The sequence below is a fragment of the Puma concolor genome, chromosome A2 (assembly GCF_028749965.1).
Source record: "Puma concolor isolate L17-30 chromosome A2, mPumCon1.1.hap2, whole genome shotgun sequence".
In the NCBI taxonomy this organism is placed as follows: Eukaryota; Metazoa; Chordata; class Mammalia; order Carnivora; family Felidae; genus Puma; species Puma concolor.
Window position 1 is genome coordinate 128,746,633 of NC_141668.1, and position 288,358 is coordinate 129,034,990.

The 288,358-nt window shown below is 38.2% G+C and overlaps 2 long non-coding RNA genes and 1 pseudogene across 2 annotated transcripts; all 3 read right to left on the minus strand.

Annotated features, from left to right (window-relative positions):
• Positions 1-18,674: 18,674 nt before the first annotated feature.
• On the minus strand, positions 18,675-21,381 carry LOC147583501 (uncharacterized). The gene is made up of 2 exons (XR_015243147.1): positions 21,310-21,381; positions 18,675-18,857 (listed from the first exon to the last, which is right to left on the minus strand). It is a non-coding gene; the product is annotated as an uncharacterized LOC147583501 (long non-coding RNA).
• A 4,022-nt stretch (positions 21,382-25,403) lies between these two features.
• LOC147583502 (uncharacterized) lies at positions 25,404-144,190 on the minus strand. Its single transcript, XR_015243145.1, has 4 exons — positions 144,070-144,190; positions 143,090-143,139; positions 26,498-26,616; positions 25,404-25,867 (listed from the first exon to the last, which is right to left on the minus strand). It is a non-coding gene; the product is annotated as an uncharacterized LOC147583502 (long non-coding RNA).
• On the minus strand, positions 89,849-90,306 carry LOC112857739 (retinal rod rhodopsin-sensitive cGMP 3',5'-cyclic phosphodiesterase subunit delta pseudogene; annotated as a pseudogene).
• Positions 144,191-288,358: the final 144,168 nt, after the last annotated feature.

The window sequence follows — 288,358 nt, forward strand, 5'->3', positions numbered from 1 at the left end:
CCACCTGTCACATCTGTGATTAGAGTGGGGAAAAAAGGATCAATGATCCTCTCCTTTAAAATGTGGATAAAATAAGAAAAGTATTTCTTCAGCACTAAGTGTCAGCCAGGTAATTTACTAACAGACACAGAGGATATTGAAATTATTGTTAGGCACCCTTTGACAATCTTGTATTGGTTTATTAAAAGACATCAAACTTTTTGTTTAATATGAAGGATTCTTGTTGTTTTATATAACTCAAGGTATTATGATAATGATGAAAGAATTTTTATTCTACTTCTGAAATAGTTAATTATGAACAGATAACTACATAGTATAGATTTTAAAAATTAGAATATTTTTTATTTGCTGAACGTTTGGGTAGAAGATAAGTATACAAAAATCTAATTAATTATACCTTTTGGAATTGGGTCAATTATATACTATATATACTATTACAGCATATATGTAATATATAGTATATAATACATAGTCTTTCAAACTTACCAAAGTACTTTTATATTCTAACTGTTGACCATTTCTCCACCCATCTGGTATGTATGCCAGTCTGAATGTTCTTGCCATGTGGCCCTGCCGTGGATTTGATCTGGGCCATGTGCCTTGCTTTGGCCAATAGAATGAGGTTAGGGTACACGTATGCATAATCTGTGCTTAGACCTCAGGATGTCTTATGGGTTTTTCTTCTGTCCTTGGGCTTCAGCCACCACCATGCAGAGGACATCCCTAGACTAGCCTATTGGTTCCAGGAGATGGATGAGGGACACATGGAGCAGAAATGTCCTACAAAGCTCTCCCAACCAAGCCCAACCTAAGCAGAAACCTCAGCTGACCTACAACTGCATGAACTGTAATAATAATGAATTGTTTTTGTGAGCCCCTGAATTTGGGTATAATTTGCTATGCAGCAAAAGCTAAGTGATTCTGCAGCATGTAAGGCTGGAGCGTTGGGCTGTTCATGGTTTCTTAAACTCAATACAGAGATTACAAATGGTTAAATGGCTTACTCAAAATCACTTGTAATTCAGCATTCCACTGGGCTATAAATGCATCTCTTGCTTTCAAACCCCCATGTTCTTTTACTCTGAGAAGCCCTTCTAGAAATTGAGCATGATTGTTTTTAAAGTGTATTAAACCTCAGGGAGGACATCTATTATTGTGACCAAGCCTCTCTGCTGCCTCAGCTATCTTGCTCCTGGAGTGGAGTAAAGCCATGTGATCTATGCTGTGAAAAGCACATTTCTACATGCCCCTTTCCAGGTATGGTGCCCTATCTCTGTGATACACACATGTCTTGTTCTGAGCATACTATACAGGAATTGATCGGAACATTTAATTTTGAAAATGGCTGAAAAAAGAAGTGAGTCATGATACAGTGGTAAACACTTTAAACATTCCCTCCCTGCTTCCCAAATTTAACACTTTCCTGAGCTGTGATTAAGAGCTGTTACACTGAAGGGATGAAGACAGACTGGCCTTCTGGTTCATAAATCCGTCTTTACCAGCTGGGGCTTGGAAAGTCCCACACAGCTGGAAACGTTAATTAAGTCTGCCCTTATAAGAAATTCCTGAAGACTCTCTCCTAATGCCATACGTAAAGTTTTTAAAAGGAACAACCAAAGATACAGAGTTGAGGCAAACTGAGACAACTAATATTCATATAAGGAAGAAAAATTCCCTACAGTAGAGTACTGGAAATCCATCAGAGTCCAACCTCTGTCTAGACTTCATTTATGTTTTGACAGAGTGGGAGGGATTGCTGTTTACTTTTTTATTTAGTTTAATTTTTTAAAATTATATTTGCTGGCGGGGGTGCCTGGGTGGCTCAGTCGGTTAAGCGTACCATTCTTGATTTCGGCTCAGGTCATGATCTCACAGTTTGTGGGACTGAGACCACGTTGGCCTCTGTGCTCACAGCTTGGAACCTGCTTGGGATTCTGTCTCTCCCTCTCTCTCTGCTCTTCTCCCCCCACCCCCCCCCCCCACTCTCACTTTCTCTCTCTTTCTCTCAAAATAAAAAAACTTAAAAAATTATTTTCTGGGGGCATTTATGAGGGAGACTCTTATTTATTCCCTGTTGAGGTCTCTGAAGATACATTTTGAGGCAGAAACCAGTAAAGCGACTTTGGCATCTTCTAACATATCTTGCAGATTCAGCTAACTCAGCAGGCCCCCATGGAAGGCTTTTAATAATTGGGCTTCCGAAGTTGTGTGTGCACTGACAGGTAATATTCATGCACATAAATTTGACAATAACAATCTTATTGCTCTCGTGGTTTAACTACCACCTACATGCTGATGGCTCTTAACTTTTTAATTCTAGCAGAGACCTCTTCTGTGAGTGTCAGACTACTAATTCAGCTGCCTTTTCGCCATCTGCATGAGAATGCCCCAAGGCACCGCCAAATTAACATAGGCAAATCTAAATGTATCCTATGCTTCCTACTACCTTTTCTTCCTAGATTTCCCAGTCTCAGTTAATGGCCTCATCATCCACCCAGTCACCTAAGTTATCATTCCAGGTATCATCCTGGATGCATTCTATTTCTAGACTCTTCATTCTTCATGGGCACAAAGCCCTGTCAATTTTACCCCATAAGTATTTCTGAAATCTGTCTCATTTAAAATTCCTAGCTTCCCAACATTTCTCAAAAGAAGTATTGCACCTTTAGTCCTAACACTAGCTCAGATCTCTCTTTAAGGAAATGAAAGCTGACCAAGGGGCTGTCACAACTGAACAGCTTCCAATATTCTATATTCTTTTTAAAAATTTTTTTATTACATTTATTTATTTTTGAGAGACAGACAGTGAGACAGAGCGTGGCGGAGGAGGGGCAGAGAAAGAAGGAGACACAGAATCCGAAGCAGGCTCCATCCAGGCTCTGAGCAAGCGTTCAGCACAGAGCCCAACGTGGGGCTCGAACACACAAACCATGAGATCATGACCTGAGCTGAAGTCGGACGCTTAGCGAACTGAGCCCAGGTGCCCAGGTGCCCCCCAATATTCTATATTCTAAAATTCAGTTTCCTTACCATGATCTTAAAGGGCTTGAGTAGTGTGGTCACTGCCTTTCTGTCAAGCTTCATCTGCATACAGTGGACTGGAAGCTGACTGAGTTCCTGTCCCAGCTTTGCTGCTCACTGGTGTGTAACCTTGGGCAAGTTTCTCCACACCTTTTAGCTTCAGTTTCCTCTTCTGTAAAAGGAGATTATAGTACTACTTACCTTAAAAGGTTGTTATGGGCATTAAGGAGTTAATATAGTAAATAACTTAGGATACTACTTGATAAACAATAAGCACTCTAAATATTTCTCAGATCTCAGCTTTGTACCTTAGACATTCTGGTGTATTCGTCGCTTGCTGCATGGGCCATGTTGTATCCTATGTTCACACCTTTCCTGAAAAACTGCTTCCTTTGCCTGTGTTAACATTATTCTTTCTTCAATTAAATATCTCCAATTAATGCTTCATTTCACCATTGAGTCATTTGGTCATGCCTTCATTCATTCATTGAACTACAATTTATTGAGTAGTGATTCAATAAAAGGTGACTACAAACAATATGGCTCTCTGACTTCAAGGAGTTTGCGGGAAGATGGCATTGGCAGATGGATGAACATATAATCAGGGTCACTTAATTAGAGAAGAGTATGTGTTTGGTGATGAAAAGACTAGAGAATATGTGAACATACATGAGGAACACTAATAAGTCTGGAGGAGGCATTTCACGTATTCTCTCCTCTAGGAAATTGGTGAGAGAGAGCGACCTCTCTTCTTTATATAAAGCCACTAATTTCATCACCCTCATGACTTCATCTAACCTAATTATCAAAGGCATCACCTCCAGATATCACCACATTGGGAGGGGGCAGCATATGAATCTGGGGGGTGGGTGTACACAATTCACTCCATAGCACCTGGCTAACCTCTCCCAGAAATCTTACCTTAACTTACTGCATATGCATTTTCTTTTCTGCTCTTCCTTTTGGAATACAAGTGACTTGGAACACAATCCCTGCATGTGGCTCTGTGACTCCAAGGCCCGATACACTTATAGACACACAGTAAGTGTGCAACAAATATTTGTTGAACCAAACTGGGGTGTTCATACAAGGTGGTGGTGTTGGCAACATTGTCTTATCTGAGGCTAAACTCCATAACATCTGTTAAAGTGGATGCCTTAGAAAATGTATTATAATCTTTAAATGACTTTGAGCAAATGATTCCCCCATCTCCCACACTGAGCTTCAGTTTTCTCATCTATAAGAATTAGCCATCTTCGAGTGAATAACCAAAGGCCTTTCAATGTCTCTGATTCTGGGATTTGACCCTCTGGACAAACTCTTTTGTCCTCTTGGAATCAGTGTCCTTTCTCCTTTTCCCTTTCATGGAACTTCCCCACTCGTTACTCCAGATTTTCTTCCCACTTCTGTCACCTCCCCTTCTCAGTCTCCTTTGCTGGTTTCTTTGCAGGGTCCTCCTCTCAGTTTTCTTCCAGGACCAGGAGAGTAAACTAAGACCAGAGGCCAAATCTGCCCCTACAGAGAGAGTTGTACTGGAACACAGCCACACCCATTCATTGACTATTGTCTCTGACTGCTTCCAAGCTACAATAGCAGAGTTGAGTACTCATGACAGAGACAGTCTGTCCTGAAAAGCCTAAAATACTTGCTATCTGGTCCCTTACAAAACGAGTTTACCAACCTCTGTTCTAGGAGATTTCATCCTGTCCCATGGCTTTGATTATTATCTACATTCTAATGATTCATAAGTTTCTGTCACCAACTTTGATTCTCCCCTGAGCTTCACCTTCGTATGTGCAACTGTTTATTCCATGTTGCTACTTGATCTTTAATAGGCATCTCAGAATAGGGTTGCACAGAAGAGGATGATGCTGGGGCCAGGCCTTGGCTTTGAATCCCGCTTTTACTAAGTACTAGTAGTGTGGCCTCTGCAAGTTATTAACCATTCTCTGCCTTACATTCCTCATGTGTTCAATGAGGATGATGATCATAGTAACATCGCATAATGTTGTGATGTTGACTGTATTTATCAATATATGTAGAGCACTGAGGACACTGGTTGTGGACTCAGATTTTGGGAGTTAATCACTGACCCTCACTTTCCCTCATACTCCACATAGAGCATATCAGCAAGTTCTCTCAAGTCTACCTTAAAATATTTATTACTCAGCATTTTCACTGTTACTATTCTACACTAAGCTACTATTCCAGGATCTTCACCTAATTTCCAGGATCTTCTGATTATTGTTTCTGTATCCTTTTTGCATCCCTTCTATGTTACCTAGTTCTCCACCCAGCAGCAGTGTAATCTTTTAGAAATACAATTTTATCACATCACTCCCGTGCACAATATCATCTAATATCTTCCCAACACACTCGGAATACAATCAAAACTCCTTACCACTGAACTACAAAGCCCTATATGTTCTGTCGCTGACTTTCCTCTGAACATTCTCCTCCATTATTCTCCCTGTTATCCTGTCCTTTCCAGTCCTCCTCAAGCATGGAAAGCCTGTCTATGCCTCAGAGACTTTAGACTTGATGTTCTTCTGTCTGGACTGTGTTTCCTCCAGATATTCTCATAGCCCATTCCCTTATTTAAGTCAAGTCTCTACCTAAACGTCACATCCTCAGAGTATCCTTTCCTGCTTTCTCCATTTAAAATCTACCTTCTTTCTGGGCACCTGGGTGGCTCAGTCAGTTAAGCGTCCGACTTCAGTTCAGGTCATGATCTAAGGGTTCGTGAGTTCAAGGCCAGCATCAGGTGCTCTGTTGTCAGTGTAGATCTTCGGATCCAGAACTTCTGTCTCCCTCTCTCTCTGCCCCTCCCCCGGCTCATGCATGTTCACTCTCTCTCTCTCTCTCATAAATAAATAAGCATTTACAAAATTTATTAAAAAATAAAAGAAATAAAATCTACTTTCTTTCACTGTCTAGTCCCATTGACTACTTCTTTGGTCTTTACAGCACTCATCACTAAATCATGTTGCGTTATGTATTTATTGAATTATTTGTTTAGTGTGTTTACTGTATAAGCCCCAAGATGAGAGTGATTTTGTTTCTTGGTCACTATTCTATTTTTGGTGGCTAGATGAGTATATGTCTTTTTGTACGCAACCAATAAATACATGTCATGTGAATGATAAAATCACTCTCTTCTCTAACAAATTCAGATAATAAAGTATATACATCTATCAAAACCTGATAGAGATTTTTAGCATCATGCCACAAAGGACAAACGTGAAGATTTATACAACATGATAAAAAAAAGAACACACAATTTTACACCACCTGTCCTGACAACTATTTTCTCTGAAGAGATTATTTCAGACCCTTAGACAAAGTATTAAGCTTTAATCAGTACTAGATCTACTCTGAATATTTTTTGTTCTGTCTTCCTCCATCTATTTTTTATAGTATGCACTGTATTTTGCTGACATTGGGACTACACTGTGACAATAAAAAGTCTTTGTTTTTATGTTTAAGGAATTCTCCCCCAAATGTCTTGCAGTTCAAAATGAGAATTACAACGTAAAAAGGTCTAACTTGCCCTAGTAGAGCCAATTTTTAGACATGCCTCTAATCCTTCTCTCATCTCATCCTGCCATTTCTGAAATATGTGGGGAATCAAACTGCAAATAAGATTTCTCAGGGCTCAGATGAGAGTCCATGAACGAATTGTGATTCGGCCTCAGGAGGACCTGACACGCACTCATTTTGTGCATCTGTGAAAAATTGTTGCAAGGGTTCTATCAGAGCAACATTTTCTTTTGGAAATAAACCCAAACCCCTAGATTTGCATTTTAACCATGATAGTTCTTTCTTCTTTGACTTCACTAGTAACACCTTTTGTTATGAAAAAGCAGCCAATACAATTTTGTGAAAATAAGAATAAAATATCTCTATAATATCGCCTCCCAAAGATGGTCAGTTAACATTTTAGTGTATTTCCTTACAGTATTGTTTCTCTGAACAGATAAAATACACCTTTTTCATCATATAAGACCAAAATGTGGGGTGCCTGCGTGGCTCAGTCGGTTAAGTATCCGATCTTGATTTCAGCTCAGGTCATGATCTCACAGTTTGTGGGTTAGAGCCCCATGCTGTCAGTGCTTGGGATTCTCTCTCTTCCTCTCTCTCTGCTCCTCCCCCATTCACAAGCACCTTCTCTCTCTCTCTCTCTCTCAAAATAAATAAGACAATGTGAAAAGAAGACCAAAATGTTATCCAAATAGGATCATGTTATATTTCCTGTTTAGTAAACTACCTCTCAAATATAACCATTCATCGTGAATATTTTCCAGGATGTGACATATTCTTAGACAACATAATTCTAATACCTGCATAAGGTTTTGTTGTGTAGCTGTATCATAATTAAGTTGTATGTTGTAGAACTAGGTTGCTTCAGTCCTTCTTGCCATGTTGCTTATAACAGATATGTGTTGTTTTATGTCCTCTCCAGCATTACTTCTTTGAGGACGCTACCACTTCCTTAATTCTGGAGACATGTCAGTAATCATCCATTGGCCATCCCTGGCTACAGTGACCTTGGCTTAACCAATATTTTATCTCCTGGGAGAAGCAATTTGCCTAATATTGAGAACATACCCTACACAGATATAAGAGCCCATCCAGGGAATGGTATGTAGATATTCGGGATGAGGTGGAAGGAAGGGGAAACTGTTCCTTTGCCTTCGTGTTGCTCATCATAATAAAGTAAGATCTCTTGGGAGAAACCCACCTGTGGTTAGGGAGAGAGACGATAATGCAACAGTGGGGATTGTTTGAGAAGTTAAAGAAGAGAAAATGAGCCCTCAGTTTTGGAATCGAGCTATGCCTAAAGCTGTAACAGTCCTGGATTTCATCTTTCCATGAGCCGATACATTCTTTTACCTCTTATTATTATTATTATTATTATTTTTACTTAAACTAGTTTGAGTAGTTTCTCATACTACCTAAGTAATAATTTTAATACTGTAATCTGCTACATTTTCCATGAACAAACGTGAATCTCTTCATTTCATTGAACGACGTTATTATTTTGATGCACAATTTGATGCACAGTATCTGCTTAACTTGATAATGATGTCCTTAAAGAAATCCGGGAAATACATAGCTCATAGCTATATTATTTTTTATACTGTCTTTTCAACACACAATAGGTTTTACTCCTACAGGCCACTCTTCAAGGGCTGGTTTGGTTCCTTCAGATGCGTACAGCACATGGTAAATGTACAATAGAACCGTGATGAGTAGATTACCAAATGATTGAATTTGCTGCATGAGGAGCCCCAAGAGTTTCTTTTAAAAGGTGCATTGATTCCCTCAGGTTATGCTCAAACACTATATGAAACACTTTGAAATGCACACTGTTCTCTTTGGTCCTTCAATTTTATATGGTCATAAAAAACTGCACTGTGTTTGTTTCAATTTTTCAACATGAAATGGTAAGCTGGACTTTAAAAACATGAATTGTGATCCCCAGGAAGGAACTATAAAGCCCCACTGAGATTTAAACATAGAAGATGGAACTATTTGCTAGGTTTTTGGGTTTGAATTCTAGGTATCTACAGAAGTTCTGACAGTTTGACAAAAGCATAATTTGCAGGAGTTAGAAAGCTTTTGACCTACAGGATCATATTCAAGGCCATAAATACAGTGTTTTAGGTCTCAGACAAAGAGAAAAAGGAGAAAGGCTTTCATATCCTATTTTCACATTCCATTCTCCACCATCAGTGGGTAGCACTCACCATGTTTTTCCTCCATAGCGTTCTAAGAATGCTAAAGCTTTCCTGAGAGTGTTCAGGAAAGTGAGACTTCTGTCTGAGATTGACTAAGAGGCAAAGAAAAAGGAAATCCCATGAGATTTAGTTTTAGTCATAAAGTTTAGGTCCATCTCAATATCAGAATCAATAGCATCACAACAGCTAATTAATAAGGCAGTTGTCAAAACAAAGTCTAAATAAATGGCTACAAGGCAGTCGACAGGGTATAACAAACTATCATAATGGATTGTTCCACTCTAATTTCAGCATAGCAACCAACATGCTTGTCAACTATAGCAATTTTTTCTTATTGCAATGAGTTTATTTGGGTATATCCCTTCTTGATATTCCATTTTTTTCCCTTGATGTTCTACCAGTTTGTTAGCTGAGTCAAATCTACTACTGTCATAAGCGTCATTCTGGCAGGCTGCTGTATGTGTAGTTACCAAGAGGGCCCATCCTATTCAGGGCTCCATTCAGTAGGGGCCAAGCAGTGCCCACAGCCTCAGAGGAAGACCATCCTTCAGCAGGACATCTTGTCTCCAATGGCATGAGTCAAGGGGGAACTCAATAATTCTTCCTTCTAGCAAGGCCCCCTTTATCACTCTTTCTCCTCAATGCTAGCAATCTCTTCATCCTTCTGCCTTGGGACCACTAGGGCTAATGAGTATGACTCTTGCTGGATTCAGGTTGACCATCCTGGGATGTTTAGGATTTTCACATTGTTGCTCATCATCAGATTCTATCCCCATTGCCTGTTGTGACTCTAATCTTTCCTGCCCCATCTCCTAAAACCCTTTCATGGAGCTCTAGGTCAATCATCAGCAAGCACATATTCTCAGGCTCATCAGCAAATGTTTGCTCCTTTTTTGCTCAAAAATCTACTCTCTGCTGATGGCACTACTTTTCCTGAAGCAATTTCAAGGGAGTGGTTTATTTTTCTCCTACAATTTTCCTGTCAAGGCATCTGGAGGCATAATAGTTGTCTTACTGCTCTGCAATGCCACTTTCAGACCATTCTTCCCTGAACATTCCTCCTTATTTTACATACACTGTCAGATTACCCTCCCTCTTTCTTTGGAAAATTTTTCTCCTGGTATATTTCACTTCCTTTGACACTATTGATAAGGTAATTCTTTTTTTTTTTATAGGTTTATTTATTTATTTTTGAGAGAGACAGAAAGAGAGAGAGAGTGCACACACATGTGCACACAAACAGGAGAGAGGCACAGAGAGAATCCCAAGCAGGCTCCACGCTGTCAGTGCAGAGACTGATGTGGGGCTCCACTCACGAATCTTGAGATCATGACCTGAACCAAAATCAAGAGTTGGACGCTTAACTGATGGAGCCACCCAGGGATCCCAGATGATTCTAGATAATTTCTGTAGCCACACATAAGATCTTTCCAATGTCCTCATCTTAACTTCTTGATCTTCTCTGCTCCAGTGATTTTGTCCAACACTCTATCTCAGGCACTCTATTATCACTGCCATATGCTTGACCAGGACACTTACCAATAATGGCATCAAACTCCACTCTATTTTTCAATTCCCTTCTTGTAGTACTTAAGCTCCAATAACACTTCAGCCCCTCCAGAATATCTAATGCCTCGATCCATCAATTTGGCATTGTTCTTCCCTGCTTTCCCAAGCTCTCTCCTCCTGCTACATTCCACTCACATTTCATGGTCAGTTACTATTACCTTTTATAATTAATCTATTATTATAGTCATTCTCTTCAAATATATCACCCCTCTCTACTCTCTTTGCAAAACCACGTCCCTGGTTAAGTCTACCTCTTTAAGTACTTAATGCCTCCACCAGTACTGCTGAACTTGGCTGGAGAAGACACAAAATATCCTGACTGAACTCATTTTAAATTCATCAATTACCTCAAGTTGGCCCTTGTTGCTGCTGGCCAAACATAGTATATACCCTTAACCCCTTCTTTCTTAGTCTCTAGTCAGTGCCTCTCAAACTTTAATAGGCAAAAATAAAATCAACTGAAGACCTTATTGAGATACCCATTCTAATTTTGTAGGTGTGTAGTGGAACCTGAGAATCTGAATTTCTAGTAGCCTCCTAGATAATAATGCTGCTGGTATATCAAGAAGTTGATATGGAACTTCTGTGGAATGCCTGGGTGGCTCAGTGAGTTCAGTGTCCAAGTTCGGCTTAGGTCATGATCTCACAGTTCGTGAGTTCAAGCCCCAGGTAGGGCTCTCTGCTGATAGCTCAGAGCCTGGAGCCTGCTTTAGATTCTCTGTCTCCTCCCTTCCTGCCCCTCCCCTGCTCACATTCTGTCTTTCTCTCTCTCAAAAATATATATGTTAAAAATTTTTTTAAAAGAAGGAATGGCCCAATAATGATTATAGATCCTTCTTTCCTTTCTCAAAATTCCATTATGTTTTCCCCATGATCACTCTCAACCTTTGACTGACCTTGCCTCCTACTTTACTAGAAAATTGAAGAAATCACAGTAGAAATCCTGTAAGCATTGCTCATCATACTTTCCTACAGTCCTGCAATTGGGGTCATGCACTTACCTTATCTCCCATTAGTAAGGAGGGACTATTCAGGGTCCTCACCAATGTCAAACCCTCTACTTTATACACTAAATCTAGATCCCATTCTTTCTATTCTGCTCTCTCAGGTTGCCCTGGAAATTCTCCCCTCTCAGTTTTAAAATTATTTTTAAAATATCTATTGGACCATTCCCACAATCATATAGATACACTGCCATTTATCCTTTATTAAAGGAAATTCTCTCTCTGGACCTCACTTCCCCCTGAAACTATCACCTAATGTTTTTTTCCTTGAAAAGATAACTATATGCCTTGTGACCGATTATTCTACATCCATCTCTCTTTCCACTACTACAGTCAGGTTTTCACTCCATCACTCCACCATAACTGGCCTCTGAATGCTAACAATGACCCCACAGTTACTAAATCCAAGGTCATCTCTCAGTCTACCTATTATTTGCCACAGTTGATCTCTCTCCTTGAAAAGTTTATTTATTTTGCTTCCAAGACAGCTCACTTTTATAACTTGCCTCCTACCTTTCTAATCACTTATTTTCAGTCTCTTAGACTGGCTCTCCTTCATTTCCAACTCTTGCATGTAGTAAGAATCCAGTGCACAATCCTAGGACCTTTCTGTGCAATCTCCAGTCACTCCTAGGTGCTCTCACCGAGTACCATCCTTTTGAATACTTATCTCTGTCCTGATGTCTCCTCCATTTCTACCTTCTTCACAACCTCTCACCAGAAATCTGCATTTGTATGTCCCACTATTTGTCACCCCCACTTGAATACCTAAAAGGTGACCTGAATATTAGTGTAACTAAAACTGAGTTCATTATTTCTTCTTCTCAAACTACCTTTCCCCCTATCAAAACTTCTTTACCTACAGAGATTTTCCTGACAGTTAATATGTATTCTTTTTTTTTTTTTTTTTGAGGGGGGAAGAAGAGAGACAGAGAGAAAGAAAGAGAGAGAGAGGGAATGAGAGCATCTCAAGCAGGCTCCACACCGAGCAAGGAGCCTGACATGGGCCTTAATCTCATAACCATGAGATCATGATGGGAGCTGAAATCAAGAGTCAGATGCTTAACGAAATAATCCAGCCAGGTGCCCCAATATCTATTCTTTAAAAAAATTTTTTTGATGTTTATTTATTTTTGAGAGAGAGAGAGGGACAGAGTGCGAGCAGGGGAGGTGCAGAGAGAGAGACAGACACAGAATCTGAAGCTGGCTCTAGGCTCTGAGCTGGCAGCACAGAGCCTGACAGGAGCTCGAACACAGTAAACATGAAATCATGACCTGAGCCGAAGTCGGACGCTTAACCACCTGAGGCCACCCAGGCGCCCCCACCCCATATCTATTCTTTTAGTTCAGGCCCCAAACTTGGATACCATCCTGAACTTTCCTCTTAGTTTTACACTTCATATTCAGCCTATCAGCAAATGCTCACTGTTCCTACAACCATCATCCTGAACCAAACCACTATGCCAAGATTCTTACAATGATCTAGTTAATCTCCTTGCCTCCACCTTGGCCAAATTTGTTTGACATAGTAGCCAGAGTGATCTCCTTAAAAAGTTAAGTCAGATTCAGGTGCCTCAGTGGCTCAGTCTGTTAAGCATCCAACTTTGGCTCAGGACATGATCTCACTGTTCATGGGTTTGAGCCCCACATTGGGCTCTGTGCTGACAGCTCAGAGCCTGGAGCCTGCTTACAGATTCTGTGTCTTCCTCTCTCTCTGCCCCTCTTCTGCTTGCACTCTGTCTTTCTCTGTCTCAAAAATAAATAAACATTAAAAAATTTTTTTAAAAGTTAAGTCAGATTCAGGGGGCGCCAGTTGCTTGTGGGTTTGAGACCCGCATGAGGCTCTGTGCTGACAGCTCAGAGCCTGGAGCCTGCTTCAGATTCTGTCTCCCCCTCTCTCTGCCCCTGCCCCATGTACGTGCACTCTCACTCTCTCTCTCTCTCTCTCTCCCTTAAAAAAATAAAAAAACACAAAACATTGTTTTAAAGTAAGTCAGATTTTGTCAACTCTTTGCTTAAGCTCTTCCAGAGTTCTCACTGCAACCAGACTGAGGGTTGTATAATCTCAAGGTTCTACTTGTCCTCACCCTTGTTATATTGCTAATATCATTGTCTTGCATTCTTTCTGTCTTGCCTTCTATTCCAACCATGTCAGCTCTTTGATGTCAAGGGCAGCTTAGGACCTAGACACCTGTCTCCTCCAACGTGGAATGAGTTTCTTGAACCATCTGTCTGGCTCACTCTCTCACTTCCTTCTCAACTTGCTCACAATTCCTAGTCTCATTAAGGCATTTCAGGACTACCTTTACTAAAATTTCCTCCAACATGCCCTGATTTAAGCTCTTTATCTGAACTTATCACTATCACAAATCTTTTACTTGTATATTGTCTCTTCTACTGGAATGGAAGCTCAGTGACGGTAGTGATTGCTGTTGTTGTTTTCTGTGTATTATTGCTACCCTAGTACTTAGATCACACTCTGACATAGTGTAGAGAACTAAAAAGTATTTGATGAATCAACAAATCACCTTGAAACTTATGTAAAAAGAACTAAGATAAATAACTTATTTTTTGCATCTATCTTGTTTTGGGGGGCACTCTAGACAAATGCCAATAAGGTGTTAAGGAGAAAAAGATAGGGTTGTCACTTGTACTTCAGCTGATTATCTCATGCTAACTTGAATACCCTCCTTGCTTTCTCTTCTATTCCTTTTTGTTTTTTTCCCCCTAGAAAACGAAATGGTGGTGGACAAGGAGTAGCAGCCATGTTCAGCTTTGCTGAGGATGGGAAAATTGTACACACAAATGAATTTGCTTCAAACCCAAGTCTCTAGGTGTTACAAGAACCTGTTGACATTATTACAGAAAAGTTACAAAAACTTGAAATCATCCTCTCCTTCCTGCATCCCTCATGCCTGTATCAACCAGAGACATCTGCTCTAATATTTTACCTCTTACTCAAGGTTCTCTGGCTATGACCCTCATTCCAGTAGGAAGAACAAATGTCAGAAGCATGGGTTTTTACATTTGTGTAAACTCTTCTATTGTCAACATTTTACACAAAAAACTTTATTTGCTGAGAGAATTATTCACATGTCCTAATGAGCTTCTTTATCACTCTCAATCTTACAAACCTTTCCAAATGATAAATTTGTTGGAACTTGTTCCAGTTATAGTTCTCATTCACTTTTTCTTTCTGGCTCACTTCCTAGCATTCCCATTATACCTTGCTAAGGAGACCACAGGGTTCCCAAATTGCTGCTGAGTGCATAGTGTTTGTCTAATAAATATCATTTGAGGGCTTGAAGTGTGCACTGAATCATGGGATCTCAGGTTGTAAAAAACATCAAATCATCTAACTCTGACACTCAACCATGGTTTAATTTTTTTCTCTAATGTTCCCTTCTGAACACCTCCTGTGATGGAGTGCATACTGCCTCTTGCAGAAATGCAAAGATAGGCCTGTTACAGAAGTCTTCTATCTTCAGCGGTGACCTCTGTTCCTTTCGTTTATAACATTCGTCCTGGTTTAGCTGCTTGGCAGTATAGCACAAGAGAAAAAGACTTGGATTCAGAACGAGGTGGTCTGGAGTCTAACTGAATGATTTGAAAGTTTGTTTTGGACTCTACACTTAACTGTTGAGTTTCACTTTCTGAGTCTATTCAATGAACTGAAGTGGACTAACTGCTTCAACAATAGACTTCAATGTGTCTAATGGCTCAAACTCATTAGAAACTGAATTTTTACTACATAACTGTACCGAGTGAATTAACAAATTGGTGGAGCAGCCCTTCTACACACGGTCAGTTAGGGACCCAGGTGGACGGAGGCTCCGTCATAATTATGATTAGGTTGTCTTGTATCTCTCTTTTTTTTAACATTTACTCATTTTCGAGAGACAGAGAGAGACACAGAGTGAGCAGAGGAGGGGTAGAGAGAGACAGAGACACAGAATCTGAAGCAGGCTCCAACCTCTGAGCTGTCAGCACAGAACCCGATGCGGGGCTCGAACCTACGAACCGTGAGATCATGACCTGAGAGAAAGTCAGACATGTAATTGACTGAGCCACTCACGCGCCCCAAGTTTTTGTAACTCTATTACAGCTAACCAGAAGGGGAAAAGCACACAGAAGAATTCACACGGGGCATTGTGCGTGAATGTGCGTGTGTGTGTGTGTGTGTGTGTGTGTGTGTAAGTACAGAAGTGCCTTCCAATTCTTCCACTAATATTCCATTGACCGGAAAGCCCAGTCAGAGGGCCATGTCTAACTTCAGCTAGGGCTAGGAAATGTAGTCCCTGGCTGGCAGTCACTTCTTAGTGGTAACACTACAGAAAAGGGAAACATGAACTTTATTGTTTTCTGCCACCACTGTCAAATAGGATGGTCATAACTCACAGGGTTGAGAACACATACACATGTTGGTGTTTTGTAAAATGACACTTATTATTTTGTGTACATTGCATAAAAACAGATGTGCTCCTTTTGTCCTCTGTGTAGCAGTATCACAATGCTTAAAGTCAACCGTCGTATGTCATTTGAGTATCCTTTTCTCCTGGTTAAATAATTCCCCATTCATTTTACTATTCCCCACAGGTCATCTTTTCAAACCCTTTAATGGCTATGCTTTCTTTCTTTGCACATGATTGAAATGTGGCATTCACACCTGGATGTAATACTCCAGGTAGAGTGTGAGCAGCATAGAGAAGAGACAAGCTGTTTTTTTCCCTTGTTCAAGATTCTATGTCTCTTTTAATGCCGTTAATGATAGAGAGAGCTTTGCAGGAAGCCTTATCATAGTGTTGATTTATATTGACCTTGCAGTTGAATAAAACCCTTAAGTATTGCACTGTTATATGTTGCTTTGCATTTCAAAGATGTTCTACTTCCTTTTGTCTGAAAAAAATATCTGATTTTCACGTCAATATGAAAAGCACTAAATGATCAAGAGAATTTGGGGCTTATCCAATGGAAAAAGCTTTGATGAAATTGTACAGACATACATCACAGTGAGTCCTTGTTTTTATTGAGCTGACTTCTTATTTTTGTCATTGTTTTAATTGTTTAATTAGATGTTACCTTAATACAATATCATTTTACAATAATCAAACAATACAGGTAAAGTGAATGCCCTCTGACTCCCTCACCAATAGAATTATGCTCCAACTTACATACATACATAAGGATTATTTAGTTTTGTCTATAAAGATTTCAGACACAAATTATATTAAACTGTGCATAAATATTCGCAACACATTTTCACTTGTCAATGTGTTTTTAACGTTTGTGCATGCCAGTGCATAAAAATCTACCTACTGCTTTCTTTATGAATAGTTGTTATTTGGATATGGATAGTCAATTTAACAAGTAGTTTGTTAAGAGGTATTTAAATTTCCTCTGATTTTTTTTCCATTATCATAAATGATACTGCAGTAAAACTTTTGAACTTACCTCTTTGTACACCTCCGTAATTTCCCTTTACATTTAAAAGTGTCCATTGTTGGACCATGCTAGTGGCACATTTTTAATTTTAAGAGATGTAGAAACATTAAAAGATTTTTTTTAATGTTTATTTATTTTTGAGAGAGAAAGAGAGACAGAGCTCAAGTGGGGGAGGGGCAGAGAGCGGAGACACAGAATTCGAAGCAGGCTCCAGGTTGTACGCTGTCAGCACAGAGCCCGATGTGGGGCTCGAACTCCCAGTCATGAGATCACATCATGAGATCATGATCTGAGACGAAGTCAGACGCTTAACCAACTGAGTCACCCAGGTGACCCAAAACATTTTTTTTTCTGAAGAGAAACATTTTTTTTCCAACCCCACATTCCCAACAAAAATGGAAAGTACCTGTTTTCCCCACAGCTCTGCCAATTTAAGGTCTGATGTCTCTTTTTCATGCAGGTAATGATTGAGATAGTCTTTCAGGCAGCCTCACCACACTGTTAATTTTTATTACCAGTCTTCTAATTTTTCCAGTTTTGTGAAAAAAGTCATAAAGCTAATTTACATTTCTCTGGTGAGCACTGATTAAGCATCTTTACAAATGTGTACTGCCCCCTGGTTGGTTCTTCCTTGTGTGGAACAAGACAGTACTTCCATGTGTGTTCTTGGCCTTTTGAGTTTATCCTTTACCGAACTTTGATCACTGAGGGAGGATCTGGTCTCTACCTTGCCATCACAGTCTCTGCAGGGCCTAATGCTGCATCATCCACTCAGCAGGTGCTCCCCGACTCAGCAGGGGGCTCCAGTCCTGATTTCTCCCTTCTTCTCACTCCCCATGTCTAATTTCCCAGCAAATTCACTCAGTTCCACTGTCAAAATGTATCCCAATTTATTGTATGCTTACTATTTCTCTCCTTCCCAAAGAATTTAATTTCCACATGAATAAGGATTCCATCACTTATGCTTGTGCACTTATTCCCAGGAATCAGTAAGCATTCTTAGCTCTTGGTGACATATCTTCTGTCCTTGGATTGGTTTTTCTACTTCTACCCCAAGTCTGGAGAGAAGAAGCTCTTGAATCCAACTTTTGAAGACAATATCAACAAAGAAATCAGTGAATTGTCTCTCTTTTGGCTTCCAGAAAAATCGTTCTCAAGGTTTATCTGAGCCATAACACCCATTAGGACCACATTCCCATGTGTGGCTCTATGAAAAGGAAAGTAATATTCCTGCCCAAAATGACCATGTCCCAATCCCCAGTACCTGTGAATAAGTTACCATATATGGCACATGGAACTTAGCAAACATGTTGAAATTAAAGATCCTGAGCTGAGGAGATTCTCCTGGATTATCCACGTGAATCCAACGTAATCACAGGGTCCTCATAAGAGGCAGGTGTCAGAATCAAAAGGAGATGTGATGACACAGGTGAGGTTGGAGTCATTGTGGAAAGAAGCCATGAACCAAGGGATGCAGGGAGCCTTTAGAAGCAGAAAGACAAGGCAACAGATTCTCCCCTAGAACTTCCAGAAGAAACACAGCTCTGCCAACTCATTTTAGACTTTTGCTCTCTAGAGCAGTGATAATACATTTGTGTTGTTTTAAACCAATACATTTATGGTAATTTGCTACAGCAAAAATAGGAAACTAATATAGACATTAATAAACAATTCACATCCCAGTCTGCTGTAGAGATAAGGGAGGCTGAGGATTTTTTAAAAATCTCCAATTTATTTTTTAATATTCTTACTCTTTGGCATCAGCTGATCCTTACCTACCTTACAGCAGTAAGAGTGAGAACTGTTAATTCAGAGGGGCTTGATATCTATGCCACAAAGTGAGGTAACACTGCATGTATTAGTCAGCGTTCTCCAAAGAAACAGAACCAACAAGATGTGTACAAAGACAGTTTTATTTTAAGGAATTGGCTTATGCGATTGTGGGGTTCCAAGTACAGTGTGAAGAGTAGGTGGGCAACTGGAGATCTGGGGAAGAGTTGCAGTCCGAGCCCAAAAGTGTTCTGCTAGCAGAATTCCGTTTTGCTCGCGGAGGTCATTGTTTGTTCTCTTGGGCCTTCACCTGAATAGACAAGGCCCACTCACATTAGGGAGGGTCATCTGCTTTACTCAAAGATCACCATTTTAAATGTCAATCTCATCCAAAAAGTACCTTCACGGAAGCATCCAGAATAATGTTTGACCAAATAACTTATATTATACTAGCTTTTCCTCTCACTTGCTAAAGTCTAAGCCCTATCACCTCTTTATCCAATTACTTGTTAAACTTCATTTGGTTTGAAACAACAAAAATTAGTTCTTCTCTGGGCTCCTCAGACAGTTAAGTGTCCCACTTCAGCTCAGGTCATGATCTTTTGGTCCGTGAGTTCGAGCCCTACGTTGGGCTCTGTGCTGACAGCTTGGAGCCTGGAGCCTGCTTCAGATCTGTGTCTCCCTCACTCTCTCCCCCTCCCCCACTCATGCTCTGTCACTGTGTCTCTGTCTCTCTTCAAAATAAATAAACATAAAAAAAAAAAGAAATTTGTTCTTTTCAGCAGAAAGTATTAAGAGAATACTAACATTGTATTGGGAATCAAAAGAATCACCAGGCAAAGCATCTTCAGTAAGAGCAAGAACTGAAGCACAACCAGACAATTTCAGGGCCAATTCTCTGGACTGTCTCTAGAACTGGGATAATTAGGTGAGGAGTATTTGGTGACTTTCAATCTGTCTCTTCATTCAATATTTTATGGTTTTTTTTTTAAGCTTATTGATTTATTTTGAGAGAGAGAGAGAGCACGTGTGCTCACGAGTAGGGGAGGGAGAGAGAGAGAGTGAGAGAGAGAGAGAGGGAATCCGAAGCAGGCTCTGTGCTGTCAGTGCACAGCCTGAAGCAGGGCTTGAACTCAAGAACTGTGAGATCATGACTGAGCCACAATGAAGAGTCAGAGGCTTACCCCACTGAGCCACCCAGGCACCCCCCCCATTCAATATTTTAAATTAGATAAAATTTAATTTTAGAGTAAGGCAAATTTTACTGTCTGCCTGAATCAGTTATCAAACCTAGAAAACAGACTACAAGAAGAAGGAAGAGGCTCACATAGGAGAGAGATAGCCACCGAGAGCCCAGACATGGGTACCAGGGCTACACAAAGGGTAGTTGCTGGGAGATCGGCAGCCCCTGGTAATTGGGAGCTGTGCCACCTGAAATAGGTTTGGTGGCTGCCAGAGCCGGGCACAGATGCTCGCCACTTTTTAGTAATGACCTTGGAATGTCTGCAATGCCAGGTATTTGCCATGCCAATGATGAATTGTCGCATCATCTGAGTTGTCAAAGGTGAATGATGTTCTGTTCACAGCACATGGGGAGAATGCCTCTTCCTACTTGAAGAGTTTCACTCCATATAAACTGTCACCAAGACCTGCTGCTTCTCCAAATATCCTGTAGGATCTGTTCATTTTTCCTTAGAGTTCCCCTGACCGTCCTTCCATGTGACTTACACAAGAGGTCAAAGAGGAAGAGCCAGAAGAGAAATCTAAGCACAGCTCCTGTACTGGTTTCACACTCATATGCTTTCTCAAGAGAGCAAAACTGTTTTTTGGTTGATGTTTTTGTTTTGTTTTGTTTTGTTTTATTTTGAAACTGGCTCCAGAATGTCATGGCTGCCACAGGCTTCTCTTATTATGACTTCTATTGAAGCAGGCACCAGGTCTCTTAGGCAAACAGACTCCGGGGAGAACGGCTCCACCATTCAGCAGTCATGCTCAGACATGCCTGAACCCTGGTGATAGGAGCAGTGTCGATGTCCCTCGTCCCTCCTGGTAATGCTTCACCCTCCCATCATGCTGCTCATTTTACAACATAGTCCCCATATGTTATCTCATCTGATTGTCAATGTGACTCTCAGAAGGAGGCAGGATAGATAGTTTTAATTCCATTTTACAGACTCAAACCCTGTCTTATCCAAGTTCACACAGCCAGTAAATATGTTAGATCAGGCTCCTTTAACTTCAATCCAGCGCTCTTTTTATTCCCTTCTACTGTCTCCTTTAAAGGGGGGCATGAATTAATTTATTTCCACATGAGAATTTATCAGGACAATGAGCAACCAGAGGACAAACAATGAGGATTTGCTATTTATTATGCAGAGAAGTAGGACATTTTGCTTAGTGAACAGCAGGATTTCACTTGTTGCTCATTTCAATACCATGGTGAATATTCCATTTTTTCCTTTTTTCAAATTAAAAATAGGGGCATACATGTAAAGTAGGTGGCTTTACATGTGGGTGAGCCACTGGGTGGCTCAGTCTGTCAAGCGTCCAACTTCGGCTCAGGCCATGATCTCACGGTTGTGAGTTTGAGCCCCACGTCGGGCTCTGAGCTAACAGCTCAGAGCCTAGAGCCCACTTCAGATTCTGTGTCTCCCTCTCTTCCTGCCCCTCCCCTGCTCACAATCTGTCTATCTGTCTGTCTCTCAAAAATAAACATCAAAAATTTTTTGATTAAAAATAATATTAAATAATGTATTCCTCACCGTTGTATATATAAGAGCAGCGAAGCATTTTAGGTTCTTACAATACAGTGTCAAGGCATCCTTAAGACCTGCTGAGGCACCAAAATAAAAACATTGGGTGTATATTTTACACACAAAAACAAAACTTTCCCAAAAAAGCCAAGAAAACTCAAATGGATACCAATAAAGCCTAATAAGTAACACAACCAAATTACATGCCTAGATATCCCCACAAACACAGTGCCAACAGACTAACTGGAGCCAACAATATTGTCTTTTTTAATGACCAGAAATGGTCTGAGGTAACAAGAAACTTCTGAAATTATTCCAAAGTGTATACGATTTACTTTTTCATTTCAAAATATTCAGAGAAGACATGACATTTTCCCATCTCTTTTCCAACCACAATTTATGTTGGAATCCTTTATTATATTTCATTAACAGCCCAGAGTCTCTTGGTTATTGAAATGATGAGGGGAAAGATAATAGGCGGTTTGCATTGTGTTTGAGTCTTGTTACTAACTTCACTTGGTGAAGACTGTGAGCCGTGGAGACGAGAATGCCTGGCATATAGGAGTCACTCAGTAGATAAAATTAAAAACAAAAACAAAAACAAATCACATTCAAACATACAGACTTATGTTAACTTGTCTTATTTCAGCATCAAAATAAAGCTAACTTTGAAAATTCTATTTTAAACTGTGATAATTCTGAAGATTTCTTGTTATCTTAAAACCCTTTTCTCAGAATAGGATTTCTTGGACATTTCCACACAGCTTTTCTCAGTCCTGACAGGACTGAGCACTCTCCCTACTCACTCACACACCTTTATTTCCCAGTTAGTCTTTCTGATGTGTGCTTTACAAAGAATAGTACTCACATCTCTCCATGCACAGTTAGCTTATTTGGAAATATTTGATTTATTTTATTTTTTAATGTTTATTTATTTTTGAGACAGAGAGAGAGACAGAGCGTGAGCAGGGGAAGGGCAGAGAAAGAGAGAGAGAGAGAGAGAGAGAGAGAGAACTCGAAGCAGGCTCCAGGCTCTGAGCTCTCAGCACAGAGCCTGACACGGGGCTTGAGCTCACGAACCGCGAGATCATGACCTGAGATGAAGTCAGAACGCTGAACTGACCGAGCCACCTGGGCGCCCCGGAAATCATTTGATTCAACACTAGTGCTACTAATAACAGCAATAGCAACAATAACAGCACTTGTATTTAGGCAACGCTTTCTGTATACTAGAAGATATGCTCAACTTCTTTACGCCTGTCATTGCTTTTCGTCTCCATGTCAACCTTATGAGTTACATTCAATTATCCCCTCTGGCCATCCCCTGCCCAAATACAAAAACTCAGGCTTAGAGAAGTTATCTAATGGGTCCACGGGCACATAGAGAGTGAGTGATTGAACCCAGGCAATAAGGCTGTATTCTGTATACTCATATTGAATAGGCTGCACTTCAAAGTTTTAGTCTTTAAACTTACATCATTAGCATAGTTATAGGAATGATTTGACAGAGAAAACACAAAATTAAACCTCAAGATCCCTCATTATTCACTCCAGTGAAGGGGTAGACAATTTTCCTAGGTAGGGGTAACATTTTTTCTTTACAGCACCACTGGTCATTCCCATGGATTAAGACAAAGCAAACCCAGTTCATTAAGAGGCAAGCCCAAAATTAATATTTGAATCCAAGCTTTATCGAGGCTGAGTTAGGTTCAGATAGGAAGAAAAGACAGTATAGGAAAACATCAAGTTTCAGGCCTGTCCCAAACCAGCTGTGTGGCGTTGAGCCAATCTACACCCTTCCAGGTTCTCAGGGTCCGATTCAATACATAAAGATGGCTTACCTATCTCCCACAGCCTCTTCCAGCTGTGTGAGTCTCTGCTTCCGCCTGGTCAAGCTATTGGGTGCCCTTTCAGGGGGATATTTCTGATAGACATAGTGTAGGTCTTAAGCTTGCCTGTATCTTGCATTTTTACTCTGAAGTACCCCTCTGAAGTATTGGTTTTCAGGGCAGGGAGCAAGGGCTCATTTGCCCATCAGAGGACACTTGGCAAGGACTAGACACAGTTTTGATTGTCAGGGCTGGGTTGATGCCACTGGCGTCTAGTGGGTACAGGCCAGGGATACTGCTGCACATATATCCTACACTGAACACGTCAGGTCCCCACAACAAAGAATCATCCAGCCCAAAATGTCAATAGTGCTGCCATTAGGAAACCCTGTGCTACATAGAATTTAATGCCACTGTGCACTGCAGAATGCTAATCTCACATTGCTACATCTCATCAATGATAAATAAATCTAATGCCTCTGTTTTTTTCCAGTTCTGCTTTCTATTTGTGGGATGGTGCCAATAATGCTATATAATTTGAGACCCCCAACTGCCATAGCTAATGTGTATTGCTTGGTCATATAATTACCATGAAGAATAGAAGTGCAGAAGATGAACAAGTCTATTCCTGCCAATTTTATTTTTCCTTCCTAGTAAAAAGAGATAGTTACAACTCCCTTTGCACCTGCTGTTTTCCTAACCCTGAATGTATTTTCTTTTAAATGTGAATTCATGGTCAAAAACTACTGAGGCTTAAACATATCCTGCTCAGAGAATTCAACACTGCAAGATATCACAATGGTGCTGCTCTTAATGATGCCCTGTTTTATCTACACAAAAATGAGAATCATGAGCATAAAATATCATTAAGACAAAATAACGTACATTTTTCAAAGTGTCTCCCCATTGCAAACTGGCAGCTAAAGGCCCACGTGGTTACAAAGAGTAAGTATATTCTTCCTACATGAAACACATTTCAAACAAGGTTTATTGTGTCTTTGCCTATCATAAAATTCATGCAGATAAAATGGAGGCTACTTATCACTGTTAATAAAAATGAGCCTTTGGTAGACAGAAGCAAATGTCTGAAAAGTCATCAAAGATGTTCACAGAGGAAAAACATATTGAAAAAAGTCAGAGTCAACCAGTTGGGTCAAAAGTTGCCCTCAGCTATAAAATTTGAACCAGGATCTATAATACAAACACGTTTCAGAGATTTCTGTGAAACTTTAAATTGGAAATCTAAAGTATTCCAACCTTCCTCCAACTCCAGAGAACTGTTCATCAGTCAGCCCCTTTGTTTTTGTTATGAATGACTATAGAGTCAGGCTATTTAAAGCAACTGATGCATTCAGTTGTCAGTTATAAATGTCTGTGGAGAGTACCACAAATGAACCACAATTTGATTTAAATCTTTTTCCTTCTTAACCAAAATGGCTGGGTTTGAAAGAATACAAAAAGTACATCTGTTATCGTGACAAAGGCTGGGGAAACAACAGAGACAAAGATTAGAAGGCAAAAACACCTGCAAATAGAAGTTAAAGATCTTTAAGAGAGAATTAGACAAATTCCCTCCTGCTCATTGCCTTTGCTAAGCCAAAGAAACTTGGGACTTAAATAGGAAAGAAGGCGCAGGCTGAATTAAGTATTCACGTATGTGATATCGATTACATGGTAGCCATAGTTTGTAAAGTAATTTTTTTAGTAATTGGTTCTATTTTTAATCTTGCAGTGAAACTATAGCTACTCTTAGTTGTAAATGGCTTTAAATAAAATTAAGGAGTTTTTCTCCACCACCTTTCCATCTGCTAATATATCCAACAAATGTTGATTGTCTACTACGTGAGATTCTTTCTCAAGAACAGGGCCTCGCAGTTAGCACAGCATGGGTGTTATTAGCTATCTGCCGCTGCATACCAAGTGACTCTCAAACTTAGCAGCTGAAAACAAAAAAGCAAATACAGGGGCTCCTGGGTGGCCCAGTCGGTTGAGCCTCCGACTTCAGCTAGGTCACGATCTTACAGTTCATGAGTTTGAGCTCCAGATCGGGCTCTGTGCTGTCAGCGCAGAGCCTGCTTCAGATCCTCTGCCCGCCCCCCCTCTCTCTGCCCCTACCCAACCTGTACTCTGTCTCTCCAAAACAGACATTTAAAAAACAAGCAAACAAATACAGTCCAAGCACATCATATACACCCAGGAAGTGTTTGTTGAATGAATAAGCGAATGACTAATTACATGAATAGACAGAAGAGCAGCTCTTGCAGTGTTGTTGAGGAAAAATGACGGAAATGTAGCCTGTAATGGTATGAAAGTGACACCACTTATTTGAAGCATGAGAAAGAAGAAATTTGGCATGCGTACACTTCATGTGCAGTCCCTAGAGAACCAGTTATGGGGCTGACTCTAAGAATATTCCTGGATAGGAGATATAGACATAAAAACCGGCTCCTATGATAAACAGCCAGGAGGTAGTCCGGCCTTGGTGCTACCTACGGGCTCTCTTAGAACCTTAGGATCTTTTGTCAAAGGAATTATTCCACAAATGTTGAATTTGTTGCTTCTGGAAATAGGTTTGGCTGCTCTCTTACCCGTTTTTATGCAACACTGGCCTTTGGCCAGGGGAGTTTATAATGAATGATTCTCTTCTTTAGCTCCACTTCTTTTCAGTTTCTTTTCCTTGTGTGGTTTTCACTTCTTCCCCAAATGATGATCTCCTCGTTGACATTTTCCTCTCGCTGCTTTCAAATTTGAATTTAAGAAAGAGATATAATAAATACTCTCTACAAAGCGTGTTCACCTCTTCAGAGGAAATAGTGTCATGGAAACATAACAAATGCACAAAACGAATGAACTTGATGCAGTTGCACATCAGATATATTAGTATCATTTATTTTAGATTTTCACCATCTAAGCGATAAAGGTCACTGAAGGGTGGATATGAAGACAATTAAGGTCACTGGGATTTCCTAGGGATTATTAGCTTTCCTTAAAATGGCACCAGACATAATATCGGGCTAGGACTGCAGAGTGGGGAGAGCTATTTTTAATTATTAAAAGTAATTTCACATGTGATTTAACAGTCATAATTGGAATTTTGAGTTATGCTTTCCTTAGTAACAACCCATTTCCTTTGTTTGGATAAACCACAGGCATGGCAAGATGAAATATGATGTCCTATAATATGTGTACTTCAAGAAATTATGTTTCACTGGAAGGCATCTGGCATTTCTGCAGCTGAAATGGAATTTCAGTAAAATACAATAGAAATGAGGCCCTCATCATTAATACGTCTCCCTCGCCAGTTTCTGGGGCTTCGGTAAACAAAGGCTGTTGGCAAAAAAGTGCAAGCTATTCATAGAAGTGCTCACAAAGTCCTCAGGAAGGATTAGCAATATGTGGCTGTCACCCTGAGTGGCCCAGTGGGTCCTGAGGAAGCTGGTGTTCCAGGAGTAACAGCAGAAGCAGATGCATGGCAGGTCCTAGCTGTCTGAGGGGAAAGAAGGCAGATGTGCTCAAAGCACAATAGTCATCTGACAGAAGCACCACCACCACAAACAGAACTGCTCCTGCCACTGCACCGACCCGGGGTGAGCTTCTCCTCTCTAAGTGCCTGGCAAGATCCTCCTCAGCCTGCAAGGGCCATTTCAAACACTTTGTCTTCTTGTGCTACCTTGGCTGATTTACAATGACTTAATCTCTCCTTTCTCTAGGTCCTCAGGACCATTTAGTTCCTACCCAGCGATGCTGCTAATCACTCCCTCACGCATGAAGTCAGGACTTAGTAAGGACCTACTATGAATCAGGGACTAGGGATTTCTAGGCTTTTCCTCGCAACAGCCCTCTGTGATAGGTACGAGCATTTCTCCCATTAAATAGACAAGAACACTGAGGCATAGAGGGGCGAAGTAATTTACTAAAACCACACAGCCTATGAGTAGTTAAGCTGAAATTTAAGGTCACATTGCTCCTGTCCTAGAACCTAAAATTTTTGTTTTAATTTTTTTTTTTAATGTATGTTTATTTGAGAGAGATAGAGAGAGAAAGACAGAGCGTGAACGGGGGAAGAGCAGAGAGAGAGGGAAACACAGAATATGAAGCAGGCTCCAGGCTCTGAGCTGTCAGCACACGGCCTGACGTGGGTCTCAAACTCACGAACTGCGAGATCATGACCTGAGCTGAAGTCAGATGCTTAACTGAGTGAGCCACCCAGGTGCCCTAAAACCCAAACTTTTAACTAATAGCTTATATCACCTTAACATGGCATTATCTTACATGATTTTAGATTACTTTGCATTTATCATATTTTACATGTTACATACATATATTTATATATGCATGCATGTACTCTCTCAAAATGAATAAATAAACATTTAAAAACAGAAAGAAGTTAAGCGGTCTCATTTCTAATCTCTGCTCTACCATTAACAAGCTCAGGATCTCTTGCATTGTTTAACCTTAAAAGCGCTCAGGATACCTGCTTATTCTAACCAGAATACTAACATGGCATTATCTACAGTATGCTATAATGTATAAATATAACATTATAATACAATGCAATAAATGGTAAGCTGGGGCTGACGGGTCCTGCTTACATTAACCATTCTCTTCCCAACTCCAGATTCTATGACATCATGTTGGTAACTTAATACTGGTCGTGGTACTGCATCATGGCAACTGTGCCTGATACAAAGATGTTTTCTTGAAAATCTGGTTAAACATTTATCAACACTAGTGATTGTATTATTTTATAGTTACTGATATAACAGTCCACATCTGTTATTTAATTGTGAGCTCCTCCAGTGAAAGGATCCGATTTTCAGGACGTCTTTTTTTTTTTTTTTTTTTTCAGAGCTTGTCTCCAGCACAGTGCCTAGCACAGGGCGGGTGCTCAGTAAATTGTTCTCCCGCGAATGAGTGAATATTTTACAGCATCTTTCACAGCTTTAACAATATTTACTCCCATTAGTCTAACAGCCTCAATGTTTGTAATATCACTGCAGTGGGTTGCCAAGGGATAAAATGTATAAAGTCTCAAGTGAAATTCTTCGTTTCTCAGCTGAATTGCTTCACAGGGAAGGAAGGCACCGCATAACAAGTACCTAACACTTATTTCTACCTGGAAGGATGTTGTCTGCTCAGGGAGACTAAACTGGAGTCTACAGCAGCTCCAAACAAAATGACTACAAATACACAACTGAAATACAAATGTTTGAGTTACTTATGTATGCTTGCCTTTTGTTTTCTTTCTTTGGCGCCTTTTCTCCTGCTCTGTCTTAACGTGACTTGGAAGTGATCCATACATTAAAACCCTAGGTTCTTGGACTAAAAGAAAATCTTTTCCAAAATGATTTAAAAAAAAAAAAATGAAAGCTCGATCATTTTTCACAAATGCTGCTGCTGCTCCTGTAGTCCAGAAAGTTAATTTTTTATACAGAATATTCCAGAAACCGTTTCTATCACAGTTAACATGGGCTTTGGAATCTGAAAGACTGTTTATGCATCTCAGCTCTGCACTGGCCAACTGTGTGATCCTGGGCCTCAGATATCTCTTCTGTACAACAGATATAACGTATCTAGCTCAAAGGGAGAAATCCAGATAATGTATTGGGAAGTACTTTGCATAACATCTAATCTACAATAAAGATTCAGAAGGTGGGATAATTTTTTTTGACATCTAGCACACCACCTTTAAACTAATATATTTTGAATGAACGATTAAATGGGAAAGATAAAAACAAAAACATAACAAAGAGCTTCTCAAGGTTTAAACATTCATCCACTTTTTTTTCAGAACTGTCTATTACTTTCTGTGATGTGGGAATGTTACATATCTGCACTGTCCCATATGGTAGCCACTAGTCATGTGAGACTATTGAGCACTTGAACTGTGTAGTATGACTGAGAACCTTTATCTTTTTTATTTTATTTTTTTAAATATTTTTTTAACGTTTATTTATTTTTGAGACAGAGGGAGGCAGAGCATGAACGGGGGAGGGTCAGAGAGAGGGAGACACAGAATCTGAACCAGGCTCCAGGCTCTGAGTTGTCAGCACAGAGCCCGACGCGGGGCTCAAACTCATGGACCGCGAGATCATGACCTGAGCCGAAGTCGGCCGCTTAACCGACTGAGCCACCCAGGCGCCCCGATCTTTTTTATTTTATATAAATTTTATATAAATTCAATTCACCCAAATTTCAACGCCTGTATGTGGCTTATGGCTACTATATCAAAGTGAATGTCAAGGATCAACTACAGGAAACTAGATCTTGGACTTATTACAAAATTTTTAAAAACTTACTCATTTTTTGAAAAACAAAATGAGTATGTTTCTTCTTCTTCTTCTTCTTTTTTTTTTTGGTTCCTTGTTTATCCTGCTCTGGAAAAGCTTGTGAAATTTCCCATTTTTGAGAGAGAGCTTCGGGTGCTACAATTATAGCCGCCACCACCCCCTTTTAAAAATTTTTTAGAGTCAGCTTTTAAAGATTCTACCTGCCTGCTTGGATATATTTAAGTTCTGAGGATTTCCGACAGGCACTGGGGTCACTCATCAGAATATAATGGGAGATGAAAAGAGTCAGAAGTCACGAGTGGCCAGGTCTGTGGGCCACAAACCTTTCTCAGAGTTCAAATGTGGTTGCAGTTAGAGGTGGCCCCAATTACGCTGCGTGAGCTGCTGGTGAATGTGACCTGGCAGCCTCACCAGCTTCATTTGTTCTTAAGTATTCCACGAGGGAGGAACGCATAAATTTGTTTTAGGTAGTGCCTTGAGTAATGAGGAGAAAAGATGCTACATGCATTTTAAAAATGTTGTGATAAAGAGGTGCTCCAAGCATTAATATTTACAAACATCTACAGCACTAAATCATAAAAGCATAATGACCCTTAGAAAACATCTGACTCAAACTATTTATTTTACAGTTGAAAAAGCTGAGAAGTGACCAGCTCAGGCACAACAAGATAGTGCATAGCTAAGACTGTAACTAGGGTGTGCTGGTTCTCTGGGCTCTTTCTTCTATACTCCACAGGCGGTTGCAAATAGAAAGGAAAAAAAAAATTGAATCTATTTTGAAAGACTGTCGGAATGTCAAAGCACTTGTAGGCTAAGAAAAGTTATATGCAAATGTACTGTAATGTGATATTGGGAAAGGGCTGGGAATCATTTATGTATTTTCCCTAAATTTGCTCCCCCCGCTTCTCTGCGGGCACACATTGACTACAATTCTCTCAGAGGACATAATACCCTCTTGGAGTAAATTAGGCAGGTTGGAAAATTGCATTAACTCTTTCTACTCCCCAGGGAACGCATTTGGCAAATCCCTGCTTCAGTGCACTAATTTTCCTCCTGGTGTGTGGCTAATGCACTGGGGGAAAAGGGGCTTATTGGGTGTGCCGGTGAGGTCAGGGACCACATTATCGCGACTTTATTGCCAATGAGATGAGCGAAGCCTCCCACATGTAAATCAAAGAGTTAACAATGGGGCCGGGTGGCTGCTCTGGCTTTGTCATTTCAGGGTCACCAATGGACAGGCTGTGATCTGTCATCTTTCAGACACTTGGGTTTAGCAGCCACTATATTTTGCAAACCGTCAGTTGTGTTCCCACAAAGGTATTACACAGCCTGAAATCACTCAATCTGAGGACTCATTCTGCTCCTACCACCTAATCTTCCATGGGATTGAGAAGCCAAGGTGAGCTCAGAAATCTATGCAGCCATTATTTCTCTGTTTTTCCAATTTCCTACTTTGATACAGGCACAACTGTGGACTCTGAACCTAGCATTCACTTCCAGATTAGAAACTCAAAATAGCTTCATTTCCCTCCCTACAAAAGAAGAATTGCTTCAAGATTAGAAATGAATATAACACTCTCCCCCACTGCTGTCACATTTCTGCACATTGATACTTGTCTTTTTCTCATTGGAAAAAAAAAGAAAAGAAAAGAAAGAAAGAGAAACAAGAAACAAACTGTAATTCTACTAGAAAAGGTGAGACTAGCAAGTGCCCATCTCAATTCCTAATGCACAGTTTTTAGAAAATAAGGATTTGCAATTCTGTGAGTAGAGTTATGTGCATGGAAAATTAATTCAAGAGGTTAACTCAATCAATATTAACCTTCTGGAATCTTCTCCACTTTTTCCAGGGGCTGCAGGCTAATGTGGAGGGATTCTGTGAGACCCAGGCTTCTGAGCATTCAAGTTCATTAGGCATGCATCTCATTTTGGCAGGAAGCCACCCTCTTTAAGCAGAGCCCAGTCACAGATAAACGGAGGGCAGTCATCTCCCGACTAATAAATGCAAGGCTGCAGAGTCAGGGCTGCCAATCTTGTGCCACGGCGGGGGGGCGGGCAAAGGGGTGGAGGGAGCGATGCTGCTTTGCATCTCCTCTGATCCCAGAGCAGACAACACAGCCAAAGCGGGAGGAAGCCCCAGACCAGCTCTCAGAGGCAAGATGAAAACCACCCATACAAACAGGAACAACACAATGTGTTTGGCCTCAGTGGTGCATTTGTCCCTGAGAGCTTAGAGCATCTTACAAACCCTTTCTATTAACTCTCCGTGGCATCCTTGGGAAAGGAAGGGAGACTGGGGCGGCAGCAGAAATTGGGATAGTGAGGCACAGAGAAGCCTGGGGATGAGGTTGAGGGTGATCCCCGAGGGGTAGATAAGAGTGGAATAGAGGGCTGATGGACCCATCAACAGTTTTCAGGCACGACCACTGAGAAAAAGCCAGAACAATGCAGTTGGCATACTGTGCTATGAAAAACTGAAATGTTCACGGGTGCCAGGAAGTAACATAAAGGAATGAAGCAAGAGTGCGTATAATCACAGGGAACAGTGAAGACTGCTATCAAAAGCACTTGGGAAACCTGTTGTTTTTGGTGGAATCTCCCGATCTATACACACTGGAAATTTAACAGTTTTAAAATACAGCACAAGCCCAACAAAACATGCTGCCAGGTCTAACCCAGCCAGCAGGCCAGCAGTTGGTGCCATTTGCCTTCATTAATTAATACACCAGCTCAGGGACACCTGGGTGGCTTAGTCCGTGGAACGTCTGATTTTTGATTTTGGCTCAGGTCACGATCCCAGGGTTGTGGGATCGAGTCCCGCATCAGGCTCCGCATGATGAAAGTGAAGCCTGCTTAAGATTCTCTGTCTCTCTCTCCCTTCGCCCTTCTGCCCTGCTCACGCACTGTCTCTAAAATGAATGAATGAATGAATGAATGAATGAATGAAATACAGAAGCTCATAGTTGAAACCTCCTTTCTCCTGCCTGAATAGAGATGGCGAGACTTAGCTTCCTGTCATCATGTGAAACAAGATGGCATTGTGGTTCATCCTGAGCACACACAATGTGTAAACTTGGTTAAGAAGCTGTGACAGCAGCATGATCCAGGTCACCGAAATCAACACTGGAAGCAAAGATGCCTTGAACAGGATGCCCAGAGGATGTGAGACTGCCTTCCTGCTTTTAAGAAAAACAAAGGACAGCCACCTCACTACAAAGTTAGTAACAAAGATCTGTTCACATCTTTTTAATTCTGGGGCTAATTGTCTAATATTTTGAGGCCCTTTCGGGACAACCAGCTCTCCACAAACTTGGTATATCTCTACCCCATGACCCACGTTGCATCTATCTCTTAAATCCCTGCATATTTGTCTGTCAAACGGCTGTCTAGGTATTCACATCTTCGCTAATATGCTAGAGAGGCTAATCTTTAGGATTTTTATAACCCCTGGAGGTGGGAGAAGGTAAGCTAACTGATGAAATCCCTTCAGCATTAATGGGCGATAAAGTAAAATCTGATCCCCAAGGGCCATGATACAGAAACCCTCTGGTCCTACTTTTATGTGGGTCATATATCTTAATAGGTTTTCAAGCAATTTAGAAGACAAGACAAAGCAGCTGGTAAGGGCCAATTTACAAGGCCTCAGTTCTCCAGCATCACACATGCTGCCCTGTAACAAAAGCCCAATTGGTGTAAACAAGCCATTTCCAAATAGGAAGGCACATACACACATCTGAGAAATTCCTCCTGCCCCGAACACACTAGCTTGATTTCATAGAAGCCTCATTGTCTTATTTATCCCATGACCTGCTACATCTGTTCAGTATTTATATTCCTTCTTGGCGATTTCAAAATGGCCACTCTGAGCCCCGTAAATACTAGCTGCTTTCCGTGTGTCTGCTGTAAAGGAGAAAAATAAAACTCTGTCCATTCATCCTCTGAATGAACCAGCAACCCACAGACATCTTCCTTTATACTAGTGGTTCCATGGCAACATTTTCACCGGTTCGGAGGTAAGAAAGTGATAACAGATCCTACATGTGATAATAATTTAGCTAAGTAATTTCATATTATGCAAATCCAAGGCAAGCTGTGATCTGAGGTGTGCCGGTGGGGTACAGTGTGGTTGCATGAATCAAGACAGGGTAATCCGCAGGGGGAGAAAATGAGTCTCGCTCTTCAAGGTGCCTTCTGCTCTGGAATACATGCAGGAAAATTAATCAGTCACTAACATCACCAGGTTATTCTCTCTCATTACAAATCAGAGTAAACAATTACTGCATTAAGCACTCACTGAGAGGTTTCAAAAGGCCACTGGTGCTTACTGCTGATTTTCATAAATGATCTTCAAGGAGCTCCCCCGGGGATGGGAGATCTGGGGAGGTCTAGGGAGAGGTTAGTGAGAAATGCATCTCATTACCATGGTGATGAAATGCAACATGCAGGCTGGCTACGGAATTGGTTGTCGTGATTTAGGCTGTGGGTTTCTGGTTTTCTGGGGAAGTGTCAAACCTTAATTGATGGCAGGCTCCCTGGGCACCCAGTGATTTTCTTCTGAGCACTGACCATAAGAAGGTAAGCCATGAAAATGGGATCCGGGCTTCAATACTTTAGAACTCTATGACTTCTGATAATTTGGTTGAAATAGGACAGAATCACCTACACTTCACTGAGTTGTGGGGATCTACAGAGAGTAAAGCATTCTAAGTGCCAGCCCTTGAGTAGCACTCTATGAGCAGTCACTATTTTATCCATTTATTTATTTTGCCAAGGTCTAGCTCCCCCATTACCTGGACATGTTCCATAAAAGCAGGCACAGTGCTCCTATCTCATGCATTGCAATATTAATGGTACCTTGCAAAGTGCCAGCTATATAGTAGGAACTCCGCTAATGTGCTGTCAGTGAATAAACAAATGAAAAAAGAATGGCTATTTTCTTTGAAAAAGGGAGCCCCTTTATTTATTTAGAGCTGCTTTATTTATAAAGTCTAAGTAGAAAGCTGAAACCAGGATGGTTCAATTTTAGAAATTCCACTCTACCCCTTGATTCTACCAAGGGGAAGAATTTTGGACAAGAGACAAAATGTAAGAATGCCAACGTGTTGAGACATTCTTGAGATGAGTCAGTCTGGAGAAAGCAAATGCAATGAACTAATAGACAGGAGGTAATTCTTGGTGAAGTCACAGGTCTGTATCTTATGTCCTCTTCCCTTTCTTTGGGGTATGATTGATAATGCCCGTCCCTCTCCTGAGGCTTCAAGCTGCCATGATGACACAACCACAGAACTTAAAGCCTGTTGTAGGAAGAAGCTATGAAATCAATGATTTTTCTTATTACTTCTGTGGCCATAGGGCACAGCTTGCACTCAGACAAGCATATCAACAGAGAGAGGCGATAGAATGTGATTTTAATACTAAGTGAGCCCTGAGAACACACCCAATGGGTTGGTGAACAATGGGTTGGTGAACAACCTAGTCTCAGCCTCACAGAGTCCTGTTTACTTTTGGATCAAAGGCTAACATATTACTCTGTGAGGGTGCATGAAGGTGTAGGATGGAGCGTGCATCATATGCGTTGAATTCCAAACTGACTGTTGTACCTCACCAACAGACAGAACCTTTTGGCCTGGGAGAGCAACAGTTCCTTTAAATCCAAGTGGTTTCCTAACCAGAATGTGTAACTAAGTCTGCGCAGGCAGCTCAGGGGCAATTAATGCTCTTCTGCTTCCCAGGGGAACATAAGGCAGATCAATGAAATGCTCAAATCAGATATTGCTTTCAGAACAGAGAAGGAGTTATCAGGTTTATTTTTCCTGACCAAACTGTGTAATAACCTCTGTATTTATTCAGTTGTATAGTTTGTGAATCAATGGTATTTACTGAGTGTTTACCATATGTACCTTACTGGGTCTCATAGGAAAAGAAGCCTATTGTCGGCCAATAAAAGCCAAATGCCTTAGCTTCTCATTCAATGACACTGATTATCCGACCCTACTAACCATTTTAGCTTCAACTCCACACACTGCTACCCGTGGAACCCAATCCTCCAGTCACTGGAACTACCCTGCAACCTAACTGTGCCATGACTGTTTAAGGATCGGAGGGTCTTGGAAATTGCCTTTCCTTCCTCCTTGATTGGACTAATTAAAAACCTATTTAAGATTAAGCATTACGTTCAAGCACGACTTCTTCAAAAAGCTTTCCTGACTTCCCTTACCCTGTCTTCTGCTTGTGTGTGCAAGCATGTATGTGTGTGTATGCGAACATACTGTAAAATGCATTGTGGTAGGCATAATAAAGGCCTCCCCAAAGATGTTTACATCCTTCTCCACAGAACCTGTGAATGTGTTATCATGCACAGCTAAAGGATCTTTGCAGATAGGATTAAACTGTAAATCTTGAAATGGGGGAAGTTATTCAATGTGGTCACAAGGGTTCATAAAAGTGGAAGAGGGGGACAGAAGTCTTGTAGTTAGAGAAGGTGTGCCAATGAAAGACGCTAAAGTGATGCCATTGCCCGCTCCGAAGATGCAGGGGGCGCAAAAGACAAGCAAAGCAGGTAACATTTAGGAATTGGAAAAGGCAGAGAAATGATGTTTCCCCTAGAGCTTCCAGAAAGAATGCAACTCTGTCAAAACCTTGTATTTAACCCACTGAGACCTATTTCAGACTTCTGACCTCCCAAATGGCAAGATAATAAATTTGTGTTGTTTTAAGCCAGCAAGTGTGTGGTAATGTGTTGTATTAGCAATAGGAAACCAATGCACACCCATAACATTTTATTGATTTTGTTTCCATGTTTTTCTCCTTCCACAGAACTGCACGTTTCTTAAAGTAGGTTAAAAGTAGCAACCCAATATCAAAGGTGTCCATGTCAGGCCCTGTCAAAGTATATGCATTACCTACAACATCAGATTAGGAAGTGTAGGCATTGGGATCCAGCATCTAGTATTGGGCTCCAGACTGTTGGATTATCAGCTTTATCACATATAGGACCAGGACATGGGGTGAGTATGATTTCTCTGCCTCAGTTTTCTTGTCTGCAAAATGGAGATAGAAATGATGCCTATACTAAAGGGGAGTGGTGAGAATTTGTTGATTAGCTCCTATAAAGAGCTTAAAACAGATGTCTGATACATAATAAGCAATATGCAGATACTTAACAATAGAAATTAGCATCCCCACTTTGAAGGTAATAAAACTGAAGCTCAGAGGGTTTAATGCACTTGCCCTGCAGAGCAGGGATGGGAACAAAATATAGCCCAGCCCCTCACCTTGAACATATGAGAAGACTACTTGTTTCTTGACTGAATACACCAACAAATCCATAAAGCTCTTTCCCTAATGGGGGAAACAGCACTTACAACAACACGTTAGAAACAATGAACCACTGAAGGTATTTATGAATGTTTTAAGGAGAGGTGAAAAAGGGGTTATGTGTTGATGGAAATGAGAGAGACAAATACTGGTATAATTTGGTAGGTACAGTAGGGCCTGTCTCGTAATTTGGTAGGTACATAGGTAGTGGTCACATCAGAAAATAATGTGTGACAATGCCAGGCAGGTTTTATGCTGAGAGGATGATTGGCTTGGGGAGATTCGTACTTACTGAAATAATGGTTCACTCTGGAAGCGTGCTAAAGAGTCAAAAATCAGAATCACAGATAATGGCGTTTTCACAGACTTCACAGAAGAGCATGCATTTCTTTGTGACCTGAGTACATCAGATTGCTGGGTCCCACCTCCAACGCATTTCAGACTTAGTAGGGCTGGGGTCAGGCTGCAAAATTTGTATTTCTAACAATTAGCAGGTGAGGCTAATGCTTGTGGTTAGCAGACCACACTTAGAGGCCCACTGATCTATAGCAATTATTTCCCCACTCTCTTAGTTCCAGATTACTTCCAAAAGATTCGCAAAGGGAATTTAATTGTCTCAATCTAACGTTTCAGGGAATTGAAAGGGAAGTCCTGTCTGAGTATTTGTAACAGCATGAAACCCATTAAAAGTACAAGACTCCAAGAAAGCAAATCGGCTTTATTCCGGAAAGCTTTTAAAGGACTTGCAACAACAAGGAAATGATTCTAAGGCAATGGCCACATCAAATACTCAGTTCTCAATATACAGGGCCATTTCATTCTATGCAGAAAGTATCTCCTGACTTAACTAAATCTCTTAGGCTGTACTTCCAACACCACCCCCATCAATTTGTCCACATTTGAGGATAGGATTTTATGGATATAAGCGAGAAATCTTTAAGAGGCTTTCAGTTGGCTTTCTGTGTTAGTAGTTTGGTAAAAAAACATTCTCACTGCAGCCAAGGCATAGAAGGCTAATCAACCAAAGAAGATGTATTCCTGACACAGATACAAACTCAACACTTCTTGCTCCATTCATCAGATAGGCTGGGACTCTCTCTTACAGCTTTTCTTTTACCTCCTTTTTAAATTTCTCATCTAGCTAAGAAATAACTTTGGGCTCAAAGTGAAACGAATTGAAAGTGAATAATCAAGTGTTTAAATTAAGATGATGAATTATTAAAACACTGCTAGTTAAGAAAAAGCGAGAAGGTTATCTTTGATCAAAATTGAGGGCAGCCATTGGGCAAGATGAGCAGAAAAGAATAAATGTGCACTTTTGCAAAAGTTATCTTCGTCATCTTTAAAATTAATCACCCATCAAAATGCACAAGAAATACTGTGTTTGAGGATGTGGGTCATGAAGCAACATACCTATAACCATAGGAATGTAAATGGCCTTCAAAAACTCTTAATTATGAATAGCCATACTGTTAATGCTCAGTGGTCGGTAAGAAGTTATTATAATTTTAAAAGTTACTAAGCAGGGGCGCCTGGGTGGCGCAGTCGGTTGGTTAAGCGTCCGACTTCAGCCAGGTCACGATCTCGCGGTCCGTGGGTTCGAGCCCCGCGTTGGGCTCTGGGCTGATGGCTCAGAGCCTGGAGCCTGTTTCCGATTCTGTGTCTCCCTCTCTCTCTGCCCCTCCCCCGTTCATGCTCTGTCTCTCTCTGTCCCAAAAATAAATAAACATTGAAAAAAAAAATTAAAAAAAAAATAAATAAAAAAAATTAAAAAAAATAAAAGTTACTAAGCAAAAACATAATCAATGTTTTAATAGAAAAATGATAAGTAATTGATTTATTTGTAAAACTACTCTCTACAATTTTCCACCCAGCACATTCTCAACAGGAAGTTGTAATGTAGTTGTAAATTAATGCAAACATTGCAAACAACATAAACTAGAATGAACTCATATACAGTCCTCCATTATCCACAGGGGATACCTTCCAAGACCCCCACTGGATGCCTGGAACTGCAGCTAATACTGAACCCTATAAATACTATGTTTTCTTTTTGTATATATACCTACCTATGATAAATTTTTATATATAAATTAGAAACAGAGATAGCAGCACCTGGGTGGCTCGGTTGGCTAAGCATCTGACTTCGGCTCAGGTCATGATCTCAGGGTTTGTGAGTTCGAACCCCATGTCAGGCTCTGTGCTGACAGCTCAGAGCCTGGAGCCTGCTTCGGATTCTGTGTCTCCCTCTCTCTCTGCCCCTTCCCTGCTCACATTCTGTCTCTCTCGGTCTCAAAAATAAAAAGCATTAAAAAAAAAAGAAACAGAGATTAACAACCATAACTAGTAATAACATACTGTAATGTGGTCTCTCTCAAAACACCTTCCTGTACTGTACTCACCTTATTCTTATGATGATGTGAGATGATAAAATGCCTAAGTGAGCAGATGAAGTGAGATGAATGAGGTCAGCATTGTGATGCGGTGTTAGGCTTTTGCTGACCTGACATACAACAGAAAGATAACCTGCTTCCAGACTACAGTTGACTGAGGGTAATGAATCTGCAGAAAACTTTCGATAAGGGGGAACTGTTTGCCTCTTAGCTCAAAGATGAGTGTTTCCCACCAGTAGATATAAACTGACTGGCAAAGGCGCAATTTCTCTCTCACTTTGCATGGGTGGAGATTTATTCCTTACTCAGTAAAATAGAAATATGATGCTAAAAGGAAAAAACAGACTTAATGCCATTAAAATGTTCTATAATGCATTTAAATGCCATTAAAATGTTCTGTTAGGATACACGTATGCCAGATCTTCCAGTCTGTTGATTCATCTCTGTATTCTTCATAGCATCTTATAAATAATGTTCCTGCTATTACTAGCTTTGTGACTTTGGTCAAGTTAGCTTTATCTTAGTAGTTAAAAATCCTTAACGTGGGCCAGGCATTCTTCTAAGAGCTTTAAAATTCTAACTTATCTTATAACCCAGTGAGGAAGGCATTATTGTTATTCCCAATCTATAGATGAGAAAACTGAGGCACAAAGAGATTAATAAATTTGTCCAAGGGCACAAATTTGATAAGAAGCAAATCCAGAATTTTTTTTTTTTTACCATAAAGCTTCTATGTCTCAATTTAGAAAATAGGAGAACCTACCTTGTGGAGCTGTAAAGATTCCATAAGTTAATTTTGTTAAGCCTTTGGATGAGAATGCGGCCTCTGGTTATTGATGAGAATGTGTTAGCTAAAAATAGTGGTGCTAAATAAACAATTTTTGGATGAGAAGTTTGACTTTGCATCAGTCACTGCAATAGTCACCATTACAAACATAACCCCCCCAAAGTAATTAAATACCATTTAATAGATAATTACTCTTAGCAAAAAGAAATTCCATTTCTTGATAATCACCTTACTACCTCTAATAAATTTTCTGTATGGATAGTACTGAGGAATACGTATGTGTAACGCATTATCGACTGAAAAGGTATCAACATATTTTTCCAACTCAGTTTGGAATCCAGACTGTTGAGAGCCACAGTTGAAAACAATATCCAAGATTGTCAAATGGACTTTAGAATGAGCTCTGAGAGGGATGGAAGGTTGCAGGTTGAAGCAAAAGCAATTAGTTACCCATCATGTGGTTATTGATCTTCCTGTCTTTTTTGTTATCAGGACCTCAGAGGCGAGATAAAAGCTGTGACTTCAATACATCACAATTTGGAGTAAATATTAATAACCTTTAGAACGTAGGGGTTGTATTCTTCTGTGAGATACAGACAGTAACTAGCTCTGACCCCTGCAAAGGGGAAGTAATTGTCAAATTCGGATGACACCTTTCAAGGACGTGTACTTTCCAAAAGAAATTAGGAGAATGAAAAGCCACTTGGAATAATTGAGCTGAATTAAAAATAACAATAAATATTCCACCTCTGTCACTCAATTTTAAAAGGCCTCCTAACCTCCATTTTTCTCTTGAGGTTTGAAAACAGAGAGATCCTTTAATCAAAGCACACAGATCATATTTCGAGATTCTATACCTTGTACATTTGGGGATGAATATTTTTTTTTAAATTTTAGAGAGGGTAGGTGGGAGAGGGGCAGAGGGAGAGAGGGAAAGAGAAAGATAGAATCCCAAGCAGGCTCCATGCTCAGTGCAAAGCCTAGGGATGAGTATTTGAACACAGTCAGATGCTCACCGGAATTCTTAACAAGGAAAATAAAATGACTCTTAAAAACAAAACAAAACATAAGACTGGTTTTGTATTCTTTTGTGTAGCCTCTATTCCTAAGTTGAATATGTTTTATGAGTAGTATGAATTAGAAGCATATATGAGTTTTGTTCAGGATATCATTCTATGACCAGGTGTAAGAGGGGTGGGGGAACTTCAGACCACACCTGTTTTTCCTAAATAAAACAATACTGGAACACAGCCACATTCATACACCTATAAACTGCCTATGGCTAAAGACAGTATGGCCCCCAAGGCCTAAATTTTTTGCTAACTGGTCCTTTGCAGAAAAGTTTTGCCAACTTCTGACATATACTATAGGAATTGTGAAGAAAAAAAAGTTGGGGAGGTATTGCATAGCCATCAGCATAACTTGGAAAAGTACACCTTTTAAAAAGGACTATCATTAGCTTCAGGTTGAAAAAAAAAACCTTTTTTTTTTCAGATGAGAACACATCAATAAATTAAAATTAAAAACTTTTTTTTTTTTTTGGTTTTTCAGCAATGGTACCTCAATCCACTCAAATGCTTGGGACAAAAAGTGAGGATTCATTCTGAAGTTGTCCCTTCTTCTTCCTCTGATATTCACATTCATCAGCAAATCCTGTCATGACTATCTGTATGACCTTCAACAGGTGTCACAATCCATACACCTCCCTCTGATACCCCTGCTGCGATCCTCGTGTGAAGCAAAATAAATTTCCAGCTGGAATTTAGCAATGACATCTTAACAGATTTATTTTTTGCCTCTGCTCCTAATGATTTTTTACCCCTGCTCCAAAGGATCCCATAGCTAATGGGATCTTTTGAAAACTGAAGTCTATGTGTATCTTCTGCTTAATAGTCTTGGGGTACCTTGGTGGCTCAGCCAGTTGAGTGTCCGTCTTCGGCTCAAGTCATGATCTCACAGTTTGTGAATTCAAAACCCACATCAGGCTTGCTGCTGTAAGTGCAGAGCCCACTTTGGATCCTCTGTCCCCCTCTCTTTGCCCCTTCCCCACTTGTGCGCTCTCAAAATTAAAAAAAAAACATTTTTAAAAAGTGTACCCTGATTTTTCATTTCACTTACATTAAAATCCAAATTCTGTGCACATCACCCAGACCTACACAGTCTCACTTCCTTCTTCCTCTGCACCACTACCTGCTTGCTTACTGGGTTTCCAGTCTTACCTACCATTTTGTGTTCCTCAAACAGGTTAGCCTGGCCTTGCCTCAGGACTTCTGTACTTGTTCTTTTTGTCCAAAAGAAACTGCTCCTAGATCACGACATAGTCTATTCCTGATGATTCAGGTCTCATTCAAAACATAGGTTCCACAAAAGGATTTTCCTGAATGCCCTAACATACCCTGCCTCGTCCTAACAATCTCTTCCTAACACATCATCTGGTTAATTTCATTCAGGATTTATCATTATCTGAAATTATCTCATTTAGTTACATCTCATTTCTGTCATCGTATTATACTTAAGGTCTATGATAGCAGGTAGTATGGCTGTTTACTCTTCTATACATAATCCCAGTGAAGTGTCGTGTACAAAGGACATGCTTAGATCATATTTGTGGAATAAATAGCATGGTGGGAGGATTATGATTTAATGGAATAGAAAGATACATAACCTATTTACTCACCTAAAATCTAAGAATTATGTATGTGATATAAAGGTCAATGACAAACATGATTAATAAGGTCCATAGGAGATTAGAACACGAAAAATATATAGGTTGGCATGGGTGGGAAAGATCTTCTGCAGAGATAGTAAGACTCCAGTTGAAGGGAAGGAAGAAAAGGCAAACGCTGAAAGATGGGTACTTGTGAAAACAATATAAAAAGGCAAAAAATCCTAGAGACTAACCAGATATGAAATTTGCAGAAATAACAGAAACTTTACTGACCATAAAATCAAAATTAATGAGGTGACTGAAAGCACATCACATGAGGAAGAAAGACTATTTCAAACCAAATTACTTAAGCACTGCAAAGTCTATAACAAAATCAAAAGAAGAGATAAGGAAATATTCTGTGGCCAACGTCACAGTGTAGGCACCTGTAGACAGTTTGCTAACTTCTGCAAGTAGAAAGATATGGGATTGGATCACTTCCTTGGCTGCCCTTTCTCCTTTTTTCATGCCCATGTTTGCCTAGGCAGTTTTCAAATAGCTCTTACTTTTGCAAGGGACAGACTGACTGATACCTGGTCCCTTTCTCTTTAATTTAGGAGTTCACCCTCTGCAATACAGTTGATAAATATTCCAGGTTGCAGTAAGTATTTTCCCAAAACTCCAAAAGCATTTCCAGGGTGTTCAAAGTCAGGGAACCACTCCCTTTCCTTCTGATGCTCCAACTTCTTGTTCTTCTTGTACATTCGCCAGCATTCCCTGAATCTGTACACCTCCTGTTCTTGTGCCTGAAAACTCTTTCTCTTGCATTCTCTGTCCTCCCTACACCCTTTCCTACCCATATCTAAACCTACATCCTTTTAGAAGCTCAAATGCTAGTTTCTTCTTGAAGTCTCAACTTTTTACAGCCTGTTTCTCTTTATAATAGTTTACAGATGGAAAGTGTTTGCCACGGGTGAGAAACTGTGCATAAGTGTAATGTATGTAAATATGTTACTGTATTTGATTCTTGTAACTGCTTCAGCATCCATCATTATCCCCATTGTACAGATGAGAAAATTGAAGCTGAGAGGGGTTAAATAAATTACCCAAGTGCAAATAGTTCTAAGTGTGAGAGTCTGACTTTAATTCAGGTCTGTTTGATTCCAAAGCCTATATGCATGATGACTTAACTCAGCATTGATTATTTTCTTCCATGAACTGAGTTCCGATTCCTCAGTCCACATGTACCAGTACTGCGTAATAATGATGTCCTTTCTGACTGTCCAGTCTTCTGTTCTGATTGGTCTATGCCTAGCTGAAGCCATCATTACACTCTGAACACATGTGTCCTTGTACTTTTTTGTATTATGTAGCTTATTCATCTTTAGAATCTTTCCAATGCCTAGAAAATCAGATACCTATCTATTCTTTTTCTAAGGAAAAACAATGAAATAATTAAATAAATAACACATATTTTAATTTTTAATAATTTAAAATTTAATTCTCCAAGGTCAACTATAGTGTTCTTGAAAGATATTCATTCATTCATTCATTCATTCATTCATTCACTGACTCTTCATCTATTAAACATTCTTCATACAGGGAGCTCTTAGTATTTTCCTGGTAGCAATCAAGGTACTTGGTTACAGGGAGTAAAACAGATCTGGTCCTTGGTACACAAAACTTAACAACTTGTGCTCCTCTCTGTTGCATGATGCCAGGCATCAACCTACGGTGACCGATGGAGAGTAATAAGTAAGTCACACTCATAATGGATTATTTGTAATATCCACTTTCAATTTCTACAAGGAATAAGAACTTACAGATATATGTGATATATATCTTTTTCTGACTCATTTACTATTATCGTGTCACATATAATTGAACAAAATTTCTTTAGCAACCTTCCTTTATTGGGTCCTTCTAAAATAGTCAAATTAGTTTCCATAGTGACACAACACTTTATTTTCACACAGATATTTGATCGGTTTATACTGTATTTAATTAAATTACATAATTATAACAAGTAAATAAACAGGTTTGGGAACAAATGGCTTAACAGATTCTTGGTAAACATTCAACTCAACTGGTGGGAACAAAGGTGTATGAGTCACTACAGAGTTTCTTGTTAGAAATTCAAATTTAGTGTGTAATGAATAAGGTGACTATCTGGGTTCTCCTAGCACTGATGGTTTCCTGGGATTCAGGACTGTCAATGCTAAAATCAGGATAGAATGGGGCATTGGTTGCTCACTGTAGCTATAAGCATTAGTGGCTATGCTTTATAGAAGAGAAGCAGAGAATGGGTAAAGCTGATAAATTAAGTGGAGTCTGATTAACAGAGTTTGTGCACAGTTTGTTCATAGACTCAAACAGAACCTCAGGATCCCTTACCCAGCCACATTCTTGTTTTATTCCAACATGCCTAACTTGGCAAGAGGCAGTTTATACCTACCATTGGAATCACTCTGTTTATGTCTGGGAACCAAAAGCTGGGCCGCAATAATCCATAACACCACAAAGTAGACAAGATTGCAACTCATGAAACTCTCAGGTTGAATGAGTTTCTGTCCTGCCCTGTGACCCGCTTGACAGGTTGATTGCTAATGGAGACAACTATTTCTTCTTAAGTATGCTCCACCTACCCCACAAGGGTGTGGTTGGGCCTTGGGTCACAAGGAGAAAAATCACACAATCTTATATCTAAGCATTAATTAGAGTAGTGTCAGATACTATCTGGAGGGGAATTCCAATAGTTTAGGACAGGTTGAGAGTTTCAGCAGACACAATCGAGGTTTTATGACATGTTTTCTCATCAAGGGATCAAGGTGTTGTAAGGTCAAGTTTTGCAAGTTCTCACCTGATTACACCTGGGTTTCTGGTTATCTGAGAATAGGAGGCAGATTTTAATAGCTCTGCCCCCTGATAAACCTGATGTTTATGTGGTTCTCCTTTTCAATAGCAGGGCTGTAAACAAAATCTTTAGAAGAATATTCTTAAAGAGAAGAAGTCTGTATCTTTCCGCTCTCAAAAATGAGTTAAATATTCAATGTTTACTGCCATGATCGAACACCCTTCAAATATATATCTTCTGATGAATGCAAGGAGATAAATATTCTAGCTCAGACTGAAAACTAGAGAAAAGGGGAGCATGTAGAATCTCTAAGCACATGCTCCTTTGAGTTATTCAGAAGAGGGAAACTTTCATTTATTATTCAGTTGATGAAAGATGCTGACAAGTATAAGACATTTCTACCAAGGGCTATCTTGGGATTTAGGGAAATCAGATAAGGGAAGCCCTGCCTGGGATTGCTATCATTTTAATAAGCATAATTCCATGAGTCAACCCTTGATTTGAGGTTGTTAAAAATGGCATTTGTATGATAATCCAAATAAATCAATGTTGTATCTTTTTTCTCCCTGGAGGTTCCCCAGTTGGAGAGAATTATATCAGACTCTATGTTCCTAAAGGTTGCTTCCCAGGTGTTGTACTGTAAGATAGAAGGGGCACTATATTTTGGTGCCTTTTATATACAAACTCCTTTTTTAATGGCTTTATGTATTGTAAGTTTAGTGTCAGACAATGTCTTCTCATGTCTAATGGTCTTGGCTACAATTCTCAGTGCTCACACTATCAATAAAAGTCAGGTATATGTCCCAGTGAGGAATGACAACATTGGCATACTCCTGGAAGGCTGAAGGGCCCTGTCACAAGATCTGGTTGGTTGGTCATCTTTGCAGACATGAGCGGTGGGAAGAAAGCTGTAGGCAGTGCAATTTTGCAGGGAACATATGGGCAGAAATTTACAAGATCCTTGGGGAGGGACTCCTGTTACCCAGATGGTTGCCAAAACTCCTGATCTTTGCACTCTGGAAATGAAACTGGGAGAGTTAATCAGATCAGTATGAATGATGATGTGGGAACTTAAATGTGTGCCACCTCCCTGGTTCACAGACCTCTAATGAATGCCTTCATTATGGTCTACCTCTTTGGGAAGCTCTTAAAGTCATGGAGATATCGTCCTAGCACCACTAGGCATTTTACTCATTTGTGAGTGGATCATGAATGTGTGCAAATCTTAATAAACCAAGTCCAATAGAAGAATAATTAAAACAATCTCTTCCTTTAAGTGTCTTGATGATCAGTTTTTACAGATTATGGTTATAGCTGCTATCAAATTGTTATGGGCAAGTATAATTTTTTCTTTATAAGTAGAATCAGAACCACTTTCTCAAGCTGGTAAAAACTGTGAAAGAATGTGGTGAAAGAAAAAATAATCTGAGTAATTAGAATTTATTAGAAAATTTCCAGGAATTATCTTACCTGTACTATTTACTCCACTGACCCCAGGATTAAGCATCATACTTGCTACATAGTAGCAATTAATACTTAATTAATATTTATTATTAATATTTCTTTAAGAATTAAATCTTTCTGGCCATTAATCATTGTTTTTAATAAAAATCATAAAATTAAACACTCCTTACTAAATTATATATATTTTTCCTTTTACTAAACAAAATTAGAAATTGGAAATTACTGTGTTTCTCTAATTATGGTTCACATAATGCATGAAAGGTACATTCAAATGAGAACCAGGAAACTTGCATTATAATCCCTGGTCTCTTACTTGTGGTGTGATCTCAAGCAACTAACTATGGTAGCAAGATCTTGGTTTAGCATTAGAAAGACTCAATAAGCCACCTTAATTCCTCCCTATCATTTACCATTCTGAAGTTCAGTGTCCTCATCTATGAAGTGGCAGCACATAATACCTGATGCCAGAATTCAATAACGTGAGGATTTTTTTCATTGAATCAGTATAATTCTTGGCACACAGTAGTATGAGATAATTTGTGCAAAACCTTTATTATATGCCAGGTATTGTTCTAAATATATGCATTAACTCAATCCTCGTAACAATTTTCTATGAACTTGGTAATTCTATTATCTCCATTTTATGGATGGAAGAAATGAGAACCAGAAAAGTTAAGTAACTTTCACAGAATTACACAAATAAGTGACAATGGGAGAATTTGAACCGAAGCTCTTCTCCAATTTCATAGTCTGTATTCTCCTTCACTCCTCTATTTATCAATAACAGGTACACATTAAAGGTTAGGGTTTTTCCTAACTGTGATATTCCATCTGTGATATCTTATCCTTACAAGCGTTTAAAAAAAATACTTGCATACTCTTGTTTTCTGGAAAATCATGAAAGTTCGAGAAGGAAATAAGGTACCACCCAATCAGGCTTGGTCTTGGTATTTGGGTTTGATTGTCTCTAGCAAAAATTTCTATCAGAGCTCTCTGCTTGGCAGACTTTCAACTCTAGGAATCAGACAATGTATGCACAGCTGATTGGAATCTTATCTGCCACGACTGATTCAGTTCTTGGACAGACTGGATACAGACCTACAGTCATTTTCAGTTCTAGCTTTGCTGTCCTGTCCTGGGATTCTTGGGACCATATTGTAAGCTGAGTCCTACCAATAGCTAGATTCAAGACTTTGCCTGAGACTAGGGCTAGGTGCCAACTGAATAGCTGCTTTAGCAATATAGACACCTGTCTCCTAGCAAACTAAATGAGATCACCGACTCATTAACATAAACCAGCAGATGGGGAAGAGTTGCATTTGTTATCAATTTTGGCTGGATTTCAACCAATTACATGGACTTAAAATGTTTGCTCTTTCATTGCCAAACTTCTGAGCTATCTGCTCCCCAAATGCATTTTTTTAAAAACATAATTTTTAGGACTCAAGATATTAATGACTTCTGCTTTGCAATCCCCCCCTAACTGGCTAATACATTAGTTGACACACTCATACTATTATCTCTTTCTCACAAACCTTTTGAATAGTCAATAATTCCGCCAGTGATTTCTAAACAATAAGATTGTTATTCTTCCTGCACTATTAATTTTCCAAACATATCATAGCTTAATATATCATATAATCATAATGATATATTAATATTAAAAGTGTGTTCACTAGTTTATACCTAGGGCCAAATACAGTGCCTGGAACATAACAGGTATTCAATAGAGATTTGCTGAATAACTGAATGAGTGAATCAAAGAATGAATACTCCAACCACCAGCATTTGAATATTAGCTGTCACAGCTTTAATGGAAGGCAGTGAGAATTTTAGCAACCTCAGGAGAGTATATGCAGGGAAGAGCAATCAGTCATGCACAATGAATCAATATTAACAAAGTGTACCCATACGGTGAGCAAAACTCTAGTGGTGTGGAGGGAAGGGTAGTGTCTTTTTCATCTTTCTAATACAAGTTGGTAGGCAGGGGCACATACACAGCAGAATCTCAATAAACGCTTTTAAGTGACCACAAAAAAAGTATATGATGTGACCCTTTCCTCCAAGGAATGCATAATCTATGTTTTGGTGGCAGAATGGCTGTCTTCCACATCCTGTGGGTTGCTGCTTACCATTCCTGTAGGTCAAAATAAATATCAAGGTAATGTTTACTAAAATGTCTTCACTTTTTTTTAAGCATCCAAAACTGTTGCTAGCTAAATTCTCTTTCAAAATGAAAAGATACTCATGACATGGGGCTCCTTATGATTTTATTCATAAGATAGGGATTTGGAAAGAGGAACCATAATTTCTTTGCATCAAAAAGAATAAAATACTTAGGCATCAATTTAACCAAGGACTCGAAAGGCCTGCACTCTGAAAACTATAAGACAATGATGAAAGAGACTGAAGACAATGCAAATAAATGGCAAGATAGTCCATGCTCATGGATTAGAGGAATTAACATGATTAAAATGCCCACACTATCCAAAGTAATCTACAGATTTAATGCAACTGCCATCAAAATAGCAATGGCATTTTTCACAGACTAGATTAGAATCCTAAAATTTGTATGGAACCACAAAAGACCCCAAACAGCCAAAGCAATCTTGAGAAAGAAAAATACAGCTGGACATATCACACTCGCTGATTTCAAACTATACTACAAAGCTCCAGTCATCCTATTAATATAGTACTATTAAAACAGACACATATATGGGGCGCCTGGGTGGCTCAGTCGATTAAGCGGCCGACTTCGGCTCAGGTCATGATCTCGCAGTCCATGAGTTTGAGCCCCGCGTCAGGCTCTGTGCTGACAACTCAGAGCCTGGAGCCTGCTTCTCTTTCTGTGTCTCCCTCTCTCTGACCCTCCCCCGTTCATGCTCTGTCTCTCTCAGTCTCAAAAATAAATAAACGTTAAAAAAAAAAAAAAAAAAAACCAGACACATATGTCGATGGAATAGAATAAAAAGCCCAGAAATAAACCCATGCATATATGATCAGTTAATCTATGACAAAGGAACAAAAATATACAGTGGGGAGAAAGTCTTTTCAATAAATGGTGTTAGGAAAACTGCATGCAAAAGAATGTAACTGGACCAGTATTTGACACCACTACAAAAACAAATTAAAATGGATTAAAGACCTGAATGTATGACCTGAAACCATAAAACTCCAATAAGAGAACACAGGCAGTAAGCTCTTTGACGTCAGTCTTAGCAATACTTTTTGGACCATTCTCCTCAAGCCAAAGACAACAAAAGGTAAAATAAGCAAATGGGATTATATCAAACCAACAAACTCCTGCACAGGAAAAGAAACTATCAACAGAACAAACAACAAAAACGGCAAACTACTCAATGGGAAAAGATATTTGCAAACCATACATCTGATGAGGTGTTAGTATCCAAAATATATAAAGAAATTCCACAACTTAGTGTCAAAAACAAAACAAAAAACAAAACAAAACAGGGGCACCTGGGTGGCTCAGTCGGTTGAGTGTCCAACTCTTGATTTTGGCTGAGGTCATGATCCTAGGATCATGGGATCAAGCCCTGCAACAGGCTTCACACTGAGTATAGGGCCTGCTTAATATTCTTTCTCTCTCTCTCTGTCTCTCTCTCACTCTCTCTCTCCCCTCTCTCCCTCTGCCTTTTACCCCTGCTTGCTCTCTCCCTCTCAAATAAAAAAAAAATTTAATAGGCAGAAAATCTGAATAGACATTTTTCCAAAGAGGATGTACACATGGCCAACAGGCAGATGAAAAGATGTATGACATCACTAATCGTCAGGGAAATGCAAATCAAAGCCACAATGAGGTATCACTTCACACCTGTCAGACTGGCTATTATCAAAAAGAAAAAAAAATAACACGTGTTGGCAAAGATGTGGAGAAAAAGGAACCCTTGTACACAGTTTGTAGGAATGCATATTGGTACAGTCACTCCGGAAAACAGTAAGGAGTTTCCTCAAAATATTAAAAGTAGAACTACCATATGATTCAGCAATTCCACTTCAGGGTGTTTACCCAAAGAAAGTGAAAACACCAGTTGGAAGAGATATATGCACCACTCTGTTTATTGTAGCATTATTTACAATAGCCAAGATATGGAGGCAACCCAAGTGTCCATTCATAGGAGGGATAAGGAAGATGTGAGATACATACAATGTATATATGTGATATATATAATGGAATGATCATATATATTTATTATATATAAATATGAGATATGTATATACTATATTTGAATATGAAATATTGCTCACTCATAAAAAAGAATGAAATCTTGCCATTTGCAACACCACTGATGGTCCTAGAAGGTCTTATGATAAGTGAAATAAGTCAGACCAGGAAAGACAAATACCATACAGTTTCACTTAAATGTGGAATCTAAAAAGCAAAACAAATGGCTAAATAAAAGAAAACAGAAATGGTTTCATAGACACAGGAAATAAACTGTTGGTTACACAGCGACGAAGGTTTGGAGGGCAGACAAACTAGGCGAAAGGGATTAAGAAATATAAACTTCCAGTTATAAAATAAATAAGTCATGGGGATGAAATGTACAGCATAGGGAATATAGTCAATAGTATTTTAATAACTTTGCATGGTGACAGATGATAACTGACATTGCGGGGATCATTTCATAATGTTTAAAAATATCAAAAATGATCCTGTGATGTACACCTGAAACTAATAGGATATTGTATGTCAATTATATTTCAATTAACAAAAAAGAGAATCACAACTACTCATCATGAGTTACTGTAGGACATAAAGCAATTTGTCTTTTGTCATTAAGTTGTGACATCTGCCTGCATGTGGCCTGAGTTCCAATGAGTTTGGCTTTGTCTAATTCCCTGGGTCATTAGCTACGTAATCATAATTATTTTCAGCTGTGCAGATTGGTGTTATTTTTCTCATCCATTTTTCTCCTCCCCTTCTTCATCACATTTCCACATTGATGGAAACCATGAGAGTGCCATCTGCTACAACCTGTGCATGGGAACAGTCAAATGAAAGGCAGCCACTGAAGGATGCCCATATTTCATTAGATGTATTTGTATGCTGCCTTCAGTCTCACACCATTTCCTGTCCTTCCAGATTTCCCTTTAGGGAGTTCAAGGGCTCCCCAAAGCTGACTAAATACAGACCTCCTGCCCCTAATGGCAGTGACATCTGAAGAGCTGTCTCTATTGAGGATGATACAATTGACACCAAGTTATGAATAACTATATTTGCAGAGAATTAACATTTCCTTCATGTCTACCAACTGACTTAGGCAATTATAGAGGCAGCTGCCAAATGAGTATTAACATAACTGGAAGAGCTTCACTATGTATGAGTCAGACGATCCAGGCTGTGTGCAGCACCCTCAATAGACTGCACAGACTTTTATTTCCAAGAACTATTCTTTCATGTGCAGACAATGCCTCATCTTGGAACAATTGCCTGGAATCCTCCTCAGTAGAAATTACATTGCAGATTGTGGGAACCAAGTGAATCAGAAAAGTTCTGCCTCTACTTTCTTTAAGCCCATGCATTACCTTTAGGCAAACTATTTGATCTTCGTACAACTATCAGTAAAATTGGTACTTTAATTTCTTTTGGTATTCTTACTAGCTTTATTTAGCATTAAGAGTAGGAAATGGCATTGGAAGGGAAACTAGGACACATGGGTCCTAGTTTAGACTTGGTGTTGTGCAACTTGAGTATTTAACATCTGTATCTTTGGGTTAGTGTCTCTGGACCTCAGTTCCATTATCTGTAAAATTGTTCCTCAAAGTGTGGCCCATAGCCACCTGCTTCAGAATCACCTGAGATGCTTATTAAAAATGTACCTTCTTGAACAATTTCTGATTCCAGGAATATAGAGTAGAAATACTTTTCCCTATCCCCTATTAAGTACAATAAAAAGCATGGGCATTATATATAAAATAAATGTGGGAAAACCAAAGGATGGAGAGAATACAGATTGCCTAGGGACTTCAAAACCCAAGTTATGACCTTCTTGTGACTTTCTCGGGGTTTCTCATGTACCCTACACCTAGAGCTGAAGAAGCTAGCAACCTAGAAACACCAGTGAGTGTAGACAAAAGACAAAAACCACAAACCACAACAACAAAAACAACAAAAGCTTATTTGCTTTAACCAAAGTTCAAGTAAAGGGACAGCCTAGCAAGACAGAACACTTCATACAATCCCCACTCTACTCCAGCTGAACATCACAAGAAGAACGGGAGCCCCATTCCTAACAGCAAGAGCCAAGAGAGGAACATAGGCTTCCACCCACACAGGCTATAACGAAGCTCCCTGAACACCTGCTGGGCAGTGTCAAAAAAGGACAACTAGGGAGCTGGGACTTTCATCCCCAAAGGCAAGTAATGAGGTTCCTGCCTCTACAGTGTCAGTGGAGACCACGTGGGAGATCAGATCTCCCATCCCAATCCAACAGTAATAGGGAACACTACTCTATTACTGCTAGGAAAATGAGTGGGAAGTTTGAACTTCTGACTCCATTTGACAGTAATGTGACGACATTCTCTTCTTCCCGGATATGTCAGAGTGATGTCAAAGAAAGCTTAGGCAGAAGGTTTAAATAAGATCCAGGGTTTTCTACTATAAACATGCCTAGACTTCCATTTAAAAAAAAATCTCATCATAGCAAGAACTAGGAAGATCTCAAACTAAATTAAAAAAAAAAAAATCAATGCCAATCCCAAGAGAGGAAGAGATGCTAGACTTATCAAAGATTTTTAAGTGCCATGTTAAAAGTGCTTCAGCAAGTTATCATACACACAAACAAAATAAATGAAAACTAGAAAGCCTTGGCAAAGAAATAAAAGTTATAAAGAAGAACCAAATGGAAATTTTAGAATTGAAGAAGAGAATAACAAATAAAATGTTCAGTGGATGGGCTCAATAGTAGACAGCAGAGGTTAGAGGATAGATCGGTGAACTGAAAGATGAACAACAGAAATTACTCAGTTTGAACGACAGAGAGAAATTAGACTGAAAAGAATGAGCAGAGCCTTAGGAACCTGCTGGACTACAACTTAACACCGAACAGTGATGTCATCAAGTACCAGAAGGAGATGAAAATGAAAGGAAAATGTAAAAAAGTGCTCACAGAAACAATGGCTGAAAACTTTCCAAATCTGGCAAGAGACATTCAACCTACAAACTCAAGAAGCTGATCAGATGCTGAACAGGATAAGCCCAAAGAAATTCATGCCCCCAAATAATGTAATTAATGTCTAAAAACTGAAGGCAAAAAACAATCTTGAAAAAAGCCAGAGAGCCAGAGGTACCTTTGTTTAAAGAGGAAAACAACTGAAAATGAAAACACTTTCACATCCGAGATTTTGTATGCCAGAAAAAAACAAAAAGTCAAGATATTTTCCTAGGCTTTAACGAAAAGAATTGTCAATTCAGAATTCTATTGCCAGTGAAAATACACTTCAGGAAGGAAGAGGAAATAAAGACATTGACAGATGAAAGAAAGCTAAGAGAATTTTTTACCATTACACCTACCCCAAAAGTCTGGCAAAAGGAAATTTCCTAAACACAAAGGAAACAATAAAAGAATGAAGCTTGGAATATAACAAAAGGAAGAAAAACATGATCAGCAAAAATATGGACATATATGATAGACTTTGGTCTCCTCCTAAATTTCCTAAAGTATGCTTGATGGCTGAAAGAATAGTTACGGTATTATATGATCTAACTCTCAATGAATATAGAGGAAACACTTCACATAATTATATCACAGATGGGGGAGGGTAAAAGGAAATAAGAGGAGCTAGAAGAGAAAGAGCTTACATGAGGAAAGCAACAGTTTTTCCAGAACCTTCTAGCAGATTTCTCTTTGTCTGGCAAGTACTCTATACCACCATGTCCGCTTAGAGGGAAAAGAGTCTGGAAAGTAAATTCTGTTAGCTGGACACATGGATTTCATTAGAAATGGAACAGGAAAGAGAAGACTATTTGGTGGGCCACTAACAGTGCCTTGATACTAACCCTGAGAGTCAGTGGATTATATAACTGTTTTCAAAATACTTAACACAGAGCCTAGCCCACGTTAATTGCTTTAGTATGTGTCTCCTTCCCTCTTTCACATACACAAGAATATCACAAAAACACATTTCAGGTATCTGGAGTTGTCATACAGTAGTAGACCTAGTATTTGATTGTCAAGAATAATTTCAATTTTTTTTTTTTTACAAAGACATCAGTGGCTTTGATGTACTTTTTGTCTTTTTGGCTGACCATGTAAAGAAAAGCTGACAGTTCAACAGTAAAAAATGGGTAATGAAAAGGGCCACAGTCTCATTAAGTTTAGAAAGCAGTGAAAGCAAATGTCCAATATCAACCTATACACTGAACCTAGGAAAAGGTAGCAGTGACGCACAATGAATAATCTCTGATATGTGTTATTTATTTATTTATTTATTCATTTATTCATTTATTTATTTAAAGAGTGTGTGTGCGTGAGCAAGGGAGAGGCAAACAGAGAGGGAGAGAGAGCATCCAAGCAGGCTGGGCACTGTTAGTGCAGAGCTTGATGGAGGGCTCAATCTCACAAAAGGTGAGATCATGACCAGAGCTGAAGTCAAGAGTTGGACCCTTAACCGACTGAGCCACCCAGGTTCCCCAAACCTCTGATATTTTTATTAGAAGTAAAATATAAATGCTCCCTGGGGGTAGACAAAAGCATACCCACCCAAATCCCTGCCCCTACACAGTGTAATTTCCTTGTCTACGCTCTACCAAATCGTAACTATCTTATTTCAGGGAATGAGGTGAAACCACAACTCTCTAAACCTGATGGCGAAGCATAGAACCTAGGCTGCTCAGTGGATTTCTGTGTCTGTGCCGCCCTTTCTGCAATACTTGCTAAAGGAATGTCTTTTTATATTCACTGTCACCAAGCCCACATTCCAGGTGCTTGTACTGTAAAAGTACACCCCTGACACTATGCTTGTATTAAAAGATATTGGAGGGGCACCTGGGTGGCTCAGTTGGTTGAGCATGGGACTTCGCATCAGGTAGTGATCTCATGGTTCGTGAATTCAAGCCCCGCATCGGGCTGCTACTGTTAGCTCAGAACCCGCTTTGGATCCTCTGTTCCCTTCTCTCTGCCCCTCCCCTGCTCGTGCTCTCTCTCTCTTTCAAAAATAACAAATAAACATTTAGAAAAAACAAGGGGTAAGCTCCGTGAATTCTAGTTTTAAGAAAGAAACAAAAGGAAATGAGCAATAAACAAAAATCTCAGTATTGACAACAAGATCAAGAAAAGTCCTAGATACTTCACAATGCTCCCAAATAATTAGAGCATCCACGGCCGACGGATATTGGTTTGGAATATGCGAAGCGTTATTTATTTTTATGTTTTCGGTGAGAGTATCAAATTAAATTCTAAGAATTGTATTATATCGGACACTGTTGGGATGTCCATCCACTATACTTTCCCTGATTCTTTTTCTCTGGACACAGCTACATCACTGTTAAGCTATCCACCCCTCCCCCACAGAGACACAGACCTGTCTAAGTCCGATTGGTTATAAGGTACTTCTATGGCCCTCCCTAGTTATTGCTTCAGGAACAGGCATAGGACTCAGCTCAGGTGAATGTGGCTTCAGCTTTCTGTGAAAATCTACTTGCTGGTAAGAAAGATATTCTCCCTCTTTCTTCTTGACATTGCCTTTTGGGGATGGGATGCCTTGGACTGCTTCAGAAGATCTATATCAACACAGGGAGATGTTAAAAACCCAACTCTTTGATGGCACTGTTGAACTATTTGCCCCACCAAGCCTGAAGCCTGTCCCTCTCAGTTTCCTTTTATATGAAATCACAATTTTTCTTATTTTTTATTCCTTTTTCAGTTGTCCTTGGAATCAGAAGGATCCTAATTGGCACATCCAGAAAAGCAACAACAAAGCACTTTAATTTCCACTCTGGTTTTAAAAGTCATTCTCAAATTGTATTAGCATTCTTCCAATGTTGAGAGTCAGGGGAGTAAATGTTTACTATTTATTCATTTATTATGTTTTTTGTTTTAAGTTTATTTATTTTTGAGAGAGAGAGAGAGAGAGAAGGAGGGGTAGAGAGAGAGGGAGACACAGAATCTGAAGCAGGATCCAGGCTCTGAGCTGTCCTCACATAGCCTGACGTGGGGCTCGAACCAATGAACCATAAGATCATGACCTGAGCCAAAGTCAGACACTTAACTGCCTGAGCCACCCAGGTACCCCTCCGGGCAATTGTTTTAATGTGGCCCAATGATTCTTTTTTTTCTTTCTTTTTGAAATAAACCAGTGAAAACAGCAAAAGGAGAATAGTCTTACTAAAAATAAGAAGATATAAGTATGTGCTATATCATGGTAGTGCATATACTCATATTCAACAATTTTAAATCACTTACAATGATCCATGAAATGAGAAAGTTCTAGGGGCTTGAAAGAATCACAAGATTCATTCAGCCCCTCATTAGACAGATAATAACTATCATTTACTTAGCCCCCACCTTATGCCAGACACTGTAAATTCCTTTTTAATTCATCCCACCTATTCCTGTAAAGCAGGCATTTATTATCTTCCTCCAAAGAGAAGGATATTGGGTTCAGAGAGTTGAAATATCCACCTGTGATCACACAGATGTTGAGCATATGAGTCAGGATGTTAATCCAGTTGTCCGGCTTATTTTTGGAAAGAAGCTCAAAGCTTTCTTTCCACTATACTGCATTTCTCAGGAGGCAAAGATCCTAAGGTCCAGAGGGTGAAGCTGGCAGTCACCTCTGCAGATGTCTACCTGCCTCCTTAGCCCAGTGTTTTCTTATGCATATTATCTAAATGGACCACCTCCCTTAACGATCAGGTTCTAACATCAAGGTAATTAGAGGCAGAGCCAAACTACTTCTCTGACTTGTGGTGGTATATATAACTGGTTTTAAAAACTGTACTTCCCAGGGCACCTGGGTGGGTCAGTTGGTTGAGCGCCCGACTTTGGCTCAGGTCATGATCTCACGGTTGGTGGGGTTCGAGCCCCGCATCAGGCTCTGTGCTGACAGCTCGGAGCCTGGAGCCTGCTTCAGATTCTGTGTCTCCCTCTCGCTCTGGTCCTACCCCAACTCATGCTCTGTTTCCCTCTGTCTCAAAAATAAATAAACATAAAAAAAATATGGGCTTCCCTGCAGTACCTTCTCTACATGTCTTATTGTCCCCCTTCCTGCTAGTATTATTTTACGATAGTAAAAGCCTGAAAAATATATAACCTTAAAAATGGTTGGAAAGGCCCCACCCTTCCTAGGTACACATTTGGAGGAAACAACACATTACTTCTGATGGAGTGTAATCCATTTGCTCTATGTTTCAATTTCCTTAATCTAGCCTACATCCCTTTCTCTACCCCATACCTAGCCACCTCACAATCCCCTTTACCTTTAACCTCATTGTATTTCTACCGTTGCCATGCTCTGTGCTTTCTCCTGCCAATGGAGTATTCCTGCTTCTGCCCAGAGGTCTGTTGGCAAAGTCTTTTATGTCAAAACCAGTCTGACGTCTCTGAGAAGCCAGACTTCCTTCTTGTGATCCATGAAAAGTCAGTCCTCATGCTAGCTCAGTGAGGAGGGGAGTAATATTCTTGCTTACAAATGTGAAAGAGCCACCAGCTAAATTCTGAGTTTAAGTGACCTGGTTTACAACTTTGACTTCCAGACACCCACAATCATAAGCCAAGTGATCCATGACAGGTGCTAAGCAGAGAAATTAAAGAACAGTAGCAATTCTAAGAAAAGCCATTCACAATGTCTACTCACAGCTAAAGGGACTCTTCCTTGAGTTTCTTCCCTTCCAACTTTTGCCCTATCCTTTTGCTCTTTCCCTCCCCTTAAAGACCACATTCAAAGATAGGTCTGTCTCTTTCAATTGCAAATGAAACACTGGCTCTCTAAACACAAGTTCACTTTTGGCAGGCATTGCAAAAAGACTTTTAAAAGCCCAATTCAAAGTGCCAGAGGGTTTCAAATTCTGGAGACATCACAAAATGATTCCTTATTGATAGCAACTGGTAAAATCCGTGGCCAAGGAAGCCAGACCAGCCCCTTCCGGATGGCCCAGTGGAAAATGGTCTCTGAGCTTTTCCATGTACAATGAAAATGACACGTGTTTACAAAGGTGGTGAAAATGGTTGCCTCTCTGAACCTTAAAATGTCCTCTCCATTTTAATTGGCACTCAACTTGAGGCACTCTGGATGAAAATAACAGGAAGTGGGAACTGGAAGAAAACTGAGAAAGATGGGGATGCTTTGGAACCACGACAGTTTTTGACACATTTTCACCCATGAGCAACCAAACAGCCTATCCTGGGGACAGAGCGGCAAAACTTCTGGAAAAAGATACACACGCGGGTACGCCCGGGCACGCGCTCTCACACACACACACACACACACACACACACACACACACACACACACGAGTGCATGAAAAGCTCAACGTCAGTCTAAAAATAGTACACAGAGGCTTGGTTCTAAAGGAGTTGTTTTGAGAAGGAATGTTCTCTCTCCTGAACTGGAATTCACTGCACAAGAACAATGCTCTCTTCAAAGATTCTGGCACATACACAGATAGCAGGAGCCATCCAAAAATCCTTGATAAACATACACAGCCTTTTATACAGTGCCTGCAAGCACAGTGATTTGCAGCATGAATGAAATTTTTTGACCTCAGAACAAAAGCGCTTCCTTGCCTGATGGTAAACTCTGAAGCTAGAGTCCATTATAGTCTCTGTGGTCTGATTTTAATGAGGTGAACGATATATGGTGGTTGGGCAATGGCCAGTGTTCAATATTGATTTTTGTCTCTTTTAAGTTACTATTAATAACAGATCAAAACCAATACAATATTGCAACTTGCAAAAAGTAATTCTTTGGAAGAGAGAAGCTAAACCTAAATTTGGAGGGCGTAGAAAAAAGTAGATTTCCAATGTAAACACGAAACAGTTGTGTTTTCTTCAAGAAAAGCAGGACTGAGTGCAAAAAGGCAATTCTCTTGATGTAGCTACCTGCATTGTTAATGTTGAAGATGTGTGCATTTTTCAAAGCCACCTTTCAGTGTGGTATTCAATATTGACAGTGCATCCAGAACGGTGGTGTTTTTCTCGGGCAGGAATATTAGAAAGGGCCCAGTTGAAATTGGGTAGCCGGTAATCTAGAAGAAGTCTGTACCTATAAATCACCTCAGCACTCTAAAGATTGCTATGATCGTCCCCACTTCATCTCTGTTGAAATCCATTCTCTACAGTTCATCCTCTACCAAGTGAAAGGCTGATTTACTAGGTGTTCTGGGCATAAGCACAACGGTGAGGGCTGGGTAGGAAGCAAACTAACATTTAATGAATATTAAAACACTCCTGATTCCTTATTTTATTCAGCTTGGAACAAGGGTGAGATGAGGTGTGTTCTTGTTGTTCGGTTTCCTTGATTACTGGTTTCTTTGCAGAATTTCACTAGAAAATATTTATTGAAGGCAAAAAAAAAAAAAAAAAAAAAAAGTACCATAATAGGGGATAGTAGAGGCTGGTGACACAGTGTTGAATAAGACAGCTGTATTCCAGTGGGAGAGACCAAAAAGAGAGAGAGAGAGAGAGAGAGAGAGAGAGAGAGAGAGAGAGAATAAAGAGGTAGTCATGCAAAGAGTTGGGGGAGAATGAATGACACACCAGACACAGGAAGACAGATAAAAAAAAAAAGTCCTGTGATAAGAAAGGGGTTGTCATAACAAAAGCCCCCAAAAAGAGTGATGTGGCTGGAGTGTGCTTAAGAGCACAGCTTGAGCAGAGGTCAGAGATGAAAGCAGGGACCAGATCACTCCAGGCTGTAGGCTGTGATTCAGTGGGATAAGCCTCTGGTTGACTGTCAGCCTTAGCATTTCACATGACCAATGAGCCGGGGGAAAGTTGGGGGTGGGAAGGGTCGTGGGGTAGGGGGTGGGGCGGGTAGGATCCCAATGAGTCAACCCGGCATATCGATGGGAATAAGGGGGTAAGTGATCCTCAGAAGGCCATCTGGTCAAGGTATTGTCATCTAGTCACATGCATGAGGGGCAGTAATAAGTGGAATTGATGACTTGAAAGCTAATGATCTTTTATTTTACCTGTTCCTTTAAAATTTTTTTAATGTTTATTTATTTTTGAGAGAGAGGCAGAGAGGAAGAGAGAGAGCATGAGCGTGAGAGAGCAGAGAGAGAGGGAAACACAGAATCCAAAGCAGGCTCCAGGCTCTGAGCTGTCAGCACAGAGCCTGATGAAGAGCTTGAACTCCTGAACAGTGAAATCATTATCTGAGCTGAAGTCAGACACTTAACCAACTGAGCTACCCAGGCACCCCTTTACCTGTTCTTTTATAGAAAAATTTCAAAAACATAAAATTAGTGGAATGGTAGGCTTGGGAGTGACCTAGAGATCATCTGGTTCCTCATTTTACAGAGGAAAAAATCAGAGCCAAGTAAGGTCAAATGACACTCAGAGGCAGGACTAAAAATTGAATCTATCACACCCCTCCCCTCCCCAGTGAAGTGTTTGAAAGGATGGAGGTGAGTTGAGTAGAGGAAGTTACTAGGATCAGGGTATTAGAAGAATCATTAATGGCAAGGTGATGGACAAATCTTCATGTAGTCTTACTTACGGGAGAGTGAGAAGAAAAAAAAAAATCTAAAATTTCATCAATAGGACATAATTTATGAAAAGTTGGTAAATTGTTATCATAGGATATTATGTAGACATTCAGTGATATTTATGAAGAGGTTTTGTTGATGGTTGAACGTGCTTATGATAAACATGGGAAAAGCAGGATATATAACTTTATACCTAAGAAAATGAATTCTGAAACCTGAAGTCACCCATACAATGGAAAAAAGACTGAATACATATTTACAAAATATAATATTTCGATATTAAAGCTCCAATTTTGTGGGGCCTACATGGCTCAGTCAGTTGAGTGTCTGACTCTTGATTTCAGCTCAGGTCATGATTCCAGGGTTATGGGCTCGAGCCCCGCTCCGTGCTGAGAGTGAAGCTTGCTTAAGATTTTCTCTCTCTCCCTCTGCACCTCTCCCCTGCTCTCTCTCTAAAAAAATAAATACAATAAAATAAAATAAAGCTACCAATTTTAATACTCCCTTATTATGTTCCATGTGTTGTGTTAAGCCTATATATCATCTCATTTATCCCCATCAAAACACTAACAAGAAGGGGTTATAATTTTTCACATGAGGGAACAGAGGCTTAAAAAGGCTTTGTTAAGTCACTTGAGGTCATAAGCCTAGAAAATGGCCTCGCCACATTAGAAATTACATTCTACTACTTTTTGAATCATTTTTTAAGGTGAAAAATTACATACTACTCTTTTAAATCATGTTTTTTTTTCTTTTTTGCATTTTCTAATTTCACACTGTGGAAATATACTGCATTATAATTTTAAAAATAAATTGGATGTCAAGTCAACTAAAGAAATATAATAGCAACTTGTGCTTCATTGGTGATATGATTATTTTCTTCCTTCCCTCCCTGGTTCTCGACTATGTCTTGATAGCTGGCTTTCTAGTCTGTTTTCAATTCATTAAGGGCTCATTTAGCACTTACTATGTTGCTAGTATTATTGATTCTATTTACCCTCAGAACCACTGGCATGAACTGCTGAAAACACAAGTTCCCTTTCAGGGCAATTATCCTTGTGTTAGAGAAATGACTTCCTGTGCTTTTGCTAGTTCCTAGTTGTTGAAGCTGGGTGGCCAAAGGGTTGGCACAGTTGGAATTGGCCTTCTCCTTACTTCCCCTCTGCCAACTCCTTATACTCGCATGAAAAACTGTAATTTCGTAATTTCAGTGCATTCTTACCTCATAATATTCTCCTCTCAGCCAAGGAAATGAGAAGCATTTTGAGACCCAAAAGCTGCCAACGTGAGTCATGTCAGCAACGTTATGTGCCTCGACTTTCTGCTCATGGAAAACTCTAGTTTTCCTCCAGTAATTGGGGAAGCAGTAATTTTGCAAAGCATTTATATCTTTTTTTCCTGCCCAAGCTCTACCAAGCCTTCATAACGATCTGCTACAAATATCTTATTTCAATAAAGGGTTTTAAAGAATGTGACATCTATTTTTCTGAATTTATGGCACTACTTTGGCTTTGATTATTCTGTTTGCTGTTTTTGGTACTGTCCTGACCTAAAAAGAAGAAACTAAAAACTACTGTTCTAATTGAATATACTCTAAAAATATACTTGGACATAAATGTTTATTATCTAGAATATAAAAATTCTTAAGTGGAAGACGTTTTCTCAGAAATTTTCTAAAGACATTTACTAACTATTCCAACTCACGGAACAATAATAATAATCATAATAATAAACAATCATAATAATAAACATAAAAGTAACCATAATGAAGATAACAATTATTGAGGCATAACTACATGCCAGATACTGTGCTAATTTTTTTAAATGAAATTATTATTTATTTCATTTAATGTGCCAAACAAAGCTAAGTTAGGTATTAATACTGATTGTTATTCCAACGATGACACTGAAGCTTGGAGGCCATGTAACCTTGGTCTGAACACACAACCAATAAATAGCAAATCTGGGATTTAAGCCTAAATCATCCTCACTTGAATACATATTTTTCAATAACATTTATGTTCATTCCTTTTAAAATAAAACCACAGCTTAGAAAGCCAGAAACATTTTATTAATATCCAGGTCATTCAGTTCAGTTTATACTGAGTGGAGGCATGTTAAAAGAAAGCTGCGTCCAAATTATTGATCAAAGCTCATAAAACTCAATGGAAGGGAAGGAACAGTGGATCTAATTTATCGACCACAGGTCCCTAAACACAAATTGATATAATCAAATCAATCACTTAATTTTAATAAACCTTGTCTCCATATCTATAATCAATAGTATGAATTTAAATTAGCTGTCTCATATTTTTACAAGAATAATCTGCAACATGTAACACTTGGTCAGTATTCTAGGTAGTCACATGGTAAACATGCCTTTATTATCATAAATATCAAACTGAAAGAATTTTTTTTAATATTATTCATTTTTGAGAGAGAGAGACACAGAGCATGAGCAAGGAAGGGGCAGAGAGAGAGAGGCACAGAACCTGAAGCAGGCTCCAGGCTCCACAGTGTCAGCACAGAGCCTGACACGGGGCTCGAACCCATGAACTGTGAGATTATGACCTGAGCCAAAGTCAGACGCTTAACCGACCGAGCCATCCAGGCATCCCCAAAATGTTTTAAAATTAACCAATACTTGAGATATAATAGATGAATACATGTGTTTAAAGATCTTGTAGGCACAGGGTGCCTCAGCTGGTCAAGCGTTTAACTCTTGATAGCAGCTCAGGTCATGATCTCGTGGTCATGGGATCCAGCCCCACATTGGGGTCTGTACTGAGCATGGAGCCTCCTTGGGATTCTCTCTCTCCCTCTCTCTGCCCCTCCCACCTGCCTGCTGCCTGCTCCCATGCATTCTGTCTCTCTCACAATAAATAAATAATCTTAAAAACAAATAAAGATCTCCTTGTAGAACCTTTACTATTAATAAAAATGACTATTCTTAATTCAGAGTTCACCATTTGCCATGCTGTATCAGTTACTCCATACACTTCTCCCACTTAATCATCACAACAATTGTAGGAGAAAACGAACAGAATCACACAAAGCCTAAATCACTTGTTCGAAACCCCAGCCTAAATCACTTGCTCAAGGCCTTATAACAACTCAAATGAAGATACAGCGGCTGTACATGCTTCTGTTTCTTCAACTAAGTGAGACTGCCTATGCGGCAAACACTTGGCCTCTGTTTCAGATGGCTTCCAAATTTTATCATTCACAAGCTGAGATATCAGAAGAAGAGTAAGAAGTATTCTTTAAGGTATATTTTTCTATTTAAATTGCTTTGATATTTTCCCTAAGGCTTTACATTCAGGTATTTGTTGTTTATGTGATTTGAAAATCCTGACAGATGCAGGGACACCAGAAATCCAATTATAACTTTGCTTGCAAACATTTTAATAGCAATAACTTACGGGCCTTAAATAAAAACCCTCCCTGGTTAATGAGTAAGAGTACTTCTCTACATTAGGAAACAGGAATGTGTTTAGACGATATCTGCAAATAGGTCAGGGGAAGAACATCGGAATGCCCCATCAATCCTCTGTTTTCTAGAGATCATCTCCTTCTGTGTAGGGTTTCACATGGGGAATTAGTTACTAGATGTCTGGCTAGAGTCAAGAAAATTAAACTTGCTGAACTTTGGGGGTGTTTTTTTTTGAAAAAATAAAATTATGAAATACTACGATTGACATAGTAGCACTTCATTATATATTTTATTAAGATGAAATGAGGTTGTGTTTGTGAAAATGAGGAGCATAAGGCAAGCTGACATCCCATAAGTCCCCCCCCCCCCCCCCCCCCCCCGCTGGGTGTGTGTGACACTCCTTAGGCGCTCCTGGCTGCCCAAGAACAAAGGGAAGGGGAAAACAAACGGTTAACTGATAGTGATCACAGTCCTGCAGGAGTCTCCATGAGCTTACAAATGTCTTAGTAAATTACAAGAAAAAGGCAATTTTATCAATAATCCAACCTCCAGAAACCTATAGACTCAGTTTCCTGCAGCCCCAACATTACCCTCTGCTCCATAGTGATGTGGGGAACAAAGACAAGAAGAAAATGGCAGGTAAAATTAAATTTCTTTATGACTTGCAGTCCATTGACAATACTTGAGACAAATATAGACTATGACATTTCTTCAGGAACTCCCAACTGCCTTAATGTTAGTGCCTTACTAGAGGGAAAACCACCTTAGCCTGAAAATAGCAAGCCCTCCAATATCTTATGAGTTGCCTTTAGCACGTGAAAGTCCTCCTGGAGTCCTCCTTGTTGCCTTTACCTCCCTCAACTCCACAGTATATAGCCATTCATTCTTCACCAACCCATGCAGCTCTTTCTGCCCACGGATCCTGTCCTTTTATAAAATCACATTTTTGCACTGAAGACGTCTCAAGAATTCTTTCTTGGCCATCAGCTCCGGACCCCTACCACGCCAAAACTCCGGCAAAAAGAGATTTATAAACAAAAATGTGAATTAATGTTCCTAGATATTATCACTAAATTCACCTAGTTCAATCTCTTTATTTTATTTACATCAAGGCCCAGATAATTAAAAATATATATATAGGGACACACAGTGACATTTATAAATACCATGCAAACTCTTTCATGATAGGGTTTTCATGCCAGCTGTTATGGGACATTGCTGCCAAAGTTACACAGTTATAGGGTTGCCCTACTGCCCACCTCTAGAGGGCACTATTCATAGTGTGAACTATAAACAAGGCATGTCCTGAAGCACAACTTGAAACTCAAAATCAATGAGGCTCCCAGAATTGTGCTGCCAAGTGGCATTGTTTAATAGCTTCATCTCAACTGGCTTTTTCTTTCCTCCTTCAAATACTTACCAATAAGCTCATTGTTTGAGTATTCAGAAATTTATCCTTTTTTAGTGATTACCCTTGCAATATCTTATTTTTTTGAACTGAATAAAGGATCAGTGTTGCACACCCTTTTCTCACAACACATTGCCTTTGCAGAGACTGCATTTGTGGGGAGGTCAGGGGTATGGAGCTTCATACCCTCCTGAAATCCAGCTCCTTAATATTAGCATTTCCATAAATGGATTCTTGACCACATATTTTCCTTTCTTTTTCCCTCTTATGTGATATTGTCACTTTATAGCCTTTGGTTTTCAGAAAGATTTTATACCGCCTTGTATTATAAGCTTGTCCTGCATTTCCCAGACGCCCTGAACACTTCACATAGTCCTTCCCATGAGCTTTTCCTCTTCCAACTCATGACCATCGGCTTCTCCCAAAGGTTAGCTCTAAACTCTCAGTTCTTTCCCAGCTTAACCATCCAATATCTTCCACTGTGAAGGGGAAGGCTTTGGAATCAGACAAACCTATATTTTGAATCTGAGCTCGCTATCACTTATATATGTCTTCTTTGAATAGACCCTGGACTCCCTGAGCACTGTTCTCTCACTATTAGAAGGGACTGATGATGCTATCTCATGGGACTGATCTCAAGAATAAGTGGTATTGTGTGTAAAAGGCACCATAGGTCCTTACAAACTTTAGTCCTATTGTGATCATTTCTAGATCACCGCCTTTTCATTGGAAAGAAAGTTCTTTGGGGGCTGAAGACTATGACAGCCTTGATCACTAATGTATATTAATGCCTCGCCGGGCGCCTCCACACAGATGGTTCAAAGTAAATGCAACCTGAATGTAAGCTGGCATCCATGTGTCACAGTGTATGAGCAGTATTCTGGCCAAACATACCCAGCCCAGGAGCCGGAAGCAGTGAAAGCCGTAGCCATATCCACAAAGTTACCATTTCCTCGAGAACACAAACTGTCAATCCAAAATGCAAATTAACACTTTAGAAAATCCTCTTTCTCCTTCTCTGTTTTATAGCTCCCATTGTTTCTCAGTTCCCCACAGTAAACTTCCCTGTAAACACTGTTATTCCTCTTCACCGTCTCCCATCCTTGCTACGTCTCCTCCTCTCCTTACTCAAACTGTCAAAAGTCCAGGAATTATGCAGGGAGCAGAAGAAGGAGAGTACCTGAAGGCCCAGGATAGGATTCTATTTAGCTGGCAAGGAAAGGCGTCGGGGAAGAAGGGCTGTTCTTGCGTTCATGGATTTTGCCTCTCTGTCACCTACGTGTTGAAGGAATGAATGAATGAATGAATGCCAGTGGCCTGGTTCCATCATCTCCAAGACTTGTAGTCCTCCCTGCCCCTCAGTCTTCATTGCCTGCATTTAGCAACTCCGGTACCATGTTTAGTTTGAAATATATTCTTTTAAATGTCCTTAATGGTCAATAATTAACTTATGATGTTCTGTCACGATGAAAAGTATTTTGCAAATGCCACACTGCCTAATGAAGAGCAGGTACTGCCACAGCAGATAAAGAGAAATGAGCCGTTGTACACCCAAGGGACCACTTATTGGATGAGAAAGTTCAAGTTTACTCTCCAGATGGTGACAGTGAAGATGTGGCAAAGAAACAGGAAACAGAATCAGAACGAGGGAAGTCTCTGTCCTAAATTGAGTTTGGGGTTGTGTTGCCTGATTATTTCATCAAGGGCTATTCTTTCCCTCTAGATTGATTATAAGCTCTTTGAGAGTAGAGCCTTTATTAATTCATATATACATACATACATATATTCATACATACATATATTCATACATACATGCCTTTTGCAACTCCTAAGGCATACCAACAGAGAACTAGGCATATTGCACTTTATCAATAAATTGAAAAAAACACTTCAATTAATACCATTCCACTTTCTTTAGACTCGTGGAAAACAGAACAAACAATCCTCCTTACAAAAGCTGAAGGAGGTGACTAAAGATGGCAGGTGCCGAGAGAATCTCTCTCAAAATATTGTACAAAAGCTTGCTTAACTGCTGTAGTGTTTTACTCTGAAGGGCACTGCTAAGAATTCTCACGAGCATACCTGTGACATTAAAGAGGGAGAGGAGTTTCTGCGGAAGAGCAGAATTTAGAGAGTTTGACTACAGAGTATCTACATGGAAAGATGGTGGACGTGCCTCCTATCTTGGCTATGATAGCTATGAGCTGTGTGGTTTGAAGCAAGTCTTTTAATTTTTCTGTTTTAATTTCTACATCTGACTTCATTATGCGGGGATATTAGAAACAAATATAAAATGTTGAAGGCAATACCTGGCACAGAGTACTTGCTAAAAATTTGGTAGTGCATTCTTCATAAATTATCCATGTATTTTAACCACAAACTGGCAGCCCAAATCTATAAACTTAAAAAAGAGAGATACTAAAGTTTTACCAAGTCAGGCTTTCTGTCATTGCCATTTAATCTTTTTCTTTAAAATGTGCTCTTAATATTTTGATTATTGGCATTGCATTCTGTCTGTACCTTGTCAGTTTTACCTTTCACACCCTTCTCATTCATGCTGATGTTTTTCAAGTCGTGGCTTAGTCACCATTTGGACGCAAGATTTAGGTTACCTAATTGAGTCTCATAAATCAGCTCCTCCTGGATTTCAGTAATTTTCACCACTTGGTTTTGGGTAAGGTTTATTGGGGCGCCAGCACAGAATAAGGTGAAAGCAACACGGCCTGGGTGGAGCCGTTCCCCAGACACAATGTTTCACTAGCTATACAAAGAAGGAAGAATGCAGAACCCTCACCTCCCCTGGTTATCTTGCAGAACTGCACCTGCTTCTGGCTGAGAGCAGACTGCTCCCCGCCTTCCCCAGCCTCCCGCCCTTCACTTCATAACAGTGAGAACAAAGAAGGCTGCTCCTGTGAGAGATAAACTAGTCAGCAGTGTTTGAGATGATTAAAAACAAGAACAAGATTCCTTGTGGGTATTGCTAGGGCATTCTTCTCCCCTCTGGTGGAAGGCAGAGAGAGCTTCAGTCAACACTCCCCTACTATGCAATAGGGTTACAGTAATTCTGAATCAAGCCTAACCAAGCAAAACAAAGAGTTTTTTTTCTAGACTTAGATCATCTGACATGTATTTTGGGGATTGGGCGATCTCTTTCCCTGAAATGGAGTGTAAAAGTTGCTTTCATTTTAGCAAGTTCATAGAATGACTTCAGGGAAATCTCATGTTTAATTAGTGTATTGACCATGTAAATATGTGGTTTTGAAAGTGCTTCTTTGCTGCTGGTGAGCCATCAATCAAATTGTATTTTAAAACTTGTTTTTTTGGAGTATTGTTTACTTGTCATGAGTGTTTGCAAGAGTATTCAGAAAAAAAGAGCGACCTTTTGAAATGTGGCCTTTGAGACTATTCTGGAAAGGTCCGTGAAATCTATTTGCACATTTTGGGGACATTCGTCTAAGTCAAAAAGTGTTTACTGAGCACACACAATATCCTCAGAAATGAATGATATTATAAGGACATAAAGACATTATCAAAAAGGCTTTATGCTAACCCTGGGCTAATGCCCTTTCCATTCTCCAGTGATTGAAAAGAATTAAAACAGCTGTATTTGCTTCCTACGCTGCTGTAAATAATCACCACAAATTTGGTGTCTTAAAACAACACAAATTTATTCTCTCATAATTCCGGATGCCAGAAATCAGATATCCAGGTGTCGGTAGGGCCACACTCCCTCCAGAGGCTCGTGGGGAGACCCTATTTGATGCCTGTGTCCTAGCTGTTGGTAACTGCCTCCAACCCCTGGCATCCCTTTGCTTGTAGTCCCAAGACGCCGATGTGGCTTGCTCTTCACAGTGCTTTCCCTTCTGCATGCATCTTCTCTTCTGTATGCCTATCTCTAACTCCCTCTTGCTTTCCTTCATAGGAATACATGTGATTGCATTTTGGGTCCACCCAAATAACAAAGGATAAGTTCCTCTCCTCAAGATTCCTAACTTAGTCACATCAGGTAATTAGCCTATGAGGTAATGTTCAACTGTTTTGCCACATCGGGTGAAATCCTCAGGTTCTGGGGATTAGGCCATGGGCCTGTCACACCTTTTGGGGGTGAACTCATTTTTCAGCTTGGCAGAATCTGCCCTCTGGACTTTACAAGTAAAATACACGCTCCCCATCCCAACCTCCCCCAAAGGTTCAACCCATCACAGTATTAACTACAGTCGGAACGTCATCTAAACATCATCGGCCCCCAAAGCTCCATATTTCATCATCTAAATCAGGTATAGTTGAAACTCTGGATACAATTCATCCTCGGGCAAAATTTCTCTTTCTCTGTGGACCTGTGAAACCCAGAAAATGGTTACCTGCCTTCAAAGGACAACTGTGGGACGGGCATAAGATAACAATTATAGAGATTCCCATTCTGAAAGGGAGGAGATGGAAGGAATAATGAACTCACAGATCCCAATCAAGTTTAAAGTCCAGCAGGCCCATTTCATTAGGTTTCCACGCCTGATAATAATCTTATGTTGCTTGTGTAGCGATGCCTTCCCCACCCGATCTGCACCCAGGTCTCTGTCCTCACAGTCACTCCTCCGTTTTTACAGACGGGTAGCACCTATTTGCAGCTGAGTAGCTCTATCACGCTGTTTCCTGTCTATACAATCCCAGAACTCTACCAGGAACCCTTTCTTTCCAGTCTGGCAGTGCTTCTGTTTCTGCTGCTAAAAAATTCTCAAAAACCCTATGGGTCTTCCACTATGTCAGGGGTTGTCACACCATTAGGCAAGAGTGCCCTCCATTGATCATTCCCAGATCACCCCATCTCTATTCCTAATTTCTGCTGACACGATTACATCCATGAGTCACACACCTGAAATCCTTTCATCAAATTGTTGTCCAGCCACATCCTTTGCTTGCTTTCAAAAACATGCTTTTTCAACAATGGCTCCTCTCATTTTAGCTTTGTTTTTTTGGCAGTCTAGATAGGCTATGAACTTCTGAAATTATCAAATTCCTGCATAATGGTACCTTTTAAAATTTATTTCCTTCCTCTTGGATTTTTACCATCAGCAGTAAGAAGAAATCCATTAAAATGTTAAACCATTAACATTTTGCTTAGAAATCTCCTCAGCTAAATATCCAAGTTCATTGCTTAGAAGTTTGGCTTTTAATACAATTATAGATCACAACTCAGCCAAATTCTCCGTCACTGTATAACAAAGATACTCTGTCCTTCATTTTCCAACTATATGTTCCTCCTTTCCTTCTGGAGGAAGGAAGGTTCCTTCTGGAGGAAGGTTCCTTCTGGACCCTCACCAGCAGTGCATTAAGCATTCATATTTCTGACAACATTCTGTTTATGACAATATATATATAGTCTCTAAAACTGAAGATTTCTCTCCCATGTTCCTCACTACCTTTTGAGCTCCTACCAGAATCTCCCTTAATGTCCAAATTCCTACCAACAATTTGCTCAAGGAAATCTTGGCACTTGCTATCATACTTCCCCAAATTCTTCTAGCTGCCCTTCAGTACCCAATTCCAAAGCCCCATCTTTGGTTTTAAGAATTTATTACACTAGTTATAAAAAATCTGTTTTAGTTTCTTATTTCCACGATAGCAAAATTACACATATTTGGAGGCTTAAAACAACAGATTTTTTTCTCTCTTTCTTTATTATAGGTCTAAAGGCCAGAAATCCAAAATCATTTCCACTGAGCTGAAAGGAAGGGGTCAGCCAGACTGTGCTCCCTCTGGAGGCTCTAGGGGAGAATCTGTTCTTTGCCTCTTCAGCTTCCAATGGCTACAGGGATTCCTTGGTTTGTGACAAGTAAGTCCAATCATCGTCTCCACCTTCGTATCCATTTTCCCTTTTCTGTCTTTTTCTCTGTGTGTCTGTGTCCAAACTCCCTCTATCTATATCTTATAAACAAGATGGCCCACGTTTACATTTAGGGTCATTTACATAATCTAGGATAAATGTCTCCTCTCAAGATCCTGAACGTAACCACATCTTTTGCCCTATAAAATAATATTCAGTCTTCTGCCATAAAGGTAATACTCACAAGTTCCAGGGTATAGGACAGGGACATATATTTGTAGGGGGGAACATTTTTTGCCCTACCACAGGAATTAACAGTGCATGATACCGTACTATGGATGCCAGGCACTGTGGGAAGCATTTTACACGTAATCTTAGCCAAAAGACAGAGAAGTGTTGTGTGGTAAGCATTTTAAAACCTTATTTCATTTAGTCCTTTAAAAAGATAGTTTAGGGGCGCCTGCGTGGCTTAGTCGGTTGAGCATCCTACTCTTGATTTGGGCTCAGGTCATGATCCCAGAGTCATGGGATTGAGTCCAACATAGGGTTCTGTGCTGAGCATGGAGCCTGCTTAAGATTCTCTCTCTTTCCCTCTGTCCTTCTTCTCTCCTGCCTTCTCTATAAAATTAAATATATATATATATATATATAATAATATATATAAATATAATAAATATAAAAAATAAAATAAAATAAAATAAAATAAAAAATATAATAAATATAAATATATATATATGCACATTTCTCTCATATATTATATATATCATATATTCCAACATTTTACTTGGAAATTTTGTCTCCATTATGTCTCCATTTGAAGAATGAAGAAATATAAAATCAGCGAGTAGAACATCCCCAAAGTCTCCCAGCTAGTTTGCTGGACTGTAGGTACAGAGACCTTGGAAATATCGTTATCCCACCTCTAGGTGGCTTTTGTGCTTCAGGAGTTGACATGCTTATATATATATATATATATACGTATATATATATATGTATATATATATATACGTATATATATATACATACACACACATACATATATATACACATATATATGTGTATATATATATGTATATACGTGTGTATATATATATATATATATATATATATATATATATACACACATACGTACAAAATACATGTACATAAAAACGGTTACAGATTCCATCATAATCCATGCTGGTTCTCCTTCACTGTACATCCAACACACTTTAAGAATAACCAGTAAAGAGAATGACTCAACCACAAGTAGATATATTGTGAGGTAGCATTGATTTCTGGATTACAAATGTCCATGAATTCTCATTCCCTGCCCCAGGTGAAAGATTCATTGTTATCCGATGGCAGCATTAAATTCAAGCAATAAGGTGGAGTGGGAGGAAGGGATGACTCCTTTGCTACATGTTTCCAATCCAGTGAAAGATTTAGATCCAGGAGTCTAGACAGATGAAGAAAACCATGCCGGCCAATCATCCGTCCACTAAACAAGACCTTGGTCTCAAGGTCTCTATGAGGCACCATCAAGAGAAACAAAGGAGAGAAGATGCAGTCCTCTCCTAAAAGAAAACAGTGGAAGCTCATGTACATTTAAATACACCTGATAGAGAAATTAAACGCTGGTGTTGGAAAGGACATATTAGCAAGAAGGTCAAACATCAGGAACGACCTATGATGGAAAGAGCTACTATGGAAAGCCAGCATTGACAGAGCCTTCAGCAGAAGTATGTGGCTGGGCAGACAGAAAAGGACAAGCAGGTAGCAGTAATGACCATGCTGCATACGTTTGCACAGAGGGTTGTCTGGGGGAGTAGACTGGATTGGAGAGGAAGGTCATGAGGAGAGTTTCTCCAAAATGCTGAGTTATATTTTACTTTATAAAATATCATCTATGAAGTTTCATTATTAGCATTATTATATACATTTATGTGAAATATTATATAAATCACACAAACACAAGTGATCATAGAGAAAATAATGATTGCTGGTAATGATCTTTCAGAAGTAACCACTGTTAACATCTTATTCTGAGTCCTTCCTATTGTATGGGTTAAGCCATATCTATTTGTATACTTTTACACCACCTTGAATTTTTATATACTATCTTGGGATTTTGATACAAAATTTGCGTTGTAGCCCAATTTTTTCACATAAGAACCTGCTAAAAAGATTTTTCAAGTAATTAACCATTCCTCCTCATCTTGATTTTAGTGGCTGTATACTTTTCACTCATATTGGTGCCTTATTGTTCATTTAACAATTCCCTGTTTGAGTATTTAGGTTGTTTCCTATTTTAACATTGTATGATTATTCATCTGACCAACATGTTTGTACTTCTAATTTTTGTGCATATAAATTGGACTCCTCAGTTTCAAGTGAGGAGGTAAGGGAGTCCCAGTAGTTTTTCAATATTATCTCCCTGTCTTTTTCTCCTCCTTTATATATGTGTCTGTGTGTATTATACATATATCCCCATACATATACATACATATAAAAATATACAAATACATACATATATTTTGTAGGATTATTATATGTACCTATATGCAATGTTATATTAAAACATACAAAATGTCATTTTATATATGTACTTATACAACATATTTCCATAAAATAGGGTTTGGTATTGCTTTGGTAGGAATATTGTAGATGTAATGACCACCAAAACAGATAACATTGTGCCAGCAAGGCTACAGAGGTAAGTGAAATCTATATGGGACAAATCCAGAACTCAAACTCAGTCCTCTCTAATATCCAAATCTAAATTCTTCTCTCTGAGATATTACTGCTACTACTACTACTAATTTACCTTACTTGAGCACTCATTATGTGGCAGGCAAAGTTGTACGTATTTTAGTATGAACTGCCTCACACAACTCTTGTAACAACTTTGTAAAGCAAAAGGCTAGTACTGTAACCACTGATGATAGAAGAAATGGAAGTAGAGACAATTAAATAATTAGTGCAAGGTCACACAGCTAGTTCCATTTGTCAAGAAGTCCCAGTGTATAGAAATATAATATTAAAACATGACTGTATTTGTAGATACTACACGTGTTTGAGTTGGAACTCCCTGGTACCCACCACAGTCCTACTGACAATTATCTCAAGGGTGGCAATATTATCTACTGGCTAATAATATAAGGTCTGGAGCCAGATTTCTCAAATTCAAATCTCAGCTCTAGCACACACTAGCTGCGTGACCTTGGGCAAGTTACTTAACATGTCTATGCCTACGTTTTATATAAGCAAGGCTTTAGTAAATACTAATTACTATCCAAAGAAGTAATAATAACAGGAGTACCTAGGGGGCTCAGTTGGTTGAGCGTCCGATTTTGGCTCAGGTCATGATCTTACAGTGCATGAGTTTAAGCCCCACATTGGGCTCTGCACTGGCAGTGAGGTGCCTGCTTGGGATCCTCTCTCCCTCCCTCTGTCTCTGCCCACCCCCCACTCAACGTTTTTTTTCTTCTCTCTCTCTCTTTTTCTCTCTCTCCTCTCAATAAATAAATAAACTTCTAAAAATGTAATAATAATAATGACAAAATATCAAATACAAAACAACAGATAAATGGAAGCATTTGCTTTTAGGTTAGGTTCTCTAAAGAAGAGACTTCTGTGGGAAAGTCCCAGTTAGGCCTTTGTTACCATTTCCAGTACAGAGAAAATTAAAAAGTACAATAAAACAATAATAACCAATTAATCTGATTCTTTGACACTTCATAAAATAATTAACTCTTTGGTCTCCTATTTCTACTTAAATCGGATGAGCTGCCAATGTTCTGCTGGGTGGGCCTTAAACACAGAAGCATTTTCTAGCATTTAAGAGCATAATACCAACAAGATATAAAAAAGGACACAGAGACGACCCAGGGAACGTCTGATGTGAACAAGTGCTAGTGAGTTGAAGGAGAGCTTTTCTCACTCCTTCAAATCAACATGTACAAGTCTCCCTGCTTAATGACCACGACTCATCTTCAGGAAGACATCTGTACCACATCTGGTAGGACAGGAGCTTGGGATTCAGAAAGAAAGAATTTATAATTGAAAGGCTCATTGGTCCAAGCCGAGGCGATGTAGGCCCTGAGCGCAGGAGTGAGTGACGCACACCAAGTGGCTCAAATCTAGATCTCCAGACTCACAGTTCAGTGCTCTTTCACTCCACTGCCTTATTTCATTTATGAATATGTGTGTGCGTCTGCATGATTATATATACTATATTATACATATATATCATACATATACATATACACATGAATTGCGTGTGAATATATATGAATTAACATATATGCATGTAGTATATTTGTATATGTATGTATACACATATATCTCATTCTGTATATTCTATTAAGTACTGTCAGCTCTGTTGCATAATTTATGCCATGAATAATTGATACTATCCATGGAGGAAGTTTAGGTTAATTTACATCAAGATTTTTTTTTAACACGTTTAGCAATTTTTCACAGCTACACATATAGCTGCCTGGATATAGACTTGGCTTTTGTATGCCGGATTTTCTTTTCCTGATGCAGTGTTGAACTGCAAGGATGTTTTCAAAAAGGATATCTTGAGAAGCAAAATCAAACGACACTGTAACTGAAGTCTGCATTTTTGGTAAAAGCTTCCCTGTGCTTCAGTGTCACTGTGCATAAGACATGCTGTGCCGTGCTGTTTCAGACAAAGGAGCCGGCAAGAGAAAGGCTACAAGTCTTTGCTCTATTTCTTGTCTATTTATTCACAAATGATGTGCAAAACCAAGCCCACCCTGTTTACTCTTGTAATTATAGGCAACTGTAATTCATTTCCTTAATGAAAAAAAAAAAAACATCATGTATGGTTTACCTTTCACTGAAGCAAAAAGCTATTAAAACTATCCCATGTATATTGCTTTCCTTAGTAAAGCTCACTCATTTCATCTAATACCAGGATAGCATTTTCTTTCATCTCAGCTCTTTCTTTTCCCCTAGATAGTAAGCCAAACTCAGTGGTGACAAGGATCATAAGAGTCCCCTGGTCAAGTGCCATAACGTTCTAAGCCTTCCCTTGTATGGAAGTCAGTCGGATCTGTGACTCTGATACATTGATTGCATTGGATTTGTTTCCATTGAAACAACTGAGTGTTTCCCTAAAACATGAGGGTACAGAAAAGTGAGGAATAATGGTCATCTTCTTTCACTTTGATCTTTACTAGAAGATAATGTTGAGAATCTCCTTATTGGCAATTTCAGCTTTGTTAACAGGGGGTGTGCTTTTGTGGCAATAAAATAATCAGCTCAGCTGGAGCATGAAGGCACTCTTGTGCTGTTGTTTAAATCCGGTATGCAAGTTTGAGGTGGTAAATAGGATAGTCAGGAAGACAAATTCTGTTACATAGCAATGTACAGTGCCTGGAACGCCTTTGGCATTTAGAAAGATGGATGAAAGAATGAGTCAATTTCATCCTTTAATCCCACTGGAACCAACATTTTCTTACATTTTTTTGGTCCAAAATGACTCACTGCTTTTAATTTAATAAATGTGTTACAACAGAAAATTTGATTATACAGGTATCTTTTGGCAGTCATTCATTTCATATACATAATATAAGTATGGCACTATTAATATTTAAATTCAATGGCTTTTTCCTTCCATATACCAATGGTAGCACATAGAGCAAACATTGGGAAATGCTGCTTTGAAGGCACTCAAGTAATAGTCACAATAATAATAAAGTAGTTAACATTTAAGTATTTACCATATACAGAATTAGATCATTTAATTTAATTATCACAATAACCTTAGGAGAAAAATCATTTTCTCACTTTATAGACAAGGAAATTGAAAGTCAGCAAAGTTAGGAATCAATGATATGATAAGACTTACAATAATAATAATAATAAATCAAAAGTTACCTATTGAGCAGTTCTCTTATGCTGAGATTACAATATTTAATTTTCACAAGACACTATGAGATGAGAAATGCTATCTTCATTAACAAATGAGGAAACTAAAAATAAATTGCCCAGTCACACAGCTAACTGGAACAGTCAGAATTGGAGCCCACTTCTCTGACCCCTCATACTGCAACAATGTGTATCTAGCATAATTTGCATAATCCCACGTGGTAGTCAAAAGCATACCTTATGAAATGGAGAACTCGGAGGCCTTTAGAGGAATTCTAGTTCTGCTATCTCATTCTACAAATAAGTCAACTGAACCTGAGGTTAAAAAGCTCATCAGTCAGACTGGGATTTCGAATCAGTTTTCAAAACAATCGATCGAGCTGTATTTATTTGTAAAAATTCTGTTCGTTGGTGAAGTGGCAAACAACCATTCAGCCTCAGTGAAACTACCAGGTATTTCTGGAATGATGACGAAGACTTTTAGCGCTGTGTGCATGTCGTATGAGGGAGACTGTGTGTATAAACTGAGAAGAAAATCACCCAACTCTGAGGGTGACAGAAGGTTACCAGTTGACCTTTTGCCTTCCTTCAGGAGGCACAGAAGAGCAAGGAACAATTGAAGCTTGGGAGAAGAGGATTCACAAAGTGCTATTTGTTTTCTTCCATTTGATTTCTATATTCAGCTAAGCACTTCCTTGAAACTGATGCCCAGAGCTGTCATTTATCCACTTTGCCATTATCACATCTGAATCCCACAGGCCCACTTCAAATGCAGGGGAATACAACTGCAGATTCTGAATGGATTTCCTCAACAATGCTGCCCGATTGACTCACATTTAAAAAACACTTTGATCGACCCATCCCTTTGTCACATGAAGCTAGACGCACTAGAGGAAGCTGTTGGAAACAAAGGTCTGGCTCTATGGCCAGATATGTTGACTTCACCAAAAAGAGATATTTCTTGTCTCTTTAGAGGAAGAATTATGTGCAATGGGAAGATGAATGTTCCTCTGTCAGAAAGCTACCTTGGAACAGGTGCTCCCAATTAATTTTCATGAGCCACATTCACCCTGTGGTTAGATAATTAAAAAAATAACCTGGGCGAACCTCATGCCACTCTAGTTACCAAACTTGATGTAATACAACAGTGCTTCTAAATATTCCACTAAAAATGATTTTTATTCTGGTATATATTACTGTATCAGTATATATTACTGATGTTCAAGATTTACAAATTAAATCAGAGTTGTCCCACATAACAAAATATTATTATGGAAAACGTACAAAATATGGAAAAGATAAAGAAAAATTTCAATACACAGAAATAGGAGTATGAATTTTTCATTCCATTTTTGCATATATATTGACATGGATGTAGTTTAATATCTATGGGATTTTATGAACTGATAACACATTCATTAAAAAAGTAATTAACAAAGTAATCATTGCAAACTGGAAAATCACAGTTAAGTAAAATATAAGCATCACTTTTATAGAAACGAAATATTTTGCTGATATATATTTGTTATTTCTGTTATTTCTGCTTGTCTGCTTTATAATTCAATGAATTATATTAATGTGGTAATTGATTTTTGTGTTCGTTAGAGCCTGGGTGCCCTTGAGGAGGATTTTAAGAAAGATGAAACTGAGTTCCTTCCAGTTTTCTTTCTCATTAGAAGGACTGGAGAGACCAGCCCCTTAGCAAAGATTTGAGATATAAAAGAGACAATTATGTGGTCTATTACCAATTCTGATGGACCTTATGGTATTTAAATGAACAAAGCTCTCTTTGTCATTTCATTAACATGATTCCTTTTCAGAGAATGAGCAATTCTCATCTACTTCCTCCATTTTGGGAAAACAACCCAAGTTTTCTCAAGCTCATTAGAAAGGGAAGAGGTTGTTTGGTCTCTCCGTAATTGAGTGAGAATGTGTATGGCCTCTGAATCCACCTGACTCTGACCTGACTCTGTGGCTCATTTCAAGCCACACTAGTGCAAGAGGTGCTATGTTATAATCCAACGGAATAACGAGAGGTTTAAAATCACAGAGCATAATAACCCGTATTGATTTATAATTCCATGGCATTTGGTAGTTTGTTTTTCTCATTCTTTCTCTTTTTCCTTCTTAGGAAAGTGAAATGTATAACATCTGTGACCAGAACATGCTGTTCTGAAAGGGTCCACAGTTTAATATGCTGGTTTTCTTCATTTGCAATTTACCCCATTACAAGGATTGTAGTGTTTGCATGTTACTTTTCCTTGTTCACTTTAAAAGGGAATTATATATATTAAGGAGTAGTAATGACTAACATGTATGCATCCAAATCTCCCATATTTAAAAGTCATGACAAGCATAAACAAAAATAATGGATCCATGTGAACAATGAGCTTTCCTAGTATTTCACTCTGGTCTACTTAAAAAAAACTACTTAGGCACAGAAGTATTATTATATGTATGCTACTGTATGTCTTATATATTATTTAAAAATTTTTTTTTAAATTATTTATTTTGAGACAGAGAGAGTGCACACAAGTAGAAAAGAGGCAGAGAGAGAGGAAGAGACAGAGAGAATTCCAAGCAGGCTCCTCACGGTTAGGTCAGAGCCCTACGAACCATGAGATCATGACCTAAGTCAAAACCAAGAGTCAAACACTCAACCAACTGAGCCACCCAGGCGCCCCTGTACTGTATATACATGAAGAAATACATTTATTACTTATGGTGTTCAATATAAAAAGCTGGAGAGGGGGCACCTTGGTGGCTCAATCGTTAAGCCTCAGACTTCTGCCTCAGGTCATGATCTCGCTGTTAGTGTAGTGGGTTTGAGTCTCTCATAGGGCTCTCCACTCTCAGTGCAGAGCCCACTTTGGATCCTCCATTTCCATCTCTCTGCCCCTCCCCTGCTTGTGTGCGCTCACTGTCTTTCTCTCTCTCTCTCTCTCTCTCTCTCTCTCTCTCTCTCTCTCGGACTTTGTCAAAAATAAACAAACAAATAAAAAAAACTGGAGAGGGTTTTTTTTGTTTAGCTGATGTCTAAGGAGAGACCTCCTTATGCTCTGTTCTTTAAAAACAATTTTTTTTAGTGTTTATTTTTGAGAGAGAGAGGGAGAGAACAGGGGAGGGGTAGAGAGAGAGAGAGGGAGACACAGAATCTGAAGCAGGCTCTATGCTCTGCGCTGTCAGCACAGAGTCAACGTAGGGCTCGAACTCACAAACCCCAAAATCAAGACCTGAGCCGAAGTCGGACGCTTAACTGACTGATTCACCCAGGTGCCCCATTATGCTCTCTTTCTTTAAGGCTCTGTGCTGCTTATGTAAGATTCCACCATGCATAAAATATACAGCCACAGACTGAGCCTGCTGTTCCCATATGAGTTTTTCAAAAGTGAAAGAAAGAGGTCAAGATATGGTGACTCTAAAATTAATTAAAAGAAGGGTCCAAATGTCTGCACAATTAAGTTCTTGCACAAGCACATGGGAACAGAAGGAAGCAAACTTCAAATGCCCTACCGCAGACACTCTGTGGAATTCATTGCGATTATCCAAGGTTCAGGACTATGTCACCTAGGACCTTTTGCTCAAGACAGTATCCCTTCCTCTACTGCTGAATTTACCAATTTTAACTAACTCGTGGGACCCTTACCTAAAGCCCATTTATCTTTTGAATAGAAGTGGATACAGATTTTGTGGGTCCCAAAGGTTTGGAGGGGCTTACTTTAAGAAAAAGATATATAAAATTACAAATCCAAAAGGTATATTGGAAGTAAATAATGATTAAAGATGAGAAGAGAAGTCAAACAAATTACTACAGACATGCGATTTAAGGCACTCTCTTCCAAGACCTCTTTACACAGTTGACTAGAAATGGGTAAGCGGAAATGTTATCTTGATTGCCTCTTGGATCTGTCCCCACTTGTTGAACACCCCCAGCCCTCCTAGGGACCTTCTCAAGGAAAGGGCTGGAAAGCCAAATCTTCCTTAGCATCATGGCAAATTTGCCTGCTGTTCACATCACACTCAGGCCATCCTCTCCTGCTTTCCTCTTCCTCAGTGCCTGCTTTTAGCATCCCTAGTGTGAACTTCCATAACATCCTATGTCCTCCTCCTTCACAGGGCTTCCCATCTTGTATTGTAGGTGCCTAATAAGGGAAGAAAAGTTGCATTTCTTTCCATTCTATCCCCAGTTTCTAGCACAGTCCCTGTCATAAAGTATGGGCCGAATAAATATTTTCCAATAATATCAAATAATTATGTGCTTACAGTGCACCGGGCTCTGTTTTAAGCATTTTATACATTCAGTATGATATGGCTACCATTGTTATTAACATTTAATAGATGAGGAACCTAAAAAGTAGTCCAGCTTAAATAACTTGTCCAAAGCCAGAGAGCTAGTTCAAGCTCTAGCTGAGATTCAAACCCAAGCAGTGTGCTGATGCAGTCTGTGCTCTTAGCACCAAGTAATGCTGCCTCTCAAAAGGAATGCAACTGGAATACTTTCTTCACTTCTGCTTTGAGTGGCATTTGAACTCTCTGCCTCAAGGCATGGTTTATTACAATGACCAGCTCCTGATTATTTAGCAATTGATAATCCAATTTGTGGGTTTTTGAAGACTTACAGCCTCTTCACCCCCCCTACAGCTTCTTGCCTGCAGGGAGCATTTACATGCTTGTTAGCACCTCCCCAGAGATGGAGCTGAGAAGGGGGAGGAGGCTACTACTGCCATTGTCCTGCACGCCCTCCAGTTATCCTCCATTTACTGGGGACTTAGAAATGCGAAGGCTGCAGTGGCTTGTCAGCATGTGTGGATTCCAAACAGGACGCAACCCCTTATTGTCTATACTTACCCTTTTCACCTCTTAAGGGTTGATCATACCGACCAATTCTCTCTCTGGAAAGATATGTTAAGCACATAAGTAGAAGCTCAGAATATGCCCCTTCAGTAGAGTTGAAAGAGTTTTAGTAGGTGAGTGACAGGATAAAAACTACATTTAAAGAGGATTGGGGGATGAATAGCAGAAGACAAAGAGAAGACAAGGGGATCGGTGACAGGCAAGCAGGTATTCCATAGCAGCAAGCTTCCGGTGTGGACACTTATACTCTAAATGTACCAACAATTTTCAACATTTTGCTTTAAAATAACTATTTGCTGAAAGTGATTTTATTTTAATTTTTCAAGTCCAATGCATCTCTTAACAATATATTTTGAGAACCTTATCAGAAAAACCTTACCTAGGTTTGGAAGATAAAACATGCATATGCAATTGAGGTCATCAAAAATCATACCTCATATTTATGTTTCCTAACCAGCATGAGTTTACTAAAATTTCCCTATTTCTCTTATGTAGAATTTTCCTTTGAAAGGGTAAGAAATATTAGGCCATGGGGAAATTTGTCTTGTAATTACAGACATCTAAAGAGGGATGGCTTTTCTATCTAAGAGATAGCTTTTCTGATTTTGTAATCCAGACTGTATATGTTTTATGCAACATTAATCTGCCTCGTTTTGCTCAGATGAGAGGTTTTATATGTCATTCCCAGGAAAAATTGGTGACCATAACTGTATAATGAAGTTGAGTTCCGAGTAGCTTATGAGGATTGGGCTCCTGAAATTTTTCAAAGCATTCATGGAGCCTGGCAGAAACGAACAGAATTATTTTGCAGTAAAATTTCATTCATTTAGAAGGCACTCATTTGGAGTTTATGATCATGTGGCAGTAGCTGGAGTGACCTTTAACAGGGCACTACCAACTCGACACAGTTCTATGAACCCAACTGAGGAAAGCGAACTCTTTTAAAGCATGTGTTACCAGTTTAGAGGCACCATTTTAAAGAACGATAAACTAATTAGAATAACTATTAGCTCCTCTTTTAAACAGGTCTTCTAGAATTTTCTGCATATAAGGGCTATTAGCTTAGTTTGAGTTATTTATGTTATAAATTACAACTTCATGTTTCTTTTTGCAATTCCAGTCGATATCATCCTTTGACGCAATTTAATCTATATTGACTTACTAGATTTCAACCATCTAAAAAATAGAACAGTCTTTGGCAAATATCCACTGACATCATCAAAAATTAGGCATTGGACATTTTTCAAACTTTGGCCATTTTGGAGACTTCAGGAATGGGTTTTAATATAATATAGGACTTTTGTACTTATGCTAGGCTGTCTTTTGGTAATTATCAGATTCTTGGTCATTCTGTTTATTTTCTGGGTAGGAAATGCTTTTTATTGAATGTGGGACCCTCTTTGTGTAGCCTGGCCTAGAACTTGGTAGATGCTCATTGTTGTTTCTTGGCTGGGGGTGGGGGGTGGGGAAGGATGATTAAATAAACAAGTAGTTCTGGGTCTTATATGTTGTGCCCTAAATTTGAATAACTTTGGAGACTGCACAATCACTTGGTCAGGAAGATCCTAGAATGGAATTTCAGCTAAGCAGAAGGGAACTAGCAAATAGCAAGGGCCCAGGCAAGCAGAGAGACAGAAGACCCCAAGAGGACAGTGGACAGGTAGCCGAGTGCTGCATAGGCAGAGATAGTCCTGTGTCAACAAAAATGAATAGGATCACCAGTGAAAGGTCCACCTGTGGACCTACAAATGTTAGCTACACTACACCCAGAAATCAGTGGAAGGGAAAAAGGAGAATATTTCCATGTTGGAAAAACTCTGCCTTTTTTCATTTAGCTTTTCATTCAGTTATTGATCTCAACTATTTATTATGTATTACTATTCACAAGACTCTATTAGCTGCTGCCTAAAATATACAGCTTCTGGTATTTCATAGTTGTTGAACAGATGTTTACTAAATATAATTGGTTGAAGGCAAATGGCATAAAGTAAATATGGCTGATGTAGGTCTGAAAAAAGCGAAGAAAAGCCCAGGTGCCCGTATATGTAATAAGAAGCCATGGGTTTCTTCATACCTTTCTCTGTACCTTATTGGTAACACTGAATGCATCTGTCTTACCCACAACATTTCTGCAATAAGGAATGACTATCCAATCGTACTTTTAGATCTTCTACTAGACTTTCCCACTGCTCTTTGCTTTTTTAAAGTACAAGAGTGAATTTGAGTTAGAGAAGATTGCACGGCTCTTGAGCAATTGAACTCAGTATGACACAAGGTTATGGTCCCAGCTGGAGTCAGTAATGACTACATAGTATTAATTATGAGTAGATGAACAAAAAAACATACAGCATCGACTAATTTACTATCACTTTTGTTTTGATCAGCTAATCCATGTGATGAAGCAGTAAGACAGGCAATCTCAGAGCAGTGACATAAACGAGGAGTTTTTGCTTTTATTAAAAATATTTTGTTTGGGGCGCCTGGGTGTTAAGTGTTGGACTTTGGCTCAGGACATGATTTCACAGTTTGGGATTTCAAGTCCTGCATCAGGCTCTGTGCTGACAGCTTGGAGCCTGGAGTCTGCTTCGGATTCTGTCTGTCTGTCTCTGTCTCTCTCTCTCTCTCTCTCTCTCTCTCTCTCTCTCTGCCCCTCCCCCATTTATGCTCTGTCTCTCTCTCTCAAAAACAAACATTAAAAAAATATTTTTTTTTATTTTGGCATTTGTACTACACTAAGCAGCTGAGTCTTATGGTGCAATACTTCATTAGAAGCCATAGATCTTTTAGTTTTTCTGGTTACACCTAAGGGCTTATATTAGGTATAGGGAAGAGAATTGTCACTGTGAATCTTCAAAGTCTGAAACTGTGTTTTGCATGTAAGAAAATGATCAAACATCAGTTAAATTGAACTGAGTTTGAAAAACGCATATAGATCAGGGACGTGTCCCCTAAACATCTTAGGTAGTAGAGATCATGCTATCAGTTTAGCTATAAGGCACAAAGCAGGGTAAGAAGGAAATGAGAACAAAGATGAATCAATCTAAACTGGAATAAATGTATACTGATAAATCCTGAATTGGGATCAGAGGAACAGAGAAGAGAGAATAGCCATGGGCCACGAACCAATCAAGTTCACAAGGAGGTATCCTGTTGATAATTTTACCTAACCATGTCATTCATATTTCTGACTCTTGGTTTTGACATAGTTAACTAAGAAACATAATCTACCAACATCTCCTTCAAAGGCATAGCTCATATTCCTACTGAAAATGAGTTACAAGAAGACCTGAACTTCTATACTCCTTTGGAGTAATTACAGTAATTTAAGAATCTTGGTCATCTCTAGAAACTGTGGTCATTAAGCAATATCTCATCATGACAAGATCAAAATGTTGTCTCTCATGAGGCCAATAAGTATTGAAAATTATTTATCAAAAAAATGTTGCTAAACATTTTTATGTACTCTATATACTTTTAAAGTAAAAGCTTTAGTGGTCTTTTGAAGAATGAAGTTCACTATTTTGGATAACATGTAACTAAAGTGTTCTGATTCTTACGCATGTTTCAAATATAATCTGTCTGAAATTTGTCAGTTTTAAAAGTTTCCTTTATAAAATTTCATTGACAATGAGTATGTGGCAAACTAACTATTTAATTTAGTGGTATGCAGGTTATAGTAAAAAAGAGGCCAAAGTTACTTCTATTAAAAAGAAGAAGAAGAAGAAGAAGAAGAAGAAGAAGAAGCAGAAGAAGGAAAATGCAAAGCAGTATATTATTTGACTCTTTATTGTATAGAACAGAACAAAATTTTATAGATGTTCAGAAGATATCATAATAGATAATTGTAAAGACCACGAGTTTAACTTATCGTGTGGCTGGCCCCAGATATGATTTTGGGCTTCTCTTATTTACAATACTCTAAAACTAGGCAAAGCTGGTTTGGGAAACTAACATAATCAAGTAAGAAAAGGGAAAAAATGATTAAGTACTGAGCACATTCAGAAGACAAATCTCAGATTTGAGTAACTGTCTCTTTTTTTTTCTTAATATTTATTTATTTTTGAGAGAGAGAGAGAGAGAGACAAAGCATGAGTGGGGGAGGGGCAGAGAGAGACACACACACGGAATCCAAAGCAGTCTCCAAACTCTGAGCTGCCAGCACAGAGCCCAACACAGGACTTGAACCTGGCAACCACGAGATCACGACCTGAGCCAAAGTCACAATTTTAGCCGACTGAGCCACTCAGGCACCCCTGCAATGGTCTCTTTCTAAGAAAACAGAACTTGCAAAGTCTACTCTGGGATTTTTGGCAAAAGCAAAAATACTGAGTTCACATTAAAAGCAGACATAAACTGAACTTCAGAGAGATTAGCTTAAAATACTTCTTTTTAAAGCATCTGCTAAGGTTAATGAAAGGTCATATTAGTGAAAAGATCGGTTTAAAACATAGTTTACACCTCTCTTTTCTCAAGAAACTCAAAGGCTTTTGTGGTATTACCCAAGAGCAGAAACTGTAAATTACCCAAGGAAGTCAAACAATGGAGTGACAGAAACAAATACATGAATCACTGCTCTTATACCCTGATAAATCACTTGCGTTCTTACTCGAAAGTGTTCTTAATTTCAAGCACAGAGTTTTCACACAGGTGGAAATGAAAATTAAGGGGAGGGTTAGTGGGACTTAAAATGGGTTCTCAGATAATACAGTAAAATGAAGTGCTATGAAGGGAAGAAAGCGGCAAAGCACTAGCAGGTCACTAGATTTCAGAGGTTTTCCTTGTTGAACTCAAAGAGGGGTGCAAGCAGCACACTGCCTTCTCTTGGCTAAGAAAAATGTCTATGAAGAGTGTTCTCGTGACAATAGCCAACATACACACACACACACACACACATCCAACTTGAAATCTGCCTACCACAAATACACACATAGGTAAATACATATACACATATACATCAAGAACATACATATGTACAAACATACATACCATGTGCATACACACCAGCCATGAATTTATTCTTTTTTTTTTTTTTCAGTTCATTATTTTTGAGAGAGAGAGAGAATGTGAGCAGGGGAGGGGCAGAGAGAGAGGGCCGCAGAGGATCCAAAGAGGACTCTGTGCTGAGAGGAGAGAGCCCAATGCAGGGCCAGAACCCACAAACCGAGAGATCATGACCTGAGCCGAAGCTGGACACTCAACTGACAGAGCCACCCAGGCACCTCTCACCCATGAACTCATTATAATGCATATACCATGCTCACACATATAAATGCAAATACACTGGTGCATACCACAAATTGCATGTCCATGCATGTGCACACACGCACACACACTCACACACACACACTTCATATAGGCACACATGCACACACACACATGCAGCATTCACATATTTACTTAATACACACGTGCAGGCACACGGAAACAACACAAACACAGAGATGCATACAAATGTGTTAAGCAAGCGCTCAATACTCACAGACACTCATGCACACATGCACACAGACACACACACAGATACAGGTACACAAAACAGAACATTCTAGAAAAATTAAAAATATGCCTATTAAAAAGTTTGGGAATTTTTCAGTTAATAAAGAAAAATGAAGAAAACAAAGGGAAATCAACACAAGAAGGATGGAGTAAACATGCCTTCAAGCCCCTGAGACCTTCCCTTTGCAGAATGGGGAGTTCCACTTTAATTCAAAAGGAACACAGTATTAATGCCTTAGGAAGTTATGGTGGGTGTGTCTGACTCCAAAATGTCTCACAGGACTGCTTAATCCTCTAAATACACAATTGAGTTCCCAGCTGAGTTGAGCAATTTGATCAAGGTCACTGGGAACAGTAAACAGTAGGAGCTTGACTAACACTGGAGCATGAACCACAGGGCCACTCCCTTCAATTTACTTCAATATTTCATTTCATAAACAAGAAGGGGAGATGGATTTAAAATAGGAATTTATCCATTTAAAATTCTATTTAATTCATCATCACAGATTAGAAGTTTGACAGTGACGAGGTGCTCATAATTTATGTATGAAGCTGTTGCATTTTAAGTGTGTACAGGCACACGTGGAAGATGGAGATATGTGCTTATAACTGGGGTTCTCTGCATTAAAGATGCCCAGCTATCAGCCAATATACTCTGAGGATGCCAAACAATGCTATTTTAAATATGATTAACAAATGTAAATGAGAAAGAAAATTATTTTCCAAAGCTCCATCTTCTATTTTAATAATTGTTTTTGTGGGTGGGTGAAGAGAAAGACAACCATTCCGTGGGCGTGCAGATGTGAAGCGTAATTCCTTACCACCCTCTTGTGGTGAGTTTAAAGAACAACTTTCTGATCACTGAAGGTCCTCCACCTCCTCCCCCAGAGTTCTAAGTAATAATGAACCTCTACAAATCTTTGATGGTGAACCATAAGAAACTGCTGATATTTAACAATTTTTAAAATTCATATGTTTCGATTCAGTACATGATAATCCCATCACAATCTATTTTACAAGTTAAATGTATGAAATAGAAATGGTAGGAAAAAAACTACACATAGGTGAGGAATAGGAATTTTTCTAAAACCAGGGGCCAAAGGAAGATGGGTTGCCTGCAGGGCCCATGGAGGAGGTAAGGAAGGGACAGGAACAGCATCACCTCACATGGTGTTTGTCCCTGGGTCACTCTGGGAAGAGGTCAAGCTTGCCCTCTGCCCTGGTCTGCGGTTCGGAATTTAGGCTGGTCAGTGGGAGATGACAGTTTGGGAGGAAAAAGCCATCTGATTACCTATATAGAACTGGTTCCCGGGTGGCTGAAGGTGGGTTTTGTTGTAGAGGAAATTAGGGGTGGAAGTATTAAAAATCAAATGTATGGAGGAAAAAGTCAAATTTCCTCTTTTCCCTTCAAAAATAACAAATTCTTGAAATGCATGCACTTTCTACTCTCAAACCCCTCACTCTGGAAGTGCTTACAAGAAGACTGTTGTCAAAAAACGTTCTCTCTCTGAAAACACTGCCATTTAGCGCACTGGTGGGCATAATCTGGGACTGCCAGGTTTTTGTGGAGTTAGGGACCACAAAGCCAAACTTGAAGATCCGTTTTTCTAGGCATTTTCCTTTGAAGTAAACTTTTTGTTCCAGAAAGAATTTTTCCATTTGCTCTGCTGAAGACAATGTCACTTCTGGACACACTGCCTTGAGCTTGAGGGTTTTCTTGAGAACAGGGGCTTCATTCTCCACTTCAGGGACTGACAGGTCTTCTGTTCCTGGCCAGAGTGTTTTCCATGTCTCAGCATCCCAGAAGTATATCCAATCTAGTAGCCCCTCAGGATCTCCCTGGCCCGCCTGTCCTTGGCTGACATGATCCAGCGGCTGCCCATAGCTCTCCCACGCTGGCCCGGTAGTCTCACACGCGGTGTGCCAGCAACCAAGGACAGAAACTTAGCCCCGCCTGGAGACTTTGGGTGACCAGCACCAGTGGCCACACCCAGACCAGCCTCTCCTTTCCCTCAGCTCCTGCTCCAGATCGCTTCTCCTTCAACAGTTTAGCATTACAGACATGGTAATGTCATATGATATGGCTGTAACAAATCCCCTCTTGATTGCCTACATGTTTTCTGAACCCAAGGATAATGCATACACCCTGTACTTGAATTTGTTCTAAATGATCATTCCATTAGAATTCTGTGACTTTATTTTTTTTTTTAATTTTTTAAAGTTTATTTATTTATTTATTTTGAGAGAGAGAGAGACCGAGAGACAGAGAGGCAGGGTGGGGCAGAGAGAGAGGGAGAGAGAAAGAATCCCAAGCAGGGATTCAGCACAGAGCCCAATGTGGGGCTTGAACTCATGAATCATGAGATCATGATCTGAGCCAAAACCAAGAGTCAGAGACTTGACAGACTGAGCCAGCCAGACGCCCCTAGCATTCGCTAACTTTAAAGAATTAACTGAATTGTATTGCACTCTTTCTAGCCACATTTTCTATTTACTAACATGACATTTGGTCCATTAATGTTAGTTCCATTGCTGTTCTGCATGCATGACTTCTTTCCTAACCATCTTCTTTATTTTATGAAGGTCACTTCCTGCTTCATCCAATACCTATCCAGTTATGTATTAGCCAACTGTCTATAACTTTCTTGGGTGTATCCAGCTTCCTTGGCTCTGTAACTTCCCTCTATTCCAATGGTCACAACCTGAATTTAAGAAATTAATTGTTCAGGGCACCTGGGTGGCTCAGTTGGTTAAGCGTCCGACTTCAGCTCAGGCCATGATCTCACGGTTTGTGAGTTTGAACCCCACATCAGGCTCTGTGCTGACAGCTCAGAGCCTGGAGTCTGCTTCGGATTCTTTGTCTTCCTCTCTCTCTGCCCCTCCCCTGCTCATGCTCTGTCTCTCTCTTTCAAACAATTTAAAAAAATGTTTTTAATAAAAAAAAGAAATTAATTGCTCTATATTATCTTTATCTCTAGTGATGTTTCCATCTTACAACTTATACATCTAACCACCCAACTATGTACTGAAGGAGGAATATCTATCTATCTATCTATCTATCTATCTATCTATCTATCTATCAATCATAGGTAGAAAGCTCACCCAAAGATGTCCATGGTCTAACTGTCAAAAACTGAATATGTTAGGTTACAGGGCAAAAGAGAATTAAGGGTGCAAACCAGCTGGGGTCTTTAAAAGTAAGAGGGAGGCAGAAAAGGGAGAATCAAAGAGATAGCAGCATGAGAAGTATTCAGTCCAACTTCATTGGCTTTGAAGATGCAGGAAAGGGACCATGAGCCAAGGGTTGTGGGCAGGCTATAGAAACAGGAAAAAGGAAAAAAAGGAAAGAAAAAAAAAAGAAAGAAAGAGGGAAGAAGATTTTTCCTTAGAGCCTCTAGAAGACATGCAACTTTATATATATATCATGATTTTAACCCAGTGAGAGCCATTTTGGACTCTGACCTCCAGAATTGTAAGGTAAAAAAACTGTATTGTTTAAGCCACCAAATATATGGTAATTCATAGTTACAGCAGTAATAGGAAACTGATTATCTATCTATGGCTCTATCCTGGCTCTGGAGAGCACGGTAATGGGAGTAGCAGAAAGAAACAGAGAAGAAACAACACAAAACTGTGAACGTCATTGTCTTGCAAGAGCTGTTATGATCTCTGGAATCAGAAAGTCCTGGCTTCTACTGACTCTGGTGTTCATTCAGCTTTTGACTATGCTGCTTAGCCTAAGACTCACCTCTCTCCTCACAAAGAGAGAAAGGAGCAATCACAAGATTTCATCCTCATAGGCCTGTTTGGATATTAAATATACAGTTTTAAATGCTAAGCTTTCTGTGTGCCAGTTAGTAAAATTTCTCTCTCCTTATCCAAATATACCTGTTTTGTACCACATAGACCCTGCTGTTCTCATAGAATTGATAGTAGAGTAGAAAACTGTCAAGACTCAGAATAGATAACAAATGGAGTTATCAGCTCAAAGAAGAATATGTGGGCATTACGTTGTGTTAACAGAAGCAGCATTTGCAGCCTTCAGGTTCAAGTCTTGACTCTATGTTGGCTACAGCAAGCATCAATGGAGCACAAATTTTACGCAAGGCTCTGATTGCTTGAGGAAGTCATTTTATCCTTTGGGCCCTCAGTTGAATTGAAAAGCCTGGAGGCTGCCTTCATCCTACCCAAGGCAGGCTTGGCATGAATTTCAATTCTTTTATAGTTTTAAACATTAAAAAAAACCCTGACTTTTGTTTTGTTTTGTTTTAAACATGACTTTTAAGGAGGCTTAGGCTTCTGGTTTCAGCTCCCACAGGTAGAGACCTTAGACATCACATTTGGCTTACGTCAAGAAAAAGTTGAACAAGCTGAAAATCAGTGACTTTCCTTGGACTCATCACGTGCACCCCAGACAGGAACACTTGAGATCTGCTTACCTGGTTCAAAAGCTGCTGGAGCCACCACACTTGTAGGAACACTTCAATGGTAATTCAGATAAAATACTGGGAAACGGGGGCTGCTGTAATGGGGGCCCTCACACCTTTGTGGGCTTTATATTTAGAAATCTCACCTATTTCTCATGGTGAAGATCTGGAGAGACTCCCTCATGGCTCATGCATGAGGAAGGTAATCTGGATAGAGACCAGAGCTTTATCCATAAGAAAGGCTGACTCTCCAGAGGAAAAGAGTTTGCTAAAAGTTTATTTCAGTAAGTGGGCAGGGCATTCCTCCCACTCAAGCTCCCTTTAGCCTTCCTTTCTCACCTAACAGGGGAGGAACAGGGATCAAGGAAATAGATTGGGAATGCTGCAGCCAGGGAGAGGAATACGGGGAAGTGGTGGAAAAGCTATACCAAGAAGGCCATGGCCTTGGGATATTGGTCCATTCAAACACTGAGATTTAATTGGAGGATTATATCATGCTCCCCTTCTCCTACACCTTCACATCACACCAAAAAGGTCCGAATATAATGACAGTGGACAATAGGTAAAAGAGCTGCAAAACAAAGCCAATCTTTGAAAAGAAGTACTTAAGAAAGCCCCAAGAAGGGAGACAAAAACAAGGTCATTAGCTGAATTTGAAGCCTCGGATACAGTGCAGCTACAGTAAGGATTGAATAAAGCTTTCCTTTTAGGAAGATTCCCATAAATTCTCACATGACAGTACTATTTAGCTCAGTTCCTATTCCCCAATTCAACATGTTTGGCTTTCTACACAATATTATAAATGTGGCTCTCCATAGAACATTACAAGGCATGACAAAAGAGAATAAAAAACACATTCTGAAGACACAGAATAATCATCAGAACAAGACTGAGACATGTCTCAGATGTTGGAATTATCAGACATGGATTTAAAATTAAGTGTAATTAATAAGTCAAGAGCTCTAATGGAACAAGTAGACAACATGTAACATGTAATGTCAGCAGAGTGATGAAAAGTCTAAGAAACCAACTCTAAGAAAAGGCTAGAAATCAAAAACACTGCAAAAGAAATGAAGGATGCCTTTGGTGCACCCATTAGTAAACTGAACAGAGTCAAGGAAAGAATAATGATCCTGATGATAGATCAATGGAAATGTCCCAAAATAAAAAGTAAAAGAAAATAACAGGGGCACCTGGTTGGCTTGGCCAGTTGGGCGTCCGACTTCAGCTCAGGTCATGATCTCATGGTTTGTGAGTTCGAGCCCCGCATCGGGCTCTGTGCTGACAGCTAGGAGCCTGGAGCCTGCTTTGGATTCTGTGTCTCCTTCTCTCTCTGCCCCTCCCCCACTTGTGCTCTGTCTCTCTCTGTCTCTCAAAAATGAATAAATGTAAAAATAATAATAATAAAAAAGCCCAGAACATCCAATAACTCTGGGGCAATTTCAAAAGATCTAACATTGCAGGGGTGCCTGACTGGCTCAAAAGGGAGAGCATGTGACTCTTGATCTCGATGTCGTGAGTTTGAGCCCCGTTTTGGGTGTAGAGATTACTTTAAAAGATAAAGAAAGTGTAGCATACACTATATCTAGATACCAAAAGGAAAAGAGAACATAGCAGTAGACGTATTTGAAGCAAGAAAAACTTAAAATTTGTATTTCGACAATTACCAACAGCATCTATAAAGATTTTTCCAGAATTAACAGGTGACAGTATAGGCACCTGTATTGGTAAACCTATGTTTCCATGAGCAATGCGTTCATTTCAGTTGTGGCAGAAGGAAACAGAAAAGGAGCCTAGTAAGAGATAGTATTGGAGTGGCAAACTGGACTAAGAGCTTGCAGGATCATGAATACCAGGTTATATTGTCTGGACCTCAATCTAAAATCTGTGATAAACTTGTTTCCTTAAAAAGAAATACTAATAACATGTTGTAGAGTAAGGCAAGGCTGGGAAACCTTAGGATCGCTAGTAGTTACTGCAAATATCAAGGAAAGAGGTAATGAGAACAGTGTCCGTGTTGAAAGGTAAAGACTTTTACCAGAGATGAAACATGGAGGGAGTCCTGCAACAAAACAACAAGAGTGATAACAATGATAGATTAATAAAATGTAATCAACTGATAAATTCAAATTGGGAATTTTACTGGCCAGCACCAATACGAAACTATTTGCCAACAAAGAAGCTGACATTTCAAACTTAGAGTTTTCAGAACTGCAATTAGCAACAAAGAAATCATTTAAAACTTCCTCCAAAAAGCCCCTACAATTTACAAATGCACAAGGAACTGCATTCTTAACTACTCATGTGACCTTGAAAATCATGGCAGATGCTATTCACAAAGACAGTTCTGGATAATACTGATATGACTGTTCTTAAAATTTCTGATGGACTACCATTAAGGCCTCATCTCCCGCAAATGCAGATGTTATGGGCATCTGATTTCAGCCTTGCTGACTTCAACACTCTGATTACCAGTTTTCTTTATGGATGAATTAGTTGAGTAGCTGTGTGATTTATCCTGATTGATTGTCATCATGGCACAACATTTACAGATGGAATAGTCAATGAAATGCATTTTTAGCAACAGCTATTCTGGCTTCCTTCATATACATGTAGTGTCAAGGTCTGACAGTTCTATCTTGCATATTTTAAGGCAGCCTTTCTCTTAAGTATAGCATCTTTGGAATTTGAGCAAATGTGCTTATACTTGTGTCATTTGGATGATAGGATATAAAAGCTAGATAATTCTATGGCCAAATAGTTTTTCAGTGCTTCTATTATACAATATTGTTAATAGCCTGGGCAGAGAGGTTACAAATGCCAGACATATTTTGCATAGACGACACAATATTTTTTGACTTTTTAAATGAATAAAATTATTCTTTTTTAAAATTTTGTTTAATGTTTATTTATTTTTGAGTGACAGAGACAGAGCACAAGTGGGGGAGGGGCAGAGATAGAGGGAGACAGAATCTGAAGCAGTCTCCAGGCTCGGAGATGCCAGCACAGAGCCTGATGTGGGGCTCAAACTCAGGAACAGTGAGATCATGACCTGAGCTGAAGTCAGTTGCTCAACCAACTGAACCATCCAGGCACCCCATGAATAAAATTATTCTTAAAAAGAATAGATTTTATATGAACACTCTTTTTTTTCTTTTGTTAACGGTTAGTGAGTTGGGCAACACTGATTCTGCAATTCTATCAACAATGGCCCCAGCAGTCCCCACTGCTCCCCATATGCATGTATTTACATTTAATCTCCGCTGTCTCCCTGACTTAAATTACTTGCCTAACTCTTTGCATTAGTCAGCAAGGGCTGACACAACAAAAAACACAGCCTGGGGACTTAAGCAATAGAAACTTACTGTCTCATAGTGATGGAGGCTAGAAATCCAAGATCAACCTTTCAGCTAGTTTGGTTTCTCCTGAGATCTCTCTCTTCAGTTTGTAGATGAACGCCTTCTGATCATGTCCTTACATGGCCTTTAATCTGTGTGCACACCTGCTTGGTATCTTTTAAGGAACCAGTTCTATTGGATTAGGGTCCCATCCTTAAAACCTTATTTAATCTAAGTGACCTCTTTAAAGATTCTATGTCCAAATACAGTCACATTGAGGGTTAGGACTTCAACATGTATATTTTGGGGGACACAATTCAGCCCATAACACCTTCGTAAGCATTTGGGTTTGTGAAGGTTTATAAGGCATTTTCATTTTTATTTTTAAAATTTAATCTAATCTAATTAGTTTGTTTAAAAATTTTTATTTTGTTTTAGAGTAAGAGAGTGAGCAGGGGAGAGAGACAGAGAGAGAGAGAGAGAGAGAGAGAGAGAGAGAGAGAGAGAGAGAGAGAATATCTCAAGAAGGCTCGGCTCCAGGCCCAGTTCCAAGACCGATGCAGGGCTCACTCCTACAACCTTGGGATCATGACCCAAGCCAAAATCAAGAGTCAGACACTCAACTGATTGAGCCACCCAGGTGTCCCAGCATTTTCAATTTTAGTAGTGGAATAAACAGCTGAGCAGATCTCAAAATAATAGAGGTAGAAGGAGCAGTCTTTCTCTTACGTATAGCATCTATGGAATTCGAGCAAAAATGCTTATAGGTACACACCTATAGGTACAATCATATCATTTGGATGATATGATATAAAAGCAAGATAAATATATGGCCAAATAGTTTTTCAGTGCTTCTACTATACAATATTGTTAACAGCCTGGGCATTTAATGTCATTAGTTTGACTTCCTAACTGAGGTAGATCTGAGGTCATTGCCCCTGTCCAATCATCTTCTGTCTCTGTCTTACGAGATAACTAAACACGGTTATCAGTCACTACTCTTGTGTTCCACTGAAGCACATCATTTTGATTTATCAGATAGCATCGATGGGAGAATTTTGTTTGGGTTATCATTCATCACATCAAGCAAAGTCTTGTTGATATACATTCCCGGGAAGCATTCTTTTCTGATAATGTCAATGATAGTTGCCTGGCCGTTCTTCTGAGCAACTTGTCTGATATTATCTTTGTGACAATATATTTTGTACGAAAACCCATATTTCCTATTTGACTGGTCAAGGCCAAGCTCAGGAACAAATGTTGGAGAGTCTCTGCCACTTAGACATCATAAAATGCCAAGAGTCAGAAAGATAAAAATTCAAAAATGTCCCTCGCATTTGCTAAGTGTTTGGTTTTGGGCAAATTAGTTTTTCTCTCAGAACCTTGGTTTTCTGATCTGTAAAGTGAAAATGTAGTAACAATAAGTACCTCTGAGACCAGTTCTTAGCAAGCTTTCCTGTGTTCAGGAATCACCCAGAACCTTGTTAAAGCATAGATTCTGATTCAGCTGAGTTGGGATGAAGCCAGCAATTCTGCATTTCCTATAAGCTCTGGGTGATGCTGAGACAGCTGATCTGTTGATCACATTTTAAGCAGCAAGCTTTGAGAGGGCTAAATGAGATCACAGGTGCAAATCATTGAAAATACTACCCACCACATCATAAGAATCCAAAAAGCCCTGATTCCAACTGTTGGTGTTATTCAGATGGAGCTTATAGATGAGTATATGTCTCTATAGTAGTATTCATTGTATCCCAATTGTGGTTTTCTTTTGTCTGTCTCCTTGTACTCTCCATTAAATTCACGCAGTTGTGTGATATCTTATGTATCCTTAGAAACCAATTGAAATCCTTTTGCAAAAAATGATTACATAAATTAAATTCATTGATAACTAGACAAGGAAAGGATACCTTTTAATAATGAATTGAAAATAATGTGACCACAAAAATTAAATCAGGCAGCCAGTTTTAATCGCCCACACTCTCTGATCAGTACTTCCAGCAGACCGCACCCCAATGCACCTGGGACATGATATCACTCCTGAATAGCTTTATCACACCCTCTCTCTTGTGATTCCCTAGTTTGTACACCACAGCCCAGCTTTTCCAAACTTCTTTCAGGTCCCTAAAATGTATTACTTCTGCACATGTCCTAACCTTTGTATTTGCTGTTTCCTCTAGTACTCTTTTGATCCTCTCCTCCCTTCTGTTCTTAGCGCTGATGCCAACTTCTCTAGGATGCTGCCTGATATCCCTCTTCCATCTGAGTTTACTGCCTTTCTGGGGGCGTTCATAACATCCTTTGCCTACCTTCATCTCTCTGCATATCAAATTTATTATAACTGTTTATTCATATGTACTAATCTGTCTTCTCCACAAATCAGTAAGTTGCAGGAGGCAAGAACACTATGTTTATGTACTATTATAGCCTCAGTTTTTAGACTAGTGCCTGACATATGGTTGCCACCACAATAAACACTCTATTAATATGCTCTGTTAATGAATGAATGCACTGGTGAGTGGGTGAGTGGATGGATGGATAGATAGTTGGATAACAAAGCAGATGCTCCCCATTATTTTAGGATTTTTCATATAGCATTTATCAGCAACACCTTGGATTGATTTTATTTAGCCTGGAATATTCAGCCACAATAATCATCTCAAAATCTAAATACTCACTGACAATATCAGTCAACCCAGACACTTTGCCTAGCAGAAAAAAGTGTTCAGGAATAATGGAATTCCTAATTTTGGCATGTGGCAACCATCTGTCTCTGATACCTCTCAGTGAGTTCCAGGCTGAACCTCATTTAACTTCAGTTCTGGTCTCAGATTATAACTTCATAAGAATCAGCAATTTAACCCATGTAGAGCTGTACACAGAAAGAAAAAAGGCAAATACTGACAAATGGATCTCCACGAACTCAACATCATTAAAGGGAAAACACCTTCAGCTTGTACTGGTAACTGATCATACCTTGGTCTCATTTTCACTGTTCAAAGGAGACAGCTCATGATTATTAGTAAGATAAAAGCATGGAAATTGTTTCACCTTGTGAAACATGATTGCATAATCCATTGCTCCATTTAAAATAAAATGAATCTATGCTTGGTTTGGACTAACTGCGAGCTTACCAGAAATGATGTTATATTTTCAGAAAATATACTGTGCTTAGTCAATCCTCTGAAAGTATAGTAAACATTCAGAGAAATACATTAAAAATATATCCTGAGGTTTTTATCTTGTTTGGAAACATAGTACACTCTATTATATAGGACAGAAACCATTCAGCATGTGCCTTGAGGCTTATTAAGTTCTCCAGGACTTGTGATAATGAAGATAAACAGTTTAACCTTTGCTAGACTTGGGACCCTAGTTACCACAATGTCTCATTAAGGAAGAAACACAGTAGGAAAGCATAGATTAATGTATTACAAAGCACCATGCCTCTAAGTGGTGTCCCTGATCCTCCATTGTTACACTCTGATTTTGTTTTCTCCTAACATTTTTGTCTATTTTCTGTAGTCAGAGAATAGCACTTTTCAGAAAGATCTTTGTTTCCAAATTCTCAGCTTCAGTTTTAAGAGTTAAAATCACCTACATGTTCATAGATTAGCTTGCAATATAGTTTATAAACTGGAATTCTTTTTATTTTTTTAATGTTTATTTTTGAGACAGAGACACAAGCACGAGTGGGGGAGGGGGAGAGAGAGAGAGGGAGACACAGAATCTGAAGCAGGCTCCAGGCCCTGAGCTGTCAGCACAGAGCCTGATGTGGGGCTCGAACTCACAAGTGTGAGATCATGACATGAGCCAAAATCAGACGCTCAAGCAACTGAGCCACCCAGGTGCCTCTATAAACTGGAATTCTTGAGGGACAAACATTTGGATGCACCCTAGCGTTTAGAACAGTTTCTGAAATTGGATTTGCATTTATAGAGGACTGCTTTTTTAGAAAGAGAGAGAGAGAAAAGAAGACAATCACACTGTTTAGGATTAGCAAATTCTATGACAAAAAATAAAAGCAAAAGTAATAATTTTTGCTGATCATTAGAATCTGAGGACAATAACATCTTAGTGCCCTTTGTTAATGCAATACAGCAGATGAACTAATAAGGATGTGTTTCTGCTTCTCTTGAATGGATTTCAGGAGGAAATCAGCCAATGGAAGCTCTTTGGGGGAGGCTGTGAGTCCATTGAGGAGCACTGCCAGCTACTGTGCCATTATAAGGCACAGTTACAGCTGGAGAAAAACATCCTTGCTATTTGGAAGAGCCACTGAGAGTCCTGAACTGTATGGAGAACTCTGCTGGAGATGCAGAAAAGTTGAGACACAGTCAGATGTTACAAGATCTAAGATCTAAGCTTTCACTCATCCCAAGAGAGCAAAGTAAGACCATGCTGCCTGAGAATTAAAAGTCAGGGATCCTGGAGGACCTTTTTACTGTATTATCTTGTAGCACCTAAAATAGCTCCAAAAGTAGAGTTTGGGAAAACCAGACAATCATTATACAGTATAATCTAGACATATTTAAAATCGAGACTGGATAGTTCTTTAGAAGGCTAACTAATGTAAACAGTGCTGTTAGTGAAAGAATAAAACAAGTTATTTTCCATACTGAAATAAAGCAGAAGGCTACCTTATTCACAATATGTCAAATAATAGGAAATGTTTTCTTTTCCTAATAGGAAATAATAAGGATAATGCAAGTTAAAATTATAGCAATGAGATATCATTTCTAAAAGTCTATTTAAATTCTATGTTGGGAAGGATGTTCAGGATTGGATATTCTTGGAGCACTCTTGAGAATTAACATCGATATATCCTATTTTGAAAGCTATTTGGCAGTATCTTGCAAAACTGAAATCCACACATCCTTTGATTTATTCATTTTACATATATATGTAAAATATGTATATGTATTATATATTAACTATAAATATATAAACATAATTACATAAAATGTATACATGTATTTTACATATATACCAGGGAATCACATGTTCACAAGGACACATACTCAGGTGTGTATTCACTACAACATACAGCATTTGAGGGAACAGTAAAAATTAGAAACAGCATGGATGTACCTCAATAGGGAAATGACAAAGTGTGAGTACAATCACACAATAGAATGATACATGAAGCTGTTACTGTCTTAAAGCACTTAGATCTTAAAAACATAATGATGATTGGAAAACAGCAAATTGCAAGGTTATAGTTACCCCATGCTACCATTTGTGTGAGCAGAAACTTATATATGCAAATATATATTTGTACCAATACAATACATATAGTTTATAAAAATGTATTTGTATTTGAAAAATATAGAAACTGGAATGGAATAATATTAAATGACCCCTTAATAAAGGTTGCCTCTGGGAAAGAGTGTAAGTGATGAGATTTAGGGAGTACTCAAAGAGATCTTAATTTTATTTCAAGCATTTTAAAGGCTTTACTTAATCTATTACCAATTTATTGTTCATTTAATTTACTTAAATGACTAACTTAACAATTTAATAAATAAGTAAATTAAGTTAATCATCTAAGTAATTATTTACTTAAATCAGAATTTAATTTAATTCTTTATTTAAAAACTGAATTAAAGCATTGATAGTGGAAATATGGGCACTGCTTGTACAGATTATACAATTATTTTTTCAAACAAAGCAGTTTTTTTGTTTATTTATTTATTGTGAGGGGAGGAAGGGGCAGAGTCGGGGGGGGGGAGAGAGAGAGAGAGAGAGAGAGAGAGAGAGAGAGAGAGAGAGAGAATCCCAAGCAGGCTCCACACTGCCAGCACAGAGCCCAATGCGGGGCTTGAACCCATAGCCCAAGGTGGGGCTTGATCCCATGAACTGTGAGATCATGACCTGAGCCAAAACCAAGAGTTGAATGCTTGGATGCTCAACCCACTGAGCCATCCAGATTATAGACTTATCTATATCCTTTATATCTCCCCCTTTATATGATAAGAAAAATAAAGCACAGACACACACAATGCTGTCAGAGTTTTGAGGTTGTAGCCAGAGAAAGAAAAAAGAAATGCCACAAGACAGTGCAAAGGGATAGCATCAAACACCACCTGTGGAAGTAGAAGGATGCCAACTCAGAGACACGTCTGCAAAGGAGATATGCAGGTCCCTCAGATTACCATTAGGGAACATCATGACACTCTTGAGGTATTTAGAGAGGCTCAAGGGTACTGCAACACTAATTGCTTGGGAAAATAAAAGGAAAGGAATGGAAATAAAAGAATGAAATTTGCAGAGTGATGTTTGCTATTGCTGAGACTAGACAGCGGAAAGGCAAACGAGCTGGTTCCCAGGTCTGGTTATTTCAGATAACAGTTCTCTGAATGCAGAAGTCAGGACACTGAATATGCAAGCAATCAATCAGTCATCTTAAACTATAAAATGAAAAAGCATCCACAAGCACATGGCCCACAGGACGGTTACCGTTGCTACCATTATTGACAGGTTTCTTAAAAGGAGATCAAAAGAAACTGTACTCAATTTTTGTATAGAAAATGAAAGTGACAAGGCTGGGAGCAGGCAGTGGGTAGTTCAGATAAAGGAAAAGAAGGCTTTCCAACTAATACATATTCTGCTGACAAAAAGAAAAGACCAAAGGGAAGAAAGTAAGACTGTGAATTTTGAGAATCACATTAATTAAAATGAACTTTGTGAATTATTGCTGTACTTGTGTCAACAGGAGTACAGTTTAAAAATTTTTTTTAATGTTTATTTATTTCTGAGATAGAGAGAGACAGAGCATGAGTCGGGGAGGGGCAGAGAGAGAGAGGGAGACGCAGAATCCAAAGCAAGCTCTGGCTCTGAACTGTCAGCACAGAGCCCGACACGGGGCTCGAACTCACAGACCGCAAGATCATGACCTGAGCCGAAGTCGGACGCTCAACCGACTGAGGCACCCAGGCACCCCTGGAGTACAGTTTTAAAGAGAAATTAGAAAGATGCAGAGTACCGAATGACCCAGTGATTCTAAACTGGGACCTTCCACTCTTATTTATTGCTTATTTTAAATCCTGAGAAGTGTCCACTGCTATTATAACATTATAGTGTGTTTTTTTTCTTTTAGTTTATTTATTTATTTTTTGTAAGAGAGAGCAAGCGTGAGTGGGGGAGGGGCAGAGAGAGATAGGGAGAGAGAGAATCCCAAGCATGTCCCACACTGTCAGTGGGGAACCGAATGTGGGGCTCGAATTCACAAACCACAAGATCACGGCCTGAGCCAAAGTCAGACTCTCAACCGGGTCACCCAGAGGCCACTAGAACACTACTGTTTTCATACTGAAAGTCAATTACAGAGCACCTGAATGGCTCAATCAGTTGAACATCTGACTCTTGATTTTGGTTCTGGTCATGATCCCAAATTCTTGGGATTATATCTCACATTGGGCTCCATGCTGAGCGTGCAGATGCTTAGGATTCTCTCTCTTTCTCCCTTTGTCCCTCCTCTCCCCTGCTCATGCACGCTCACTCTATCTCAAAGAAAGAAAGAAAGAAAGAAAGAAAGAAAGAAAGAAAAGAAAAGAAACAAAAGAAAAGAAAAAAAGAAAAAAAATCAATAACAAGCTTACCCTTCAAGAACAGTAAACAGGTGGGAGGGTAGGTGTATTTATCAAAGCCAGGTTGCTAGGTGTAGTTCCAGCCCACCACTTGCTGCCCTTATAAATTTGAGAAAGATGCCCAGTTAATCTGGTTCTCAGATTCCTCATCTGGAAATAAAGAAACTAAAACAAATGCTCCATTAAATCCTTTTCTGTCCTAATATTTTAGAATTTTATTATACACAGCTAATATACTGTATAAATTAGAAAGAAGAAAACAAGGTATTTTGAGGAAGAAAAACCATTCTATTAGTAAATGGCAGAAAATGTATGTTACTGTATTTTATAAGTTACATAAATAAGATATTCCTTCAAAATTATATATCCAGGGACTTATGGTCCCTCTGGATGTTGGAAAACTATTTGATTATAAATTGAATATGGAAATTATTGTTTGGCATTTTCCTTTCTTTGATATTAGAATAACTATAAATATTCCCCCTTAATTTCTTGGATGATTTGAAAATTGAGTGCTCCTTGTCCTCAAAGAAATAGAAAATAATTTTGGAATTACTGGTGAATTGGGTTGGCTGCATAAAGGGATATCAGGTTAACTTAGAAAGAAAGAAAGAAAGAAAGAAAGAAAGAAAGAAAGAAAGAAAGAAAGAAAGAAAGAAAGAAAGAAGAGGTCTGAGAGAAAAATAGAATGAATGTGTGAATAGGATTTGGGGAGATGTTATAAAGAACATGGTAATGTTGTTGGGGGCTGTGAGAAAAGGAAGTGACTGAGGGAGGAAAAAGCAGGGGCGGGGATCTCCTTGTAATTGAGATGGAATCAAATAGTAGTGGGAGGATTCAGAAGAAAAGTTAGATGAAGGATAGATACCCTAGGATCCTGGGAGCCACCCCAGATACATTACTTAAAGCTGCAACTTAAGCTTCTGTGAGATCCCAAAATACAGCGAGGATCAAAATTACAAATTACAGTCTTTCTCACATATCTCTAGGATTGCATTTTCCAGGCTGGTGAAGGCTGGTTTACTGTAACTTTTTGCTCTGTCATCCCTTAGTGTGCTGTTCTTGTCTTCATGGTCAAATCTAAGTCATGACTACATCTATGGCCCAGCCCGCCCTCTGGAAGTGGTAACTGAGAAAGTCAAAGGCAAACAACTTATCTTTGTTTAGAAGATGACTTTGATGACATAATTCTCTTCTCATTCCATTGGGCCAAATTTGGTCACATGGCTACATCTAACTGCAAAGAAGGCTGGGAAAGGTAATCTGCAGTGGGCAGTTGTGCACCCAGGTAAAAATAAAATCTTTTTTTTTACCCCCACTAAAAAGAAAGAAGGCAGAAATGGATAGTGCACAGTGAGTTTACTGAAGAAGGGAGTGGGTTCAATACCCTAAAAGACCTGAGTGGGAAATCTGGCAAAGGGTACTTGACGGAAATGTTTTGGGCATGCAACTTGTCATGTAAGAGGTAAGTCATTGCTGCAGAAACCCTAGGGCTAACTGAGTATGCATCTCCTATCTCTTGTTTCCTGGCATAGGTGGGAAATTTACCCAAGGTGTCTGGTGAAGATGTTACTCATCAACATCTAGAATATCACTGATTGGCAAGAAGAATGCTTAACTTGCCATACAACTTTGCTTGGACTCTGAGTACCTCTCCCCATGCCTGGAATACTAGAAAAGCCAGAAGAAAGGTGTGGGACTCTGACAGCTAATGGGGTCTACTTGGAAAAGCATGCTGAGATCAGTAAGCTAGAAACCTAAACATGAGTTGGAACAAAATTAATAATACCCTTATTACCAAAATTCATTTAAACATGACTTAGTCTCAAAAAGGAAATCTACACATAGATTTTACATGAAATTCAAATGCAGAGTCAATATTGGGCAGATCAAATACTATAAAAAATAGAGTATGACAACATTTTGAAACTTCACCATTAAGTGTAGGATTTTGTTAGAAGTTGCTACACTGATAGACATTAATTAGAGGAAAGAAAATTAGTTTCATTTAAGTGTTTTATTTAGTAATATCTGATAAAAAATGTACAATCCAAATATAGATTTTTCTTATTCCAGTGTAAAAGTCACAATGGATGTGCATGTTGAATCAGAAAGGTGTTTTTTTTTGTTTTTTTTTTTAGCTCAAAGCTCCTATTCTGTTACCAGAAACAAGAAATAATGTCCAGGGATAGAATACATCTCACATTAAGTGAAATTGTGGTGAGGAAAACCTATCAATAGCTATAGATAGATTGAAAGTATATTAAGTAAAAAGACTACTAAAAAGAAAGCTGTATGCTTTATTTTTATTAATTGATTCAGTATGATTCAGAAAAGATGAGACAAGTTACTTTTTCCAAGATTGTTTCAATTCTTATGGAAGGCCATGTGTGTGTTTAATGGAAGTTCTAGAACAGAGAAAGGGGTTTCAATGTTTGTCTTGCCATTTGATATTCTGTTTGACTTTGAATATCCTGCTTATGCTACCTAATTTCCCAACTTAGAAATCTGTCCCTTCTCAAAGCCAGAAACAGAGGTTGTCAACCTCTCTTAAAGATAGGATAGAGGGCTGTGACCTACGCTCTACCAATTGGATATATACATGTTAGTGTCCGAGTATAAAACTTCAAACCGCAGAAGCAGAAATTGTGCCTGATCCATTTCTGCCACACTGGCGATGCTTCTCTCTTCTGGAGACCCCGCTAACAGAAATTCTACTCTCATTAGCCAAAACCCATTGTAGCATTTGTGGCAAAGGGTACTGAAGCAGTTGTAAGATGTGATTTGGACGCCCTTTCTTGGTCCACAGGCTATTTTCTGTCCATGATAGAGAGGGTAATTTACCAAAGACCCTCTGTTTAGATGAACAGAGTGCCTCTCTGATTAGAGTAATAAGGCCTGCCACATAAATTTGGATCTGGATCTGCAAATTACAAGAAGGTGAAAAAATGTTTATATCCACATATGGTTGGTTGTTTTGTTTTTTAGAACTTTAAGAGTGTATGTCTGTGTGTGTGCATTTGTGTGTGTGTGTGTGTGTGTGTGTGTGTGTGTGTGTGTACAGCATTAAATGTATGGGCTGGTTCTGGGGCGCCTGGGTGGCTCAGTCATTTACGCGTCCGACTTCGGCTCAGGTCATGATCTCAGAGTTCGTGGGTTCAATCCCCGCATCTGGCTCTGTGCTGACAGCTCAGAGCCTGGAAGCCTGCTTTAGGGTGTGTGTCTCCCTCCCTCTCTTCCTCTCCCCTGCTTGTGCTCTGTCTTTCTCCCTCCAAAATAAAGAAACAAAAAACTTTTTTTTTTTAATGTATGGACTGGTTTTTTGTCTAAAGCAGAATTATACTGTAGTGGGAACCCTGAAATTCTAGTCAAGAGAAAATCAGCCTGATTCCTTCCACCAATACCAACTGCTATTAAGCAAATCATTTTATATATCTGGGTCTCATTTAACTAACCGATAAAATGGAAAGAGAAATAAGATTTGTGCCATTGTCAGTTAGATGTGTTAGCTGACAGTTGGCTTTTGGCTTCATATCTGCCCTTATGTGTGTTCTGTTTTGTCTGGGAGCCAAATGTCTGAAAACTACATTTCCCAGACTTCCTTGAAATCTACCTTTCTATTAGATTAAGCCAACAGGAGGAAGTGACAGAAAACTGGAATGCAGAAGGAAGGAAGTAGTGTCAACAGCAGCAGCAGACAGTTCTTGGCTCCCGAACTCCTATGCAGGTGGTGTGAGCCCACTAGCAGCAGCCGCGGCAGGTACCACACAGGCCGCGATGCTGGGATCATGGCAAGAACAGCTCTGGGAAATACTGAGCCTTAAAGCTTCAGAGGCATCAGTGGGTAAGCAGGCATCTCAATCTCAGGTGGGACAACAGTCATTCCAAAGCAACAGGTGACCCAGTAGCCCCAGTGAACACAGTCATCTTGGGCTCTTGGTTACATCACTATTCATTCCTAACATAGTAACAGTCTTCCACAATTACTAACCTATGCGTAACCTCGTCTTCCCTTTCTGCTTCTCAAGCCCTTCCAACACTTGTAAATATTTCTCTGTGTCATATCCTCCCTCTTTGCTAGTAGTAGTAGTTTCTGTTTATCTGACTGCACACTGGTTAGAATCAGACCAACAAAACCCCACATTTTATATTCTGAAATTTCTTTTATTACTAAAATTTATCGTTACAAAATTAGAGAAACCAATATTCACTTGGAGTCTCTTACTGAATGCACCATGAAGGCAACAGATTTTCATTTTAGATTCTAAGGGAATGCCTTCTACCAGATCAACACTCCCACTGGGACCAACTAGAAAAGATGTATAAGAGATAACAGGAAGAAATATGTTTAAAACCACTGAGCACATTCTGATGTAGTCAGGACATCGGGAGCCAGTATCCTGGAATGAAGTAAGCTAACTGAGGTAAGCGTCACTTTTGCACAAAACTCGGGGAATCTGCTAATTCTTAAGTGGCACAAAAGGAAAGATTATGCAGTCACAAAAACTCTATTGGTAGAGCTTTAGCAATCTAATGAGAATGGGGAAAAAAGCTAGGGGAGGTCAAATTCTACAAAGAAGGAAGGTATATACAAGAGGGTCCATCATGTGGTGCCAGTTTCCCTTGAGAAATTTTCCAGTTCCTAAGTTCAGCATGGCAAGAAAGGAACATAAAAAACTTAAAAGGCAGCATAAGCACAATTGGAGTTGAAAATAAATAGCCAAAGATAAAAGAGGTCATGGAACAAACAATATCTGAATATATAATAATCAAGACTTTCTCAAATCTAAAGATACCAAAGAGCGCTACAATCCACAAACAAATACATAAAATAAAACCACACCTGGGCACATCCTAGTGAAATGAATGAAAAAAACACACAAGACATAAAGAAGGAAAATCTGAAATAAATCCAGAGGAGTTAAACAAAACAGAGAAAAGAAACAGTATTTTCACAGTAGCAACAATAAGGCGGCCAGTTTCTCAAGAGAAGAAAGAAGGAAAGAAATGGAGACAGCCAGACCGGAAGACAAAGAATGACCTCATGAGGGTACCGAAATAACTACTAACCTAGGAGTTTACATGCAGAGGAAATACAAAAAGAAGATCTGAAAAAAAAAAAAAGATATTTTGAGACAAAATCCGGAATATTTTGTCCTCACTAGACTCCCACTAAAAGAAATTAAAAAAAGGATTTCTTGAGGCACAAAGGAAATGATCTCAGACTTCAACACAGGGATTCAGGAAGCTATGAAGAGCGATGTAAAGTATAAATGTGTGATTAAATCCAAAGTAGTGTTGCTTTTCCAAAACGATGACAATGTTAATAATAGACTGAGGGGTACAAATTATACACTGAATTAAAATTAAGAACCATAAATACAATAAAGGCAAGGGTTCTTATGTTCTAAGATATTGACTGGGAAGTGGTAAAAGAACTAATTTATATTAGACTCTAATAAGTCAAATATGCATATTATAGTATCTAGGACAACCACTGAAAGAATAATAAAGAAAAGTACAACTAATAAACTAATAGAAGGGAAAGTGGGCTAATAAATCACTTACCTAGTCTGATGAAGGCAAATAGAGTAAAAAGAAACAGTAAATAACTGAGAAGAATAGAAATGGCAACATGGCACCAGTTATACCAGAAATTAATTAAACAAAATAAATAGTCCTATTAGATTGCAAAGATTGCAGTTTGCATAATAAACAAATTATATGCTACCTAAATATACACAAATTATACACTATCTAATACACATATACACACACATATATACATATAACACACACACACACACACACACACACACATACACACACACACATATATCCTGAAAATAAAAAGATATAAAAAGGTAAATCATGTAAACAGTCAAAAGAAAGCTGATGTCAGGGTGCCTGGGTGGCTAAGTCAGTTGGGCAACCGACTTCCACTCAGGTCATAATCTCAAGGTTCGTGGCTTCAAGCCCTGCGTTGGGCTCTGTGCTGACAGCTCAGAGCCCGGAGTCTGCTTTGGATTCTGTGTCTCCCTCTATCTCTGTCCCTCCCCTACTCGTGCTCTGTCTGTCTAAAATAAATAAATATTAATTTTTTTTTATTTTTTCAACCTTTTTTTTTTTTTTTTTTTGGGACAGAGAGAGACAGAGCATGAACGGGGGAGGGGCAGAGAGAGAGGGAGACACAGAATCTGAAACAGGCTCCAGGCTCCGAGCCATCAGCCCAGAGCCTGACGCGGGGCTCGAACTCACGGACTGCGAGATCGTGACCTCGCTGAAGTCGGACGCTTAACCGACTGCGCCACCCAGGCGCCCCCAAATTTTTTTTAAATTAAAAAAAAGAAAACTGATGTAGCAATATTATTATCTGTCAAAGTAGAATTTATTTTTTTTTAATTTTTTTTTTCAACGTTTATTTATTTTTGGGACAGAGAGAGACAGAGCATGAACAGGCGAGGGGCAGAGAGAGAGGGAGACACAGAATCGGAAACAGGCTCCAGGCTCCGAGCCATCCGCCCAGAGCCCGACGCGGGGCTCGAACTCACGGACCGCGAGATCGTGACCTGGCTGAAGTCGGTCGCTCAACCGACTGCGCCACCCAGGCGCCCCATGTCAAAGTAGAATTTAAATGAAGAAGCATGCATAATGAAAAAAAGGGGACATCTCCTATGATAAAAGGGTCAGTCCACCAGGAAGATATACATGTGATCTGATCTCAGTTTACTACAAATTGTCTGGCATTTCCTGTCCTTTCTCTTATTTGATTTGGAGTAAGCTGCTGAGGCTCAGAAATAAAATTATTTTTAAACTTCATTATTCTTTCAGAACAGCATTTTAATGTCAGATTTTAATGTCAGTCTTGAAAATACTGTTTCAATTGGGTACTTACTACATTTTAATTTTATTTCTTAGATAATTTGTTTTTTTTCTATAAAAAATTTAAAAGACTAAGTAACTTTGGAGCCCTAGAATATTTAAGAAAGAAAAAAATGGAAAACAAGTTTAGAGGTGTAATTTTACAAAAATAGTAATTTCTTGCTCTGGCTCAGAGTGTGTATTTATTCATTATAAAACAACTGAAAATAAAGTAAAAAGAAGGATATAAAATATCAAAAGTTACCTACAAGTCTATCCTAAGCAGACTTTTCTTCAAGATTGTTTGAGAAACAAGTGGACATCGTATCATATATGAAGTTACTTATTCTGTTTTTTACTGTACGGAGAGTGAACATATCTTCATTCAGTAAATCACTTTTAACATACCCATTTTAAGGACTGTACAGTATTTTCCATCTGATCCTCCAAATTTGTGTCTTATCTTTCTCACATGGCTTTCTTTCTCTGAGGCTAATCTGTAAACATCAAATTAAACAGCTCCCTAGCCCTCTGGTTGTAGGTAGGTTTAGACTACAGGAAACATGGGCAGGACAACATAGAAAGGACAAAGTAGGAGGTCAGGAATTTTATTCCACTTGTCCCTCCTCACTGAGTCAATTCTGAAGGGCCGTTCGTCTCAGAGATCCTTTCTTCTTCCAGATTCTGGTAATTGCTTGGCCTCCACTCCAGCCTAGGCACTGTATTTCTAATGGTTTATTTTCCCACACTCTTATATATATATATATATATATATATATATATATATATATATATATATATATATCTTGAGAGAGAGACAGAGACAGAGAGAGAGGGAGAGAGAGAGAGAGAGAGAGAGAGAGAATCAGTGGTGGAGAGGCAGAGAGAGAGGGAAACAGAATTCCAAGCAGACTCCGTGCTGTCAGCACAGAGCCCAAAGCAGGGCTCAATCCCATGACCGTGAGACAACGACCTGAGCTAAAATCAAGTCAGATGCTAAACTGAATGAGCCACCTAGGCATCCCTCCCACATTTTTATTAGACCATCCTCAAATAACGTTGATTTGTGATGTCTGGTTTCTCTGTGGTACCTGGCTGGAACAATATTCCATTATAGGGATATATCATGATTTATTTCACTATTTTCCTAATGTTTTGCATTTAGGATTCTGTTGATTATTTTAAATGTAAATATTGTTGTAATGAAGATGCTGATGCATAATTCTTGTGGTCATCTCTTGTTATACATTAATTATATATTCTAATTGGTGATATGTAGAGATTCTGCTTTAAAAAATATATAGATCTCTTAGATCTACCAACACTGCTGGAATCTATTATTATCTCTGATAGTTTAGCTGCCGATTCTCTTAGAATTTTAGGGAGATGAACACAACAGCTGTAATTAAGATTTTTTTTCTTTTCAATTTACCCCCCTCTCATTTCTATTTCATATCTTATTGCATTGTCTAGGACACATAGTACATTGCTGAGTGCAAGCAGTTGTAATGGGCATGATATTCTTCCTGATTTCAAAAGGAATACTTCTAAATTTTACCACTAAATGTTAAGTTATTGCTTTAGAACACATTTCTAAATGCTGAATTACTCAAACAGTATAAACATTTTAAAGCTTTTTGTTATATATTACGAAATTCCTCTTCAGAAAAATGTTTCATACTATCGTCACTATTTTCTGAGAGTGCCTTTTCCCATATAATTATGCCAACATTAGGCATAAATTAGATATATTTTGTTATTTATAGGCAGGTTTTTTGCAGTTATGATCCATTATCATATTCATGATAAAAGTTTAAACATAAAAAATAAAATCTGCCTTCCTACCTCCTGATGTTTCCATTTCTGTCTTTAAGAGATAATCACTATTATAATAATTTATTTTTCCATAAATATTTTTTTAAAAATCATATGAGCATTTTATGGCTGTTTTTTTGAGAGATGTGGTTAGTATATTAAATTATTATGTAGAGGGAAATGGTAGAAATCATAGCTCCTAGCTTCTTGATGGCTTTATAGAAAGTCTGTATTTGGCCCACCCACATTAAAATTGTAGAAATTGAAGAAAAATATTTAGTTCAAGTGCACAATTGTGCAATACTCTCTCCTTTTTCAAAGGAGAAAACTGAGTTTGATAGACATAGGGAACTTGTAATTCTCAGAGGATGGTCACACGATGGAGGACATAGACTGAACCACAATAAAGACCAATTACCTTTTTGGCTTCATGGCCACCCCTAAAACCAAATTTACTTCAGGGGGGTGGGGAAGACTGGAGGGGAAGTAAGATCAAGGTTCTGCTGAGAATCAGTCAAGAATATTATCTTTGTAGGTGGCTGATACCATATTCCATTTACTTTAAAAAATGTCAACTTGCCTCCTATTTTCTAAAGTCACAAAGCCAGATTTTCTATTTTAAAATATTTCAGAAGCATTTTAATCTGTGAGGTCCATTATTCCTTTCACATAGAGGCCCTTAAAATTACTTTAGCTTGGGTCGTTTATCTCTAACATAAATACTACAAACTAAAAAATAAATAAATAAAATAAAGAACAAACCATTTCACTCTACCTGCTACACCTAGTTGTTGTTTTTTTTTTTTCCTAAAGTGAGATGTTTGTTCCCTAGCTGCATAAATGTAAGTCATAAAAAATACTAAATGTTGACAGCTTTACTTCACCTGAAATTTACATTAGGTAGTCACTGGACTATGGAAGGCACAATGTCTATGAGAGAACTCATCAAAAATATAGATATAAAACATATACCTGCCTTTTGTCTCAGAAGGCTGAATGACTTTTATCTCATCCCATAAATAATGGAGGCATCAGCACATTTATCTGCACACAATAACAAATCCCATCCTCCTGGTAATTGTAAAAACACTGAAGCCTGTTATTGACCTTGTGTAAAATATAGGCATGGGACAAAAAGACAAAGAAACTTTTTGTCTATCTACATTCACTTCTAAAGCCCCATCACACACTTTGAAAACCATTAAACTAAAAGTCAGCGATGTGAAAAGGAGGAGGAAAAATATATTATTGAATAAAGCAAAACAGACAAGTTAAATCAAAAGATGCATTCATCCACACCATGTCACTCAATGTTCCTATTTTCTCTGCTCAAGTTGTTTTTGAGATATTTGCATTAAGGGAAGGCTAAAAACTTCAGATCTCAAAGCTATGACTTATACTGTAACTTCTCAAATTCTTTCACTTTGCTTACTCATTTTTGCAAATGAGTAGTCTCTATGAATGCATTTCGAAAGTATAAAACATTTCCTACTTGTTAGAGCACACATATTGTATCTGAGTTACATTCAAAATGATCAGCAAATATTTATTGATGGCCATTTGCAAATATTTATTGTATCTTCATCCTAATCTCTGCCAGTTTCCCTGGGCAAGGCTCAAAAACTGTAACACTGCCCATTGTCTTGGGGGAGGAAGATAAAAATACATAATGGATGGATGACATGATAAATGATGAGTCATTAACTCTTCCAATGAGCAAAACACAATAATTGCCATAATAGTTTAGAGAAAGAAAGATAAATGCAAGCCACAGAAGTGAAAAGAGGCCTTTTGGGCAAGGCAGGATTTGACCTGGATCTTCACAATTAAAGTTGGAATGATTGAGAAGGCAACAAAAAATATTCCACAGTGGACAAGGTGAAGGCAGAGATGGAAATGAACCTAATATGTGCTCAAAGGACAAGATGATGGATTTACTTGGGGGAAGAAAGGGGTGTGCGTTTGGGCAAAGAGTGTAGAGACCAATTACCAAAGGTCTTCAAATACAGGCCAAATAGTTTGAACTTGATTTGAAAGATGAGAGTCATCACATACTTAGAAGGTGAGCATCAACTTACCCTTCCCTAGCAGACATCATTTTTTTTTTAAATTAAGACTGTATTTTTTTTTTTAGATCAGTTTAAGGTTCATTGCAAAACTGAGGGGAGGTACAGATACAACTTATCTCATATACTTCCTGCTCGCAAAAGCACAGTTTCTCCCCTACCAACATTCCCTACCAGAGCGCCATATTTGTTACAGCTGATGAGCTTACATTACTATATCATAATCATCCAAAGTCCATGGTCTACTTTGTTTTTCCTATAGCACTGTCATTTTTAAAAAAAAATTTTGATGTTTATTTATTTTTGAGAGAGATACAGAGAGACCGAGTGCAAGCGAAGGAGGGACAGAGAGAGGGAGACACAGAATCCGAAGCAGGCTCCAGGCTCCGAGAGGTCAGCACGGAGCCTGACATGGGGCTCAAACTCATGAACAATGAGATCATGACCTGAGCTGAAGTCGGATGCTCAACCAACTGAGCTACCCAGGTGCCCCTAGCACTGTCATTTTTTAACATAATATACAGTTCACTTAATTATTGAATTTATTGTTTTTCTATTATGAGCTCAATGAAAACAGGAATCTTTGTCTCTCCTGCTTACTGATGTATCCCAAGCATCCAGAATAAGTCATATATTCAAAAATATTTTTGAGTGAATAAGTAAATAATAATAATGGTAAGTAATAATGGTTAAAGCTTTCCAAGAGCATTTACTGTCTAAGAGCATTAAGTGTTTAACTGCCTACTAAGCATGATGGCATTTTCCTCTCCCATTAAACCTCAACAAATGTTTGCAAAAACTGAGATCTAGGTTGAGTTGGTATGACAAAATTTTCACAGTCGCCTAACTCCAAGACTCTAAACTCTCTCTATGCATTGCTGTGGCTGGGACATATTAAAAAAATGTTAACTCTGCTCTTAGTTAAGACATATGAGCATTCAAAGCTAAGGTTATGGAACATGAAAGTTATTTGCTAGAAGGAAAGTCGTCTTGGGAATGATGTTGGAATTTTATCACAATTGAACTTGATCAAATACTATAGCAATATTTTGAACAGAACAGAGGAAATATTTTTCTTAGGTTAGTGACTGTGTACTTCATCTTTCCATCAATGGCTAATTATGACTGAATTCATAAACTAAAAAAATTCAAACATATATAATTGACTTTACATCAATTATTTTCAAATGCAGACTCTATAATAATATTATGTAATTATCAAGGTAATTATTTTAATTAAAATACTGCATTAATTTAATATTTCAAAGTTTCATTTTTGAGAAATATATAGCTTTTCTGTCAGATTGTTAATATATTATAATCCTCTTTCTGCCTCACTAAAATTAAGTGTCAGGGAGGTCAGTTAGGAAGGTTTTAAACATGCCAACCACATCCACCCAGCTCCAGTAGCTTAGAAATTCATAATTATTCACTCTTCTGATAGTAGAATTGCAAAGTGCAATCTTATTTTCAACACAGCCTTTTTTCTGTGTTTATATGTATTTGAGAGAGAGAGAGAGAGAGAGAGAGAGAGAGAGAGAGAGAGAGAGAGAGAGAAAACACAAGTGGGGGAGGGACAGAGACAGACAGAGACACAGAATCTGAAGCAGGCTCCAGGTTCTGAGCTGTCAGTACAGAGCCCGACGCAGGGCTTGAAATCACGAACTGAGAGATCATGACTCAAGCCGGAGTCAGACACTTAACCGATGGAGCCACCCAAGTGCCTCTCAACACAGCCTTACAATGAGAGATATTGTCGAAAATAAGAAAAACCTCCAACTTATCAAAAATCTCTAAACTATAAAATTTTCTCTTAAAAAACAAACAAAAAACAACTAGAAAAATGTACATTTTCATTTGGTGCCATTGCAGCATGCAGCAAAATGGAAAATGACTCTCCTGCGGAAGACAATCTTCCCTCTGTCAAATAACTGACAAGCCAAAGATACCTTACCTATTGATCTTTCTCATTTTACAATAAAATAGTCCTCTCAAGGAAACAAAAACAAGGTAAAGATTTGGGCTTCATTATATAAAACCAGTGAAGGTGAATGTAATTTATAAAAAAAAAAAATACGTTCTATGTTGTGATTTGAAGAAAAACATAGGTTTCCTGTTTTGGTAAGTAAGGACATTTAGTACTGCATTTTGGAAGGCTGCTTCTTTACTTCCAAAAGGAGACAGCACCATCTTGAAAATATTTTGGCAGGGCTGATACCAAGGACTATTTTCTCCTCCCGCCCTCCCTCCCTTCCTTCCTTCTTACTTCATTCCTTAAAAAAATTGTGGTTAAAATATACATTAAAAAAATTTAACACTTAACCATTTTTAAATGTATAGTTCTGTAGAATTAAACATATTCACATTGTTATACAATCATCTTTTTTTGTTACACTTAGAAATAAAACATATTATAATCATCCAATCTACTTTATCAAATTTGTTTATCTGAGCCACATGCTAGGATACAGATTAAGGACAGGGAGACATTTATTAAGGAGTTCAACTTCTCTTGTGGAGTGTGTAATATAAGAACAATGAGGGGCCTAGAAATTAAGAGAATTTCGCTTCCCTTTACTTTTGACTGGCTTCCATGAATTCATGTGAACCACACCACCATATTCCCAAGTGTATTCCTTGGATTATCAATTATCCAGAAAGGGGGTATGTGATCAAGTCAATCTGGACTTACTATGTTAAACAGGTTTCCTTTCTGCAGGGGTTTCTTAGAACTTGTCATTTGCTGGTGTGCATTGTCAGGAAGGTGGCCTGCAAGGTTTACAAAGATATTTCACCAATGAATCTTATTATCCCTTGAGAATGTTTTAGGGCTGTTTTGCACTGGAGCATACCTTGGAAAACATGAAATTTCAGTTCTATAGATCTGTCATTCTGATTTCAAAATACTTTTGGCACTAAAAACTTAAAAAAAAAAAAAAAAAGGTTTAATCTGATGCTTCCTTATCTTGGAACCTACCATCACTTTTCACATCCATCTTTGTCCTGAACTGTCCACCTGTTTACTTCAAAACTCTGTACCTTTCTGATATTGTTCACGCTGCCCAGCATTTTTACTTTCACAATTGTACTTTCCTTAAAATAGGCTATGACAGCAAATACATATCAAAGTAAGAAGGAGAAAATGAATTCATTATTGAAGTCTTAACCAATAGAAAAGCTAAACCATACTGAAAGAATGCCTTTCAAGAGAGGGAGCTCTCTTGAAGAAGGAAAATTTCTTTCTTTAGACCATTATGGTGGTGGTTGGTCAATATTTTAATGGCTGGAGGCCACTCCAGTGCTCTGTGAAAGGCAAGACAATGACAAGGGGATATTTACCCAAAAAGTGAACTCCCGAGTTTAATTTTTGCCTCTGGTCTTCCCATCTCGCTGACTATTGCTAAAGAAAGGTCACTAGCTCCTGCCGGGTTGTCGTAACTCTACTCATCCTAGTCTTGGAGTGTGTGTGTGTGTGTGTGTGTGTGTGTGTGTGTGTGTGTCCCACTCTCTCTTTGCCTTAGTCCCTCTTTCCTACCCACAAATCACCCTTCTAGCATAGTTTTAACAAGAAGCACAATCACTTCTGGCAGTGAAAGTCAGAAAAACACAGGAAAACATGTTGTCTAGTGGCAACAACACCTGCCTCTAACCCTGTGATGCAGTCCTCACCAAAGACAAAGGTTTTGAATTAAATGGCGTCCCTAAAAGTTACATTGAAGCCTTGGTATCCAGGATCTGCAAAGGAAACCTTACTTGGAAGTAAGGTCTTTGTACATGATCAAGTTAAGATGAGGTCATACTGGAGTAAGATATGCCTTAAATCCAATGACTGCTGTCCTTATAAAGAGAAAGAGAGATTTGAAGACACTGTGTAGACACAGAGGGGAAAAGGCCACATGAAAACAGAGGCAGAAATTGGAGTGATGGGCTATATACTCTGTAGTCATTTGCTATAGGAGTCCTAGAAAATAATCTATGCAAATGAGCACAAAGTTCAACCAACATGCATGAAAAAAAAAAAAAAAAAGAAAAGAAAAGAAAAGAAAAATAATCTGGAAAGAATGAAACCCAGATTAACATCCAAATAACTTGTTTACCACACCAGGAAGTTGACCCAGGTATAGTAATATCCTAAAAAGCTGCTACTGATTGTGGTTCATTTCTGTTTACAAATAGATATTGGATACTTCTGGGTCACTAAAAGGTAAATAAAACCATGACTTTATGCTGAAAGGGGTAATGGAGGATGTGTAATAAACGCAGGACCACATACTTTCAATAAGTGTGTAAGAACACTTCAAAGGTAGAGAAAAAGGGAACTTAATGAAAATATGAAGATCTGAAAAACGCTTCCACAAAAAAAAAAGTCTCAGTTGGGGTCCTGAGGGATGAGTAGGTGTTGAGCAAGGGAAGAATGGTACAAAGGGTATGTTAGGCAGGGTACAGCATTACCAACATCAAAGATGTAATACCACCTATGGTAACCAACTGTGTGTTCTGAATGCATAAACTGTAATGTGGAAGGTAAGCCTGGATAGGAGGATAGAGACTAGGATAGGAAAAGTCTCAGGTGTCATGCTAAGACATGAGTCTTGACCCTACAGGGAACTGATGATGTCTTTTAAACTAAGAGGTCAGATGTTCATTTTGCATATTACACTTCAGTGAAGAAGATAAATTGGAGGGAAACAAGGCCTCATGCTTAAGGATTGAACTTGAAAATTGTCTGAGATCTCATACTGGAAAAGATAAAGGACACTGAGGCTGAGCCCAGCACATATTGTACAACTAGTAATAATACTTCAAAGACTATCCCATGGCTAGCAACTGCCTCTCTGTTAGGCTCTCTGTGATCTGGTGATAAGAAATCAGAGGCTCAGAAAAATTCAAATTCAGGTAGTCCCTATTGGTCATCTCAAAGCTGATTAAAGCCTTACAGGTGTCTTTCCTTCTCCATCCTTTTACCGTGGAGTAGGTTATAGGTATTTTGTATTTGGCCACTAATCGATGTCCTTAGAAAACATTAAGATGTAGCACTACATTTTCCTCTAATGTATTCATCGACATGAACTCTATCCATCATAATACACTCAACGAACAGACTGAGAACTGCAGGAGACACGATGCAGCTTTTCTATCGATTCCAAACGATTCATCAATTCTTCTTGCGGTGGAAGGCACTGGGGCACCAGACTGCATGGATATCTTTGCACATCCAGCTTGTCCTTTTGCCGTTTAAGACTTTCCTATGATGCTTCTCTTCACTGAGGAAGGTGTGCCAGAGAGCTCAGTCTTTCTGTCCATCTTTGTACCCTCTGATGAATGTCAAGAGTGGCACTAATTCCTCCTTGCCTCCTAGCTCTTATCCACACAGTGTCTTCATTTCTTTCCCTATTCCTAATTTTTCTTGACTTACAATGCCTTGAAAAGCCAAGCAAATGGCTGTACTTCACTTTGATGGTTAGATACAGAGTGACATGACTTTCACTACACACAATTTCTTCTAGAACTTATATTTACATTAATTCCTAATCTACTCTCTTCTTACAAAGAAAGATTTGCCAGTAGAAGACATTGTGTGCAGAATAAAAGGATACATCAGTTCTCACCTTGTGTGATTTGAGCTACAATAATATACAAAGAGCCTCAAATTTGAAAAGGATACTTTACCATCTGTTACCTCAATGGTATGTTTTATTCAAGCTAATGAAAGAAAAAGTATTTTATCTTTTTCTATAGAAGGGATAATAGGGTTTTTAAATAGATTTTATCAAGGGAAAAATACACTGTTAAAAAGCACGATTTGAATAATATTAGTAAGAGAAATGTGTACTAGTAAGAACTCTTTTGTATGTGACAGAAATTCACCTCAAAGTAGCTTAAATGAAAGAAACTCCTTACTTTGCTTGCCACTAGAAACTCAGGGGTTACAGATCAAAACACTTAAAAAGTCTCCAATGATCTTGCTAGTTGTCTCTCTTTTCTCTCTCTCTTTATTCCTTCATCTTTAAGCACCTCTTCGTTTTATGCTATTTTTATACTCTTTTTCTGTGAAACTGATGAGCCATGTAAGTGTGGGCATAGAAACTGATTTTTTTTTTTTCCAGTTGAAATCATTCCAGTTTACAGGCTAGAAGAAAAAGCATCTCTCTTCACACAGCCACCTATCAAGTCTCCAAAAAACGTTGTAATTAAGTCTGTTGGGCTCTGCACCCATTTTTGGGCCAATCACTCTATGTAAGGGGGAGAGAGTGATGAACGGCCCCATCAAAGTATGCTGAGTGAAGGGGGGCGCCCCAAAATAAGGGAGATGATGTTACCAAGGAGGAAGTAGAGTGCTGGGTTAGGGGGGAGGGGAACAAAGGAAGGCTTTATTACTCTTCTGATTCCCAGCTAAAGATAAGTCTGAGAAAAGGTGGAAATTTCTCCAAGCACAGGAAAATCAGAAGAATACAGAGGAACAAAGCGATGGAGCACTGCATTCATTGTGAAAATGGCAACCTGATACAATGATTATTTCCAGCCAAAAATTGCTAACAGAGAAATAAATCTGGGTCTACCAACCATGTGTTTCATCCAAGCTAATTATATTTACCGAATACAATAATATCACAAAATAAACAGTTTCTCCGGAATTTTAGGGGTGCAGGATTCTTTATCCTGACCGTATAATTCTATCCATCAGCGAGCACTGCTACTCTTTAATTCTGTTCTAAACTCAGCCATAAATAAATAAACAAATGGAAAATTTTACTAGTCTTTGCTTCTTCTTGCAGATCTTTCCACAACCAGGAGATATATCACTAGCGTCCAAATTTTCAGAATGCTTATTCCAAACCATTCATAAGAGACTTTGCACATTTAGTTTTGAATTCTAGTTAATTATTACATTTTTACATACCCTGTTTAGAAAAATTTTGAATAAGATCTACTACAAAGACTAAAATAATAAAAGAGCTATAATAGTTAATTTTGAGCAACAACTCTGACTCAAATTGCATACTAATTATTTATGTGTATATGTATATATATATGTATATTTATATATGTATATACATATATGTGCATGTGTAAATACACGTATGTGTACATGTATGTGTACATCTGTGTACATGTATGTGTACATCTGTGTGTGCACTGTTTGATTTACACCTACATTTGAATTACACATACATTTGTCCCATTTTTAGATGAGTTAACTGTGGGTCCAAAGGTAGATTTATTTGTCCAAAATCAGCTACTGATAAGAGGGAGATCTGAGACATGAATCCTCATATGTGTTATCTCAATTCAACTAGAGTAGTTTTAAGAAGGAATGATGAGAAAAAGAAAGACGAGGTAAATGGCTATGGCTATGGCTATAATCCAAGTGACACAAGACAGTGGTTTGGACAATGGTGGTGGAAGGGAAAATGGAGAAAGAGAGATGGATTTAAGGACATTTTAAGGCAGCATCAAAAGGTCTTGATGTGGAAGTTAAGTTCTGCTCCATCCACCAATGTTCCAAACTTTTGGAAGTACTTAGAAAACATACTCTCGGTGAGAGGTTATGAATTGGAGGGAATGATTTATACCTTTTTCCCGTGGAAAAGGAAGCTACTGGGTCAGTGTCTTGGGCACTCACTATCTTCAGAACACAAGGGGAGTTTTGAGAGGGGGAGAACTCTGGTTGTATCATTCCTTCAGGGATTAAGTTGAGGGGCAAGTTATTGGGGAAAGAATCTTTATAGATTAAGCAGTTGGTCACTCTGAGGTAATTAAAGAACTCTTAAGATAGGAGAGAAGTTTTCCTATGTCCATTATCTGTGATCCCAAGAACACTTGTGAGTCACTGGGCTAGAATGCCATAAATTTGGCGGTCCCTCTGATATCTGCCTGTTGTTACTTTTGCATTCAGGTTGCCTATGAATACGTAGACAGTCTTGATAAACTTCTAACCTTTTGAAAGATGAATGCAAATTTAAACATGGATTTTACTTATTGGAAGGCATTAATCATTTTAAAGTATATTAATGAAAACTAATTAAGGTTGGGAAAGTCTTGTTAAATTTTCAAAACCAAATTTAACTTTTATAAGACAACGATACCCAGTCATCCATTAAAGTGGTAGTAATTATCTGTTAGTCTAGGAACGTCCTGTACCACAAAAAGGTTATAAGTTAAATGGTTTCTATTCTGGGGACCATTTCCAGATTAGAACTGAAGAAATAAAAGAATTGGAGTCACACATTCACAGACTGAATTCAAGATTTCCAGCATCAATATAAAGTGTGAAATAATTCCTTCAGTATATATTTTCTTCTTGATTCCCTCACCACCATCTTTCTCTCCCTCTGTCCCTTTGTCTTCCCCTCTTCTGTCTCTGTCCTTCCATTTTTCCATCCTCCTTCAGTTGTTGTTGTTGTTTTTTTGTTTTAACATTTCCTTATGTTCTTTCCAAAATAATCCAGCAGAGGGCGAATGTCCTTTGCTCACATTTTATAAACCTGAACGAAAGTGAGTTCTTTTCAAGACCTACTTTTCCCTTTCTGCATCCAACAAAAATGGGATTTTCATACTTTCCTGAGTCCCTAAATATTATTTATTCTCTTGCAGTTCTCTGTAGCTAAGAAAACAGTGTGAACACACCAAGAAATAATGATCTTTTTTCCATTAACAACCTGTTTATTGTTTCTATGTAAAAATGTACTCCAGGAGACATATTTTAAAAACCAGTTAAAAAATGAACTAATCCTATGTCTAATTTTATGTTCCCATAAAACTCCTTCCTTTAAATGTGTAAGTAAGCATCAAATAGTAAAGTTGGAAAATCAGAGTCATAAATTAATAGTAAACTAGGAGAGACAAAACAGTATTAAACAAGTAGTTGCTCATAGAACTTATGACTCAATTTTAATCAGCAAAATGGAGTTGCTTTGTATTTATGTCTGTAAGCAGTAGTTTCACCCTATGCATAAATAGTCCTGGGAGATACACTATGGAATTACGTGTGAAGTTGCAAGAAGCTTTGGGTCAACAAATTTCTTTAAACTAATCTTTATATTAGAGAAAATACAACATAGCTTTGTGCTCCTCTTTAAAAAAAAACAAAAACTTAAGTCACTTGGATTAAAGTTACTTTTTTTTAATGTTTATTCATCTTAGAGAGAGAGAGAGAGAGAGAGAGAGCGCCCAAGAGGGGGAGACACAAAATCTGAAGCAGGCTCCAGGCTCTGAGCTGTCAGCACAAAACTGACAGGGTCAAATCTGCAAACCACGAGATCATGACCTGAGCCGAAGTCAGACACTCAACTGACTGAGCCACCCAGGCGCCCCTGGGGTAAAGTTTCTTTTAAGATTCAGTATTTAATCTGAAGATATCTTGGAAGGCCTTTTTAAATACAATATGCTTATTCCTAGGGACGTCTGGCTGGCTCAGCAGTATAGCCTGAGACTCTTGATCTTGGTGTCATGAGTTTGAGTCCCACATTGGGGTACTGATTACTTAAAAGAAATGCTTGTTCCTAGAGTTTCAGGAGAATATTTTTCTTAATTCGTTGGGTGGCTGGATGGTAGGTTGGTTGGTTTTAATTGCATGAGTAGTACACAAATATAGTGGCTTAAATTTCTAACTAAAAAATATAGACTATAAGGCAAAAACCATTCATTCATTCATTCATTTATTGAGCAATAACTAGTAAGTTCCCACATATTTGCCAAGTACAGCACCTGATGATAGTTGTCCTGATAAGGAAATGGAGACAGGGTCCCTCTCATGGAGCTTTCAGTTTGGATGTTCTTTACTTCCTGAGTTACCAATTTGGTATAAATCCTTTCATACCATTTGGTATCCTTTCTTTTGTGTGTGTGTGTGTGTGTGTGTGTGTGTGTGTGTGTGTGTGTGTATGTGTGTGTGTGTGTACATATACACACATATATATGTATATATATTTCAGTTTTATTGACGTACAATCAACAAATAAGTTTCTAAGATATTTAAAGTATACATGGTGACGATTTGATATACGATATCCATTTTTATACATATGTGCCCTTTTTGACTGTGTGTACGTTTTCACATAAATGGGATTCCACTGCTTCTGTTGTGTTATTCCTTCTTTGTTTTTTTCCCTACTACAGCATATGCAGCCTGACTATACGATTATTAACCACATCTTAGTATTATAAATTATGGATGTATCACAATATTACTGTGCTGTCCCCTATGGATAACATGGAATGATTCACATATTTTCACTTTGGAGAATAATATGGTGAAGAGCATTCTCCCCCCTGGTGTGCTTTCTACCTTCCAGCTAACTCCCTATTGTAGCCCAAGGTCAACACTACTGTGGATCCCATGGAGATTTGCAATCATTCCATTAGGGCCATCTGAAGTCTCTTCTTTACTCCTTGCCCAGTTTTCATTCCACAGTCACTCATTAAAATACTTTCTTCTGCATACATCCTCAACTCTTACCTCCCTTCTGCTTTCTCAGTTCACCTTATTCATTCGGCAAAGACTAACTGTGAGTAACTCCAGATCTCTACCTATCCTCTGCCTGTGTCTGTGCAGCTGGACATGTTTGGAGAGGAACCACAACAAGGCTGAACAACCTCACTTGAAATTCACAGTCAAACCTTAAGCAGACCTTGCAGGCTGCCTGGCTCTGATGCTGTTTCCTACTCCTTTCTCTAGCTGAGATATTAAAGCAATTAGAAGAAAACTAGAAAACCTCCACCCAACCCAAGTACTGTACTGAGCCACTTCTGATGGTCTCGATCCATACATTCTTTCTTACCTCCAGTTTCTACTGTTGTCCCTTCTTCCACCAAAGCCCAGCCTTTCCTTATGTACTCTGGATTCCAAAATGTACTTTTGTTTTTCAAACACTCCAAACTTACTCCTGCCTCACAGCCTTTGCGTTAGATATTACCTTACCAAGAAATGTCCTTTTGTTCCCCAGATTACCACATTGTTCCCCAATCACCTCTTCCACAGTCATCCCACTTAATATTTTGTTGCTCCTATGCAAGCTTACTAGATGCCCATTAGCTTGCACTACATTTTCCCCAAACTATTCTCCTATAAACGGGTATATCATTCACCTTTTTTAAAAAAAAGTATACATCATGTATGTCTCTCCACCCTAGAAAGTGAGCTCAATGAGGACAAGAGTTCTTTATTTTGTGTTTCTCTTTTATTCTTCGATACGTATTACTAGTTTTGGGCACAGAGCTTAGAAATAACAGATGTTCTGTGACACTGGTTCAATGAATAAATGAATATCTCTAGGTACACATGTATAAAGATTTATCTAAGAGGAATTCTAAACAGTGGAGTCGTAAGTGGAATAACCACTTAAAATGGGATAGTTTTCCCTAAATTCTCTTCTAAAATGACTAGGCCAATTTACCTTCCTATAAATACTACATGAAAACATTTGTGTCTGTATAATTTAATGAACATTGTATATTGCCACTTTGAGTAATTTTTGCTAATCTAATAAACCAAACAAATCTTCCTTCATTTTAAGATGCGTTTGCTAGGTTACTCATTGAATTGAGCATATTTTCATATCTTACTGGCCATTTGTATTTCTTAATGAGTAGTCTGACTCTCCAGGCAGTCTTTACGAATTCCAGATTTGCCTTTTGGTCCTTACATATGCTATGAATGCAACCAGTATATTGAATAAACAAGACTCGGGGGTTTTAAAGTAACTATTTTCTGTCTTGCTTTCTCCTTACATTTGTTCAATGAAACTTGTTTTTCTGTCCCTGGTAAAAAATTGGATAACTTCATTTCTAGTTGCTTTTAGGTAATGCAAATAGCATCGACTTAGAGAGTACAAATGGTATAAAAATAGTATAGATTTAGAAAACACAAACCGTATACAGATTGTATGCAAATATTATAGATTTAAGAAGCGCACTTTCTCATTTAATAATCAAAACTCCACGGTTGGTTTAAAATTGAATCCTATCTGTGTCAGTCTGAACTGAGGAGGAAGTCTCCAGTTAGGAAATAACGTGGCTGGCTTTTCTGGCTTTTTCATTCTTTCTTTTATTCTCCTTGTCCCTCTCGCAGTTCGGCAAAATTTAGTTTCTGGCTGCCGTGGGGGTGGGTTTTGCGGAAGGGAGAAAGGCTATTTAGGAAGGGGATGCAAAAAGTCCTAAATGACGGACACTGCAATGAGATGGGGCGGAGTTTTCGCTGCTTGGCAGATATTTAAAATACTCTCACATGGGATGCTAAGGTCATTCAGCCTTTGTGGATGGGTCCTGAAGCACCATCACTCAGCTTATTTCCAGAATAGGATCTGGATTCTTATCCCTCATGGATCCTGACACACTGTCCTCACACATTGTGGGAAAACAAACTAATCCGAATGCAACAGTGACTTCGGTGACAGATCACAAGCCTGTTTCTCAACCTTGACATGTCTCTGGTGGTAAATCAGGTATACCTGTCACCTTTAAATGCAGCAGGTACTTAGCAGTCCCTCCTCATGATTCACTAGTCTTCTCACTAGTCCTGAAATGTGCATTTTCTCACTGAGAGAAATGGGAAGGGATATTTCAGCCCCCCACTATTTTGCCTCAGATATCTGTTCTATAAACACTCTTACTGTCCCTTCCCTCCCCACCCCTCAGATCCCTTTATGTTGGATGAGTTGATGAAGAGTCGGATAACTGGTTTTGTTATATATATGTATATGTGTGTGTGTGTATATATATATATCATATGATATATCATATATAACATGTGTACCATATATATCATATATATCATATATGTATCATATATACATATACAAATACGCATATTTTGTTACATATATAAAATATACATATATATGTGATACATATATAACATATACATATATACATATACATATATGTATAACATATACATATATAACATATACATATATATAACAAAACCAGTTACCTGACTCTTCATCATATATACATATATATAACAAATTTCCATTATGTCTGAAACCTTACTTCTTGAATGTCCATTATATCTTGGTGTTGCTTGTACACCTCCAGCTTAACAGTGTGTTACACAATTGTGTCCCTGGCACGTAAATTGTTTTTTTTTTTTTTTTTTGATGTATGTTTTTATCATACAAGATCTTAAAATTTTTACACAATTAAACTTTCCATTATTTTCCCTGGGGTGTGTACCTTGTTCAAGAGCACCATTCCTAAATCAAGATAATACAAATACCCTTCTCTGTTTTGTTCTAAACCTTTCAGTGATTTGTCTACGTCTAGTTAAATATTTTAACTACTTAATTTTTTTTAATGTTTACTTATTCTTTTTTTTTAATTAAAAAAATTTTTTTTAACGTTTATTTATTTTTGAGACAGAGAGAGACAGAGCATGAACAGGGGAGGGTCAGAGAGAGGGAGACACAGAATCTGAAACAGGCTCCAGGCTCTGAGCTGTTGGCACAGAGCCCGACGCGGGGCTCGAACTCACGGACTGCGAGATCACGACCCGTGCTGAAGTCGGACACTTAACCGACTGAGCCACCCAGGCACCCCAATGTTTACTTATTCTTAAGAGACAGAGAGAGAGAGAGAGCTCATGGAGGGGCAGAGGGAGACAGAGACACAGAATCTGAAGCAGGCTCCAGGCTCTGAGGTGTCAGCACAGCACTCGACACTGGGCTCGAACTCCCGAACCATGAGATCATGACCTGAGCCAAAGTCAGATGCTTAACTGACTGAGGCACTCAGGTGCGCCCATATTTTAACTACTTTAAATACAATAAGACTCCAGTGAATTTTGCAATACAATTCATCTAATTTTATTTTTTTCCAAATGAAAGTCAGTTGGTGTTGAAAAGGCCATGTGAAATGCCATCTTTATCCCATATTTATTTCCTGAGTAGGATTCAAATCTGACCAAGCAGATTTTTTTCCTGAATAAATGGTAGGCAATCTATATTCACAAGGCAGATAATTTAGTGACTGCTCTGAGCAACATATCTATTTTTCATGTTTCCAGAAATTCTACAGAATAGGCAGCCCTCAGTACTGCAACTGCCTTATCCATTTCCTGGGTTTATCATAAGCTTAAAAGTAAAATTAGAAAATATAGACAAAGGTCTTTGTCAAATATAAAACTATTTACAAATTTAATTATTATTTTTTTATCTTTTAGTTAAAAAAAAAGTATAATCTTGAGTGAACTCTCATTGTAAAACATAGCCCTAATTAAACAAGCCTCACATCTATTTCCAGACATCATACTCAACAGGATGAAAATTATCCACTGCAAACTGCTCATTTTAAAATTAGTTTTACACAAGAAAATTATATAGGACATAGTAGTTCATTCTAGTATTACATAGTTTAATAAATGTCAACTCTGTACTTCTTTGAAATTATATCTACATTTGGTATGAAATAGCAAAAGAGAAAAAAAACAGATTTCAACAAATTGGACTCAAATTCTGCTGAGTCTGCTGAGTTGTGATAATGGAATAACATTATGGAATGACACAAATATTATCCAAGCTGCAATAAATAGGAACATGTTTTCCCCTAAAGAGGGAAAAACAGAGGATAGTGATATCAGAAAATTTTGTTTTTGTCAGTTTTATTCTGTAGGTAGCTTTTATACATTTTTAGATTTTAAAATATGGTGCACAACGAATGCACTGAGCAGTTCGTATCAAACCCAATAGTTAGTGAAATAGCACCAATTTCACTTGGGTAAATCACTAGAAAGGAAAACTGTACTTAGATTAAAAACGTAATGAGAATATCACACAGTATACTGTCAACAACCTATTTATCAAATAAAAAATCCTTGTAAGGATGAAGACTTAATTAAAAATTACATAGCAGTCTGTTACCTTGAAGTCTGAGGTCAGGCTTGGCAGATAAAAAATCAAAAGTTCCTTTACCATATGCTTGCATTACCATATGGTTTCGGGAGGAATTTATTTGACTGCTGATTGCATATATTTCAAACGAAATACAAGAGGGATTTAGGAAAGCCGCACGGAGCCAAACCTACTTCTTCAACGATCTCCTTTAAATCAAGGTCAAAGTGCAATGTTCAAGGAATACCGGTTTGATGATTACAGGAAGAAAGGTGGGGAAACACAGCAGGCAGACAAATGCATTCCAAGTTTTATACCTATTTCTGTCTAATATGTTTTAATAAGCAAAGACAATTCTTAACTGGTTCTTTTTTCCTCTCAAGGAGATAAAAGCCCATCACATCGTAACAGGTCTCTTCTCGGACAGGGACGGAAGAGATAACCTCAGATAACCTTTGGCTTTACTTTTGCAGGTGTGCTGTGGGCTGATATCACACCTCTCCCCACGCGCACAGCAGCTGTCTGCCCCCTCGGCCCTCCTGTCTGCTGCACTCCAGCCACCGGAAGAGCTGCCCTGTGCTCTCCTGTCCACTCAGGCTCACGGATCTGGTTTGTGCTGGTCCTGCTGTCTCAAATCCTGCTTGTGATGATTTACCCGAATTATACAGGCCAGAGGCTGTGCAAAAGCAATAATCATGAGAGAGAAACCAAAAGTGAAAGCAACTAATATTTCATTTCAGTAGATGCCAATGAGTCTGCCAAGCGCTGTGTGTATGCTGTCTCATGTAGACCTCATGCTCTATGAGGCAGGCACTCTTTATATCCCTACTTTTTTGAAAGTGGGATACATCCCAGAGTGGCATAATTTGTAGGTGACAGTCAGTAGAAGAGCCTGGGCCCCTTGCTGTGAGCCACTGGGTTTTCCTGCTTCTCCCATGACCTTGGAAACTGGTGCCAAAAGGGGATGCTATGTCACACCTCTGTACCATTTGGGCCAAAGTACAAAGAGGCTCGGGACAGAAACTGTGCTAACTGCTGTTATCGGACACTTGGAACCAAGGCAAGAGTAATCACAGTACCCAGCTTGTCATGTGAGGGAGACAGGTGAGTAGCGGAGAAACTCCCTGAGGAGTCCAATGAAGCTAACAAAATGGTTCCATCTTCATGCTCCATCACCATCGCAACCATGTTACAGCTTCAGTAATACTTCATCAAAGTCATGAACTGTAATCATCTTCTCAGAGTCTAAAAAAAGTCTCAGAAACACAACTGATTTCATGAAAAATGATTCAGAATCCAAGTTGAAAAATGATGGAGATTGAACTGGCACAAAATTCAAGACAGGTGTGCAACTTCTCAGTATCCACCTAAATTGAAAAAAAATTGGGAATGATGTTTTGCAGTATTTTGGCAAAAATAAAAAGAGGACAAATAGGGAATAAAAGGATCTAAACATCAACTTTTCTTAAAATTGCACTTCAGAAATTTTGATTAGTATTTCAACTAAAAAGGCAGAATTTGTCTAACCCTGTAAATTCTATTGAGATAACACAGAATTTACCTATTGGGTAAATTCACCGGACAAACATTTTTTGAAGGCCTCCTTAGCAACAGGCCCTTCTTTAGGTGCCAGGAGTAAAACTGTGAACGAGACAGAAAACTTCTCTGTTTTTATGAGGTTATATTATAATAGAAGAGACAAGTAAAAAAAACAAGTAAATTATGAAGCAAAATATCATATAGTGACGTCTCACAAGATAAGTAACAATAAATGCAGGGCAGTGATAGATAATAGCTACGGGTTTAATTTCAATTGAGTGATTAGATGTAGGGGGTTAGCTGAGTAAGTGACATTAAAACTGAACTTGAGAGGCGCCTGGGTGGCTCAGTCGGTTAAGAGGCCGACTTTGGCTCAGGTCATGATCTCATGGTTCGTGAGTTTGAGCCCCGTGTCTGGCTCTGTGCTGACAGCTCAGAGCCTGGAGCCTGGAGCCTGCTTCAGATTCTGTGTCTCCCTCTCTCTGTGCCCCTCGCCACTCATGCTCTGTCTCTCTCTGACTCTCTCTCTCAAAAAAACTGAATAAACATTAAAATAAAAAAACCCTGAACTTGAATAAGAAGACAAGATCAATTATGAGGAGCTCTGGGAGAAGAGTATTCCAAGAAAACTCTTGAGCAAAACCTCTGGTGTGAAGAAACACAGACAGCAAGTGTGACTAGGGCTTAATGAGGGAGAGGTGTAGTGCAGGAGATTAAGGTGAGCAGCAGTCAGTGCCAGACTATGCTTTAGCACGTTAAAGTTCAGAGTCAAGAACTGCATTTGATCTTAAGTATCATTTGTAACCAATGGAAGGTTTTAAGCAGAATGACCATGATTTTCCCCCCAAAGCAGCATATTTTTAGGAAATAATGGTGGTTTTCCTAATTAGTACATCAGGACAACAGGTGTAAACGGGAGCCACTCTAAACAAGTGGGACAAACAGTAATTCTTGTTTTAAATAGGTGCCATCATAGCTTTTAAAAGATCCTATGAGTGCTCAGTGCCCAATGGATTTTAGAGGAGTATCAATGGAAAGAGCGATAATAATTAAGATGCTTTTTCATTAGCCTAGAGGTGAAAGAATTATAGCCTTTTTGAGTGTGGTTGTAGTGTTGATTTAATTTTATTAAACAAACACATAGGTATATGTCAGACAATGAGGAATATTCTCAGATGTAGAGGCAATAAGGACTTTCTAACGAGGAACAGGAAGCTCTCAGCCATGAGGGCTGATGGACAGAGAGGAGTGAAAAATGACGCCTAGTTTTCTGGCTTTAGCAATTAGGTGGATACAATTACAGTTCACAGTGGTTTAGTTTAAGAGAGCATCCTGGGCAGGAGGAAATGAGAGTTCTATTTTGTCTATAAGTTACTTATGCATATGTGACATCCATTTGAAGATGTAAAGTGGTCAGCTGGAATATCAGTTTGGAATTCAGGAATCGACAGGGTTGGAGGTAGGTGTTTGGGAGTCACTGGTCTATAGACAGTATTATTGCACTTGCCTGATGTTTCCTTTCTTAACCTCCACTGATCTTCAGGATCTATAGATAAGCTGAGAAGGCCAAGGTCTTACTACAAGGTTTCTGAGTCTGGTCCTCCAAACAGTCAAATCAGAACCAACTTTGGTGTTTGTGTATAATTTAGCTTTTGATGCTCCAATGCCAGAAACTTTTATTTGACATGGCATATGGGAGGCCTGTAGAATCTGCATTGTGAATAAGCTCCCCAGGGATTCTACTGCCCATTAAGTTTGCAAAGCACTGCCTTCATCATTTTGATATCGTATAATAGTCAAACATGCAAAGAGACAAAGTAGACAGTTATGCTGCCTAAACTGGTAGAGTTTCTGATGATGGGGAATGGGGGTGTGGGGGTCAGAGAAACACAACTGTATCTTCCCTTAATGTCTTCATTTCATCACTATCATAATTGCTGTTTATTTTAAGCTCCCGTAATATTATTATGATTGTATTTTGTTTTACCTTAATGCAATGTAATACTGCAGTTCTCAAACATGGCATACAGAGGATCCACTGCATTAGTTTAATAAAAAATGTGGATGCTGGTGATCAATTCGAATTCAGAGGTTATCCTTGGAATCTTTATTTTTAATGAGCACCTCAGGTACTTCTGAAGCTATTATTATCTAAGTGATTCAGCACAAATTCCTATTTTACATGGAAGTTTCCACGGGAGGACTTCAAGTTGCTTCATGTTTAATCTCCTATCGTTTGGACATATTCATGTACAGTGTTTCATTTACATCACATTACAACTCCATATGTGTATTCTCTTTTATGTTTTCATTTTTTAATGTTTTCTTTATTTTTGAGAGAGAGAACTCAAGCGGGGCTGTGGGGGGGGGGGCATGGGGGACAGAGCCAGAGGGAGACAGAAGATCCAAAGAAGGCTCTGCACTGAGACCAGAAAGCCGGATGTGGGGATCAAACGCACAAACTGCGAGATCATGACCTGAGCCCAAGTTGGAAACTCAACCGACCGAGCCACCCAAGCGCCTCTTTTATGTTTTTAAAAAATCACTATTTTTTAATAGTCTAAAAGTCTAATATTCTAAATAAAGAGTATTTTCTAAGAGTCTAAAAAAAGGGACAGCTGGGTTCTACATTCAATTTCTGAAAATTAAAAAAAAACAAAAAACAAATTTATTTGGTTTCATATAAACCTTTTTATGGTTTCAAGAAAAGAGACTCTCTTCCCATTAATTTTCCCTCCCGCAGTCCTAATAATTTATATTTCATTTCATTTTATTTTTTACATACAAAAAGTTGTATAGAATTTAGGTACACAACTTAATGAGTGTGGAGATAAGCATAAACCCATGAGATCATTACCAGAACCTATGCCATTAAGCCATCCATCATGTCAAATAGTTTGCTTTTACTTCTTATTTATTAGTATCTTAATTTTTTTAAATTGAGGTATAATTGACATATAATGTCATTCTGGCTACAGGTATACAGCATAATGATTCAATATTTGTATATATTGCAAAATGATCACCACCATAAATCTGGTTGCCATTCCTCACTGTTCAAAGTTAACTTTCAGGATTTATTCTCTTGGCAACTTGCAAGTATGCTCTACAATATTATTGACCATAGCCACCATGCTAAACATACCATCCTCATGACTTACATATTTTATAAATGGAAGTTTGTTCCTCTTGACCTCTTTCACCCATTTTGCCCACCTCATAATTCTTCTTCCCTCAGGTAACCATCATTGTACTTTCTGTATCTATGATTTTTGTATTTTTTAAATTCCACATATAAATGGAATCATATGATATTTGTCTTTCTCTGACTTATTTCATTTAGCACAATAGCCTCTAGGTTCATCCATATTGTTGCAAATGACGAGATTTCATTTTTTTATATCTGAGTAATATTCCTGTGTGTGTGTGTGCGCGCGCACACACATGAGAGAGAGAGAGAGAGAGAGAGAGAGAGAGAGAGAGAGAGACATCTTCTTTATCCATTCATCTATCAGTGGACACTAAGATTGTTTCTGTATCTTGGCTATTGTAATGTCACAAAGGACACAGAGTTGCATATATCTCTTTAAATTAGTGTTTTCATTTTCTCTGGATAAATACCCAGATGTGGAATTACTGTATCATATGGTAGTTCTATTTTTAATATTTTGAGGAAGCTCCATACTGTTTTTCATAGTGGATGCATCTAATCTTTAAGTGTATTTTCCCAAAAATGTGCAGACATAAAAAAAATATGTCAAATGAAATGTTCAAATGAAAATATTTTTCAGTGTTCCATAATAAACTGCTACTCATTGTTAGCTTTAGGCATTGCATGAGATTTTTCCAGTTCTAAATATAATAATTCTGAAAGTATGGTAAACCTGAACAGATTATCTGAAGGCAAAAGATAGATGGAAAGATGGAAATAACCTACTTGATATAAGTGGGAAATTATGCTTGATTATTATTATTAATTCTATTTTTAGTCACTCTATAATTTTAAAAGCTCATACATATCCATTACCTATTTGTTTCTTATAGCAGCCCTGTAAAAGTAGGTAAGAATGTAATTATTATTTCCACTTTAAAACTAAAACCCTAGGAAAATAAGTGACATGCTCAAGGTTGTATACAATAGTGCTGATTCAAGGGCTTAAAACCAAGCCTTTTTACTCCAAATCTAGAGTTTCACCCAAAACACTTACACAGCCTTCTCATAATATATGTGACAGTCTTCCATGACATTTTGAAGCAGAATCTTCCCCCTGTTTGATAGCTGTTTCTGATGTGCTTATAAACAGCATTATAAGGACCTTCCTGGGTGTATCAATCTGTTTCTCAACAAAATTAGGAAGTATATTATTCATGACACTTTTGATGCAAGAGACTTAAAGTCCACCCCAAACTGGCTTAAACAGAAATGTGAGTGTGGGGGAAGAGGCAGAATTACTACCTTCCATGAATGAAAACTCAGGCAATTGAGAAGGGTACCTGTTGGGATAAGCACTGGGTGTTGTATGGAAACCAATTTGACAATAAATTATATATATGTGTGTGTGTGTGTGTGTGTGTGTGTGTGTGTGTATTATGTACGCACATAGATAATATATATTATAAAAGAAAACATATATAAAATATGTTATAAAAGAAAACATATACATAATATATATATTATAAAAGAAAACATATATATAATATATATATTATAAAAGAAAACATATATATATGTATGTATACATATGTATGTGTGTATATATATATATACATACATATATATGTAAAAGAAAAGGAAACTCAGGCAATGGGAAATCTCCAGATGAAGCTATACCCAGGATCGCAAATGATGTCACCAAGACTAGATTCTCTCCTACGCTTCGTATGTTTGTCTCAGTTATGGGGCTCAGATGTCTTTTCCTGATGGTATCCAGGAGTGTTGGGTTTTGTCTTCAAATCTCCATGTAAAGGAGACATGGCCTCCCTGGGGTTTCAGCAAAGGTTCTGGAATTACCTTGGGTTGACTGAATCAGTGGCCTGGAGAGAAGTCTGTGGTGTTCTTTTTTTTTTTTTTTTTAAGTTTATTTATTTTTGAGACAGAAAGAACCAGCAGGGGAGGGGCAGAGAGAGAAGGAAACAGAGGATCCAAAGTGGGCTCTGCATTGACAGCAGAGAATCCAATGCGGGACTCGAACTCATGAAATGTGACCATGACCTGAGCTGAAGAAGTCGGACGCTTAACCCAGGCACCCCGTGCATTGTTGTGACAGCTTAGGAAGAGCACAGCTCCTTCCCAGCCTTCACCATCAGCTGGAGGCTCCAGCCCACCACGTACTGGGTGAAAAGAAGGGCGGGATACCGGGAAGCCAATTCACCTTATGTTCACTACATTCAGAATAGCAAAGAACATTTAGCTTAATTTTCTTCTCAGTGTCCCCTGAGAAATGATTGGTATTAACTTGTTTTATTGTTTTGAAAATAATTTAGGAGTTTTAAAACTTGGCAGTGTCAGTGGGTTTCTGACTGCTAGTGCTCTATGTGGAATTGAGCAAGCCACTCAATTTATGGATTTACTGACTTTTCAATTAGTTTATCTCTGCTTGAACAAATGAAAGAGATGGAATACTTGGAACTTAGAAAGTTTGTGGAAATTCCAACAGCTCTCACACTTTGAACTTAGACTGTGAGGGGCTGTTAGAGTCAGTCATTGTAATAAATTTATTACACCATGGTGCTTGAGCATGTCCATTGCCAGACAAAGTCCAGATTTATGGGCAATCATACATTATGTATCAGATATAAAAAAAGTTTTATGCTATTGCACTGAATCTCAAGAAAATATAAATCCTGACAAAGAGGAAACTACTCTAAAAAAAAAAATCTGTGGCTTAGGCTCACCCCCTTGCAGTAGCTTCAGTGATCAACTGTGTGTTTGTGTTTAGATTCTCACAAAAGAATGTTGAGACATTAATAGCAGTTTTCAGAAGCAAAGTTGTATCTAGAAAGAAAAAGGCTTTTAGTTCAAACAAAATTGTGTCAATTTTTCATTTTAAAGTCATGAAGGTTTTAGTGTTACCAAGCCTTAGAACCACCCTAACAAAAGAACATTATTCCTAAGTAAAACTTGAGTTTTTAGTTGGATAGTAGCGAAGAAGCACAAGAAATCAGAACCAGATTCAAAAAAAATCATTATGACCATTAGAGAAAGATACTGACACATACTACTGACCTAAACGTTTTTTTTTAAAGTAGGCCCCATGCCCAGTGCAGAGTCCAACACAGGGCTTGAACTCACAACCCTGAGGTCATGACCTGAGCAGATTATCAAGAGTCAGGCACTTAACCCACAGAGCCACCAAGGTGCCTGCCCCCTGACCTAAACTTTTAAATGATTCTCACCCTCCACCAAAAAGGAGGAAAACTTGAGAGCAAAATGAGATTAAACGCTACTTGTCACCACAAAATGCTTACTGAGTGAGTCATCGGACTTGAAAAGTAACAACAATTTAAGACTAGACAGAATATATAGTCCTGGATGACCAAATACTACGCAGATGAAATTCAGCAAGTGCTAGAAGAGAATCTAATATGAGTATTTGCAAAAGGTGGGAAAAAGTTTTTAAAGAAACGGATAATCATCAGAATGCCTACTTTTAATACTTTCTCATATCCATATACGATTTCAAAGTGAAAAGGTGTTTCACTGACACACACACACACACACACACACACACACACACACACACACACACCAGTATTCATTCTCCACCCAGTAGAGAAGGCTAATATTTAGGCCACAACCTCTTCCATTCCTTCCATCTCTCATTTCCTCTGTCATTCCCTGTTTCTTCCAACCTTCCACTTCCTTTGTTTTAAAACATTCTCTTTCTTCCTTCTCTCTTTATTTTAAAATAATTTTATTCATCTACTGAATATTTATTTAACACTGTCTTAAAAATAAACCAATGAATTCATCTTCAAAAAGTAACACAATATATTCTCTGCAAAGTACTTTCAAATGATCTTTTTTCTACATATAGAAAAATACCATAGCATATGGTTGAGAATAACGGCGCCAGAATATTTAGTTTAGAATATGTTTTAACTTTTTAAAAAATTCTTTTTTAACTTTTTATTTTGAAATTATTTCACACTTAGAGAAATATTATAATCTAGTAAAAGAATTATGCTTTTCACCCAGATTCAACATACCAATCTTTTACCACATTTAGTTTCTATTTTTCTAATACGTTTGGGAGTAAGTTATAGACATGATGAACCATTATTCCTAAATTTTTCATGCAGTTTTATTTTTAATATTTATTTATTTATTTATTTATTTATTTATTTATTTAGAGAGCAAGTCGGGGAAAGGCAGTGACAGATGGAGAGAGAAAATCTGAAGTAGGCTCTGCGCTGTCAGCACAGAGTTTGCAGAAGGGCTGGAGCTCACAAACCTTGAGATCGTGACCTGAGCCAAAATCAAGAGTTGGATGCTTAACCCGCTTAACTAACGGAGCCACCCAGCCAACACTTTAATGCATATTTCTTAGAAACTAGGCCATTTCTCTTATAACTATAGTGCAATTATTAAAAATAGGAAATTAACACTGAGACATTACTAGTATGTAATCGATAGGCATTATGTGAATGCAATTTAAAATTCAGACTTTTCAATTATCTCTGTAATGCTGATTATGGCTAAAGAAATATATTTTTTTCATACTCAGGATTTCATCCAAGACCTCATATTGCATTTTATTTTCATGCCTCTTTAATTTTCTTTAATCTGGAACAGTTCTTTACACTTTCTTCCTTTTTTGTGACCCTAGTGTTCTTGAAGACTTATGGGCCTTTACTTATTATTATTAACTTGAGTTTGTCAAATATGTCATATGATTGATTCTAGTTGTGTTTTGTTGTTGTTTCTTTTTTTTTTTTTCTTTTGGAAAGAATACCTCAAAAAGATGCTTTGTGCTTGTCGGTGAATCATATTAGGAGACACATCACCATTAATGGTGATTTTAAGTTTGATCACTTAGCTAAGGTAGTATATGCCAAGTTTCTCCATTATAAAACTACTATGTTTTCCTCTTTGAATTTCATAGATATCCTTTGGAGAAAATATTCTGCTTATCACTAAAAGACTCAGTAGTGGTCTTCACTGACAATTGATGATCCTGTCCCAAATGATTTATACTCTTGTGCTTGCCAAATAGTGATTTTTTTTAATTCCATCATTGCTTGCATATTTATTAGTTTATGTTCTAATAGAAGGGAGAATTCTACCCCATTAATTCATTCATTCATTCACTTTTATCATTATGGACTCATAACACTATTTTATTCTATATAGCATTACCATCACGATTTATCTTCACGTTCCCATTTTCTCACAGGTTATCATTTTGTAAGAGTTGCATGTATCAAGCCATCACATTGTACACCTTAAGCTTACACAACGTTATATGCCAATTATATCTCCATAAAGCTGGAAAAAAATGTTGGGAGTTAGCCAAATTCCAAGTGAATCATATAACTATACACGAGGGAAAGCAGGAGGGAACCAGTGTAAGTAAACTGTGAGTACACAATTTTGATTACAAACCTTTATGTTAAAGACAAAAACAATTTAAACAAGTATTACACTCTAATTTGTAGATTTTTTTGGTTCTGATATCAGTTCGCAATTTTAACACTACTTCATGTGATTCTAGTTTTAAACAAATTAAGTCGGTTTATTATTTATGGTGGGAACTTGGTGTTCCACTTTTGGAAGCTAGAAAAAACCCAAACATCTTATCTTGGATTGGCATTGGAGGTATTAGTTACACATAATAATACCTTGATATACATAAAGATACATGATATAGAAATATAGATGCATGTGTATATAGCTGCGGGTATATATGCATATTGAATCTGAGCATGCCAATGGCCTGATGTAAGAACACAACTCTTAAGGTCATCTGAGTGGCTCACTGGGTTAGGCGTCCAACTTCACATCAGGTCATGATCTCACAGTTCACAAGTTCGGGCCCTGAGTCAGGCTCTGGGCTGACAGCTCTCAGCCTGAAGACTGCTTCGGATTCTCTCTCTCCCTCTTTCTGCTCCTCCCCCGCTAGCTCTCTCTCACTTGCTCATGCTCGCTCGCTCTCTCTCTCTCTCCCCCTCCTCAAAAATAAACATTAAAAAGATTTTTAAAAAGCCACAACTCTTTTTTTAAAATTTTTTTTAATGTTTATTTATTTTTGACAGGGAGAGAGACAGAGCATGAGTGGGGGAGGGGCAGAGAGAGAGGGAGACACAGAATGTGAAGTAGGCTCCAGGCTCTGAGCTGTCAGCACAGAGCCTGACACGGGGCTCGAACTCACAGACCGCGAGATCATGACCTGAGCCAAAGTAGGACGCCCAACCAACTGAGCCACCCAGGTGCCCCAAAACCCACAATTCTTAAAATATTGTCTATTTTTTATGTATACCCTCTAATACTCATAGCAAGTAACAAAGGCATCAAATTAGATTCTTGTTTTCATTCTACTTGTAAAGTTAAAGACCATATAAGACATCACATTTGTTAAATACTATGAAGTTGTTGACTATTGACCACTGTTTTAATTTATTCCTGGGCCAAAATAAGGTGTTTCTCGGAAGTTGGAAATGAAGGAAGTTAACTGACTTTCAGAGTTAAACTACAATAAACTGTAAAACCAACCCTTTGAAGATCAAAGAAAGAAATGTGTAAATCCATATCATGCCAGCAGGACTTGATTATAATTTGATGGAATGTATTAATATATCCAAGAAAAGAATTATGTCTAACAGAATGTAGAGCTGGCAGAGGAGCAGTAAGAAGCAATTATAAAAGCACCCATTGACTGTCACCATCCTCAAGAAATGTCCAAGAGAGGAAATGCCAGTATATGCCTAGGACATAAAAGCTTCGTCTCAGTGGATGGTATATCCCTATAGTTGGCAGACATACATACTACAAATTTACGTAAGATTGAAATCTTATAACTCACACTGTTCAATTCCAGACTCACCAACTAGCTTTTAGATCTCCACTTGTCCCAGGAAAGGGAGCTTATTAGCCAGAAGACAATACTGAGACATCATTAGGCAATCTCACCAGTTATAGCTCTCATTGTAAACTAGTATATTTTCAGTCTTACTCTATCCATCAGTCTCACAGATTTGGTTACTGAGAATCTGCCCCGAGTCGCTATCCTACTATATTCTGATGGGAAGTCAGGTTTCTAGCTATGAGACTAAAACCCAGAAGGTCGGGAGGAAACCAGACAGCCTTGCTAAAGTAAGCAAACCTGTTTGGATTTCCAAATTAGGCAAGTTATAGTCTTTGGGTGTCTACAGGTGTGAATAACATTATTTCAATAACTTAATTTACTGATTACCTATGCTTAGCCAAGCACTAATTTAGGGGCTTTACCATTAGGATTAGATTCATCTATCTTACATATCAAAGTACATAATGTCCATGTTCACTTTTATATACTGCAGCATATAATCAAAGTAAATTTTATTTTTAAGCTAATAAATAGCCATATTTTTACAATAGGAGCATAAGTAGAATCTGACTAATAAACTTGCTCATTATAATTCCCTGCTAGTTCCAATAGCTTATTTTCTACCTAGGAAGTGGGCTTGATAATGATTTTAAGCCAAACTCTCTGCAATCTTGGGTAATTCTTAAAGAATTATCTTTGGATAACTTTTTGGTTAATATTGTTACTGGCAGAGAGGATTATTTTCTCTTTTATATGAGCATCTTTAGTGCCTTTTGATCAATTAAAAACAGACAACCATTTAAAGCAACAATCTCTCTGGTAAGAATTTACCTCACAAATAGATATATTTGCAATTTGTATGCTTAATGTATGAATTGGGATGCTAGATGCAGAATTTTTTCTAACAGCAAAAATTAGCGGAAAAAAACCTGAATGTTTATCAAGAGTAGATTAGTTAAATAAAATGTGGTATAGCCATATAACCAACATAAGGCTTCCCATAAAATGAAGTAGATCTATCATGGAATCATAAAGAGCTTCTGAAATGTAGTACTAAATGAAAAAAAAAAAAAAGTAAAGAACCAAAGAGTATATAAACTAAGATCACTATGTAAAGAAAATTTTTATAATACATATAAAATTCTATATAATACTTTATTTTTTATTTTTAATATTTATTTGTAAGAGAGAAAGAGGGAGGGAGAGAGAGAGAGACAGAGAATGTGCAGTGGAGGGACAGACAGACAGGAAGACACAGAATCCGAAGCAGGCTCCAGGGTCTGAGCTGTCGGCACAGAGCCAGATGTGGGACTCGAACCTACCAACTGTGAGATCATGACCTGAGCTGAAGTTTGACGCTTAACCGACTGAGCCACCCAGGCTCCCCAATAAATACTTTATTTCTATACATACGTGCGTATGTACACTCATACAATACCACAACATTTGTGTGTTTTGTTTATTTCTTTGCAGAGATACACCAAAACTTGGTAACATTTTTCATTTTCCTGGAGGAGGAGAATTGGAAGTGGAAGCCTACTTTTTCCCCCCGAGCTCTATAATGGAAGCTAAATCTTGCTGATTGCTGTTCCCAGCACTTACTACACCTAAAACAGAGTCTGGCATATAGAAAAACACTCAATAACTCTTTGTTGAATGAATGAAAGTTGAAAGGGTGAATTTTATTCCTTTCAGTACATTTTTTCTAATCACGTGCATGTATTTTTAAAAAAAAAGCAATAAGGATTATCTTAGTTGTGTTGTATGCCTCTTCAGCTGTATCATGTATAATTAATTGTCGTTCAAAACTTTTCTGTGCTATTTAAGTTATTGCAACGGTTTTACCTATTCTGCCTCTTCTCTGAACTGCCTTTCCATTCCCATTTTGTACAGTATGAGAATCTCATTGCTTCTGACTCACACCAACGTGCTGCATCGGCAGCATCGTAGTCAGATGTGGTGATATCTACTCTATTTTTGATAGACTCTCCATAGAGGCCCAGCCCTCTGTCTTTTGCTTCTCTCACTCTTTGGGACACTGTACACCACAGTCAATTCCAACAGAACATTTCAGAATGGCGCATCCGGAGTGATCCTTATGACCTTTTCCCTGTTAACCCTCCCCCCGTCCTTAGCCCACAGGAGCAATTTTACTGATACCTGCAAACATGTATTCCGACTCTTTCCTGGCTCTTTCTTCTCTTTATGACCTGTAAAGATACAAAAATCCAAGACTTAGTCCTCAGCCATTTTATCTTCTCTGTCTATACTTCCTCTTTAAATGACAGAAACACAGATGTAGGCTTTAAAGTTAACACACAACAGTTCTAAAATTTACATCTCCAGGCTTAACTTCAACCTGGAACTCCAGATTTAAGTGTCTGAATGCTGTTTTCTATAATTCCAGCTGGATGGTCACTAGACATTTCCAAATCAATTTCTAAACCAAAGCCATCAATTTTTCTCTATTGCAAATAATGTCAGTGCTATTTTTTAGACATCCAAACCTAAAACTTGGCATTATCTTAATATCACTGTTTTACTCCACACTCCACATACAATTAATCAGCAAGGTCTGGCAGCTTTACCTCCAGATAGGTTGAGAATCCTAGCACTTCCATCACCACCATCCTGGTCTAGCAATAATCACCTTTCCCCAAAACTACTACATAGCTTCCTGGTTCCTTGTTTCCACCTCAGCCCTTCACTGTATTCATTATTCACACAGCAGTGGGAGTGCTTTTCAAAAATAGAAACAGAGTATATTGGGTTTCTCTCTGAAATTCTCTAAGGCTTTCCAATTATGGCTAACACAGAATTACGATTCTTCCAGTAACCCTTCATTGTTATTCCCTATCATACAACCCAATCTCCCACCCCCAACCTTGTTGCCTCTTACCAAGTAAGTCTTGTTTTTCTTCAATTAACCAAACATGTTCCTGTTGCATGAAACACTTTTTATCCAGATATTAATGGAGCTCATTCCTTTTCATCCTCCAGGTCTCTGTTAAAGTCTGGTTTCCCCAGAGAGGTGTTCCCTTACAAACCTAGTTAAATATGAACCTTTGTGGCTATTGACCATTTATTACTCTTTTTTATTGCACTTTTCACCGTATATAGTTGCATTATGTATTTCTTACCTTCTTTACTCTCCTCTAGAATGCAGTTTCCCTGAGGGCCATTACACTGAGGAAATGTCATAAGTATTCTTTCAGTGTTGATTGGATTGTTCTTCTCTGAACTTCTCTACACATTCTCTGCTTGTATCAGAGAAATAATACCTAAATGTTTGAATAGTTGATGCATATAATCCATAAAATATTCTAGGTTGGGGCGCCTGGGTGCCTCAGTCGGTTAAGTGTCCGACTTTGGCTCAGGTCATGATCTCATAGTTCATGGATTTGAGCCCCAAATCGGGCTCTGTGCTGACAGCTCAGAGCCCGGAGCCTGCTTTGGATTGTGTCTCCCCCTCTCTCTGCTCCTCTTCCACTCACAGTCTGTCTCTCTCTCTAGAAAACAACAACAACAAAAATAAAACAACAACAACAACAAAAACCACCCAAAACACATTAAAAAAATATTCCAGGATTATACTTGAATTTTCACCAGAGGGTTTAAGAAGTAAATTTATTCTCATCTATGTTCATTTATGACTTCTCTGTCCTTTTAATTTCCAGCTCCATACATTTGGCATAATGTGATTCTTGAACAGATAGAAAAAAAATCCACAATATTATCCCCAAATATTGAGGTCCATTAATTTTATATTAGGCCAACTAAAGACATTTAAAGTTTTAATATTGCATGGATTTCTTTGACAAACTAAATCTACAGATGAGTGATGTTTTTTGTTTGTATTCGTTTATTTGTATGTAGAGAACATCACACCTTTAAATTTGACAGGATATTTGTCTTGATTAATGCTAATCTCCTTGAAAAGAGATCGTAGGTCAATAGTCATTAAGACTTGGCTTATGCTTAATTGAAAATATTTATTTGCTTCAAAGTTTAAGAAACTAGAAATTCAGATTTTTCAAATTCCAATCTAAAGTAAGTCTCTTTATCACTATATGTTCTTATCAACTATGTATAATTCCCAAAGCCAATGAGAAACTACAAGGCATTTTGCATATTCTGGAACAGCCTAAGATGAGAAAAATGATTGTAGCATCTGAGCATGTATTCAATATTTTAGGTCAATATTGTTGATCTATTCCACCTAGCAAATGATAGTTCTACTTTGGGTAAAAATACCAATGAAAATAATATATGTTACAAATACTTAATAAAAAATAAGCAAAGACAACAAGATGGCATAGATTCACCTTCCCCTGTTCCTTTCCTGAAAATACAACTGAATACCCTGGAAATAATTCAAAGCACAATGACAAAAGGACTCTCTGGAAGCTGGTAACTAGAAGTCAGACTGGTTAGGGTGCTCAGAGCTTGAGGAAAGATAGTGTGGGGAGTTTTCTGACTTTCCTTTTATCTCTCTTATTTCCCAGACTGCACGTACCAGAGAGTTCTACAATCCAGAATTGCTAACATACAGAAAAGAAAACAAAGAAAGCCTATTTTTTAAAATGTTTATTTATTTTTAAGAGAGAGTGCATGAATGGAGGAGGGGCATAAAGAGAGGGAGAGAGAGAATCTTAAACAGGCTCCTCGGGGTCAGCCTAGAGCCGATGTGGGGCTCGATGCCACGATGTGAGATCATGACCTGAGCTGAAACCAAGAGTTGGAAGCTCAACTGATTTAAGCCACCCAGGTGCCCCAAAGAATGCCTATTTTTTTGGTTTCTTTATCAATTTTTTTGGAAGAGAGCACACACGAGTGGGAGAGGACCAGAGAGAGAGGAAGACAGAATTCCAAAGGAGGCTCCATGCTGTCAGCACAGAGTCTGACACAGGGCTCGAACTCATGAACTATGAGATCACGACTTGAACCAAAATCAAGAGCCGGACACCTTACTGACTGCGCTACCCAGATACCCCATACAAAAAATGCCTGTTTTCTTGGGACAGAGAGAGACAGAGCATGAACGGGGGAGGGGCAGAGAGAGAGGGAGACACAGAATCGGAAACAGGGTCCAGGCTCTGAGCCATCAGCCCAGAGCCTGACGCGGGGCTCGAACTCCCGGACCGCGAGATCGTGACCTGGCTGAAGTCGGACGCTTAACCGACTGCGCCACCCAGGCGCCCCCAAAAATGCCTGTTTTCTTAGGCCAAAGACAAGAACAAAGTCCAAGAGACACCGAAAGGAAAGTCCTAAGCCCCATTCCACAACCAGGGCAGGAACATGCAGGCTGATTTATCTGCAGTCACATCTTCAAAGCCCAGGTGAGCAGGCTCAATCCCCACCGCAACCTGGGGCCCTCATGGGCAGTGAGATCTGCTCTCTGCAGCTGCAGCAGTAAAGCTCTGGCCACGCAACCTGTAGAGTCCATCTCTCTGCTCCCAACCCACGGGCACAAGGAGATCCAGTGCAGTTCCTACTGCCTGCTTCCCACTATAAAAAGTGGCACAGAAATGCCAGGGGGTGAGGGCAAGGAATCAACTTACGTTCTTATAGCACCAGTTACAGAACAGAGAACTGAGAAATAGACCCAACCAAATTTGCCATATTAGTGTTTTACAAAGAAGCAAAAGCAACTCCATAGAGGAAAGAGGACCTTTTCAACAAACAGTATAGAAGCAATCAAACATCCATCCATTTGCCCTGCCCAGGTAGCCCAAAAAGAAAAAAAGAAAAAACCAAAAAAACAAAAACAAAAAAACCCAAAAACACCAAAAAATAAAACCAAAACCAAAACAAAACAAAGCAAAAAAAACACTTCAATATAAACCTCATATCTTATACAAAAATTAACTTGATATGTAAAAGGGATCGTGGAGTTAAATGTAAATGTAAAACTATAAAATGTCTAGAGAATATCACTGGGATATAGAACCAGGAAAAGGCTTCTTAGACTTGACACCCAAAGCATGATACATAAAAGGAAAAACTGGCAATTGTAACCTCATGAAAACTAAAACAAAAACAAAAACAAAACAAAACACAAAAAAACCCAAAAAACCCATACTTTTTCTTCATGAAAGCTCCTGTTAAGAAGATGAAAATATGAGCTTTGAAGTTAATTGTCTGAGTGAAGGGGGCACAGGATCCTCCTTTGAAATTTCCTAAGAAACTGTATTTACTTAAAAAAAGTGCTAAATAATTAAAGAAAGATAAGAGTTAGAAAATACAGAAGCATTGCAATGGAGGAAACTTTGTCATATAGAAAATGAGATCAGAGATATGAACTTCACATGTACTAAGTTTCATTAAGCTACTGTGCTTAATAAAATGTCCCTGAACCTGGCCCAGGTATGGAGAATACTTCATCACTACAGGAGAGTGCGTCCACCTTGAGTGATATAAACACAGTGAGTACAGAAGGGGCACTGTACATTCAGGGACATGTTTTTACAGTTTCTTCATGGGTGAGGCAGTGAGTGAGACAACGACTTTAAACAAGTAAAAAAAAAAAAAATGACAGCGACAGAAAGGAGACAAAAAGGAGAGCTTTCCACAAAGTTTCACTGTATCACCCCACAATTTCATTTTTAACTGTAGAGAAAAATGGACTTTGCAATAAAAAGACCCAACAGTCCTGACCTTCATTAAATTATCAAATAAGCAACACGAATAGGAGATTACGGGGTATGATATGCTTCCTGTCAGGATGTAGTAATACTTAGATCATCTACATATTAGGCTAAAGTCTTTATTTTAGCACAAATTATGAGAAACTGACTAGAAAATTCAGAATGGGAAACATTCTACAAAAAACAACAACAACAATAAACAAGCAAATGAAAACAAGCTTGGGCCCTTAAAAATGTAATGTCATGAAAACTAACAAAAACAGCAAGGGAGCTATTCTAGCTAGATTAAAAGAGATTAAAAATTTTCATGCATGACACTGGACTGATTTTGAATCGAATATTAAAAAGAAATAGTTATAAACACCATTGGCAACAACTAGGAGAAATGTAAATAATCCTTAAGTTAGATGATATTTTACTCGTTTGTTTGTTTGTTTGTTTGTTTATTTATTTAGTGGTTTTCTATTTTTGAGAGAGACAGAGTGTGAGCAAAGCAGGGGAGGGGCAAAGAAAGAAGAAGACACAGAATCTGAAGCAGGCTCCAGGCTCCGAGCTGTCAGCACAGAGCCCAACACAGGGCTGGAACCTATGAACTGGGAGATCATGGTCTCAAGGGAAGTCCAATGGTGGACTGGGTGGACTGGCTTAACTAACTGAGCCACCCAGGCGCCCCTAGAGGGTATTTTTATTAATGCTAATTTTCTATATTTCTTTTCTGTTTTTAAAATAGGCTCTGCACCCAACATGGGGCTTGAACTCAAGAACCTGAGGTCCAGAGTCTTGTGCTCTACCAACTGAGCCAGCCAGGCACCCCATCCATGCTGGTTTTGTTAGGTGTGATAATGGTATGAAGGTAGGAGAGGAGAATGCCTTTTCCTTAGGATATGTACACCAAAATACTTAGAGATAAGAGTCTTCATTCTTGCAAACTGTTTTTTTATAGTTTAGCAGACAAGAAAGGAAGAAAGAAAGAAAGAAAGAAAGAAAGAAAGAAAGAAAGAAAGAGAAAAAGAAAGAGAAAGAAAGAAAGAAAAAAAGGGTGGATGGATAAACATGCACAAGGATAGGTTAACAAATATAACTCTAGAATGTCCAGAAGTTTAGAATTTGTTACCTTAGATCCTATATATTTGTTTATATTTAAAATAGCTCATTAAACTATGAACTATTTATAGTTGCTGACTTAAAAGAATATACATACTGCAAAAATACTTGGGTAAGTGACTAATGCATATACCTAGAATCTTATTAGGGAAACAAAACCACATATATTAATTTTTTTTAACTTTTATTCATTTTTGAGAGAAAGAGGGTGAACAGGGGAGGGGCAGACAGAGAGGGAGACACACAAACAGAAGCAGGCTCAAGGATCTGAGCTGTCAGCACAGAGCCCAACGTAGGACTTGAACTCACGAACCGTGAGATCATGACCTGAGCCAAAGTCAGATGCTTAACTGACTGAGCCACTCAGGCACCCCAATAGGTCAATCTTAAGGAAAATAACTGTTGTCTTATTTAGTTTAATTTCCATCAAGGGCCTAATTGACTCTAGAAGGTTCTTGACACTTAATTAAACCACACCTTTTGTGAACAACCCTTCTCTTAGACCAGGGCAAATACTGGTGGATATAAAAGCCACAGGACCTAGGAAAAAACATTATGCTCCACCTTAACTCAGACAGCTCAGTCTCCAGCAATTGCCACACCCAGGTGTTCAGCCAAAATACCAAAGAAGCTTACTGAATAGACAGGATGCTGGGCTCTACCTCATACTTGTTGTCTCAGAATTATGGAATCCATCTTCAGTAATATTTACCATTAAAAAAATTCCTTTGGATGATTCCAAAGCACAGCTAGGTATAGGAACCATTAAGCAATTTAACTATCACAAGGCGGAAAGTTTGCCTAGAAAGGGCTAATTTCTGCATGGTTAAGATATTTCATGAAAAATATAAGTTACTCATATTTTTCACAAATAATAACAAGAATAAATCTAAAGCATTAAAAAATCAAAGAGCTATTTGTGAATTTTTTTTTACCACTTACAATCTATGTAATGCTGGACAGATAATTTTACTTCTCAGGCCCCATCTGTAAAAAAGGAAAAAATAACCACGTATATGAGGCAATGAGCCAGCAATGAGTTATGCTACTCTATGTGACATACAATCATTTTAAAGATTTTATATTTGGGGAACCCCATCAAACAGTATATGTCAATAAGCACAGGAAAATGGAGAATAAGCAAGTACGATGCTGTAACAAAAAAGGAATCAAAATTTAAATCTGCATGTACAATCTGACAAAGATAAATGGAACCTGTATTTTCTTTGACCTCTTTCTTGTCATTTTCACTTGAGGGTGAAAAAAATACTCTGGACCCTCTCAGTATAAACCTCCGATAAAATCACCTATATAATAAGCACATTAAAATACGTTAATACCCACTTCTCAGTAATTTACTTAGAGTTAGTCCTTAATGAATATCATCACAAAAAATGAGTCGGGGCCTGTCAAATGTGCCTGTTCAAGGTAAAATCTGTGGAAGCTTGCACTTAGCTTTACTCTATATGGTTTAAAGTTTCATTTGTTTAAAATGTGTAACAGTAACAAGTTTTGTTACATTTGAGATGTTAGTAGGGAATAAAGGAGTGTTTTGCTTTATAAGGGGATGCTGTTAATTGTATCCTAAATATCACTGGTTTAAATATTAGGGCCATTTATATTTTTTAACAATTTTGCAAAGCTCTATGTTACTACCCCAAATTCCTATAGGATTCTAAGAGAATTCCCATGCAATTAACTTCCAGGAGTGCACAAATACTGAGTAAAACAAATCAAATTCCCTATATTCTCAATGCCTTTATTAAAGAACCACCAGATTCCTGAGAATTCGAAGCTAACTTTGAAGGAAAGCTGGGTGCAAGAGGAGAATAATAAAGTTCATATGAATATAAAATTTGTTCTTTTTTATAAATATGCAAACACATTTTGAACAATCAAGTATACATGAGAAAGTCTTAACACATTCACTCATTAGAATAAATTGCTTATTAATTTAAAAAAATTAAATACGTGCTTAAAGACTAGGTAGTGGGGAAGGAGTTGTTTAATCTTTTAAACATGGTGTAAAACCATTTTGATATAAGCCAGTAATTCTCAGCACAATTAAATGTAGAAGATGTGAAATCTCCTGTTATGTGGAATGTTTTCTTTATAACCCTCTCCACCGCAATCTATGGTAAGGCATACACATTGTGCCCTGTGGTTTATGTACCTCATCTTAGCAGATGCTTCGCCAATCATAAATTAAAGGAAGACTGTATTGCCTCTCATTTCTCTGACATTATTAGGCTTGTCACAGCACTGGATGCAGCACTTTATGAGATCTACTAAATCCCTTTTGGTTTTGTTACACATAACTCTATTGCTTTGCCATCAATAACTTCTTAAAAGACACATACACACAATCATGGGTACACATGTGTGTGTGCATGTGCATCATGATTGGAAGAAATATTCCAGGACCTATACTAAGAGAGATACTTTAGAGGACTACATCAAAGTCTGCTGAAAAAAAAAATCAGAATTATCTTTGATCATGTGGAAATTGCTACTCGAATGACAACCGTCTCTATGAAAACGCGTGGTTCTATTCTCTTACCCTTAAAGTTTAACGAGTGTCAACATTAATAATTCTTAGAATGCTTTCACTTCAATTATTAGGCTTATTGGAATCAAATAAGAACAAACAGAATGCATTTACTTTTGAAAATGTGAGTGTTCAAAAAAAGTGGATGAGATTTTTTATTTCAGTACTATATGCAAATAATATGGCATGGAACAAGATTTGTGTCAACCTTTAATTTGCTGTCTGCATGTTTTAATTCTAGCATCAGAGTATTTTTAAGAGTTTTGAGATGAAATATTATTATTGACCCAAGAGGGTCAAAGGGTTTTAAATAGAATCAATTCATGATTATTGTACTGTTAAGCCAGTTGTTTTCTCAAAACTTTATCCCAGCTTCTTCAATTACTTGCCATATATATATTATATATAATATTAAGTGGTTGATGAAAAGAGAAACTCATCCATTCTTTATTCCAGGATCTGCTAGCATACTGACACCTTGATCTGTGAATGGAAAACAAATGGAGACATGTCGCAACTTTCAGTAAGGAGCTGTTCATTCATGTATACACTGCTTTACCTGGCACATGTGTTTCATCTTTGTGTGGACATATATTCTCATTTCTCTAAGGTCAACACCATTGATTGGTTGCCAGATCATAATGGTAAGTGAATAGCTTCAAGAAACTGCCAAGCTGTTTTGCAAAGTGGCTGGAAAATTTTACCTTCCCAGCAGTAATGTTTGAGGGCTCCACATTCATCACAACACTTGGTAAGGTCAGTTTTTTGAATCTTAGTCATGAAAGTAGATGAGTTGTGGCAACTATCTATGGTTGTAATCTGCATATGTTGGAAGACTAACATTGAGCATTTTTTTCTTGTGACTATTTGCCATTTATATGTCTGATTTTATATTTTGCTCAATATTGTTATCATGCTGTTTCTTTTCTTAGTTACAAAGGTGTAAGAATTTTTTTTAAAATATTTATTTATTTAGGAGAGAGCCAGAGCGTGAGCGGGGGAGTTGGAGGGGCATAGTGGGAGACGTGGAATCCAAAGCAGGCTCCATGTTCTGAGCTGTCAGCACAAAGCCTGACTTGGGGCTTGAACTCATGAAACATGAGATCATGACCTAAGCTGAAGTCAGATGCTTAAGCGACTGAGCCACCCGGGCTCCCTGCAAGAATTCTTTATATATATTGGATACAAGTCTTTCATCAGAAATTTATTTATTTATTTTGAGGGGGGAGGGGCAGAGAGAAGTGGGAGAGAGAGAATTCCAAGCAGGCTCCATGTTAGCTGTCAGCCCTGATGCAGGGCTTGATATCATGAACTGTGAGATCATGACCTAATCTGAGATCAAGAGTTGGACACTCAACCAAATGAGCCACCCAGGCATCCTAGTGGTTCATTCTTTTTATGCTATACCTAAAAACCTCTGCCTAACCTACAGAAATTTGGTAGTATGCTCTTATATTTAGGTCTCTTGTCCATTTCTCGTTCATTTTAAATATGGTCTAGTTTCATTTCATTGTGTATATATATCCTATTGTCCCAGCAGTGATTGTGGATAAATTACCCTTTTCTTACTGAGTTTCCTTTATAACTTTGTTGAAAATCAACTGGCCATATATGTGTGGGTCTCTATTTTAGATTCTCTCTTCTGTTCCATTAATCTATTTGTACTAATACCACACTGTCCAGAGTAATGTAGATTTATTTTCCTTTTTCTAAACTTTTACATAAATGGAATTATATAATATGCATCATCAAACCTCTTTTTCCCCGAATTTCTCTTGGCATTATGGTTTTGGTGGTAATACACATAGTTGCATAGGTCATTAGCTTGTTTCTTCACATTTCTGGATATGCCACAGATTATTTAGTAGTTGTAGAATTTTTAGTTCTCTCTCTTACCTTCAAACATCCCCCACGTCAGTTGAAAGAACTAGAAGATAATGGAAAATAGCCAAGTAGCTTTCACAATTCCTACAAATTACAAACTACAAGACACTAAGAAATCAAAGAATACAACAATAAAAAGAAATCAAAAAAGAAACAAAAAAAGTATTGTTCAACAACAGTGAAAATGTGGTTGATATTGAATTGCATGAATTTCTTGTGAATTATGTCTTCAAGGCACTGTGAGTCTTTTCATGGAAAGTCTGGTTAAAGAGTATGGGAAAAGGATATGGGCTGTGAGGATGTCAATACTGGCTTAACATTTTTGACTTCTTGTTTTGCCTAGTGTCAGTCAAACTTTCCATAGGGTATGAACTTCCTTCTGCCTAAAAAGAATTCCTTTAACATTTCTAGTAGTGCAGATATTCTGGTAACGGAATCTTAGATTTTGTTTGAGGATGTCTTTATATCACTTTTGGTTTTGAAAGACATATTAACTGTAACAGATGTACAACTCTAGATTGACAGTTTTTGGGTTTTTTTTAAATTTTCCAAAAATGCCTGTCCATTATTTCCTGGCTTGAATGGTTTCAGATGAGAAATCTTCTGTCATTCTTATTTTTGTCTTATTGCAATGTTTTCTTTCCTCTGGCTGCCTTTAAGATTTTTTTTTTTTTTTTTTAAATCACTAGTTATCAGCGATTAGATTGTCATTCATATTAATATGGTGTTCTTTATATCTCTTCTTTTGTTTGTTCCAGTTTTTGGATCTGTGCTTTTAATTTTCATCAGATTTGAAAATATTTTTACCATTACTTTTCCTTATATTTTATTTCTGCCTACCTCCCTACTTCCGGGTCTCTAATGACACACTTATTAGCAGATTGATTTTGCCCCATGACTCACTGATGCAAATGTTCCCAGCACTGTGTGAGCTCTGTGAATTGTTCAGTCTAATGTTTTCTAGTATTTTTTCCCTGGTCTTGGAAAATTTCATCCCACTTATGTGCTGATCAGTTCTCACCTAAGGATTCAAAAGGATCCTGTGTCCAAATCTCTAGAATTGGCCCCTCCTACAAGGTGTCTCTTACTCAAATTCAGCCTTTTGTTTTTTCAATTCAGTAATACTGTCAGAAAAAAAAAAAAAAAAATCTGTCAGGCTTTGTTCTCCTCCAGGCACTGTGGCCTTCAGGCAATAAACTGGGTCAATCACAGCAATCAACTCATTAAGTTCTCTTCTGACTACCATCTGATGCCTGAAAAACATTGTTGAATTTACTTTTCCCAGTGTTTCTAGATGTTTAGTGGAATGATAATTCTGTTGCAGTTTGTTCTTCATAGGAAGATATGGATATGCTGCAAGTATTTTTAATGAAATAACTAAAAGGTTAAAGGTCAAATGGAAGTTTCACATTTTGCTTCCTTTATTTCCTCTGATGCCATGATACCTGATCCCACTCCTTGACTTCCTGTTTTATGGCAGGTTCTAGAATTGGGCAAGATCTTCTCTAGATGATTCATTAATACATCAATGGTCATATGGGGTCATTAGTATCTCAGTATTTCCCACCCATACTTATTCAAGGATGGAAAATGATAGCATCAGGTTTTGAAATCTTGAAAATAGTTAAAAAGGGTCTGAGAGGAATGGCCCCTTATTCCTTTCTATTGTCTGTGGCTTCTCCCATTTCCAAAGCAATGGGTCACAAAGGACTTTTAACTGGATTTGCTCACATGGATGGACTGGGTAGCGGAATGAGCTATTTACATTGCTGAAAAAATGAGGCCTTTCCCTAAGGTCTTGAAATATGTGGAGAAACATTAAAGCTACATCAAATACACATTTGGCCAAATACCAAAAAGACAAAAGAATAAAATCAATATTGAACCAAGGCTATGGTCTAAAATAAATATCACGTCATAAAATGAAGTTCTTGGATACAAAATTTAATCTAAATTTTACTTAAAAGTGTGATTATTAAGAAGATTTATTAGTAAGTATTTTGGCAGTAAGATTTTAGTACTGCAACATTAGATGACAGAAATAAACATTCTTTAGCAGTGATATCACAATACTACTCATTTATAATATTAAATAGTAGGTCATTTGCACCTGAAAATTGTTGGAGGCAAATATATTTTTTGGCTAGCTCTACTGGCATTAGATACTGCTGATGTTGCTGTTTTCAGTTAATTATTCACTTTTTCTTCATCTAAATAAAATAGACTTAATATAGTAGATTAAGGCCCAAACTTTTCTCCCTTTCTCCTCTTATATTTCTGCATTTGAAGATTTGATCAGCAGTAAAATTGAAATCTCACTGAAGCAATCCTACAAAGTATGCGTACTGCTTGAAGAAAACAATTTTAGCATATTTTCAGCAGTAGACTCAAGTTGTTTCCTTCACTTATATATTTTTTTATTTGTAATGTTTCAAGTACTTGCAGGTTTTCACAATCTCTTGAGTTAAATCTGTCCTTTACTTTTTTCATTTTTTATTTTTTTTATATTTTGTTTTTTTATTTAAATCCAACTTAGTTGACATATTGTGTAATAATGATTTCAGATTAGAATTTAGTGATTCATCCTTCCATATAACACCCAGTGCTCATCTCAACAAGTGTCCTCCTTAATGCCCCTGTCCCATTTAGCCCATCCCCCCCACCCAATACCTCTCCAGCAACCCTGTTTGTTCTGTATTTAAGAGCCTCTTGTGGTTTACCTCCTTCTCTGTTTTTATATTATTTTTGCTTCCCTTCCCTTATGTTCCTATGTTTTGTATCTTAAACTCCACAAATGAGTTTCACTTAGCATGATACACTCTAGTTCCATTCACATTGTTGCAAATGGCACAATTTCCTTCTTTTTGATTGCTGAGTAATATTCCATTGGATATATATACACCATAACTTTTTTATTCATTCTTCAGTCGATGGACATTTGGGTTCTTTCCATACTTTGGCTATTGTCAGTAGTGCTGCTATAAACATGGGGGTGCATGTCCCCCTTCAAAACAGCACTTCTGTATCCTTTGGATAAATACCTAGTAATGCAATTGTTGGGTGTAAGACAGTTCTATTTTTAATTTTTTGAGGAACTTCCATAGTGTTTTCGAGAGTGGCTGCACCAGTTTGCACTCCCACCAGCAGTGCAAAAGAGGATCTTTCTCCACATCCTTGCCAGCATCTCTTGTTTCCTGAGTTAATTTTAGCCATTCTGACAGGTGTGAGCTGGTTTGATTGTAGTTTGTTTTTTATTTCCCTGATGATGAGTGATGTTGAGCATTTTTTCATGTGTCTGTTACCCACCTGGATGTCTTCTTTGGAAAAGTGTCTTTTGCCCATTTCTTCACTGGGTTATTTGTTTTTTGGGTGTTGATGTTGCTTAGTTCTTTATAGATTTTGGATACTAACCCTTTAACTGATATGTCATTTGCACATATCTTTTCCTATTCCGCCGGTTGCCTTTTAGTTTTGCTGATTGTTTCCTTCACTATGCAGAAGCTTTTTATCTTGATGAGGTCCCAATAGTTCATTTTTGCTTTTGTTTCCCTTGCATCTGGAGACATGTTGAGTAAGAAGTTGTTGCGGCTGAGGTCAAAGAGGTTGTAGCCTGTTTTCTACTCTAGGGCGTTGATGGCTTCCTATCTTATATTTAGGTGTTTCATCCATTTTGAGTTTATTTGAGTATGGTGTAAGAAAGTAGTCTAGGTTCATTCTTCTGCATATTGCTGTCCAGTTTTGCCAACAACACCATTTGCTTAAGAGACTGTCTTTTTTCTACTGGATATTCCTTCCTGCTTTGTCAAATATTAGTTGGCCATATGTTTGTGGGTCCTTTTCCAGGTTCTCTATTACACTCCATTGATGTATGTGTCTGTTTTTGTGCCAGTAGCACAAAACACTGATTACAGATTTGTAATACAGCTTGAAGTCTGGCATTGTGATGCCTCCAGCTTTGGTTTTCTTTATCAGGACAGCTTTGCCTATTTGGAGTATTACCTGGCTCCATATAAATTTTAGGAATGTTTGTTTTAGCTCTGTGAAGAATGCTGGTGTTATTTTGATAGGGATTGCATTGAATACGTAGATTGCTTTGGGTAGTATTGACATTTTAACAATATTTGTTCTTCCAATCCATGAGAATGGAATATTTTCCATTTTTTTGTGTGTCTTCTTCAATTTCTTTCATAAGCTTTCTACAGTTTTCAGTGTATAGATTTTTCACCTCTTTGATTAGGTTTATTCCCAGGTATTTTATATTTTTTGGTGCAATCATAAATGGGATAGATCTTGATATCTCTTTCTGTTGCTTCATTATTGGTGTATAGGAATGCAACCGATTTCTGTGCATTAATTTTATATCCTGTGACTCTGAATTCATGTATCAGTTCTAGCAGCTTTTTGGTGGAGCCTTTTGGATTTTCTACATAAAATATCATGTCGTCTGTGAAGAGTGAAAGTTTGAATTCCTCTTTGCCGATTTAGATGCCTTTTATTGCTTTGTGTTGTCTGATTGCTGAGGCTAGGAATTCCAACACTATGTTGAAAAACAGTGGGGAGAGTGGACATCCCTGTCTTGTTCCTGATCTTAGGGGGAAAGTTCTCAGTTCTTCCTCATTGACAATGACATTAGCAGTGGATCTTTCATATATAGCTTTTATGATCTTGTGGTATGATCCTTCTATACCTACTTTTGAGGGTTTTTATCAAGACAGGATGCTGTATTTTGTCAAATGATTTCTCTGCATCTATTAAGAGGATCATGTGGTTCTTATCCTTTCTTTTATTAATGTGATGTGTCACATTGATTGATTTGTGGATACTGAACCAGCCTTGCATTCCAGGAATAAATCCCACTTGATGGTGGTTAATAATTCTTTCAATGTATTGTTAGATCCGGTTGGCTAGTATCTTGGTGAGAATTTTTGCATCCATGCTACAGACCAGGGAAACTGGTCTGTAGTTATCCTTTTTAATGGGGTCTTTGTCTGGTTTTGGAATCTAGGTAATTTTGGCCTTGTAGAATGAGTTTGGACATTTTCCTTCCATTTCTATTTTTTAGAACAGCTTCAAAATAATAGGGGTTAACTCTTCTTTAAATGCTTGGTAGAATTCCCCTGGAAAGCTATCTGGCCCTGGACTCTTGTTTGTTGGGAGATTTTTGATTACTGACTCAATTTCTTTACTGGGTATGGGTCTGTTCAAATTTTCTATTTCTTCCTGTTTCAGTTTTGGTAGTGTATATGTTTCTACGAATTTGTCCATTTCTTCCAGATTGCCAAATTTCTTGGCATATAATTGCTCCCAATATTCTCTTATTACTGTTTGTATTTCTGCAGTGTTGGTTGTGATCTCTCCCCTTTCATTCATGATTTTATTTATTTTGGTCCTTTCCTTTTTTCTCTTTGATCAATGTGGCTAGGGATTTATCAATTTTCTTATTTCTTTCAAAGAACCAGCTTCTGGTTTCATTAATCTGCTATTTATTTATTTATTTATTTATTTTCAATATCCTTGATTTCTGCTCTAATCTTTATTATTCCCATCTTCTGCTGGTTTGGGGTTTTATTTGCTATTCTTTCCCCAGCTCTTTAAGGTGTTTTAGGTTGGGTATTTGAGACCTTTCTAACTTCTTTAGGAAGGTCTGTATTGCTATATCTTTCCCTCTTATGCCCGCCTTTGCTGCATCCTAGAGGTATTGGGTTGTCGTGTTTTCATTTTCATTGGCTTCCGTGTACTTTTTAATTTCCTCTTTAATTTCTTGGTTAACCCATTCATTCTTTTATTTATTTATTACATTTTTTAAATGTTTAGTTATTTTTGAGAGAGAAAGAGAAAAAGAAAGAGAGAGATTGAGAGAGCCTGAGTGGGGAAGGGGCAGAGAGAGTGGGAGACACAGAATCTGAAGCAGGCTCCAGGCTGTAAGCTGTAAGCACAGAGCCTGACATGGGGCTCGAACTCATGAACCATGAGATCATGACCTCAGCTGAAGTCAAATGCTTAACTGACTGAGCCATGCAGGTGCCCGTATTAATTCATTCATTCTTTGGTAGGATGTTCTTTAATCTCTGAGTGTTCATAGTCTTTCCAAATGTTTCGTGATTGATTTCGAGTTTCATAGCATTGTGGTCTGAAAATATGCAGGGTATGATCTTGATCTTTTTGTACTTGTTGAGGGCTAATTTATGGCTCAGTATGTGATCTATTCTGGAGAATGTTCCACATGCACTCAAGAAGAATGTGTTTTCTGCCGCTTCAGGAGGAAATATTCTGAATATATGTGTTAGGTACATCTGGTCCAGTGTGTCATTCAAAGCCAATGTTTCCTTGTTGATTTTCTGTTTAAATGACCTGTCCATTGTTGTAAGTGGCGTATTGAAGTCCACTACTATTATGGTATTATTATCAATGAGTTTCTTTATGTTTGTGAAAATTGATTTATATATTTGGGTGTTCTCTGTTGGGTGCATAAATATTTACAATTGTTGTATCTTTCTAGGGGACAGACCCCTTAATTTTGATATCATGCTCTTCTTCATCTCTTGTTACAGAATTATTTTAAAATCTAGTTTGTCTGATATAAGTATGGCTACCCCAGCTTTCTTTTGACAATCATTAGCATGATAGGTGGTTCTCCATACCCTACTTTCAATCTGTAGTTGTCTTTAGGTCTAAAATGTGACTCTTGTAACTAGCATATAGATGGGCCTTGTTTTCTTATCCATTCTGATACCCTGTGTCTTTTGATTGGAGTGTTTAGTCCATTGCCATTTAGAGTGGGTACTGAAAGATATGAATTTAGTACCATTGTGTTGCCTGTAGAGTTGGAGTTTCTGGTGATGTTCTCTGATCCTTTTTAGTGCTTGTTGCTTTCAGTCTTTTTTGCTTTGTTTTGTCTTTTCTGCACTCAAAGAGTGCCCTTAAAATTTCTTGCAGGGCTGGTTTAGTGGTCACAAAACTCCTTTAGTTTTTGTCTGTGAAACTCTTTATCTCTCCTTCTCTTTTGAATGACAGCTTTGCTTGATGAAGAATTCATGGCTGCATATTTTTCCAATTCAGCACATTGAATGCATCCTGCCACTCCTTTCTGACCTGTGAAGTTTCTGTGGATAGGTCTGCAGCGAACCTGATCTTTCCTTATAGTTTGAGGACATTTCATGCTTGTTGCTTTCATAATTCTTTCCTTGTCTGTATATTTTGTGAATTTGACTATGATATACCTTGGTGATGGTTGATTTTGTTTAATCTAATGGGAGCTCTCTGTACTTTTGGATTTTGATGTCTGTGTTCTTCCCCAGATTAGGAAAGTTTTCCAGTATAATTTGCTCATATATACCTTCTCCTTTTTCTCTCTCTTCATCTTTTGGGACTCCTCTAATTCGGGTGTTATTCATTTTTAATAAGTCACTAAGATTTTTAAGTCTTGTGTTGTGCTCTTTTGCCTTTGTTTCCTTCTTATTTTCCTACTTCATTATTCTCTATAATTTTGTCTTCTATATTGCTGATTCACCACTGTGATTCATCCATTCTTGCCTTTAGGGCATTTATTTGAGATTGCATCTTGGTTAAAGCATTTTTAATTTCTTACTGACTAGATTTTACTTTTTTTTTCTCCACAGAAAGGGATTTTGTGTTTTTTTTTTTAAATCCCAGCTAGTATTCTTACTATTGTGGTTCTAAATTCTAGTTCAGACATCTTGCTTATACCTGTGTTGATTAAGTCCCTAGCTGCCATTTTTTTCCTGTTCTTTCTTTTGGGGTGAATTCCTTCATTTTGCCATTTTGGAGGAAGAAAAAATTAATTAAATTAAAAAATGAAAAACAAAACAAAAAAATAAAAGAAAAGAAGCTAGATCCTAGGTATGCTTTGGTCTGCTTACTGAAAGAAGTTTTATAGAATAGAGAAACAAGGGAAAGAAAGAAAAGAAAAAGAAGGAAAAATTTAAAAAATTATATAATAAAATAGACTAAAATAAAGAAAATGAAATAGAGTAAAAAATTAAAAAAAATTAAAAAATATAGTAAAAAATAAGTTAAAAAAGTTTTAAAAAGAAAATAAAAATTAAACTTTTCTCTTTCTATATCCAAGAAAAATCAAATAAAGAAAGAAAAAAACAATTTAAGCGAGGACAAAAGCAACAAAACAAAACAAAACAAAACAAAACAATAAATGAGCCAGCAGACAGAATGAAACTTGAATCAAGTTACATCCAGTTTCCCCTAGAACTCAAACTATGAAGCATTCTATAGCCCGTACACTAAGCAGGTGAAGAGACTCGTGCTTATCTTCTAGGGGATGTGCTTGGAGGGCACAGTTGGGCAGGCCTTGGTGTAATGGCTCTGTTCTCCACTAGGTGGCACTGCTTAGCTTACTGGGGTGGATCAGTGTGGTGCACATGCCCATGTGGGTGCATGCGCATGTGCAGGAGAGGCGGAAATGGCTTCACCCAACACCTTAGTGTCTGGCACAGGAACTTTGCCGCTCTCCACAATCTGTGATCAAGCACCCCGCTTTTATCTCAGGCCTCCATCCACTCCCTCTCTCTACCCTGTACGTGTCCACGCTCTCTGCCTGCCAGGCGGCACCTCTCTCCAGAGTTTTATCTCAAATGGGGTTGTGTTTCAAAACCCCTCATTTCAGAGACCCCTGTGGCTTTGACTGGAGCTGACTCTCTGGGGGAGGGTCTCAATGAGCAATGGCTGCATACTGGCTTATCCCAGAAAAACTTTCATGTGATCGTGCAGTGGCAGAAGTTCAGAGATTGTGGCAAGTAAACACACAGCCAGCATCAGGTTTGACCACCCTCTGGCATCTGTCCCAATACCAGCAAACAGCCCTGTGGAAAAGGCTGTCCGGCCTCTACCAAATGCTCTCCAAGCAGGAGAACTGCTTCTCCCTGTGTAGCGCATGGACCCCTCAGACCCCTATTTCTGGGGATTCACCCTGCTTCCTCACCAAAGCACTGCCAGGCACTGAGCTCCAGAACTTCAGACTCTGTGTTCCACTGCTGATAGAATCCTGGTGGTATTGAAATCCTCTCCTTCCCATAAGTTGTTTTGGGGAACAGATTTCCTGTTCAGTACTCTGCAAGTGTTTTCACTTATTCTTTCTCTTTATCTCTGGCTACTTTGTGGGGGAGTGCTTTTCTTGCACGAACCTGATTCACTGCACTCTCCCCCTTGCTCTTTCTATGTCCTCTCTCCACAAAAACAGCTGCTTGCTCTCCAAGGCTTTTCTCTCCCCCAGTTCACCTCTCCACACCGTGTACCTGCCAAGTTCTGTGGCTCAAATTATGCAGATTGTTGCATTAATCCTCAAATCAATTTCCTAGATGTACAAAATGGTTTGGTGCTGATCTTGATGCATTTCAGGGATGATAAAAGCTGAGAATCTCTACAATCCTCCGCCATCTTCCCCAAAACCCTGTCCTTATACTTTTAGTCTAGAATTTTGACAAATCAGCAATGTGGGCTTTCTGGAAAATAAGATCATTTCCAAGTTTCTACATTGCTTACCAATCTCAGGATCCTCCTAGGAGTACAATATGAGTATCTTTACAGCAGATATCATACAAAAGGACTAGCCATAGTATTTTTGTCACTTCTCAGCAAGGCTCAGAAAACCATTGTTGATGCACGAGTTCAGAGATGACAGAAATGATGTTAAAGTAGGCAAGTAGGCTTCCAAAGGCTGAGGCAAAAGCCCTAGATGAACACTTGCATTGTGCTGTTGATACAAGGCTAATCTTGAACGCATCCTTAAATGCACAGGAAGGTTAAGATGCCTCAAAAACTTCTGTTGAAACATCTGACTGTAGCCAACTTCTATGATTGTCAGACCCTCGCAAATTAATGCACTCTTTTGTGTGCATGTTCTTGAACTCATCTGGAAGAGACAGTACTCAGAAATCTCAAATGTATTCATATGCTTTGTCCAAAATCTCTAGGCAGGTAGCCTAGAAAGGTTTCCATTTATATCAGAATCTCCTCATATTCTTTACCATGTTTTCTTCTTCTATTTCTCTTTTCATATCTCAAAAATGTGGTTTTTATTCCATACTACTCAATATTTTCCATTGCATTCTAATTTAGTTTTTATCCTTGTCACTCTGCTGAAATAACACCTAATTCATGATGATATGTCTTATGCATGATACCACAGTGAGAGAATTCTTTTTTTTAATAGGTTTGATTTCTTTTGACTAATAGCTTGCCCTCAATTAGCACATAATACATTCATGAAATTACAAATGCTGAAAAAATTATCTAAACTACAAATTTACCCATTTTCGTATCTTTTTAAAATCTCAATGAAAAGATGATATCAAATATTAAATCTTAATGGAGCTGGAAAACAAATTTCTTGAAACAAAAGAGGCATAAAATATTCACTTAAATGTCAATTTTGACCCCTCTCTCTCTTCTGAGACACTGGAAAGGGAATGTGACAAATGTGTGAAGTTGCCGTAAGGTACCAATGCATGCCTACCAAAAGCTGTTAAGGAAGCAATACCCATCTCTGGTAGGCTCCCCATAGAATTCACTGCAGCAGCTGTTCAAAGCCTGTTCCTCCTCATTACAAAGCATGGAAATTATGCCGTGGAGGGAAGATGTTAACACACAGAATTAACATGCATTCCACAGGGGGAGCTCCAGCTAGAATTGCACAGGCAGATGATATATAGAAGATGACAAAAAAGACAGGGAGAAGTCACAAATTCCTGGTAGTTTGGGAGCATCAACTTGCTCCTCTCCGGGAGACTAGTACTCAAGCATGGTTTAATCAAGCCTATAAAAAAGGGGACATGTCCAACTTGGTACCTTACGGATTACTGGGGGGTGTAGCCCACAGATATCTGGGCTCCTCTTTTACATAAACGATGAAAAGCCATTCTTTTCAGGAGGTTGTGGTGGTCTGAGGTGCTCGTTTTTTCAAGTTAAGTAGCATTGCTGAGGTCAAATGCACACTACAGAAACCCTCTTTGATACTAGATGCAGTGGCTTCTACAAATTTCCCTTGACCTCCACTCTTTCCAGACACTCCAGTGCTTCATACTAAAATTGCTAGTGACTATCTGATCTCCAATCAGAGCTTTCATCTTCTTATCCATATATGTAAGCATTGTGTCAATTAGCTTTTGCTCTAAAACAAACCAACTCAAAATTTACTAGATTAAAGCAACACCATTTTACTTAGCTTACAAATCTTTGGGGGTTGGTTGGAAGTTCATCTGGGATGAACTTGGAATGGCTTGGCTTACTGTTAGGTTTCCTCATGCATCTGTGCTCAGCTCATGATTGGCTGCTAGCTGGAGGATCTTACCCAGCCTCACTTACATGTTTAGCACTCACAAGTTTTTCCACTAGGGTGTCTAAGTCCTCTCCTACCTGGCTTGTCACCCTGCAGCAGAACAGCTTGGGCTACTTTACAAGGTAGTTAAAGGATTACAACAGCAGTAGGAGAGGGAGGGAAAGTTCCTTTGTTTAAGAACTCTCCAAATATTTGTATCACACCTCAGATTGTACCAACGGCCAAAGCAAGTCACACGGCTAAACCCAATCTCATTATGAGAGGGTGTACCCAAGGGTATGGATAAAGAAGAGAAGAATTTATAGCCATTTTTACAACTGGCTTAACTCCTGATCCCTACACTATATCCTTTATTATCATAATATTCATAGTGGCTATTTTCCTTCCTAAATCCAGAGTATTACATAATTGAATCAAGGCAGATGAGCTCAAGAGTTGACACAAATCTTAATCATACTATTGTGCTGCTCCCACAAAGATATGATATCAGAGAGTTTAATGTCTAGAAGCATACACAATCATGATCATTCTAAGAGACAGAATAAAATTAAGGACGATTAAATGTACTAGTTTATGTAGTATAAACAAAGAGAAAACAAGAATAATTTGAAGGAGAGGTGAATTGAAAGAAATATTGAACTATTTCCTGGCCTTCAAATTTACCATGCTGTCAGAGTGCCTACTGGAAAGTTCCATGAGGATTTGTTCATAATATTTATACAGAAGTTTGAGCACATTATCTTCTCTCACTCAAATCTTCTTCCCATGAGCTCCTTATTTTGATTTACTCATTGATCCATTCAACAAATATTTACTGAGTGGCTATTATGTGCTAGTTACTTTCTAAGTGTAGTGATAGGATAACTAAAAAAAAGTTTTTTTTTTCCTCTAAAAGAGCTTACATTTTAATGAGTGAATAGAAAATTTTAAATGTAAGAAGGCATCTAAAAGAATATTGAATTGAGATAAACAGAAGGAGAAAAATATAAGGAAGCAGAATCTACTAGTAGGGAGTGAAAATTTAACCACTTTGGAAAACAGTGTGGCACTACTTTTTAAATTGAACATTGATATAACCTATGACTGAGAAATTCTCTTTTGAGGCATACACACAGGAGAAATCCTTTCATAATGATCAAGAGATATACACAAAACTTTTAAAAATCATCATTGCCCATAGTAGCAAAAATCTAGCAAAAATCCTAAATGTGTGTTAATATATAATAGAATATGACTACATAAATTCTGACAAGAAAAACAAAACATTTTGCTGATAAGGAGAATAAATTTTAACAACCACTTTGGAAAACAGAGGAATATACACTTATAACTAGTAATTCTCCTCCTAAATTTGTACCCTGGAGAGATGATTTCATATGTTTAATATATATACACACACATTAATATTATCTTTGTCTATTTAGCAAAAAGTTTACAAATATCTAAGAATACAAGACTGCATAACTCAAATATATCCACACAATGCAATATTATATGGCAGTGAAAATGAATAGATATTAATAAATCTTAGAGAAATACATAAAAAAGTTATAGGACTTCTACATTAACCTATGGTAGGTTAGCCTATAACAGCCTCGAAAAGCCAACCAAAATCAAGTAAAAATCTTTTTGAAGCATTGGTGAGCTACTGACATTGATGGGATTTGAGGGACCAACATTTCAGATATGGCAGAAGTTGACTAAGGAGAGAATATTCTCCATGCTGTTTTCCTCCATAGAAAATTTACTGATTTTTGGAGGAAGACTTGAGGCTAAAAACCTGGGCAAATAAAAGCTGCTATGAGTCAGACAAGCAAACAAGCAAGGCATTCAGTATTCTTAACGTTCTGGGAGGCAAACATGGGAGTTCTGGTCTGACAAGGCAGTCAGCATGAGGCGCTAAGATTCTGGAGGAAACAAGGTGCATGTAAGTGGGACCAACATCACAATGGTTACCATTTCTTTAATGTTGGCTAAATAGTGTGAAAGATTAAGAGCTACACAGCAATTATCTAAAAAGCAAAATAGTTTTCACTATAGTTTTCAAAATAGTTTCAGACTTCCAGGGAGACCAAAGTTGTAGTTCATGATACGTCAAGAAGGAGGAATCCTAGGAAACACACAAAGCTCTCTTCTGGAATTCTGAAGAGCTTTACTCTAGAAGGAAAAGTACATCAGTGGTAAAGAGAACTTTCAAAACACTATATTTCACGTGTAAGATTAGCTCAGTCCTTGACAAGAATAGGAAGGTCTGCGTGTACCCTTATTGCATGTCAGAGGACAGAATAAATTCTTTTGTGGATAGAAATCCCATTATTCCAAGTCTCTACAATATTTCATATTCAATGTATGTCATTCAGTAAAAAGTTTTCACTCATACCCAGTGTATCAGTCAGCAATATCCAGAATTATGCCACATAACAAGCAATCAAAACTCAACAGGATACAACAATGCACATTTATTTCTTTACTGCACAATCTATAAGTTGGCTAGGAATAGCTTTGCCTTAGGTTATAGGTCTGCAGGTCAGCTGGAGTAGTTCTGTTTTGGGTTGCATGTATGTACATCAGCAGGGGTAGCTCTACTTTTCCCCTTTCATGCTGTAGACCAGGCTGGATGGGTGACAGTTACCCAGACTATCTTCTTCTTTAATAGTGACAGAAACATAAGTGAGAAAAATAAACTATGCAAGCATATTTCAATTTTTTTCCATACAACCACACAAAAAAACCCATTCAACAAAGCCACTAGGCAAAGTCCAAATTATAGGAGTTGACAAGTACTGTGCATTGTCAATGAGAGAATGAGAACTATGTGGACAATTAATATTACTGTGGAGAAGCAGATAGAGAGAAGGGAGAAATAGCACTAAATTTCACTTATAATAATTTGGTCACAACTACTTTTGTTACTCCTACATGCAAAATATCCTTATACCCATCTCAAGACTCAGAAAAACCTCATCCAATTATGTCATCAGGTATATCTATCTAAATATGTTTCTTCCAGGAATCCAAGATTTTATATAATTTAAAAAGATCAATAAATATCATTTCTCACATTAACAAAATAAAAGAGAAAAAGCCTATGATCTTCTCAAAGGATGTGATTAATCAGTTGATCAGATTTAATACCCATCTATGATAAAAACTCTTAGTGAACTAGGAAGAGAAGGAAACATCCTTAATCTGATAAAAGTTAGAAAACCCTACAGTAAATATCACATTGAATAGTAAAAATGTTAAAGCTTCTCCCTGGAGATGCTGACTAAAATAAAGATGTTCATTCTCACTACTTTTATTCATTATTGTCCTAATGCTCTAAGCCCATTGGGATAAATCAAGGGGAAAATCGTATAAGGGTAAAAAAGAAAGACATAAATTGTCATTACTCACACATTACACAATTGTGCATATAAAAAACCCAAAAGAATCTGCAGTAAAACTATTAGATCTGATAAGTGAAGTTAGTGTGTTGACAATTTTATCTGTATGAAATAATTATAGTAATTATATGTCTACAGATGAGGTAGATAAAAATAATCAAATGAAAAGATACCCTGTAAATAATACAAAATACTTCAAATATCCAGAAACAAGTAAAAAAAATATACAACCTTTACACAGAAATCATTGAAAGAAATTAAAAACATAACTAAATGAAGAAATATACTGAGTTTATGGTTTGGATGACTCATTATTGTTAAGATATCAATTCTTCTCAACTTAATGTATAGATTTATTATAATCCTATTTAGCTTATAAACATATCATCAGTATAAAGAGATTCACTGACATAGGACCTCACATACATTGTACTGGACACAAGTCACCCACTCTACAGCAAAAGGAGGTGTGGCAGTGTGCACCTGACCATTGTATCTCCTTGTTTTAATACATACTATTCTACTCAGAAGCCAGAGAGTGAGGATAAGATTCTGACCTCCGTGATGAAGCATACACGGTAAATCAACTAAAATGATACAGTTCTCTGTATCGAATAGATAAACTATCTGGCTACAAATTCCAAGGATACAGGTCACCCATATACTGTCATTTCAAGTACCCCCTTGGGGAATTTGTGTTTCTTGTTTCAGCAGCTCTAGGGTATGCGGTCTCAGGGGCACAGTATTACAGCCAAGGCTGCTGTTTGGTCCCTCGTGCCAAGAGATCCAGGGACAAGAAAAGAAGGCACCTATTGGCAGAGGTAATTGACCCTGATCATGAGAAGGAGATAGGGCTGCTGTTACATAAAAGGGCAGAGAAGGGTATATCTGGAATTTGGTGATTAGAGAGGGGACTCTGGGTACTCCCCTCTGACTGTGACTGGTAAATGCACAGGTGCTGCTGCTACAGGCTGGGAAGGATATGGTGACCAGTGGCTCAGCTGCAAGCTTAAGTCCAGGCGCAGTGGGGAGAGCTGCAGTTCACTCTAGTACCTTTCTCTCCTAAGACTCACCAAGAAAGGAGTCCAACAACAACCCCAGGGAAGCTATTCACAGATAGGATGAACATATAAGAAACAAATGGATTTAAGCAACATGGTGAACTATACTATATCTGTCTATGTCACCCAGCTCTGGCCTTCTGGATGAGCCACTCAGGCCATCAGCTGCAGAGAACATTGCTGATGGCTTCCAGCTGCTTCCTTCTCATGCCTTTGCCCCATCTACTGTTCAGAACCCTCTCCAGGGCATGGGGCTTTGCCTGAAGATCAAAGGTCAACTCTAAAGGCCATTCTTGTTGTAGCCTATAAAATTGCCAGTGGCCTCAGTTTCGTCTTATCCAATCCTGCTGACACCATTTTCATAAAGAATTTGTTCCCAATCACACACTGTCCAATAAACCTTCTTCATATAAACTCCCATTTGAGTCTGGTTACAAGAAACCTGTCCCAAGACAGTTTTTCTATTTAGTTTAAATTTTTATTTTTTTAAAATATTTTTGTTGCTTTTGGCATCTTTTTTTTAACTATTTATTTATTTTGAGATGAAGAGAGAGACTTGGGGGGGGGGAGAGGCAGAAAGAGAGGGAGAGAGAGAATCCCAAGCAGGCTCTGCATTGTCAGCACCAAGCCTAACACAGGAGGTTCGCTCTCATGACCTGTGAGATCACTACCTGAGCTGAAATCAAGAGCCCAATGCTTAACCTACTGAGGCACCTAGATGCCCCTCCTATTTTGTTTAAAGTAAAAACAGCTAGAGCTAGACTGCCAGCACCTGGAAGGCAAGCACAGTCTCATTTTTTCCTGTATCGCTGGCTGCTAGGGCAGAGCTTCGCACACTGCTGGCACTCAGTGTATACCTGATGACTGAATCAAGAATTGCCCTAGGGGCACCTGGGTGGCTCAGTCAGTTAAGCGTCCGACTTCAACTCAGGTCATGATTTCATGGTTTGCGAGTTGGAGCCCTGCACTGGGCTCTGTGCTGACAGCTGAGAGCCTGGAGCCTGCTTCAGATTCTGTGTCTCCCTCTCTCTCTGTCCCGTCCCCACTCATGCTTTGTCTCTCTCTGTCTCTCTCTCAAAAATAAACATTAAACAAAACAAAACAAAACAAAAAACCCTGCCCTTCCCACCAGACTATCAACTTCTTGAGAACAGGACTTCATATATTTTTTTTTGTTTTTATTCTTATATAGACTATAATAACCATTCAAAGGAGGCTTTGAATATATTTACTCTGCTCTTTAAAAGGAAGGACTAACAAGTGTTATTACATAACCAAATGAAATTAACCTATTATTTATATTGAAAAGTGCTTTGCCCAATAGTATCTGCTTGTCCTTTTCAGAAAATTCAGATCAGCACATTTGATCCTCTAACAGGTGTGGATGGGTGAACACTAACCTGATACGGTTTGCCGTTCCGTAATTTTAAATTATTCTGACATATGCACAAAGAAAGTGTCAGACTTGTGTTAAGAGATACCAAATATTAAACTGATAAATTTTCAGAAGAGATAATGATATATAATGATGGAAATGAGCTCTTACTGGAGTCATCATTGGGTTTGAGCTCTCCAGTGTCAGGAGTTCCAAATTGGCCGAGTGTTTCTGTAGCCATGCGAACAAGGACAGTTTGAGGGAAACATCAGGGAGTCCTGATTCTATTAACTGTAATCACCGTGGTGTTTTCTGCTCGCCGGTACAACACATTTTCCATGTAGCAATAAATGCTGAAGCACATTTCATTAATTTGTGATTCCCCCTCAACAGCAATGTGTTTGGCTGCAGATCAGTGTGTGACTTTATCAAAGAAACAGAAGCGGGAGAAGTGCAATGAAACAAACTACCTGACCATCTTCCAGGAAGGCTGCCCTTTGCTGGGAGGGGCTTTGGATTAGGTCTACCATAATCAGCCCAGGCAAAAGCCTGCTCTTCTGAGAGTCCTGGATTGCCAAGGAAAATCTTTCAGGCAACCCAGGGTAAACCAGACCAGACCCTGCTGCATTTGGCCAAGGTTGCCAGCCAGCTGCGGCTTCTCTCTGGAGGCCTTTGCAGTCAATCCGTCTAAGCTGAAGGCAGGAACTTGAAATTGTAATCACCGCCCTGATAGCAGTTCACAGTATGTCTTTGTGCAGGCCACTTCCTGCTTCTGGTGCTCCAGCAGTTTCTCAGCTGGAGCTTGGGAAGAGGGACAGGTACGTCTAACTGACTCTTCAGAGAATTCATACTGACGGAACACTTGTACATCTGTTGATGAACACTTAAATGGCCTTATAGAGACTCCACAGGGTAGAGCATTTTCATTTGGGGTTACCTATGTTCTTTCCAATTATTATGTATAAAGGAATTAGTCTCCAACTCAGAGATGATATGAACTTTATTTGAATGGAATTGTGATTTTATTATTACTGGTTACTCACATTCCATGTTATATGCTGATTCACAAGCTAGAAGGCACATATTTGGACATTTCTGTTCAGTGCCTACATGCATGAGGGGCTAACATCAGACACAAGGAAATTAAAGGCAGTCTGTAGCTCTTGGGAGAGTCATTATTGTAGGAAAAATAAGAGCGCCTCTTTGCCAGATAATTTCTATTTATTCCTTGAGATCCCCTACCCTTCCATACCTCTGCCCTGTGAGGCTGGACTGTATAGATAACCACAAAGAACTCCTTTTACTTTGGCTTCCTCTTGGTTCAGGCAATGAGAAGCCTGAAGTTGGTCAGAGAGAGAGGAGAATGAAGGCAGGGTATTTACTCTCCTGGCTCCTTCTCTGTCTGTACAGTCTCCTTTGGGCTTACTGTGAGCCTTAACAGGTGGTAACTGCCATTAACAACATGGCCTCTCTATGTGGCTCTCTCTCCCTTCAGGTTCTAGTAACTACTCCTTCCCTTCAACCCTTTGGACCTATGCATATACTGAAAAGCTCCTTATGGTATCTCTACACTTGGCCCATACCTTCATAAATAATCCTGTCAGCAAACATCTTTTTTTTTTTTAAGTATTTATTTTTGAGAGAGAGACACACAGAGCATGAGCAGGAAAGGAGCAGAGATAGAGGGAGACAAAGAATCTGAAGCAGGCTCCAGGCTCTGAACTGTCCGCACAGAGCCCGAATGGGGCTCAGACCCACGAATTGTGAGATTATGATGTGGAGCTGAAGCCAGACACTCAACCACCTGAGCCATCCAGGCACCCCAACAAACATCTTTATATCATCTTGGTATAATGTGCCCTCTGCTTCCTGCTCCAAACTGAGTGGCATACCTCCAACTCTTATTCCTACTTTTCTTCACTAAGTTCTAGCTATTCAAAATTCTCCATACAATCTGATTACTATCCCATGATGCACCTGGGTTTCCACCATGAGAGAATTCATGTGGAATCTCAAAGGTTCCAGATGAGTGCTGTCCAATAGAAATATAACATAAGGTATACACGTTAGTTTGAATTTTCTAATAACCATATATAAAAAAGTTTTTACAAAGGTGAAATTAATTTTAATGATCTTTCATTTCAACCAATACATCTGGGTACTATGCTAAACACTGGATAAATATTATCTCATGTAATTTTTATCATGCCTTAAGGAGGTTATCCTGAAATATTCCAGTTTTGAGAGAGGTTCATTTCTTGAATCATTTGCTCGTCAGCAAATATTTATTGAATGCTACCATACACCAGGCTCTGTAATAGGCTCTGCAATTCTCAATAAGCAAAGATGTGCATCCATGGCACTCATATTGCAGTGGGAACGGAGAGGGAATAAAACAAGCTAAACTAAACTATATAACATACATATATATATATATATTATACACCAAATAAAATATATACCATATTAATGAAAAATGCATCAGCCAAAAATGAAGCAAGAAAGGGGATAGGAAGAGGGTGACAGGAATTGAAATTCTACACAGATTGGTCAGACCACTCATCGTGATAACACCTTTGAGTAATGGCCTGAAAACACTAGCCATGTAGCTAATTAGAGAAAGAATAATTTAAGTAGACAAAGCAACAAGTGCAAAGGCCGTGAAGACAGCATGTGCTTGAGGTGTTCAAGGAAGTACAGGAAACATAGTGTGACTAGAACAGTGACAGCACAGGGCAGGACAGCAGAGGGCAAGTTCAGAGAAATATCCAAGGACTAGGGCTCAAATGTATGCATCATATATGACTTCTTATGTCAGAATGAGAACTTCAGGTTTTATGCTGAGTGAAATGGGAAGTCATTAGCAGATTTTGAACAGAGGCATGGCATCATTTGATTTAGGGTTTTACAAAATCACCCTCATGGCTGAAGAACTGATGGAAAGTAAACCAAGGAAAACGTGGGAGATGGGTAGGTGGTAGGACTGCAATAATTTGGGCGAACTATAGGGGTGGTTGGATGGGGTACTTTGGACTAGGGGAGTGGCCTTGGAAAGATAACAAGAGATTGGATTATGAATTTGTTTAAAGAATGTAGAAAAATAAAATATTGAGAAGATGACCCTAAGTTTAAAAAAAATTCTCTGGTTCACACAGCAAATAAACAAGACAGCAAGGATTTAATTTTAAATCTGCCTGATTCAAAAGCCCAAGGTCTCAATTGTGAATAATAAGACCTAGGTTTTCTTCTAATCTGGAGATGTATGCATGCTCCCATAAGATGGATCATACCTTTAGACTGATGGGAAACTTGTAAATAATCTCCAAATGATGTCCCCTCTGCTTGAATTTTGAGGTCACTGACTCAGTTCAGCTATGTCTGAAAAAGTGTTCTCTTTTCTCTTTCCTCCCCTTGCCTACTGTGTCTCTTGCCTCTCCTCATTCTTCCTCTCCTCTTGTTATAGGTTCTCTCTCACACTCAAAACACATATGTACTCATTATCATAAAGTATTTCACTGAAATGTCTTACATTTTATAATTGTTTTGGAACTAAGGTCTTTTAAATCAGATTTTCATACGAACTATTTAATGTATGGTTATCGTCTGATTATATTACTTAATCTTCATCTTTTCCATTCCAAAAATGTTGTATGACTTTTTAAAACTTACTTTGTGGTAATAAAGAGAATCAAATTAGCTTGTTGCAATCTCCTTGCCCAAACAAAAGTCTCATACTCCCCCGTCAAGAATTTTCTCAGAGTGAGGAATTAAGACGGCAGAGTAGTGGGGGACCCTATGCTTGCCTCTTCCCTTGAACACAGCTCGACAAATATCAAATCATTCCCAATACCCAAGAAATCAATCTGAGGACTGAGAGAAAAAACTGCACAACTAGAGGGAGAAAAGAGGCAACATCATGGAAGGTGCAAGGTGCAGAGATGTGATTTAGGGAAGAAAAGAATTGTGGATGCTGTGTAGGGGAGGGAGCCCTGTATCATGGAGGGAAGAGAGAGACAGTGAGAGAGACAGCAGTGCACAGGTGATGGCAGAAGAAAAACAATTCTTCAAAACCATTGACTGGGAAAATGAGAGGGGGTGTTTATCACAAGTTTTTACAAGCAGTAAAGCTCAAAGACTGAAGTTTTAGAAGTCTACACCATGGAAGATGTGGAAGCTGACAGGTGTAGCTGTGCTTCTGTGGAGAAGGACAGCAGAGATCCAGGAGCAGATAGCATGGTCTGCAGATCCCCTGGGTCACATTGGGAGAGACAGGTCCCCTTTTGGCATGCATTTGGGAGAGGTGGCACTGCCTCACAGGGGACAAAAGAGCCAGTGGGCAACATTGAGGGGCCCTGTTCATTAGCATAAGAGCAGAAATGCCTACTGAGGGCCACTAATCTGGATGCCAGTTTTTTGCTGTGCTTTACTCTAAACTCCAAGCCTTTGAGTCTTCATGCAACTGCCTTTCTGGGACAAATGGGCCCAGCCACAGTGCAATGAGACCCTCCCCCAGAGACTCAGTGCATGTCTGTGCCACGCCAGGTCCCGAAAATTTGGAGTTCTGAAACTCAGCCAGTGTACCTGGAATAAAACACAGGAGCACTGTGCCGCTGGGTGAGCAAACAGGCTCCGACAGAAGCACGTGAATGCAGGGATCTGAGGGATGTCTGAGACACATGAGAGGAGACTGTTCGCTCCACTGTGATGGCTTCCTGGACAGTGGTGGGTGAGAACTCCCTCTCTAGGGATGAGAAAATGGGCTGACACCATTTTCATCCCCTGCCCATCATCACAAACTGACTTCAGAGTGCAACACAGGGACCACAGTGCAGGCCTGAGCCACTTACACTGAGCCCTGCCCTTCTACATTCTGCAGGTGCCTTTTTTTTAACCAGGGCAAGTAAGCCTGAAAGCCACAGCAGCAGTGGGGCCCTCCCCCAGAAGACCAGCACAAACCCCCAGTATGCACCAAGTCTACTAAGCCTAGAGTGCAACAAAGCATCAGCTCTAGTAGAAATAGGAACTAGTCTCTTTTAACAAGCAGACCAAAGCACATCTAATTAAAACTTGCCACATACTGGGCAAGGTCCAAACACTCCCCACTGTAGGCGAGGAGAAACTCCGCAGGAACTGACCTAAGGGAAAGAGCAGCCAAAACACAACAGCAGAGTGCACACAGAATATACTAGAAACACTTCCTGAAACACCAGGCACTGGACAATATGTGACTTCTTAATAAAGCCATTATCTCAGGAGCAGGAAACATAACAGACTTTCCTAACACACAGAAGAAGACAGAGACTTGGCAAAATGCCAAGACAGAGGAATTCATGCCAAAAGAAAGAATAATAAAAGGTCATGGCTAGAGATATAATTGAAAAAAATATAAGTAATATGTGTAATTCACAATTTAAAACAACAATCATAAGGATATTAGCTGGGCTTGAAAAAAAGCATAGAAGATAGCAGGGAGAACCTTACGACAGAGATGAATGACTAGTCAGGCTGAAATAAAAAATGCTAAAACTGAGATGTGAAACTGACTAGATGTAATGGCCACAAGGATAGAAAAAGCAGAACGAATAAGTGACATTAAAGATAAAATTATGGAAAATAATGAAGCTCAAAATAAGAGGGAAAGAAAAATATTAAATCATGAGAGTAGCCTTAGGGAACTCAGCGACTCCATAAAGTGTATAACATTTGTATCACAGGAGTCCCAGAAGAAGAAGAGAGGGAAAAAGGGGAAGAAGGTTTATTTGAGCAAATTATAGCTGAAAACTTCCCTAATCTCAAGAAGAAACCAAATATCCAAAGCCAGGAGGCACAGAGAACTCCCATCAAAATCAAAAAAGCAGGCCAATACCATGACATATCATAGTAAAACATACAACATATAGGAATAAAGAAAAACTCCTAAGAGCATGATGGGAAAATAAATCCCATGGGAAAAGAAATACCTAATTTACAAGGGAAGACAAGTAAGTTTAGCAGCAGACTTATGAAAAGAAACTTGGCAGGCCAGAAGTGAGTGGGATGACATATTCAATGTACTGAATGGGAAAAATATGCAGTCAAGAATACTTTATCCACCAAGGCTGTCATACAGAATAGGAGAGATAAAAGAATCCCAGACAGACAAAAACTAAAGGAGTTCATGACCACTAAACCAGCCCTATAAGAAATATTAAGTGGGACTCTTTCAGTGAGAAAGACCAAAAGCAACAAAGACTAGAAAAGAACAGAGAAAATCTCCAGAAACAATGACTTTACAAGTAATACAATGGCACTAAATTCATATCTATCAATAATCACTTTGAATGTAAATAAACTAAATGTTCCAATCAAAAGACATAGAGTATCCAAATGGATTAAAACAAAACAAAACAAAACAAAACAAAAAACAGTCTGCTGCCTACAAGAGACTCAATTTAGACCTAAAGACACCTACAGACCAAAAGTGAGGGGATGGAGAACGATTTATCATGGTAATGGATGTCAGAAGAAAGACAGAGTAGCCATACTTATATCATACAAACTAGATTTTAAACCAGAGACTGTAATAAGAGATGAAAAAGGCTTCTTGGCTTTGGAAGATGGCGGCGTAGGAGGACGCTGGGCTCACCGCGCGTCCTGCTGATCACTTAGATTCCACCTACACCTGCCTAAATAACCCAGAAAACCACCAGAGGATTAGCAGAACGGAGTCGCCGGAGCCAAGCGCAGACAAGAGGCCCACGGAAGAGGGTAGGAAGGGCGGCGAGGCGGTGCGCGCTCCACGGACTGGTGGGAGGGAGCCGGGGCGGAGGGGCGGCTCGCCGGCCAAGCAGAGCCCCCGAGTCTGGCTTGCAAAAAGCGGAGGGGCCTGACGGACTGTGTTCCCACAGCAAGCGCGACTTAGCGTCTGGGAGGTCATAAGTTAACAGCTCTGCTCAGAAAGCGGGAAGGCTGGAGGACAAAGGGAAGGAGAGCTGCTGAGCCCCCGGACGACAGAGCTCAGTTTGGTGGGGAACAAAGGCGCTCGCCAGCGCCATCTTCCCCGCCCATCCCCCAGCCAAAATCCCAAAGAGAACCAGTTCCTGCCAGGGAACTTGCTCGCTCCGCGCAAACACCCAACTCTGCGCTTCTGCGGAGCCAAACCTCCGGCAGCGGATCTGACTCCCTCCTGCTGCCACAGGGCCCCTCCTGAAGTGGATCACCTAAGGAGAAGCAAGCTAAGCCTGCCCCTCCTGCCCCTGTGCACCTTGCCTACCCACCCCAGCTAAGACGCCAGATCCCCAGCATCACAAGCCTGGCAGTGTGCAAGTAGCCCAGACAGACCACCCCACCCCACAGTGAATCCCGCCCCTAGGAGAGGGGAAGAGAAGGCACGCACCAGTCTGACTGTGGCCACAGTGGTGGGCTGGGAGCAGACATCAGGTCTGACTGCGGCTCCGCCCACCAACTCCAGTTATACACCACAGCACAGGGGAAGTGCCCTGCAGGTCCTCACCACGCCAGGGACTATCCAAAATGACCAAGCGGAAGAATTCCCCTCAGAAGAATCTCCAGGAAATAACAACAGCTAATGAGCTGATCAAAAAGGATTTAAATAATATCACAGAAAGTGAATTTAGAATAATAGTCATAAAATTAATCGCTGGGCTTGAAAACAGTATAGCTGACAGCAGAGAATCTCTTGCTACAGAGATCAAGGGACTAAGGAACAGTCACGAGGAGCTGAAAAACGCTTTAAACGAAATGCATAACAAAATGGAAACCACCACGGCTCGGATTGAAGAGGCAGAGGAGAGAATAGGTGAACTAGAAGATAAAGTTATGGAAAAAGAGGAAGCTGAGAAAAAGAGGGATAAAAAAATCCAGGAATATGAGGGGAAAATTAGAGAACTAAGTGATACACTAAAAAGAAATAATATACGCATCATTGGTATCCCAGAGGAGGAAGAGAGAGGGAAAGGTGCTGAAGGGGTACTTGAAGAAATAATAGCTGAGAACTTCCCTGAAGTGGGGAAGGAAAAAGGCATTGAAATCCAAGAGGCACAGAGAACTCCCTTCAGACGTAATTTGAATCGATCTTCTGCACGACATTTCATAGTGAAACTGGCAAAATACAAGGATAAAGAGAAAATTCTGAAAGCAGCAAGGGGTAAACGTGCCCTCACATATAAAGGGAGACCTATAAGACTCGTGACTGATCTCTCTTTTGAAACTTGGCAGGCCAGAAAGAATTGGCACGAGATTTTCAGTGTGCTAGACAGAAAAAATATGCAGCCGAGAATCCTTTATCCAGCAAGTCTGTCATTTAGAATAGAAGGAGAGATAAAGGTCTTCCCAAACAAACAAAAACTCAAGGAATTTGTCACCACTAAACCAGCCCTCCAAGAGATCTTAAGGGGGACCCTGTGAGACAAAGTACCAGAGACATCACTACAAGCATAAAACATACAGACATCACAATGACTCTAAACCCATATCTTTCTATAATAACACTGAATGTAAATGGATTAAATGCGCCAACCAAAAGACATAGGGTATCAGAATGGATAAAAAAACAAGACCCATCTATTTGCTGTCTACAAGAGACTCATTTTAGACCTGAGGACACCTTTAGATTGAGAGTGAGGGGATGGAGAACTATTTATCATGCTACTGGAAGCCAAAAGAAAGCTGGAGTAGCCATCCTTATATCAGACAAACTAGACTTTAAATTAAAGGCTGTAACAAGAGATGAAGAAGGACATTATATAATAGTGACAGGGTCTATCCATCAGGAAGAGCTAACAATTATAAATGTCTATGCGCCGAATACCGGAGCGCCCAAATATATAAAACAATTACTCATAAACACAAGCAACCTTATTGATAAGAATGTGGTAATTGCAGGGGACTTTAACACCCCACTTACAGAAATGGATAGATCATCTAGACACACGATCAATAAAGAAACAAGGGCCCTGAATGAGACATTGGATCAGATGGACTTGACAGATATATTTAGAACTCTGCATCCCAAAGCAACAGAATATACTTTCTTCTCGAGTGCACATGGAACATTCTCCAAGATAGATCATATACTGGGTCACAAAACAGCCCTTCATAAGTTTACAAGAATTGAAATCATACCATGCATACTTTCAGACCACAACGCTATGAAGCTTGAAATCAACCACAGAAAAAAGTCTGGAAAACCTCCAAAAGCATGGAGGTTAAAGAACACCCTACTAACGAATGAGTGGGTCAACCAGGCAATTAGAGAAGAAATTAAAAAATATATGGAAACAAACGAAAATGAAAATACAACAATCCAAACGCTTTGGGACGCAGCAAAGGCAGTCCTGAGAGGAAAATACATTGCAATCCAGGCCTATCTCAAGAAACAAGAAAAATCCCAAATACAAAATCTAACAGCACACCTAAAGGAAATAGAAGCAGAACAGCAAAGGCAGCCTAAACCCAGCAGAAGAAGAGAAATAATAAAGATCAGAGCAGAAATAAACAATATAGAATCTAAAAAAACTGTAGAGCAGATCAACGAAACCAAGAGTTGGTTTTTTGAAAAAATAAACAAAATTGACAAACCTCTAGCCAGGCTTCTCAAAAAGAAAAGGGAGATGACCCAAATAGATAAAATCATGAATGAAAATGGAATTATTACAACCAATCCCTCAGAGATACAAACAATTATCAGGGAATACTATGAAAAATTATATGCCAACAAATTGGACAACCTGGAAGAAATGGACAAATTCCTGAACACCCACACTCTTCCAAAACTCAATCAGGAGGAAATAGAAAGCTTGAACAGACCCATCACCAGCGAAGAAATTGAATCGGTTATCAAAAATCTCCCAACAAATAAGAGTCCAGGACCAGATGGCTTCCCAGGGGAGTTCTACCAGACGTTTAAAGCAGAGATAATACCTATCCTTCTCAAGCTATTCCAAGAAATAGAAAGGGAAGGAAAACTTCCAGACTCATTCTATGAAGCCAGTATTACTTTGATTCCTAAACCAGACAGAGACCCAGTAAAAAAAGAGAACTACCGGCCAATATCCCTGATGAATATGGATGCAAAAATTCTCAATAAGATACTAGCAAATCGAATTCAACGGCATATAAAAAGAATTATTCACCATGATCAAGTGGGATTCATTCCTGGGATGCAGGGCTGGTTCAACATTCGCAAATCAATCAACGTGATACATCACATTAACAAAAAAAAAGAGAAAAACCATATGATCCTGTCAATCGATGCAGAAAAGGCCTTTGACAAAATCCAGCACCCTTTCTTAATAAAAACTCTTGAGAAAGTCGGGATAGAAGGAACATACTTAAAGATCATAAAAGCCATTTATGAAAAGCCCACAGCTAACATCATCCTCAACGGGGAAAAACTGAGAGCTTTTTCCCTGAGATCAGGAACACGACAGGGATGCCCACTCTCACCGCTGTTGTTTAACATAGTGCTGGAAGTTCTAGCATCAGCAATCAGACAACAAAAGGAAATCAAAGGCGTCAAAATTGGCAAAGATGAAGTCAAGCTTTCGCTCTTTGCAGATGACATGATATTATACATGGAAAATCCGATAGACTCCACCAAAAGTCTGCTAGAACTGATCCATGAATTCAGCAAAGTTGCAGGATACAAAATCAATGTACAGAAATCAGTTGCATTCTTATACACTAACAATGAAGCAACAGAAAGACAAATAAAGAAACTGATCCCATTCACAATTGCACCAAGAAGCATAAAATACCTAGGAATAAATCTAACCAAAGATGTAAAGGATCTGTATGCTGAAAACTATAGAAAGCTTATGAAGGTCATTGAAGAAGATTTAAAGAAATGGAAAGACATTCCCTGCTCATGGATTGGAAGAATAAATATTATCAAAATGTCAATACTACCCAAAGCTATCTACACATTCAATGCAATCCCAATCAAAATTGCACCAGCATTCTTCTCGAAACTAGAACAAGCAATCCTAAAATTCATATGGAACAACAAAAGGCCCCGAATAGCCAAAGTAATTTTGAAGAAGAAGACCAAAGCAGGAGGCATCACAATCCCAGACTTTAGCCTCTACTACAAAGCTGTCATCATCAAGACAGCATGGTATTGGCACCAAAACAGACACATAGACCAATGGAATAGAATAGAAACCCCGGAACTAGACCCACAAACGTACGGCCAACTCATCTTTGACAAAGCAGGAAAGAACATCCAATGGAAAAAAGACAGTCTCTTTAACAAATGGTGCTGGGAGAACTGGACAGCAACATGCAGAAGGTTGAAACTAGACCACTTTCTCACACCATTCACAAAAATAAACTCAAAATGGATAAAGGACCTGAATGTGAGACAGGAAACCATCAAAACCTTAGAGGAGAAAGCAGGAAAAGACCTCTCTGACCTCAGCCGTAGCAATCTCTTACTTGACACATCCCCAAAGGCAAGGGAATTAAAAGCAAAAGTGAATTCCTGGGACCTTATGAAGATAAAAAGCTTCTGCACAGCAAAGGAAACAACCAACAAAACTAAAAGGCAACCAACGGAATGGGAAAAGATATTTGCAAATGACATATCGGACAAAGGGCTAGTATCCAAAATCTATAAAGAGCTCACCAAACTCCACACCCGAAAAGCAAATAACCCAGTGAAGAAATGGGCAGAAAACATGAATAGACACTTCTCTAAAGAAGACATCCGGATGGCCAACAGGCACATGAAAAGATGTTCAGCGTCGCTCCTTATCAGGGAAATACAAATCAAAACCACACTCAGATATCACCTCACGCCAGTCAGAGTGGCCAAAATGAACAAATCAGGAGACTATAGATGCTGGAGAGGATGTGGAGAAACGGGAACCCTCTTGCACTGTTGGTGGGAATGCAAATTGGTGCAGCCGCTCTGGAAAGCAGTGTGGAGGTTCCTCAGAAAATTAAAAATAGACCTACCCTATGACCCAGCAATAGCACTGCTAGGAATTTATCCAAGGGACACAGGAGTACTGATGCATAGGGGCACTTGTACCCCAATGTTCATAGCAGCACTCTCAACAATAGCCAAATTATGGAAAGAGCCTAAATGTCCATCAACTGATGAATGGATAAAGAAATTGTGGTTTATATACACAATGGAGTACTACGTGGCAATGAGAAAAAATGAAATATGGCCTTTTGTAGCAACGTGGATGGAACTGGAGAGTGTGATGCTAAGTGAAATAAGCCATACAGAGAAAGACAGATACCATATGGTTTCACTCTTATGTGGATCCTGAGAAACTTAAGAGAAACCCATGGGGGAGGGGAACAAAAAAAAAAAAAAAAAAAAGAGGTTAGAGTGGGAGAGAGCCAAAGCATAAGAGACTGTTGAGAACTGAGAACAAACTAAGGGTTGATGGGGGGTGGGAGGGAGGAGAGGGTGGGTGATGGGTACTGAGGAGGGCACCTTTTGGGATGAGCACTGGGTGTTGTATGGAAACCAATTTGACAATAAATTTCATATATAAATAAAAAAATAAAAAAAAAAAAAAATTAAAAAAAAAAAAAAAAAAAAAGAGATGAAAAAGGACACTTTATAATAATGAAAGGGTCTTTCCAACAAGATCTAATAATTATAAATATTTATGCCCCCACCTTGGAAACACACAGAAAATGAATAAATTAACAACAGACATAAAGAAACTCATTGATAATGATATAATAATAGTAGGGGACTTTAACATCCCACTTAAACCAATGGACAGATCATCTAAGCAGAAAATCAAGAAGAAACAATAGCTTTGAATGACACACCAGAGCAGACAGACTTAACAGATATATTCAGAACATTTCACCTTAAAGCAGAATGCACATTTTTTTTTGAGTGCACATAGAACATTCTCCAAAATAGATCACATACTAGGTTACAAATCAGGCTTCAACAAACACAAAAAGATTGAGATTATACTATGTATATTTTTAGACTCCAATGCTATGAAACTTGAAGTCAACCATAAGAAATAAGTTGGTGGGACCACAAAAAAATGGAGATTGAAGAACATCCTACAAAATAATGAATGGGTTAACAAGGAAATTAAAGAAGAAATTTAAAAAACTACATGGAAGCAAATGAAAATGAAAACACATGGTCCAGAACTTTTGAGATGCAGCAAAAGCAGTCATAAAAGGGAAATATATAGCAGTATAAGTCTATCTTATGAAGCAAGAAAAGTCTCAAACACACAACCTAACCTTACACCTAAAAGAGCTAGAAAAGGGACTGCAAATAAAGCCTAAATCCAGCTGAAGAAGGGAAATAACAAAAATTAGAGTAGAAATAAATGGTATAGAAAGAAAAAAAAAACACACCCAGTAAACAAATCAATGAAACTAGGAGCTGGTTCTTTGAAAGAATAAATAAAATCAATAAACTCCTAGCCAGACTTATCAAAAAGAAAAAGGAAAGGACCGAAGTAATTACAATCATGAATGAGAGAGAAGAGATCACAATGAACACCACAGAAATACAATTATAAGAGAATATTATGAAAAATTATATGCCAATATTTAAATATTTAAAGAAGAGTTAATGGTTACCTAAAGTTCAGTAAAGCAGAAAATAATATCCAATGGAAAAATATACAGTCTCTTCAACAAATAGTGTTAGGAAAACTGGATGGTGACATGCAGAAGAATGAAACTGGACTACTCTCTTACACCACACAAAAATAAATTCAAAATGGATGAAAGAACTAAATGTAAAACAGGAAACTATCAAAAATCCTAGAGAACACAGGCAGCAGCTTCTTTAACCTCATAGCAACTTCTTACTAGACACATCTCCAGAGGCAAAGGAAACAAAAGCAAAAATGAACTATTGAGACTTCATCCAGATAAAAATCTTCCTCACAGTGGAAGAAAGAGTCAACAAAATGAAAGGTAGCCTATGGAATAAGAGGAGATATGTGCAAATGACATATCGGATAAAGGGTTAGTATTCAAAATCTATAAAGAACTTATCAAACTAACCCCCCCCCAACCAAAGAATCTAGTTAAGAAATAGGCAGAAAACAAACAGACATTTTTTCCAACGAAGACATCCTAACAGCCAAAAGACACATGAAAAGATGCTCAACATCAGAGAAATACAAATTAAAACTATGATGAAATACAATCTCACACCTGTAAAAGGGCTAAAATTAACAAGTCAGAAAAAAACAGATGTTGGAAAGGGTGCAGAAAAAGGGGAACCGCCTTACACTGATGGTGGGAATGCAAACTGGTGCAGCCACTCTGGAAAACAGTATGGAGTTTCCTCAAAAATTAAAAAATTGAACAACCCTATGGCATAGCAATTAGACTACTAGGTATTTACCCAAAGGATACAAAAATACAGATTCAAAGGGGCACATGCACCCCAATGTTAATGACAGCATTATCAATAATAGCCAAACTATGAAAAAAGCCCAAATGTCCACTGACTGTTTAATGGATAAAGAAGATGTGGCATGTGTATACATACATATATACACATACATACACACATAATGGAATATTGCTCAGCCATCAAAAACAATGAAATCTTCTCATTTGCAATGACACGGATGAAGCTAGAGTGTATGATACTAAGCGAAATAATCAGAGAAAGACACATAGTATATTTTACTCATATGTGGAAATTAAGAAAAAAAACAGATGAACATATGGGAAGGGGAAAAAAAGAGAGGGAAGCAAACTCTTAACTATAGAGAAAAACACTGAGGGTTACTGAAGGGGAGGTGGGTGGGGAATGGGCTAAATGAGTGATGGGTATTAAGAGGGCACTTAATGGGCTGAACACTGGGTGTTGAATGTAAGTGATGAATCACTGAATTCCACTCCTGAAACCAATTTTGCACTGTATGTTAACTAACTAGAATTTAAAAACCTGAAGAAAAAAAAGAATTTTCTCTAGGTTCAGAGAACACCGCCTCTGTTTATGTTCTGCACATTCACACCTGTTTCATAACTCACATGGCTCCCTGTGTTTGGTTTGCTCTTCTTCGTCTATCCTTCTACCAATTGCTACCTCTTTGGCTGATGCACTTTCACCACAAATAGGATATATTCTCCCTACGCACATCTTTCCCCATGTACATCTTAGTGTTGGTCTTCATATTGGCTATCTGTATAGGTTTCCTTTGGAATCCACTTCGGTAATATCAAAAGATTACTTGTGAAGTTGGTAATTCAAAGCTGACATATTTTCAATTCCTGTGCCGTTACTAGTTCATTAAAAATATTCGTAGTTGTAATAAAGTTATGTTATTAAATACATGAGAGGGTCACCTGGGTGGCTCAGTTGGTTAGGCATCTGATTCTTGATTTGGATTCAGGTCATGATCTCATGCTTCATGAGATAGAGCCCCAAATTGGGCTCTGCACTGATGAGCCTACTTGGGATCTTCTCTCTCCATCTCTCTCACTCTCTGTCTCTCTGCCCTTTACCTACTGTCTCTCTCTCTCCCTCAAAAATAAATGAAAAATAAATAAATAGAGGCGTTAAGCATCTGACTTCAGCTCAGGGCATGATCTCACAGCTCATGAGTTCGAGCCCCGCACCGGGCTCTGGGCTGACAGCTCAGAGCCTGGAGCCTGCTTTTGATTCTGTGTCTCCCTCTCTCTCTCTGCCCCTCCCCTCCTAATGCTTTGTCTCTCTCTGCTTCAAAAATAAATAAACATTCAAAAAAATAAATACATGACAAATGTTTGGCTCTGAAGATCCTACAAATTATAGAACACAAATTCTAAAAAAAAAGATTCCATAGTCTGGCTTCCTTTCACAGTATGTACACATACCAAATCATCATGTTGTATACTTTAAATATCTTACAATTTTATTTGTCAATTTTACCTAAATAAAGTGTAAAAAAAATACCTATCCAAGTATATAGGCAAGTGTCTGGTAAAAGCGTAGAGTCACAAGTCATAATATCTGCAATTTATTCCTAGTTATAGCTGCATGAGTTTCTTAGTCAACCTATCTAGACTTTTTCCTCTTATACGTCCTCATTTCTGTATCATAGATAAATATTAATTTTCTTAAGTGTAAAATTTTTTCAAAGTTTTTTTTGTCAGGATATATTTTATAATCTAAATGTCAAATGACTGGAGTCAACATTCATACAACAAAAATAAATGTTATTAAATCAGTTTTGTGTCTACCAAGGATTGTCTGTCTCAAGGCATGTTATAATCAAATAAATATGGTGATTTTTCACCTACTTCTCAGACTATCATAAGGACCTGAAGATACAACATGATAAAACCAATATCTAGATCATTTGTAAGCCCCTCTAGGTCAAGGCAGAAAATATAAGTGAAAGAAAAACTGAATGTTCTGGATTACTCCATCTCAAAAGAGGTTGATGGTGGGGTAGGGCTATGGATAAAAAGCACTACTAAACTCTGGATGATAGTTGCATAGCAAGGTGAAGGTCAGGTTTGCAAGACAGCCTGATTTTTGAAGACAAGCTAAGATCTATGTCAGTATGTGTATTATATATGTATTTGTGTTAGGAAAGCCTCTCTTATATTTGGGCAATAATTTAATTCTAGTTTTGGATATTACAGTATATAAGCCAGTATGGTATGGTTGCCACTTTCTGACCTCAAATACAAGAAAATCAGTCTCAAGAAGTGACATTAAAGCCACTTAGCAATTCCATCCTAACCACATAAATTTGTAATTTGCATAATGTATTCTTGAATCATTGAAATGGAGGGTGTTTGGCATGTACATGACACGGTAATCAAATTGGTATCACAGAAGATAGTGGACACTTTACATATATATATACGAAATTTGAAGAGAACACACATATAGAGTATTTTATCTTAGGCAGAATATTTTGTCTTATTCCGTATTTTCTCTTATGCTTTGGAGATTGCTAATTTTAAAGATGTTTTGATTACTCCTCAGTGTAAACGTGTAATTATTATAGACAAATAATGGCATGGCTATCATTAAGTGAAACAATGGTTTCAGAAACACATTAACGCATTAACACAGTATCAAAATTTTATAAGTGTTATTATGGAAACTTTTTCACTGAGATGTTTGTAGTGATTGTGATAATATATAAGTATGCAATTTTCATCTGAACTATTATGAGCAGACTTTAAAAAACACATACACATGTCAGCAAGGGGGCTTTGTTATGTCATGCAAGTCAACTGGCTTCCACCAGCTGATTTTCTTGTAGTTCTGTGGGGATGTAAATTCATACAGGAATATATCTGTAAAAAAATGTAAATTATTTAAAAAATCAACTTAGATCCAATTTCTCAGTTTGGAGAGCCACTTAAACTGACGGACAGCTGAACTAGTCTCTCAAATCTAAAAAGCCTATTAATATTTGGCAGCAAGTAACGGAAGTATCCTGGGTTGGCACAAGAGCAAAAGAGCATTTTCAAATTTTAATGAATGGGTGGTCTGTGAGCGGTCATTGCTATGACAGTAATGGCCTGGAGAAAGGGAAAGTGGCTCTTCAGGGCATGGTTGGGAAAGAGCAAAAATAATCCACAGTATTGATAGAGAGTAGATCACTTATAAGAGAGAGAGTCACTACCAGAAACATCCAAGCAAAGGAATTGTTTCACATAGACATTTTTGCTTTTTCAAGAACATCTTTTCCCCAGCCCTAGTGTAGTCATAACTGAAGAATAACTTCCAGTACTGCACAATGTAGTTTTTGATATCCTGCAATGTAGACCCAAAGGGTGGATTAAAATGGAGGATGATAGCAATTTCATGGAAGTTTCACTGATGGAACTTAAATACTGACAGTTCTTAGTCTCTTATATTTTAGCAGGTGACAACCCCTTTAAAGCCTCAAATTAAAATTGGGCTTATATAGTATACTTTTTATTTGTGAATACATTTAAAACAGAAGACAATGCCAATGTATCTGGAGGAAGTAGGGCTGTTCTTATTCTTTCCAAATATGTTTCTCTTTTGGAGTAAAATATCAATATTTATACTGAGACAGGTAAATAAAAACACAATGAGGTATTGCTATACACCTGCTGGCATGGATCAAAACAAGACTGACAGGGGTGCCTGGGTGGCTGTCAGCTAAGCATCTGACATCAGCTCAGGTCATGATTTCACTGCTCATGAGTTCAAGCCCCAAATTGGTCTCTCTGCTATCAGTGCTGAGCCCACTCTGGTTCCTGTCTCCCTCTCTCTCTGCCCCTCCCCAGCTTGTGCTTTCTCTCTGTCTCAAAAAAAAAAAAAAAGGACTGACAGCACTGATTGTGTCGGAGAGGATATGGAATAATGAGAACCCTCACCACTGATGGCAGGATAAACAGGTACAACTTTGGAAAAGGGTTTGGCAGAATCAACTGAAGTTAAGTATGTGTGCACACAGTGAACCCCACAGAATGTGTGCATATGTCCATCAAAAGATGTGTACAAGAACGTTCACAGAAACATTATTTATAATAGTCCCCCATGGGAAAAGAAAATAAATGTTCTTCAACGGGAGAATGGACAAACGAATTGTGGTGTTTTCGTATGACAGGATACCACAGAGTAATAAAACAGAATAAACTACTCCCATACGTATTGATGTGAATGACTCTCATAAACAGAGTATAGACACGAAAGATCTGTATGATGTCACTTCTATGAAGTACAACCACAAGCAAACGGAAGTTACGGTGACAGAGGAAAGACAGTGTCTACCTCTTAGAGATTATAAATTTGGAGACAGTGCAGGGATCCTCTGGTTGCCACATATTTTCTGTATCTTGGATCTGGTTACAAAGGGATGTACCTTCTGCAGAAATTCATCAACCTGTGAGTTTGATATCTCAATAGTTTCCTGTACAGATATTTCAAGATACCTCAAGAAAAAGGAAAACAAACACTGAAAAATAAAAACACCATTTTTAAAAGGTTGTTAGGTAGCATTGCTCTGGAATGGCTCACATTTTGCCAATTTTGGTAAGCCAGCCTCCATAACGATTTAGTTTCAAGTCATGTCAGAGAATTCATCCTAAATTTATAGAGTGGGAAGGAAACTTGTAGACTATCAACTGTGTCCGTCATGTCACAGAAGAGGAACAGGAAGCTTAGAGGTGATGTCCTTGAAGGAGGCTACCCAGCTGGACAATCGCTGAATTATGAGTTAGAATTTCTTCCACCATCAGCTGCTTCAACTTCAGTTTCTCCTCACACAGTCTTTGAAGTAGGTACGGTAGATTCAACAACCATTCAGCATAAGAACAGTCAGCTTTCAGGACAGTTCTAGCCCTGCAGGCCATGGGGCTGGTTCGCAGTCAGCCCACAGCACTTACATCTTTCAGCTTGCCCCCAGGAAGTCACTTTCCCTGCCATTCTGCAAAGCAGCTTCTGCCTGCGCCAACACTCCATGTACCTCTTACCTGGGACCACCTCCAGAGGAGTAAATGTTCTGCTCAGTGCCTTCTGCCCTTGGCCTTTTAAAACATGCATGGGCCCTTTATATATCAATGGTTTTATCACTTATGGTGGGGGTGGAAAAAACAGGGGGGAAATAAGTAAGAAGAAATAAATCCGGTTCAGAAATGTCACTGAATATTTTCTGCTGGAGCCTTAGCAGCTCTTCTCAGAACACATGCAAATGCAGAAGATACAGTACATGGGAGGGAAAAGGAAATCAATCACATCAAAATAATGACAAAGATATTAAAATAAATACATTTGTGAGACAATATTGAGCTCCTTTTTAAGGACAAGATCTAATGGTAGGTCTAATAACTAGAATTACATAGAGTGCAAATAATATTTGATTCATCTGATACTATTATGATACAAAAATTTATTATTTCTGTTGGTGGCAACTTAGATACTGTTTATATTATTATGCATGTGTTTTTCTTTGTTTTGTTTGTGTCTACATTCTTTTTTAAATTTTTTTTATATTTATTATTTTTGAGAGAGAAAGAAAGCACATGAGTGGGGAAGGGTCAGAGAGAGGGGGAGAGAGGGGATCTGAAGCAAACTCTGTGCTGACAGCAGAGAGCCTGATGCAACGCTTGAGCCATGAGATCGAGCCATGAGCCATGAGATCATGAGCCATGAGATCATGGCCTGGGCCAAAGCTGGATGCTCAATGACTAAGCCATCCAGGCACCCCTGTGCCTACATTTTTAATGGAAGGAAATGCTAACCTTCTGTGAAAATAGGGATTTTTTTAAATTCAAGTTCACTTATCTAAGTAAAGAACCATATTCTAATCATTGGCTCTAGAAGTTAGTTCCTATTTATAGACAAAATGGCCTGAAATGGGAACACTGGAGAAAAGCCAGGGATTGGTAGGAGGGGGAATACTATCAACATCAGCAATAATAATAAAAGCCTGGGTCTAAGGCACAGGCTGGATATTTTTCCCGGACTCTAAGCCATGCACTTTAGAATCCTTATATCACCTTTTCAAGAAGTCACAGGGAGAGGGGTTATGCGCAAGCAAGCATAGAAATTGTATAATATAGAGGTGGGGGAACAACATGTTAGTAAGGAGGTGTAGAAGGTAAGAAGATGCCTTCTTTGTTTTCAAGGACCTTGCAGTCAGGAAGGAAAAAAAAATAATAACCATCAGAGGTAAGAACCAAACCATTAAGTACTAAACACCATAGCTTGTACTACATTGGGAAATAATTTGTAATATGCATCTTAATAAACAGGCAGAGGAAAAGTACATCAGATTTTCTAATATGTCTACAGATTTTAAAAATTTGCCGGGCTCCACTTTTCTAAGTTTTCCAGCACTGCTTGTGAAGATCCAGATTCTTTGGAGAAGGGCATCTTTGCCAGAGGTATGCCCAGCCACTTGTGATTTGTTGCCTTTTCCCCAAGACTCTTTCAGCTTTCTAAGGCAGGGCAAGGACTTATTTATTTGACCTAGCTTTTCATAATTACTCAGGCTACTAATTTTATTATGCCAAATAGTATCTTGGGAAACCTTGTGTGAAGGGCATGATGGAAGGGAGCTTTAATTTATTGGTTGTTTTCCATTTTCCAAAAGTTTCCATGATGCAATTCAATTTAACTTTAATTAAGGATAATAATAGATAAAAGTTTTATATATGGATTATATTTTCATTAATTTTAAGTAGGATTTTAATGAAAGCAAAACTAAGGTGGATAAAAATATCTGCTTGTCAATTTTTTACCGACTTTTTAATTTTGTTTCTGTGTTATTTTAAAAAGGAACACAAAATGCAGTTGGCTGTTGAGTATATGCAATGAGACTAAAACTGCAAATGTGTTTTTATGAGTGTGTGTTTTTCTTGAAGAGTGATCATTTGGCTATGTCCTGTATCCTATCCTGATGAAGTGTTGTTTGTTTAAAAATGAAGTTATCACTGCAGAAATAGAGAATGTGATTTTTAAGCAACTTTTCTTTCTTCTTCTGATCCATTATCAGATATGAACAGAAATGTCCACTAGAGGTCCCTCCACCCTGAATTATTTTTGATTCCTAAAATGAGATTGTACTTATTAAATTTTCAATTCCTTGCCTGTTCATGAGAGCTGGTGAAATTTTGTTGCATTTGACATGATAGCTAGCTATGACCTTAACAGAGGAGAGTGGCACAGACATCCAAACCTCTACGCCTGTGAGTCTATTTTATTTACATATAAGAACGTTAGTTTCACCCCCCCCCCCCCCCACCATTCTACAGAGTTCACTTGACAAGTTTTCATGCTTCTGAGTGAGAATGGAAAACATGAAAGCCCTTTAAAGATAGTGACCACATGCTGGCATGTTCTTTGCAGCTTGCAGAAAACTCTGGTACCCTATCAACTGGAAATAATTATTATGATAGGCAATTTTCAGCTCTTCTCTTATCAAATCACAGAAAATATATAAAGATTTTAATTCAAAGGAATAATTTTCATGTGCAGACTCTAGAGACAACTTTTTGATCTTCTGATACATTTACTTTAATCGTTATGTCAAATAAATTTCAGGAAGCTTGTCTTATGTGCAATGTGCATATAGAGACTTGTTACAGTGTGTAATTTTAACATAATGATGTGTGTGTGAGGGTGTATAGATAAGACAACTCTAAGATTGCTTTCAGCAAACATTTATAAACTGTCCCTTACTATATGAGTCATATAACATGAAATTAAAATGGCAGCAAGGTTTAGTAAACCTATAACCCTCTCTATATAGCCTTTAAACCCACACCCTGGTTCAAGGAAAGGTAGGTTGTAACCAATAGACAAGGTGTTCGATTAGAAAAGTCAGCATTTGGGATGAACTGTGGTCACTGGTCCCACAGTGGATGGAGGTCACCCAATTTGTGAACTAATCTTTGGACGTTAGATCAATTCTCTGATGTGGCCCAAAGAAACCTTCAAGCCAAATGAAGAACAAAAAGGATCATCAACAAAGTGGAATGACCCACAAGACTGAATTTATATGTGACTAAGGGAAAAGAAAATATCAAGTAAACTCATTACCTTTTACCTCAATTATTATTTTTTTTCAAAATCAAAATCTACAGAATGCATGTAAGGAGCCATTACAGTATTTATTATAAGTAAATACAATAATAAGCAACATAAAGGGATGGCTTTATTCCTGCATCAGATTGCATTAATGATTAAGATATGAGGACAAAATAATCTCAAGGTATCAGCTGTTTGAATTGGTGGAATCCTAAACCCCTGGTGTTGTGCTGCTAAAGTTTTGCACCACTAAACATCAGCCCAAAGGAATCTTCCACTTGGATCCCAAACCAGTGTAGGCAGAAACAACATGTTGTGGAAACTATTTCCTCTACACTATGATCAAAGTCAATGGAAAACTCTTTCCCCAAGATGACGCTGAAGTGAGGATAAATACTGAAACGTGGATGACCCCCTCCAAGGAAAAGGAACCCCCCTACTCACAAAGAAGAGAACAATAAAAAATGACATGATTTTTTTTAGTAAAACCACACTGTCTATGAATCTATGGGCAACCTTTTAACATTCACAGGTTATGGAAATGATGTGTGCTACATTAGTCCAATGAATTAGCTGGAAGTATATACAAAGATGTTCATGGCAGTACTGTGTATAATAATAGAGAATGAGAACAAATCTATTCTCCAACAAGAGTGAATTGGCTAGTGAAACATCCAGGCAGAATTTAAAATGATTATGTGTGTTTTCCAACTAAGATACCAAGACGGCTAACAGATACATGAAAAGATGCTCAACAACACCTATCATCAGGGATGCAAATCAAAACCATGATGAGATACCACCTCACAGTTGTCAGAATGGCTAAAATGAACAACTCAGGAAACAGATGTAGGCAAGGATGCAGGAAAAGGGGAACCCCTCTTACACTGATGGTGAGAATGAAAACTGCTGTAGCCACTCTGGAAAACAGTATGGTGTTTTCACAAAAATTTAAAAATAGAAATATCCTCTGATCCAGCAACTGCACTATTAGGTATTTACCCAAAGGATACAAAAATACAGATTTGAAGGGGTACATGCTCCCCAATGTTTATAGCAGCATTATCAACAATAGCCAAACTATGGACACAGCCCAAATGTCCATCAACTGACGAATGGATAAATAAGATGTGGGACACATAAACAATGGAATAATACTCAACCATCAAAAAGAATGAAACCTTGCCATTTATAACACTGTAGATGGACCTAGAAAGTATTAAACTAAATGAGGTAAGTCAAACAGAGAAAGACAAATATCATACGATTTCGTTCATATGTGGAATTTAAGAAATGAAACAGATGAACATATGGGAAAAGGGGGAAGAGGAGAGAGGAAAACAAACCAGAAGGCTCTTAACAACAGGGAACAAACTGAGTGTTGATTGAGGGAAGTGAGTGGGGGATGGGTGAGATAGGTGATGGGTATTAAAGAGGGCACTTGTTGTGATAAGCACTGGGTATTGTATGTAAGCGAGGAATCACTGAATTCTACACATGAAACCAATATTGCACTGTATGTTGGTTAATAATTAAATTAAAAAAAAGTGAAAAAAAGTACATATTATTAAAACATTTTAAAATCACTAAAAAAATAAATAAAATGATGATGTGTGACACTATTTGTTAAAAAAGGCAGAGCTTTTGTAATCAATTAATAAGTAGAAAAGCTGGCTACAGCTGTGGTTTTCAAGTATTTTAACTGTAAGAAAATCATTTTACATTATGATCCCAGATACATTTACACACACACACACACACACACACCCCAATAATCACCCTGATTCTACAGTATTTATTCCTTTATAATTCTATTTAAATTAATGATTTTAAAGCTGGTTGTTACCCACTAAGTTGATTTTCTGACCCGCTAATTGGTCATGACTCACAGTTTGAAAATTCTTGAGCGTGAGACCAACACATTGCATGAAACAAATTTTTAAATACATAAATTTTCATGGGAAATTTTAAACACATACATGTTCACAAAGATCACAAATTGAAACAGAAATAGCAGTTTTCTTTGAGGAAGTATCTGATTTTTTTTTTCCTTTTTGCCTTTATTACCTTATCTTCCTTCAGTAAAGTATATTTTTTTGGTAATTAAAAAAATTGCACCTCACCTAAGAAATATTTTAGATTCTTTACAAGCTGAGACTGGATAACAAAAATCCTGTTTGAGGCATTCATTTCTTCAGTCTGGTCAATTTGAGAAATTCACCTCCTGCTTTTCTGTGCCTTAGTTTCCTTATTTGTAAAGTGGAGTTGTGGTGCTAACATTTCACTTCGATGTCTAAGAGATATTTTGGCTCAGGAGGAATCACCTGGACAACTGGTATATATATGTTTTTGGATTATTGATAACTCAAAATCCATACTTTTTGCCCTAAGCTGAATTCCCACATAGGGAGAATGCAGGAAACTTGCTGCCTTTATTATATATTAGATTTAGTTCAGTGGCTAAATCAGATCAAATGCTCCCTTTTTATGACAAATGTTTGTAACATTTCTTTCACTATTCTGAATCGCTTGACTACTTGAACTTCTAACTCCACAGAATGAAAGGAAAGTGTCCTGACATGTGGAAGACAATGTCACTCTGCTGCCAGAGGTATAGATTTATTTAATCAGTCTCTATCTTCTAAGGGTTATTGGTTTATCTGTTTTTCAGTGCTAAAGATCATGAATTATATTTAATAGAAGGTCATATGAAAAGCTTTGATAAGCTTTATTCATAGACTTTGCAATGTTAAAGTTCCTTCCGGAGTCGCAATTTCAATTTGAAGAAGTTACTACTGATAGTGATATTAAGTCTTCTTGAAGATTCTTTCTGGGAATAGATTATAAGGACTTCCATCTGTGTATGATTCATAGACATTTTGGAATGCATAGGCCAATGGTTAAGAAATGACAGTGTGTGGGCCAAATCTACCTCCAAGCATATTGTCTTTGGCCTTTGGATGCTAAATAGTTTTTACAACTTAGTTACAGATACTAAAAATGAGAGATTCCACATCATATGCCAGATTTGTTTTTCAGCTTCTCTTGAAGAATCCTAACATCTGTCTGTCTACCCTGGGCCCACATTCCTGTCAAGCAGCCCCATGGACTGAGTCATGATCACACTTTACTGTGGGGTAGGCTTGGCAGTTGAGCACAGCCTAAGCTGCACCCTGCATTCATTCAGGATGCTGGCCTACCCTTTCTAGGTATTTGAGTGTAAGACTCCTTTACAAGCAAACATGTCACCATGAGTTTAAAAAAAGAACAACACATATTTGATGCAATTAATTAGAAAAGGAATAAAAGAAGTAGAAATTAATGAAAAACAAACCCCAGATAGTTCAGGCAACTTCTTTCTCTAAACATTCGCTTTCTAGCTCATTTTTCACGTCTCATTGGCTTCATCTTTCTACATTTTTTACATTCACATGCGTTCACCCTTCCCATTACGCTTCCTGCCTCTGGGAGCTATTTTTTAAAAATGCAGATAACAATGCCTGCTTGGCCCTCCTTTCTGGATTATTGTGAAGATCCATGTGTAAAAGTGCTATATAAATGCAAAGTATTATTATATCCATTATTATCCACGCTCAGGCACTAGAAGGTTCTTATAGGCCCCACTGCTCTGGCTGGCTTGAAGTTTGACGTCTCAGCAGTAATAGGTAAAACTCGTTAGATGCCTTTCAATTCATTTACTGCTCTGTATTTGGTTCTTTAATACTGGTGTTGAGGCAGCGGGATCTTTTTCTCTGTCAGCACAGCACTGAAGCCAATGGAAAAAAAATTCTCCTCGGTTCCTATTACAAGAACCAAGGATGAAAACCTACTTGCCTCACCTAACTCCATGTCCGTTCAAGTTCAGCATGGCTCCACTCCTGCATGCAGAGAGACAGCAGCAGTATCCAGGAGGTTTGCGTCCATGTCGGTCCATTTGTCCAGTAAACAGTCTATAGCTGTGTTGTCTTCTGTTAGAATGCATCATACCATTTTGTAAAAACATTCAGATTGTCTGATGTCAAATAACGGATGCAAAGCAGTCTGTCAACAGAGGACTTGCAACTCTATCCATTTTGGCAAGACTCCTCCTTTTGGGGATTCAGACCCTACCCCTCAGCACCCACATGACATCCCACAAGGGTAGGGTGTTTTTGTCTCTATTTGTTTAACGGAGATGATCTCCAGTGCCCAGGATGGTGTCTGGCATACAGCAGGTCCTCATTAGTTTTCTGTTTTGTTGTTGAATGAATGAATGAATGATACCATCCAAAGAGTATCTACAACTTAACTTTTCCAGGAAAAACTGTTGATTACCATCCCCCTGACTCCAAACCTGCTCCTCTCTTTATTTTTTCAATCTTGGCAAATGGCGCCACCACCCTCCCAGCTATTCAGTTTCTCTGATTCCTTTCTTTCCCTTACTCCCAACTTTCGATCCATCAGGAGTCCTTTGGCTCTTCTTCTGTGATGTGGCCTGAGTCTGTCTCCTTCTCAGCACCTTCACAGCAACCCCAATATAAGTAACTCTGGTCTTTTCATGGGCTACTCCAGCAGCAGCCTCCTCCAGCTTCCTGCCTCCATTCTTGCCTCCTACAGACCATTTTCCTCACAGCCAAAGGCAACGTTTTATGATATAAATACGGTCATATTATTTGCTGCTAAGAATTCTCCAGTGGCTTCTCATGGTGCCTAGACCAAGATGCAAACTCCTTCTCATGGTCTATAAGATCACACATTTGTGGTCTGCAAAAACTGGGAGCACAGTAGAATCTCCCAGAAAGATTTAAAATATGCAGAGTTCGAGCCCACACGTTAGAATCAATATCTCTGGAGATGAGTCTCCACAGATGGCACTTTGGGCATTGCCCCATTTCTGGTCTTCTATGTCTTGTATCACTCTCCCCTTCATCCATAACACTTGATGAACACAGCTTCTGTTTGCAGAAATCATGAAGTTCTTTCCAGTCTCAGAACTTTTGTTTTTGTTGTACTTTCTGTCTGGAACGTCCCTCCTCTTTTCATGGCCACCTTTTCTCCTCACTCAGAGGTCTCATCAAACATGTCCTCCTCAGTGGACCTTACAATGACCTTCCTCACCAACATGCAACAACAACCTCTATCTTTAGGCATTTTCTGTGCCATAACTCTGATACTTTCTTCCTAACACTTGGCACCCTGTGAAGTACTCTTATCTATTCATGAGTTTATAAATCTCTCCCAATAGACAGTGAAATCCATGAATGCAGGGACATTGCCGGTCTTTTTTTCCCACTGTATCTCCAGATATGCTCCATAACTACATGTGGAACACTAATAATAAACACTTCAGTCTTCATGGGCCATCCAGCCTCTGTCACAACTATTTACCTCTGCCACGATAATGCAAAAGTAGCCAAGAATGGGATGTGCCAAATGGGCATGGCTGTGTTTTTTCTTTTTAATGTTCATTTATTTTTGAGAGAGAGAGACAGAATGTGAGCAGGGGAGGGGCAGAGAAAGAGAGAGAGAGAGAGAGACAGAGAGAGAGAGAGAGAGAGAGAGAGAGAGAGAGAATCTGAAATAGGCTCCAGGCTTTGAGTTGTCAGCAAGCCCAACGAGGGGCTTGAACTCAGAAACAGCGAGATTATGACCTGAGCTGAAGTTAGGCGCTCAACCAGCTGAGCCACCCAGGCACCCCAGCATGGCTGTGTTGTAATAAAATTTCATTTGTGGAATGAAATTTGAGTTTTATATAATTTCCACATGTCACAAAATATTATTTGTCTTGTGATTTTTTTTAACACTCAAAATTGCAAACACCATTATTAGCTCGTGGGCACACACACAAAAAGATGTGGCAGGCTGGATTTGGTCCATGGGCTATAATTTGCCAACCCCTAATTAAGAGCATTTGTATTTATCTGCTGGTTTGAAAGGCCAGAATTTCTTTGAGAAGTACAAAGAGGCTTCCTAAAACACTGTTAGCAGTTTTATCACACTATTTCTGCCTAGGGATGTCTATAGGTCTCAAACCAATTCAGAATACATTTCCCAAGTATATATTAGGTTAAACAGAACTGATTAAGTTGTAGGCCAGGGGGCAGCTACCCAAGGTACCAATCTACAACTAAAGCTAAAATATCACTCCAATAAGTCTGAAACAGCACACCTCTGAACTTAGTTTTCTAGTCTTTTTACACAAATGACAAAATATAAATCTCTGAAAGTGAAGAACACAGCCATGAATGAAGAGTAATTTAAAATAACTCACACCTGCTCTTTACTTATTAAATAAATATTGAGAAAACATTTAAATAGTTTGTAAATATAAATAGGAAAATATTTTAGAAGTTGCAAATTATTTTTATGTTTCTGGATCCCATGTAAGTTCAACTGACCCTAAATTGAAGATATTGTTAAAAAACTCCAAAAGATACAAAGAATAAATACAAGTTCCTCCTTGTTTTCAAAGAGCTTATTCTGGCTATCCTTAATTGTCACCTGGTTAAATATTAATTACACATTTTACTTTAGGTCACAGGCCACTATCTCTGGGGATACTTCTTGAACTTACAGATACATCAATTGGTAGTACTTGGTTCCCCAAATTTCTTCTTTGTATATATTTGCATATTTATTTTAAAATGCCAAATAAATTATATATATTTACATATATATATATATATATATATATATATATATATACACACACACACACACCCCCCATATATATACTTACCATATATATACCATATATATATACTATATATATATACCATATATATATACTATATATATATATACTTACCATATATATCATATATATATATATATATACACACACACACACACATACACCATATATATATGGTAAATATTTATTTTTGTTCTTGAGTACTTAATTAACACTTCTTCCTTCTCTTATGAGATTGCTAAACCCTTAAGGTATGTTTTACAGACCACAATGAATGTTCTGCCTGCATGCAGTTGGTGGTCAATAAATAATTATTCAATCAAGGAATAAGGAAGTGACTAAGGATGGTAACCTTGAAAGAAAGCAAATCTTGCCTTCACAGCTATGATGATATTTCCTTCCACTCTCTCCATAACTTTTTATAATTCATTGCGTACATGTTTATTATGAATATGATAATCATATTTCTGAGATTCAAACAGTCCACCTTTGGGTGAATGGAGAATAGAAAAGGGGAGGAGATGAAGGGGCCCACAGAGTGAGTGAAAATTCATTAGACACAGAGGGTAGGCTTTCAAACCACAGCATACATTTTAAAGCTCACATGCTGGTTACCGGTGAAGAAGAAGAAAAAAATCAACCACATATATTTAAAAGCATAAGGAAACACAAAGCAAAGTCTTCTTTCAAAGCCATAGGAAGCTTGTTTTCAATTCTGATTCTAAAAGATGAACAGCCAACTCTCCCCTTCATTATAATCCTCATTGCTGCCCTTACAATTAGGTCCTAGAATGCATGCTGGCTCTCAGACACAAAATCAAAAGCTTATAGCACAAATATATTTCCAGACACCCTGCATATGTTTTCTGTTCCTCTACCAAGGGGCAGATTCAGTGGGATCTCTCACTTAGCTGATTGTTCCTGGTCAGTATGTGTGTCTGTCCAAGTGACTGATAATTTAGCAAGAGCAAGAAAGATGAACTTGTACATTAACAAGAATATTTAGACACTGAAAATTTATGAATCAGAGAGGAATATATTTCTTACCAAAAGATATGTAGTCCAAAAAATAGGTTATAACCTAGGTGATCCACAGAACCCAGGCTATAATACTAGGGTTCTTTCAGTGTTGAAACTGATGGTGGGGATGAATAATGTATATGTAATATACTAACAAGAAGAGATATATATTTTGAAGGAACCATTAAAAGAACATAAGTTCAGAGCATAGCAAGTGAATAATACTCTCCAACAAAAGCATAATATAAAGTCCTCAGAGCAGTATCTACACTCACAATTGCCTGAACTAGATTTAAAAAAATCAAGCAGTCATATTTATCTGAGGATTCAATATGGTGATATTCATAGTCATGAGGTTGTGAAATGAACATTCCTGTAAGACAAGATGCTTGCTGGGGCGCCTGGGTGGCTTAGTTGGTTAAGCATCTCTGGTTTCAGCTGAGGTCATGATCTCACGGTTCATGGGTTCGAACCCTGCATGGGGCTCTGCGCTTTCAGCCCATCTCTCGGCCCCTACTCCACTCGCTCTCTCTCTCTCTCTCTCTCTCTCTCTCAAAATAAATGAATAAACTTAAAGACAAGATGCTTACTACCTGATAAAATAAAATTAATCTTCATTAAAATATTCCTCCACTTAACACGAGGTTATGTCTTCACTGAATCTCCTATCCAAATTAAATAGAGTACAAAGCAATTTTAAGGTGTAATTGCAACCCTTGTAACAGATGTAGGATTTCATGATGTTAACGAAAGTGATAACTGAAAAATTTCTTAACCCTCAAATGATTTGTGAATAGGATTTTAACTGGTAGAGCAGTTAATGATTGCATAGGTATTCACTGTCAAGGATGATGACAAAGTTCATCATTTCAACAGAAAATGACTTATACATAAAGATTCAGAGAGGGTCTTGGAAACTCAAGAAGTCCTTGAATATTTTTTGAAATATAATGTGCTATTTCCTTTGCTGCAAGAATCAAATGAAGCATGTTCTTTTACACCATCAGAAAATTTTCTCACAAAAGACGTGCTTAGGGAAAAATAATTATAACTTAGATCTCACCTATTTTAGTATTGGTTTTTAGTTGCCACTTCCACGAACATTTTATAAAATAAATACATAAAATATACACATCCCATAAATAATAGAAAAGAAACATTTATATATAAAATAAAAATACAAAAAAAGAATAAATATTCTAGAAATATAAAGCAAATAAACATGTTCACAATATTACCTTCAGTTTTCAAGGTAACATTCCAATAACACTTCTTCAGAATTTCTATGACATAGTTATCTCTATCTTAAGTAAACCTATAAAGGAAACTTTTCCTGGCATCAATTGTCCTTGGTTATGAAGAATCACCTATGTAGAGTTCTACTTGCCACTTCTCTGAAATTATTTCCAATTTTTTCAAGGTTTCTTCCTCCTACAATCTACCAGTGCAAAAGTGGGGCTTCTCCAGGTTTCACTGATGTATATAAAAAGATAATCTATTTTACTGTCCTATAAGGATACTTTTGAACGTGAAAGAAGCCAAAAATAATTAATATTCACTGAGTTATAACTCATTTTTTGGACTCTGGTCTAACTCACTTTGTGTGCTGTTCTCATACGAGCCAGTCCATTCGCAAATAGCAAACATGTAATCGACCTACATCAATGCTGTCTGTTGTATTCCTAATCTCAAATATCCATCAAGTGGCCCTAACTGAAAATCTTGACAGAAACAAGACTCCTTCCCTTCTTCACTCACTTCAACCTATCGATCAGACACCTTCAAAGTGGTTTCACCTTTTTTTGGTGTAAGTCCATCTTTACAATCCATCCATATTTTCAATACTGTTAGGAATAAGACACTTTCATTTGGACCTCCTGTACCAAACGCCTAGAAGTCTTCTGTGTCCTCTTTTTCCTCCCAAGAGCATCTCACATCTCACCACACAGAGTCAAGCACAGATGAGAGAAGGCTCTATCTTATTGATGGGCAACCACATCATTTTTCTTATAATCCTAAAGGAGAGATCGATCTCTTCATCTACACATGGGCAGGGATCTAGTCCTCCTGTGTCCTTCCAATATAATCTCTCACCATTTCTTACATAACACTTTATGGTAAAGCAGTAACTTGTAACCAGGGATATAGCAATTCCTTCACAGTACAAAATATATGTGCATTGTGAACAATTTTCCTGGAGAGATGATCAAAGAACTCCATGACTACAAAATAGTAGTTAACCAGAATATGAGACCAATAATGACCCTGAGAACAGCGAGCATGTATTTTCAGTGGAGACAGCTGTAGTTTGTATAGTCTCTACCACTCACAGCGGTAGATCACTGTGACCTTGGCCAAGTTAATTAACTTCCTAAGTATATTTCCTCATATCTGAAACCAAAATAATATTTTTACGCAAATTTACTTACTATGAGAATGAAATGAGATGGTTTTTATAAAGTCTGATGCAGTCTCAGTCATCAGTAATTTAGCAATGACGCTAATGACGCTAATGAAGGAGATGGTAATATACCAAAGCTCTTTCTCAATGCTGTGCTTTTGTTTACGTGGCTCCCTTTGCCTAAAAACCCTTTTGTTTCCCCATTTAACTGGATAAAATTTTCATTATTCTTCAAGGTACCACTCAGACTTCATCTGCCTCAAAAGCCTTTCCTTCCACTCCCCAGACTGAGCTGTGCTCCGTGTTTTTACCTCTGCATAACCCTCCACAAAAGCAAGCACCACACTACACTGAAATGATTCATAAATCTGTTTCCACAGCCAGACTATAAGTTCTTTTATGATCAAGGGCTATATCTCACTACCTTTTTTTTTTCTCACTGGCTTACACAGCACTTGGCACATAGTTGCATGGGGTTCAAGGGATTTGAGGCTGATGACGGAAAAAGATATAACTATAGGAGGCCATAACACACAACAAGCCCTATTGGGAAGTACTTAGGCAGGGTTGCATGAGAGGGGAAGACCGTCACAGCATAAGACCTTCCAGAGGGAACATCCAGAAGGGGAGGAGCACAAGATAATTCCTGGGGGATGGAGGGTTGAAGAGGGGGCTTACATGTCTAGGTGATGATGTTCAGCAGCACAGCAAGGATTCTTTGGGTCAGAGAATTCCAAAGGGTGGTAGCAGCCTGGAGGTTTTAGAACTACAAGGCACTGTCTTATCAGTGGGTAACAGCTGTAGGGCAAAGCTTTCGTAAGGTATGCAAAGCAGGCAGGTCCTAGGTGGCTCAGAAATCTGCTTGTTTGGGTTATTTTTAAAGTAATTGGATGTGTAAAAATTTGAGTTGGAGCCAACGGGCTTTTGAGCTAATGGGTCTCAGCCTGCGGTGAAGAAATAAACAACCAAGAGGCTAATACACAGAGGCTATCTTTGGCTCATTTATGTAACATTAGTAGATCCTCAGTGATTATTGAACTTATATGAAGTTACTAACTACAATTTTGCTGTATACTCATGAGTTCCCAAGGGAACGTCATATTTTAATTGAGGTCAAATTCAGAGTCCAGAGGTAAAGGACTTGGCTCAGTTTTTCTTCTTAAACATGTCTATTAATCTATTCAGTTTTGGAATTCAAAACATTTGAAAGAGCTCCTTGGGAGATGGAAATATCATGACTTCCCTTTTTATCTCTCCAGCAAGCATAATACCTTGTGTATGATATGTACTCAATAAATATTTGTTTAGAATGAATTAAGTAATGATTCCAAATCTCTCAAGGCATACATTTTTAAAGTAAGATCTTTATAACAGAAAGCCCTCTTTAGGCTTTAAAAATATATATATTCTGGAAGAGAAAAACTCAATTCTTACCCTTTTAGGAATATTTAATTGTATTTACTAAATTAAGGTATGTAGGTATTTTTTACTTGAAAATACTGAATGAAAAAATTCATATATATGAAACTCTACCTAATGTAAGCAACTTGACATTATCAGAAGAAATGTAATGCCTGAATAACCATCTTCTTCTTAAAGATTCCTATTCTACCTTTTCAAGTCCATGAATGATGATGAGGAGGAGGAGAATGGGGGATACAAGGAGGAGGGGGGAGGAGGAGGGGAGAGGATGAGGGGGGAGGAGGAGAAGAAGGAAGAGGAGAAGAAGGAGGAGGAGGAGGAGGAGATGGATGGATGAATGGTTGGATGGATGGATAATTTTTATTTCACATTTACTATGTGCCAGATTTAACACTTGGTACTTGACCCACATTATCTCATTGAATTTTCACAGCTCTCTGAAGAAGAGGCCATTATTACCCCATTTTAAATCTGAGGCTTAGAGCGGTTAAGTTACTTACACAAAACAACAGAGCTAGTAAATCATATTTGAATGCAGGTTCTCTAACTCAGAGTACATTTGCTCAATTACTAAATGAGCACCTATACATGCTAAGAAAGAAGAATTTCAGCTTGCACAGAATCGGTTCCATAAAAGAGAATTGCAAACTTTTTTCACATTGGTCTTTCTTTATACCTGCTAAAATACTTTTTTATTTTGAAAAGCAATTTCAAACACACTGTAAACACAGTAAAAACCTATGTGTAATTGTAATTAAGCTCCAGATCAAAATATACTACAGGAAAACAAAAGAAAGCAGCTGGAAATCTCTTACTGAGACACATGGCACCCACTCACTATTCAATTAGTCCAATCATAGTCAACATCAGTTCTCTGTTGTAAGGTTGAAGAATATGATTCTGCCACCTTTTTGGAACTAGCCCTGTAGGATAGATACTACATAGGTTTGGCCGCAATATGGGTAATTTCCAACCATTCTGCAGTAGCACTAAATAATTAAAATGATTCAAAATATAATAATTTTTAAGAAAAATAAAATAGTTCTTGTATAAATCTTTTTGACCCTTTATTTCTTGCAGTCACCTGTTTATGTAATCCATGGTTGGTCACACAGTGTATGATTTCATAACATTTTTATATCTTCCTTTAACAACAACAACAACAAAAGGCAAGAAACCCTTATAGTTCTAGAATGAATTCAACAACTGAAGACTTGCACATATACCACTTAAAGTAACAGGGATAATTAGGTTGACAATGAAAAAAATCTTGAAAATTAAATGAAATGTCTAATATAAGCTCCATAAGAAGTAGAATTTAAAGTAGTGTGTGCACCCGAAAAACAAATAATCCAGTGAAGAAATGGGCAGAAAACATGAACAAATACTTCTCTAAAGAAGACATCCAGATGGCCAACAGGCACATGAAAAGATGCTCAACGTCACTCCTCATCAGAGAAATACAAATCAAAACTACACTGAGATATCACCTCACGCCAGTCAGAGTGGCTAAAATGAACAAATCAGGGGACTATAGATGCTGGAGAGGATGTGGACAAATGGGAACCCTCTTGCACTGTTGGTGGGAATGCAAACTGGTGCAGCCGCTCTGGAAAACAGTGTGGAGGTTCCTCAAAAAATTAAAAATAGATCTACCCTATGACCCAGCAATAGCACTGCTAGGAATTGACCCAAGGGATACAGGAGTGCTGATGCATACGGGCACTTGTACCCCAATGTTTATGGCAGCACTTTCAACAATAGCCAAATTATGGAAAGAGACTAAATGTCCATCAACTGATGAATGGATAAAGAAATTGTGGTTTATATACACAATGGAATACTACGTGGCAATGAGAAAGAATGAAATATGGCCTTTTGTAGCAACGTGGATGAAACTGGAGAGTGTTATGCTAAGTGAAATAAGTCATACAGAGAAAGACAGAAACCATATGTTTTCACTTATGTGGATCCTGAGAAACTTAACAGAAGACCATGGGGGAGGGGAAGGAAAAAAAAAAGTTAGGGAGACAGCCAAACCATAAGAGACTCTTAAAAACTGAGAATAAACTGAGGGTTGATGGGGTGTGGGAGGGAGGGGAAAAGGGGTGATGGGCACTGAGGAGGGCACCTGTTGGGAAGAGCATTGGGTGTTGTATGGAAACCAGCTTGACAATAAATTTCATATTAAAAAATAAAAATAAATAGTGTGTGTGTGTGTGTGTGTGTGTGTGTGTGTGTGCATGTGTGTGTGTGTCAAGGGCAGTCTGAAAACTCACCATTGTAAGATATAAAACCCAGGTACTTAACTATTAGATAGAAAAAGTAATTAACTTCAGACATTTCAAAGTACTGACAGTAGAGCAAACAGTCTAAATTTTCTGCAACTCATGCAAACATTTGTTGTTTACATATTTAGAGAGGCTAGGCTCATAATTAAATTGAAGCATAAGCCAATGCTTTGTAACAAAACACTGGGAGTTATACACAGAACCAAGAAAATAAGACACAGATTCAGGAAGAGTCTTCCTGATTGTGCTTTTCCAGTTCTTAGTTAAGACAGTGGAGCAAATTCCATTGGACACGTTTGTTCAGTAGAGTGTCTATGAGAAAGATAAATTGGTAGCTCCTGGACACATTTATTTCCAGAAGTATTTTCCTTGGTTTGCACAATGTTTTGGCAATTGAAAAATTGTTGCCATTTTTTAAAAAATAAAAATAAATGTATGCAATGCCAGTTTTTCTTGAAAAATCCAATGAGCACTCAGCATGTAGTCCCTCAAGACAATGATGCCTTGAACTTGAATGACTTTTGTTACTCTATAAGGATCATGTGCTTTATTTTAGGCCAGAGCCCCTGGTGCAATCTATGATGTGGCATAAGGTCTATAGAAGTCATCAAGATTTCTGCATGACCCTGATAGAAACAGAAAGAGTTTGAGAGCTTTGGGCTAAGGGATGAAGAGAACAAGGAAAATGTGATCACTTCACCCAAATCTGACCTTAAATTCCCTTAACAGAGGTGGAGAATTGAATTGATACATTTGTTTCCCTGGAGTTCAGCATAGCACATGGCATGTCCACTGAAGTTTGTTGAGCAGTGATAAGTCCAAGGGTCACTTGTAAATGGTAGGTTAAACTGGGAATAAAATCTTACGGGATTCAAACATGGTGACTGGATTTTGAGTTTTACATAATCCCAAATAAATTGTTGAATTAACACCTTACCAAGTCAACTGGTTCTTGACTAAATGAATCACAGGAACTCCACTGTTTGGTATGTCAGATTTAGGACATTAGCTATGTGAATGATTTGCATAAAAATATTTATGAACTAAAAAATATTTCCCATGCTTCTGTTAAAATTAAACAATAATAATATAAAGAAAACAAAAATTCCCAAGAGTCAATAGGATGGCTCTGTAAAATAAAGAATATAAAAGGAGAATAATTTTCCTAAGAATTATATTATTTTGGGGCACCTGGGTGGCTCAGTCAGTTGAATGTACGTCTTCAGCTCAGGTCATGATCTCACAGTCTGTGGGTTCAAGCCCCGCATTGGGCTCTGTGCTGACAGCTCAGAGCCTGGAGCCTGTTTTGGATTCTGTGTGTGTGTGTCTCTCTTTCTGCTCCTCCCCTGCTCGCTCGCTCGCTCTCTCTCTCTCTCTCTCTCAAAAAAATAGTAACATTAAAAAATTAGATAAAAAAGAATGATATTATTTCTAGTATTTACAACTGATCATATTTTTTATAATATGTAAATGTGTTTTCTGTATAAACTGTGCATTTTAATTGATCACTGCTTTATCCTACTAATCAGTAAAATCCTGAAAAAAAAAAAAACAGAAAAAAAATCTATCACCATGTCTTATATTTAGAATTACAAAAAAAAATACTGCTTCAGATAGGAAAAAAAAAGAAAAGAAAAAAAACCTACTTGGGTAGATATATAATGTTTTTTCTTTGTTTTTGAAGGAGTAAAATATGTGTGCCAGGTTTGATTCACACTTACCAGGAAAATTCATCAAAATACTTGAATAATGAGAAAATTACACTATGTTGCCCACCAAGTTCACTGACTAAACTCACTCCCTAAAAAAATAATAATTCTGGGGCGCCTGGGTGGCGCAGTCGGTTGAGCGTCCGACTTCAGCCAGGTCACGATCTCGCGGTCCATGAGTTCGAGCCCCGCATCAGGCTTGGAGCCTGTTTCCGATTCTGTGTCTCCCTCTCTCTCTGCCCCTCCCCCGTTCATGCTCTGTCTCTCTCTGTCCCAAAAATAAATAAAAACGTTGAAAAAAAAATTAAAAAAAAAATAATAATAATTCTGACAAACATGCATTCCAGGGTATGTTAACACACACACTATTCCTCATCTCTATTAGGCTTTTTTTTTTCTTTTTTTTTTTTTTTTTGGAATTCTGTCTACCTAATACCAAATATCAAACTTAAAAAGGAATTAAGATGAGATGCAAATTTCTGTTTTGACTAATGCCAATAAGTCACTTGGAAATGCTTTACTGGTTATTTTTATATATTTTTTTCTCTTATTAGGTGTCTTGTAAAAGGAATCAAAACAGCAAATGGCTCCTTTGGAAGGAATGAGTCGTCTATCACCAGAGAAGTTGAAGTTCTCTGAATGACCTCTGACTTCATTCATTCAACAGGTGCTTTTTTGAAGGTCTATTATTTTAGGTCTAGTCTAAAATGCTAGACACGAAAAATACAGTTATAAACAGAATGCTGTAGAAGATGTTCTAGACTAATTAGGTCAGTGAGCTATATAAACTTTAAAAATCCTTTTGAACCCTGAGATAAAATACTAAGTGTGTTACATATATATCAAAGAAACTACTCCTGGTAGCTAAAGTTATTTCCAACCTGACATATGCCAAAAAAAAGATTGTAGACATGATTAATAATTTCCTCTGTAATTAATTTTTTTATTTATTATAAGGGAAAGAAGAAAACTTAGAGACAATAAAAACTTACCACACTGACTATAATCCATGGGGTTGGATGTTGTAAGATAACCTTACAGATAGAATGGTTGACCTTGTTAGAACCTCAATACTAAATGATGTATGGAGCATCAAGGAAGAATATTACCTTTTCCTTTCTCTACATTTACAGTACTTCATGCTTCTAGTGAAGGCATTTTGTTTGAGAGTGCTCATGTAAAGCTCTTGGAATAGGATCTGGCACATAGTAAGTGCTATGTAATTGTTCAATGCTGCTGTTGTTTTGTTACTACTATTGTCATTGCTGTCTGGGTCAAAAAACAGAAGCAAAGAGAATGAAAAAATATATATAATATCAATTGTAAACCAAGGAAAAAGATGTAATACAATTTTAAGATGTAACATTCTTGAATATTTGACTACCTTTATTTGAAAAAAAATAGCTACTATATATAAGAAATTTCCAGAGTAGCTAACATAGTTGCCAATATTCACTTGCTACATCCAAAAATAGGGATAAATATATATACAAGAAATGGAAAGAAATATACCTCTCTCCTCATAGTAATTTTGACCAGTGGGATTTTATTGAAGGGCATTCCACTGTCTCAGGTTTCTTATCTAAACCAAATAAATTTGCAAAAGTATTAAAATGGGGCTGAATCATAAAACAAACACTAAGCCTCATTTATCACTTTCAGGATATTCTCCCATGCTTTTTTGATTAATACTTTTATTAGAGGCGTTCAATATAGATAATGCAAAATTAAATGGATTTTGCCAGAATACATTACAGCCATTAAAATAAATCAGACTATTAAATAGAGGGAAAAAAGTAAAATCTGAGAAAGAAATATAATTCCATATAACTTATGACACAGTCAATTAATCATGTAACTACAATTTGAGACTTTTCCTATAGAAAGAAAGGAATGGAGGTCCATTTAATACTTCATCATTATTGTCATATTCTTTGAAGAAAAGACCATGAGCCAAGGACTGATCTATATTGGAGACGAAGACAAAATTTTCTTTGTTTTTTTTGACTTCCCTAAACTCAACTACCTTCTGCAGCACTTGCCAGAGACAATATGAAACATGATATAGTATAATAAGTAAGAACCAACCTAAATTTCAATACTTTCTAAACTGTTTGAAGTCATTTGAGAAGAGCTCTTCTCTTTTGTCATTCTGTCTTCATTTTCACCCTTTGCTTCTGAAAACTTTTCTCCAGTGTTCCATTTCGCAAAACTACGTTCAATTTCCAATTACCTTAATAACAAGACAGAACATTTACTTGACTTTAATTATCGAACTTTGCGAGTTTTTTGGCCTTTAAGATTTCCCCTTAAATAATAAAAAAGATGACAAGATGAACACTTTTCTACATGTACAATAGTAGATCCGATATGAATTCACAGAATTATGATTAAATTCATTTTTATCAAATACCAAATGTCGGCTATGAGGCCTTTTTAATATTGTCTGTGTTTTATGCCATTCCTGAAATTTATTATTTTATTGATTTAATAGATTTTTATGTGTCAGTTATAGTTTGGTGAATTTAAGGGACGAGTGAAAAACTTTTTTCTTTGATATTGCTTGATGACAAGTTTAATCAAAAAGTCCTACTTTTGAGTAGTGATTAGAGCCTATTAGCTTTTGAGTGGGACATGAAAAGTAAAAACCACATTCTTGCTCTCACGGAACTTGTAGGATAGTTGGAAAGACACGAAGACTAACATATAAGAGATGTTTGGAAAACATGAAAATATTCTTAGACTTTTGGTACAGTAGGAATTAAGCAAGAAAAGGAAGAAATAGGAGGAGGAAGAGAGTTTTGATAAAGAAGAAGGAGGAGGGTAGGCCAGATTCAAGAGCCCAAGAAGACAAACGTTGATCTTTAGAACAAATACGGAAGTCAGGAAGACACCTTTGAGTAGGAAGCAGTATGTTCAATGAGGCAGGGGTAGAGCAGACTTAATGTAAATATGCAGGTGTGTGTGTGTGTGTGTGTGTGTGTGTGTGTGTGTGCGTGTGTGTGTGTGTTGTTAAATAAATATAACCTGCCTTTTACTGTAAATTACACCATGCAGACATAGCCTTCTGGGAAGCAGCATGAAACCTGAACTCACCACACTTACTGTCACTTACTGTATGTATTAACTTGGGTAAGTGACAAATCCTTTAATACTTAGCCCCCTTCAATCCTTGAAGAATTTGTAGCTCTCTCCATGTGCCACCTTCCATTTCTTGTATAGCTTTTAGTGACTTTAATATGTTCATGGATGAGATTATCAATGCATTAATCTCTCTAAAGTCTTTCTTCCTTGGTGCCAACACCTTCCATGAGCCTGTACTCCACACTTCTGCACCTACTCCCATGATTATACCATTGATCCTTTCATTAACCATAAATGTATCCCTTCTGTAATCTGTATTTTAAACACTGGGCTCTCCAAGACCCTCCTCCTATCTTTTCATTTCATTCCTTCTACTTTCTGACTCCAAAAACTCTTCCTTCTCACTATGACTTCCAATGTGTTGACCTTTTCACCTTTTCACTTTCTATTACCTCTGTTACATCCTCAGTTCTGTTCTTATCCAGCTTGAATTACATGGTCAATCACTATAATCACTCCCTTGGAAATACTCTCAACTTGGTCTCTCTCCTTCCATCATCTTGCCTGCAAAATATTAAATTTGGTTAAATCCAAGCTTGTGCCGACTCAGGGCCTATATCCAAGCAGCTGAATACTTCTGGAAAAAAAATGCAGCCTGACAGGTTTTGCTTTAAATGCTTGACAGAAATCTCAAGTGAGCTCTTAGTGCTTGCCTAGCAATCTTAGTACATTTCCCTAGTCAATTCACTTTCTCATTCTACATGGTTCTTATTAGAAACCTTTTACTGTCTCCTCAAACTCTAAGTATCTTCCACCCATCTGCTTCTCTCAGCTAAAGGCACTGCTTTAACTTTTCCATAAGAAAATATAAAATTAGAGGTGCCTGGCTGGCTCAGTCAGTAAAGCATGTGACTCTTGCCTTCAAGGTTTCTAAGTTTGAGCCCCATGTTGGATACAGAGATTACTTAAAAATAAAATAATCTTTAAAAAAAGAAATATAAGATTATAACAATGCATCTATGCACTTCCACTATGCAGTCTACCAGCTAACTTGGATCTGTATCCATATATTCAGCCTTGTCCTTCTCTTGTGTCATGACAGAAGTAAGTGCCTGTCTAAGGCCAACCTTCCACCTGCTCTGTGGATTCTGGCTCTCATTCCCACAAAAAGATCTGACTCCTGAAAACTTCCTCTCTTTCCTACAACATCAAATTTTGTCTTCAATAGTGGAGTTCAGCAAACTATGGCCCAGAGGGCCAAATCTGGCTGGACAAATAAGAATGGTCCCAACACGTTTAAATGGTTGGAAAAATAACCCCCCAAAATAATATTCTATGGCACATAAAAGTATGTGAAATTGAAAGATTGGTGTTGATAAAGGAAGTTTTACAGAAACCCAACCTTGCTCACTTATTTATGTGTAATCTGTGGTTGTTTTCATATTACAATAGCAAAGCTGAGTAGTTGCAATAGACACGTATGGCTGGTAATGCTAAAAATATTTACTATCTAGCCTTTATAGGAAAAGCCTTCTGACCTTGCTTCTACAAAATCATCCTCAATAATATTTAAACACTCTGCTATCACTTACATGTTAGCTACAAAGACCAGTCCTCGATTCCATGTCTCCCTCCAACTATAACACCAAGTCAATACTCTCCTTTGCACGAAAAATTCTCAAAATAATTATCAGTATCTACAGCTTTCAACTCCACAACTCTTATCTGTTTTAATCTCACTCCAGTAGGTTTCTATGTGTGCTGTTGGACTGACATGGCTCTTTTACACTGAAGGTGGAGACCCACGTGGCTCCTTAATTCTACTCCTACTCTATCTTTCAGCAGCATTTGACTGGGACCACTCTCTTCTCCACTTGCATGTGAGTCCCACCCTCTCTTGGTTAATTTCTTTATCTTGCTGAATCCCCTTTGATCCTTTTGCTGGATATTCTCATTTCCCCCACATCTAAAAATTGAAGAGCTCTGGGGCTTAGTCTTTTGTTCCTCTGCCTGCTCAGTGATCTCATCCAGCACCATGGTTTTAAGTGACAGTAGTAAACTGACTGATGCCCTTAAGTCTGTAAGTTATCCCTGAACTTTCTCTTCAACTTCACAATCATATACACAAAAAGCTCCTTGATATATCAAAGTTATTATGCCTAAAAACACACTCTTGATTTTTCCCCCAAACCCGCTTCTTCTTCTCTCTTCCACTTCTCAGTAAAAAGGCAATCAGCCAAAATCTTTGTTGTCATCTTTGGTTTCACTCTACCTCTCCTTTTCCATCTTACTGGTTCTTTGTTTTTTCTTTACCCTAAGACTCAAATACTACTGGCTCTAGAGCTTTAAAATAAACCTAAAATTCAACCACTCTTCACTGCCTCCAGGCCTATGACCCTAGTCCAAACCATTGTCTTAGGCCTTGACTATAGTAATAGCCTCTTGTTTGACGTCCCTACCTGCATGCAAATGATCCTTTTCTTTCTCTTTCTTTTTCTTTCTTTCTTTCTTTCTTTCTTTCTTTCTTTCTTTCTTTCCTTTTTTTTTTCTTTTAGTTTATTTATTTTGAGAGAGAGAGAGAGAGAGCAAATGAACTGGGGAGGCGTAGGGAGATAGTGAGAAAGAGAGAATCCCAAGTGCTGGAAGCACGGAGTCCCACATGGGGGGCTGGGGCGGGGCTCAAACTCAACAACCCTGAAATCACCACCTGAGCAGAAACCAAGAGTCCCATGCCCAACCCACCCAAGTGCCACTCAAAGATCCTTTTCAAATGAATATCAAATCATGCAACTTCCCTTTAAACGGCTCCCAACTGCAGAAGGATTGAAGTCGAAACATTTAACCATGGTCAGGGTGGCCCCAGGTTATTCCCCCCTCCCCCGTTTATTCTCCAACTCCATCTCATTCCACTTTTTTCACTAGGCTTCATCACACAGACCTGATTCTGCTGCTCACAACCACTAAGCTCAGTTCCTCCTGCTGAGCCCTCCGTTTAAATGCTTTTCTTCTCCCAGCTCACCACATGCCCTTGGCTAACCTTCAGATTCCAGATCAATTATCTCCTGCCCAAAAAGGCTTTCCCAGACACCTCAGCAGTCTCCACCCTCTGTCTCCTCTGCTTGCCTTTATCTTTCCTGCCTATTTCCTTCACAGTCCTTATCTCCATCAGATATTGCACTACTATGTATTTTTATTACCCTAGTAGAATATTAATTCCATAAGAGCAGGTCCCTTACTCTGTCTTAATTGCCATTGTTATCTAAGAGTCTGGAGGAGTTGCCACCCATAACCGTCAGTCAACTTACCAAATGAATTAATAAACATATCAATGAAAAAAATCTTTGTAAAATGTTCACATCGTCTGACAAAATAAAATGCTAAATAAATGGAGGCTGTTGATAAAAATAATATATATAAGAAAGTAATTACAAATTAATAATAAAAATTAAAATATAAAAATAAATAAATAATACTGTTTTAAAGATAGCAAAGTGGAAGAGTGGTATGCAAAACACTGTAAACAGCAACACTATAGCATAAACCTACACAAAGACTTAAATTTCAGACAGACATTTCTAATGGGTTTGTAGTGCTGACAATATTTTATTTTGTGAGGAAGTATTATATCTTTACTCAGAATACTCAAGCACACACACACATACACAGACATACAATATGGTGGGATACCCTACAGAAGTCAGCACTGATAGCTATGAATAAAGAGAACTGAATTTTCTTTTTCTTTTCTTTTCTTTTTTTAAATTTTAGTCTCATGTTAGTTAACATAGAGTAGTCTTGGCTTCAGAAGTAGAACCCAGTGATTCATCACTTACATATAACACCCAGGGCTCATCCCAACAAGGACCCTCCTTAATGCCCATCACCCATTTACCCCACTCCCAGCCCCATCAGCCCTCAATTTGTTCTCTGTATTTAAGAGTCTCTTGTAGCTTGCCTCCCTCTCTGTTTTTCTCTTATTTTTCCTTTCCTTCCCCTATGATTATGAACTTGCTTTTTCTTGAAGAAAGGAAATAAAGCTGCTGCTCTTTCATGCTTCTTTGGGCTTAAGTTTTGATTGTGTTAAGTCTGGTTTCTTCCAAGCTCTGAATCAAACATTAAATTAAGTACTGCACAGGCAGTGTGACTAATATTCTCTTCTCATTCTTTCAGACCTTTGACTGTGCCCTGGGTAACAGTCTTTACATAGCTGACTTTGATCTCTTTTTCTTGGTTCAGGTGGTATACAGGATATTTTCAACAAGATTTAAGTGCGTAGTTGCAAGGGACAAATTTATATTCAAACTGCATAAGCTTCTCATTTGAAAAAAAGATAGTTAAAAAAAAGTTGTGTGTGAACATTGAACATCTACTTTCCTTTGAAATGATAAAATTTCTGCAATTTGATGGAATTTATTTTGTTTGTTTCACTTCAGCGCAATTCATTAAACAGGGCTGAATGTCTATAACGTTGAAAGCAATGTGTTGGGCACTTTAGAGGATACCAAATGAGCCAGGTGTGGAAAATGGGTTCTATCTCCTGGGCCACTCCAGTTGAATGATTATAGTTGCCGGAGGGGCTATCTTGAGAAGGATTGTGAAACTGTGACTGGAATTATGGGAAACAGTGATATGACCCATGAATGATATCTGACTAAATTGGCAAAAGGGGAATCACTGCACAAATATTGAGGGTTTGCTATGTTAGAATTTGATAGTTATTGCTTTTAGATAGTTATAGTCCACTAAACAAGAAAAGATTAATCCACATGGTTATATGGCAAGGAATCATATTAATTGTTTAATGCAAAAAAATTGACTCTGTTATTTTTTTTTTTTTTTTTTTTTTTTTTTACTGGAAAAGACTTAGCAGCAGAAAACAGTAAGTGGACTTTTTCTTTTTCTCTTTGCATAAGAAAGATACCTAGGTTCCACCATCTTTGAGAATGTGGGAATCCTTGGTCCCTGGGGGAAAGTTCCCATTTGTTGGCTGCTCTAAGAAACCTTCCTCTCAACAACAGACCTTTAACTAGTACATTCAAGCAGGGTTATCCAAGAAGAATATAGGAATGGAGACTGATAATTGAGAGGAAAAATATATGGATCAAATGTTTGTGTTTTTCCTCCTTAGGACATGGAGGAGAAAGAGATTTTGTAAAGGCCACCATCTTGCAACTGCCCTTAAATTTCCTCTGGCGGTATACAGAATCCCAAAACAGCTGTGAATAAGGAGGGTGTAGAACCATGGAAAATAACTCACATGGGATATTGCATGTCAATGGTGGGGTGCCTGGGTGGCTCAGTCAGTTGAGCATCCAACTCTTAATTTCAGCTCAGGTAATGATACCAGGGTCATGGGATTGAGCCCCGTATGAAGTACCATATGAGTGTGGAGCCTGGTTAAGATTCTCTTTCTCCCTCTGCCCCCCTGCCCCACTCATGTGCATGCTCTCTCTTTCTCTCTCTCTCAAAAACTTTTATGAAAGGAATCATATATATTAAAATAACAATAATAAAAAAATTAAAAACAAAGTGGTCAATGGTACCTGCCACCTAAACAAAATCTCATTTTGAATAATAAAGCTGTGTAGCATATTTTGCACTTGAAATATAATATAGCAGAATAAGATCATCAAAATAGAAGCACAAAATTAAGTACTAAAAAGATTCAAGAAAAGTAGAAATATTTTAGTTTAATTTCATACAGAATCTTATGCTGAAGAATAGCTAGAGCAGGTTATGTTGCAATGACTCATTTTGTATAAAGATATTTTCACAGCCGTGCCAAGTGACACATTTAAGGAATCCTAAAACCCTTTAAGGACTTGAATGAAGAACTTGGGAAAAACAGCTTCCATTTAGGTTTTGGAGTCCTAGTTATTCCAAGTATAGACTCACAGTGATTAAGACTCTGACCCTATACTGCCACCCTTGCCTCTGATAGGAGGTCACAATAACATCTAGATAAAATTCCCTAGATTGGAACACCCCGGTACACTGCCTCAGGACATTTTTTTTTTAATCAGATAGTACTTGGCAACAAGCCATGGTTGGTTCAAATCTGGAAACAACTCTGTAATTTTTTAATTCTGTCTAGGGAGCCACCTGACTTTCATACCTATGTTTTCAGTTCCATTCTTCAGGCATTTTCTATTTCTCATATTTAGGAATATACCATGTTTTAATCTATGTTTCTAACCTACTTCACCTTGTAAGGATTTTATACCTTAGTTCATTTTCTTGACTATTTCTTCGGACTCTACATAACCCAGCATTCTTGATTATTTAATATCAGTGTGCCTCCACATAAACTAGATCAACTAAATAAGTTCTGATATTGCCTCAAAGGACTTGGTTCTGTATCAAATACTTCTTCACTGGTCCACCAAATAATTTATTTATTTAGGTTTTATGAAAGGCAAGCTTGTATTCTAGGTGTTATCTCAGATCATTCAACAACCAGAGGCTGGTATTAATACCTGAGATGCAAGGACTTGTATACCTCATATGGAGCCATATGAAAGGGTATATTTCAGCTGCAGAGGAGAAAATATGTGTATTTTCTAAATTAAAAAAAATTTTTTTAACATTTATGTATTTTTGAGAGAAAGGGTGAAAACAGAGGAGGGGCAGAGAGAGAGGGAGACACAGAATCCGAAGCAGGCTACACACACATGCACACACAGACACACACACACACACACACACATTGGAACATTACTCATCCATGAAAAATAAAATCTTGACAAGGTTTTAGACAGCCAACAGTAACTTGAATACAATAAGTTGTTACCACTTTAGAAAGTTTCATATGAGCAGTTTGAAATATTTTATTCTGATTATATTCATTTTAATTTGGTAGTCACATACACTGTTCAGAAAATTATGAATACAATTACTAATAGCTTTTTTCAGTTGTTGCTTTATGTTTTTTAATTTTATTTAACGTTTATTTATTATTGAAAGACAGAGAGAGACAGAGCGTGAGCAGGGGAGGGGCAGAGAGAGAGGGAGACACAGAATCTGAAGCAGGCTCCAGGCTCTGAGCCGTCAGCACAGAGCCCGACCCGGGGCTCGAACTCACGGAGTGTGAGATCATGACCTGAGCTGAAGTCGGATGCCTAACTGACTGAGCCACCCAGGCGCCCCTGGGCAGTCCTTTTAAAGTAAATTGTAACTCTTTGGTTGGTCATTCATTCATTCATTCATTCATTTAGTAAGCTCCACATTCAACATGGGGCTTGAACTCAACAACCTGGAGATGAGGTATTGCATGCTCTACCGAATGAGCCAATTAAGTGCCCTGACTTTTTGATGTTTAATAGAGATTTTGAGAGAAGCCAAATGCAACCACAGAAGATGAAAATGGAAGTTTTAGATTTGGTATATATTGTACATACACACTAAACATTAAGTAAGTTATGGTTTATTATATCATTTAGTTTGGTTTTTAAAAACCATGAGAGCAGGGGCGCCTGGGTGGCGCAGTCGGTTAAGCGTCCGACTTCAGCCAGGTCACGATCTCGCGGTCCGGGAGTTCGAGCCCCGCGTCGGGCTCTGGGCTGATGGCTCGGAGCCTGGAGCCTGTTTCTGATTCTGTGTCTCCCTCTCTCTCTGCCCCTCCCCCGTTCATGCTCTGTCTCTCTCTGTCCCAAAAATAAATAAACGTTGAAAAAAAAAAAACCATGAGAGCAAATATTAGACTCTTAATTATAGAAGTTATTAAAAAAACAATGCTAAGCCAGATAAAACAAAATATATTGGTCTATATTTAATGCTGCAGGGGCACCTGGGTGGCTCAGTCCATTGAGCGTTCGACTTCAGTTCAGGTCATGATCTCACAGTTCATGAGTTCGAGCTCTGCGTCAAGCTCTGTGCTGACAGCTCGGAGCCTGGGGCCTGCTTCGGATTCTGTGTCTCCCTCTCTCTCCACCCCTCCTCCACTCAGGCTCACACTCTCTCTCTCTCAAAAATAAATAAAAATTTAAAAAAATTTATATTTAACGCTGAAATGTAAGTCAGGGAAACCATATATCTTAAATATAGTCTCCCATTCTGAAAGGGAACGTCTGTTTGTTGCTACTCCCCATGGCTCTGTGTGAGCCCACTTGTCTCCTTAACTACGGAACAGCTTCTTGTTGATGATTTCTAAATTGACATTCAACTACATGATTTACCTGAGCTTTGGATTCATGTCTAGCTCTCTTTTGGGCATTTCCAGTTCGACAGTAACATACCCTTAACATAACCTTACCTCCTAACCCCACCTCTTTCACTAATGTGTTGACACTCCAATATTTGCTATGTGATGGAAACACCACCAGCAGCCAACCTGTCTCTGAAGGCATATACTAAAGAGAAAGCATAGTCTTCACTGCCAACATTCAACCAAAGTGATCAACCATACTGATTGATCACCCTGTCTGAGGGGTTTCCTGAGACATGAGAGTTTCGGTGGAAGTTGGGAATCTCCTGGCACTAACCTGAGGAGGTAGGCATCTTACATTTTAAGATGTTCCAGGATTGAGAGTCCATTCTCACCATCCTCTATATCCTTCCATTAGTTCAAGCCTAGACCTCTAGAACAGTACCATCACGGGTTTTCAAATCATTCCCTACTTTGGCCTCAGGGTGATATTTCTAAAATGCAAATATCCTTTGAACTACACTTTCTTTCGTGTCTCAACCATTTTTCACCACACTCATATCCAACTAACAGTGTAGTGCAACACATTTTTACAAGTCTGTGAGTCTCCCAAGTGTCAGATGTATGCATTATTTTTCTGTATATATCCATCACCTACCACAGTGACTTGTGTAAAGCACACGCTGGATAACTACTTTTTGGATGAAGAGGCAAATGAAAAATAATTGTCACTGTTTGAAATCCTTCAAGGACTTACTCTTTACTGCAATCCTCAATAAAGAGTCTAAAGGTACAAAGTCCTCCACACTCCAGACTACATGTCTCTCCTCACATCCTGCCATTCTTACTTCACATCCTCTCATTTATTGCCTGAATGTTGTGAACAATGTTTTCACTTGCTTGTCTTTCTACTTCCATCTCTTCACCTAGATTACTCCCATTCATTATTCCTGACTCATCTACAATACCACCTCCCAAGAAGCCATCCCTGACACCCCCATTTACACATATCTCTCCTCTGTTGTTCTACATCACACTTGACTTGCTACTATCAGAGCATTTTACCACATGCATTTGTGATAATCTATTTACTTATTTTTTCCATATTTCCAGTAAAATTATGACCCCTGCTAGGATAAAGGACTTCATATTTTTCAGTCTTGGACTCCACTGCCTAATACAGTCGGTAAATAAAGGGTGGATCTTAAATAAACTTGTTGAATGAGAATGGATGGTAAAAGCAGAAATTATAACAATGAAAACTTCAATACTAATATGAGGGAATAACAATAATATGAATGGATGTTTCCTAAGTTGTCCTTTAATATCCAATTGATCCTTAAAATATCTTTTTCATGTTATGGCCCTTGCATATAAAATCAACAAAAGCTTCAAAAATTTGGACTATTTCTGCTCTTGAGATTTATAGTCGTTTGGTCTATTGCATTAAAATTTTTTCATTCATCTATCCATCCATCGATTCATCCAATTCATATATTGAAAAATATATGTTGAATGAATTCTATGTGTTAGGCATTCTGCTAGGTGTTCAGAATACAGCAGTGGAGCTAGACCAGCCCAAGTCTCTATTCTCAAGGAACTTAGATTCGGGGGGGCGGGGTGCAGACTACAAAAAGCACACAGATATAAGAAATAGGACAATTTCAGATAGTAATGGGTGCTCTTAAGAAAGTAACTTAGATTGACTGCAAACATAAAAGGCTCTACTCACATACTGAGAGTAAAAAGATACATCAAGTTGGTATTTTTTTTTTAAGATTTTATTTTTAAGTAATTTCGACACCCAACATGGGGCTCAAACTCAGAATTGTGAGATCCAGATGTGCACGCTCTACTGACTGAGCCAGCCAGACCCCCTTAAGTTGGTATTTTTATGTCACAAGAATGCTAAACATCAAATAAGATTTTTTTAAATGAGCATATAAAATAGTGATTTTTTTTTCCTCTCTTAAACACTCTTCTTTGTGATAATGTAATTTTTACCATCACACAAAAAAATTCTGTTCAAAAAATAGTTTGGTACATTACCAAAATTTAGCCCCAAACATGGCTTATTTTAAAGTTATTTTCTAAGATGAACGAACATGTAAAAAAAATGGAAGAGAAATTCCATCCGATGTACCAGGCATCAACCCTGAAGTTGGCTGGCTGCCCTATACTGCTTTCTAAACATAGGCAGCTGGTGCATTCTAAAAGACTAGAAATGATAAATGGGGTAGACACTGCTTAAGGTCTTTGTAAAGTTTAATGAAAGATTTATCTCTTGAGGGTAATGTTCCTCTTTCTTTTACTGAAATGAGAGTTTGATAACCTCTCATTGTGCTTTTGATAAATTACACCTCACAGTCATAACTAAAATGACTAAGTGGAAAAAAATTTTAAAAATAGCTAGGCCAGGTCTAGTTAACAGCAAATGGTTTAATACTTAGTATCTATAAAAGTAAGTTTGGCATTTGAAATGTTTTTAATTATCAAGCTGAGAAATCTATGATTCAGTAATTTAACAACAATTACTGGAAGACCCTTTAATGGTCCAGAGAAACTATGCCAATTACGGCCACAGGAATGGGAGATTACGACTTAGAATTTATAGGGAAGTATGGCATTCTAGTCTACAATCACAAAGGATGTTTCCTTGTCAGAATATGCCATTACTGTTGTTCAAGCCATTAACATTTAATTTCAAATTTAACAGGTTTGAATGGGTTTATATCCTTATACACCCACATGCCCCAAAATTGAAAAGACAATTATCTAGCTCTATAAAAATCAAACAAAAACAAAACACTTCAGTTATGTTATTTAACTCGAAGAAAGCTGAATGTTTTCCCAATATACTGACCATTTTGCCCACACATTAGGAATATAAGTTTTTATTTTTGAAACTCAACATATCTAAGAGCATTTAAGATGTATGGCTAGAAAAAAGAAATAGACCTCAATATGTCTACAGAAGTTAAAAACTATGTCATAAGTACTTAACACATTCTCAAGAGATGGGTTACATATGCTAGGTGTGGAGAGCACTTCTCTGAGGTTTATATGAAAGTGGGCAATGCTGCTTCTCATTTTTCCCAGCTGATGTTCCAGAGCTGGTTAGATTCAGGAGGAACTTCTTTGCTCTAGGAACTCTATTAAGATCTGCACATGCACAGTTACCGCTGTTCGTATCTTTGAACCCTTCATTTTTATTACAAAATAAATCTATATTTGAGGTGAAAAATCAAAGAACACATAAAGTCAAAAAGAAACGTCTTCAATGCTCCCCACGATATCCATCCCACCATGTCTCTTCAAAGCTTGGACCCTACGTACTCATACCGACACACCTCCACTTGATTGGCCCAGAACCGCCAACTGTGACATACGCTCCATGCAAAACCTCTACGGTATGTACATAAGATACTAAAATGTAAATACAAGTATCGATAGATAATTAAATATATGCTCATTTTAATTGTAATATTATCAAATATATTTATTTAAATATATAATTATGTAATTAAATATACACAAATGTTTGTATATAGATTATATACAATATAAAATTATATAATTTATACAATTATATACCTTATCTAGTTACATAATTTGTGTATATTTTACATAATTTATAAAATGTATTTATAAAATGATATATTACATAACTTAATAAATACATTATTACTACAGTATATTATACTATATATACTCTATATACTATATACCTTTATAGTATGCATATAAAAACAAGATCCCATCATTCACAACTCAACTTCATCGTGTTGTTATGTATTTATTACCTTTATTTGTCTTAACAATTCATTTTGGAACACCATCCCTGTCGGCTCCAATGTCGGCTCCACATTGTTTTCTCACCTGGTTGCAGTAGAGTTTATATTCAACTGTGCACCATTGAACACGTATAACTATTTACCATTTCTTGTGACTTTTCTGCCCAGCTGTTGTGCAGGTGTGTGCATGCGTGTCAGTGAAGATATTCTATCTTTTGGATGCTAGTGAGTGACTTTTCTGCTTCCAGTATTCATAAGTTTCTCTTTGAGGTAAAAATATTAGAAGCAGGTTGAAAGCAATCAGTGCCTTAACTGGGTTTCTCCAGCACATTAACAATGTGTTGCTAAAGAGAAAAGCAGTCTGATTCCACAAACCTGGACAAATAGCATGTGTAACAAACAGACACATTTCTAAGAAATGATCTGCAAATCTGTCCAATTGTTCATTCTGTTCACATGGAATCACAGCTTCTATCACTCAAACCCGACTCAATATAAATCTTAGACGCTTTAGTGCAAATAAGTTTCAAGTGTCTTATTGAAAGCAAGTTTTCCTTTCACTTCTTTGAGTCAGCAGTGATCCACAAATGGAGTGCTACTCTAAGATACTATCTGGTTATTCCTTATGAAGCACTTTAAGAATGATTTTAAAAGATAAATGTAATCATTTGTGGCAGAATGACTGACTCTTTTCAAAGCCTGACTAATCCAGACAATTTTGCAATTAGCAAAGGCTGTCCCGGTTCAGGAGAAGCGGAGGTGTTCTGTGCTTTGAGAGGAAAGGAAAAGGGAAACCTCTACCCTCTGTAGCTGTGAAAACAACACAGATGAACGTGCACTGCTGAAGTGGACTATTCATTTCCTCGGATTATCTGTAAGAATTAAATAGGACAGCTGGCTTCACTTACGATAAAAGAGCCAACTTCAAAAAGAACTATGTTTTCTGGCAAACAGTAACTACTTGTTACGGTTGTGGAGTAGTAAGTTGAGATAGTTGGGCTCATTTTCCATTATCCTTTCCCTGCAATAATGTGGATAAAGGGATATATGAAATGATCCTTTTGTTGGTCACAATATTGCTGATGGGCTCTTTTTAAAGGGCAAAATGCTTTCTCCATAGTGAAGAGCCCTGTCTTTGTTTAATGCCTTTCTGAGCATCTTGGGAGATGGGTTTCTGAGTTGTATTGAAAGATTTAACTACTGAAGGATTCTTGGAGGTTATGTCCGTTGACTAAAACCACTAAGTGGAAAGATTTAATCTCTCATATGTAAACAATACACACTCACACACACTACAACTGGGCTGAAATAATGGTAATACGAAGTCATTCCTCCAGAGAATCCAAACTCGGCAACATGCTTGCACTTGCTCTTTAGCAAAGCATTCTGATACAGCCCAGGTTGCCAAGAGGGAATATAAATAAATGCTTGATGCAAAAGAGCCTTTTCTTTCTGTGCTTCTGGGAAACAAGTAGACATACTGGAACACCGCCTAGAAGGTAGAAGATGGAAGAGAACAGAAAGCCAAACAGTTTGGAAAAGAACTTTTAGTCCATACTTATCTTTTAACCAATATTTAACAATTTCATTGATTGCATAGTTTATCCTTAAAAGTATCTATCGTGTCCTGACTATAAGAATCAGAGTTATCAAAGACCTAGCACTGCCACTACCAACCTCCCCCCAACTCAATGATTTGGGCTCAAGATTGACTAGATCCACACTTTTAGGTAACATACCTTTCTAACTGTAAAATGAAATAGTAATGATTATGTCCCACAATTGTCAGGAGTAGAAATTAGAGTTACCAGAGCACAGAGTAGGGCTGGGCAAATTAAGGCCCACAGGCCAACTGGGCCCCACTTATTGTGAATGGCCTGAAAGCTAGGAAGGATTTTTACATTTGTTAAAAAATTTTTTTTAATGTTAACTTATTTTTGACAGAGACAGAGAGAGACAGAGCATGAGCGGGGAGGGGCAGAAAGAGAGGGAGACACAGAATCCGAAGCAGGCTCCAACCTCTGAGCTGTCAGCAAAGAGCCCGACACGGGGCTCAAACCCACAGACCGCGAGATCATGACCTGAGCTGAAGTCGGACGCTCAACCGACTGAGCTACCCAGCCACCCCGGATTTTTACATTTTTGAAGAGTTGCAAAGAAATCAAAGAAGAATTAAATATTAAATATTAGGCAAAAATATATGAAATTCAAATTTCAGTGTCCATAGATTAACTTTTATTGGTGCAGGACTGCACTCATCATTTATTTGCTATCTATAGTTGCTTTTGCAGAAGTGACTAGTTGTCACAGAGGCCATATGGCCCACAAGGCCTAAATTGTTTACTCTCTTTTTCTTTTTAGATAAAACCTGCCAACCTCTGACACAGATGATGCTCAGTAAATGATAGCTATTGTTAGAATATCAGAATTGCTGAGTGAAGATTGAAACATAATCTTCAACATGAGTAGAATGAAACAGAGACAACATCTGGAAACTGGAAGTTTTCTATAAACTAGCGGTCCTGAACACAGACTGAAGGTTCAGCTGCAGAAAGTAAATGAAGGGACTGAATCAGAACAAAGGGATAATGGGGAGTCCTGGGTTGTCATCACCCATCTCAATACCCACATGTGTCATCCGATACTCAAGCCTAACAGCTACTCAGGCAAATACAGGCTTAGGACTGCCCGAGAAGACAAGCTGGACGTTACATTCTTATGTGAAATTTGTTGGCAACCAATTAAATTTTTCTTTAATTGCTATTCAACAAAGTGTGGAAGAAACAAACTATGCCAGTGTGCCAAACGCAAACCAATTGTTTAAAAAAAAAAAAAGCAAGGTTTGATGTGAAGAATAAGCAATAGCCCCCCAATTGACAAGATTATAACTTTTATCTGAAATACTTCTTTTTTTTTTAATTTTTTTTTTTAATGTTTATTTTTGAGAGACAGAGAGAGACAGAGCACAAGTAGGGAAGGAGCGGAGAGAGAGGGAGACAGAATCCGAAGCAGGCTCCAGTCTCTGAGCTGTCAGCACAGAGCCAGATGCAGGGCTCGAACCCACAAACCATGAGATCATGACCTGGGCCGAAGTTGGCGCTTAACCAACTGAGCCACCCAGGCGCCCCTGAAATACTCTCTGAAGTCAACATAGCTTTGGTCATTTGGTAAGCTTTAGATCACCTCTCCTGTCCCTCATTTTTTTTTTTTTTTTTATCTAGAGGCACTTTTGCCTTAGAAATAGTCAAACACTATTGATCATAATATGGTCATAATAGTTTCTTTCTCCTTTTCACCTTTCTGAAATTCCTGGTATCTGTCTCTCGTTTCTTTCCATAAGACAACAAGTTCTCTGATTACAGGTGTATAATTTACCAAATTTCCAACACTCGGAACATGAGATGATTATAGATGCCTCTTGAGCAAAATTTAAATAAATAATAATAACTAATGTCCTGCTCCATTTATCAAATTTCTAATGTAAATATATCAACCCAAAGTGTCAGAGCTAATATACAAAAACAATGGTCATATACTGAACAGTTCTGATGCAAATATGTGATTTTTGGTTACTACTGCAAGACATAGTATTACTATGTCACTTCTTTTTATAAACAGAATAGAGAATATATGTGCAATACCTACTGGGTATATTTTTCCCCAGTGTCTAGCCTTGTAGAATATCTATGTACTGTAGATATATAAATGTCAAACACTCACCGAGAAACAGCATGGTTCATGGAAGCATTAGTAAGAGATATGTTTTTGTACTTCAAGTTTTTATTGTAATTCACTATACAACACAGCTCTTCAAATTGCCAGGGAAAAAGTTATATTTTTCTCTTGAAATAGAGGTTGGAAATGATACATTTGTAATCATCTGTGTACATAAAGCTACTTATTCACCATAGGCATAAAATATGTGTGTACTCTGGCTTATTAAGCTTTCAAAGCCTACAGAAATCATTAAGAATGCTGTTAGCATACAGGGAAGCAATGTGGTCTAGGGCAGGGGTATGGGATCATTACCCTCACCATTGCTTTCTTTCCTTTCCCACAAATCTTTGATCTTGGTAAGGTTTTTCTATCCCTGGTGAAATTTCTCTCAAGTGCTTCAAGAAATAGATATTTGCTAGACTATTCAAATATTTTATTAAATTAGACTATTGCCTTTGCATTTAAATCTATAGTGTTTTGACTTTTACCAATATGTATTTATAATCCTTACATAATAGACAGGTAAATACAAATAAAAATTATTTAGAGGTATATGGAAATGAATTTACTCCAGGAGAAGTAGGCATTTGACCTGTTCTAAATTTTTCAAATGCTACTGTGAATGGATCACTGTTAAATAAAAGGTACATGTGAGGCTATGTGTAAACAGAATAAATGACAAGTCTAAAAAGTTTTAATGTTATCCACTGTCAAAAACAAATGTTCAAAGACATTTTTGTTAATGTCTCAATTTCTACCCTAATTGTATGCCTTTAAAATGTGTTTAAATATATGCTGAAATGCTTTATAAATAATAAAATTTACAGGGCAGCTTTCTGTGGGTATTAGAAAAAGACTGCGTAGTGTAATTTCTCAAAGCTCAGCAAGATGCTAAAATTGTGTCTTCATAATGATATTCTGCATCTGCATAGGATCCTTTGCTTAAGGATATCAGAGAGCTTTACTTAATATTAAGTGATTAAATCATACAGTACCCTTGAGTGACAAGTTTAATTATACCCATTTCCAGAAAGACAGTACGCTGAAAAACTATTAATCTACAACCCAAGGTTATCCAGATAATCAAGACCAGAAGGTCATTTTGCTGGGATATCCATATCTCCTCCAGTGGCTAGCTCCCATATGGAAGTGAATTGTCAGACTTGGGATTTTGCCAACTTCTTCAGCACATATATAAAGCTGAATGGCATCACTAGTATTGCAAGCATCATATCTTGGGAGCGTTATTAATAACCTCTTAGCACCTATGATTTAACAACAGTTGCAGAGTTTTTTTTGGGGGGGGGAATAATAAAGTATCAAGCTAATGCTCTTTGTTATAGAAATACTAAAAATCATGCAAACTATGTAGTAATTTGAGAAAGGAAATTCTGAGCATACACACATTCATTTTTTAACAAAAGGCACACATACTCGCACACATTCACAAGCAAACTCACAGTTGGTTCTTTATACTAGTGCTGCTGGTTCTATTCCTAAGAGCTAAGACTCCCACCTAGATTTGTCCCTGCCTTTTCCTTTCTGCTTCACTCCCTGGCATGAACATATCTTGTTTTTAGGTATAAGAACCATCTTGTAGTCATAAGTAGACAGATATGAGAACCAGTGGTCAACACACAAAAAAATGGTAAAGCTGAAAGTTAGCAACAGCTTCAATCTTAAATGGCACTCCTAAGCTGCATTTAAGCTGCTGACAGACCATCCCTGAGATCAATTACTTCCCAGCTTCTTGTAATCTATAAACATGTGCTTAATTCTTTTTTTATGGCAACCTGTAGCAAAACACATCGCTAACCAATACACATTTTACCCTGTTGCTCATGTTCATCACCTTTGTAACATTTCTCCTTATACCAGAGTATCTTATTTATTTATAGAACTACTCCCTGGTTTTAGTTTCTCTTTCTCTCCCTGCACTGAAATAGTAGCTGCACAAAAGAATGGCTATAAATGGCTGTATCCACATAACATAAATTCTTTGGCACTTTGCAAGCTATGATACATAGTTTTGAAAAATAAATACATATGTGAGTGAAGAAACATTAAATATTTTACATATATGTCCAATTACTGAAACATCACAAACTTCCTTCACTTTGCATAAGTGACTATTGGATTTCTACAATTTTTTTGTTATCTTATCTTATCTTATCTTATCTTATCTTATCTTATCTTAAGAGAGACACAGAGAGCAAGAGGGGGAGCGGCAGAGAGACAGGGAGACAGAATCCCAAGCAGGCTCCATCCAGGCTGTCAGCACAGAGCCTGATGTGGGGCTCAAACTCACTAACTGTGAAGTCATGACCTGAGCCAAAGTTATGAGTTTGACACTTAACTGATAGAGTACTCGGGCGCCCGAAGTTTTGTTTTCTTTTAATATTCTATAAGGAAAAGAGATCTATATAATTTTCCATGAAAAAAAAAAAAAAACCTGACATAGAGCATCCTCACTGCCTCCGCCTTATTTCACTTTCCATCATGATGAGCCTGGTTCTGAGAGTATTGGCAGAAGCTACAGGCTCGAAGCAGGGCTTCTGCCGTGGTGCAGGGCTTGTGGAGATGACAACACCGAAAGAACAAGGCAGGAAGGAACAAATCCCTTTTAATTTCCACCAGCCTTTCAGTCTCCCGTCCTCTACTGGCAGACCCCACAGGGAACTAGCTGGAAAAGCAGAAGTAGAACATTTGGTGTTCCGTGCCCAGCATACATGGAAGTGCAGGTGAGGGGCTGAGAGAAAAACAGGTTAGCATGTAGCAAAAACACCCCATTAGCTTTGTCTCATGGAATCGTATCTTGTACCTTCATCATTCATTACAGGGTGATAGTTTCCCCCCGAAAACACAGATCTGAGCAGGTCTAACTTCTGCTTTATATCTTCCAGACACTCTTTGAATAGCTTTCAAGCGACTCAGTATTATAGACAAGACCTTTATGACTTGGCTCCTGGCTTTCCCTCTCCTCCCATCTCCTACCAACCTCCCAGGTTCTAAATTTAAGAAGAGTTGGCCTCAGTTTCCCTAAATAACAGGTTTGAATAATTTCTTCAAATATCCATTATTCCATTCCTCTGTCTACACCAGGCTGATTCTTACTCATGTTTGGGGCAGGACTTTGAACTTCTCTAACTCTTGCTTTCCATCTTTGCCATATGGGAATGTTACTAGATTCTGTTACGCAAGGCTGTTAGTAAATCAAGTAATGCAGGTAAACCATTAGTACCTACTAACTAACACATAGCCCACACCAGAAGGGTAACTATTCTTATTGTTATCATTGCTTTTCAGAACTCTACCAAAAAATACCTTTGTCTCACAAACCCTCTCTAATACCCATGTGTGTATTTCCTCGGCAACCCCATAAACAAGGAGACCTATCACACTGCATTAGAACCCCTGGCTTATTCATCTGTCTTTCCCAGTAAACTATAAAATTATTAAGGTCAATGGTAATGTCTCTTATATCTTTAACTCTGTGCTTAACACAGTACACAGAAGAAAGTAAGTTTTCAGTGGCTATTAATTCAATGAGGAAAATGTTCTTTTACACAAATTTAGTATCAGTTTTGCTACTTTGCATAAAGACAATGTTAACACACATGCACGTGTGCATACGAGCACACACCTAGGAGGCAGGTTAATTGCTATTCAGACAACTGCCACAGCAACTTACTTCATCACAAAGACCCAAGCCATCCCTTGTAGTTACTAACCATAAATTATCTGCTACATTTGTCAAAGCAAAGTGCTCATGTTTGAAGTATTTAGAAGAAGGCGAAAATTATTCATATGAGCTCCGTCTTAGCCTATGTTCCTATGCCACCTCCATGAAAACAGAACCAGAGATTACTGGCTCAGGGAAGGAGGGCTTGTTTGGGGAAGTGACCCCAAGGAACAGGAATGGGGGGCAAGAGAAGGACAAACTGGGCCACTGTGAATCAATGTCGGCTGGCGGACTTGAGCTGTTGTAGGTAACTGGGGCTCATTCCCCCCTGGGGACACCTGGAGGAGCCCTGTAAAGCGCAGCTCAGGGGGCTCTACCTGAAGGGCAAAGGAAGAGAGTATTTATCCAAGGCTCTCACCCCACTCATCAAGGGCAGACCCAGGAAGTGCTGACTACATCATACTGCCTGATTTTGAAGGCTTCTGAATGGGTGAGTGGTTTCCCACAGACAGCCCAGTAAGAAGTGACAGAAAACTGCTAGGGTGGAAAGCAAAAGAGATTCTAGGCACAGCTAGGAGTGTTGCCCTAGGGTTACACCTGCCTGTGGCCGGTTGCCACAGCAACTGCTAGGGTAAGGAAAAAAAAAAAAAAGAAAACACAAAGTCTGAGAGAATATCACTGGTGTCTTAATCCAGCTGAAATATAGGTCTTCTTAAATGGGCTACGTTCACCTTATTACCATGAACTGCTTAAAGAACTTGTAAATAACTGCTTTCCATGCAGCAATCTGGAAACATTTGACTATTTACTCTTTCTCATTGCTAATTGGATGGTATCTTAACAATGTAAGGAGAAGTACAAAAAGATTTCAAGACATTTTTGATAGGTAGACAGCCTTCATGTGGAAATCTGAATTATTAGGCCAATTGATACTCTGTTTTAACTGAGAATTGACATCTCCCTGACTTCTTTTAAAAACAAGTGACTCCCAGTGCCAGGAGCTCAACTGTACAGTCTATATGTGTCATTATTCAGAAATAAAAGAATGGGGGGAGGCAAAGAGATGGGATCAGGACAGGACATAAAAGTAATTTCAAATATATTAGGTAACATTCCAGTTCTTCGGTTGTAGGGTGGATTTCGAGGTGTTCATTTTTGCTTTATAACCTAATTATGTTATATATTATGAGTTTGAATAAAATATTGTGTAACAAATTTAAAATAAAAATTTTCATATTTAATTTGAAGAAAACATTCCAACCATATGCTTTTACATGGTATAAACCTTAAATATAAGCATACAGAAAGGCTGAGAGATGAAAATACATACCATGAAAACACTCATCAAAAGAAAGCAAGAGAGAGAAAGGAAGAATGACAGAGAGAGAGAGAGAGAGAGAGAGAGAGACAGAGAGACAGAGAGAAACAATGGTTCAAAAGCAAAGATGTACTATCAGCGACTCACCATGCCGAGAAGACAAATATTGGACTTCAGAGCCAGCCAGGGAGGAGGGGTCTCAAGGTTTCCACTGGACCCAACAACCTTGAATCAGTTAAATCCTGGATTAGATCCAGGACATCTGCCTGGAACAGAAACTAAAATAAATAGTGGTCTGGAACTTTGAAGAGTGCCATAGGTATGCTTCCATACCCCATACATGTGTAACACAAACACAAAATGAACTCTTGTTGAACATAAGCTCACAGACAAAAGCACAAAATATCTTAAATCCATTTACCTGGCTATTTCGAAGAGATAAAAGAAGAAATGTATGTTTTACAATGAAGGCAGGATATTTTAAGAAAGGTACAGTTCTGGGGTGCCTGGGTGTCTCAGTCAGTTAAGCATCCAACTCTTGGTGTCCGCTTAGGTCATGATCTCATGGTTTCATGGGTTTGAGCCTCACGTTGGGCTCTGAACTGAGTGTGGAGCCTGCTTGGGATTCTCTCTCTGTCTCTCTCTACCTCTCCCCAACTCACACTGGCTCTGTCTCTCTCATAATAAATAAATTAAAAACAAAATTTAAAAAAAAAGAAAGACAGGTACCATTCTTTTAAGAAAGAAACTATTAGAGAAATGAAAAACATAGTTATTGAAAGCAAAATCTCATTGGATGGGATAACTAGGAGTCTACTTAAGACTACGAGATGGGTACTGTGAACAAGTTTTCCTGAACATGGAACAGAAGGGTAATGACTGCCAACAGCTGACAGCTCTGCCCGGTAGTCCCCACAGCACCCAGTGAGTGGAGAAGGAGGGACACTGCCTTCTTCCCTAAATTAGGGTAAGTTTAGTTGAAAGTCATCTGCCCTTTAGGCTGACTTTTCCCTCTTCCTTTGGCATGGGACTTTTTTGTCTGCATCTGCTGGTGTTTCTGGGTTGTGGGCTCCGCTAGTTCCCAAGCTGTGATGATAAAGGGAACAACAAAACTCCCAAAGAACAAGCCACTCGGTCATTCCTCAAGTCCCTCAAGACTAGTCTGCCTTTGTCTCTCTACCTTCCTGAATGTTTATGGGCAAACCTTCCCAGCGTTGCCTCATGTTTTGTGCCCAGGATTTTCAGCTATAATCAGCAGAAAGGAAAGGTACATTTACTCCATCTTGTCTACAACTAAAAGTTCTTGTAGCAGTTCTTAAGAGCTGACATAATGTGTCAGCATATACACTCTTTCAATCCATAGAATATAAAATGGCTGGCTACCTCAATGCATTAACACATTTTTAATTTTGTCATTTTCCAAAGATTTATTGGCTATGAGAAACACACTAATCAAATAAACAGTAAAAATAGCAACTTTAAATATTTTATCTTTATGATCTCAAATAATAATTAAGATTTTCAACGTTAATTTATTTTGTATTTTTCCACCAGATGTTTTAAAAATCTAATTAATGTAGTTTTTTTCACTGAGTTTATGAATCTATTTAGTACCTTTCTTATTTTAAGTTCCAACTTTTAAAAGCTTATACAATTACTAGTCATATTTTTTTTTACATAATTTTGACTTGATTTATTCTCTTTGCCTTTATTTAATGATTTAATAAAATCTTCAAGACTTTACTTCAAGACTTCTTATTTACTTTCTCTATAGAATGCATATGATCTGAATTGGCTGAAATCCACCAGACAAGAAAACATAGGCTGCATATGTAATTAAGCAACAATTATGGTTGCCCTTGAGAGAGAGAGAGAGAGAAAAGTGTGTTATTCAAATGTATGAGCGACAATCCAAAGGAAACAGGTAACAAAATAAAAAAAGTATTTTAAAAGCTACTAGTTGTGCTACTGTGCAAACCTTAGAGGATAAACTTCCATGCTTCCAGTAATTTTAATCTTTACCATTTTACAAAATATTTCCCACAAGCTTATCCAACCTAACGCATATTAACTAGTCCGACTTCCAAGGTTACTCTTTAACTTCTGAGTTGATCTATCCAATGAGCACATGCCTCAAAGAGAGCAGAGGGAAATATTAACACAAAGCAATGTGTCTAACATTCATCTATTTTGTAGAGAAACATCCCATGCCATTTTAAAATTTCCATTAAATAAAGAATCATGCATTTTGGAACCGTTAATAGAACATTATCCACATCATCTTCTTATAATAATGCCTAAGACACCAGCTCTCATCTTCTTATTCCCTCTCTACCAGTTTGCTTTCAGATCATTGCCGCCAATGGCTCTATTACACGGAGGGGTTGCCTTTCCCTCCTGGCAGGAAAAAATTCAATGAAGAGATTACACTTGAAAGACAGTATAAGTATGCATCAGTCCTATCAAACAGCTGCTCTGGATTTCCATCCAGAACTTGAGCCCTCTGGCATATTCCAGCCCACCTCAAAACCCAGGAAATGTGTTCCTGGAAAATGCCGCCTTCTGACCATAATTAGCAGTACCAAAATACATATATCACAGACACTGACACTCAAACAGCAACTTTTAATCTGCTTTAACTTCTTAGTGAATACTAGCCTGAGTTAGGAACTCTACTATAATGCTTTGCAAAATAGGACAATTCTACACTGTAACAAATAATCAGAGGAAGATGATCTGCCATTTATTTATTTTTTTTTAATACCAACTATATAGACACTTACTTAAATGATATCACCTAAACTTCAGAACATGGCTGTAGGGACAAGCTATTTTTATACCTATTTTAGAGAAGAGGAAACTAAAGTTGGGGGGATTTAAATAACTTTTTTAGGATAACTGCTAGTAAATAGCAAAGACAAAATATTGGCCCAGGCTGCCTAACTCTTAGTTTACTGTTTCAACTCTAATTCAGTTACTTGAAGAAAGGAATAATAATCCTAAAACTAGGAGACCAGTGTTAGCCAATTTTTACAGGTTATGTAACATTTCTGAGTTTTAATGTCATCTATAAAAAATAATGCTTACCAATTTAATAGATCATGACAGAGTAATTTCATATGAAATCTTACCATTGCAAAATGTTATCCCTATCCCAGCCCCTAAAAAGCTTTTTTTTTTCAAGAATAAGTTGTGGAGGACACCTGCCTAATTGTCTTTTCAGTGATAACCTTGCCACTTTCCAGTCACTGACATTTCTGTCCCCCTTGCATATTCAAATGGCTGAAGAGGAACCAGTCTTGTTAAAAGGGACCTTATTCTGATGCTTGAGTTCACTGCCCCAAGACTTACTACATAGAGTGAGCTAACTAATAATGTCTTTTCTACATTTTTGAATTTGGGATCAGGGACAGTATGTCAGCTTGTCAGCAGCCACGTCTCCAACCATGCAGCCAATCTCAGGAAAATTGGTAATGTGACGGTCAGAAGAACAGAGAAAATCTATACAGAGAGAGAGAGAGAGAGAAGTTATTAAATATATGGATGTGTACGAAGGAACACGGAGGAAAGTTGAAGGCCTGTAATACTGTTCACTTCTTTGAAGTTAGTTATTCCCTGCTCTCTCCTAGGGCTTTAGCTACTTGTATCTTCCCATCTCCTTATAATCAATCTCCTTTTTTTGATTAAGCAAACTCTAACTGGATTTCTACCACCTGTAATCAGTATAATCTTTTAAAAAAATAGCACAGTAGAATGTGTTATGTTGAATAATGGCTCCCACAGATATCCAGGTCCTAATCCATGAAGCCGGTGAATGTCACCTTAGAAGACAAAGAGACTTTGTCCATGTGATTAAATTAAAGGTTTTGAGATGTGGAGATAATCTTGGATTAACCAGTGGCCCTAAATTTATAGGAGGGAGGCAGAAGGTGTTTTTGACTCAAGAAGGCGATGTTACAATGGAAGCAAGATGCTACACAGCTTCTTCCTGAAGCAGAGGGAAATGGAGGAAGGAACTATGAGCCAATGATTGCAGGCAACGGAGCTTTAGAAGCTGGAAAAGGAAGGAAATGGATTCTTCCCTAAACCCAGTATACTGCTCAGTGTTCTCCAGATAAACATATGCAGGATGTATAGATATAGGTAGTGACAGAGATAAAGCAACAGAGCTACAGCTATCTATCCATCTATCCATCTACATACTATCACCTATCTATTATCTATCTATCTATCTATCTATCTATCTATCTATCTATCTATCCATCCATCCAAATACTATCATCTATCTATCCATATATCTATCTGTCTATTATCTATCTGTCCATCCATCCATCCTCTCCTTTGAACAACACAGGTTTGAACTGTGCGGGTTCATTTACATGCAGATTTTTGTCAAATGCAGTATAGGACTATAAATGTATTTTCTCTTCCTTATAACTTTAATAAAATTTTCTTTCCCCTAGCTTACTTTATTGTAAGAATACAGTCTCTAATACATGTAACACATAAAATGTGTTAATTGACCTTTTATGTTATCAGTAAGGCTTTGGGTCAAAAGCAGGGTATTAGTAGTTAAGTTTTTGGAGAGTCAAAAGTTATACATAGATCTTCAACTGCATGAGGGTGGCACCCCTAGCCCCTCCCTGTGTTGTTCATGGGTCAACTCTATGTGTGTTTGTTTCATATATGACAGATTATATATTTCATATACATTATTTCATATATTGTATCATATACATGACTTATTATAAGAAATTAGCTTATGCAGTTATGGAAGTCCCAAGATTGGGAGGGTGAGTTAGCAAACTGGGGACTCAGGAGCTGGTGGTTAAGTTCCAGTTCGAGTCCAAAGGTCTAAGAACCAGGAGAGCCAATGCTGTAGTTTCAGTCCAAAGGCCAACAAGCTCAAGATCCAAGAAGAGCTGATGTGTCAGTTTAAGTCCGAAGGTAGGAAAAAAGCTAGCGCCCCAGTTTATTTATTTATTTTTTTAAGTTTTATTATTTCAGAGAGAGAGAGCATGAGCCAGGAAGGGGCAGAGAGAAAGAGAGAGAGAATCCCAAGCAGGCTCTGTGCTGTCAGTGCAGAGCCCGATGCAGGGCTTGAACCCACGAACTGTGAGACTGTGACCTAAGCAAAAATCAAGAGTTGGATGCTTAACAGACTGAGCCAACCAGGTGCTCCCCACCCCCCAACCCCATGTCCCATTTGAAAGGCCATCAGGCAGAAAAAAATACCATCTTACTCAGGAAGGGACAGTACATTCTGTTCTTTTCCGGTCCTCAAATATTCAGACAAGGCCCAATCACATTATGAAGAGCCATCTGATTTACTAAATCTTCTGATGTTAATTTCATCCAAAAACACCCTCACAGTAACACCTAGAATGATGGTTGGCCAAATATCTGGGCTCCTCATGGCCCAGTCAAGACAACACATATAACCATCATACCTAGTGAAAGTGATCTTGGATTTCTTATCTCCTGTACTGTCAGAGAATAAACGTGTGTTCTTTTAAGCCCTCAAGACAAAGGTAATTTGAGAGAGAAGCCATAGGAAACTAATATATAGAACATAAAAATAAACTAAGAAATGGTACCAGAAGGGACATACAAGGTAAAGAGTCTTTTTTTTTTTTTTTCCAACGTTTATTTATTTTTGGGACAGAGAGAGACAGAGCATGAATGGGGGAGGGGCAGAGAGAGAGGGAGACACAGAATCGGAAACAGGCTCCAGGCTCTGAGCCCTCAGCCCAGAGCCTGACGCGGGGCTCAAACTCACGGACCGCGAGATCGTGACCTGGCTGAAGTCGGATGCTTAACCAACTGCGCCACCCAGGCACCCCAAGGTAAAGAGTCTTCATGAAAATACAGAGTGGTTAAATTAGAAGCAGGAACTGATACCCAAGGACCTTGATCTACCTTGTATGTGGCTAAGAACTCAAGTCTAATAACTCCAGCATTCCTACCCTAACACAAGAGAAATTTACAAACTTGGTTATAACTTCCTTGGCACTTTCCATTACACTTTCCAATTTTCTCCAAGCACTGAATACATTTCTCAGTGGTAAAACTTCAAATGAATGAAATCATGCTACAAGAGAGCTGAAGAAACAAAAAGATAAATTACGGACAAATTAATCACATAACATCAGAATACTAGGAATCTAGAATTTGATTATTGCTGACTTACAGCACCGATGTGTGACCAGTCCTCATTCCCACATTCATGACCTGGATGACTGCCCTAACAAAAATGGAGTGTTGCTTTGATATTCACTTTGGGTTTTCAAACATGAATTTCAAGCACACATGATTCAGGCAATGTGTTTGATTCAGACTTCACGGCTTAGCATTCACACTGGCTCTAATTACCCATGCTTTCTACTTGCAGATAACATACGAAAAGGTTTGAGAATCTAGAAACAATGCTAGGAGCTCAGTGACCATGTTGTGGGGACACCTAAGATGACTCCTGTGAGATGTATCTGATCCCAGGAATGTGCACAATGAAAAGCTGTGAGGAGAGGCACCAGAAACAACATGGTAGGAGGCCCTGAAGTTAAGGACGCATTTGAACTCTTGGTGTACAAATCAACTCTCTTTCAACACCCATATTCCAGCACATGGCCTCTGCCATGGAAGTACAGTTTTCTCACAGGAAATACCCTCACACTGTTCACGGAGGGCAGAGTTAATAGATGAATTTTTTTTTTTTTTTTTTTGCGTCTAGAGAAGGTGATTTTTTTTTTCAGCTAAGGTTGATTAAGCTATTTCTTTTTTTATTCAATGCTTGATATGTCAGCCAAAGGCAGTATTCAGTTCCTTGGTGACTTGGTCTGCTAGCTCAGGCATTAGGCCAATTTCCTCTGATAGAACAAACCTCTGTTTTGCCCAGGCGTTTGCTCAAGAGGTAACTGCATTGTTTTTTTTTTTGTTTTTTTTTTTTTTTTTACATGAGTGAAAGATTTGTTGCACTTTATATTTTGTTGCAAGCTGCCTTTTCAAAAGGTGTTTTATTTAATATTTGATCTTCAGGACATGACTGAAGCACAACATTTTTTGTGCCCTGCTGACCAGAAATAAGAATTTAAGTACTCTTACGTCCATGCAGTTTAAAAGAAGCAGTATACTAGGTTTACTGATGTGCTGTGTAGAAATTTAGACTCACTGCTGTAGTTTTTTTTTTCACAAACCTAAACCAAGACTTTTATGACTGAATAAAAAAAATCATAAAATTTCATGCATTTAGTCTTCTAAAGAATATCATTCATTGAATATTCAGAGGTCCTGGAATTAAACCAAACACCATTATCTATTTTCAGGATTTTCTTAGGATTTGAATTCTGAGAAACGAGATACTGTCTGTACATGGCAACTGAATTTAACCCAAATCCAGAGTAAACAAAACTCTTAGCTTTGAGACAGAAGGTTGGCAAAAGGATGTAAAAACAATCAGTTAGCAACCAATTAGTAATGCAATGATAGAATCATACAATTAAATGACTTCCATGACAGGAACAACCCTTTGGGACTGAAGAACATGTTGGAAACTCAGTGGTAAACTCAATGTTCTGTTCGCAAGGGTCACGGCGATGTTGGCAGAAGCAGTCAGGAAATGGTGGCAGCCGCAAAGCAATTGCTATAATTCAAGATTTCAATGACAAGAGGGGAGGTGATATTTTACATGATGATCTGTATTCTAATTGGGAGGAGACTACACTGAAAGACACTCGTTCACAAAATTAAAGGGCAATCTTTAAAAAAGACCAGGGTATATTACGATAAAGGCTTGAGTTACTTCTAAAAAGCATTGGGAAACATGCACCTAGAGCTTGAACATGGATGAAGGTGAGAATTAATTCATCATGCAAAGACAGTTGTGAAGAGTTTGAACCTGATGTGTAAAACTATGATGCCAATTCAGAAAGAAAAAACAACAACAACAAACCAAAACTGCTATTTTAAAAACTTGGGCCCAATTTTTTGGGTAGTATGTTGAAAATAATTCACATGTAAATAAAAATAAATTGAAAGTATTACAAAAATATTTATAACATTTTAATCAGGGGTATAATTATTTAAATGCATTTACCTAAAAACTTCTACGTGAAAGTTTAAAAATAATGAGAAAAAGTGTTTCCCCTAAACCCTGATATTAATAAAGACTTCTGATTGGTATATAAATATGAAAGAAGAGGAATTCAGATTATAATCAAACACCTTTCATCCAAGAACATTATCACTGGCAAAGTAAATAACCATGAGCAATAATGGTTGTAGAAAGAATGCACTGTAAATCACAAAGTAATAAAGTGCTTTAAATTTCAATCGATCAGTGCTTCCAAAACTAATCCAAGCAGCATTTTCATTAGCTTTAATGATCTGCAGAAAAATAGTTTTAATTTCCATTTAATATTCTTTACCATGTCTGTGACCTTCAAGCATGTAAATGGCAAAAGATGAAATGTGAAATATGATATGAGAGAAAATTGTATCCTATTATCCATTGACATAATTTCAATTGTTAAAAGATGCATATAACAATAATATATCAAGCTACTTTTTAAAGAATCCTTCCTCACCCTAACTGGCGTATCCTCATGTCTAGTGAGATTCTCATTGTGTGTCCCCTCCCTCTCCTACCTCGACCCCCATCACACACACCCTGAGATCCATTTTGGACAAGTAGATTTTATCTTCCAGAGGGAAAGAAACAATTTGTTTCTTGTGAAAATGGGAAACTGACAGAAAAAAAAAAAATAAGCAACAAGTACTATTCAACATAAAAGTACTATTATTCAATAATGCTGAGGCAAGCAGCATCTACAATATTTTGGCAGATTTGTTCCTTTTCTATTCTGTCATTACAGGTATTCAGCTTTCTTAGTAATTTAAAAAAAAATTCCAAACATCATAGTTACTTTCTCAGGCTTTGTTAATGACACTGTTGTTTTTAATGAAAATGTTCACGCATTTCTAGAGATGGAAAGTTTGTCAGGATATCATTCAAGAGAAGTGGATCTATGATTTTCTCTTTTTAAAATTATTTATTTATTTTAATATGAAATTTATTGTCAAATTGACAACCATGGGGGAGGGGAAGAAGATTTTCAATTAATCAAATGTTATATATGTGGAATCTACTTCAGGCTTGAACTTTACAACACAAAGAGTTAACCTTCACATAAACCATGCACTTCACTTGATAATAATGTATTAATATTGTTTCCTTCATTGAAAACATGTAATGCCCTAATACAAAATGTCTTAAAAAAGAGAAAATTGTGTGGAAAGAGGGGGAACATAAAGGGAGTTTCTGTACCATCTGCTCAGGTTTTCTGGAAACTAAAACTTTCTTAAAATATAAGGATAATCTGTGGGGCGCCTGGGGGGCTCAGTCAGTTGAGCGCCAGACTTTGGCTCAGGTCGTGATCTCCCAGTGGACGAGTTCAAGCCCTGTGTCGGGCTCTGTGCTGACTGCTCAAAGCCTGGAGCCTACTTCGGATTCTGTCTCCTTCTCTCTCTGCCCCTCCTTGCTCATGCTCTGTCTCTGTCTCGAGAAAAAAAAAAAAAAGTAAAATAATAAACATTAAAAAAAAACAAGAATGAACTGTAATCAACTGTGTTCCTCTGCTTGCAAGTCATGCAGAAATGAGGCAGGTCCATCAAGAATTTGTTTTCCAACATGAAGACATCATAGTTTCTCATTTTTATCATTTTATTATTAAAATTAAAAATTTTAATGTTCATTTATTTTTGAGAGAGACTGACAGAATGGGAGCGGGGGAGGGGCAGATAGTGAGAGGGAGACACAGAATCTGAAGCAGGCTCCGGGCTCTGAGTCATCAGCACAGCAGCCTGATGTGGGGCTCGAACGTACAAACCGTGATCAGGACCTGAGTCGTAGTTAGAGGCTTAACCGATTGAGCCACCCAGGTGCCCCTATCATTTTTATTATTGATGTTTGTATACATTTCTGATTCCTTTCTTTCTTGACACATCTCAAGTTTGTCAACAGTATTAAACATTTCAAAGGACAACTTTTCTCTTTCTTTCTTTCTTTTTTTCTTTCTTTTGTATATTTATTTATTTTGACAGAGAAACAGAGCAAGTGAGCAGATGCACACGGAAAAGGTCAGAGAGAGAGAGAGAGGGAGATAGAGAATCCCAAGCAGGCTTCGCGCTGTCAGCGTAGAGCCCAATGAAGGACTCAACCTCAGGAACCGTGAGAACATGACCTGAGCTGAAATCAAGAGTTGGAAGCTCAGGGGCGCCTGGGTGGCGCAGTCGGTTAAGCGTCCGGCTTCAGCCAGGTCACGATCTCACGGTCTGTGAGTTCAAGCCCCGCGTCAGGCTCTGGGCTGATGGCTCGGAGCCTGGAGCCTATTTCCGATTCTATGTCTCCCTCTCTCTCTACCCCTCCCCCATTCATGCTCTGTCTCTCTCTGTCCCAAAAATAAATAAACGTTGAAAAAAAAATTAAAAAAAAAAAAAAAAAAAAAAAAAAAAAGAGTTGGAAGCTCAACTGACTGAGCCACCCAGGTGCCCCTCGAAGGACAACTTTTGGCTTTGCATTTCTTCTCTATATAGCTCTCTTTTATTCATTCACTTCTGATCTTTATGATTATGCTGCAATTGTTCCTTTATTCATTTTTTTTCTATTAAGACAGATATCTAGTTTGTTAATTTTAAGTAATTTTCTTTAATATTAGCAGTAACAAAATTTTCATGTAAATATTTAGTTAAATTGTTTTTTTAAATTTATTAACGTTTATTTATTATTGAGAGACAAAGAGAGACAGAACACGAGCATGGGAGGGGCAGAGACAGAGGGAGACACTGAATCCGAAGCAGGCTCCAGGCTCTGAGCTGTCAGCACAGAGCCAGATGCGGGGCTCGAACTCACAGACCGCGAGATTATGACCTGTGCGGAAGTCGGATGCTTAACCGACTGAGCCACCCAGGCGCCCCTAAATCACAAGTTTTCATACACTTTCGTTATCAGTCAGATCTACCTTCCGAAAAATTAGTGCAATCTTGAATACTTAAATCCATGAAATTGACAGTATTATTGTTTTCTGTCAATGTTTGTTTATATTAATCAGACGTCTCCCCTACCCCCCTTTTCTTTTTGCTTTTATTTTTCATTCCTTCATGCATCTCACTCTTCCCTATAGATGATTCCCTTCTTCCTGAAATGTATTCTTTAAAAGTTCCCGGAGTGACTTCCTTCTAAACCTCCAACTGATCTCTCTTAGAACTTGTTATGCTGTCCTCTAGGTCTCAATCTCCTTCCATATTTATCTTCTTGACTTTAAAATCTACTCTGGCTAATTCAGATCTATCTTCTGGTTTATAAATTCTTCCTCCAACTGTGGTTAATCTTATGTTTAATATATCCCTTCAGTTTTGTTTTAGTTATTATAGTTTTAAACTATATTAAAAACAAATAAATCATTTATTTATTTTTTGATCTAACATTTCTGGTTATTTTTCATAATGTAACATTTACTTTCCTATGTACCACTTTCACATCTTTAAGAAGGTTAAACACATTTTATATTTTGTATTGAAAATTCAACTAGCTACCCTTTCTCTGGGACTGATTCATTGTTTTGGCTAACTTTCAGAGTGTTCCCTTGTCATTTGTTTACCTATTTATTTGTGATTTAATATTTCTTGGAACTCTGGTTGTAAAAAAGTTTTTGAAGAGTTTTGTTATTGGTGCATTTTCTAAGAAACAATTTATATTTGTTTCTGTCAAGTGTTCATGATTTTCAATAAATACTGAAAGCTACTTTTCTTTTCCTTGAGTTTACAGAATTAATAAGCATTTCCTAAAATTTACATGATTCCTGACTTTTCTTTAGGAATTATCAGAGAAGATATTGCCATAATAGACCTCCGTCTCCACCATCTACTGCTGAGGGACAAGATTTTCTCTAGTTTACTCAAGCACATCACCTTCTCGGGGACCTGGCTTTCTGCTGGAGTCTGTGATACAGGCTTTCTCTTCTTCAGGCACAAGGTGTTGAGTTTATGCCTCCTATGAATCTGATTCATTAAAATTCAGGCTTGAGTGGTGCCTGGGTGGCTCAGTCAGTTGGGTGTGTGACTTCTGCTCAGGTCAAGAGCTCACAGCTTGTGAGTTCAAGCCCCGCATTGGACTCTGTGCTGCTGGCTCAGAGCCTGAAGCCTGCTTTAGATTCTGTGTCCCTATCCCCACTCCCATTCTGCCCCTCTCCCACTCACACTCTGTTTCTTTCTCTGCTTCAAAAATAAATAAACATTAATTTTTTATTTTAACATCAGGCTTGAGATCACCCAGAAACAAGTAATTTCTGACCTCTGAGTCACCTACTTTATTTTTTTGTCAGCTTAATTATGTGTGAAAAAGATACCTTTTACAAAGTCTTATCAAGTATTTTTGATGTGCTGTACCAAAAGGAGTCTATGAGAATATCTACCATAAGAATGTTTATAAGAATAATCTACCATATTGGTATAAATGAAACAAATTCCCTACATTTTCAGGGTCAGTAAATACTGTTATGTAATAGCAACAAAGGGATTAGAAGTTTTCCTTGTTATCCCATACTTCAGTCAACAAAAGGAAGTTATAAAAAAGAACACCTAAAAATTGTGTGTAATACAATGTTATTTACATAAAACAATAACCAATGCATGCATACACAAATATATACAAAAATAAACACAAATATACACAAACATCCATGCATACAATAAATTGGGATGATATATACTAAGTTGTTGGCATGATTTCCCTGGTAGAGCATGGCAAATAAAGGGACAGAGGGAGGAAAGGGGAATTCTAGGAGAAACTGAAAAAAAAATGAGAGAACACGCTAAAATGTGATGTAATATTTATGCCTTTATGTAAAATACTGTATGTATGTTCAAAGCAAAATACACATTTTGCTCATTCCCTATGTACTAGAGTTACAGACTACACATATGTAGTCTACTCACTTGTTAATTCATTTACTAATGGTGCAAACAGTGATGCCGTTGATGGTGGGAACAGAGTTTTCAAGCAGAACTCAACTACTTGATGAAACGGTTTAAGAAGGAATCCAGAAGTCGGAAGGAGCATTGATAAAGCTGAGATCCCTTCCAAGACAGATTCCTTGAATACATTACAGTTCTGATATTCAGCATTTCTAAAATAGAAAATGAAGTCTGTTGTATTACTTGAATCTCAATGCAGTCTTAAAATGCATCATGAGGTGTTTTTCTACCTCAAGAAAAGATGCACTGCACATCACAGAGAGGATTGCACAGTGTCGTGTTAATTGAATCCCAATGACGGAGCATCTGAAAATCACTTTAAAAGGCTGTTTTGTGAGCAACCGGTGCAACACAATTTTGCTTTTGCTTTGAACAAGTCCCAATGTCACCTTTACTCTTTACCAAGAGCTTCATTTTATGTGCCTGAGCAACCATGGAAACGCTGTGTCGATGGGTTTGTAGTACACTACATCTTCGTGACTTTCCACTACAGAGAATACGAGGTTAACCTCAATGATTCTAGTATTATACCCTAATTTCACAGTACAGCTTTTGTATTATTAGTATAAATGTGTTTTTCCACTTCAGAGTGTGTTCCACGTGGGCTATTTCTTCATTGATGATGGTATTAATTTAACAGGACTTGAAACCAGATTATCTTTTGTAGGGAGACTGATTTGGGGCAAGATGGTTAAGAGGTGAACACGATGAGAAAGAGCCTTCATGACAAAAGTGATTAATTGCTAAGAAGTGTCCATTTCCTGAAATAATTTATGGATCAACAATATTGCTAAGAAGTGCTTATTTATTCATATAATTATGAGTCAACAATGACTATTTTACTTATCAGCCACCAGAGATATACAAAGTTCTAACACCTGGTATCCTAATATTGACTTAAAATCAAATAGTTCTTACTAAACTGAATGGGATGCCCAATTTAAACTATTTGGTACTGTTGAGACCAACATTTATAAGATTAAATTTAAAGCCAAAATAGTAAGCAGGCATAGGCCCCCTTTCAGCTTTTTGAATTACCTTTCCCTCTCTTCTTCTATAAAGACTTTATATATATTGTTTTCTCTGCTTAAAAAGTCTCCCCTGACCTCTCCTGTCCTGCTACTCTACTGTTCTGCTGTATCTAGCGAAATGCTACCTTACCTTCAGATCTTCTCTCATATTCCCAGGGAAGAATTTCTTGATTATTTAGTACTAACAGCTATCCTCTCATGAAACCATTTATTTCTCCTTTTTACACTTTAATTGTAATTTTACATTTGTTTGGGTGATAACATGATTAAAATGTGTCTCTCTCATTAGACTCGAAGTTTCCTGAAAGACATGGATGTATATGTTCTGGTCAAGCACAGTGAGGAAGAGTGAGCTCTCAGCATATAATGGTTGAATTGATAAACTAAGCAAATCAATTATTATACAAACCAGCTACAGTCTCAGTACAAAAATGATTCCCATACCTCAATCCTTACAAGTTTATTCTTACAAGCAAAATCAACCGTCTTCAACCACAGGGCAGCTACTAATGTGTGTTATTGCTTTCTCGGTGCTATTCAATAGAAGGATGATGGAAGCATTCATATTTCTAATGTCATCCTATGATGATATCATCATGTTCAATACAGTAGTCCCTAGCCACATAACTAAGTAGCTGAAATGCAGCTAGTGCAACTGTAGAAATGAATTTTACATTTTATCAACTTTTTTTAAAAGTCTATTTATTTTGAGAGAAAGAGAGAGAGAGAGAGAGAGAGAGAGAGAGAGAGAGAGAGAATGGGGGGGGTGCAGGCAGAGAGAGAGGAAGCCAGAGAATCCCAAGCAGGCTTCATGCTGTCAATGCAGAGCCTGATTCGGAACTCAATCCTATGAACTATGAGCCGAGATCAAGAGCCAGATGCTTAAGACTGAGCCATCCAGGCACCCCTATTTTATAAACTTTAATTAATTTTAATTTTAATAGCCATATATGACCAGTGGTCATTGTAATTGAAAGCACAGAATAGTTATTAGGTTATAAAATGACTCCTTCTCTTGACGAAAAATTCCGCACAAGATTCTATGCATGCTGGCAGGAGATAAAATTTCATGATTAGTTAAGCCAAATAAAATATATAAATAAAGAAAACTGCTCTCAACTTTTATAGATAAAACCAAAATGTTGATATCAGCAAACACTATCAGTAAAAATAATATAGTATTAATACAGTAATAATACAGTAATAATTTAGCTTTGTTTTTAAACTTTCATTCTGTCCTCCCTCACCACTAACTTAAGTCAAATGCAGGTGATAAGACTATTGTTACCCTGTTACATCTTTTTTTCATTTTTTACCCATCTTTCAAAATCCTGTTCCAATCCCACATCTTCAAGTGAATCTCCCTTGGCAATTTGAAACCACCGTGAACTCTCACTTTCTTAATTTGCCTTGCACTTTCTGTACTGTTCCAAAAGTCCTTTCTATCATCAGTATATGCTTTATATAATGCAGCTAGGAAAGAACTCTTAAAGCAGATTAACCTTTTAGGTTAATAGGCTTCTTTTAGTCCATAACTAACACAAGGAAGAAAGAGTTAGCTCAGTAACTGGAAAGGATTATTGCACTTCTGAGAAAGCCTAACCAGGATACTGGTTGTTATTTACCCTCTAGGAGAAATTGTCCACAAGATGTGACTTCAAATGTACAAGGATATATCTAATTGTATCCTCACCCTTGACCTGTCTGAAATATGTTGCCACTATTGAACACATTTCCCTTGCTTAAAGTTCACTCTTCTCTTAGCTATCTTGAGAACAGTTTGACCTTATGTTCTTCCCTACTTCTCTAAAATTCTCTCCTTTGCTATCTCCTCTTTTCAGCTAACAAATTTGAGGCATTGATCAGATTAATTGCTCTGCACACATCCTCATTCTGTTCCTTTATTTTTTTTTAAGTTTATTTCTTTATTTTGAGAGAGACACAGAGAGAGAGAATGCAAGGGAGGGGGAGACAGAGAGGGAGAGAGAGAGAATCCTAAGCAGGTTCTGAGCTGTCAGCACAGAGCCCAATATGGGACTCGAACTCATGAACTGTGAGATCGTGACTTGAGTGTAAACCAAGAGCTGGACACTTAACCTATTGAGCCACTCAGGTGCCCCAATCTGCTCCTTTTTTAAATGTTTGTCTCTGACAGCACACATCTTATTATATCACATCTAAATTACTCCAGTAATCTCCAGACTATGAGGATTCCCTAATTGTCAGTCACTTGCTAATTCATCCCATTATTGTTCCAGCATGGTCTTCTGCAAATGCCATACTCATCACTTCACTGTTGATCACTTCATTGCTGATGTACTGACAGTCTTTCTTGATGGCTGGACTCTCAGGTTCCAACTCCACTATATGATCTTTGAGACCCTCTAACCTTTATCTACATTCCCTAAGGAGCCAACCATAGTTGCTACTTCGTATTATAAATCACCTCTCCGACCCAGACGAGTCTTTCTACAAACAACAAGCATGTTGCACTAGTTGCTTTGCTCCCAGGCCTTTCACATGCTCAGTCTCCTCCTTTACTATGTCTGTATTCGTGTGCATACCCTACCTACCTCATTCATCAAGGTCATGCTTGGCTTAAATTCTGCACAGAAACTTTTTCCAATGACTTGGGAGTCCCAGGATCTTTTCCTACGTCAGCAGTTGTAAAATTGAACATCCATTGGGACAACATACATAAGAGTGAAATGGACAACATTAAGTTAGATAAAACCATGCTTTTTTAACATGAAGCATGTGGGGTTCCTCTTTCATTCCTCCCTAGAAACTGGCTCCCGTTTTAATCTAAAACACAACAATCTATCAAACTCTTAAATTCCTTCTCACTTTTATTGGAGGCACAAGTAGAGGAAACAGTTTGCCTTATATAAGAGAAACAGCAGCACGGTCATGATGACCAAGAGCCACTGATGGTCAGCCTTGGTGTCAGAAAGACAATCAGGAATGGTACAGACTGTGGTAATCTGACAAACACACGTTTAGTCTAATAGGTACATCATTAAATTAGAACCACCTAATTACCATGAGAGAATATGGATCCAGTGTCGACAGGCAATGCTTTTGGGAAATCTAGGAATCCCACCACCATTACACTGATTTGCCTTCTCTCTTGACGAATTCAGTAGTCAGGATGCACTTAAATACTATTTAATACTATTTGATATTATAATCCAGTTATTAGATATGTTCAGCCTCCTTGCCCGAATAGATCCTAAGTTTTTGAGAACAGAGCTATTTTTAAAAATATATTTATTTATTTTGAGAGAGAGAGAGAGAGAGATTGGGGAGTGGGGCGGTGAGGAGAGGGGAAGAGGGACAGAATACCAAGCAGGCTCCAAGCTGTCAGTGCAGAGCCTGACTGGGGCTCAAACTCATGAACCGTGAGATCATGACCCGAGCCAAAATCAAGAGTCCAATGCTTAACCGACTAAACCATTCAGGCGCCCCAACACAGCTTTGCTAATACATGTATTTAATCTCCCTCAATGTGTGGCACAGTATTAGGCCCATGAAAATCAATGTGACACTGCTCTTTAACAACTATTTATTTTTATCTCTGCCTCAAAATATCACTTTGGATAAGATCATCATCTTTCTACATCTGTTTCATTTTTAATTATAAGAAAAACATATATGAATGGCACATTACACATGCTCAATAAACATTTCCAACTAAATGAACGATATTCACCAAAGGAAATAGATTTATGTGTTCTTATGTTTTACAGAGGTTTTTTTTTAACTTCAAAAGCTATTGTCATAACATTACTAGTAGGATACTAAAGTCCCTGCCTAGTTAATTTTGCTAGCCAAATGACTAGGATCTGGTAACTACAATCAGAACCATATGATATTGGTTATAACTAAAACGATCCATCATAGATGTATAGATCTGAAGTAATTATAATTATAATGAAAATTATGTATGTTTCAGGTGAAAATAAAACCAGGAAAAATTGAGTCCCAAGCAGTTAAGATGCTAAAAAGAGAAAGCATATAAGGTATGATTACCTATAGCTTCTATTTTATATACTTTCTGCCATACTCATAGGTATTATTTTTAAAACTACACTGAATAACCAGAAAAGTAATAATATAAAAGGGAGCCTCAGAAAATCTTTTGATCTTTTCAAGGTTTTTCCTGTCAAGTCTAAAAAATTAACTTTGTAGTATCTAGAATGAGTCCTTAATTATTACAGGCTTAGGTACCACTGGGGGTGGAAAAAGCATGTACCTTAATTGTTGCCATTTTATACTTTAGAACATATTTACAATTATAAAAATGGGCTGCTATTTACTAAATACCAAAAATAGTCCAGCTCTAATTGGGCTCAACTTGACCCTTAACACTGCCAAAAACTTACCTTACCTATGATGAAAATACCTAATTATCTTAGGCAGTGTTCCATAGGTTAATGTATGCTGGCTATTTCATTATGCCCACCCTTTCCTGGGACTTTTGTATGTGTTAATGTTTGATGTATTTCAAAATGATGACTAGTTTTGTTTCCATTATGTACAAGAAAATTTTCTGAGATGCCTGATTTCCCATAAGACTTACGCTCAACTAAAATTGAATATATTGCACACACTCTAGGTGAAGCTTTCTTATTGTTGAACATTTTTTTGAATGCCAGAAACTCAAATATGTGATATTAATATCACAGATGTGGATTTATTAACTTCTTATTGTACATAACTATTTATAAAAAGAACTGGTCATTGCCTAGTGATTCTATTGGAATAACCTTGTATTAGCGCTCCTGACCAAAAAGTACTTTGAAAGTTTGCAAAATATTATATAATTCTGGGTCAGACTGGCAGAAAACGTGAGAGTACTTTTTCTTTATTTTTGTTCATTTCTTGTTTTTGAGTACTTCAGATTTTTATAATGTCCTCAACTTATTTTCCTTTAAGATATGAAATGATAAGGAAAGAAAAAGAAATGGTATACAAAAGAAAGGGAGAGAAACAAGTCCAATCGTGCCCCTCCTCACAAACAACCACTACAAGTGGCAAATTTTACTTCTTTGATATTTTTAGAAATCTTGCCCCTTTCCATTATTAATAACCCTGCTTCAATCCAGCATTCAATTTTTGGAACATAATAATAAACCCTTATGTGGGGTTTCCCACCTCAATCATGTCACTGTTCCTTCTATTATGAATAAACCCATCGCAATCAATCATTTACCCATCCATCTATACATCAACATGTCCATCTATTTACCTATCATCTCTCTCTCTCTCTCTCTCTCTCTCTCTCTCTCTCTCTAACTTTATAGCAAAAATTTGGCCTCAGTCCATCTTTATTATTTTTCTCCTCTGACTTCCATTTTTGACTTCTATAATTTCTAAACATAAACTAATTACCCCACAGGCAACATGTCATTTCACACATCCATGATTTGTTTATTCCAGTTACTCAGCTTGAAATTCCATTCCATATCTTCCAGCTAACTATTTCTTAACATTCAAAATTTCTTATTGTCAACATCTGCCCCAGGTAGCCTGCCCTATCTTTCCCTTTACACTCCACCTTCAGACCAGATTAAAGCTTTATCTTTGTGATTCTATAACACCCTGAGTTTACCTCTCTCCCTTTACCTATCACATGGCATAAACTCCATGAGGGCAGCAACCATGCCTGTATCATTCTAGGCTATGATGATGGTATACTTGCCACCTACTAGGAATTCACAAATGTTTACTGAAAGAATGAAAATGTATCATGATGTAACTGTCACTCAAGTGAATGAGATGAATAAGACCCATAAGATACTTATTTTGCCACATTCCCTGTGGATAATACCTCATTCTGTTCCTTTTTGTATCTATCTCCAGTACCTAACATAGAAACTGGTATATAGTAGGTACTTGATAAATATGTGTTGAACTGATTTATCCTTTTATTTCTCTTTCTATTTCTTCAAGCTGAGTTCTGGTTTCTCCATTTACCACCTCCATCTTTTTATTTCTCTCCATGTCTTGTGGCACCAATTGGAAATAAAATGAGAAAAGACTAATAAGTTTAGAGCCTGGTACCCCTAACCTCACACACAAAAAAAGTGGGCATGGAGCCTCATTTATCTGAAGATACAATTGAAGGAAAAGTGACCTGGGCATTCCACTCTAGGACAAACGGGAAGCATGAACTTACTGGTTCCATGCCAACTACCTAGAAATTTTAGAGAGTTTCCTTAAAGACTTGTCCCCCTCATCATTGTCTCATGGTGTTAGGTCAAGAATGCCAATGTCAGAAAAATATTTCTTTTTTTCTAGCCCACCATCTCTGTCCACTGCTGCACTATCAGGAAAGAGGACAATGGACTAGCCAAGGAAAGAAATATACCAAAACAAAGGGAATAAGCAGAGAGTCACAGAAACCCCTATTAATATGACGTTTTGTTTCCTTTTACAAATTTCTGGCTCTCTATCTAGTGCTGAGGATTGTGAAGATCCATAAAATGAAAAAAATTATGGATTCTCAGTGTTATTGTGAGGATGAAATTACATAATTGCTGCCTATAACATAGAAGACACCCGACAGTGAACACATCATGATACTTGTTGTTCATGTCATGCAGAGAGCTCTGTACGCAAGCCAAAAACCATCTAGCGCCTCAGACAGCTTCCATTTGAACATACTCAGACTCAAAGTCAAAGCCCTGGACCAGGGTTTCCTAAAAGCAGACCTATCAATATTGGGCTTTCCTATGCATTGAAGGATGTATAGCAGTGTCCCTGGCCTCTACCCACTAGATATCTGTAACTACATCTCCCAGTGAGTAGTGACAATCAAAATGTCTCCAGACATAGCCAAATAACTGCTCGAGGCAAAATGCCTCCCAGTTGACAACACTGGTCTAGGGTACCTTTCCTCTACTATCAGACTCTTCAATTATTTATAACATTCTTTTTCTAACTGAAATAAAATATGCTTCCTTGTAATCATGGCCCATTGATACACAGCATGTACATGTCTCCCACTATTCAGATATGAGGGTGATGTTTTACACACCATGTAGACTCATACTCTGTGAATTAGGGATAGCCTGTAGATGGCTTCTCTTCCCAAATATGCATATAAATGTGTAATAAACATTCACTTTAATACCCAGATCTTTCTGGAGTGCTACAGTGCAGTGACAGTGATAAATTAAAAAGTAATCTAAACACTGGAAAAATATTATAAATATGTATTAATAATAATCCTCAACTCCTTATGATAATTTTAAAGTTAATTTTGTAGTTAAAAATGGAAGACCTAATATTATATTAAGTTTATAGAGTTGAACATGAAGCAAATAATATTAAGCCCCGATTATACTACATTTTATTGGTACCGTGAACAGATAAACAAAGTTTTAGCCCTGATTAATTGTATGATGGTATTAAAATGGTGCATGTATATCAGTTAAGAAAATAATTTTGCAAAGACACCTTTACATTCTAGCACCCAAGGAATTCTTGTTTGTTTGTTTTGGTTTTGTTATCTATTAAGGCAGTGATAATACATTACTACTGAATATTTTAGATGGGTCAAGCATTGTGCTTAGAGATTTATTTACATTATCGCACAACTTTATTATAAGGAAAGTACTATTAATTTGTCTATCAATCAGTATAGGTTAGGATTTACAGTGATAACAAACAATCTCAAAATTTCAATGAGTTGGAATGGAGCTCCAGATGTATCCTCCCACATTAGGACACAAGATGACAGACCTTCTCCATCTTGAACACTGTGATTATAAAGGAAAGAAAGACTTTGAAATCTACAAGCACTTTTAAAGATTTCCATTCATATTCCATTGGGAAAAGCAACTCATATGACCACACCTAACATCAAGGGGCAAGAAAGATGGTATAATTCTTCTAGATGCTCACAGGAAGAGGACTACAAATATCTGGAAATGGCATTAACCACCACCACATTATCCTCCTCATTGATAGATGAGAAATATGTCACTGGAAGGTTAATTACCTTCTCATAGTCACACAGGTAGTAAGAGTTAGAATTGGGATTTGAGCCCAGATGTATCCATTATGCTAAGTGACAACTATTTCCCCTTCTGCCTCCCTCCATACAAAACTTAATGGCTGAAATAATGACCATTTATTTGGTTCATGATTCTGTCTGTTGGCCATATGGGTTACATTCATATAAATGATTCTTTCCTTTAAGTCTGGCTAATTTTGGCCAGGCTCACGCATGTGTCTATGGTCAGCTGCCATGTCAAATGGGAGCTGTCTAGATGAGATGATTCATCTCTGTTTCACATGATCTCTCATCCTTTAGCAGGCTAGCCCATGCTTACTCTCATGGTGAGGCAGCTGAGTACTGAAAGAAGAAGAGGATATATGCAAGACCAGAATGTCGTATCTTTGCATCTAGTACATTCTATTGGCCAAAGCCAATCACAAGGCCAGTCGAGTTCAATGGATGGAGAAATATACTCCACCTTTTGATGGAAGAATCTGTAAAAAATTACCTTGCAAAAAGCACTGAGAAAAGGAGGCAATTTGGTTTAAGAATTTACACTCTTAACAATATGCTAGACTATAATGATTATTTCCTCTAATAGAGGGATGTAGTTCAATGGCACTCCCCTGAATTTTTATTTGTAAAAACTTATGATCTATTCTGTGGTTTTTTAACAGTGCATTTTCATTTAATTCTTTTATAAGACCTACAGAGCAAGATCAAAGACAAATAAAACAAGCAAGTGGCACACTGCATCTAATTATTTCTCTTCAAAATAGTTGCAAAAATAGCACATCTAGTAATTATCCATATGGTGATGTGATTTCAACATTTCAAAACTCTCAATTGGAGCTCAAATATGATAAAAAGTAAGTCAATATCACGTCAAGCAGTGATATTAAATGGGAACAGTTAACAAGATATTGAATTGGTACTTTTGAATTTCCTGGTGGTTCTTAGAAGGAAATGTTGCTAGCCAGAGTTCCTCTTAATTTTGAAAAATCAATTCTTCATAAAGCCCTACTTCCTATGTCTCTCGGAAGAAGAGAGAGCACAAGCACAAAGCCTTGTACACAGTAATTGCTCGATAAACATTTAGTCTGATTGGAGCAGACTTCTTTCAAATAAGATTGTTAATGGGGACACATTTAGAAATTTAAGGTAAAAGAGAAAAAGGGACTTTTAACCCAAATTACATTTCAGTCCCAGGGCAATTTTGAAAGTAAATGATTTTTAACATTCATGGAATTATTTTAGATTAGTCATCTTTCACATAATTTCTAGTTTTCCTCCAAATTATGTAGATAATAAGAAATCTCCTCCATCCCTTGCCCTCATTTTTTCCATGAAATTCAAAAGGAGGATTTTCCTTCTATCATTCCCTTTTCTCTGGATAGAATACACCTGCTCAAAGAACCAATTATCTATTAGTTTTCAGCATGTGACCTTTTCAAGGAGGGAGCATTTGAAAGATTTACTCCAAGGATGTAAGGCAATGATACAGGACAAGGCAATTAAGAGTGGCCATGGAAGTCAGACAGAAATAAAAGGAAGTCACAGTCAAAACAATGAAAACAATATCAGTAGCAGCAACAAAGCTAAGAAATGCAGAGTCAGAGGTGCCAGATTACACATTTCAACCTTAGTTTCACACAGTGAATGGGCCTAGCTGTACAAATGAAGGCAAGTGGTTCAACTCATTGTTGCCTACATTGACATCAACATAAAATGGTCCCATGTTGGGGCATTTTCTAAACTCAGGGAAGGGAAGCATGGAGTGAATCGATTTTGCATTATTTCTCTCTTCCCCCACCCCTCATTGTCTCATTGCCATTTTCCATCCCCTCCTTGCTGTGCCTCTTTAAAAACAAAATATGTGTATATATCTATATCTATATTGATACTGACATATGTAAAATACTAATCATCTCTCCCTTATTAGCTATTCTCTGATAAAGATCTTGTTCACTCACTTTACTATAATGCAATAGTAGCCAATAGATGTTAGTGTTTACTACATGCCAGGTATTTTTCTTTTTAATAAACTGTGTTTTTAGAAAAGTTTTAGGTTGATAACAAAAATTGAGTGGAAAATACACAAAGTAAACTCAAAATGGATGAAAGACTTAAATGTGAGACAGAAAACAAAACCTTATAGGAGAAAACAGGCAACAACCTCTTTGACCTCAGCCTCAGCACCTTCTTACTCAACATGTCTCTGAAGGCAAGGGAAGTAACAGCAAAAATGAACTGTTGGGACCTCATCATCATAAAAAGCTTCTGCACATCAAAGTAAACAAACCAAAAAAAAAAAAAAAAACTGAAAGGCAACCGATGGAATGGGAAAAAATATTTGCAAATGACATATTGAATAAAGGGTTAGTATCCAAAATCTATAAAGAATTTACAAGGCTGAAAAAAAAATAATCCAGTGAAGAAATGGGCAGAAGACATGAATAGACACTTTTCCAAAGAAGACATCCAGATGGCCAACAGACACATGAAAAGATGCTCAACATCGCTCATCATCAGGGAAATACAAGTCAAAACCACACTGAGATACCACCTCACATCAGTCAGAGTGGCTAAAATAAGTAACTCTGGAAACAACAGATTTTGGTGAGGATGTGGAGAAACGGGAACCCTCTGGCACTGCTGGTGGGAATGCAAACTGGTACAGCCACTCTGGAAAACTGTGGAGGTTCCTCCAAAAATTAAAAATAGAACTACCCTATGACCCAGCAATAATACTACTAGGAATTTATCCAAAGGATACAGGAGTGCTTATGCTTAGGGATACATGTACCCCAAAGTTTATAACAGTGCTTTCAACAGTAGCCAAAGTATGGAAAGAGCCCAAATGTCCATCAACTGATGAATGGATAAAGAAGATATGGTTTATACATATAATGGAATACTACTTGGCAATGGGAAATAATGAAATCCTGCCATTTGCAGCAACATGGATGGAACTGGAGGATATTATGCTAAGTGAAATATGTCAGTCAGAGGAAGACTGATATCATATGTTTTCACTCACATGTGGAATATGAGAAACTTAACAGAAGACAACAGAAGAAGGGGAAAAATAGTTTTAAACAGAGAGGGAGGCAAGACATAAGAGACTCTTAAATACAGAGAAAAAACAGAGTTGATAGCTGGGGCCTGGGGAAAAGGGGAAAATGGGTGATGGGCATTGAGATGGGCACTTGCTGGGATGAGCACTGGGTGTTATATAAAGTGATGAATCATGGGAATCTATTCCCAAAGCGAAGAGCACACCATATACATTTTATGTTAGCTAACTTGACAATAAATTATATTAAAAAAAAAGAAAAAAAATTACATTTCTTATACACACACACACACACACACACACACACACACACAACTGATTGGAAAATACAAAGGGTTCCCATATACTCTCTGTTGCCACACAGTCACACCTTCCACACCCTCAAGATCTCCAACCAGAGTGGTACATTTCTTCCAGTTACAACTAATACACCTACATTGACACATCATTATCATCCAAGTGTGTAGTTTATATTAGGGTTCATTCCTGGTGTTATATGTTCTACAAGTTTTGATAAATGCACATATCTACCATTAAAATACCTTACAGAATGGTTTCACTGCCCTAAAACCCCTCTATGTTCTGCCTATTCATCTCTACCTCCCCACTAGCCCCTGGCAAATATTAATCCTTTTACTGTCTCCATAGTTTTTGCCTTTTCCAGAGTATCAGGCACTCAGAATTATACAGAATGTAGCCTTTTCAGATTGGCTTCTTTCACTCAGCGCTATGCATTTGAGTTTCCTCCATGTATTTTTCATGAAATGATACTTCTTGTTTTCTTTGTGCTAAATAATATCCCATTGTCTGGATGTAGTATGGTTTATTTATCTACTCCCTAAGCATTTTTATGCAATGTAAATACAGAGATAGAGATAAAACAGCCACATATTAGGTGATTTAATCATCATGATGACCATATTATCCTTATTGAACAAATGAAGTCTTACAGAGAAATTAAGTGACATGGCCAAGATCACCTGGATTAAAAACTGGCCAACATAAGATGTGAACTTAGATCTTTATGTCTCCAAAGCCTGTCTTCCCTGCTATAAATATAGGACAAAACAGTTTACATGTTTCCTAAAACTACTTTCACCAAAGTGTTCTTTATTGACATAACACTCCCCTGTTTTTCCTTCAGGGAGTTAAGTTTTGATAGAAACAAAAAGCACTATACCAGGACTACTGTATTTTTGTTTTTTAAAAAAGGGAGAAGAATAAAATAACAACAGCAACAAATCAACAGTTATGATTTATCTTGAGCACACCCAGGAAATAAAGCTCTTTAGATATTCCAAACCATGTACTAACCCTATTTTACACCATGTGTTGTGAAGAGATGTGTATTTGTTAAACTGTCTCAAGACTTCAGATTAGACGTTCTCTGCCATATCCTTTTCATTCACAGTGAAGATAAGCTTCAGTTCCAAGTATTTCATCAGACTTGAGATATCTAGTTTTTACCTAGGAGGCTTCAGCGTCTACAGACCAAATTGGAGGTAAAGAAAACAGAGGAGCAATCATCGGGAAGGCCTGTTTAAAATTTAACAGTAGGCTCGGACACAATGCTTCACTCTCTTCTGATGTCTGTCCTTTCAAAGCAACCTGCCAACCGGTCTTTTTATATCCACTTGAAAATATATCATCTACACTTCCTGCTTCAGTTTTACTTGAACAATTATCTGTTTGCCTTCCCGGCAGGACAATCCCACAGGAGTTTTTAATTCTATGTATTATAGAATGTTATGGTAGCTCAGACCATGGGTTAAAGCCACAGAGATTTCCTTTAAAAGTTCTTATTCTCAACCAACTATGCTTTTTATAATAAAATCTAATTCACTTTTTAAAGTGTTGAAAAACAAACGAACAAAAACATTAAATGGAAAATAAATACCCAATTAGATTTTCCTCTAGACCTCTAAGAATAGTGAAATGTATAAATGACAGGAAAAAGCTCAGCCAGGATTCAGTTCAGTAAATATGTTCTTTCTAATTTTGAAAAACAAAGTCCTTAATTGATATAAGCAAAATTTGTTTTGGAGTAAAAAAACAGACAGTGAGGACCCTAAAAAGCAAGGAAAGGAAAAGAAGGTAAGTCTTATGTTGATACTGTTGCTTATATGGGTGTGAAGGAGCAGAGAAAGTGGGTGGATATGGCATCACATTTCTTTACACCTCCCTAGAGAGGATTATTTAACTGGAGACTTTATTTCAGAATATAAAGAGTAACTAGAATTTGGAGTAATGGAGGCTTTTGGTATGGATCCCTCAGTATTTAATGCACTTTTTCTATAACATATCCATCATGGGCCCCATTTCCCCCCCAGGTTGTACAACAGGTTCCCAAGTGACCTAGCAAGGTGCTGAGGCTCTGTAAGATCTGGCCAGCTTCATATACATTTTTTTAAATGTTTATTTATTTGAGAGAGAGAAGGGGGAGCAGAGAGACAGAGAGAGAGAGACAGAGAGACAGAGAGAGAGAGAGAGAGAGAGAGAGAGAGAGAACCCCAAGCAGGCTCCACGCTGTCAGCACAGAGCCCAACGTGGGGCTCCATCTCACAAACCATGAGATCCTGACCCGAGCTGAAATCAAGAGTTGGTCACTTAACCCATGGAGCCACCCAGGCACCCCTAGCCAGTGTTATCTAACACATTTACTCTCACTCACTGCACTGTACTGGCCATGGATAGAAGTGAAGGACATCTTACATTTACCTCCTCTCTACATATGGAAAGTTTCCAAGTTTCCTAAGAAAAGTCTCAACATACTGATTCAAATGGTGATTGAAAAAAGAAGAAAGGAAGGAAGGAAGGAAGGAAGGAAGGAAGGAAGGAAGGAAGAAAGAAAGAAAGAAAGAAAGAAAGAAAGAAAGAAAGAAAGAAAGAAAGAAAGAAAGAAAGAAGCAAAAGTTTGTCACATGTGGCAATACTTCCTGAGGAGGGAAAAAAAAAAAAAAAAAAAAGATTTACATGTATCGGACATTTTTTTTTTTTCCTCAGCATTTCCAGTTAGGCTGAGGCTATTTTCAGGATTTCATTCCTCCTGAATTTTATATTCATATCTGCCCTCAGATTCTTCTAGTATCAGAGATTGATGGATTTCAGTGAGAATTGTGTTGTTGTCGTTGTTTATTGGGATAAGACCTCACTGTTTAAAACTATACCTTAAATTATTTCTGCTATGAACACTCTAAGCTTGGATATCATCATCCCTCACCTGAATTAACGAAACTGACTCCTAAGAGGGTCTCCACATCCACTCCTCTACCGCTCCACCCTACTCAAATCCAATCTCAACAGATTCCTCAGATCTTTAAAAATGTCAATCAGAGAATAATTGGAGTGTACATGGAAGAAACAATGGTTATCTTCTGTGATTAGGGTGAATCCAAAATTTTGATGAGGACTTGATGGTTGTATATAAAGATCTGCCCACCCTCATCTTATGCAACCCACGTTCACCCACTTATCACAATATAGCTACAAAAGAGAGACGACTCTGGGGGATGTCCAGGGAAGGACAGGGGGCAGGCTGTAACAAGTTCATACAGTGCCCTGGGTTCAGTTGGTTGAGCATCTAACTCTTGATGTCAGCTCAGGTCATGATCCCAGGGTCGTGGAATTGAGCCCCACGTGAGGCTCTACACTGAGCATGGAGCCTGCTTAAGGCTCACTCTCTCTCTCTCTGCCCTTCTCTCCTGCTTGCACTCTCTCTCTTTTAATAAAAAACAAAAAAAAAAAAAAATTAAGAAAAAAACAACTTTATACAATGCCTTAACAAAAATTAAAAAAAAATAAGGCTAGCCTCTGGGTGGATGAATTTAAGAAATGAGATACTTTCTGGGAAGATAAATTAGAAGAAGTTCCGTCTAACAATCCTAGGTGCATACCTACCCTCACTAGTGTGTAAGCTACACAGTAGAGTGGAGCCCTCAGGCTGGAGGGCCTGGGGTAGGGGCCTCCCACACAACCATCTCTGGTGTCCCTTCCCCTCACTCCCATTTTCCATTATGCACATAGTAAAGATTTTCTCAAACTTATGTGTTTTCCAGGTTTCCGTAGCACTCATATGAGGTCGTTAAGTATTTGTGTTTGGTTTTTTTTTTGGTGTTTAATAACTTTGGCCTCATTAGACTATAAGTTCCATTAGGCCAAGTGTTCTATCTTATTAACCATGCACAACATCCCTCTTAGCCCATAACTGGCATATAATACATGTATAATAAATATTTAACAAATAAAGCCGTTCACGGGCAGCAATTTTTAGCACTGGCTGCACAACAGAATCACTTAATGAGCTTTTTAAAAAATCTCATGCCCAGAATCCACCTCAGAAAATTTTATTTAAATGGTCAAAAATGAAGCTCAGACATAAAAGTTATTAAAATTTCCCCCAGGGACTATAATATATAGCTGGTACCAACACTCGTCGCTGCTACAGTTTAGTGCTTCTCAAACTGTAAAGTCCCTAAGAAGCACCCGGAGGTCTTATGAAACTCGGGATTTTCCTTTAGACCCTCTGGGGCACAACTTCAGCTACTGTATTTCCACAAGCTCTGCGGCTCTGTGGACCACACTTTGAGGAGCAAAGGCAACAAGACTGTTAAAAGCTTCTCTTCTTACTTCCAGTCAATCAAACGACATAAAAAGCAATTATCTAGGGGACCCTGGGCTATACAAATACCAACATACACAGATTAGCTGGGAAAAAAGGGACTGAGTGAAACTGTCAACAGTTGTACACTGGGGTACCAAATGTCATTGAACATTTCAAACACATCTATAGAGAGGTGTTCTAGAACCTTGCGATTATAAAGACCATGATCATGATCACAGCTTATTATATGAACTAGGGAAGCTGTGGTTGTCAGCAGTGCGGTTAAGGCCAGGTAGAATCAGCGAGAGTCTTTCTATAAACTGAGCAGTGATGGTAAATCGGATGGCCGACTATATTTGACATTTAGCTTCTGGAGATACTTTCCTGAGCCTCTGGCTTTCAAATCTGTTTTCCAGACTCTCTCCGTATCTCTAGCACTGGGGTGAGGGGAGGGGAGGAGAAAAAGGAACAAAGGCATGCTCTCAGCTTCACGCAATGCTATTAACCTCCATCTGGGTTTGAATCTTTTGAGCTTCTGCAACTAACTAGAAAGCATTGTAGAACATGAATTCCACGAAAGAATGGCCACGCTCTACCCCAGCAGTAACAGATTTTGAAGGGAGCACAAATGAACAACACCAAGGTGACTCTCTAAAAGATTAACCTGATGCAAAGTTGTCTTTCATATCTTCAGCTTATGCAAAAGTTGGGACCTTTTTTTAATTTAACAGACTATTTCCAAGGCTTAACAGGTGACTGTAACACAGTAATCTGTTTTATTATCTGGGATATGTACTGCACGTAACAACTAATCTAAGATTTGCTTTTCCCTGGGACTTGTTAAAATCTTTATTAAAAACACAGAAATCCAGTGATGCTTATATATAAATGAAGTCTTCATTTATTTAGTTTTCTAGATTAGCCTTAGTGTCATATAATGCGTTAAAAATTTACAAAGAGGCACATCTAAAAACTAATCAAATATTGACAAGAAAGCAAAGGAAAAACAGCTAAATTTGAGAAAAGCATGATGCAGTCTTAATTGCTATTGTTCACTTCAGAATGAAATACAAAGTGTATTGCATAATTCTATGTCTCGTTTTATTAGAGAAAATACAGACTAAAAGATTATTTTGATGGGCTAGATGTAGAAGTTATTTAATCACTTCATTGATTTAACAAGTATGTGACTTCCCTTGTATAGAAAGTTTTATTTATATATTAGCTGACCTTATGGATAATATTGGTAATACCTAGCTATGCAACAATTAAAATCCCATTTCCACTTTTAAAAAAGTTTACACGTCTGTTAAAATTTTAATTTGTTTCTAAGAAAATATCAATCTTTTAAATAAGTATTAACCACTTATCTTCTCCTGATTACTTAGGAAAATTCCAACATAATGCATTTGGAAAACTGTCTGAGGATATGTATTAAAGTTGGAGGGGTCTTTAATAGTTTCCAGGACTTACTTCATTTAAATGAAAACTTTTTTTTTAATGTAAACATTTTTTTAAGTTTATTTATTTATTTTGAGAGATGGACAGCACAAGTGGGGTAGGGGCAGAGAGAGAGGGAAACAGAGAATCCCAAGTAGGCTCTACACTGTCAGCGCAGAGCCTGATGCGGGACTCAGTCCCACCAGTCACGAGATCATGACCTGACCCAAAACCAAGAGTGGGACGCTTAATCGACTGAGCCACCAAGGTGCCCCTTAAATGAAAATATTTTTAATAAACCTTCTCTTGAAAGTTACATTTCATTGCATGTATGGAAATGTTCACTAAGATAAAAAAAATGGAGTCTAGACATCAAATTCAAAGGAATAGGGTTAAGAATGTGGCAGGACATTTGCAAATAACTGCTAGTAAAAATATCCATTGGTCTAGAGTCTGTCTTCTTTCCACCCAAAATGATTCTCTGAGGATCTGTGATACACCCTCATCTATCAGACATATTTAGTATTCCTACTCTCTTTAAAACATGTCTGTGGAAACATGAAAGATGAAGTAATTAAGAGGTCCTTAGAAGAAAGTATTTTATTTTGTTGTGGCTGTCCATTGCTCCAAACTTCTTTGCTTAGATTCTCTTACTTCTTTGCTTTTTCCCCTTGCTTAAATTGTTGAATTCCATCATCCCTACTGTTACGACGTTTTCCCCACTGCTTTTCAATATTCTGACATTTTGTATTTCAAGGATGTGATTCTTCCCTTGGAGCATCGATCTCTCCACTGCTTGGCAGTGTTGGATCGGCTCACTCGGTTGTCTCAGCACTGGTTGCCACCCCCGAACCCCCACACCCAGGCTTTGCCTGAAAGGATGCCTTCAGTCAAAATAAGATAGAGAGTCTAGATAAGTTAAAGTCTAGATTGATTGTTATTGTTGGACCATATAAAATGGATTATTTTACCTGCTAGAACTTTAAAAGTGGATCATATTGGAAGGATAGTTTAAAATCTAAGTATCACCAATTACCTAGAGAAGAACATAATGGAGATGCAGATTTCAGCAGCCTGGGAAATCTAGACTTTTTTGGGCTCTGGTGTGTGAACACTCAGAAATCCTGAATCCAGATTCCAGAACTAAGTCTTAAGGCTTCCTGGGCAAATTCTTTTATTTCTGTGAGCTTAGCTTCTTAATTTGTAAAATGGACATAATAATACTTACCTCACAGTACTGTTGTAAAGAGAACAAAAAATAAGATTAGGAATAAGATGATTCATAAGTACCTAATGAATGACAGCTCTTTCTTTTTAATCATTATTGCTGATACTAAAGAGATTTAGGGCACAAACAGAAGGAATTAGGGACAATGCTTTTTGTAATACAGAGTTTATAAACATAAATATTTGGGTAGAAATATATGCCTCTAAAGTCCTGCGGAACAAAGGAAAGCACTAGATTTCTAAATTCATGGATATATATTAAAAATTATATGCACTGATCAATAAAGTGTGAAGGGGCTGATGAAACAGACTGTATTTTTCTGGGACAGTAATTTTGTTCTATGAATTATTTATAAGGAGAATGAAGTAGAAACAAAAGAAATATGAAAGCATAAGGCTTACCTTATCAGTCATAATCTTTCAAACATCAGTGATGAAGTTATAATCATTTGCCACATGCTGGGACATCCAGGAACAATGTAACATTGTATCATGTAAAAAATGTATCATAATATGTAAAAGAAATTAATCCCTGGTGAGTTGCTAAGTGTCTCATCTGGGTTTCTCGAACTGTGGATTTTTCTTCCCATAGCAAGAATAAAATTTGAAAATTGGTAAAAATAGACTTTTGGGGAGGGGATTTATTACACAAGAACACTTCAACATTGGTCTTTTTAGCATTTATTACATCACGGGCAATAAATGCCATCAACAAACCATAGAGATATAAACGTTACTTTGCTTACAAGGGGACTGAAGCCCGGATAGCTTAAGTGAGTAGCACAAGGTAACAAAGCCAGCTAGCAGGAAGGTCAAAATGAGAACCAAGGCTTTGTGATTGTTAGTCTTTTATCCTTTCCACTTCATGCCCTGCCAAATTTATAAAGCAACTGTGTCAAGAAGTACAAACAGGAAAAACAAAGTCAGACTTCATTTTATGCTGAATTTCATATTAGATTATGCAAGTTTTAGTGGTGCTAGAAATGCATACCAATTATGTGACAATTAGATGGTACCGTGCCATCTTGTAAATGCTTTATGTGTACTCACTCATTTAATTCCTGATGAAGGCATTATTATTACCATTAATTATTACTATTATTTTATATGTAATGATACTGAGTCATGGCAAGGTTAACCCAAAGAATCATATCATCTAATAATGTCTTTTTTCCCCTTTTTTGATGGAGACTTATATAAGGTCTAAAATGACTGTAGCAAAGAGTAAATGTATTAAGGTTTATTCTGTTCTTGAGATAAACTGAGAAAATATATATGTCCAGGGTAAACATATAGAATAGTTACCTATATATAAATTCATCATGAGTTCATAATACAAATAGAAAAAAGATTCAACCTCAGAACAAATAATATGAATTGGGTTATGCACTAAAATCTAAAATCTAAAAGTTACAGTTGTTAAGGTCTTATGACTTGAAAATAGCTCATAACTCCTTCCTTTTTCACCCTCGTTCTTTACGTTGAGACCAAAGGACTATTAACTTATGGTTGCCCAGTGTTTTTGGTCTATCAATCTGATCTGGGTACCAGTGAAGCACTGAAACCCAAAATGGCAGAATTTATACTGAGTTAACAGAGCAAAGTCCACTTCCTCTTAATATCCTTTCCTTGAGGGCCTTTTTCTTCCAATTTAAGGTACCTTGAGAGATTTCCTCTTTCTCTGCTACAGGCACATTTGATTTGCACTTAGAGCTTTTGGGGCTGGTTGTGTGCCTCTTCACAAGAGGAAAATATCACTTTATAAGAATGTATTTTGGCAGGGGGCCCTGAATTGCCAGGGTAAGCATTAGTTAGTGAAGAGAGGGTAGATGCTTTTTAAATTATTAAAGTAAAATTGGTACATTGCATCTCTAACATTTCCAGGCAAGGACTGCTGAAGAATTTATCATTTGTAGATTTATTTCCTTACAAAACTTGTCTCCTTTTTAACTTGTCTTCATGAAAATTTCAGTGGTTCAGTTCCCATAAAAATACCATTTATGCTAGTTATGATGACAGCAAGGAGGGGTTAGAAAGTTACACTGTTGGTACAGTGAGCCGCCAGTCGTACATGAAACACCTGTGAATAAAAACACAAGATACTCTGTTCTCCTCCTTGAGCTCAGGCTTTAGATACTTTGAGGGGAGGCACCACTTTCTGTCTGTAAATATTCAAAAACTATTGGGATGATTTCACCCATTCCCAGATGGCACTGAATTTGCAGAAAAACACTCAAAGATTTAAAATGCTTTTGAGTTTTCTAGGCTCAATTCTCCATCAGTTGTAATGAAGTTATTTCCCTTAACACTGACCAGATTCTGTGTGAATTTAATTGGAATAACTATTTTCATTTGGGGATAAATTTTATAATTATTTTAACAGTACCAGCCGAAATCAGGGAAAGGGCTGTTGAAAGATCTACAAAGATCTTTCTGTTTCCAACACAAAATAGTGAGGACTTTAAAAACAGAACACATAGCAAGATGACAGGTAGTTATCCATCCAGGTGAATGGCTGGAAAATGCCCCAGAGAAATACATGAGAGGAGCCAACGCAGAAATGTTATGAGCAAGTGCTGTAGGATGTATTCTTCCCTCATTCATTATCTCATGGACAGTTCCTAACAGTGATTTCAAACATACAATGGGGACAATGACAAAGGAAATGCAAGTTCCATCCGAACAATATAAAATAAAATGCTCAGAAATTAACAGTTTGACTACTAGTGATCATGCAAAGCCCTCTGGGAAGGCAACAGTAGATACTATAGATTACCAAAGCAAAACCATTACTACCTGCATGTGGTAGAAAATGAGACTATGTCCAAGAAATCCCTTTCATCCAACTTCTTTCCCTTGGTGCTAGTGCACTTCTTTTGTCATAAAGCAAAATGTGCTATGTGCATTCACTTCTGAAAAACATAAAATATCTTTGCAAATGCCAGGGGAAAGTTCTCACAGAATGCACCATACCATATATAGGCATGAAACTGCCCTGACAACCCTCCCCTCTCATGCAAAACAAATGCAAAGACACTTCAAGGTTCTGGGGGGTGGCAGCAGGGGTCTTCACTGCAGGAGCCCTCCTACTACTCCTCATTGTTCTTAGGGTCAGGTCCAGTCTCTGAATGGGTCCAACATGCCCTTGGCTCTCAGTTTACTTCTCTGATCTCAGCTCTTGCCAGCATATTGAATAATTTCTTAAAATCTGTTTGTTTCTTTCCTGATTTGGGGGCTTTTGTAAATTTCCCTTCTCACCCAATTTTCTCTCTCCTTACTCTTGCTCAGATTTCCATGAAATCTCTGGCTAGACTTCTCTGAAATATTTCCACTTATACACATCCTATCACCCATCAGATACTTGCTATATCTGCCATTTCCTTATTTGTCTCTGATATAGAATGTTTGTATCACCCCCCTCCCCCCACCAAAACAAAATTCTTACTTTGAAATCTATTCTCCTAATGTGATGGTATTTGGAGATAGTGCCTTTATGAAGTGGTTAGGTCACAAGGGTGAAGACCTCATGAATAAAATCAGTGGCCTTATGAAAGCCATAGAGGTCTCCCTTACTCCTGCTAGGTGAAGACACAGCAATAGGATGGCTGGCAATGAACCAGGAAGCAGGTTCTCACCAGACTCTGAATCTACTATCAACTTGATTTTGGACTTCTCAGCCTTTGTAACTGGGAGAAATCAATTTTCAGTGTTCACAAACCACCCACTCTATGGTATTTTTGTTAGAGCAGCCTGAGCAGACTAAGACATTCTTCCTCTGCAGGCTGTGAGTCCCAGGCATGCAGTGGTCTTCTTCATCACTGTATTCCCAGAACCTAGCTAAGCACCTGATTCATAGTGGTGCTTAATAAATACTTATTATATAAATAGATCTGTACACTATTGCACAGAATCCTAGAAACTGATTTTTTTTCTACTAGCAATGTCTGCAGATTCATGGCTAAGGAGGGGAGATCTGTTGAATATGGTGGTGCAGGCAGAAAATAAAAAAGTGTTCATGGTGTAATAAATCCTCCACTCTAGCTAACTGGAAGCTCTCAGATGATAAATAATTATGAACTACTGAACAATGTAAAGTGACCTTAATGGGTTTTTCTGCCTATTTGTCTAATCCACTCCATCTTGGAGGTGTAGTTCATATGAACTAGGCTTCTCCAGTAGGAGGCCTGCCTTGACTTCTCTAACAATTTGGGTATCTACTCATCTCTCCCATCTTACTATCTATGCTACTAGAGGTGTTTACAATAAAGATCCATGAAGAGTGATCAGGGTGAATCTGCCAAATGTCAGTGGCTTGGATGGATGGTTTTGTAGGGAAGCACTAACTTGCTGAGTTCACCTTGCTCCATTACGGTCCTAAACTGTGGATACCGCAGCTTGGTCTGCTCAGGATCCTGGAATTGACCAGTATTGGAAAACTGTCTTACTGAAAAGGGACTGAAGTTTACAAATCAGAAAGTTTGCCATTAATTTATAATGAGAAAGACAAGCATTGAGGGGACCTGGCTTTGGTGTTAGTCCAAGCAGTGTTTTCTTCTGTTGACATGCAAATTGTAAAGATGGCTGGGTGATCCCTGGAATCAGAACAAGGCAATCACACAACTATTGAATGGCATCAAGCTTTGATATTCCCTTTCTACAGCAGGGCTATAAATACATTGCTGATAAAGGCCTGAAACATCCTTGAAATATTGAAAAGGACATTGTTAAAATTACACTTGGACAATAGGTGCCAGGACTGTCCAAGGAAAATTAGAACATATGGTCACTAGAGATATTAAATGCCAGGAAGAAGATAGGATCCACTCTTTCCTGAAGAATGTATGAATGGCTATATAGACAATACTAATTGTTTCTCATTTTTCTGTGCTTCCAAAGCTCACCAACCCAACTTCCTGCCCAGGAGTATAGCGGTCAGACTTAAGATGACCTACAAGGTTTGGCACACACACCCTGGGATATATACTGTAAACTTTTCATGTAACTATGAAAGGAGGGTCATTCTCTTGATTAGGTTATGTTTATGGGCTAGTGGCTCCTATGATTACATTCTTTTACATAAGGCTCCTTTATAGCAAACTGGAGGAGATAGTCTCCCCTTCTGTCCTTGAGTAAGTAAGCTGCCACACTGTGAACAGGGCCATGTGGCAGGGAAGGAAGGCTTCTAGGAATTTAGTTGCGACAACTATAGGAACTGAATTCTGCTGACAACCAGTAAGCCGAGGACCCCAAGCCTCAAATGAGATCACGGCCCTGGCTAACACCCTGACTGCAGCCTGTAAGACTCTGAGAAGAGTGTCCAACTGAGCTGTGTCCAGACTCCAGACTCATAGAAATGGTAAGCTAATTGACTGGCTTTGTCTTAAGCCACTATGCTGGTGATAAATTGTTACTTAGTAATAGAAAACTAATACAGAAGGTGTTAACTAGTAGCTCCTAAATCAGGTACCAGGCGATTCTTGTTAGTAGGAGGCAAGGGAGAGTTTTATCTTGAGAGCGAAGAACAGGTTTAGTTTTACCTTGTATACCCACTAAGTACCTATCACAATGCTGGGTCAGTAGGGAGTCTTCTAAAAGTGACAAACAAACAACAAATAAATAAATAAATTTACGCTGAATTGTTTTCTCCTTTAATTTTACCCACCTCGCAAGAGAGGGTAGAAGACTATGAAAAACACTATTTGTAAAACAATTGTTTGTGTCCAGCTCTCTCACTTATAATATGCCCTGTTGCTCTAATATATGCTTACAAGGCCTGCATGGCCCATTCTTGCTTCCTCTACCAATCTCTTCTAACACCATTATGTCTTTTCCTCCACATGTTCCAACCACAATGCACTTAATTCCAATGATAAGCTTTATTTTTCCCAGTAGGGAGAATAATATTATTCATGTACTACACCTATCGTGAGAAATGAACTGACATCATACATTAAAATAAATTAGAGCAACGCCTAATGTCTAAAACACAAACCATAAATGCTGGCTCTTAATAATGACACTACGGTCTTTGCATATGCTGTTCCTTCTATCTGCAATACTTTTGCAATGCAACGTTCTTGCTGCTCTACCTCTTTGCTGAACTCAGCAGGTGACTTGACCTTGAAGTCTCAGTTGAAATATTAGTTATTTTGGAAGACTTTCCTGACACCACTCACCGCTGTCCTTAGATCAGGCCTCCCTGTTATAGAATGTCACAGTTCACTAGATTTTTCTTTCACCAGCATTTGTTATAATGCCAAATAAAAAGTCATTTATATGATTAGTTGTGTAATATCTGCTTCTTCCACTAGACCACAAGCTTCACAAGGGCAAAGACCCTATCTGTCTTATTTACCGTTGTTTTCCTCACTCTGGCACAGGGCCTGGCACATAAGACCTATTCAAAAATATCTGTGAAATGATAAAGTAATGAACGAATAAAGGAATGTTTACAGGAAAATAATTCATTGGCGGGGTGGGGGGAGGAGGGAAGTCAGCATCAATGGAATGGCTCTTTAATTTTCTTGCTACAACCCTAAGATGAACCAAAAATGAAGAGAACCAGCCAATTAATTAGAAGGAAACATATACTTTTAAATTAGGTGAAACTGATTTTGTCAAATGTATCAAATTAGAACCTTCAAAGATCACATTACAGAAGAATTGAGAGTCACTGTAGCAGAACTATATCCATTATCTCAGGTATGGCTGAAGAGAGGCCCAAGCTGCCAATTTCTGCCTCCATCCCTTATTTGTTATTAGGCTAAAGTTAGTTGCTGCAATAAACAAACTCCCAAATTTCAGAGGTGCAATGAATGTTTACTTGGTGTTGTAACAATCTAATGTGGGTGTTTTAGTTAAATGGTTTCTGGAAGGCAGGGACCCAAAGACCTCATTCTCATGTCATCTGGTAGCTTTGCCATCTTGGCCCAGAAGCAGAAGGTACCAAGGGGATGGGAAGTGAGAGATTTTTATGAAGCAAGCTGGAAGTGGGGCACCTCAATCCTGCTACCGTTCCATCAGTGGCAACATAGCTATACCTCACTGGACAGTAGGTTGGAAATGTTGTCTAACTGCATGTATCCCCAGGAAGAAGAGGAGGCTGATGTGGGTGAGGGCTAGCCAGTCTCTGCCACACTATGTAAAATTAAAAGTGTTCCCTTGTTCTCACTTCACACCAAAGCTGAAGTCTCTAAAACTGCAAATGGACAGGGTTTTGTATTGTTCTGTTTATACTCAAGACTCGTCTGTGACTTTCAAGGATGTAAACAACAAAAACAAACATAGGCATTATGTTATGTCAAAATGACCCCAAATGCTACAAATGAAGCATGGTAACAGCAACCTTGAATAAGCCAAGAAGCAACCCTTCTAGTACATAAAAACATTACTAAATTAGGCTTTTCCCCTCTCTATTTTTAAGAGAATATTTGGGAATTTGATTATTACAGCCCAGTTATTTCTAAAAATGAGTAACACTTCCACAGGGCCCTGCTAAAATGCACAGAGGCATTTTAATTGCCTATGAATATTCAAAACCTCATTATTGTTGCAGTTTATAATTATCAAATTCCCTTGACAAAAATGTGCGGCACACAATAAAAAAAGGCAATCCATTTAAAAGTGTTGACATCCATGTTCAACCATTTCCCTTTAGTTCTTGGCTACTGCATCTGTATCATTGCAATTCACGGTGGGGAGATACTAAGATAGCATGCATTCTTTCCCCCTTAAAGTGCAGCCTGTTGATTGTTGTACACTCCCTGCTTAGAGCACAGGATATTTTACAGAAGACATGACAGGCACAGAACTGATACAAAACTCAATCGGAAGCTTGGAACAGAAATGAAGATTTGTGTGCAACAGAAAACAACACCAGAAGCTGAGAATATCTTCTCTGGTTTTGGAAGAACCCTTATGATAAAGTGGCACTGAAAACAAATGTGTAACTCCAAGCCTTGGAATACCAAGAAGAATTCTACTGGAAATTACCATTTTTCAAACAAGTAGACAGACATCTTTATTTGATCATCAAAACAGACCTGGAAGAGTGTAAAAAAAAAAAAAAAAAAAAATTTCTCCAAGTCATCCCTCAATATGAGACAGGTTTTACTTAGATGTCTGTAGACCAATTTTTCCTCTCTATAAATATTTATGAAATACCTCCATGTGGTACTACTCTTCTGGTAGGAGATACATTGATTAATACAGTAAAAGTAACAACCTCAAGTAACTCAGAACCCATCCATCCTTATTTTCATATCAATGCCTTACCAATCTCCATTTTCTCTTCTTTGCTTTTTCACCTTTTTAATTTTTTTTCCTCAAAAACCATAATCAGTAAGCAAACATTAACTGCATATTCACTATGTGCCAGGGAATGCACTCAATGGTGGTACTAAGTTGCTCGTGGTACACTCAGGCAGATAGTTATGACACAATGTGGAAGCTCAGTGATAAAGCAGAGAACAAGATGTCTTAGTTCATGACCTTACCCAACCTAGAGCATCAGAAAAACAGTTTCTGAGAAGCTGACACATGACTGAATAATCAAGAATCAATTTAAGTTAGTCAGCCAAGCAGTAGTAGGTCTGGGAGATCTGGTCCAGAATTCCAGGTAAAGGTAAAGGAGGAAAAAGGCAAGGTGAAGGAAAGGGCAGATCTTGTGAATGGAGCTACAAGTTTAGGTGCTCTGCAGCAATATAAAGGCCGAAGGTGGAACAGGGTCCAGGGCACTTGGGCAAAGTAAGCAAAAGTTACATCTTTTGAGGGAGCAAAGGGAAATTACATTTGGAAGACAAATAGTCCATGTCTATATGAGCAATTACTGTGAATTCTTGAGCTCAGCATTTTTGACAGATCAAATAGACCAAAATAAAGAGGTTTCTAGCACCATGTTTCTCCAGAGAAGCAGGGGAAGATAAGGAGAAGATAGTAGGCTGTGTGAAGATTTTTTCCAAAATACCCAACAGTGTATTCTCACTTCTAACACCATAAATGGGGATACTTTGATCAATACTTGGATTGAGAATGGTAAGTAGATGGAGTGAAGCCATATTCCTTTTGTTCTTTTGGTCTCCCTCCTCTGCCCCATCACCATTCAAAACCAATGTCACAGAGCATCTGAATAAGTATGCATGCTTGATTTCATAAACATATAGTAAAATAAATACCTTGAAAAAGATAATACATAATGTTTTTATACATCCAAGGAATATTTAGAAACTCTAAACATATTCTAGGCCGCAAAAGAAACCTTAGTAAATTCCCCCCAAATATAAATTATACAAGTAGGAACTGTAGTGGTTACAAAGCAATAACATTAAAATTTGATAAAAAGTTTTGACCACTTGCCAACCACTCATAAATTGAGTAACAGTACAGTAATTATTTAGGTCTTACTTTTGATTAAAAGAAAAACAGAGACAACTAGAGGCTATTTGGAAAGTTAAAAATAGAAGAGATGTCACAATATGTTAAGGCACATGGAATAATTTCAATTTTTTTCTTAGAGGCAAATTCACTGCATTTGTGTATATATGTATATGTGTGTATATTTATGTATACATATATTATTATTTTAAACACTTTAAGCTTTTATATATAATTAAAATATATATTAAAATACAAAATAATATACATTAAGTTAAAATTATACACACACACACACACACACACAAGTATGTGTATACACACAAGAGACACACACACATATACATACATGCTATGGGAAATAGCACTGAAAATTTTCAGACCTGCTCATGGATTTCTGCTGAGTAACAGCATTGATTCCTGCCCTATATTCTCAGGAAAAAGTTGCAATGTCCTAACTCTTAACAGAAAATTGATAGGAAGTTGAACTTGGTGAAATAACTTAAAAACATGACAGGAAAATAATTACAATCTTTAATAGATAAAGAGCTCTTACAAGTGGATAGGAAGGGTAAACTATAATCGAAAAAGGGCTAATGACCTTAACAGGCGACTTAAGAAACAAGAAATACACATAGCTAGTAAACCTATAAACCATCGAGTTTATTATCAAACAAAAAGAGGGGCGCCTGGGTGGCGCAGTCGGTTAAGCGTCCGACTTCAGCCAGGTCACGATCTCGCGGTCCGTGAGTTCGAGCCCCGCGTCAGGCTCTGGGCTGATGGCTCAGAGCCTGGAGCCTGTTTCCGATTCTGTGTCTCCCTCTCTCTCTGCCCCTCGCCCGTTCATGCTCTGTCTCTCTCTGTCCCAAAAATAAATAAACGTTGAAAAAAAAAATTAAAAAAAAAAAAAAAACAAAAAGGATGAAGGTTATGACAGATGCCATTTTTTGTCCATAAGAATTTGAGCTACTCTCATTAAATATTTAATCTGTGGGAATGTATAGTTCAAAACTCTTTACATGTATTAACACAATTAATACAACGATGTTGTAAGAGAAGGTATTACCATTATCATTATTTTATAAATGATAAAACTGGAATATGAAAAAGCTATGTATTCGTGGTTGGCAGTGGATTTTGAATCAGAATGACAAATATTTAACAAAGAGCAGAACTCAGGGCCGGAGTTGCCATAGCAGAATAGCATTCTGGTAGATACCTTGTGTCAGATTGGTACAATTTTCTTGGAAGGCAATATGAGTGCATAAAAGGAAAGCCTTAAAAATCTGTAAAATCTTCAAAGTGTTTCACCTCTATGAATCTGTCCTAAAATGTTTCACCTTTTTGAATTTGTACTGAAGAAAAAAAATGAGAGAAAAGTTATGTGTAAGGTTGCTCACTGGAAAGCTATGAAAAGCATAATTTTATAAAAAAATATTCAACGAAAGGGGTTTGGTTAGATGCAGTATGGAACAGTGAGACATGGAAATTCTAAACAGCAACTTAATATAATCCTTATTAAGAATATGTAATAAGGTAGGGGGCTGGTCATGATACAATGAAGTAACAAAAATAGGATTCAAAACTTTAATACTATAAACATAAGTTTTTGATCTCAGAAATATTGTAACTATACATATACATTCACACACACACACACACACACACACACACACACACACACCACACAAACACCCACACAATAAATATAAAAGAAAATAAACCAAATTTTCAACAATCACTTGGCCATCAGAAAGTATATTTTAATTTTCTCCTTTTCTGTATAGCTTATACAATAAGAATACTAATTTTTAAATTACAAACAGGAAGAGTAATTTTTCATGTGTGCATTTCATGAGTCTTAGATTTGGAAGCAGGTAGAGGCAGGTAAAGTCAACACTGTCACAAACTGACAGCTGTTATCGAACATAGGGTCTCACTTAAGTTAATGAGTAAATATCCTTCACAGCAGATGTGTAAACAGGACCTTGATTAATGAATATGCTAACAGTTCTTCTCTGCTACACATATTAACTTCTGTTTGGTTCTTAATTGTGACACATCCTAATGAGAAAGGACTATTAAATTTATCAGTTCTGATCGAATCCTGAAGATACAATTTCACAACTTTTCGAACACTGTTTTCTTGCCATCAGGAATTATCTGGGATAAGGATGACATTGAGTCTTCTGTCACCACCCACATCTCCCATTTGTTTGCCATCAGGTCTCCTGGAAAGCCCTCAAGCAGGTCTGATTAGGGCACTTTTCCTATCCTGGTAGGATGCGGATAAAGATAACTAGCTGAACACAGGACAGGAAACTGTTCACCCAGCAAATGTTTTTTTCATTATTATTATTTTTTTTATTTTTGTGAGCACTGACTTCATGTGTTTCTGTCCTATTCTCTTCACAATTACCTGCTCAATTCCTTCACCAGACCTCTGACCTCTACCATGGTACTCTCAGCCAGAGTCCTAGGGCAACAGCACAAATGGTTCCCCCTACAACTGGATATTCCAGAAACTGCAAACACCCACATTTATCGTTAATCCATACTGCATGGCTCTGTGATGCTCCAGTGTGACTCTGAAACCAGGCTTCCTAGGATTATCTCTAGTTTCATTTCTAAGTCAGTGATTCTCAACCTTGGCTGCACATTGGAATAAGCTAGGGAGTGATAAAAACTCCCAGCACCCAGCATGCAACAATTAAATCTGAATCTTTGAAGGTACGTCCCAAGCACAGAATTTTGTGAAGCTCCCCAGGTGATGCCAATGTGAAGCCAAAGTTGAGAACCACTGCTCTGAGTTTGGACCTCTCAAAATGAAGACAATCTTAATATTTTCTTCTGAGACCTTCCCCCTCCCCCCCGCCCCCTCCGCCCCATTCTACTTCCTCAGGGCCAGTCTGAGATTCCTTAGCAGTACAGGAGACACATATCGACTGAAATTATAAGTTGTCACATTTACAGGCAACCCAAGGGCAATTCACACAAGTTAGGAAGATAATGACCATTTCCATTCTAGACTTCTTTCCATGCAGCAAAAACAGTGACATGCATATGATGTGGGACAAACAGCATCCATGAGTTCCATAGGTTTCCATGGTAGCATCAGGGGAAAGAATATATACCATGCTCAACACCCTGCTGGATGTGGGGGATAAACTTAGGAATGCCCCGGGCTTACAGCAATGGGTTAACAAGGCATAAAGAAATACAAAGCCATAAAATGCTCACACCTGAGTTTGGGTAAACCAGATTTGCACCCCAAGAATAGGGGGGTTCAAAGGCACTCAGAGAATAGGGAGGTACAAAGATGCCAGGAATAGGAAGCTGCAAAGGCACTCCAAAATAGAGACGGGGTGCAGAGACTCCAGAATAGAGAATATATTTTATATATAAAATATAAAGGCCTAAAATAGGAATGGTTCAAAGGTGCCCAATACATAGGTATATGACATGAGCAACATTAGACATTCAGGGTGGAAGCACCCCAGTTTAGTACTATAGCAGAAATGCTGCTTTCAAAGGAGAAAAGGGCCAGTGTAGATAAATTGGTGAATTGGACTATGGACCTCTGTGCTGCAGGCAAAGCGGCCCAGAGTGGAGATGTCTAAGGAAAGAAAAGTTTCCTTGTTAACCCTGAGGTTATTCCCCCATCTGCCCTAGGCTCGCTAAGATAAACAGAGGTGGTGCCTCATACCCTAGGCTCGCTAAGATAAACAGAGGTGGTGCCTCATGTCCACCGTAAACAACCTTCCGCCCTACTGCACTGTAGACATCAGGATTTTGCTTTGTATTAATCCAAACCTCTAACCCCAAATATCTTCAAGACCCCCTCTTTCCCTCATGTTCCCAAGTTAATGTTCACAGATTCATTGTCTCTTTGTGCACGTCCATCACCATGTTTGTAAGCCTGCTGATCCTAGTAAAAATGGGGCAAGGACCCTTATTCAGGGCTCTTGTCTTTTCCCAGACATTAGCCATCTCTCACTTTCAATCCTGCGTCCTGCTCTTTTGCTAGACAAGAGATAACTTTAGACCCAGAGTCTATGACAGCTGGGCGCATGGTTTTATTAAAGTCCCTTCCCTCCCCACCCCCAACCCCTTCCATGAGGCATCTTGCTCAAGTCCCCTACTTTGGGCTATCGAACCCCTAACTCTTTTAAATGTGCTCCTAGTGCAGCTCACAGGAATGTTGTTTCACCCGTTACTGGTATTCATTTTGTTTGTGGCTTTTTTCACCTTGCTGAATGTTCCATGACCTCACATCACTGATTTAACGCACGTTGTTTCTACAAAGTAGATAAACTCAAACTATCTTCATGTATATGTGTGCGTGTGTGTGTGTGTGTGTGTGTGTGTATGTGTATATGTATAATTTCACCTTCGACATAAAAAACCTTTTATCATTATCTAATATTCTTGTAGTTAAGTTGGAAATCCTCTTTTCTAGTAAGTCCAAATGCCCTCCTAAGCACTATCACCTATTGTCTACTTCAGTTGGTTGTGTAGACTGAATGAGCGAAGACCCGAAAGCTTGTAGAAAAGTGCCTGGCAAAGGGTAAATATTCTAAAAGATATGAGCAGCTACTAAAGGAGTGAACCAGACTAGGCACTGACTCTCAGCTAATCTTTTTTTTTTTTTTAACTCTGATTCTATACACTCAGCAAATGGGTAGTTACTTTATACAGCAATTCTCAGAAATTTAAATGCTATGCAATTTCTCAAAAATAAAATTCCTTTGAATTGGAATAATATTCCTTTCAGAGCCTGAACCCTTTCATTAGTTATTTTTCAACAATACTCTTTTATTTCTTCATTTAAATTAAGCAAAGTTATTCTGAGAATCAAATGAAAGGAAAGTAATTATGACAATACCTCTGTTTGTATTTATAAAAATGGACGTATTTTGAAAATATGCATTGGCAAATGTATGCAGAACCTAAATTAACTTGGGGAAAGCTGAATAAAATATAAATCAGGCTGAAAGCTTAAAAGAAAGTATTGTACTATGCTTTTTCTACCTCACTCCTCACTGTTGGGTTTTCATGGGGATTGAATAGTAAAGGAGAATTTAGAATACATTAGCTGTAGCATAAAGAGCAGCGAACGTGAGGGGAACTAAGGTGAGCTGAAGGAACAGAGGAGAAGAGGTGCAGAAAGAAGGACTGGAGAGCACTGCAGTGCTGGGTGTAGCAATTTTCAGGATTCTATTCTCTTCCCTTCTTCGTCGTGGACCCTAAGATTCTGGGCAGAGGGTTGAGATGACATGAGATTTTACAGATATGGACAACAATCACACCCTGAGACTCCAGAAAAGCTCAGTCCCATCCTAACTCAGAGAGAAGGGCTTCCATGAAGGTTTCGTAGGTTCTGATTTTATAATAATTCCCAAGTCTCTGCCCAGAAATCTTTCACCTTCCACCTGAAAGCAGTCACTGGCTTCCTTACTGGGGTCACCAATGGAGGTGAAGTGACCCTTAGGAAGAGAGACAATTTGAGCTAAAAAGCTGGATCTTCTTTCCTGGATAGTCCCATTGTGCCCTTCGATATACAGGATGGTTCATAAACACCTACCCTGACACACACCCACATTTCTAAAGTTTAGATTTTATTTGCCAGAAAGCCTGAAGCACAAATTATTCCTTTTTACCACTATGACAGTTCACGGAGAGATTTAACTGGGACAAATGCTGGAAGGAATGTTTGTTTAAAACAGATGTTTTTAATTAGGATTGATTAACAAAAACTTATACAGTACATAAGTACCAAATGCTGTTCTTTTGCAAATATCAAACTTATGTAATTCTCTTATTAATTCTGAGTGGTGGGCAATATTATTACAAAACCAATTTTTAAAATGGTGAGACTTGAATCAGAGATGATCTATGTGAGTCCCCAGTGGCATACAGCTAGTAGAGACAGATCCAGGGTAAGATGCATGGAGCACAGTACAAAGGGCCATGCTCCCAGGCACTCTAACTCAGTGAGGAAGCAAAACCCTTTTGCCCAATGCATGGGCATGGACAACCCGGCTGCCCCACAGAGTTCTAGCTAGGACTGGCCGGCAAGTAATAGGTTTAAAGCTTTCTGTTAGATTTCACTCACAATTTTACTTCTATAGCATATGTTCTTATCATTACTAGTAATATAATTACTAACACCAATCACAACTTTAAACAGAACTGCTGGAAATGAGGTTTTGGAAAAGCAAGAAATGTATTAACAACTCTTTATTAGAATACATATTCCTGGATCCTGAAGAGTAGACTTCTTACTATTTAAATCTCAATTTTAGGGTAAGATTAAGAAAGGACTAGCCAACCTTATTTAACTCTGATAATTATTGACTCCTCGTGGCAACTTTTACTAGGTAAGTACAAATTACTATTCTCAGTCACAGATGAGGAGAGTAAAGAGTAGAAAAGTTAAATAACTCATAGTTAGTAGCACGTTAGGGCTTACTCACTTAGGTACCCACTTGAGGCATAAATGATGAGTAAAATACTTAGAGGTTGAAGATTTTCTACTATACACTGACTTTCTAACTCTCTGGTTTTGTGACTCTGTTTAGTTTTCACATTAACACCATTTGAAATTCTGAATATTACTTAAATAATTCTATTTTTATTTTGTTGTGTTGTGTTGTGTTGTGTTGTGTTGTGTTGTGTTGTGTTGTGTAGAAAAGCAGATGAATTGAAAGAAGGCAAAATGTTCAAGTCCGTTGCTTCTTGATGACTGGCCTGAGAAAGACCCCACCAGTTTTGAATGTTTCACCCTGAATCACGGCAAGACTTTTAATACAACCTAGAAGAATTATAAACTGCAGGTATTTCAAAGCTTTCCCCATTTCTTGACTCTTACTCTTTGGAGTTGAGATGAACCTCTATTGTGAAATCAGTGCTCTATAACATCTTACGGCACATCCTTGAACTCACATATAACTTAGAGATCAAAGATTCTAAGAGACACTTCCTCTTTCTTTTTCATTCTGCTATAGGAAACACAGGTAAGTGAGAACTTCTCACTTAGTAAGACTGCAAAAGATTAGGGGTGTATACTGGGAAATGTTTCCTTTCAATTTAGAGCTAATGAAGTCAACATCAAATCATCTCTGCTGGTTTCATTCCATTTATTTATTATTTCAATACTTTTTTTAAGAACCTAATGGGTGAAGAAACAAAAATAGGTCTCCAGGCTATCCTCAGGGCACCCGGATGGCTCAGTGGGCTGAGCGTCCAACTCTTGGTTTTGGCTCAGGTTGTGATCCCAGGATCATGGGATCAAGTGCAGCATCGTGATCCATGCTGAGCGCGGAGCCTGCTTAAGATTTTCTCTCTCTCTCTCTCTCTCTCTCTCTCTCTCTCTCTCTCTATCCTCTCTCTCTGTCTCCCTCTCTCTTTTTCTCTCTCTCTCCCCCTCCATCTCTGCCTCTCTTCTCCCCTCTCTCCTCTCTCTCTCCCTGCCTCTCTCCCCCCTCCTCTCTCTCTCCCTCTCTCCCTCTCTCCCCAGCTTGCACGCGCCCTCTCTCACTCTAAAATTTAAAAACAAAACAGAAACGAACACCAAAACAAAAACCGGCTATTCTTAGTCTCTGATAACTTGGAAATAGCTGTTAACTCAACCCAAGGCTTAAAGACATTTGATTAACAGAGCTGCTCTAAATCAATTAGCTGAGACTAAAAGAAAATCAGTAAGGCCATTTTAAAAATGTGAGTCACTCAGAGTCACTCTTTGAAAAGCCCTGGCAGAGGTTGGAAAAAAAGACGGTGGTAGTTTAATGGGGACAGATGTACAATTAAGCATTTGACTAAAATTATAATGTGTGATAAAACAGAAATACTGGGTCTTAAAAGGACTATTTGCTGGAGAGCTAGTGTAGTGGGGATGGGCAATAATCAGAAAAGTATTCCCCAAAGATGAAACTTGAAATTGGAAGATGGGGAAAAGGTACTATTAAGGTGTGTGCGTGAGGTATGTGTGTCTGTGTCTGTGTCTTTGGGAGAGAGACAGAAAGAGACTGAGGTGGGGAGAGGAGGGGAGATACAGAGAGGAAGATGGAGAGACAGAGAAAGAGAGTGAGGGATGGAAGGAGAGACAGAAAACTAGAGAGAGGAAGGGAGAGAAGAGAGAAAGGTGGGGGAGATATAGGGAGGAAGAGAAGAAGAGAGAGAGACAGAGACAGAGACAGAGAGAGAGAGAGAGTGTGTGTTTTCAGACAGGCAGTAATGGGAACGTCAGGTGAAAAGGAAGCCAGGTAGGCAGATCCTATCACTTTAAAGGCTGAAACAGCCTTAGACCAGTTCAGTGAGTAAATAAGGTTTTGTATTCCCAATATGCTTTGTGAGCTATTCTGAATGGTATCCCTAAAACAAGAGATAATGGTGTGTGATTCGGACTAGGGCTACTGGGCATGGACATGGAAAGATGTGAGTGAATTTGAGACATTTTGGGAACTTGGAATCCATTTAGTGCTTTGATCAACACTAAAGCGAACATGTTAATACCAAACAAATCAAATTGGTCCTACTTCTTGTAAGGTGCTATTTAGGAATATGTCTTGACACTTGTTAAAGGGGTTTTCAATCTACAAAGAGCTTCCATAACACCAGAAATAAGCAATTAGAACCTCTGAAGTGAGTGTTCTGTACTAGAGGTGGGGGTTTTCAGGCTAGAAGAGGTCAAGCAGTAAGAATTTTTGAGGTACGTGTGCTTTAACTTAATTCCCACAACTACTTTCTTAAGGAAGCATGACTATTATTGTCTCTTAGTTTACAGATGGGGAATCTGAGGGGCAAGAGAGCTAAGTGATTTCCAAAGGCTATATAATTTGGTGGCTAATGAGCATCTCCTAATTTTAGGTCAGTTTCCCCCTAACACTGCAATTGCCTCTAGCCAAGTGCGAAATCTGTCCTGAAAAAGTTAAGATAGGTCTCTAAAACCTTTTTTTTTTATTTTGACAGATAATCAAGATAGCACTTTATTAAACCTCCTTATATCAAACTGATTAGTCACTGGCACTGGGCCCAGATCAGTCCGGGGGCACAGCCTAATGAGACCCACAACGTGCACGGTCACAGAACACAGAAACACTTGAAGTGTCAGGTCTGGAACTGGGCGTGAGCTCTCAAAAGGTGAAGCCCCTTCTGGAATTGGGCCCCATGGCAGCACACAAGGCCCCATGGCCTTTTGCCGCAAGGCCAGATGCAGACCCCAGGCCATGCAACTGTCACCAAGGCAGACATTCAGATAATTCTGACATTTTCCACCATGACTTCTGAGTGTCAGATGGTTCAGAAATAGTAACTTTGAGCTGTTTATAAGAATAATAATTTTGACATTTGAATAAAAATACTATTTATGTGTATGCACAGCCCAGGATGTAGGCTCTCAGATGGAGCCAGCCCAGGAACCCTGAAGGATGCCTGAAGACAGAGCTGGCTGCCACACCAGGTCCAAATGGTACCTCTCTGTTAGCCCTAGTTTTTCACTGCAAAGTGTCTTCACTCAGGTGGCCTGGATAAAAACAAATTGTCTGCATTTATAGTTAGGGTCTCAGTCTAGGATTTCTAGGTTCCACATGTAATCCCTGAATCATTGGGAAGACTCACACTTCTAAAACACATGTACATACACTCACACACATAGATGGATATATATAGGAACAGGAAACATACTCACGTTGAATATACAACATAAACCATACACGTGACTATATTCAATTGTGAAAAAAATATATGTAAGCATGTGTCTCCTTAAACATCTTTCACCAAAAGAAAACTTCATTTCTGAATGGAATCATTCTCTCCAAGTCCACAACTCACAGTGCTATCAAAAATTCAAAACAGAGTCCAACACTGAATTCCCTCTGAAATTTATGAAAACAGAGATCTAGTCCCTACATGCTGAGACACAAGCCTTAAAAAGAAAAGGCTTTCAAAAATATTAAGGCAGCTTTCAAAAACACGGTTTATCTGCCAGCTGCCAGCATGCAAACACGTAAAACCAGAGAAATGAATGCATATAGCCACTACACTTTGTCTAGTGATTGAGCAGCAGAATCTGTACCAGGAGATTGGTGCTAGTTTTGAAGAACAAAGAGCAACCACTGGCCTTCTCTCCTTAACAAAATGCATTTTTAAAATGAACTGGGTACATCACCTAGTTTAAACTGTTATGTGTTAGAAAGTCAAATATTTATACTGAGCCATCATCAGAAATCTGGGAGGCTTGTCAGTGCAAATGTGTAAGATAAGTAATCAGTAACAATGAACTTGAAATTTTATTTCTTGTAATAATTAAGGAAATGAGGACAGTGAGTCATTGGTGTTTTGGGTAATTTTTTACAGTTTGTGTGTTATGTGCCAGGTTCAGTTTTAAGAAGTAGAGAATGATGAGTAAGACAGGCATTGCCCCTGCAGTAGGCAGAATTCTAAGACTATCCCTGATGACTCAAGCCCTTGTACAACCTCCTCCCTATATAAATGGGTGAGATCTGGAAATATGATGGGATATCAGTCTTGTGATTAGGTCAATCATCAGGTGACTCTGAATTAATAAAAATGGAGATGATATTGGTTGGGCCTGACCTAATCAGGTGAGCCCTTAAAAGAAGGTGAAGCTATGAAGAGTCTCTTGCTTACCTTGAAGGAAGAAAGCAAATAGCTCCACTGTGAACTGCCTAAGGAGAGAACAGTCTCTAGGCACTAAGGATCTCAGTCTTACAACAACAAGAAATTGACTTCGGCCAATATCCTCAATGAGACTGAAAGAGGATCCAAGTCTCAGCTAAGAGCGAGAACCATCCCCCACTGCCCACTTTGATTGCAGACTTCTGAGACCCTGAATAGAGGATCCAGTTAAGCCATGTCTGGACTCTAGCCAGTGAGTCTGCACAATAATAAGCACATAGTGATTTAAACCACTAAGTTTGTAGTAATTTGTTACACAGCAATAGAAAATGAATATTGTGTGTGTGTGTGTGTGTGTGTGTGTGTGTGTGTGTGTGTGTGGTTTTTTTGTTTGTTTTTGGCTAGGATAAATGGAAACTCTCCAGCCTCCAAAATTTCCCTTTCTTTTGAAATCCCCGCTCCCTTCATGCCTGAATATTGTATTTCTCTGCCTCTGTAAGAAAGGTGTCAGGAAGGTGAGCAGAAAAAAGGAAACACTCAAAAAAGGAGAAGAAATATATGGGCTCATCAAAGCATATGCTAGACAAAAGGAAATGGAGTCAGTAACCTCATTTTCCCCAACATGATGAGCCACGCTACCATAGTGATCAATAACATTAGATCCAAAGCTATCAAGTGAAGAAACGCAAAACCAAGGGGTAACAGATAAGGCCTTCAAAAACACCAGTCCCCAAGAGGAATGGGTTCCACATAAATGAAATAACAAACTTTCAAAACAGTTTATAGGAGGAGGCAGACCACAGCAGGTAGATTCCCCCAGGCAAAAAGAAAATCAGGCGGAGGAATGCACACTTTATCTTCCTCTGAGAAGGAGTTTGGCAATGATATATACTGTAACATCGGAAACTAATTGGCACTAAATGTAAGAAGTGATTTTTACTTTGAGTGTTAAAAGTTTCTTTTCTCATTGAAATCACACTTTTATCTTGGAAACTCACACAATGCAGACTCGAGTCTAGATTTTCATTAAAACACACATGCCTTATGCAGTATTCTGATCTTGGAAGTGCTTGATATGTTAATGGTCTTGGTTTCTATTTGTGAACTTGGCATCACTCTTATTTGGTGGGCGTGATGAACAAAAAAAGGCTGGGTGGTGGGAGGACAGGATGCCCTTCACTGAACAAAGGCAAACGATTCTAAACAGGCTATTATCTGTTCACTCAGCCATGGCCAGAAAACCTATATATATGAGAATTATAGCCGACTTCTGGAAGAGTAATCCTCTATTAAAAATCTCACTTGGCCCTTTTTTTTTCACTGCTTCCAAAAATTCACTTGAATAGCAAACTCCTTAGGAGGAGATCATGAACTCCTTTCTACTTAAAATCTCTATGACAGAAACCCACAACACCTAAATAAAAAGGGAATTGAGCTCTGCTGTGATGATCATTCAATAGCTAATCTCAGATCCCCAGGCTCCTGTAAAATAAAACCCTTTTTTCTGTAGCTATCTCCTATCTTCAGAGTCTCTTTGAACACTGATAAGAAAACTCCCAAAGACAATCCAGTTCAGAAAACCATTAGCTGCCGTACAATAGTTCTGATATAAGTACAATTAAGAAATATGTCTAGTGTCTGGCTTTGATCACCATTATAATCATGAAAAAATATTTTTTCACCTATATATCAAATCTTAACATTTTTCTGAAAGTCCCACGTGGAAAACAGACCTGTGTGTTAAGACATAAAAAAAAATACAAATGAATAAATGAATGAATAAATCAAAATAGGATATCCCTTACTTTCAGGAGTTCATAATCTAAACCAATCCATAAATGAAGAACTCTGATACTTAGCTGTCTCTGATTAGTGCAACAGTGATGTTCTCTGAAATGGAGTACTTCACAAAGTCAAACTGGTTTTCAATAGGGAAACCAAAAAGACTTCCTGGAGGAGATTATAAGTTTATGTTTTTAAGGAAAGATGTTCATTATTTTTTCGAAATCCGATAACGATTATAATTACTGTCCTTGTCAACTTTGGGTCAGATTCTCTGCTTGGTGCTTTTTTTTTTTTTAAGGTTTTTATTTTGAGATCAGTGTAAATTCACATGCAATTGTAAGAAATAATACATAGAGATTGCATACCTTCACCCAGCCTCCCTGATGAGAGCACCTTGTATAACAATAGTACAATAGTACATAGAAGAAACTGACATTGATCTAAGACCTTATTTCACCAGTTACACATGCAGTCATGTTTATGTGTGTGTATTCAGTTCTGTATAATTTTATCACATATATAAATTTATGTGGCCATCACCACAGTCAAGATACAGAATACTCAGTGCTGTCCAAGGTTGAAAATGTGACTTACATCTAGACAATCAAAATTGTGTTTCTCCCATCCACGTGATAGGCACCAATTTAACCAGAGCTAATAAGACTTGTGAGGGGTTTTCCACTTTCACTGGACTTGACCTGGAATGTTATCAGTGTAAAGGTCCTGGCAGCCATTTCAATACTTCCAGAGTCTGATGATGCTAGCAACATGAAGGAGAGGGGTGGAAACTTGGAGAGAGACAACATTCTAATGATATTGTTTAAACCCCTGAAAGCAAAAGTACCTGGCAACAGGCTACCCTTTGCTTTTTCAATGAACTGAGTGGTATTCCTCTTTTCCTTAAGCTAATTTAAATCTGCTTTTTTGTCACTTGCAGCAAAATACTCCTGATATACCAATACTGTTATGACATACATTTCTACAAGAAAAATGAAGCACAAAAATGTTAAAATAATCTGTTATGTTAAGGAAACAGGAAAAAGGAAACCTAGTTAGTACATGATGGAGCCAAGGATGAAATTAGACTGTGTGAGTCTAGATGCTACAATCCAAGGGCTTGGATATTATACTATGTCATTTGGACCAATCAACACGGGATTCAATCCCTCATTTTATAAGTGAGGAAACAGGTCCGAGAGGTTAGGCAGATAACCATAACAACTATGTACTGCCACATTAAAAAATACTTTGAAACGTACTGACCTAAGCAACCACCATTTTATTTGCTCATGATTCTTTTCTTTTAAATTTTTTTTTTTCAACGTTTATTTATTTTTGGGACAGAGAGAGACAGAGCATGAACGGGGAGGGGCAGAGAGAGAGGGAGACACAGAATCGGAAACAGGCTCCAGGCTCTGAGCCATCAGCCCAGAGCCTGACGCGGGGCTCGAACTCACGGACCGCGAGATCGTGACCTGGCTGAAGTCGGACGCTTAACTGACTGCGCCACCCAGGCGCCCCTATTTGCTCATGATTCTATACATCACCAAATTGGACCACTTCAACAGGAAAAGTCCTGAGCTTGTTTATCGTGGGGGCACTTACATGTCAGCAGCTAGCTGGGTGATAGTCTGGAGTGGGGGTGGGGGGGGTGGCATGGGAGGCATTAGCTCGGAAGGCCCACCGCTGATCCATGTGGTTGTTCATCCTTGCAGGTAAGCAGACGGAATGGTAGTGGAAAAGTTTTCACCCAGGAGAGGAGCAACGGACAAGGGCTTTGAAAGCTTCTGCCTGTGTCACATTTGCTAACATACCATTGGCCAAAGCAAGCCATGTGGCCAAGGCTTTCGCACAATATCATTTAGCGCCTCTCTCAGATAAGTAAAGGAATGGGTTACCAGGCAGAAGGAATAGGAAAAAGAAAGTATTAGATAAGATCAAATGTTCTGAAAGATCAGGAAGGCGATGGTAAGAGGAGACAATGATAGGGAAGGTTTCATGGAGGAATTGATATTGATAGGTCTCAGTGACAGCTGAGGTGGAGCTGGTGGAATGGAGAGGAGGAAGGAGGTCATGTAGGGAAGGGAATGAGCCTTCAGGGAAGCGATGGAGCTGCTTATGTTCTTAGGGCCAGGAAGGCTGGGATGAAATGGATGCATAGGAGTGGACTGAGAACAGC